The sequence below is a fragment of the Sciurus vulgaris genome, assembly GCF_902686455.1.
Source record: "Sciurus vulgaris genome assembly, chromosome: 10".
Taxonomy (NCBI): domain Eukaryota; kingdom Metazoa; phylum Chordata; class Mammalia; order Rodentia; family Sciuridae; genus Sciurus; species Sciurus vulgaris.
In genome coordinates this window covers 121,879,659-122,168,016 of record NC_136470.1, presented here as the reverse complement: position 1 = coordinate 122,168,016, position 288,358 = coordinate 121,879,659, and the positions used below count along the sequence as shown (strand labels likewise).

General features: G+C 43.5%; 3 protein-coding genes and 2 long non-coding RNA genes across 11 annotated transcripts; 2 read left to right on the top strand and 3 right to left on the bottom strand.

Moving 5' to 3' along the window:
* Window positions 1-22,702: 22,702 nt before the first annotated feature.
* On the bottom strand, window positions 22,703-24,784 carry LOC306670785. The gene is made up of 3 exons (XR_013766499.1): window positions 24,434-24,784; window positions 23,972-24,080; window positions 22,703-22,928 (listed from the first exon to the last, which is right to left on the bottom strand). It is a non-coding gene; the product is annotated as an uncharacterized lncRNA (long non-coding RNA).
* A 641-nt stretch (window positions 24,785-25,425) lies between these two features.
* On the bottom strand, window positions 25,426-34,467 carry LOC306670361. The gene is made up of 3 exons (XR_013766388.1): window positions 34,282-34,467; window positions 32,730-32,795; window positions 25,426-26,122 (listed from the first exon to the last, which is right to left on the bottom strand). It is a non-coding gene; the product is annotated as an uncharacterized lncRNA (long non-coding RNA).
* A 48,928-nt stretch (window positions 34,468-83,395) lies between these two features.
* Window positions 83,396-131,333, top strand: KY (kyphoscoliosis peptidase). Of its 2 annotated transcripts, XM_079101063.1 has the most exons (11): window positions 83,397-83,629; window positions 87,066-87,128; window positions 90,838-90,900; window positions 103,683-103,757; window positions 105,552-105,605; window positions 107,250-107,332; window positions 112,276-112,384; window positions 113,443-113,560; window positions 121,985-122,173; window positions 123,641-123,831; window positions 126,903-131,333. In XM_079101063.1, the coding sequence occupies exons 1-11, from the start codon at window positions 83,494-83,496 to the stop codon at window positions 127,796-127,798; spliced, it is 1,977 nt and encodes a 658-aa protein (XP_078957189.1). In that variant the 5' UTR covers window positions 83,397-83,493; the 3' UTR covers window positions 127,799-131,333. The 2 variants fall into 2 exon arrangements, with proteins under 2 accessions (XP_078957190.1, XP_078957189.1); XM_079101064.1 differs by lacking the exon at window positions 87,066-87,128 and having other exon boundaries at window positions 83,396-83,629.
* Window positions 131,334-159,332: 27,999 nt separating this feature from the next.
* On the bottom strand, window positions 159,333-211,808 carry CEP63 (centrosomal protein 63). 5 transcript variants are annotated; one of them, XM_079156037.1, is made up of 16 exons: window positions 211,674-211,797; window positions 208,723-208,760; window positions 204,080-204,148; window positions 202,971-203,148; window positions 186,703-186,798; window positions 185,751-185,873; window positions 180,910-181,023; window positions 173,864-174,097; window positions 173,484-173,623; window positions 172,605-172,742; window positions 170,043-170,157; window positions 168,294-168,491; window positions 166,606-166,692; window positions 162,760-162,965; window positions 161,742-162,015; window positions 159,333-159,709 (listed from the first exon to the last, which is right to left on the bottom strand). In XM_079156037.1, exons 2-16 carry the CDS (start codon window positions 208,749-208,751, stop codon window positions 159,551-159,553), a joined length of 2,160 nt encoding a protein of 719 aa, XP_079012163.1. In that variant the 5' UTR covers window positions 208,752-208,760; window positions 211,674-211,797; the 3' UTR covers window positions 159,333-159,550. The 5 variants fall into 5 exon arrangements, with proteins under 5 accessions (XP_079012163.1, XP_079012162.1, XP_079012164.1 ...); XM_079156036.1 differs by lacking the exon at window positions 211,674-211,797 and adding an exon at window positions 211,377-211,667; XM_079156038.1 differs by lacking the exon at window positions 208,723-208,760 and having other exon boundaries at window positions 211,674-211,808.
* ANAPC13 (anaphase promoting complex subunit 13) lies at window positions 211,770-219,813 on the top strand. 2 transcript variants are annotated; one of them, XM_079156048.1, is made up of 3 exons: window positions 211,770-211,908; window positions 214,900-215,025; window positions 219,625-219,813. In XM_079156048.1, the coding sequence occupies exons 2-3, from the start codon at window positions 214,927-214,929 to the stop codon at window positions 219,748-219,750; spliced, it is 225 nt and encodes a 74-aa protein (XP_079012174.1). In that variant the 5' UTR covers window positions 211,770-211,908; window positions 214,900-214,926; the 3' UTR covers window positions 219,751-219,813. The 2 variants fall into 2 exon arrangements, with proteins under 2 accessions (XP_079012174.1, XP_079012175.1); XM_079156049.1 differs by lacking the exon at window positions 211,770-211,908 and adding an exon at window positions 212,598-212,735.
* Window positions 219,814-288,358: the final 68,545 nt, after the last annotated feature.

Sequence of the window (288,358 nt, the reverse complement as noted above, 5' to 3'; positions counted from 1 at the left end):
AGAGATACAGCCACATCAATGTTCATAGCTGCTCAATTCACCATAGCCGGATTGTGGAACCAACCTAGATGCCCTTCAGTTGATGAATGGATAAAGAAACTGTGGCATATATATACAATGGAATATTACTCCGCCATGAAGAATGATAAAATTATGGCATTTGCAGGCAAATGGATGAAATTGGAGAATATCATGCTAAGTGAGATAAGCCAATCTCAAAAAACTAAAGGACAAATGATCTCCTTGATAAGCGGATGAGGACATATAAGCGGGGGTAGGAGGGGTAAGCGTTAGGGTTAGGTTTAGGGTTAGGGATAAGGAGGGTGGTAAGAATGGAGGAAGGAAGGACTGTATAGAGGGAAAAGAGGGGTGGGAGGGGTGGGGGGGTGGGGGGAAGGGAAAAATAACAGAATGAATCAAACAACATTGCCCTATGTAAATTTATGATTACACAAATGGTATGCCTTGACTCCATGTACAAATAGAGAAACAACATGTATCCCATTTCTTTAAATAATTTTAAAAAATAAAAAATAAAAATCAATAGCAGTGCACTTGGTCACTGGATTTGCTTGTCATCTTTTAAATATATGCAGTGTCCATAGCTGTTCCCCATTTTCACTAATAATATTGTTTATTGTGCCCTCTTCCTTTTTTTCTTGATTGCCTAAATTTTATCTATTTGTGAAATCTTTCCAGCTATGTCTGACCTTGTAAGATTAACTTTTTTCACTCAGTACCCTTGAGGTACATCCAAATTGTTGACTGTATCAACAGTTTACTTTTAGAAGAATAATGTGGCATGATTTAATACAGAATGTTTAACCATTCATCTTTTGAAGGCTGTTTCAGTTATTCCCCGATTAGGACTATTACAAATAAGGCTGCCACAAAAATCACACATGTGCAAGTTTTGTGTGAATGTGTTTTCATTTCTCTGGGGTCAATGCCCAGTAGTATGATTGCTGGGTTCTATAGTAAATGTGTGTACATGGTTTTACTTCTTTTCTAATTCTTATGCCTTTATATGTTTACTCTTATCTTATTACATTGGCTAGTACCTCAAGGACAAAGTTAAATCATATTGAAAACAGTGAACACCTTTGTCTTCTTGGAAATTTCTCCAGTGTTTCTCTATCCAGTAACATTCCAACTACAGGACTTGGAGTTTATATAGTTTATTATGTTGCCCAAGAAGCCATTTATATTCAATTCTTAGGGCTGTCCTAAGTACCACGAACTGGGTGGTTTGAGAAACTGAATGTGTTCAGAAGGTAGGATGCATGAAACCAAAGTATTGGTAAGGCCATGCTCCCTCTAAATTCTGTGGGGAAGAAAGCTTCCTGTCTCTTCCTGGCTTCTGGGTGCTTTGTCAGATGATCTTTGGCATTTTCAGTTTGCAGTTGTAGTCCTTCACCTCTGCCTCCATTGTCACACGGTGTGTTCCCCTCCCATGTCTGTGTCTCTGCGTCTCTTTTCTTATAAGCACGCTGAACATATTGAATTAAGAGTCAACCAAATCCAGTGTGACTTTATCTTAACTTAGCTAACTATACTTGCAATGACCCCATTTCCAAATTAAGTCATTCTGTTGCTGCCTTCCTTTATATCTTGTTCTTGACAAAACCAATGAAAGCTTGATTTTCCTATGCATTTAAGTAACTTGATAGTTCTTCTGGAAGCCCTGAGGATGTTTCTTTGCCTTTAAAGTCTGTAGTTTTACTAATATAAGGTTCATATTTATGATAATCATTCTGGAACAATTTTCCAAGTAAAGATGTTGGGAGACAATTCTCCATAGGTTGCTCATATTTCCCTATATATTACAAAAGAGGCATTAAGCTACCTTTTCAAGAAGACTGTATAGCAATCAGCCTGAAAACAAACAGTTATGTCTCCCTCTGGAGCAAAAAGAAGACATGCTTACTGTCCAGTATAATGAAGCAAAGGGAAAAATGCTTCCTCCCCAATTTTAAAAGATTTAAGTTTCCTAAGTTCAAGCTTCCTCTTCTGTAACCATCTCTGTATAGATGTCATCTAGCCTCTTTATACCAGTCTATGAATATTGGGACTCAAGAAATCAGTATAAAAATGGCAACACATTTTGTACTGCTGTTTCTCTAACTAATAAATTATCTGTTCTCTCTGACCCAGGAGCTTCATGTTTTCCACTGGCACCTATAAAACTGTAGCAAACTAACTTGTCAGCTTATAACTAGGATAAAATATAATAACCTTCATAGTTCTTGACAGCATGATGAACTCTTAATATTAACATTTAATTTCCTGTTTCTTGATTAGAGCTTTAAATTTGTTGTTGTTGTTTTTGCATTTTGTTTTCTTTTCCTCTAGGGACTCCAATTGTCTGTAGGCTGAACCTTCTTTGCCCATCTTTCATTTCAATTATTTTCTTTCAGAAAACTTTTATTTATTTCATTATTTCATCTTCATTGTTTTGGCTGTATTTATTTACTTATTTATTTTTGTACTATTTAGTGTTCCCTTTAAAATTTTATTTTGAATACATTTCTTCTTGAATTCTTTGTAATTTGGTCTTTAATTCTAAAATTGTGTTACTTCCTTTGTTTTGTTTCCTGAGTTTGGTCTACCCTCACTGCATGTTTTGTTCATTTCTGGTTTTGGTCTTTGAATTTTGGTTCTAGATTTTTAAAAATTCCAAATACTTTTCAACTTTCATGTAATTCAGGTCAGAATAACATGTTATCAGTTTCTTCTACTTTTGTATGTTTGTTAGGGAAGAATTTTTTATAAGCATTGTGTGGCAGTGTTCACAGTTTAAGAGTACCCTCTTCTGTCAGTTTAGTGAAGTGCAGCTTTCTGTGGTTGATAATGAGGGAATGGAAAGGGTTGGTATATCTTGTTCCTTTTTCATCTCTGCAGGATCAGTATTTTTTTTTTCCTCTCATACCATTTTCCTCTTCCACCACATCTACAGAGATATTATTCATTTCTATCTGATTATTTTCTATAAACTGTGTGTACCAATCAGCTTTCATCCTTATGACAAAATGCCCAAGAAAATCAACTCAGAAGAGAAAAGACCCTTTCAGAGGTCTCAGTCCATGATCACTGCTCCTTTACTTTGAGCGTAAGGTGAGGCAGAATATCATGGCAGAAGGGCTTGTTGGAGGAAAGCTTCTCAACTTACAGCCATCAGAAAGCAGGGTGTTTGACATAATCCCCAAGGGCTTGCCCGAAGGAACCATTCCCTTCAGCTAGGGCCCATATCCTTCCACCACCTCCCAATAATCCATTCAGATTAATCCATCAATGGATTAATCCACTGATGAGGTCAGAGCCCTCATGATCCAATCATCTTCTAAAATCCCCACCTCTGAACTTTGCTGCATTGGGAAATAATCCTTTAACACAAGAACCTTTAAAAGACATTCAAGATGCAAACCATAACACAATGCTTCTCAAGCCAGTTCTAGTCCTGATCATTTTTAAGCCCCTTCCCCTTTGACTGATTCGGTGAACTACCACGTCCTCAACCTGCTGTGTTCAGTATTTTGACACTTAGAGTCAGACTTCCTTTATCTGAGAGTGATTTTGCTTGTGCTTTGTCTATGCTTCATTTCTTCTTCATATTTCCCTTTTCACAGATTCTCTTAAGCCACTACCGTCCTACCCATGGATCTGCAGTACCTGCAGGTGATTTGTGGGAACATGGTGTTTATTTCTGAACTTAGAGTTTGTTAAGTTTGTGGCAGTCTGTCTTGAGGTAACTGGAAGGTGTGGATTGAGTGGTTTTATTTTCTCTTCCATTTGACTTAGTTGATTTCAGAGATAATGTGTGGAGCTAAACAGATTCAGGTGTTTACCTTTATTTTCCAGACCTGGAAGTTCTTCCCAATTCTATGAATTTAGAATTCTGGTTGGGTTTTTTTTTTTTTTTTCTTTTTTGACCCATGAATTATTTAGAATGGTGTTTAGAAATCTCAAAACATATGAGGTTTTAGAAATATTTTTATTTTTCTGTTTCTCGTTATTGCATTGGGATCAGAAATGCAATCTCTATGCTGCTGATTCTTTGAAATATAGAGAGAACTAATTAATGATTAATTTTGGGTTGGCTTTTTTACATGACCCTTGTATGCTTGAGAAGAATGTATGTGCTTCAATTTCTTGCAATAGGAACAAATATACATATATGTACTTATATATATTAATTTGATCAAGTTTGATACTATTATTCAAATATCCTTAAAAATTTGTTGTCTACTTGAGCTGCTAAAGAGAGAAGTATATAAATAACATCCCAATGTGATTTGCATTTGTCAATTTATTCTTGTTTCTCTATTCAATTTTGTTTTATGCATTTTGAGATTATGGTCAAGTTTATGATGATTATTTCTTTCTAATGAATTAAAGATTTTAGCACTACATGTTGACCCTCTATCTTTTAAGAAATATTTCATATTAATATATCTCAATTAACTTTATTTTGGTTATTTTTACCTGTCATATATTATATTCCATACTTTCATTTTCAGTCTTTTCACGTCCTTTTGCTTTAGCAGAATATGTATGGATTACACACACACACACACACACACACACACACACACACACACACACACACCTTTATTAAGATTCAATTCACAAATGATGGAGTTTGCAATTGATCTTATAATTAGATTTTTTAACTAAAGTTTAGTACAAATTGTGATTGTGTGTCAGGCGCTACCCTATCAAATGCCCCCAGGGTGGCATGTGGTTGGGATCATCATTTTGGCTTCCTCAAATGTAGAGTCCCACTTGACTCAGTAGCGAACGCCTATAATCCCAGTGGCTCTGGAGGCTGAGGCAGGAAGATTGCGAGTTCAAAGCCAGCCTCAGCAAAAGTAAGGTGTTAAGCAACTTAGTGAAACCCTGTCTCTAAATAAAATACAAAATAGGGCTGGGGATGTGGCTCAGTGGTCGAGTGCCCCTGAGTTCAATCCTGGGTACCCCCAAAAAATTGTGATTGTGGATATATTTACATAGGATAACTTTCCTGTGCTATTTGGTACTTTATATGCCATCCTGCTATTATACTATTTTTAAGTTCAGAGAGTTTTTTAAAGAAACTAATTTCTCTCATTGAGAAAAAAACATTAAGTCATTCTATTAGTTGTACTTTAATATTTTCTCCTGTCAAGGCCAAGTAGAATTAGATGTATTGTTACATATACAAATAAAAGTACCTATTTATATCTAATTTTTCTACAACGAGCATATTTTACTTTTATAATCTAAAAAAAATTGGAGATGCTTTAATGTATAGATAGGTAAATAAATAGTACTTCTAAGGAAATCATGATGTTCCAACCAGATAGACTTATCCAGAGTCATACAGTGGAAGTATTATAAAGACAGAACCTCCGCAAACCTCCTCCTCTAGTCTCACCTATGGTGAGTTAGTAGCTGCACAAGAAAAAAAAAAAAATAGATACTGGCAGGAGTGTCTGAGCTAAGCCCCTCTGATAGGGTTGCCAGATTCAGCAAATAAAAATATTGCATGAGATACTAAAAGAAAATCACATGTTGTTTGTCTAAGCTTCAAATATAACTGGTGTCTGCATTTGATCTGGCAACCCTACCCTATGGGTCAACCTCACCCATTCATCACAGGGAGAGCAGAGGGAAGCCAGGTGGCTCCTGCGGGTAAGCCAGCAGGAGCCTCTCCCTCTGCTGAATCAATTTGAGAGGGTCAGAATCGTGTGCACTCCATCTGGACACGGAGACTCATCATCTAACTGCGTCTCAGGGGACTTGTTAGCATTTACGCTAGGGAACGCAGACACTGCTGCCACGTGGCTTCAGACTAATGGAGCCAACATCTTAAATCTTCCCTCGGACTCCTCACTGACAACTCCAACCCACCCTGACCCCAGACCAGTGCCTCCTCCCTGGGCTCAAGAAGACAGCGAGCCAGTTCTCCCCTCCCCAGTTCTTACCTTACTTGTTCTTACTTAAAAACAAGGTCCTGGTTCTGATAGATAGGATCACTGCCTCATCAGACACGGGTTTGTCCCCCTGCCTGGCTCCTCCACGTCCCCCTGCAAACCACCCCCTACCTGCATCTTTTGATTGCCCCCCACTAATCCTTATCTGTCTTCCTGCTCACAATTACCCAGAGGTTTCCATTAGTTCCTCTTCTATCCCTAGATAATTATAATAAGCTAATAATTGACCACATTGTATGAACTCCAAGCTCTCTGTACATGTTTCCATTAGGTCTGGATGGTTCTCTCCAGGTAAAGCTCAGACTGGAGAAGTGTGACTCTGCCCCTGTCAGACTTGGCCTTGGGGCCTGGATCCATCATTTTCCAGCTATGACATTGGCCTACTCAGTTGTTCTGAGACTTCTACCAGTCATTTGTAAAATGAAAGGAGATTGAGTGACTTCTTCGAATCAGACCCTGTTCTATTAGAAACCATTCAGACCAATGGTGGGGGGAGTGACAAACTCCATGTTTGAGCCAGATTTATCCTTTTAGAAGCCAGAGAGTAAACAGGTTAAAAAAAAATCTGCAAACTTCATTTGCACCAGAACTAGTGATAGCCAGATTATAACACCTGTATTCAGCAGAATACCATGCAGGCATTAGCAAAAGGAGCAAGTTCTTTAATTCTCTCCTTTTTAAGGAAAAGATCTTATTTTAGTGAGCAAAACAAGATGGGAAACAGTTTGTGTAACATGCTGTCTTTTGCATAAGAAATAAAGAGAACATTAAAATATACTTTATTTGCTTGTCTTAATTCATTCACTACAGCTCAAGAACAGTGGTGACATCTGATGTGAAGATAAGAATGGTGGAAGTAGGACAAAGTGGCTCAAGGCAGGGTAGAAATGATATTTTTCACTGCATATTATTTTATATTGTTTTTATTTTGAAATTATGTGAATGTATGATTTTATAAAAATTAAAATAAAAAGTTGAACATTTTTAAAAGTTAAAAGTAAAAACTACTTTTTTTTTAAATGTTAGTGGTACTGGGGATTGAACCCAGGATGCATGCTAGGCAAGCATACCACTGAGCAATGTCCCCAGAACTGAAAGTCTACCTTTTAAAGTTTGTGAGAAAAATGAGACTATACATAATATATGCATATGTTGTGTTTATATGTGTGTTTGTGCACATGGTGCCCAGAAATCTACACGGCATATAATAAGCATTCGTTAAACATAGTTCCCTTTCCTTTAATGGTTGTTTTATCCTAATTATAAAATTACATCTTTTGATTAGTGAAAAACTTGAAAGTTAGAAGGGGGAAAAAAAAAACTGAAGAAAGAAAGACTCACTCACTATTCCAGCAATCAGAGGTAAATCTGTTAATACCTTACATATTGCTTATTCATCATTTTTATTTTATGTCAACATTTTACAGGTGACATACACAAATTTTATCCTGTATTCACCTTAAAGCAAAGCCATCCCTTACAATCTCCATTTTTGATATCTGCAATCTACTCCATCATATAAATAGCCTTGGTCACCTGTTATCTGTCCATGTTCCCACTGCCCTGTCAACTCCTTGAGACTAGGGGTTGTGTCTGATTTATCTCCGTGTCCCCTGTGTCTGGCACGTAGAAGGATCTTGATAAATGCCTGTGGGATAAATGCCTGTGGAATAAATGCAAAAATTAATTATCTGAAAATTACCTAAGTCCTTGCTTGTTGGGCATTTGGGCGATTTCCAGTTGTTTTCAGTCTTCTAAATAATATTAGCACAGTCATCGCCTACATAAATCACAAATCGCTGAGCACATCTTCACTTGTTTCCTTAGGCAAAATTCCTAGAAGTGGAATCACTGGTTCAAAGGGTAGGAAAAAACTTAAGGTTGGTAAAATCACATTGCTAATGTGCCTTCCAAAAAGTTGTTGCAGTCTGCATTCTTAGCAGCTGCTTAGGGTCGGCAGGAGAACTGATGCTCCCCGGAAGTAAGAACTCTTATGCCTTAAGTTTTTGTTCTACTACAAGAAAACAGGCATCCACTAAGCCTGGCATAGAAGTCTTGATCTCAGTCATTCATGGCATCTAGAAAAATCTGTGTCATACACTGAGAGTGGTTACCAGAGGCCAGCAAAGTGGGAAGGAGGCAGGGATGGGGAAAAGAAGGTCAGGGGGCACCAAGTGACAGGCGGAATTAAGTTCTTGTATTCTGTCGCACGGTAGAGTCACTGTAGATGAGGAACGTGTATTGTGTATTTAAAAAAAAAAAAAAGTGAGGAGAAAAGACTTTGAATGTTTTTACCCAAGAAGAAATGATCAATGTTTGAGGAGATAGAGACATGCATTAAAATATCAGGTGGCACCATATAAATACGTATAAACTTTGGGTCAGTTAAAAATAAAAAAAGGTGTCCATTGTAGTCATTTAAATCTTTTAAACTGTTTTAGTGAAGCTGAACAGGCTTTCAAGTTTTATGGAACGTGAATTTTTTTCCTTTTTTGCCAGTTGTTTGCTAATGACTGTATCTAACTACATAGGGCCTTCATGTTTTTCTTCTCTTCTTCTTCGTTTCTTCTATCACCTCTTTAAATATTGAGGAATCCCTTGCTTGTTTCTTGCTTCATAGCTTACTGTCTCCAGGTAGTCTTTTAGGTACATAAGGAAGATTTACATGGTGGACAATTCCCAACTTACAGAACAGAGAAAGAAAAGTATGATAGACCTCCGTCTACACCCAACCTCACCGATTCTAAACACTTTGGCAATCATGGTTTGTCTGCTTCTGACCCAAAACACATATACAGACACTTTTTATTTTTGTTTTTTGCTGGATCATTTTAGGCAAATTCTAGATATCATGACATTTTACCCAGAAACATCTAAAGAATGTTTTTGGTGGCACTGGGCATTGAACCCAGAGCCTCCCACCATGCTAGGCAAGTGCTCTACCACTGAGCTACATCCCCCAGCCCAAACATCTAAAGAATTTTTAAACTGCTGCATGAGCCCTTCTGTTAGAAATTCATGTGTTAGCTTCACAGTGAGGGATCTGTTGATAACATTTCAAAATTCTGCCCTCTGTCTTCTCTCCACATTTCATTTGCTTTTTCTCTACATAAAATATGGTCTTTGTCCTTCTTGAGCCCACCTGCATGGGGTTATTGGTGAAATACTGCAGCCATGCATTAGGACAAAATGAATGGTCAAGTCCTTGTTAAAGTCACCCAGATCTGCAGAAAAGATTCATCAATTTGCTTTTGGTGAATACAGAAACAACTAGTCTCCAGGCATGAGTTTTTGCTAACTGATCACCCGCCTTAATCAAACTCATAATTCAACAGCATTAACACTATAATTCCTTAATTCATCCTTATTAAATAGTAGCACCTATTGAAAGGGAAAGGAGGTGTATTCCTCTCCTCTCTCTTTGCCACCCTGAAAGCAGCAAACCTTGCCCTTCCCATGGCAGACTGGGCTTCATGTCTTAAGCAGAACTCCAGAATGGTGGCAGTGTCTTCAGTTCCTCTGTTGGAACCATTTATTCAATTTCAAAGCTCAGTAGAAATCAGTCTGACAGCTCTGGGTGGGCAGGGTTGAGAAGGAGGAGAAAAGAGGAGGAGGGAGGGAGAGATCATGAGGAAGACATGCCTGCAAGGCAGCAAAAGTCGTTTTTAAAAACATAAGTGCTTGCAAAGACATAACTGCAGCCAGGCTGGAAGAGGAGAAGGCCACACTGGCCCCGCGCTCCGGCCGGCCGTTCCCTGTGCTAATCCCAGTGAGAGCAACAGGAGCCGCAGGAATCTGAGCTGCCTGCCTGACTTCAGCATCTGGCGCTGGAGGCCGGGGCTGTGGATCAGGGGAAGCTCTGTCGTGTGGGTGAAGAGCTACCAGCTTGTCCAGGGCCAGGACAGCCATGGCAGGGATCCCAAGCCTCCTCCAGAAAAGTCCACGTGCTTTTTATTGATCGGTACCTGCAAAGTCAAGCTTTCAGTCCCTGTCAGCCCTTTAGCAGCTGCTGGCCTGGTATGATGGCGAGAGAGAGAGAGAGAGAAAGAGAGAGAGAGAGAGAGAGAGATCAGCTTTCCAACACTACCAGCGTCCATTGTGTGTGTGTGTGTGTGTGTGTGTGTGTGTGTGCGCGCGTGCGTGCATGTGCATGTGTGTGTGTTCACGTGCATCTGCATGCACACGTATGGATGCACTTGACTTGTTTGTGTCTGTGTCAGGCTTTGGAAGCTGGAAGTTACAGAGCACCTTGTTCTAAATGAAGCCTGCTATCAAGTGGTAAACAAGGAGGATTCTGGGGGATTAAAATGTCCAGTCCCTCCCAACGCCAGGCCTTTGCTAATGTGCATGGTGGCCGGGAGGTGGCTGGGTGGTGCCCGGAAAGGTTTTGAAAGGCTTGAGGCCGGCACGAGGTGTGTGAAACCAGAGCTGTGCCTTTCTGTGGAAAAAGCCAGGGGAGAACAAGAAGGAGACAGACTCTCTCGCCATGAAACGTGTTTCAAGAAGAATCTTTTGAATTAAAATAGATGCGCTCCTAAAATAATCTTGTTTTGAAACATCAGAAATCTTAAGAAGAGGAAAAAGGCTATCAATACACTTACCCTTTGAATCTGTTATGGCCCTTGCTATTTATAATGTATTTTTCCTCCATGCGGCTTAAAATAATCAACAGACATTATCACATTAACTCTTGCAATCCCTCCCGTCCTTCCACAGAGGCCTGCCCTTCAGGGCCACAGAGGACACAGTCCTGGCTCTGGTGGCTATGGCCTCTGCTGCCCTTGCTCCTCTGAGCCTCCTGGCCATTGTGGGTCAGGCCTTTCCTTGTTTGCACAAAGGTAAAGCATCAGAGACCCTGCTGGAGGAACACACAGGACAGCAGCCAACAAGACCCTAGCGACTCTGTAGGCTGGGTGTCTGCTACAGTGTCCTGAGCAACTGGAGTCACTGTGAGGTCCACAGCAAGGTACTATAATCAGCAATATATTTCTGGGGTTCATAGGTCATTTATTTTTTACAAGTAAAGTAAAACAAAGTGATCTCAAGAGACGATTCAAAATGGCAGCCCACATAGTAGGTATCTATTAACTTTTCAAACTCAGGAGAACACACATGAAAATTCATATTGTGACCTTCACTTGAAAAAGCAATGACCCAGCAACCCAGGACTGGCACTCCCACCTGTCAGCTCTTGCTGGGAGCTGGTGGCCCTGCCCTTTCTGCAGGGAGAGGGCTCTCTGGGAGGAAGACCCTATCAACCCCTGATAGGAATCTGAAGTGTGACCTCTGCCAGGCAAGGACAGAAGGATGTCTCCTGGGCTCTGAAGCCTATGCAATTTGAAAGGCACATTTAAAATAAAAAAGTTACAAAACTACATCAACGAAGAGCCTTGGTCTGTTTTCTGTTGCTGTAACAGACTAGGTAATTTATAAAGAAAAGAAGTTTGCTTTTTATAGTTTTGGAGGCTGAGAAATCTAAGATTCAGGGCCTTCTTGCTGATGGAGACTCTGCAGAGCCCAGACAAGACCAGGACATCACATGGTAAGGGGAACATATAAGAGACACAGCCAAGTGCCTTATAGAGCAGTCCACTCTGGAGAGAACCCATTAACCCATCCATCCACAAACTGATTAATGCCTTCATAAGGCAGGGCATGTTTGTTTATTTGTTTATTTATGTATTTATTTATTTACTGCAGTACTGGGGCTTGAACCCAGGGCCCCGCAGGTGCTAGGCAAGCGCTCCACCCCTGAGCTACATCCCCAGCTCCCTAGTCACCTTCTTGAGGCCCACTTCCTGATACTTCACAATGGGGGTTAAAATTCAACAGTAGTTTTGGTGAGGCCATTCAAACCATTGCACAAAATTAGGTGCAAAATGAATATTTATTTAGGATGAGAAAATAAATCATACAAAGTTACAATTTTGATGACAAATACCAAGATGACAATTACAAATTACAAAAGGGTACCAAATCCATACATATCCCAAAGTCCATACAAATAAAATAATTTGGAAACATATGGCTTTTTTTCCTATAGTTTTTGGCTACATACTTTTTGATTAAGTCTCCATATGAAAAATATTTTCTAGTATTTTCTCTGGAGAGACTAGAGGGAAATTTAATCTTTCCTCTAGATCAACTGGTTGTCTTAATTACGGATAGCTTCGGAAAGTTTCCTTTAGCTTCATTGCTCATTATTGGCAATGCCATGTGCACTTTTAGGATTGTTGTCAAGTTTAGGAAATGGTTATAAAGTTTCTTTCATGATAAATAATTGGACTTTTGGTTTGAAATACTGCCTAGGCCTGTACCTGTAGCACAGGAATTCTAACCTACTCTATGTGGCTCCCATCAAAACAGGAAGAAAGGCTAGATGGAGCAATTATAACTGCATGTTCTGCCTTATCAAGTATGTTCCTTTATAAATGAACTTCTGTTTTGACTAGACATTGATGAGAACTGAATTCATTGCCTAAAATTTTATATGCCTAATAATTGGAAAATTGTCCCAAAAGAAAAAGAAACACTCATGTATTGGTGGGATGGCAAATTAGTAAACCACTATGGAAATTCTTCAAAAGACTAGGAATGGAACCACCATATGACCCAGCTATACCACTCCTTGGTATTTATCCTAAAGCACACATAGTGATAAATGCATACCAATGTTTATAGCGGCCCAATTCACAATAGCCAAGTTACGAAACTAGCCTAGGAATCCATCAACAGATGAATGGATAAAGAAAAGGTGGTACATATACACAATGGAGTTTTATTCAGCCATAAAGAAGAGTGAAATGATGTCATTTACTGCTAAATGGATGGAACTGGAGAACATCATGCTAAGTGAAATAAGCCAGACTTAGAAAGTCAAGGATCAGTGTTTTCTGACATATGTGGAAACTAGAGAAGAAAATGGGGGAAGGGGGTATCTCATGAAAATAGCTGGGAGATCACCAGAGTAGAGGAAGGGAAAGGGGGAGGGAAGAAAGGGGAAGTTCTGGGGAAAGAAATCAATCAAATTGTGCTATGTGTATCACAAAGAATCCCATTTCAGGCATAATCATAATGCATTGATTAAAAAATAGTAGGAAGACAAGTAAATTAGAGGAAGGGGATTGGGGATAGAAAGGGGAGGTACTGGGTAATGACACTGATCAACTTAGGTTATATACATGTACAAATATGTCACAATGAATACCACTATGATGTATAATTAAAGTGAACCAAAAAAAAAAAAAAAGAAAGAAAGAAAGAAAGAAAATCCCACAGAATACCATAGATCTGTACATTTCAAGTCTTGTTTTTCCTGCATTACCCACCCACCTCCAGAGCTGAGTGCCACTGACAAGCATCATGTCAAGATGCTAAGCAAGTTTGCAGAGTGGGCAGTAAGGATATTTCTGGAAGACTTTCCTATACTAGCATAGCCGGCAGTTATTTATCACAGAAATACATCACGCTAAACCCAAACTAAACACATCCCAACTCAAACTTCCAGAAAAGTCCTTGGCTACTCCAGGGCCTCCTGACACACAAAAAAGAGTTTGACAGGCAGGAAAGAGAATGGACAGTGACCATGATCTTAAGCTTGCAGTTAACCCCTCACCTTTGCAAATTCCACAGAAACACAGATCCATGTAAACACTTTACTGAGGTCTCTCCTGAGGTCTTAACAATGACCTGGCAGTAAGGGACCTGAAGACCAAGCCTCATTTGCTTCCCAGTGAATAGGCCTGTACTGGTGGATAACACCAATCTTACTCTCTGGCTTTCTTGAATAGAAAATAAGGCTTAAACCCTATAGGGATGCTGAAATTTCACATCCCTCTGCCCTTAGGACCTGAGCCACGTCCTGTAAAGTGCCCTTCACTGCAATACCATTGGTTGCTGTGGGGCCTGTAAATTATGGTAGCAACTTACTTTCCAGAGAGAATCTTTTAGAGTTTTGTCTAAATCTGGATCTTGTGGAGGAAATGCATCGTACATGTGGCCATTGCCCACCAGCCTTGTCCCACCCTCAGAGAAACAGCAGAGGACTCCTGCTGTTTATGAGTGGAGTGCAGAGGCCCTTCCTACTGTTCCAGGTAGAGGTGAGGAAAATACCCTGGGGTAGTTGGCACCAGGATTAGACTCCCTCAAAACCACCCTTAGCCCAAAGCTCTTTCCCCTAATTCAGAGACTCAGCTTTCTGCCATCCCTTATCACACCTGTTGATCTTACCTAGTACGTTAGTCAGTTATTGCTCTAATAATGTCACGTAACCCACCAGCCCAAAACCCTTTGACAGCTATTATTTATTCTCCAGGATCTGTGTGAGTTAGAGCACCTTTGCTTCATTCTGGAGAGCTGTGGGCCTAGTTTTGTTGCACACTTTTGTCCTTCTCCTTTGGACCAGAGGACTGTCCTGGGCATGTTCTTGTCAAGGTCATGGCAGGGGTACAGGCCAGTGATTGGAACCATGTGAGGTCTCTTATGACTCAAGGCTTGGAGCTAGCACAGTGGCATCAACCGTGGCTGGCCAAAGCAAATCATATGGACAACTTCAAAGTGCAAGATGGGAAGTACACTCCACTCATAAGCAGGCTATGACAAGGGTGTGAATTCAGGGAGGGATTAAAAAACTGGGGCCAATAACTCAATCTCTCATACCGCAGGAGGAGCAAGATGACAGATGGGCAAGCCCAACAGCAGCAGGGATGAGGGGATTTGGGAGAGGCACAGTCAACATAGCTTTAGTAGGGCATTTGGCAGGGGCAAATGTGGACAGCTGGGTGGATTTATGGCTGAACCGCTGTGCCCAAAGAGCATTGGCTAATGGATCGATGTCCATCTGGAGGAAGTTTGCTGAAGCATGCCACTGGCTTTCACCTCCTCTGCTGTTTTCATTCACATCTTGGATGTAGGTATTGGAATCGTGTTTTATCAAATTTTTAGATGCTACTCAGCTGAGCAGGGTGACTAGTGCCCTTTGATAGAAAAACCAAAACTGATATCAACAGGCTGGATTTATGGGTCCAAAACAACAAAGGTGAGCAAATAAAGAAACTAACATTTATTGAATAGCTACTATATGCCAGTTGCAAGTTTTATTTAAACTTTGCAACTTTGAAGTAGGTAATATTATGCTCTTTTTTCCTAATTAAAAATAATAACCTAGAATCAACAAACTACACCCTAACCAATCAGAATAAAGAAACTAAAACTAGAATAGAAATTAATAAAAGAGGATAGAAAAGAAAAAACAGTAGAGGAAATCAACTAAACCAAAGCTGGTACTTTGATCAGTAAAATAAACAAACATTTAGTGAGACTGACCAAGAATAAAAGAGAGAGATGACTCAAATTATTGTCAGGAATAATAGATAAGATATCACTACTAACTTCACAGAAGTAAAAAGAATTATAAGGAAATAGTTTAAACAACTGTATGTAACAAATTAGATAATGTAGGCAAAATGGACAAATTCCTAGAAAGATACATGTTACCAAGATTGACTGAAGAAGAAATAGAAAATTTGCATAAACCTATAACGAATAAAGAGATTGGGTTAGAGCCAACAGGGCATAGTGGTGGAGGCCTGTAATCCCAGCAACTCAGGAAGCTGAGGCAGGAGGATTACAAGTTTGAGGTCAGCCTCAGCAATTTAGCAAGATCCTGTCTTAGAGTAAAAAGTAAACAGGGCTGCTGTGTAGTGAAGTGCCTCTGGGTTCAATTCTCAGCACCAAAAAGAGGAAGGGGGTGGGGGAAGAGAGAGAAATCAAATGAGTAATTTTAAAACTTTTTATAAAGAGAAGTCCAAGCTCAAAGGGATTCACTGGCAAACTTTAGCAGATATTCAAAGAAGAACTAATACAAAATATTTTACAACTTCTTACAGAAATTAGAAGAGGAGGAAATACTTTTTAATGTATTGGACACAGCTAGTATCACCCTGATATCAAAATCAAATGAAGACCTCACAAGAAAAAAACTTCAGTTCAATATCCTTCATCAATATAGATGAAAGGAAATACTAACTGGCAAAATCTAGCAACACTTTGAAAGGACGATACATTTATGCATAAGTGAGATTTGTCCTGAAAATGCAAGATTAGTTTAACATCCCAATATTAATTAATATATATATATATACCATATTTTAAAAATGAGGACTGAAACAATAAGATTATTTTAATAAGCACAGAAAAGGCATTTAATAAAAATCAATACCAACTCATGATGAAAAACTGCTCAACAAAATAAGAAAGAGAACAGGACTTTATCTGACAAAGGGAATCCATGAAAAACCTACAGTTAGCATCATACTAAATGGTGAAGGACTAATCTTGTTCCCAAAGATCAGGAACAGGGTAAGGGTATCTTTCCTCATCACTTTTATTTAAAATATATTGGAGGCTTTGGTCATAAAAGTAGGTAAGAGAAATAAATAAAAGACATTAAGATTGGAAAAGAATAATAATCTATTGGCAGATGATATGGTCTTGTATAAAGAACTCTAAGGAGCCCCCTAAGACACTATTAGAATGAATATACAAATTTGACAGTGTGGCAGGATACAAGCTCAATATACAAAAGTCAACTGAATTTTTATTCTGCAATGAACATTCTAAAATTGGAATTAAGAAAACAATTCTATCTATAATTGCATCAGAAAGAACAAACACTTATGTGTATATTTAACAAAAGCAATGCAACCCTTGAATGATTTGCATGCTGAAAACTATAAATTATTTTTGAAAAACAATTCAGTAATTTCTAAATAAATGGAAACACATACCACATTTATTGTTTGGAAGACTTAATATATTAAAGAAGATAATGCTTGCCAAATGAGCCTATGAGTTTAATACAGTTCCTATCAAAATTCAACTGCTTTTTCTTTCTTTATTTTTTTGCAGAAATTAACTAGTCAATTCTAAAATTCAAGGAAAAATTTTAGAAAACTAGAATAGCCAAAACAGTCTTGAAAAAGAAGAACAAAATTGGAAGATTCACATTTCCTAATTCCAAATTATTATAGTGCCTCAGTAATCAATACCACGTGGTGCTATCATAAGAGCAAAACACATAGCTCAATTAGATAGAACCACAAGTCCAGAAATAAACTCTTACATTTATGGTCAATTTTTGACAAGGGTCTATTAATGAAGAAAAAATAGTCTTTTTGACACCTAGTGCTGGCAAAATTGGAGTTCCACCTGTAAGAAAATGCAGTTGGACCTCTACCTCACACCATATGCAAAATAACTCAATGGTTCGATGATGCAAATATAAAAATTTAAACTATAAAATGCTTAGAAGAAAATATAATAATAAATCTTAATATTTGGCAATAGATTCTTAGATCTGATATCAAAAGCATGAGCAATGAATTTCAAACTTTCGTTCTTCAAAGCACAGAAGAAAGCATCATCAAGAAAGTGAAACAGAAATAGGAAAAAAAATTTGCAAATATTATATCTGATATGGGACTTTCATGTACAATACATAAAGACTTCTTATAACAAATAGTAAGAAGACACTAATTTCAAAATGGGCAAAAGATTCGAATAGGCATTTCTTCAAAGAAAATATACAGTGTGCAATAGACATAATAAAGGGTGCTCAACATTTTCAATTGCTAGGTAAATGCAAATCAAAACCACATGAGATCACACTTAGTACCCACCATTTTAAAAATGGTGTTTGTGAAGAACTGAAGAAATTAGAACCCTCGTACATTGTTGGTGGGAACATAAAATTCTGTAGCCACTTTGGATAACAGTTTGGTAGTTTCTTGAATGAGAAGTGGTAGAGTTACTATATGGCCCAGAAATTCTACCTGTAGGAATATGCCCAAGAAAATTGAAAACATACATCCATACAAAAACTTAGACATGAATGTTCATAGAAACATTGCTCATAATAGCTAAAAAGTAGGGTTAACTCAAATGTTCATCAGGTGATGAATGGATGAACCAAAGGTGGTACATCTGTTCAATGAAATATGATTTGGTAATAAAAAGGAAATGAAGTACTTATACCTGCTACAACATGTTGAACCTTGAAAACATTATGCTAAATGGAAGAAGTCAAGCATCAAAGATGATACAGTATATGACTCCATTTATATGAAATGTCCAGAATGGCCATACACATGGAGACAGAAAAATAGATTAGTGATTGCTTAGGGCTAGGATGGGGGTAGGAGAAGAATAAAGATTGACATGAATAGGTACAGAATCTGTATTAAGGAGGACAAAAATTGTCTAAAATTAGAGGATGGTAAGATTGCATAAGTGTGGATATATATAATAAGAAACATAAAATTGTATACTTAAATTGATGACTGGATGGTATGTGACTTATGTCTCAACAAGACACTGTCTTAAAAATTGACTACACAGTGAAAAAAGGAGCCATATCCATGGAAATTCTTCCCTGTAGTTTAATATGCATATGTCACCCAGATATTGTGCTGGAATACAGATACCATTTTGTAGGCTTGGAATAGAGCTTAAAAGTCCTAATGCGCTGCCTGATGAGACTGATGCTTCTGGATCTTGCACCATACCTTGAAAAGCAAGATCCCAAGGTAATTCAACAGCTTTCCTGGGGTTGCACAGCCAGGGAAAGGATCAAGGCCGTTGTAGACAAGCAGGGTCTGTAACTAGTTGTTAAGTGAAGGATACATCAGCATTGACTTCTGGTAACTGTTGTGAAAACTAGTCCATGGTTTTATATAACCACAACCTCAGTGTGTCAACTGTTCATCACAAATTCTAAAATTATGAATGTGTTCTTAAACTGTATTAATAGTGTCCATCCTAGTAGAGAAAGGGTAGCCTTGTGTACCTCAGTTCAATCAGGCCACCCTTGGAATCCAAGGCTCTGATGTGGGAGCCACATTGAGAAGAACACTGGAAATCCATAGTTTGTCTACAGCAAGAGAACCTTCATGGTGAGGGGAAGAGATGCCTTATCCTAAGAACAGATAAAACAATGGGTAAACGTTATACACAAAAAGTAAGATTTGTGCTGGGTGTGGTGGTGCACATCTGTAGTTCCAGCTATTCCAGAGGCTGAGACAGGAGGATCCCCCGAACCCTGGAATTTGGGGCCAGCTTGGGCAAGCTAGTGACACCCTGTCTAAAAAAGTAAAGATTGCAACCTGCTAGAAAAGCTTTAAAGAAGGGCTATCCTATGAAAGAGAAACTAAATGTTCCCATTGTGACCAAGAGAGCAGAACAAAGATTATGAAGAGAGGTTTGTAGGGAATTCACTCTGACAAAAAAAAAAAAAAGTAATAGAATTCTAATAATTATACACTTCCCATCTCACTACAAGAAGCAGAAACCATACATAATTGACTTAAGCCAAATGTGAAGGTTACTTGTTCACAGGGCATGAAGTCTAGAGATAGGTTTCAGGCACTCCATCATCCATGCTGTCTTTTGCATCGTGACATCATCCTCAGGCAGTCTCCCTCAGTAGTGACTAGACAGTCCCTAACAGCCCCCATCTCAGATCCTATCACTTGAGTAACCAGGAAAATGAATGAGCCCCCTTCCCAAAAATTCTATAAAAATTCTCAGGGCTGTCACTGTACAGCTTGGCTCATATACCCATTCTTGAACCGACCCTTGGCACTATGGTGTGAAACATGCTGATTTGCCAGGCTTCCACTAAAACTGGAGATGGGGTCAGCTCCGCCCAAGTCATAAAAAAAAAAAAAAAATTAAAAATAATTACCTGGGTGCTTTTTCTTGAAGATAAGTTTGTCAGTAGCCAACAGATTTCCTGACCAACTATCTAAACTAAAGAGGCTCCTTTGGGAGAGGAAGGGGCTCCCCATCATGGGAGGCATCCAAGCTGAATGGCCACCATCACCTTTGCATAGTTGGGAGCAGTGAATGAGAGTCAAATCTTAGCTTATCATCTCTTCTAAGGGTAGCAATCGCTTTCAAGCACTTGCTTCTGCCTCGAAATCCCTTTCATCGTAAAGAAGCCTCCTAATTCACAATGTATGGGATTTTTCAGACCCTAATTGGAAGCAGACTTATTTCCTTTTTCATTCCCTTTTAAATCAGCCATACAGCTTAGATATATGCTCACTCTATGTCATTGGCCACAACCTTATGTCTTAACTCTCATTAAATACGCTCTCTCCCAGGAGATGTTGGAATGAGGCCCCAGCACAGCGTTATCATCTCTTGCATGATCATTTCTTCTACATGAATCTTTAGTAAGCCCTTGCTTGTTTGAGGCAAAGTATTTGTTTTGCCAGAAAAATAAGATCATGCATGCTACCTAATTGAAAGTATATATGTGTATGGTGTCTGTGTGTGACCATATGTACATACATGTGTGTACACCTGTGTGTGTGTACATGTTCACATTTGTATGGATGGAAGAGCAGGGTGGTGCTGAGAGGACGTGACAGTGCTTGGGACTTGGGGACAGGAATCCCTGCCAGATGTTGGAAGTCAAGTGAGCTTCTGCAGTCAGATGGCCCTGGGACTTCAGCAGTAGCCCACACAACCTCACCCAGCTGTTACTGGCCATGGACTTGACTCTTCACTCTCATGACTGACTAACCTGCCTTTTGCTTGTTTTGAAAAAGAAATATCACTGGATCCATTTCTGTTTTGCTCCAGACAATAGGCCAGCTGTAATATAAATCTCTACCCCTTTTCCAAATATCCATGGCCAGGAGAGGGGAGTGCAAAGCCTGACACAGATTTGGCCAGGCTGTCTTTCAATCAGATTGGGCCAGCACTGTTGGAGTGTGGGGCTCACCTAGCCAGCACCCTGGCTGTGTCAAGTGCATCCCTCCCCTTGCACCTGAATGTTGCAGAGAAAATTAGTAACCAACCAACAGAACAGGAGTAAAGAGATCAGGCCATGAGAGCAGCACAGAATTATCATCTTTCAAATGACAGTGGAAGAGAGGCTGGGGGCTCTTGTGCAGGATTCAGAAGATAGCGCCAGGAGAGGGGTTCAGATTAAGAAGAAAGAAATCCATTAAGAAGAAAGAAATCCATCAAAGCACAGGTGTCCTCTGCACTGGTGGCCTGTGGGGGTGTGTGTGTTCAAGTCTGTGTATTCACCTTGTCCCCAGGGAGGGACTGGATGTACTGCAGAATATACAGACTAGGAAACTAAACTATGCATGATAGGAAAGGCATGTGGCCCCATGTGCCCCGCTCAGAAATGACACCCTCCTCCTCAAATATTACATCCTCTTCTCTAGAACTCTTACGGGATTCTCTGGGGAAGGGGCCCTACCTAGAGAATCAGGAAGAGCCAGATCACAGAGTGATTCAGTTCCCTGTTTCTTGCTGAAAATAAGACAGAAAACACGTAACAACACGAGCATCCAAAGGCTCACCAACCCTAACCTAGAGGCACCATTTTCAAGAAAATATACAACCAGAGAGGCTGGAGGGAAATGCTAAGGGACACACTGTTTCCAGGCACTGCAAGAGAATTGGACACAGTAATTAATGGAATCTTATAAAACAAATTCAAATTGATCAGTCAGTAAATTAGCGTATTGCCACCCAGGCTGAAACCGATTTAAAGGAGCATAAATTGAGTCAATAACAAATGCAGAAGGAGACAGGAGTCAGGGGAGAGAATCTGGAGTAGCATTATTGGAGTTTATGTTATTTATTATAGGGGATTAATAGTAATAAAAAAGGCTCCCATGACAAAGCCTTTGAAAGAACCTACAATGTAAAACTTAGATCTATAAGAAAGATCTGGTTTTAGGAGCTTAATTGAAAATATTAAATAGAAGACAGCAATTTAATTAAATATAAAGATGATGATAAATTGGTGAGTTATATCTAGTCATGGGAAGAGAGATCTTGAACAAAGGGCTTTAGTGTAATCAGAAGGCTTGAAAATACATTTTTGTGAAGGGAAAGAACGTCAGTTGTGACCTTGCTTCTCCTCCGCTCCCTGGAGGGCTCCCTGTCTGATACTGGTACCAGGGCTTCTTTATGTGACCCAGGACCCCTTTACAGGGAAACTCAGAGCAGCCTTGCTCCCGGCACCTCAGGAGATCACACAGATGCTGCCGGGTGCAGTGCATTGTGAGACCCCAGGTCTGTCTGCCTCTCACCCCACTCCAGAGAGAGGAAGCCCTTCCTGGCATCAGCCCATCCCTGTGTGCATGGGTCCTCCCCCGCGTCTACTGCACACAAGCAGGCCATCCCAGTCATCAGATTCTGCACATGAACCAAGACAAGGAATGCAATTCATCACCAGATAACTCGGAGTGGCAAGTGGGGAAATTCAGGGTTGAGAGCTCTGATGCCAATTAATCCTGCAGCAGCTGATCTGCCCCCCACTGGCCTCACACGATACTACCCAAGCACCCCTTCTCCTTGTGTGCTCGTGCAAGAGAAGGAGCAGCAGGAACTGCAGTTTCTGCCTAGAGGGCAGAATGGACTCGAGTGTCCTGACAACTGGATGAGGAGGATGCACACAGGTTACAGGAAGGGACCACAAGCCAAGGAAAGTCAGGACAACTGCGAAAGCCAGAGAGGAAGCCCATTGGCACAGGGGTGAGGGCTTCTCCTCCTCACCCTGAAGAAGTCAGGAAGGCTGACTTGCATGCCCAGACTCCCCAGCTAGGCTTGGGGTGCCCTCCTCTGTGCTCCCATGATTCCTGCTGCCTATGCTGTCCCTGGGGACTTAGCCTGTTGCCTTATGGTCACCAGCTTACCATCTTGTCTCTCCCATCAGAGTAGGTCTTAGTCATTGCAGTCTTCCCAGAACCCAGCACAGAACCTGGCACCATAGTTGACTGAGTGAAATGTCTGGCCAGTGGTATGACATCTTCAGCAAAGAACTAGTCTTCAAGCCCAAGACTACAGTGGTTATGGCCACCTGAGGCCTTAGCTGTCCATCTAAGCACCTGGTCAGGAAGAGTTGGATGCTGCATGGGGTGAGTAATGCTTGAGAATGCCAAAGAGAATTGAGAAATGTCCATTTTGGACTGTTCAGAATCAGCCTGCATGGTCATCTCTGTATGCAACTGAATTCAAAGATGTGGCCTCCTTCTGAGCTCTGGGGGTAGATCTAAGGGGAGGCTAAGACCTGTGCTGTTGGATGTGGGGAGAGAAAGGTTGCACATGGAGAAGGCATCAGCTGAACACGAGATAGAACACGAGTTAGTTTTTTTTATTTTTTAAGCTGAGTGACAGGTGCGTGAGGGTTCATTAAATTCCTGTCCACTTTCATGTATGTTTGCATCTCCCATAATAAAAAATCGTAATAAAATAAATTTTTACATTTAAAAAAGACACTAACTTCAAATGATGGCCCCCTCATAGTCTTGCTCTCTCCCATCTTCTCTAACACTAACACTGGGGTTCTCAAACCGTGGTCCCCAGGTGTGTTAGCTTACCTTCACTACAACAAAATACCTGAAATAGTCAACTTATAAAGAGAAAAGGTTTATTTTGGCTCACACCAGGGTTCCACAGTCCCCTTTGAGGCTATACCTCCAGTGATCTAAAGACCTCCCAGTAGGCCCCACCTATTAAAGTTTCTATCACCTCCAAATAGCTTCACCCAGGCAATCAAGTCTTTAACACGTGGGCCTTTGGGGGATTCTAGATCCAAACTATAGCACCAGTCCAGCAGGGCTGGCATTACTGGGAAACATGTTAGAAATGCAAATTTGCAAGCCCATCCTGCCTACTCAATTAGAAACTCTGGGATGGAACCCAGCAAACTGTGTTTGATGTGCCCTGCAGGTGATAATGTTGCAATACAAATTTGAGAACTACTGGTCTAATGTATTGTTTGAATATAATCTGCTATTTCTTGACTTCTACAGATTGGTGATTTTCCACATTGGTGAAAAAGCCCTCTCCCCGCTGCCTTTGGGAGAATGTGCTTTCTTCTCCGCTGGCATCCACAGAGCTCCAGCCTGGTTCTGTGACTCGGCATCCCTCCCACACACAGCTTGAGGTCGTTCTCGCTTGCTCCCTACCTGGTGGATCCAGCCTGACAGCACCAGCGCATGTTGTGTGTCAGGCACAGGTCTGAGCTGCTAGCAGGTGTTATCTCATTTCATAATCCCAATAACCAGAAAGAAGTTACTGACATTCACAAATGAGGAAAACATTACAAGCGAGGTTTAGATGGTTTAAGTAGTTTACCAAGCTCACACCGGGGGTAAATGGTGAAATTGGGATTCTGGAGCAGGAGCCTCAACGACTTCACCACCTTGTCTGACTTGTCCCTTGTCTGGCTCTGACTGCACGGCCCAGGACAGTTCTCACTCCCCAGACCAAGTCTGCATCTAGCTGACACCCCAAGTTTCAGCTTTGATCACATAACCATGCCCTGGAGCTGGGGCTTCCTCCTATTCTGCAACCCCGAGGACATTCGCCCAGATAGTACAAGGAACAAATCAGTGGATCCAGACAACAGGGAAAATCTATCGCCTCACCTGACAAGGGGCTTCCAGGTGTGGCGGCTGTGCAGCAGGGTAAGGCAGAGGTCCATGGTGCCATCCAGGGCCCAGATTTCTTCCTGCTTCTTCTCAATCACCTCAGCATGCAGCTCTCTCCTCTGACGGCCACAGGATGAGAGTTAGAGTTCCTGAGGTCACATCCAGACCCTCTTCCCATACATATCCCAGCAACCTCCCCCATAACTAACTCATAGCTGGAACAGGTGACAGACCCATCCCTAATCCAATGGCTGGCAAAGGGAAAGGAGACTGACCCCATCAACTCACCCTGGTCAGGATGTACCAGAATTTTCATGGTGGAGGAAATACGAGGACTCAGCCAACAAGGAAGAGGAGGGAATGGCCGCTCTGACAGAACCAGCGCCTGGAGCTCACACCAGGACCTTGGGACGGGAGGAACGCTGTCCTATCATGCAGCCCCAAGAGTGAAAAACATTTGTTAAGTCACTGAGATTTCTGTAGTGTTTGTGACAGAAGTCTGTCCTGACTGATACAGACATGGAATCCCTACTCCTGTGCTGGAGGATTTTTACTCCACAGAAATGGAGTCAGACGAGCCCTGAGCTGGAAAAGGCCAGGGATGGAGGTGAGTGGGGTGAGACAGCACTTTGAAAGGCCTCACTCTGGGCCTGCCCGGGTGGCTCCCAGGTATCCAGGTTTGTCATTCAGACAGGAAACTAGAGAACATTCTCTGGGAAAACTGTCCTATGTGAAAGCATTCTGTAATAGGTGTTCCCTCCACAAAACATCCAATGTCTCCTGACCTCCCTTGGGTGAAGACCTACAGTTTATAACAACCAATAAACTATAATAACCAATAATACCTGTTGTTACATCAGCCAGAGATAGGCAGAAGGACAAAAGCCAAGACCAGACCAAATAATCACAAACAAACTGAAGGGGAAAGGAAAAAAGAATTTGGAGGAGTCAGAGAATCCAGGGAGAAAGAAAATTTAAAAAAAAAAAAAAAAAAAAAAATATATATATATATATTGGGTAAGAGAAAACATTTCACAAACAAAACTATAAGATTATTTTTAAGAACAGAAGAGAAAACTTGTTTTATGAAATTCATAAAAAATAATAAAAAATTTAAAATTCAATTAAATGATAAAGAAATTTCTCAGAAGGTAGTTCTTAAAAAAAAAAATGAGAATTTGGAAGAACTGGTGAAAAATAATTCATTCATGTTCTGGAATCTAACATCAGAAGTTCCAGAAAGATAAAACAGGAAAGGGAGTAGTTATTGTCAAAGAAAGAATATAAAGACACTTCCCAGGACTGAGGGTGACAATTTCTGGATCAAAAGGGCTCATCCAAGGCCCAGCAAAACAAACAGATGAAAGTAAAACCTACCCTCACCAAAGCACATGATTGTGAAATTTTAGAACCTGAGACAAAAGTTTCCAGAAAGAAACAAAAAAATCACATATAAATGATCAGAAATGAGCATAGCATCAGACCTCTCCAAAAAGAAACTGCTAACAGTTAGAAATGGTGCAGAGCCTTCAGAAAGACAAGGAAAAATGGTGTTTACCTGGCAGCTCCATAGTCAACTTATTAATCAGGTGCCGGTAAAGACATTGTCAAATATTCAAGGTCTCAACACCATGCATCCTTTCTTGAGGAGCCCCAGGAAGCCAGGTCACCAAACAAGGAAATAATCTAAGAAAAAGGCAGAGAGAGGAGATCCAGGACACACACAGACCAGTTCCTGAGATGACAGTGAAGCAGGGTCACAAATGACAGTCACCCATGTGCAGAAGGCCTGGGGAGAAACCAGGAAGGATGGAAGGATCCAGGTGTCCCCAGGAAAATGTGAAACTGGTCACTTGCTGGGTTTGGAAGAAGAGTTTAGTGATAGAGACATGATGTTGAAGTACATGAAAAATGAGGCAATTATCCCCATTTCCCAGCACTCCTGGAAAACAATAAACAATAATGAAAATAAAATTGTTGAATAATAGGTTGCTTAGTTGTCAATTCTATTTATAGTATTACTATCTTAAACACTGAATATTTATTTAATCAAATTATGTGAGCTAGACTGAAAGAAGAGTGGTGTGTGTGTGTGTGTGTGTGTGTGTGTGTGTGTGTGTGTGTGTGTGTAAAAAGCTACATCAAGTGAAAAATTAAGAAACGGATGTGCAATTATGTCATTGAGAAATACAGTGATAAATAGAAGCAGCAGATGATAGGATTCTCTAGGATATGGTAGCTATGGTGGGGAGAAGTGAGGCCTGGAACAACTGTCGTTCACCATAAGCAGAAGCTGAATTGCGTTCTTTGAATTATTAAACTAATTTGTGTTCTTTTCACAAAAGTACTTTTTTGAAGGCAAAAATGATTTCCACTTGTTCCAAGAGATTCTGTCAAAGCGGGGGCTTCTCGCAGTGAGCTGTGGACCTGGGTCAAGAGTGGGTGTGTTCTCATTGGAAGAGCACTTGCCCTCGCCTGGGTTTCTGCAGAACTCTATTTTGAACAAATAACACAACTGAGGTTTTTAAAAACTCACAGGGAAACACCAGCCAGCCATTGTCCTGGTTAGCCTCAGACCTACAGCTTGACCTTCCTGGGTCCTTGACACCAACAGCAGCGGGCCCCATGCACTGAGACTGAGAGGTGGTGAGGAATATTCTGGAACCTAGACACAGCCCTGGGCCTTGGGGCACCCTTCGAAGATGCTGGGCTACAGAATGTCTGCCCAGATAAGGTGCCAGCCCAGCTAGGGACTGAGCACAGGTCCCCCCGCCCTCCATCCAGTCTCACACCTCCTCATACCACTGGCCATATTCCTTTGGGCATTGTCCCCGCTTCTTGCCAAACATTCTCAGAATCATGGGGAAGCCAGGGCAGGGGCTTCAAAAGGGGGGATACAAAACAATTCAGACAGAAAGACCTTATATTCAAATCCATGCCCAAACCTAACTAGCTGCATAATCACAGATTATTCATGTCTCTGCTGTCATCGGATCACTACCCTATCCCATTACTTCCAGGTGCATTCTGAATTTCTTAATTTTCTTAGTCAAGATGTTAAGTGACTCCAATTCAACAACATAGGCAATAACTGCTAATGATTCTGTCGGCCCCAAAGTCTGGATTTCTTCCATTATTCTCTAAAAGAGGAGAGATGTATCTTATTCCCAGGAGGATGCAAAGTTTCACCGGAAGGATATTTATGAACAAGTACTGCACAGCACAAATGTTTATTTGTCAACTCAAGAAGACCTTACGTAAGACCTATTCTAGGTATAGTCGCTGTCCTCAAAGAGGGTAAGTCCAGTGAGTGGGGAAGATACCAGAACAAATATTTGCCACTCTCTGATGAGTGTCTTTGACCCTCCACCCTCACCCAGTTGTTTCTGAGAGCCCCCAGATGTCTCTCATGTGAACATGTCCCATGACACAGCCACCATCACTGAATTCCTCTTCCGTTCCTTATTTTCTGGGTCCATCTGCTTGGCTATGTCCACGTGCCCCAGTGTCCAGGTGCAGTCTCTCACCATGCACCTCCTCCAGCATCACAGCAATGACTCGTGCTCTGGAGTTCTGAAGTGGCCAAAATGAGGCTGTCACATCTAGAGCCCAAGAGGATTGAAGCCACACTGTGCTGACACATAAAGGAAGTTCCTCTGCCCCTGCCTTTCTCCTATGGGAAACTCTGTGTCCTGGTACCAAAGCCAGGTTGCTCCTGCACCCAAAGCTAACCTGGTCTCCACTGAAAAGTTCATAGGACTCTGAATTGGGGGCAATTCCTAGTGACAACTCTATGAAGACAGAGGTTTTCTCCTGAATCTTCTGCCTGGGTCCATCTTCCTCAATCTCTCATGAAATACTCTTCCTCCAAAACTAGTATTCCAGACACACACGAATACAGCCAAGCACCTATGATGTGCTGTTCCCCCAACATACAGATACACACACAGGGCTATCCCCAACCCTGTCCTCAATCGTCCCAACTGGCCATCCCTTCACGGTCAAGGTTCAGCACTCTTAAACCTTATCATATGGGGAAAGTAGCATGTGCCTCCTGTACACCCTCTCTGGACACACCTTGGGAAAATGTCCTGAAATTTCAAAGGATAAAACTATTTAATAATTGATACCTATGCAATAGAAACAAAGTGGTAATCTGGAAACAAGATTTGCAAAATGAGATCTATGTGCCAAAATTGTGTTTTATGCTGTACTGAGCTAAAGAACACATACTTTTCAACCAGCTAGACTCAACTCTGCACCACAGGGAAAGATGAGGGCCTTTCCCAGCCCGTAGAGGCCAGACTGACAGGGCCCTCTATGACCAGTTCTGTCACACAGAGCCTGTAAATCTCTAGATTTCCTGCTCATTTCCCTCAATGACCCATCAAGATAATGAACACCACGCTCCCCAACTCCTGTAGCCCATTCCCTTGGGACTCTGGTCTCTGCCAGGCAAAGCTTTATTGTTGTTGGAAATCCCTGACTAATTGGACAAATTAATCTCTGATAAAAGATTAATGCAAGGATGGCGAATGGATTTCATTTCTGCTGCCAACTATGATTGATGGGTAGGGGCTACCTAGAGTGCTCATTTGAGAAGGACTGTGGCCAGAGCTTAGCTCAGCAAGCAAGAGTGCCAGGATTGATTTGCAATGTCTGAGCCCTGAGCCCCTGGGACCATGGTGTTATAGGTGTTGCTTATTTGCCATTTTAGGATTAGTGGCTGCCCTAGGTTAACCTCTCTTCCTCCCTAGGTTCAAATTTGCATTCTTGCATGGGCCAGCAAAGGCTCTTGAGCCCTTGGGAATATACATGGAGCAGGCAGATCTGAACAGCCCCTTCCATGTGCCAGGAAGATTTGACCTTGGCAGCAGCTTCTCAGAGGACTTTCAGTAGTACCCCACACCAGAATGAAAGGAAGATTGAGAAGTCTATTCCAGGTCATCTCAATGAACATCATTAACTTGTGTCCCCCAAGGAAAGAAAAAGATGAAAATATGCAAATAGGTCCTCTCTACCAGGGAGGGATGTATTTATCCAGCTACAGAGAAGCCTGTATTGCTCGGCAACACCACGGTTCCACCTGAAGGTCAAGTCTGTGCCTAACAGCTGATGCAAATTCTCTCTCACTGCAGGAGGAAGAGCAAGAAGGGACAGTAGTCACGGAACTAAGAGAACTGACTCAGACAAAATGTCAGTGAGCAAGAGGACGCCTGAGGTCAAAGCAGGGGCGGGCAGGGGTCTCTTACCTCCTCTTGCCTTTGTTCATCCAGTTGCTCGTGCTGCCCACTCAGTCAGGAGTGTCCAACCCTCTGGTCCCTGTCCTTTGTGCTCCTGGTGGCCTAAGTCAGTTTTGTATCAGACCTTTCTTGTTTGCCCTCGTTGGATTGGTTATCCCACTTCTGAACTCCTGAAAATCTGTGTGTCTCAGGAATTGCCTACTTCTATGTCTACCTCCATCCTAAGGACTGCCCTTCCTTCATAGGAGCCCAAGGCAGGCCTAGCACACTGTCAGCAGTTGATAAATTTGATTGAACGAATAATGGAATTTGGACTGCAGTGGTTGAATAGTGTCCTCCAAAAAACATAGGTTTAAGTCTCAATTCCTAGTACCTATGAATGGGACCTTATTTGGAAATAGGGTCTTTACAGATGCAATTAAGAATCTCAGGATGAGCTTGTCCTACATTTAAGGTAGACCCTAAATCCAATGACTGGTGTCTTTTTAAGAGAAAAGTAAGATATTTGAGCAAAGACACACACAGAAGGGAAGGTCATGTGAAGACAGGGGAGCAGAATGGAGTGCTGTGTCTACCAGCCAAGGAACACCAAGGACTGCTGGAGACACCAGAAGCTGGGAGAGATGCAGGAAAGAGATTCTCCCTCAGAGCTTCCAGAGGAAACACTTGATTTCAGACTCCTGGCCTCCAGAACTGTAAGAGGATAAATTTCTATTGTTTCAAGCCATAAAGTTTATTGTTCTTGTTACCTTGTTACGACAGCCCTAGGAAACTAACACACAGGCTTCAAAGTGAATTTTCAGAATGTCATCAAGGGGACAGTTAAGCAGGATGGGACCAAGGGTGAGGTATGAAAAGAGCCTAGACCCAGTCTTAAAACAAGGCCCTCATTTTCAGGACCCCATAGTTGCTTCCTTGCTCTGTCCCCGCCCTGTAGCTAATAGTCCACTACCAAGACATGTCTTCTCAGACTCTCACATCTGGAGGCTCTCCAAGTCCACACTCACCCATTTTGGAGGAGAAACTGAGGCCTGTATAGGTAAAATGACTTGCCCCAAGCAATGAAGATCTGAGATTATAGTCTTATTTTAGGCCTAAAGATCTAGGAAGGACCTTAAAGTTCAATCAGCCCCACCTATTCAATTCCTAATTAGGCCTGGACTAAGAACGTCCATTACCATACCAAGTTTTTCATGATGTACTAGAAAAATGTGGACTAGAAATGTTAAGGGAACTTGGGTTCAACACGCTAAAATAGCCAGCGCTTGGTTCTGTCCTCTCCCCTCCAACACCTGTGCACTCCTCCCCTTCACCCCGACCTTGAGCTACCTCCCTCACACCCTGAACCCCTCTGAGTTCTCCATGTGTGGAATAGAGGGTTAGTGCTGGTGGCCTCTAGTTTTTCCAGTTCAAATTTTCTTGGTTTGTAATTAATTCTTGGAATTTTTCACTAAAGAAGTCACTTTATGTGCCACAAATTATAAGGCCCCGAATCAAAATTATAATCAAAGAAAACAAGAAATTCACATCTCTCCCTGCTTGACCTGAGTTAGTCCCACCAAACCCTCCAGGGTAGTGACAGCCACCCAAATGTGGCTGTGTGAGCTGCCCATTGCATTCAGGCCCAGGTACAGGTCCACTAGAATAAGTGTCGGAGTCTTAGAAAGTGAAGAGGAAGGGGGTCAACAACCTTGAACATAAATCCCGGCCATATTGAGACCCTACACATTTAGATCTCACAGTGGATCCAAAAGGACTGAAGGATCCCCAGTCTCCCGCAGGTTGTTTTTGTTTGATTTTGTTTGCTACTCCAGGGCTGCAGATCTATGTCCTAACGCATTCCATATAAAGGCTCTGAAAAGGAATGTAGACCCCAGTGAGGCATGGAACCCATGATCCTTGGAAACCAGTATGTGAGAGGAGATTCACACTGATTCAGTTCCGCTTCTGGAGGACTGACAGATCCTGCTCTGTCTCTCTCAGAAGGAGCTCAGAAACTCCTGCCAGGCCCCACCTCGCCAGCAAGCCATGGCCCTTCCATTCTGGGATTCACACATATTTGCCGAAGTTTCCAGCCCAAGAGCAAGCCCCAGCTTGCCCAGCTACTCCAAATAAAGCACCTAGGGGCCACCAAGGCAGGTTGCTCACAGAAAAGAAGCAGAGCACAGCGTCCTGGAGCAGACTCCATCTGCAAATAGCAACTGTGACCTGGCCCTGGCTCTAGAGAAGAGGGAGACTGCTGGTGAATAGGACTGGAACTGGAACCAATTCCCATTATGGTGACCTCAGATTCAACTAGAACGCGTTTAAGCTGGGCCCCCGCATGTTCCCTCTGTGGTTCCTTCTTTCTCTGTTGCTGTATGCCTTCTTTTCTTTCTGCTGTCTTTCTGCTTTCATTCTCTCTCTTTCTAGTTGATGTCAGGTGAGGCCCTGGGGCTGGGTAAAAACATGAATGGGGCCCAGTCCCTTCTTGGGGAGCACACAGACAGGAAATCGATAGACATCTTCATGGACAGGAGTAAAAGGGAGTAGGGAAGCTCAGGAAATGGGGTACCCAAGCCTGAGGCAGAGAACACAGCATTCCGGTTGGAATGTGAAAGATTAGTAGGATGTTTGTTAGATGAAAAATCAGGTCACGTTAATCCAGTCTAAAATATTCTGAAAGGTAAAATCATCCAGGCCAGAGAGCATATGCCATGTTTAGCGGGGTGTGGGCAACAAGATCTTGCCTGAGATGGTAACAGGGAAGGAACAGGGGATGAGGCTGAATAGGCAGGCAGAGATCATGGGGAGCCATGGGTGCAGAGGCCAGTGGGAAAGTGCAATCTGAGCAGGACAGCAACCTGACCAGATTTACCTGAGACAGACTTCTGTACCCACGCAGGATATAGAAAGTTGTGACGAGCAATGCACAACTAGGAAGAAAGGATAAACGGGGAAACAAAATCACGTTTTCCAAAAGATGTAATAGAGCTGTGGAAGCAATGAGGTCAACATGAACTAAAACTGCAGCCAAAAAGGAGCACCCCCTGGCAGGGGTCGGCTCTTACCTCCCTTGGAACTCTTGCCCATTCAGGACGCAGGCTGGTGGTCAGGCTTGGCCCAGGCAGGGGCTACTGAGTGGGAAAAGAGAAACAAAGAAAGCTCATCAAATCTCACAGGGATGGCTCCATGGATAAGAAAGCAGAGGAGCCCTGAAGGCAGAGGTGGCATCTCCCTGGGCAGCGCAGGGGTTGAGCATCAGGACAGACGGAATGCAGCCTCCTCCTTCATCACAGGGAAGGGGCCTGTGAGAAGCACACACAGCAGTACCTCTGAGGACATTCGCCAGATTTTAGACAGTGCTAACCGGGTTAACTCTGCTAACTTGGAAGTGTCTTTCCCAGGATCCCCTTCCCTGTTTGGTACCCCTCTGTTGAGCAAAGTCACAGGATAAACTTGAGTGATATTTGGAGAGTGGACGGAGGCACCAGTTATTCTGTCGATCTGCAGTAACTTCAGGCCTGACACTGAATGTCATTCTTAGGTTTGTGCTTCTCTGATCAGATCCTAGCTCATACACCAGACATCAACAAGCTTTCCTGGTAACGGGTCCAATAATAAATATTTCAGGCCTCAAAGGAAAAGGCAGAACTGAGTACATCATAAAGGTACCTAAATAACTATAGAGAAAACAAATTTCCACTAAATTCTCCATTTGACCAAATTCAAAATACCTTTTTTTTTTTTTTTTTGGTAATAGAGATGTACTTTGGAGGCAAGATAACATTTCACTTAATAGGGACTCAAAGTTACTATTTCCCAACATCAAACAGATTATAAATGTTCATATGTAAAAAATAATTCTTAGCTGTGGATCAGTAAAAAAATAAATAAATAAAATAAACAGGCAGTGGGCACAATTTAACCTGCAAGCCATGCTGGTTGCTCTTGTGATTCACCTTCCAAAGGGGAAACTCTCAGGGCTGAGGAGATGCAGTCATTGGGTCCTAACCAAGACTTCAGGATGATTTTGAGAAAGCAACAAGAACAGCCTAAAGATGGCTGCATCTTACCAAAACTACAGCTAGTCTTCCATGCAGGTCTCTGATTGGATTGAGGCAATAGCATTTTTGCCCTCTGTATCTAATAAAATCCTTGCTAATTGATGATATCACCTGAAACCTCTCTGGTCCTGTTGTATACCATAACCAACACACAATAAAAAAAAATTACTCAATATTCAGGGCCAGGAAAATGTAAATGAAAATAAAGAGGAAAAGCCCAAATAATAGAAATAAGTTAAAAGAATTCAAAATAGCTATAGTCCACCTGTTGGAGCAGATGCAGCTGGACAGAGGTAGAGTCAACCCCAAAATAAGTCAAAATAGAAAATACTCAAAGCAGAGAGAAATTTATCTTCAAGCTCATTCTGACTATAAAGCACAAGATGGATTGCAAGGGACAAAGATCAAAGCCAAAATGGATTGAAGGGATAAGTAGAGATTTGCTTCTTTAAGTCATTTAAAAGCAGGGGAGGCGCAAATAGCACCCACAGCCTTATTCTCCATCCACAGAAGGAAAAGGACCTTATTTAATCTCTTTTCCCCTCTGCCCACTTACTAAGAGCAAGTGATGCCAGAAGTCTCTGCGAGAAGCATCCCCATCCTAGGTTCAAGCCCGGGCTCTTCATTTCCCTTCAATAATAGTCTTTCTAGATTGGCTGAGCCGGGAGGAGGAAGCATGACCGATTGGCTCTTCCTCGAGCAGGAAGGGAGAGACTCCAGGCTCCAACCTCGCCTTTGACAGGTCCTGAGAGTGTCAGCAGAAGTCTTCTACCAACAACACCCTTTTGGGAATCCACAAGTTCCCATCTGATAAGAAGTTACAAAATGCAGCTAATCCGGTCTTGGCAGAAAACCAGTTCACATTAAAGCCAGTGAGCTGAGGGTACAGGTGGGAAGGAGCGGGCTCCATGTGATGCTCATTTATTCAGTAACTTGAAACCTGTACTCTGTGCCAGGCACAGTTCTAGGACCAGGGACACTGCAGTAAACAAGACCCGCCAGGAACTTGCTCACAGAGTGACAACGCTGTGGTCTCAGGACCTGCCACAGGTTTATGTCAAAGACCAATACACAAGCAGGAGAATGTCCATTTGTGGAAAGGGCCATCATGACGATAAGACTGGGTGACAGGCTAGAAGGAGGTAATCTGGATGACCAGAGAAGGCCACTCTGAATTGGTGACACTTAAACTCAGATCAGAGTGATAAGCAGGAGCCGGCCCTGTGGAAATCAATGGAGAGCATTTCAAGCTGCGGGAAGAGCTGGGGTGCACCTCCCGAGCGGGGAGCAAGCTTGGCGGACCAGCGCGGCTGGGGCAGGAGTTGCTGGAAGAGTGACAGACATGGGTGGGGAAGGTGGGCAAAGCCAGACCTTTGTCATAACATGGAGTTTTATTTTTGTGCATTCGAAATCAGGGATCTTACCGGATTTTCTGTTTCTGTTTCCTGCTGCCTTAGCTTTGATTTCACGGCATTGATTCTCTGGCAACTCATGGGCCTCTCCCCCAAACTCCTCCAGCAGTCCCCAAAACTCCAGTATTCCCCACGGCCTTTGCCAAAAGGCTTAGGCCAAAATACTTAGGGTGGTCCTGGACTCCTCTTTCTCCCACCTGGGCTTGAAACCTTAAGGAGGGTCTTCTGAGCCTACTTTGGGTGCGTGTCCAGTATCTGACCTCTTCTCAGCACCTCCCCTGCTGCAGCCCCTTCTGAGCCACTGTCACCTCACACCCTGGTTATTAAAAATGCCTCTTCCTCCTGTGGCCCCTCTGATCTGTTTGCTAGGCGGAGTGGGCCGAGGGGATCAGACTCCATCACCGCTTGGCTCTGAGCCTGCCGACGCCACACTCTCTCAAGAACTTCAGCCACTTCTCTCTCCTGTCTTCTTCCACTCCTCTTCACTCCATGGAACCGTGGCCTCCCTGACACCAGCAAGCTCCTGCTCTGGGGCCTGACTGGTTCTTTCCTGCTGGAAGATTCTTCCCCTGCATAGCCCACAGCTCCCTTCCTGTCCTTCAACCTGTCTCTGCTCAAACACCACATCCTAATGAAGCCTTCCCCTCTTCCCCACTGAACAGCACCAGCTGTCCCCACCCCTGGCACCCCGAATCCTCCTGACCCCACCTTTCATTTCTTTCATGGATCTCATCACATTCTAATGTGTTCTGTAATGTACCCCCCCCCCTTTTTTTGGTACCAGGAATTGAATCCAGGGGTGCTTGACCACTGAACCACATCCCAAGCGCTTTTTACTTTTTTACTTTTTTTTCTTTTCTTTCTTTCTTTTTTTTTGAGACAGAGTCTCGCCTAGATACTTAGAGCTCATTAAGTTGCTGAGGCTGGCTTTGAACGTGCAACCCTCCAGCCTCAGTCTCCCAAGCTGCTGGGCTTACAGGCATGCACTACCATTCCCAGCTATTGAACCAATTTATTGTGGCAGTGTTTACCATCTGATCACCCCCAACAATAAGGACTGATCTTCATGAAGGTTGGCATCTTGACTGCTTTGTTCCCTTGGTGTCAAACACCTAAAGCAGTGTTATACTATGCCTTCAGTCCACATAACTCATGTTAATATTAAATGCCCTTTAAATCCATAATATTTTACTCCATCATTCAAGAAAGAAAAAGGGAGGCTGAACATTCTTTCATATGTTTGTTGATCAATTGTATATCTTCTTCTGTCAAGTGTCTGTTCAGTTCCTTAGCCCCTTTGTTGATTGGGTTGTTTGTTTGTTTGGTGTTAAGTTTTTTGAGTTCTTTATATATACTGGAGATTAATGCTTTATCTGAGGTGCATGTGGTAAAGATTTTCTCTCAATCTGCAGGCTCTCTCTTCAGAACATTAATGATTTCTTTTGCTAAGAAGAAGCTTTTTAGTTTGAATCCATCCCATTTTTTTTATGATCATGAAAAAGGGATTTATTAGATTGGTTTTCACGACCAGAAGCTGGATAGTCCACAATGGCCACCTGAAGGTAGAGAGCTGGAAGAACCAGTAGCTGCCCAGTCCAAGAGGTGGAAGCCCCAGAACAAGAAGGTTCAACAGGGCTACCTAGTCCAAGATGAAGGCTTCTGGAAGCCTGGAGGATCACTGGCACAGTCCTTTTGGGAAGAGTGAAGAAGTGAGAGTTCAATATACTCAAACGATTGAAGTCAAGAACCTGGTCAAGAGCCGAGCTTGCATCTGCATCTGCTTCCTTGTTCTTCCAACTTTTATTCCATCCAAGCCACCATCCTATTGGGCAGTGCTGTCCCAAGTGACCGTCCCATTTATTGATTCTTGATTCTACTTCTTGCACTTCAGGGGTCTTGTTGAGTAAGTCAGATCCTAGGCCGATATGGTAAAGATTTGGGCCTACTTTTTCTTCTAGTAGTTACAGGGTTTCTATTTTAGTGCGTAAGTCTTTTATCTACTTTGAGTTGAGTTCCACGCAGGGTGAGAGATAAAGGTTTGATTTCATTTTTCCCAGCACCACTTATTGAACATGCTCTCTTTTCTCCAATGTATGTTTATGGCACCTTTGTCTAGTATGAGATAACCGTATTTATGTGTTTGTCTCTGTGTCTTCTATTCTGTACCATTGGTCTTAACACCAAAAAAAAAAAAAAAAAAAAAAAAAAAAAAAAATAACTCAATCAACAAATGGGCTAAGGAACTGAACAGACAATTCACAGAAGAAGAAATATAATTGATCAACAAATACTGAAAAATGTTCAACATCTCTAGCTATTAGAAAAATGCAAATCAAAACTGCACTAAGATTTCATCTCACTCCAATCAGAATGACAATTATTAAGAATACAAACAACAATAAATGTTGGCAAGGATGTGGGGAGAAAGGCACACTCATACATTGCTGGTGGGAATGCAAATTGGTGCCACCACTCTGGAAAGCGGTATGGAGATTCCTCAGAAAACTTGGAATGGAACCACCATTTGACCCAGCTCTCCCCCTCCTCAGTTTATACCCAAAGGACTTAAAATCAGTGTACTACAGTGATGCAGCTACATCAATGCTTACAGAAGCTCAACTCACAGTAGCCAAACTATGGAATCAACTAGGTGTCCTTCAATAGATGAATGGATAAAGAAAATGTGGTATATACATATGATGGACTATTACTCAGCTTTAAAGGAGAATGAAATTATGACATTTGCTGGTAAATGGATGGAGTTAGAGAATATCATGCTAAGTGAAATAAGCCAAACTCAAAACCAAAGACCGAATGTTTTCTCTGATATGCGAATGCTAATTTACAATAGGGGTTGGGGGAACTAGGAAAGAATAGAGTTACTTTATATTAGGTAGGCAGGAGTAAAGGGAGGGGAAGGGACATGGGGAAAGGAAGGATAGTAGAGTGAAACAGACATTTTTACCTCATGTACATGTATGACTGCGTGACCAATGTGAATCTACAACATGTACAATCAGAAAAGTGAGAAATTATACTCTGTTTACCTATGATGTATCAAAATGCATAAAAGCATTTTACTGTCATGTAAAACTAATTAGAACAAATTTTTAAAAATAAATTAAAAAAGAAAGAAAAAGGAATTATTTTTTGAAAGAGACAAAAGATAACATTTTGAGGGCTGCATGATGAGCACATATACGTCACTTAGGCTCCCAGCTGGAAAGGGGGGCGGGGGGCAACGTTTAAATACATGCTTTTAAAAAAATACCCAACAAAATAACAAAAAAGAGGGAGGGATAAATGCAGAATTACCCTATGGAGACAAAAAGAATGAATGATGGTGACGGCCGGGAAGACACAGCAGAATGCAGTACAGAAAGCAGATGGACCAGCAACAGCCACGTCGTCAGAGCAGACGAAAGGGAACAGTGAGCCCCGGAAGGGAGGGAAGCCGGGAAGGTTGTGGGTTCTCCTGCAAAACCCAGATTCATGAGCACAGGAGACTGCAGGCAACGGAGCAGGAGGGGTGCAGGACGGTGGGTTGATAATCAGCCTGAGAGGCAGGGAGACTCCCACGCCCCCCACCCACCCAGCACAAGTAAGCAGCCACACGTGGACCAGGGTTTTGCTATGACTGCGTTGGAGACACCAGTATGACAGGGGACGATAAGAGAGAGAAATCTGATCCCACGGTTGGAATTTAGTAGAAAATAACAGAAAATGTTAGCGGTCCAAGGACGGTGGAAACTATCAGATTTGTTGAATGTGCTCACCTCTGGGAAGTGTGAATAATGACTGGGGAGGGATGGACAGCGGCCCGCTGTGTTTCATTATAAGTTTTATAGAACTGTTTGTCTTTTTAAACTAGGCCCATATATGACTTTTATAAAAATGAAAATTGAATTTCTGGCTGCTGTGTGGAGAAAAGGTTAGAGGAGGGCAAGAACGGCACCAGGGACACCATGAAGTGGTCTGGGGCGGAGGTGACTACAGGAATGGCAGAGGAGAGGGCAGGACAGGCTTGCAAAATTTTGAACACAGAATCGACTTGCTAAAGAACAAAAACTAGGCAGTGAGAAAATGAGAGGAATCAAATGTAATTGCTGGTCATTTGGCTGGAGCAATTTGGTGCAGACAGGAAGGGACTAGAGGGCGAGCCGCCAAGAACACAGAATTGAAGGAAGCTGTTGTTCTTGGGGTTTGTGGGTGCAGGGTGGGCACCTGAAAGTGAACTCTTCTTTGCACACTGTGCTTTTGGCATCTCACGGCTTCATCTTGGTGCAGCTAGATCTGGTGGGTTTTGGTGCTATTCACTGAGATTGGGGAAGGAGTGGCAAGGAAATAGGAGTCACAGGTAGGACTGAGAGGGAAAAAGAATTCTTTTGAACAAGGGATGATTGACTCATCTACTAGTGATTCCCCTGATATTGTGAGGTTACAGATCCGCAGCTCTGCAGGGGGCCAGGCAAGGCTGCAGGTGGACATCCAGATGTCTCAAGCATAAACATGATGCTTATCACAGATTAAGACTGGATAACTTGGAATTCTTATGAAGAGCACAGAAGGAGACAGATCAGACAAATTCTAACACTTAACAGTGGGGAGAATCAACAAGGAAGACACAGAAAGAGCAACCAGCAAAGCAAGCAAACTCCAAGAGTTGAAAGCATTTGTGGTGGGTGTCTGTGTCCTGAATCCCCTCCCAGTGATTACAGACAAGGTGCTGAGGAGGAGCCAAGTGCTTTGGGGCTCTGTCCTGGCCCAGCCTAGCCCCTGTGTCCACCTGGGCTTAGTTAGCCCACCTGCTTCTCTACCTGCAGTGGCACCTTGCCGTCGATCCTGTCCCCTCTCAGCCTCAGGCCAGCTGCCTGTCCCTGTAGCCTGGACCTCTTCCCTTTCTCAGGACCTCACAGTCCAGCTCAGTCACACCTGGCTTGATCCTCATGCTTTGTATGAACGGGGCCTTAGTCACTCCTTCAATAATTTTTTATTAAGTACCTACTATGTCTAACAGTGGATTCAAAGGTGATTTGAGGGACAGAGGGGCCCGCATTCCCTTGGGGCACTTCCTGTTCTCGGCCCATTTCTATAGAATGTGCCATCTTCCCAAGTCCGTGCTCTAGCCCCAGTCCACTGGCCACAGCCCTAGGCAAGCCCATGGAGCCCAGAGTGGCGGTGAGAGCCCTGACACTTCCTGACCCTCAAGGTGCAGCCTCATTGGCTCATAGAACCATCCACTACAGGAAAAGAGGAACTCAACACCCCCAAAAGAGAGCTCCTGGCAATGTGCCCACTTAGCCCAGGATTAGCGGGGTGCCTGGCCCACGGTGGATAAATGAGGGGAGTTCTCACCCTGTTTCAGAGTGCAGATGATCTCCAGCAATGACAGAAAACAAAGAGATAAGGAATGTGTTCATGGAGACACGAACACAGGCTGCCCGACCGAGGGAAGGGTTGCCTTCGTCTACCTGGAGAGGAGGTGTGGATGGGGACAGCGCAGAGAAGCGCTCAGCCTAGCGCAAAGCCCTGTGTCTCCTTCCCGCTCCACCTGCAATGGAGGCGTGCTCGAGCTCCACCCTGGAGCAAGCCCGACACTGCTCCTCCACAGCGTGTGGCTTCGGCGGCAGTTTGGAGCTCCCGCTCAACAGTTCAGCCTGACAGGCAGCAGCTGCACACTCCCAGCAAGAGATTGCATTCTTGGTGCATTTCTGGCCTCCCAATCCCTCTGCATGGAAACTGGCTCTGGAGTCAGGACAGGGAAGGGCAGCCCTTCCCGACACTCACTGGCGACTTCGACTTTGGCTCACATCCCAGTCCCCTTCTTCTGGGAGCCAGAGAAGCTAGAAGATGGAAGCTACCTGTTTCCTGGTATCTGGTTTAACCCAGGGGGCTGCTCGGGGCTTACCTCTGTCTTCCCCGAAGAACTTTCCAGACTCAGCTGTGCAGGAACCTATATTTGGCTATCCCGCCAAGGCCCAGAGTCCCTCTCCACTGCAGCGTGGAGCTGCTTTGGGAATCTCTGGGCATAGCCACACAGATACACAGTTTGCTGGTTTTAAAACAAATCCTGTTCAGGGCTGCTGAAGATGAGGTCGCTGGGCTGCATGCCATCCACGCTGTGCCACAGGGTGTCAGACTGGCGGGACAGCTGCCCATGTGCCCACCATTCCAGCACACAGCCTGTGCAGAACAGCAAGCCCATGCAGGCAAGTGTCCCGTCCATGCGGAACTGCACGTGTCCCGACCACCACCTGCACGTCCATGTCGAACACCCTGACACACTGCCTAAATGCAGTGACACGTGTGCATCCGGGGACAGCCCACATCTGCTCCATGGCCCTGCCTGCCAGACCACTGGGGCTCCATGCCCAGCCCCATCAGATTCATCCCTGTTGATTTCCCCAAGTAGTTGGATAGTTTATTGTCAGTTGCTCTAAGTGTCTTATAAAAATGACTAGGAAATGAGGAGAAAATCAAAGTGCTAATATTGATAAAAAGAATAGGTCTCGAGAACTCAACACCTTAGACAGGCATATGGGAATCTGCAGACATTACTGAAAGATAGCCTCAAGTTCAGGCTCATTAAACTTAGGCCATGTGTATATATCTGTGTGTGTGTGTGTGTGTGTGTGTGTGTGTGTGTGTGTGTAGTTGTGAGAGAAAGGAATAAACAATGCAAGTCTAAACAACATAGCTTCAAACATTGTGCCTCAAAGTCACGAAAGAGCCCCCCATGGGCTACTCCTCTCTTCCCAACCCCTTTTCTAACATGGCATTCTGTTTCTGTCCTATCTGCATGGATATTTTCAGGAAGGCACATTCCCAAAACCACATGCTTTGGAGAGCAACGTATGCCTCACCCTTTAAAAGACCCCTAGAAATTTCAAACATCAAATTTGTAACATAAAAAAAAAAAAAAAAAAAAAAAGCTTCTGACACCAAGCTCATTTATTGTTTTAAAAAGTTCTTCCTCCTTTTAAGTCTGGACCCTCTTCCCTCTGCGTGTCTCTCCAGGGTGCTCATTTTGGCATGGATCACATCCGTATGGAGGCATCCGTAAGAAATCCATTCCTTTTCTCATAGGACAGCCCATCACACTTGGAAAACAGCTGCTGCGTTCCCACCACCTCCCTTCTCTCAGTGAAAGAGGGCCCACCCTCAGCAATCCCTCCAGGGAACTGGTGTCCAGAGCAGACAATCATTTGCCCCTAGACCTGTATTATTGTATCAGAGCCCCGTGAAGCTGGGCTGGTGTCTTAGCAATGCACATTGAACTTGACAACGTTCCTAGATTTTATTTTCATAATCTGAAATCCATCGGAGGGACATAGTCACATATGTAACCAAGTTTTATTTTTACAGCTCTTCCCGAGAGTATTAGCCTTTATTATGAAAGAATATGCAATAATGGGAACGTGAACAAATACATATGTCACATCCACATAATGAAGCAGTATTATACGAATATAAAATGCTGTTTTTGAGGAGTAGAGAAGATAGCATGGTTTGGATCCTCAGTATGACACACATGCATACTCTCATGCACACACTTAGCACTACTTGTACTAACATGCGTGTACACAGACACACACACATAAAACAGGAAAGAAATACCCTTAAATGTGAACAGTGGGAACATATCATTGATGGTATCATGGATGACTGCTCTTTTATATTTTGTCTGAGTTTCTTAAATAGTCTACAATGAGTAAGTACTACTTCTGTTTCCCACACAAAAAAGTAATTGTTTAAAAACACGGTGCCAGGAACTGAACACAAAGTTCCTACAGTCTGACCAGTGCAGGGTGTTATTCTTGTCCTGAAGCCTGACAGGCACTGTGGATTCCTATGACCCTCACTGTCAATCAATAGTCCTAGGATGCTTTGCAGAATGCTCTTAACCCAGCACTCCCTGCTGGTGATACCATATTGGTGACGATTCTTACCCCAGTGCAAAGTTTGCCCCAGACAGGGAATGCACAAACAGCAGAAGGTGAAGATGGCAATTCAAGGGTAGCTCATGCTTCGGGAGTGAATGGCCTTGTGTCCACAGTGACAGGTACCTTCCACAAATGCCCCTTGGAACCAGATTTTTCCCAGGTCATTTTCATACATCAAAAGTGGCCACGTGGACAAATCTCACCTATATGTTGGATCTCTCCCAAGTTCTTAGAAGAGCCCACCCAAGTGATCATCTTAGCAGACAGACTAGGTGGAAAGCCATGGATAGAGGGCAAGGAAGGATTCCAGGTGACTCTAGTTCTTACCCTCTCTGGGCCTTGGCTTCCACCAGTGTAAAATGGAGAGATTCCTAGGACTACATCTCCAGGTTCTTAAGGAGTTAGCATATGTAAATGCTTAGAAGAGTGACAGTAGCTGGTCACAGGTCACACATAGCAGAGTAGATAGCATAGCTCAGCTGTCTGGCCCTTCCTGCTGTGCTCATGCCTACCGCTCTGCTTCTCCATCCTCTAAAACTTTCCCTATGTGTGGAAGACTTGCAGAAGTCTAAGGGCGTGTGCATGGGCCTTATGCCTTTCTCTGGGAGGGGTCCAGACCCCTTCGTTCCCTCTGGGACTCCCCAGGACCCTACTGCATGCCTGTGCTGTGAGGATGCCCACCATCCTCAGAGTAGCCAGCACATGTGGCACAACCACCACCTGCCAGGATCCACATCTGTCTGCTTGCAAAGACCAGATGGACCAAACGTTCTCCTGTAAGCTGAATGTCTGGTTCAAGAAGCAAGAAAGGTCATTGCTGTGTATGGGCAGGCACCCCTCTCCACAAACCCATCTCTCAGTAAATGATGAACGTTGCCACCTCTCACATGAGAAAGCAGAACAATGTATGCCCCAGTCTTTCCCATCAGGGCTGTTTCCCCAAGCTTTGGTTTCTGTGGGAACATTTGGTTTAAGAGGAAATGGGATTTTCCCTTCAATATTCTTCTTGGATGACAGGTCTGTGATTGGAATCAGGGCATGAAAAATAATGCCCTGGTGGTTATTTCCATTAGTGGCTTTTGACTTTGCAGGGACACCTGGAGCACAAAGCACCCAGCACATCCCACCTCTCACTCCCCACGGCTCAGGCGGGCCCCGCCAGGCGGACCAGCAGCTTCTTGGTATATCAGAGCCTGTGCTATCTGGTCAGGAACTTGGCTAACCGATCTTTGCACGAAATCTGCTGTATGGTCCCTCCGCACATCTCTGTCCCATATGCACCTGCTTTCCTCAAACCTTCTTCTCCTTGATGTAATGGAAACCCCGGCACGCACATGCACACACGAGCACACACATGCAGGCACACCCACACAGCAAATACCTGGGTCTTGGTCTGTGATGAAACTTGGGACGGACTAATATGTTACATACAATGAGAAAGAAAAAAATTCTTTAGTGTCTAGGCGGCAGGGTGCCAGAACCCAGGGGAACCTGCGTGAAAAAAGAGAAGGGGGCCTGGAGACTCAGATGGAAAGTAAAACGTGACCACGTGCCAGAAGGACTCCTGGAGGAGGCTTCGTGAGAAGAGTTCAGCGAAGGAGCGCCACATCAGAGCTGGCTTGTGAGTCTGTCCCTGGTCCTGGCCTGGAGCCCTGAAGGCAGCCACACTTCTGCATGGCCCTCACCCCAGCTTTGGTCCAGGCACAGACAAGGACTCTGGAAATGCTTGTTGGTGATGGAGGGAAAGAAGGAGCAAGAGGAGCAGGGCAGACCTTCCCGCACAGAGGCGTGGAGAATAACAGTGGGCTTTCTGGGCTTCCTCTGCAGCCCCATGAGAGGCTGCGCTGAGCACTGGGAGGGGAGAGTACCTGGATGCACAAGCCTGTTCCTGGGCCAGGAGGGCCGACTTGTGAACGTGGCATGGTGCGCAGGGTGACCACTCCCACATCAAAGAGCTGTGACCAACGCGGAGACCTTCCCACCCCAGTAACCTCAGGAGGACACCAAGAGCTCTCTTCTTTTCACAGTAAGCAATGGCCATGCTCAGGGACCTGGTGCCAAGTGACTTCCTGTCTGAAGAGGGGCCAGAGGACAGTGGACTGGTGGGAATGGACAGCACTGGGGCCTGAGTGAGGAGTACGGCCCCTGTGCCCCTGTGGGATAGAGGATACCTTGGCCTCCCAGCCAGAGCCCCGAGGCCAGGGCTGTCATCTCCAGGATGTCTGTAGTAGCAATCCATGGGGACTGCTTCCCACCTGCTGCTAGGAGGCTGTGGACTCGGGACTTAACACCAGGCCCCTAGATGTTGGGCCAGTTATGTGTGCAGTGAGGCCAAGACACCCAGGGCGAGTATGCTGAAGACAGCTCTCTCCCTGCAAGACCCCGGTGCTCAGTTTCCCTAAGCTCCTTGGCGGTGAGATTTCTGAGAGTCTAGTGACAGTAGACTGAGATCAGTAGCCACTGAATCCAGCCCAGAGATGCAGAATCATTCCTCGAGAGAGGCGCCTATCTCCAGGGAACGTCTGAGTTCTGAGGGCCGCAGTACACCAGCCATAAGTGAGTCCACATTTATCTCCTTCCCGCCATTTTAATGAAGAATGCTTCTGTGGAATAAAGAGAAAACTACCTTACAGCGGTTAATAATGATGTTTGGCAACAGAATCTCAAAAGCAGTGACTTAAATAAGTGGAATTCGACATTTTTATTTCATTCTTTCATTGACAAAAGGAATTTGAAAATAACTCACCTAAGACTTTTTGGGAAGCTCCAAAAAGCCTTAGGAACCCAGGCTCCTTCTGACCCTCAGCCTTGCTGCCTCCAGGTACAGCCGTGGTCCTTGTTTTCGTCACCTTTTTCACTGCTGTGACTGAAAGATCTGACCAGAACAATCATAGAGGAGGAAGAGTTTATTTGAGGGCTCACAGTTTCAGAGGCCTTAGTCCATAGAAGGCCCCCTCCAGGGCTCGAGGTGAGGCAGAACATCATGGCGGGAGACTGTGTCAGAGGGAGCAGCTCACATGATGATCAGGAAGCAGAGAGAGAGAGAGAGAGAGAGAGAGAGAGAGAGAGAGAGAGAGAGAGAGAGGTCTCCACTCACCAGACACTAATATATACCCCAAAGCCACGCCCCCTATGCTCACCTCCCCCATCCACACCTAATGCTTCAGTTACCACTCAGTTAATCCCATCAGGTGATTAATTCACTGACAGGGTTAAGCCTCTCTTAACCCAATCATTTCTCCTCTGAACCTTCTTGCATTGTTGCACACGTGAGCTTCTGGGGGATATCTCACATCCAAACCATAACATTCCTCATATTCACAAGGTGACTCTGGAACTCCAGCTATCCCAGGGGGGTTCCAGGCAGGAAGACGGAAAGAGGCAAGGACAGAATTGTGTGCACGAACTCACTGTCTTAAATGAGCTTTCCCAGAAGCCAACGGTTGTCTTGCACACCCTGTTGTCCAAAACTGTCACATAACCTTCTCATTTGCACGGGAGACTTGGAAACTTTTTGTTCCCCTGAACACATTGCTGTCCCCCCCCCTGCCACCGCCAAATGGAATTTAATTGAGTGCAGAAGAAGGGAAGAAAGGATATGAGGTGGGAAGATGGTTGTCTCAACCAGCTACCTGAGCAATTAAAGGATCTGGGAAATGATTGGAGAAAGGAAGAGGAGGAGGAAAGAGGTGGAGGGACAGGGAGGCCCTAGAGCTGGGACGCTCTGTCTGGCTTCAATGAAAGTATACGTGCATGAGTGTTGCAGTGACTGATGTTGGTGGTTTGCCTGAGACATGGGCTCTTCTGTGTTAAAACCCAAGAACCAGGTGCAGTGCCACACGCCTACAATCCCAGAAGCTCTGGAGGCCAAGACAGGAGGATCGCTAGTTCAAAGCCAGCCTCAGCAACAGCAAGGTGCTAAGCAACTCAGTGAGACCCTGTCTCTAAATAATATAGGGCTGGGGATGTGGCTCAATGGTTGAGTGTCCCTGAGTTCAATCCCCAGTATCCCCCCTCCAAAAAAAAAAAGTACTCGATTCCAGGAAGGCAGGGACAACTGGTCACCCTGAATGAGTATATGTGGATATGAAGGGGATGCTATTAGACTAGATGTCCTTGACCAAGGCTTCTCAAAGTGTTGTCTAAGGGACCTTTTAGGGTATCTGTAAGATGAGACTATTTTTCTAATAAACTCAGTTGTTAATCTAATTTACCCTCTTTTCTCTCACCAGTGTACAAAGGAGTTCTTCAGAGGATCTATCACATATGATATTGCAACAGATTGGATGCTAAAGTGTATATGAGGATCCAGCTGTCTTCTACTCTGTTAGAAAAAGGAAGCAGAGACGCCAAACCCCAAATAAACATTCAATAAATGTAAAACAATGCTGCTCTTCTTACTATTTACTTTTGGTTTGAGAAAAAGTTATTTTCATTACAAATATTTTTAAGCGAATTGATAAATAAATTTTAAAAAATTTATTGACCTTAATTTCTAATATGATAACTATTGATAGCTATATCCTACATTTATAGAGTTTAAACATGTCCCAAGATCAAAGAGTTTGAGATCTGCTGTCCTAGACTAGACTGAGAGGGTGAGAGAAAGTAATTAGTGTGCATTATCTCCTGGAAATTAAAGAAGGAGAACAAGAGAGAGACTGGACCCCATGGATCAGAAGTCCACAGACCGTGAAGTTCTGCTGCATTGCGTGAACAAAGGTTCTATTGTAGCACAGCTCAGAATGTGGCTCACAGACCAGGTCATGCCCTGAACTATTCACCACCAGCTACTGTTGAGGTCAGTATAGAAATCGAGAGACATTTTTAGAAACTTCCATGGTAAATTAGCACAGTGACTTTATGTCTGTTGAAACTAATAATAAGAAAACTTGGGCTTGGTTTTTATGGACGTCTTTTATTTTATTTTTTTAACCATTTATTTTTGCCTTATTTCACAAAAGTATTCCATGGTGCATTGGAAATCTTAGAAAATATGGTCATTTCATGCTTGAGATGAATTGCAAAGGATAAATATTCATTATCCAAACAAAAGGGACAAAGTACTGTATCACATAGAAAATTTTGTGCATCTGGGAGCAGCTATGCATTACCTAAAGTGATCCCTTCCTGATTACCTGATTCTACTTTTACTGAGCTATTTTGCAATTTTATAAATCATGAATAACCTATAGACATGCAAAAATTCTGTCAGGCAACTGACTTCCCTTCCTCACTATGGAAAAATCCAGTTTTGCCTGTTTGCTCATTTATTGAAATATTCTAATTATATCTGAGTTTGGATTCTCCTTTGGACTAGTGGGACCATCTTATTGATATTCAGTTTACTGGTTTTAATTAATTTTTTATTTGTTCTAATTAGTTATATATGACAGTAAAATGCATTTATGCATTTTGATAAATCATACATAAATGGAGTATAATCTCTCACTTTTCTGATCGTACATATTGTAGGATCACATCGGTCATGCAGTCATACATATACATGAGGTAAAAATGTCTGTTTCACTCTACTATCCTTCCTACCCCCATACCCCTTCTCCTTCTTTCACTCCCCTCTACCTAATCTAAAAAAGCTCTTTCTTCCCTAGCGCCCCACCCCCACCTCTTGTAAATTAGAATTCGCATATCAGAAAAAATATTTGGACTTTGGTTTTTTGGATTTGGCTTATTTTGCTTACCATGGTATATCAATTCCATCCATTTACCAGCAAATGCCATAATTTTATTCTTTACAGCTGAGTAATATTCCATCACATGTATATACCACATTTTCTTTATCCATTCATCTGTTGAAGGACACCTAGGTTGGTTCCACAGTTGAGCTATCGTGAGTTGAGATGCTTTAAACATTGATGTGGCTGTGTCACTGTAGTACACTGATTTTAAGTCCTTTGGGTATAAATCAAGGAGTGGGATAGCTGGGTCAAATGGTAGTTCCATTCCAAGATTTCTGAGGAATCTCCATACTGCTTTCCAGAGTGGTAGCACCAATTTGCATTCCCACCAGCAATGTATGAGTGTGCCTTTTCCCCCACATCCTCACGAACATTTATTGTTGATTGTATTTTTGATCATTGCCATTCTGACTGGAGTGAGATGAAATCTTAGAGCAGTTTTGATTTGCATTTCTCTAATTGCTAGAGATGTTGAACATTTTTTTCATATATTTGTCGATCGAGTCTATTTCTTCTTCCGTGAATAGTCTGTTCAGTTCCTTAGCCCATTTATTGATTGGATTATTTGGGTTTTTTGGTGTTTTTTGAGTTCTTTATATATTCTAGAGATTAATCTTTATCTGAGGTGCTTGAAGGAAAGAATTTCTCCTGGTTTTAATTCACAGGTTAAATAAAATCATTCATATATGTTCATTAAAAAATAACACAATCCTTCACATTATTCACAAACCACAAAGTTCGTGAAGCTCTGTTTTTGGACCCCACCATTGATAGCACTGGATTGCTTTCTGGTAGTCTCTTCCATTATCCTCCTGTTACCTGCGGACATCTGCACTGTCCTTTCTGAACCTTTTCTATGTCATAGCTTTTCTTTCCCTGTCATAGCTGTGGCTTCCTCATTATCTTCACTGCGGGGTAGAGGAGAAGCCAGAAATCATAGTGAACCAAAGGGAAACGCTGTGTTAGATGCTTTATGAGAGAGATGGGGTGGGGAGGGAGGAGCCAACGGGGAATTGAATACATGCAAACAAAAGGACTATTCCATCTTCTCTTTCACACATGAACTAGAGACAACGGTGTTGTGCCCAACCCTCACTAAACACACTTTTTGTTTTAGTGAGAAAACTGCACCCCTTTGGGCTCAATGCTAGTCCTTGGAAGTGATCCTCAAAATCTCCATGCCAGAACCCAATCCCAGGCCCGAGACCTAAGTCCCTGCAGAAGACCTTTATCATGAGGAACTGGATGCTGGGGGAGATGGCCATGAAGCCTGAGCCCTCTGCTGCAGGGAACAGCTCAGCATCCAAGGACTCTACAATTTTTTGGGGGGTGGGTTTACCCCCAGGGGCATTTGATCACTAAGCCACATCCCCAGCCCTATTTTGTATTTTATTTAGAGACGGGGTCTCACTGAGTTACTTAGCACCTCACTTTTGCTGAGGCTGGCTTTGAACTAGCAATCCTCCTGTCTCAGCCTCCCGAGCCCCTGGGATTACAGGCGTGTTCCATGGCACCAGGAGGTACTCTACCTCTGAGGAAGCCAAAAAGATGATCCCGGCCACCTGCCACTCTGGGACCATGTGCTAGGGATAGCTGAGGTTCTTATCTGTCTAACTATTCTTCTTCCCACTTTGCAGATGACAGAACAGCACCCTGATTGTCTGCAGTCCTTGTAGTCATCTTGGTGTACCTATCAAATTAAGATGTCACACTCTGACTCTGCTAGAAATCCAAATCTCTGTTTAATAGTTACATTGAGCTATAATTTATATACCCCTTATTCTAAATACATAATTAAATGATCTTTAATGTATGCAGTTGTAAAACCAACACCATCATCTAATTTTAGAACATGCCCATAACCCCAAAAAGGTAATCCTGTGCCCATTTTCAGACATTGTCTATACTCAAGGCAATCACTAATATATTTCTATCTCCCTAGGTTTGCCTTTTCTGGATATTTCATAAAAATGGAATCAGTGGATATATTTTGAGCTTCATCTGTTATACGTTGATCAGAACTTCATCCCTTTTAATTGCAAAATAGTATTCCACTGTATGGATAGACTGTATTTGTTTACATCTTCACGAGTTGATGGACTTTGGATTGCTTCCATTATCATAATGCTGCTGTGAACCATCTCATACAAGTGTTTATGTGAACATAGGTTTTCATGTCTCTTGAACATATACATAGGTGTGAGACTTCTGGGTCATGTGGTAACTTTGATGTTTAAATTTTTGAGAAACTATCTAAAGAGGGTTTTTTTGTTTTTTTAATAGTACTGGGGATTGAACCCAGGGCTTCATGCATGCTGGGCAAGTACTCAACCATTGAGCTACACTTCCAGCCCTTCTAAAAACTTTATTTTGAGACGTTGTCGTGCTAAGTTGCTGAGGCTGGCCTTGAACTTACAATCCTCCTGCCTCAGCCTCCTGAGTAGCTGGTGATTACAGGCATGTGCCACCACTTTAAGCCAAAATCAATTTCTAAAGTGGTTGTATCATTTTATATTCCCAACCAAAATTTATGAGGATTCCAGTCATGCCAAAACTTGTTATTATTTGCTTTTATTTATAGCCACTTGTGGGTTGGGAGTTTGAATCTTGGACCGAGTAGAGCAAGGACAGGCCATGGCTGCGGCTGACCCATTCTGAGGTCGGTTTGTTAAGGCGGCTGCCCCCCATCCTGCCACAGGTCTTGGGTTCGGAGCCATCTTTTTTGAGACTAGATTATCCTATTTGGGGGGGACTCTAGATTATTCCTACATCCTTCCAATAAAATGTTTCCTTAGAACTTTAAGTTAGGTAGAGGGACACTGTGTCCCTGTAGCAACACCCATTTGAAAGGCACGTCCTACAGGGCCCTCCATCCTTGACCCCAGCTGGAGGTGACATTCCCAAGGTCTGATCTGAGCATTGCCTCTTGGGGAAGAGCCCAGCATGCCTAATGGGGGGGATCAGGATTTGTTCTTAACAGAGAAAACACTGGGGGAAACCTCAGCAATAAGGAGGACAATGCCACCTCTCAGCTCCTCAGACGTGGGGGTGACAAGCCACAATACATCAGGCGGATGCCCACCTCTCAGGGCCCACTGCAGTCTGAGTCAAGTTAGTTAGAGCTTCGTCGTGTGTTTTTGAGAGAATCACATAACGTGGTGGGAGCAGCGAGTAGCCTGTGAAAACTTGGTGAAGATGGAGTCACACTTGCTGAGTGTCATAAGCATGTGGCCTGATGCATTCTGAGAACTTCTCCAAGTGCATCTTTCCTTGTGACACAAAGTGAATGCAATGGAAGCACAGAGCTGTGCGCCCTGGAGTGAGACCTTTGCCCTCTCTGAGCTGTAGCTCGCGGAAGTTGGGAGCCTTAGCCATGAAGAGATGGGCAGCACGGTTAACACTTCCCCCCACATTGTCACTGTGCTGAAGTGCTGAAGGAAGGTGACATAAAATGCTCCTCCCTCGATCTTTCGCTTTGGGGGTGGAACTTCAGTATCATGGTTAAAAATCTTCCATGAGGGGTGTACTTAGTGAAAGTCTTACTTGTTTGCTGTGTGCAGTCAAGCAAGCTATTCCTTCCTTTATCCTTGGTTTCTCCATCCCTAAAATGGTGTCTGTGAATTGCTTCCCTCCTTAGGGGTTTTCTGAGGCTCACATGAGACTGAACAGAGCCCTTGCCACTCTTCTTGGTACCTAAGAAGCACTCATCAGCATTTGCTGTTTGCTACGTGCACTTTCCTGCCCTCTCTCTGGTTGGGAGCTGTCCTCCTTACTGCTGTTGACGTGGGGCTGGCTTGGGAAGAGTCATGCTGAGGTCTGGTGTGGCCAGGATAAGGGAATATCAAAGGCCCAGAAAAGCCCCCACTTGCCCTGCCAGGCCTCTGGCTGTGGACGCCTCACCAGCACCTCCAGCTAGGAGGCTCTTGGCCGGCCAACGCCACAGCCTGCCAAGGACATGATGACCCCAGCCCAGGTCAGAAGTGTCTTCACTCTCCTGAGCTCTCCAGCCCTCCCGGCCCAGAACAACAGGTGTGTGTGCTCAGTAACTCGAGCCTACCTTCTGCAGGCCTAAGAAATTGAGAGAGGACAGACAACTCTTTCTTCAGACAACCACAAGGCCAATAAACAAGTTTTCAGGGAGACCATGGCCAGCTCCAGCCTCTGCAGGGCTGCCTGTCCATCTGGGGACTGTCCAGGGCCTTTGCTTTTTGTAGCAATGACAGCAGCAGCATCACCAGCACCATTACTAAACGCCCAGTGGGTGCTGAGCAATGAGCCAGGTCTTTTCCAAGCCTTTGCCCCTTTCTTCCTGTCTACAGCCCGGTGAGCAGAGTGGTCGTTGAGAACCCAGGTGCTGGAGCCCCAGCCCGGCCACGAGCTAGTTGTCTACCCTTGAGCAAGTCAGTTAACTCAGGGTTTTGAGACTAGATGAGGAAATGCAGGTAACAGTGGGAGTCAGAGCTTGGCGCAGAGTAAGCCCTCAATACAGTATTGTCAGAGCAGTGTTGCCACTTGATTCCTGAGGACACTGAAGCCCATTAGCCAGAACCTGAAGCCAACCTTATGTGCTCAGGCTCTCAGCCACCATGGACACAATCCCCGTCACATCCTGGTTGTTTCCCCAGCCCTGGTAACTCTGTAGTGGGGAGACCAGGAGAGGTCATCTTCTGGATTCAGGGGTTCAGACAGAAGGAGGTGGAAAACACCTAAGGTCTAGGGTGGCAACATCTACTACCCAAGTTCTCCTCTGCCCCTCAAACCAGAACATTCTTCAGAAAGGGCTAAAGACGGACACCTAGAGATGAAACCTCGAGTTGTCTTATTGCAAATACAAGCTATAATCTATATACACAGAACCACAGACCACATGTCCAAGCCCAGAACAAAGGGAAAAAGATAAAAACAGATGTGCATCCTCGTATGAGCATCCAGAGAGAACCTCCAGCCCACACGTGTGTCTATGGGCATTCACACAGAGGCTGCAAGTCACCAGCACACTTCCCAAAGCTCAGTAGCTCTCCAAGTGACCACAATTCCCCAAAGCCCTGATTATTTTGATAGTCGCCTCATCTCAACATAAATTAAGTTGGTATAATTGCAATTGTAAATAAGATGTGTGTCATGAGGCTGTGCATTTTTTCAAACAATTTTATACATGATGTTTAGGTTATAACTTAATCCATCAAGGTCTATTTAAACCATACCACATCAGCAATACTACCTTTTGATGAAAAACATTTACATTAGAACACATGAAACATGAGCACTCAACTAGACACGACGTAATGTCTACCCAGCATCAGATCCTACTTCCTTCCTCCACGCAGGCCATGGGGGGTTCTGATTAGTGGAGCCATTGTGGTGAGCACATCTCTTCCAGCGTTGGGTTCAGGAGTCTCATTAGCACCCAACATCCGTCCCTCTGGCAACTGGCAGAATCCAGGGAGAGGTATGAGACTTAGGTGGGTCCGTTGGACTGGAGAAACGTTCTTTCATCCTGTGGATAACAGAGAGGAGTCCCAGCTCTCTTGCTGAAGTTGAAGACAGAGGCATGCTCTTCCAGTTGCAGTTGGAGGGGGCTGGGGATGTAACTCAGTTGGTAGAGTGCCTGCCTTGCATGCACAAGGCCCTGGGTTCAATCCCCAGCACTGCCCCCCAAAAAAGAAAAAAAAAATAGTGTCCTCCAGTTGCAGTTGGACACCATTTTGCAAGCACCACAGAGGTCAGCCTGAGAACAAATTTGCAGCAGATGAGCACAGAGCTCATAGGAAAACCAAGAATGGTTCCCTGTGTGCACACACAGGTCTGCCCAGCCCTACCTCCAGACTTCCTGTTTTGTTGTATGGTAAATTCCTTTGTTGAATTAGGAGTTTTCTACTACCTGAAGCAGAAAAGCATACTTTTGCTTGCTAGAGATGATTTGAAAGGAAGGGGCTCTCTTGAGATAAGTGTGCAAAAGTTGAAATAGATTGTGGGATTTATAAAGGAGAGTGCTTAAAAAATAAAGACATTTTCCCATATGGAATCATTCCACTAGAGAAGCATGGAAATCATAAAAAAGAGGACTTGATTTGGGTCCCATTACTCCCAGGAGAAAGAAGGCAGGTTCATATAGAGAGAATTCTCTGTAGCTGGAACCATATGCTCAGTTTAGAACGTCTTTATTCTAGTTTGGATATAAAGTGTCCCCCTAAAGCTACTGTGTTAATGCAGGAATGCTCAGAGGTGATATGATTAGACTGTGAAAGCTGTAAGCAAATCTGACCATCCTAGTTTGAACAGACTGCTGGGTGGTGCTGCAGGCAGGTGGGTTGTGGCTGAAGGACGTGGATCACGGGGGGATACCTCTCTCTGTCTGTCTGTTTCTGTCCCTCACCACCCCCTTCCTGGTCACCTTAAGCAGAGCAGTGCTCCTCCATCATGCCCTTCTGCCATGATGTTCTGCCTCACCCTGGACCCTGGACAATGGAGTCAGCCCACCATGAACTGAACCTCTGAACAGTTAGCCAAAATAAATCTTTCCTCCATCAAACTGTTCTGGCCAGGTGTTCTTGGTCACAGTGAAGCCCATCTAAGACTATCTTTGGGTCCCATCATTCAGGGGCATTCAGTGAGCCCTCCTGGATGAGGACCCTGAGGGGGTGCAATCAGCTGCCCACAGCCACAGCCAGCTCATGAGCTCACAGCTCACATTTCTAGGTCTCCAAACAATTTCCAACCCGAAGCTCTTGTCGGCAGTGCATCATCTGCCAGGGCCTTCCTTCCAGCCCTGACACACGCAGGAGAGATCTCTTTCCTTTCCCCTGAAGTCGACAGACACCCACAACTCTTCCTCCTGGTCTGGGTGGACACTAATCTCCATTCATGAAAGAAGCCATATGAACAGGAAAAACATCTTAGAACGATTGTGTTTCACAGAACCTTGTTGCACACTGTGGTTCAGCCTCCCACATGTTCTGTCCGGCTTCTGTTAACAGTGCCCCATCCTGCCCCGAGGCAATGTGGTCTGCAGTGGGTGTCACTTTCCTCCGGATCCACGGGTAAGCATGTGGCCGAGGTCTATCCCATGAGAACTCTGCATCTCCTGCTAACAGGAACTGTCTCAAGTGCAGGCAGGTGACCCCATGGGGCCTATCAAAACGTGAGATAGATAGGGTACAGTGAGCCCCATTCAGGAGGCTGAGACAGGAGGATCGCAAGTTTGAGACCAGCCTCAGCAACTTAGCGAGACCCTAAGCAATGTAGCATGACCCTGTCTCAAAATTAAAAAATTAAAAAGACTGAGCTCAGTGGTAGAGCAGCCCTGGGTTTAATCCCCAGTGCTGAGAAAAAGAAAATCTAATGAGAGCTCATGAGATAGAACAGGTGATAGGAAGGGGAGGGGGTGAGGCCCTTTATCTGCTAAACCTGTGAAGAGGGGGGGGCCTTTGTGCAGCAGCTGGGACCGTTTGGTCACTTATGAGAAGAAGTTGCCTGAAAATGAAGCAAGGACAGAAAGAAGGAAGCAGAGCGAGGGACGGGTTGAGCCCGGACGACACCTTCTGCCCTTTGTCTGAAGTCTGCACTCTGGACTTTCGCTGAGATAGTAAATGATATGTATCTCTCTGTCATTTTGGCTTAACTGCTAGAGTTGGTTTTTCTATCACTTGTAACTGATGGAGTTTGGGTTGATAACAATTCTCGAGCTTAGAAAAGAATAATGTCCCTTCTCTCTTATTATTTAGTCCTTGGTCCTATTTAAAAACCCTAAGTTATTGCTAATGTACATCAAATTCCCGCGGTCTGACCTTGAACGAGTCGTACCCACATGACCTTAATGGTAAAATGAGGATGCTGGATGAGATGTCCCAGCTTCCTTCCAGTTCTGAAATTGAATACTTCCATGAATAGTGTCCTAGCAACCTTCACACTCACAGAATGTGATACAAAACAATTTTCTTCAAGAGTGTGGATTCAAAACACTAAAGTAGAGTTTTAAAAAGTTTAATTGCATGTCCAATGATGAAAACCAGAACTTCCTCCCCCCCTGCCTACTGAGTAAGGAGAGATACCCGTGGTCGGTCGCTCTTGCCTGCCTTGCATAGAGTTCATCTATACACTCTTTCAGAGGTGGGGGAGGCAGAGCAGTTTAATAATCTTCAGAAAGTTTTAAGAGCAGAACTGAGGTTGCTTTATGCATGGAATATAGAGTCCCTACTGGAAGTCCTTTAATAACTGTCAACCCTATGCCAAGTCCTTGATCACTCTGGTCTCGGTTTTCTCATCTGCAACATGGGGTTAGTAACGGTACCTTCCTCTGAGTATCATTATAAGTACTAATAAGTACAGTGTCCAGTCCGGGGTGAGTACTGTTAGCTCCTGTTCTTCATCAGTGTTATTTCTAATAAGTTCCTTGCTGAAGCCTGAATAGTTGCTTGAAGAGGTGGGTGAACAAATGAATTAAAACATGAAGTGCCCAAACATATCTCGTATAATGTTAGGTTATCGGTAAATGCATACTGACCATGGTATTCTAAAAAATACGATAACATTGCAGAAACGACAAAGCTTACAGCTTTTTCGGTTGGCTTACAGGACTCGGACGTGTAGTTCATGATGATTTGCAATTCAATGTAAATTTGCTCTTTATAGTATCTAACATGAACTTTTCTCCGTACAACCGCAGACTCATTTTTCAATTATGTATGTTTTAGGAAAAGAGGGACCCAGTATGATCAGATGAACCCTGCACTCAATTCCCCAGGGCCCTCAGAACTAGCAGAATTGGGGAACTGATTCTTCCACCCTGCTCTTAAATGGAACCAATTGACAACTCAGACCATTTATCGGGTGTAATGGGAGATTGGATTGGAGCTGGTTCATGGCATTGGTCAGAGAATTCGCTCCCAGAGGCTGAACTGATCCGAAGATGCTCTCCCAAAACTAATAAGATTGTTCTCAGGCTGCAGGACTAGAAAAGAGGTCAGTTATAAGCCCTTGCAGAGCGTAATCGGAACAGCTGAAGGGTCCAGCAGGGCTGGGTTGTTACTCCACAAGAATTTATTTCTTTATTTATTAACTGGTCGACTTTTGACAAATTTGTCACTTCTTGAGCCTCTGTTTCTTCACATGGAAGATGGGGCCATGATACCTCCTGGGGTAGTCGTGGAAAACAGATGAGATCATGCATAGGAAATGCTCACCCGTCAACAAATCGCAACTGTGTTGTTCTGAGCTTCTTTATCTCATCTCGCCAAGTATTGCTGATCCACCAGCCCTGGATCCGCTCGCTCTTTCCACCCCGCCCACAGTGACAAGTAAACTCCAAGGAGTTTTCATGCTAAAAACCCTTTTTTCCAGCGTCTGCTCTCTCCTGCCAGAACTTCGTCACAGCCCTGCTTCTGACGAACACACCAGCAGCCTCTGGCTTAATACTCCAAATTGCAGCTTCCTCATATTCTTGGGGTCATGCCTATTTGAAAAGCTAATGAAAGCTATGACCCTTAACCCTGGAAACATGACCACACATTTGCATGTGATTTTCAGAGGTCACATCCTAGAGCCCGTGGCACCTCTCTGTGGTTTCCTGGGGCTGCGTGTACCCCAGAGTTAAAATTCCCTGCCTGAGCTGACCTTCAGCAGCTCCTGGCTTTCCTGTCTGTGCCTGGACCAGTACTGCTGTGGGCCATGTGTTCATGGGTCATCTCCAATGGGACAGTGTGACAGTCCCTCACTTCACAGTTTACAAAGCACCACAGTGCAAAGTGACATGCTCTCGTGTGAACAGCCACAAGAGGCTGGATCCCCCCTGCTCAGCTCGCTTTTCCTGGGGTCTGCCTCAGTAAATGACTTTTCTGGCTCTCTCCTCAAAATTGGAAGGGTACCTTGCAGGAAGGGGCCCTGCAGAGGGTCACCTCACCATCCACCCCCTCAGCTGTCCCAAATCCTTGAGTCTCATCCTGCTCCAAGGCCTGCCCCTGCATGTCCCTAAGACCACCTGTTCTGTGGCTTCACTAACAAGTGCCACTGTCCTGAAAAGCTCCTCCGGGCTCAGCCACCAGGGCACAAGGGAAGAATTAAGACATCAGAGTTGAAAGATGTTGGGCTTCAAAAGCGAGCTCTAAACAGACTTGAATAGCAAAAAGTTTCAAAGGCGCTCGTTGAAGTCCTCGTAAAACTCCTGCCACCTCCTCTGTCAACTGGCAGTCCTCAGCTCTTTTGGATCTCTTTGAGCTCTCTTCTTATCGAGCCACTGGCTTCAGGTCCTGCAAAGGAACTAAAGAGCCTTTGTATCTAGGCCTTTCCGTGGAAAGAGGGTGGTGGGAGCTTGGGGTCCTCCCGACCTGACAAGTGCTCATAGCAGCACTAAGCCAGAAACCCGGCACCTCTGTTCACCATCAGGGACCCCTGGCATTTTGGAGTGGGAAGAGACCTTAAAGTCGTATGTCCACATGCCCTTCTTGATGATGAGTAAACTGAGGCTCAGCAGAGTCCACTTATGTCCCCAGGCCAGGGAGGGGCCAAGCGGGATGTGCACACGATTGTCCCGAATTGTTGCTTCCTCAGAACCCCTCGCAGGCATAGCCTCCTCGGAGGATAACGTGAACCCCAGCTGTCCACCCCTCTCCCCCTTGGCCAATGTTATGGTGAAGTTAACAGTGTTGAAAAACTGAACACATATAAGTGACTTGGGATTTAGCAGAGTGTAAAATACACGTGTATATGAATTTTCTGGGGCTGCCACAACAAAGTACCACAGACTGGGGGGCTTTGACACAGAATTCATTTCCTCACAATTCTGGAAGCTGGAAGTTCAAGATCAAGCTGCTGGCAGGGTTGGTTTCTCCTAAGGACTCTCTCCTTAGCTAGTGGATGGTCACATTCTCCCTGGGTCCTCTTGGCTTCCCCTCTCTGTATCTGTATCCCAACCTCTCCTCGGCATAAGAACACCAGCTGCATTGGATTGGGGAACCTCACTGTAACTGAATTCCTCCTTTAAAACTCTTCAAGCATAGTGACATTCTGAGGTCCTAAGAGCAAGGATTTCAATATATGAATTTGTAGGGATCCAATCCATCCCATAATAGAAGGCAAGTACATGAAAAAGGAAGTTACTAAGTTGGTAAAACAGGAGTGCAGGGGGAGGCCCTCATGAGAGGCCAGCACTGCAGACAGCCTGCTCCTGACGCTGCTAGGCGCAGGGCTATCTCTGCCGCATAAAAACTGAATGGGGTCTACTCTGCGTGTGCTCTGCGACTCAACAGTGTTTAGATGCTTTCTTTACATCAACAAAGGAATGCATGCAAGTGTAAGAGGACATTGGGTCCTAATGAGCTCTGGGCCTTAGGTTACTTACTATTATTGACATTTCATTTTCTCTTCAATAAAATGGGGCTAACTTGTCCTGAACACATCACAGGAAAGTAGGGAAGATCAAATAAGAGAAAGCAAATAAATGGCAGCATTATGTGAACTTCAATTATACCAAATAGATGTAAAGATAGTAAAATGTATGTTTCTTTGCCTTTTGACTAAACCATCACACACAAACACACATACACACACACACACACACACACACACACTCACACTCACACTCACACTTACTCAGATAGCATTTCCACAGGCAGAGATAGCCTGGTGGTGTTTTGTGGCAGAGATAGCATGGTGGTGTTTTGTGGTAGATGATGGCCCATTGGATATGGGCCCAGGTCACCAGATCTCATCATGAGGTGACAAGGCAATTTCCGCAGAGCTCAGAATGAGCTTTGTGGGCAATACTCTGTTCTGATGAATGACCCCTGGAAAGGGCTCACCTACTACCATGCCAAAGCTAGTGCAGAGGTAGAACCTTACCTGGGTCCTGAACATGTGGAGAAAGTGACTGGTCACTAGCATTCCAGGTGGAGAACACACATGAGCCTGAGCCAGCCTCGGGTATGGGCAGAGCTGTAGATGGAGTTCAGTGTGGCAGGTACAGCTCAGTCCCCTGAAGCTGGTCTTGAATCCAGCTGCACAACCTTTGGCAAATTACTTCGCCTCATTATGCTTCAGTTTCCTCATCTGTAAAATGGGGAAGATTATTGTTCTAATTGTTATGGGGATTAAAGAAGTTAATATATGAAGAAGTCTCCAAACGATACCAGGCACATAACCAGTGGCCAGGGAGAGTCTGCCATTACGGCTCACCCTGATCACTCATTAAACTTGGCCTGAGCAGCTAGTATGCGCCAGCCTGTAGTTGAGGCACCAGAAACCTATATCCTTGCCCCCAGGAGCACCAGTATAGGTGTGAACGCCGTCTAAACAATGCCATGGCGCTCGCAGAGACAAGTCCAGAGAGTTGTAGAAAACAGAGGAAGGGCACTTGACCTGACCAGGACTGGGGTGAGGACAGCATGGCCATGAGTGGAGTCAGGAAGATGTCACCTGGTCCACTGTTAAAGGAAGAGTAGGGGTGTGTTGGGAGCAGGTAGGTAGAGTGGTAGAAGGCCACCATGTCACCGAGGCACCAGGGACTTTGCAGTCCTCATGAGAACCAACAAGCAGTCCTGGGTTGAAGGAGCACAGAGTGAGAAGCAGATGGGCACCTGCACTTGGTGGCCCTGGTGTCCTGCTAAGGGCCTGCGCTTGATCCCGTGTAGGTTTAAGCAGGGGATGGCATTCTCAGATTTGTGTTTTAACCAGGGGGGCAGCAAAAGGTGGAATGGAGGGGAGGTCACTGGAGATAAAGTGACCAGGGAGCAGATGATGTAGGTGGTGATAGTGAAGGGAAGCAGAAAGAAAGAATACCAGGGATGCTTAAGAGGGGACGTGGTGGGACTGGGTGACTGGGTAAGTGTGTAAAGAGAAGGAGAGGGAGAGGCAATGTTGCCAGCATGAGTGACCGGGTCCGTGGGGTACCTCCAGAAGAGAGGGGAGCAGAGGAAGTCCAAGCCATAGCTCAGCGAGGGCCCAGTCATGAGAAACTGAGCTGTGTGTCCTCAGCAGGGAGCCAACAGCACAGAGCGATAAGAGCAGGGACCTAGCCAGAGACAGGGAGGACAGATGTCCAGGGATGACCAGAGAAAGCAGGGATTACTAAGGAAGCCAAGGAGCAGAATTTAAAGGAACCCCCAAAGAACTCACGGCCCTTCCAGGTGGGCTAGAGCTCAACCCTGCCTGACAGGGCAGGAGGACCAGGAAGCCAAGGCCAGGCCTCTCTCGCTGGGCTTAGCCACAGGAGGGCAGTAGAGAGCCCAGGGACTGTGGGCTGGACTTGGAAGCAGAAGGTTAAGAGGTAAATGGACACAGAAACAGCAAGAGTGGGGAGATTAAAGTGAAACTGGCAAGTGAAAGGGAGCAAAGTGAAATCAGGGAAATTATTTTCTTAAAAGAAAGACGCATGAACAAGAAGTCAGTAGGTGAAGATGGAAATGACAGTACTGCCCCAGGAGGTCAGAGGGCATATGTGCCAGCCTGGGCTCCTCTGGGGGTAAGTGACAGAAAACCTGATCCATGGTGACCTAAGAAGCAGAGAGCGGATGTTGGCTCGTATAACTGGAACATTCCAAGGTTGTCTGACTTCTGGCACAACCGGACACAGGGGCTCAGAGGTACCACAGGCTCTGTTCTCTCTCCAACCCCGTCCTGATGTCTCACTGTTGACCCGCCTCACTGTTGACTCACCTGCTTTTTTTTTTTTAATTCTCTTTTTTTAAAAATTCACATGCCTTAAAATTCACCCTCTCAAAAGGTGAATATTTTCATTTTTAGTTTCTTTTTTTCTTTTTGACTATTATGAATAATGCTGCTATTCATGTATAAGCCTTTGTGTGAACATGATTTCAGTTCTCTTGGGTATAAACCTACCAGTGAATTGCTGGATCATCTGGTAACTCTCTGTTTAAGCTATTGAAGAGTTTCCAGATTGTTTTTCAAAGCAGCTGTACCATTGTACACTCCCACCCATAGCGTATGAGGGATCCAGGTTCTCCATGTCTTTGACAAAACTTGCTATTGTCAATCTTTTCTTTTATAGCCAACCATTGTGGTTTTGAGTTGCATTTCCCTACTGATTAATGGTGCTAACCGTCTTTTCGTGTGCTTATTGGTCACTGACATTTCTCTGGAGAGATGCCAATTCAAATCCTTTGCCCATTGCTTAATGTCCTTTTTATTATTGAGTTCTTATGAGTTCTTCATGCTTTCTAGATAGAAGTCCCTTAGGAGACATATGATTTTAAAATATTCTCTCTCATTCTATGAGTTGTCTTTTCTCTTTATTGATGGTGTCTTTAGTGGCACCCGTTTTGTGTATGTCCAATTTATGTATTTTTTTTTCCCTTTGGTTGTACTTTTTGTTTTATCTAAGAAGCAATCACTCAATCCAAGGTCATGAAGCTTTAAACCTGTGTTTACTTCTCAGGTTTTTATGTCTTATATTAGGTTTATCATACATTTCAAACTAATTGTTTATGGTGGGGGCAGGTATCCAAATTCATTCTTTCCATGTGAATATCCACTTATCCCAGCACTATTTTTTTAAAGGTATCATTTCTTTACTTAACTATTTTGACAGTCTTGTCAAAAATCAAGTGATCATGGACAGGGGTTGTGGCTTAGTGGCGGACCACTTGCCTAGCATGTGTGAGGCACTGGGTTCAATTCTCAGCACCACATATAAATACATGAGTAAAATAAAGGTCTATGAACACCTAAAAATATATTTTTTAAATCAAGTGACCACAGATGTATGAGTTTGTTTTATGAACTCTATGCTACACCCCATTGCTCCATCTGTCTATTCTTATCCCAGACCACAGAGTATCGATAACTGCAGCTTTGATAGTAATTTTTAGATTTGGAAAGTAGAAGTTATTCAACTTTTTTCTGATTTAATATTGTTGAGCTATATGGGTATTTTGTATTTCCATATGAATTTTAGGCTTAGTTTATCAATTTGTGCCAAAAGAAAAAGCAACCAGAATTTTTATTTAGATGGTATAGAACCTGTGGATCAATTTGGGAATCTTCTAATCCATGCATGCAGGATGTCTTTCCATTTTTTAAAGCCTTCTGTAATTTCTTCCAATGATTTTTGTGGTTTTCAGTATCAAGTCCTGAGCTTCTTTTGTCAAATTTATTCTTAAGTATTTTATCCATTTTGATACTAATTGCTTTCTTGAGTTCATTCTTGGAATGTCCATTGCTACAGGTAGAAATACAATTGATTTTTGTATTTGCATTTGTATTGATCACAAATCTCTCTACCTTTTAAACTCATTTATTAAATGTAATAGATTTTTCATGGATTCCTTAGGGTTTCCCATATATCAGATCATGTCACCTTCAAATAGTTCTACTTCTTGCTGTCCAACTTAGATGCCTTTTCTTTCTTTTTCTTGCTTTCTCAGTTTCTCTGGCAAGAACCTCTATCACAAGGTTGAAAAGCAGTGAAAGCAGATATCCTTGTCTCGTTCCAGCTCTTAGGGGAAAACTTTCTGTCATTTTACCATTATGTTTATATTAACTGTAGAGTTTCATAAATGTCCTTTATCAGGCTGCAAAATTTTCCATATATTCCTAATTTGTTGAGCATTTTTAACATGAAAAGGTGTTGCATTTTGTCAAATGTTTTTCTTTCTATGTCTATTGAGATAACCATGTGGTTTTGTGTTTTCTTCTATTAATATGATGGTTGCATTGATTGTTTTCCTTATGTCGAACCAACCTTGCATTCCTAGAAAAAATTTGTCTTGTTCATGGTGCCTTACCGTTTCTCTGTGTTACTAGATTTGGTTTGCCTGTATTTTTTAATTGATTGATTGGTTGACTTACTTTTGGAGGAAAGACTAACCTCTTGACAGCACAAGATATTTGTCTGCAGTCAAAGGTTCTTATCCAATGAGAAGGAGAGAATATTTCACTCTAATAGCATAATGAAAATCAAGGTCTGGCCCTCACTGACCCAAAATGGGTCATGTGTCCCACCATTAACCTGTCACTGTGCAATGGAGTGAGTTTTGCTGATTGATTTAGAAATAAATCTGGGCATAGGATCAATCTCAGCAAACTGGGGATCAGAGCAAGAGCCTGTGGACCTCCAAAGAAACTGTGGGACTCATGTTTACCAGAATGATTAATAGATGTTGGGCAGCAGAGATAATAGATTCCTACCACAGGATAAAACTGACCGTGTGGAAAGGTTGCCTGTAGAGGGTACTGTGCCTGTGCATAAATCTGCGGATGGTGGGCAGAAGTAGGAGGTGAGGTCATCTGCTGGAGGGAAGTGTGAGGAAGAGATAAAGTAGAGAACTTGGAAAGGGAACTTAGAACTCCAGGAAAGGATGGAGGTGGAGGTGACCCAAGGACACATAAAATGTGGAAGGGCAATATCAAGGGCTCAGCTGCAGCTGGAGGTTCTGACTCCCAAAGCTGACCTTGCTCCATCCTCCAGGCTGGTTTGCAACACTAAGGCAGAGTCAGAATAAGTGTGTGTGATGGAAGGAGGGATATGAGAGGATCTGGAACCAGCGAGAGAGCCGTTCAGATGGGTCACTGAAGACACCCCGCAGAACTAGGAGGGAAGAGAGGTCACTGAGCTGATTGCCAGGGAGAAGGGTGTGGCCTTGTGACTGGAAGTCTTGGGGAAGTCCAGGAGCACTTGTGTGAGGCCATGCAACAACTGGAGGAGGGCTGTCAGGCTATCAGATATCCCAGAGGAGAGGCAGTTCTAGGGAAGGCTGAGAAGAAACCACTGGAGTTAACAAGGGCCAGGGACAACCGGTGGTGGCATCTCCCTGATCGTTGCAGTCTTTGGGTGCAAACAAAGGCAGTGACTTTATTCCAAAGGCCTGTTGAAGAATAAGGGGGGATGTGGTGTCTTCACTGAGTAGAGGTGAATCCTGGGGGGTTGCGTAGTGGAGCTGGAGGACCACAAAGCCTGGGAGAGAGCCTGGGCCTGGGGGTCACACTGAGGACTAGAGCTGCATTCTAAAAGCAAAGGGGAACTATTGAAATGACTTGAGCCAGGATTTGGCCTGATTAGAGCCCCCGGTAAGGACACTCACTCCACCATGCCATGAACAGACAGGAGAGGAAGCTGCTACATCGTCCAGGCAACGGTCAGCAGAGGCTAGGACCAGGGCAGGAACCAAGTGTCCAGCACGGAACTGGTGCTAAAAAGCCACAAGATAGAATGAGCAGGTGGAGAGCAGGGACGGTGGAGGAGGAAGACTGAGAGCAGACACGGAGAGATCACGGACAGTCGGAGAGAAGTGGTTTATGTGCTGACTAGGAGCCCCCAGTACGAGGGTGGTGCAGGAGTGGAGTCCACCGGTAACGCCAGCCCACTTTTGCCACATCCCTGGCCTCTGCTGTCCCCCTTCTTTCAGAGGCCTCTTTATAAAAGCAGCTACACATCTCGATGGGAAGAAAATTGACCACAATCATGGCAATTTGGACTTTAGCAACCATATTCTCCATGGCCTTATTTTCAAGCTATATATATATATCACTGATTCAAAGCAGCAAAAGGTTCTTTGGCAGCTGTCTTTAGCCTTGAACCCAGAAGGCACAGTGGTCACGACAGTTAACATTTGGTAACTACTGGCCAGGAGCCAGGGTTTGTGCTAAGCATTTGATATGTGAAATCTCAGCCATTCCTCAGAATAACCCAACAAAGCAGATGCTAGTGTTATTATTCATTTTTAGAAGAAAGCAAAAAAAAAAAAAAAAAAAAAAAAAAACCTCAGAGATGTGACACAGCAAATAAATGGTAGTGACCGGGGGAAGCAGACTCTCGTGCCCAGTGAAGAAAGCCATGTCCCCTTTTTATACAAATGGGGTTCTGTGGTCCTTGAGGAGGTAGGAGGGTCATTTTCAAAAATGGTTTCCACGCTCCACTCTACACAACTCATTCAAGTGTTACTTGTTTGACAACCTGTTACTGGAGGTTCCCAGGGGACACGTCTGGCCCGCCAAGGTCATAATCCTTGCTGGGTATGACTCAGTGCTCCCTGCCCACATCCACACCCTGCCTTCCTCAGTACAGTGCCCCATTTACAGCTAGAGGGATTGGGACGTCCCCACCTACTGGGCTGTCCCACTGCACGAGAGCCAGGACAAGGGCTCGACACTTTTTGTCTGGTTTCTAGGTCATCCAGTCAACCCCTCAGCCCCAGGGCAGGAAGCATTGGCTCCCTGTGCCCACAAGGTATTTGGACAGCTTCTGTATAAGCACTTTCACAGAAACAGGACCCTGGGTTTTCATTTTCCTTTGCACATTTTATTATTTTCATTATGAAATATTTCAAGCACACAGAAAAGTACAGTTGATACTATAACAAATACCCTCATGCCCACCACTGGGAGTGAACAAAGGTTAACTTTTTTTTTTTCGGTGTTTGCTTCAGATCTTTTTTGAAAGAAAGTAAAATATTACAGATGTATTGAAGATCTCTGTGAATCCCCCTCCCGACCCTCCCCTCCTTCTCTTTCCAGAGGAAACACTATTCCAAGTGTAGTGACATGTTCTGTTCATTTCTTTCACCACACATGTGTGTATCTATGGACAATAAATAATATTGTTTTGCATGTTTCAAAACTACATCTAAGCTGGGCGCAGTGGCACACACCTGTAATCCCAGTGACTTAGGAGGCTGTGGCAGAAGGATCACAAGTTCAAAGCCAGCCTCAGCAACTTAGTGAGGCCCTAAGCAACTTAGTGAGCCCCTGTCTCAAAATAAGAAATAAAAAGTGTTGGGGAGGTGGCTCAGTGGTTATGTGTCCCTGGGTTCAATCCCAGCACCAATAATGAGTGAGTAAATTTTAAAAATCTACATTTAAGATATGTCATACTGTACATCCTTCTAACCCACATTGTTTTGGTTCGGTTTTGGATTACGGATGTTTATCCACAGAGTTCCTTGCAGAGCAGGCCGTCCGTGGCAATGGCTCTACAGCACTCCAGCCTGGGAGGATGTCAAGACATACATAACCACCCCTTATTGTGGACAATTTCCAGTGTTCAAGTTTTACAAACCCCACTTTAATCAACAGCCTTGAACATGATCTGAGCTGGGTCACGAAGCATGCGTACTTTAACTCTTAAAGGTGTCCCCATTGCTCTCTGGGTTGATGATAACTTTCAATATCCCCACCAGTCAGACATGAGCAGCCCATTTACCCACAGCAAATCATGGTGTAGGACTTCACTATCCTACTGATAGTGCACCACCAATCCCAACAGCCCCATCTCTGACTCCACAGCCTAGTCTGTGAAAACTTCCTTTCAAAGATGAAACACCACTTCAACTTCTCATCTGCCCTCATTCTGCTCTCCTTATGCTGCCGGCTCAGCTTGTGGCCATCCAAGATTCCCCAAACTCTTCCTCAAGGGCTCCTGTCAAACCAGATACCCCACAGTCAATGGTTTTTTAATCAAAATTTAAGTTTTACTTTCAGAAGGGTTGTATGTGTTCCATCAGAATTTGTTCACATTGAAGGTAACCAACCTGAAAAATCTGTGAAAATAGCTCAGAGAAGTGTAAAAAAATCAGATTCCATTTGGGTTATTTTCCTAGTTTGGGTTGCTATAACAAATTACCATAGACTGGGTGGCTTATAAACAACAACAAAAATTTACTTCTTTTTTAGGGGTAGGGGCTTGGGGTGTTATGAGGAATTGAACCCAGGGGTGCTTTACTACTGAGCTACATACTCTGCCTTTTTGAGACAGGGTCTCCTTAAGTTACTTAGAGCCTTCCCAAGTTGCTGAGGCTTGCCTCAAACTTATGATCCTTCTGCCTCAGCCTCCCAAGTGTCTGGGATAGGCACGTGCCACTGCACTGAGCATGAATTTACTTCTCATGGCTCTGGAGGCTGGAAGCCCAAGGTCAAGGTTCTGTAATGGCACTCTTCCAGATTGCAGACTGCCAACTTCTTGTGGTATTCTCACGTAGCAGAAGGACCGAGAACACTTCCTGGGGGTGTTTTGTTTTATAAGAGCACTAATCCCACATGCATGAAGGCCCTGTCTTTGTGATCTAATCACCTTCCAAGTAACTCCCATGTTGGGGATCAGGATTTCAACATATCGATTTTGAAGGAGCATAAACATTCAGTCTGTAGCAATTACCTCGTTCATAGTAATTAAAAACCTTTTCCTGTTCTCAAAGAAATTATTTGCAAGACCACCAAATCCCGTCTTTTTAACATGCACTGGCATTATTTTTACTTAAGTTTTTTAATCTAATTATCCGAGCAATTTAACCTTCCAGAAACCATGGAACAATGACTAATGAGCTTTATTCTTTTTAAAATCATCATCAACTTCATCAATAACTACATGAATCGAGTCAGTTAGCCTGGGGAGCATTGGTGTTTGCAAAATATTTAATGATCCATATCACACAGAAGTTGATCAATCAGAACAGATGGCATTTGTCAACAGCCCAGGGCAGCCACACCATGCAAACTAGCTAAGAGCTATCTGGGCCCAAGAACCCCCTAGTTATTACTGCACTGCCAGGCATCTGGATTATCTGGGCCACAAGTGTCAGGACGAGAGGGTGAAGCCAGGACATCACCTCAATACAGTGTCTGACCAGAACACCAAGAACAGACTCACAAAGAGCCTGCACTAGATCTGTGCTCCTTTAATCGCACCCATCTGCCTCCCTTCTGTGGCTGAAGTCTGAGATGTAGAACCAATTCTTTTGTTGGTTGGGGATGGAAGTGGTGTAGGTGGAGGGAGGAGAAATGGAGATGATAGAGACAGAGGTGGTAAAGGTGGAGATGGAGGTGGTGGGGTGCTGGAAGTGGAGATGATAGAGGTGGTGGTGGTGGAGGTGGAGGAGTTGGTGGAGATGGTGGAGGTGAAGGTGGAAGTAGAGGTGGTGGGTTGGAGGTAGTGGAGGTAGAGATGGTAGCAGTGATGGGGATGATGGAGGTGATGGAGGTGAAGATAGAGATGGTGGAGGTGGTGAAGGTGGAGATAGTGGAGGTAGTGGAGGTGATGGACGTGGTGGCCTCTTGATAGAAATATATAGAGTAATAAGATATACTTCATTAGGAAGAAACCAGTCCCAGGGGAAGTGGAGATGCCTGTATGTATGGAAATGTACTAAGTGTGAGCAGCGGTCCACCTGAGGAGCCATTCGGTTCAGTTAAAAGAAGCAGCAGATGTGGTTTTATCGTGAGAGTGAACTGAACGCCACCCAGACAGAAAGCAGTTCAGAAGATGCTGTGTCTGCTCTGCCCAGGCAGCTCCACAACCTGTCCTCAGCTCACCTTGATGGTAGAAGACCCAATGAACTCACAATGCTTCCTCCTCTTCGGGCTCAGTTCCTGGGGACAGAGGGCGGCAGGCAGCTCTCCTCCTGTCCAGCTCACATCTGGACAGCCTTCCTCAATCCTTACATTCCTCCTCGGCTGCTAGACAACTTGGCAGACAGGGATTCCCACAGCTGTGGGCTTGTGGCCCTCTCCATCCCTAACCAGGGCAGGATCGCTCATGCAGTGACTCCGGCAAGTCCTGCTGCCAGTATGAGCATGAAGACTGCTGGCCACTGCTTTTCAGCACACGGGTTCCCTCCCCAAATGGCTCCAAGGCAGAGAAGACCAAGAGACCGACTTCTGTTCCACTGACCCTGTTCTCTTCAGATTGTCAAGTCTGCATATTTCTAAATACAATTTGACCTTGACCACACTGATTTATATTTTATTACCTAATTTATTCTGTATCATCTTTCCAGTAAAAAATGCCTCCTGTCCCAGATCCTGTTTATGAGCCTCAGCAGAGCTGTTTGGCTCTGTCTGTCTCCTGGGCCTCAGTTGCCTGCCCAGAGTAGAGCCCAGTCTTTGTTCTCTCCTCTCTCCCCATCACCCAGCACTGCCAGCCAGCACGGGGCTGCAAGAGCCCCAATCCCCAGGCTATGAGTCCCTTCACTGCCCAGGAGGGGCCAGGTAACAACCTGGAAGAACAGGGTTGTTGCTACCTCATGGGGTAAACTTTCACTAGTGAGGGATGAGAGACAGGCAAGAGTATATAGTGGAAAGATAGACACACATAGAGGACTCCACCTTATAACACACACACACACACACACACACACACACACACACACACACGAGTTTCAAGGGAGGATGCTCCCTGAACACTTTTCTGGAAACAATCCATGTGACTGAAGCACCAGTCTCTGCTTCTTGAAACCGTGATGAGTTTGGCAATGTACCTGCCCTGGGTCGGCCTCCTCCTCACAGCCTCGGGGCCTCTGTCCCCTCACTCACTCTGCCTTGTGACTTTCTCTCATGAAGTGGCAGTGTGCACACTGGCTTGGGGCTTTGTTTTCTGGAGTCCTGGAAAGACACTTCCTAAAATCATCTCACTTCCGGGGCTTTCCGTGACCACATTCTGGGGCGGGAAATGAGCGGGAAGATCACCGCCTCCACCTGGGAAAGAGGCATGGTGGCTGCATTTGGGAAGAGGCGTTGCAGAGGGAAGAGATGGCCATGAAGGAGCAGAGGCTGTGGAGCAGTGGAGGCTAGGACGCCCGTTGAATGGGGAGAAGGGAGGACTGTGCGAGAGAGCTGAGTCGGGGCTCTAGGCCTGAGAGGCAACAGAGCCATTGACTGACACAGGAGAGGCTGGAGTAAGCATGAGCTGGAGGCTAACACAGACCTGGATTCTGGTCCAGCCTCTGCCATCTCCTTGCTGCCTAGCCTCGGGCCTGTTATATGCTATCTCTGGCTCTCATTGCTTCACCCTTAAGGTGGAGTCCTCTATATATGTCTCTTTCCACCTCCCTGTGGTTCTTTCTTCCTCTCATTTCCCTATTTTTCTGTGTCTCTCTGCTTATCTCCCTATCTCTCAGTACCTCTTTGTCTCTTTCCCTTTGTCTCTGTGCCTCTCTGCTTATTTCAGTGTCCCCTGCTCTCTCCTCTCCCCCGTCTCCTCCCTTCCTGGAGGCCTCCAGGCTGGCAGGGAACAGATGGCTCTTAGCATTGGCCAGAGGCCCGTGTCATCATGGAGGCTCCTCCCTCCGTGGCTTTTCAGCGACCACCTGGGGAGTGCAAACTGTCCTGCTACAAACAGGTCACTGTCACCACTGTGATTCAGGGCCTGGCCAGCCCTGGGCCTAGCCTGCCTCGGGTAACCTGGGAGAGGCCAGCTCCCTGCTTTGATTGCGCAATAGCTGCTCCAGGGGCCAGAAGCCCAGCCTCGTGGAGCTGGAGCCGGGGAGGAAAGCCTTGTACGCAGGAGGCTCTGCCAGGGGCAGGAACAGCACCAGGGGGCAGGGGCGTCCGCAGATACCAGGCCGGCCTCAGCCTCTCACTCAGAGTCCTGGTTATGGCCGTCGAGATGCCCTAGGCCCATGCCCTCAACCCAACCAACCCCTCCCATGCCAGAGCTGGGGAAAAGAAGCCAGGCTGGCAGACGTGCCCTAAAACCCCTGCCCAATTTCTCCTGGACCTGCAGGGTAGGCCTCATGCAACTGATCTGAGGGCCAGCCCTGCAGGGCATACGAGTATCCATGACAAGCCAGGTCTCCCCTCACCCCACTGCCCATCCTGCACCCCTACCCTTCCCCCGCTCCCTTCTCTGGCTCACCCCCCAAGGCAACCTGAGGAATCCCTGCATGGGTGAAGGAAGGAAGCCATGTCAAGTTTCCCCTTATACACCGCGTGCTGAGCAGTGGCCCCTGTGAAGTGTTGAGCACAGAGCAGCCACATCAGGCAGGAATCAATGTGCCCATTTTCCAGTGAAGAAACCAAGGTGCAGAGAATCGAAGACTCTTGCAACATCTCACAGCACCAGCGGGGACCTGAAGTTCAAATGGCCTACAACAGGCGGGTGTGCACACACAGGTACATGGAATTGCCTCAAAGCAACACCCCTGGGGCCGGAAGTTGACTGTTCTAGAAACACACCGACGAATGGCACTGTCCCTGCCATAGAGAGCCCCTCACAAAAACTCATCATGCACATGCCACCATCTTGTCACAGCTGGGCTCCCAGAGTGAGGTGCTTGTGCCCAGGGCTGCTACTCGTCCCATGTGACAGGCCAGAGATGCCCTGAGAATGAGGTCAACAGCTGTGCTTGCACATCTGTAGCGGCACCCCAGGTTCAGGGACAAGCCGTGCTGTGCCGCATGCCTGGTGCGCCTGGAGGACACGCTCTCATGAGCGTATCCGCCTCCCACCTGGGCAGGGGCTCCATTGCTGCTGGGCTACACAGGCCGAGAACTCCAGACTCACTCAGCCTAGCAGGTGTCCAGATGCTGAGGAGGCCAGAGCATCCCACGTGCAGGTTCCAAGGGAAGGCTGGAGCCTGGTAGCTTCCTCGCACCCCTCAGGCAGCCTGCTGCTGCATGGCCCAGAAGCAGCTGGGCCTGGGAGCTCTTTCCCAGCCCTGCCCTTCCCTGTCCCCACTCCGCCTCCCTCCCTTCTGGCTGGAGGGAGGACAGGATGGCAGGATGCAGTGGGAGCAGGCCCGGCTCATGTTTCCCTCCTCTCTTCCTGGCAGGGATTACATGGTGAACAAGGAGGACAGCTGAGCTGGCATGTGGGTGGCCCGGCCATGCCGAGGGGGAAGCTGGGGAGGAAGGACGGCTGAGGTAACGCAGGCCTGCAGCAGCCATTGTCCCCAGTCCTTCATCCCCCGTGCTAACCACCAGGGAGCCCTCCATGTTGGTGGGGATCCCGCCAGCCCGAGCGCTAATGCATGGACGCTTATACTCCTGTTACCCCAAACTCTGCTCTCCAGGCGAACCAAGGACAAACCAAACGGTTTCTCAACAGACAGACAGATTGACTTCAGAGAATTGAAACCCACGAGTTTGTGGGGGAAGTGGTAGGGCTCTGTAATTCTAGAATCTGCAATTAGCACTGGTCCCACTATCCCAGCGTCTGCCACATCCCCCAGAAAACAAGCTCTGCAGCCATTGGCAGGTATCTGTCTGGTAAGTGGCAGGTCGGCCTCATCCCAACCAGCCCTGCACCTACCATGTCACTAGAGCCCTTACTTAACTACTTGGGAGTGCTCCAATCTTGGGACAGCACTTATCAACTAATGGTCCTTGGAGACTCATTCAAACGGTCAGGGGACAGCAATGAGCATGGACCCGGAAAGTGTCAGGACTGCTGTGTCCGTGGGAAAACTGAGTGCCAGAGGAGCCCAGGCCTGGTGCTCAGGGAGGCCTGGCTGAAAGCTTAGCAAGTGGGAGATGAGGTTGACCTCTCATCCCCAGCCCCTCCCCAAGGAGGAGATCACGGGTCAGAAAAACAAAGCTGGACATTGGATTGGCTGTATGGGTGTCCTAAAATTACCTGATAGATCCTGGCCAGAGAGTTCAGGGTCAGGAATCTTCCAGCCAGATTCTGGATCTGGTGCAGCCACCAACGACACTCCAACTGCACGTCAAACAGGTACAACCTGGCATCAGACTCCGACCGCTGAGCATGCCCCACAACCTCCTCCTGACTGGGTACTATATGAGCCAACAGACTCTGTGGTTCCGGTCCATGCACACCTTTGGGCGGTCCAGTCCAGAAGTTTCCATCAAGTAGCAGGTTTTTCAATGTCCTCAACCTATTTGCTCCAAATCTTCATTCTGAGGCTTTGGATGAAGAAGTATACTGAGGTTTCATGCTGTAGGCATGCTGAGCAGGTACCCTCTCTAAGCCGCAGTCCCCAACTCTAAAATGCAGGTACCTACATCGAAAGATTATCAGGAAGTCCAGGTACAATGGTGCACCCCTGTAAGCCCAGTGGCTCAGGAGGATGGCAAATTTGAGGGCATTAGGATTTCAGCATATGAATTTGGGCCCCAGAGCCAAGATGAGACATAAATTCAGACCCACAGCTAATACCCTCTTCCCTACTTCTTCCTGCCTCCTTCTTCCCATCCCCTCTTGATCTTCCCAGAAAGGAGAATTCCAAGCGTCCGAATCTATCCTTGCCTCAGCTCCCTCTCTTCTCCTCCAGTCAGATGCTTTGTGAGCCTGCGAGTTTCCTCTAATAACCCTCTTCAACTCCACGGTTTCCTTCCTAAGTGGATCTCCATGCTATTTTCTAGGTCAACTATGAGAGAGAGGCTCATTGATCTCTGCGTCCCGACACAAGGCCTGGAACATAGTTTTGGGTTGCAGTGGAGTGACGGAGTTGGAATTGGAAGTGAGTGGAGGACAAATAGATGAATCGTGACTGGGTGGAGAGGTGGAGCTTGGTAGATGGAAGGAGTCGGGGATGGGGTGGCAGATGGGTTGAGGGACGATGTCTAAGGAGAGATGGAGGGATGGGTGAATGAACAGCCAAGTGAGATGGATGCATGTCCTGTACCCAGAGAGTGGATTAGTGCATGGGAAACAGAGAGCCACAGGCACATGCCATGGTTGCTCTGGGCCAAGACAGGAAGGCAGTAAGGAGCACCTCTCCATGCTTCCGCTTCTCGTCAGCCTTCTCATTCTGCCCCCGCCCCCACTGCTCTCTAACCATAAAGCTTGGGGGACACCTCCATCTGGCTGTTTCCTGCCACCAACTCCACACGCCACAGAGCTCAGAGCCATGGGGCCCCAGAATGGGTAGAGGGCACCCTTGCCTCTCTCTGGCCACATCCCCAGTCCCATGGAAGATGCAGAGGAGAACTCGATGGCCCAGCAGAGCTTTCAGGGTCCTCTCGCTCAACACCGAAGGCTGGCAACCTGCCAATATCCCTCCCTGCAGGGCGAGCTTGATTCTGGCCACACCGTTCAGCAGGACAGCACCTCTAGGTGGCCCTCACCAACCCAGAGCCCCTCGACAGCAGGAGAGGTAGCAACCTCACCACCCCCTTCTACAAAGTTGGCACAGAAAAAGATGTCCGTGGTTTGAGAAAAATGGATGGAGTACATTAGGCACAACAGACTATCACTGGGGGAAAACAATGAGCCTTGATCTAGGACCCTGAGTTTGATCCCAACTCTGCCACGTCCCAACTGTGTGACCTTACCAGGTCCCTGTGCCCCTCTGAATCCCCCTTTCCTCATGTGAACTCAGGATGATAGTTGATACTCTCGGCTCTCTCCTATGGCTTCTAATCTGGTCCTTTTAAGAACCTACCCCTCCCCAGAACCTTGTGAGTCAAATCCCAAAGTTGCCCATGCCTCCTGCCCAGCCTCAACCACCAGGGTAGGGCAGGGGCCTGTGGGGAGAGATGGGCAGGCCTGGGGAGAGATGGGCAGGCCACGGGAGGTGAACATGTCCCAATTTTTGGTTTCTGCAACTGGGGCTGTGCATAATCACCCTGACCTCAATCTTTCTCTGTGAATTATGGAAAGAGTTCTCTGCAAGTGAGGCCTGTGGAAAGTTCCACCAGGCTCTCTCTCCTCCCCTCATTCCATCCTGCCCAACTTAATAAGGACTATGGCTTATTAGCTGTTCCCGTCCAGCTCACCTTGTCCTGCGCCTGCACACGTGAGACTAAAAATATCCGCGGCTCCTATTAGAAGCTCTGTGCCAGGAACAGGCAAAGCTGGAGTCTGCACTGACACTAAAATCTGGCTCCCATATGCCCCCTGGGATCCAGGCCACTGGGCCTGTCCCTCAGGGGGTAGATGGCACTACCATCCTCTGACAGGCCCCTGGGGGTCCTACAATACCCATCACAAGACTCCACTCGGTTCATCTGTGGTTTCATTCAGATTCTCCAAAGCCTTTCCTGTGCCCCTCCCCACCACTTCATCTGATGACTCATCCACACAGGATGGGACAGGACTCTTTCTCAGGGGCCTCTTGTCATGCAGAGCACTGTACCCCAGGCCCTTGCAAATGTCCAGCTCAAAACTCAATCTGTCCCTAGAAAAAACACCTGTGGTCCTTTTCACTAAAACATGCAGAATGGCAGATATGTTGGGCTCGGAGGGAGACCTGGGCCTGTCCCAAAGCCACTGGGGAACTGTGTGAACCAATCTCTTGAGCCTTTGTTTCTCTGTCAATAAAATGGGCCTGGAGTCATCAGCCCTGCCTCAACCTACTGTGAAGGCCCAGTGAGTTCATGGAAATAAAAATGCAGAATTTGGAACACAAGCAGAGTTCTGACCCGGAGCAGACTGGGAGGCATGAACCAGGTGTGCAGAATCCTTGTTTGTGGGGAGAGGTAGGCGGATCGAGGAACACGCAAGGGGCATGTCAAGAGCTCGGTAATATGTACTTGGCAAGGCTGAAGAGGTAATCTCTCCACAGGCTTCATATGCCACTGGATACCTCTCTTGGCATTGCCCAAGATATTTTGGAAATGGTGGTGAGAGACAAATTGATTTTCATCATCTCCATCCCCAGGAAAAGACCAAGAATGCCATAGAGCATAAAGACTTCCAAAATTCAAACCACTTGAAATTTGGAAAGAAGTGCTTCCCATGTTCACACACAATTATATGCAAGAAGATGGGATTTTAATGAGTTGTGGACAGAAAAATATGGAAAGTCAATTAAGGTGTCGTGAACAGAAATACTGAAGCAAGGAACGGCTGACGGGCAGATAGGAGAGAGATACCAGAAAGGTTAAGAATGAAAATTGTTTTTAACAGAGGAGATGCAGCTTTGGCTCCTATTGGGGTGGGGTTAGGGGCAGTGACTGCACAGGACTGAGCCGTTGTGTGTCAGAACCAAGCTTTCCCCAAATTCATGTTCCAGAAGCTTCTGCCAACAACAGAGGAAGGTGCCTTTAGAGCCGCTTGTCCTCACATAACCTCCTTCTCCTATGCTCCCTGAAGGTCTGTGAGAAAGACTCAGAAGAGAAAATGCTAAAATCTCTGGCTCAGCTATGCCTCCAGGCTACAGAGAAGCCTCAGCTTGCTGGGAGCATTAGTTCTGTCCGATTTGATTCAGACATTTATTGAGCACCTCCTGTGTGCAACACAGGCACAGTGGAGTGGGGGTGGGAGGATTCTGTAATAAGCTAGAACATGACAGGGTCCTCAAAGGGCTTAAAGGGACAAAGATATGTCAGTGTCTTTACCAGAGAGTTTATTATACAATACAAAAGATCTGAGGAAGATCAGAAGAGTATTCTTTTTTCCAACTGAAATTTAAATGTTTGTGCTATTACAATAGGAATAAAAAAAACAATAAGGGTGTGAATCCAAAAAAGTCAGAGACCCATGCACAGGTAAATTTATGTTTAAAAAAATGTTCCATCTCAGAGGTAAAACAAAATGAAAATTAGAAGTTATACCATGTATCAATTATCATCATAGCAAAGACTTATCTAATGATAATATTTAATGCTTGGGATGGTGGACAAAGAGGTCAACATACACAGCTTGTGAGACTGTAAATAGGCGAAATCTTTCTGGAAAATAATTTGACATTGTATATATCTCGAGCCTTAAAATAGTCATAACCTTTGACTCAGTAATTCCACTTCCAGGAATCTATTCTAAGGAAATAACCAGATATGTGGTCAAAGGTATAAGCACACAAATATTCATCATCACATCATTCATGAAAGCAGACAATGAAAAACAAACTAAAATGCCAACAATAAGAAAAGAAGAAAATTGGATCGTGGCACATCAATATAATCGGTAATCAGGCAGCCTTCTAAATTGGGTTCTGAAAAGTTTCGTAGTAAACCATTCATTACATGTGTTGACTGGGGAAAAAAATTAAGATACCGAACTGTATATGAGAGGATACTAGTTTTGTTTTTAAAGATATTTTCATATATGCATATACATATATGTGTAATATTCATTTATTTTATATATATTGCAGTGGTGATGGAAGGAAATACCAAATAACAGAATGTTTAAAAGTGATTATCTCTAGAGGGTGGGATGATGGGATTGGGGGGTTGTATTTACTTGTTTTATACAGTTGAGGTCTTTTCTGAATCTCCAGCAGGGAGCATGAGGGTGGTGGAACAGCTTGACCCACTGCTGCCCCACGGAACTCCATGACCCAGCTCACCAGGAGTGGTTCCTGGGTCTCAGCACTAGGCTGGCATTTGGTCCTTGATTCTGCATCTTCTGCCTGCTCTGATCAGCACTGGCCTGTCCTCTCTACATGGGGCCACACTGCCCCCTGTTCCCAGGTGCTCCTCTCCTTAGGGAGCCCTGTGTTTGGTGCACGACCGTCTTCTCACCCTGCCGATGTCTTTGCCTTACATCGCCTCCAGAGAGCCAGGCTCAGGAAGCGGTGGCCATGATCACATGCACAGTAACAGTCAGACCTGTGCTCTCCCCTCACTGCTGACAACGGCCTGAACGCTCCTCGGATGGGCAGCCCCGCCCCACCCCCACCGCGACCCTTCCTCCCTGTACCATACAGTACCAGACAGATGGCTCTACTTTTGCTTCTTAAAACACGTAATTTCTCTCCCGTCTCAAGCACTCCTTCCAGCCTCTCTACCCAGGCTCCCCCTCTGCCCAGAAGTCCCACACCCTTCTTTAGAGCCTCTTTCCTACTTGTTCATTGTCATCTTCACCTTCCAGTAGGACAGGGTTCCTCCCCTGGCTTACTCTTTCATCTCACGCTGCAGCACAGATGTAGTAAGGGCTGGAGAACAAGCTTGCCTGTGCTGGGCTGCACCTTCATGGCCAAGCAAGCAGAGGCAGAAAGTCTTCTCAGCAGTTTAAACATTCTCACCTGGGAACCGTGTGGGGCTTATTAGATTCCTTTTAATGTCTATGGAAATGGTGGACCTCTGCCTCTCTCTCCATCCCTGGCAGGGCTACTTCACTGCTCCTAAAGACAGCTGAGCGCTCCTGGTCACCAACTTGTGACTATTACCAATGCCACCATGTGTCCCTCCCACTGATGCCACAGAGCCTGGAAAATCTGTCCCCAGAGGCCCAGTTCAAGGCTTGAGTTTAAAGAATCTCAGTAGAGGCCTTTGGGTCAAGATGTGTTCACAGTGATTGCTGACAGCTGCTCTTCCCCTCAGCCTGGGCACTAAGCAGCCTCAGATCACAAGGCAGGGATGGTTCAGCGTGTGAGCTTCGGAGCATATGGAGTAGGAAGGAGAATCAGGCCACCCCGCTCTCTGGTCAGGGTCTCCTCTACCAGGAGCAAGTCCTCGCCCTGATGACCACCCTTCATCTCCAAGGCAGCAAAACCAGCTCAGGGCCAGAACCACTCAGACAACTGACAGATCCCACCTCAAGCAGAAGGAGTGACAGCTTCAAGCTGTAGATGACAGCTGGACCTGTCATATGACAGTTATGCATCACTTAACAAGAAGAATATATTCTAGGAAATGCATCTTCAGATGATTTTATCATTTTGCAAACATCATCAAGTACACTTACACAAACCTAGATGGTGTGCAGCCTACTACACACCTAGACTATATATATAGTCTATATATATAGGCATATATATATAGCCTATTGCTCACAGGACCATGATGAACAAAAAGATAAGATTAGGTCCAGCATAAGAGAAAGTGAGTCCATCAAGAGACCAATAAATGGGAGGTATGTGAAGCTTCTGGTGACATAACACTGCATATTATTTATAGTAAATTACTTTATAAGTAGAGTACACTCTCAAATAATGATAAAAAGTAGTAAATACATTAGATCAATAATGTAGATGTTCATTATCATCATCAAGTATTATCTATTGTACTTAACTGTATATGCTGTACTTACTGATAGTCCAGTAGGTTTGTCTACACCAGCGTCACCACAAACACGAGTAATATGTTGTACTACGACATTACCATGATCATGAGGTCACCAGGCAATAGGAATCCTCCAGCTCCATTATGATGTCATGGAGCCTCCATCTATGTGGTCCATCACTGACTGAAATGCTATGGTAATAGGTCAGAATACAGAGATCCTTAAAGCCCAGGTTATTCAAGATGGCGGCAGGATGGAATTCATATGTTAAGAAAAGCCTAGAGGCAGAAAGTTCAGGTGTGTTTGGGAAATAGAACAAATGGCTTCGGCAACAGCATACAAGGGTCTGTAGAAGGAGTGTGGGCCCGGGGTGTGAATTGTGGACTTGGGATCTAGTCTTTGTCCTGCCAGAACAGCAGGAGGTGGGATTTGAGCAGATGGGATAGAACCTCAGTGGAATGCTATGTAAGTAGCTCAGCCTTCTCTCCTGCTCCCCTCTCCTTCCTTGATACATCCAAATGCCCTTAGCTACCTCTCCTTCCCCATGGTATCTCATTCTCCCTCAATGAATAGGTCATGGGAAGAGGGATACAGCAGAGTCGATCAAAGCCAGGAAGTGAAGAGGGGAGTGAGAAGCTACTCTTATCTTTATGCTCCTGCTCTTGGCAGGGAGTAGCTCTGCAAGTCTCAAGAACCGGGCTATTGCATGACAGCCAGGAGGGGAGAGCTACTGGGGAGTGGGCCCAGGTGCTGGTAGCATTAGGATTCAGGGACAGTAGCATCTCCCAGAGCAGCCAAGTTGGCCCCATTTGCTCTCGCTGTAATTTGGGGAACATTTGTCTGTGTCTGAAGACACTCTAGGTTGTCACAATCGGAAAGAAAGTGCCACTAGCACCTAGTAGGTACGTTGCTAAGTATCCTACACTGCACAGAACAGCTCCCTACAACAAAGAATTATTTGGCCCAAAATGTCAATAGTACCAAGAATGAGAAGCAAGCCCAGCTCCAAAGTCTCAGATTTCAGACATAGTGGAGAAGCAGCATGTCCCCAAACTGAATTACTGGACCTCTGGCTAGCACACTCCCAGGTCTTCATCTGTTTCAGAGGCAGGTTTAGGAGCGGGGGACATCATGGTGAGAGAATCCCTAAGACTGACACTTTCCAGCATGGAAGTGAGGGCATGGGGATGGGAATGTAACTATAGGATAAGGGGACTTCAGCCTCCCTGCTCTCCCTACTCAGTCCCCTCCAGCAACAAGGGATATTACAGGAGCTGCTGGTGATTTCTGCACCCTGAAGGAGGGAGGCAATACAGCTCTAGGTCAATCAAGGGAACTCTGGCACCTGAAAGTCACCTCAGCAATCGCTAAGAATCCAGAAAGTTCACATGGTCCACGGTCATTTTTTCTCCAGCTTCCAGGACCCTCCTGCACATGTAGGTGCACAAGAGTGTGCATGACAGAGAGAGCAAGAGCCCACATACATATAACCAGGGAACAAGGCTCAATTTAGCAGGAAAATCCTGCCTTGGGAGTCACCCACCTCCAGCCCATGGATGGCCATGGGCTCAGATCTCTAGGGGTGCCAGTTCAACATTTACCAACGGCTAACAACAGATGCCCAGTGGGTAATGAGGTGGCAGTGATACACAGGGGCAGCCACCTTTATATAGACCAATCTGCAAGCCACGAGCACTAGGGGAAGACCTCCAGAATCTGAGAGTGTGGTTGTGTGCACCCCCCATCTCGGCTCCATTACTGGCTTGTCACTCCACCTGTCCCTTTCCTCACCCTCAAAATGAGATAAGAATGACAGCTAACATTTGGAGACCACTTACTATGTGCCAGGCATCTTACATGCATGTCATTCTCGCAACAGCCCTGTGAGAATTTTTATTACCCCAATGATACGGGTGAGAAAATGGAGGAGAAATGGCTGGTCCAAGATCACATGGCCAACAAGTGGTGGAGCCGGTACTGGAACACAGCCTGCGTGATAGTGGCAGTTCCAAGGAGAAGGTGGGAGCTCCTGGGGTCATGGGGCAAGGTGGGTCAGTACACACTCCAATGTGGGGAACCGTTCCAGGGTAAAGCCCTCCATGTGGGCAACTTTTATTAATGGTGGAAATTCAAACTAGGGAACTGTCCTCCACCCTGGTGGGCCTGTAGTGCCAAAGGCTACCAGGCAGATGCCCATGTAAACACTCCTTAGACCTACAGCCAAGTGCCCTGCTGCTGTTGGCTGGGCAAGTTAGACCAGCTAAAAATAGAGGGTTCTCAGGTCCAGCTCCCTGACAGCAGCGGGCAGCTCCTGTGCCCCAGCCTTCTCTCCCCCTCCCTCCTCCTCTCCCCTCAGAGCAGGAGTCAATCTTCTAGAAGGAACAGAAATTTTACGACTTCCATTTCAGGCCAAAGAGGATAGTTAGCCTGATGCTCAGTGGGCACAATTGAAGTTCTGGACTGGCCATAATTAGGGGAGGTTCTGACCCCAACACCCCACCCAGCTCCCTCCTACAGAGAGAGATGCCAATCTCCAAAACTCACCCAAAGAATGAGTGAGGCCAAGGCCAAAACTTGACCAGTTAATGCACACCTTGCAATGCATTTGGAGAGCCCCTTGCCGTCTTTCCTTCCTTGAACCAACTCTCAATGTTGATGGCACTATGCCATTTCTGTATTGGCCAGTAGCTTTTCTCAGGAGATCCTTCTCGGGAACCCTTACCCCAAGTCCCCGGAGATGGTGGGGATGAGGCAGCGGCCAGTCAAGGGGAAAACAGTCCCGGAGGCCAGCACCAGCGCTTCAAGCGCACGGGGAGAGAGGGCAGAAGCGCCAGTAGGGACTCTCTGGAGACCCCCACTTCTGCGGACTGCGGCCTGGGTGCAAGTCAGGGCTCGGCTCTCGGGGATTTCCTTTCAAAGGTGACTTAGAGCCGCTTCATTAGGATAGCGCCCTCCAGGGCGGGTCCTAATAGCGTGTTTGGCAGAGTCAGCGAAACGCGGCGCCCAGTGGCTCTGACGGCGGGGCAGCGCCCTCTCCCGCGCCCTGTCCTCTCCCGCGCCAGGCAGCGGTGCGCACGGGGCCATTTGCAGCGCAGGCAGCCTCGCGAGCAGCCGCGGCGCGCCGGCCGGGAGGGAGGTGGCACCATGGAGCTGAAGAAGGACAGCAACGCCGTGTCCATCGACATGCTGCTGATCGTGCACTCGGAAAAGCGGCGCGCGGCGCAGGGCGCGCACATGGACCCGCAGGCGGACCCGGGCGCGCTGCTGCAGCGCCGAGGAGGTAATGCGCGCCCGGCCCGGGTCCCTTGGCCCTTTGGCACCTCGGCCTCCACGCCCCAGGGTCCTCCCGCCGAGGAGAGTCTCGTGTGCTCCCAAAAGAAGTCAGCAAGCCCGGTCCTCTCCCCCACAGCTGCCGGTGCCTCCGCGCCATAGCACCAGCGTCCCGTGGCAACGCGCAGCGGGGTGGTTGCTCCAGCTTGATTCCCAGTGCAGGCCTCTGGGTGTTTCTGTCACCCAAGAGCCTGTTTCCTCCCAGCCACTTCCTAAAGGGTTCAGATCAGGGTTGGAAGATGCCCTGGAGGAAGGGGGCCAGAGCCTCAGGCTGACTCATGTGTATCAGAGGCCTGCTCCCCCATGTAGCATGCTTGCAGGGCACGAGGGACCCAGGGGGAACCGAGTACTGAGTCAGATTTTGAGACGAGGAGCTCCCTGGTGGCCTTGCACGACTTATAGCTTCAGTTTTTCTTTTCTTTGGCCTCTCTCCTAGCCTCCTAAAGATAGATGGCATGAAAGGGGTAGAGAGAGCACAGGCGTGGGTGAGATGGGTTTGCTGTCTCCACTTGAACTTATCCATCAGTTTGACTTGTCCTGCAGACTTTCTGGGGAAGTGAAAACTGGTAAAATAAAGTAACTGGTTATAGAGCAATTGCGGAAAGCAGGACCCTGGCCTCAACTTTCCATTTGCAATGTGAATAGGTATAAATTGTTAATAATGGAGGTTAAATAAGGCCCTGAAAAGCCTGGAGACCTAAGGGTCCTGGGTCTTCCAGGCTGGTATAAGGGTGCACTGGGCTGACAGTGCACCAGGTCTTTAGGAGTGATGTCTGACAGCCCTTATGAGGAAATGACTTCTGCCTCCCCTCCCACTTCCCCTCCAGTTCTGGAGCTCCTTGGAGCCTGCTGCTCCTGACTCTTCTACCCCCAGATCTCCCATGCACGTTGACCATCCACCTGCCACCTGCCCCACTAAAGCAACAATCCCGTAAATGGCCTTGATCCACCAGCTGCACAGGCTGGAGAGGGCTTGAGGAGAAGGCCAGAAAAAGAAATAGACCCTGGAGGGCTGAGAACATCCACAGGTGCTCCAGTTTGGGGCAGGATATGGGGACTGGGAGTTGTATAAGTTAGTTGGTTTTCTAGTTCTCAGAGTCGCTCCTGGGAGAAAGGGAAATAAATGACCTGCAGGGTATTTTTAAGTAGGAAATCAGCAGAGGTCATCAGCTTCATGGAAGACAGGAGACTGCTCCTACCACATACCCTGCAATCCAGACCTCCCCCAGTGTGTGCCGGGGGGTGGGGGGCAGGTCCAGATCACCCCAGGAGTCCCCACCTCTTCACCCCTTTGATCATGTCTGTCCTAAAGACTCTGACACCACAGAGGGCAAAGAACACAAAGAAGCAGGAAATGCCAGGCACGGACACTTCCCTGAGAGGTACCTGGCATATAGCACAGACTCCCCACGACTCCTGACCAACACACTTTGCACTCATGACCATGACTCAGGGTGGAAAGTGCCCCTACTTGATAGAAGTCGATACACACACACACACACACACACACACACACACATATATTTTAGTTGTCGACAGACACAATGCCTTTATTTTATTCACTTTTTTTATGTGGTGCTGAGGATCGAACCCAGTACCTCACGTGTGCTAGACAAGTGCTCTCCCACTGAGCTACAGCCCTAGTCCTTATTTTCCCAATGAAGATTTCTCAAAGATGCTCTGATGGTGGAGAAAACTGTCACTCATTCACAACCAGATAATTTTACTCTAGAGAAAAAGGAAAGAGCAAGCCTCCCATACCTGCTGGGCAGTGATACTCAGGAGACCCCAGGCAGTTTGCAGGCCCACTCCTTGAGATTCAGCCCCAAGGGAGGAAAACACCGAGCAAACCTAGTTTATCCAAGGCCCCTTATGGTTACACAAGATCCCAAACAAACACCTGCCACTTCCAGGTGTCCCCTCTGCATGACAGTTCTCCCACTGGGAAAAGACTCTTCCTCACCTCCGCAAATAAGTGCCTGAGCCCCATGTCAGAAGAGTGAAGCTCAGATACTACCACAATTCAGACACTGTGTGGCCTTGTGACAGAAAGGAGTCAGAGGAGCCAGAAGGCCAGGAGAGTGCATAGGCGAGTTACCAGGAATTTGGGCAACAAAGCCAATGAATGCTCTCTCTCCTTTGGTCTCTGGCTCTAGCATCTTCCCAGTTACGCCCTTAGAGCAGAACTCCTCACAAAGCATGCTTTGGCAGGGAGAGCTCATATATTCCTGCAGCAGTGAAGGTGGAAGCCTGTAGCTGCTTGTGTCAAGTCTGGAAGAGCTTTAAGTCTAGATCTTATCCCAGAAGTTTATGTGACTCGTGCATTCCATTCCATTAGTACATCAGTAGAGCTCCAAGTGGTATTTGGAGGGCTTCACAATAAAAGAAGGGGGCTAAGGAGGAATTGGGGACTTCTGAGTGGTTGCAAGTTTGGAGGACTAGACTCGAGGCCAAGCTTCCAGGGACAGTGCCATCAAATGTGCTACAGAGGGGCTGGGGAGATAGCTCAGTTGGTAAAGTGCTTGCCTTGTAAGCACAAGGCCCTGGGTTCGATCCCCAGCACCCAAAAAAAAAAAAAGAAAAGAAAAAATGTGTGCTACAGAGCTGGTCTGCTGAGGGAACCTCTGCAGCCACCAAGGCGCACTGGACTTTCCTTCCTTGCCAGGAACTCACTTTTATTGCAGGAGCTTCCCACTGCCAGAACATGTGGCAGTTCTGTGCCAGGAGCTTGACCTTGCAGCCTCCACTTCCAGCTGCTGCCAGAGAAAATCTTCCCTTCCCCATTGCATCAGCACCAGAGTACGACTCAGGTGCATCTGACTGACAGCCTGGGCCACACAGGTCCATGCTCCAGCTGCAAGAGAAGCTGAGAGAGCAGGCCACTGTCACTTTCCATTCCCATAGAGATAGGCATGCCCACCGTCTCCTCCCCATCAAGACTCTACACATAGGCGACATGGATAGAAAAATGTCTTCGAAAGCAATGCTTTCGTGTTTACATGGTAGAAATGTTGGAGTAGAAAAACGGGCCTCTGCACTGCAAAAATGTCCCCTAGAGGGCTGGGGAGATAGCTCAGTTGGTAGAGTGCTTGCCTTGCAAGCGCGAGGCCCTGGGTTTGATCCCCAGTACCGCAAAAAAAAAAAAAAAAAAAAAAAAAAAAAAAGTGTTCCCTAGATTATTCTAACAATCAGCCCCACCACCAGTGCGAATTTCTATTTTAACATTTTTTTAAATGTTTTAAATTTTGAGGATTGCCTTCATTTCCCCAAAAGAGTCAACGTCCACCAGCCCCACTTTAACTCAAATAAGTCTGTAACTGGCGCATGCCCACTTGCCTGGGCCTCCCTCTGCAGAGAACCTCACTCCAGTCCTTGTTATTTCACAGGATTCCAAGGTGTTGGAAACGGAATCCGGAAATGGCAGAAATTAGAAGGAAATGACCTTTATGGTAAATTCTCTTTTTCTTTCTGTTTTCTTTGCAATCTCTGTAATCTAATATGTTGAAAAATAACTGCAAGGGTTGGGTTTAAATCAGTTGAAGACTGGCCCTAGACATCTAACCACTGAGCAAAGAGTGGCTGCTTGTGACTCAGCCAGGCCTCTAGGGCCACTGTGAACCTGGAAAGTTTTCCCTGGCACCAGGGCCTCTGCTCTCCTGAAGGCTGTAGCTGGGGAGCAATGCCATGAACTTGAGCACCCACTTGTTTGCTGGCTAAGCAATAGGAAGACTTGGCTTCACTTGGGGTGGTAAGGTTTGAGCGTGTTTCCACAAAAGGCAGGTCTGCTCATGTTACAAAGGCAATCCATCTTTTGAAGAATTTTTTTCTTTTCTGAGCAGAAGGGATAGTGTCCTACCTTGGGCCATTGATGCCTGGGGAGGCACCAGTCAAGGGTTCTGTTTGTAGCTGCCTGCCGGCCTTCTGGCCTGGGACCCAGTATACAATAAGAAGTCAGTTTCCAAAACCTCTGTCCCTGGTACCAGTCATCTCTCCTCCCTAAGAACCCAGCATCCCTCTGGAAATGGTATGGATGGGCTGGTTATAATGAGCCCTATTCTTTTCCCATCAGAGATTCATAATCCCAGCCTTCAGGGACAAACATCAGTGGCAGTACATGTGATGAGAATTCTTATAGGAATCAGACCTGCACTCCCAGAGCCCCATTATGGAACTCCATCAGACCCCAGCTGTGTGAGCCCTGGAATCTGATGACTGGCTTATCAAATGCCAGTTGAAGGAACCACCCTCCTTGACCCTTCCCGAATGGGCAAATGGCACTGCAATGGAATAAACCCATGTTCATGTGCTCCATTATCCTTCTTACAGTAACAAAAGAGAAGGCTGGCATTTCAAAAGCAAATTCATTTACTCATTCATTCTCTCCACAGATACCTTTAGTGTCAGGCACAGTTTTAAATGTTAGAGAAGAAACAGTGAACAAGGCAGTCAAGAACCCCTGTCTTTGTAGGACTACATTAAAATTCTAATCCTAATAACATTCATTGCAGTAGAGTCTCAAAATCATGGCAGTGAAGTGTCTTCCTATTTCCCCTGACAAACTCATGGGTAGGAGTCATCCTCAGGACATGCCCAGCCTCTCACCAGGGAGACCACCCCTCTGTGTCCTGGCTTCTTGGGCATGCATGGGTGCAAAGGCTTTCTTTACTTTACTACTGGGCCATCAGACAGTAAACATGCCAGCTTTAGCTCTAGCAGACACCATAGCTAGTGAAACTGTGCTGTGGGCTAGTGAGAATTATAATAAGAACCAGACCTCCAGAAACCTGTCAGCCACAGAAATGGCCTGCAGGGCATGCATGCTAGGCCCGCCTGTGAGGGGGCAAAGGAAGTCACAGGTGGGTGCAAGAGACACAGCATCCTAGTTGACTACAGTTCTCTCTGACCTTGCCCGAGCTGTCTGACAGTCATCTTAGGGATCTCAGGAATTGGAATACACTGAACTCGAGCCATATTTTACCTTCTTCCAGGGACCTGATTTGGGGGAAAGTTAGTGGAAAATGGGGAACAATGTAGTAACTCTTTCAAGACTATTAGAAGACTCTCATAAAAGACATGAAGTGGGTCTTAGTTCATAAAGAGGATAATTAAAATAGTTCTTGCAAAACCACCTTGAGAGCTGAGAGTTTGAAGTAAATGCAGAGCTGGAGAGAGACTTGACAGAATCCTGGTTCCAGAAAAGAAGATGGTTCTACCACTCCATCGATGCGTGTAATTCAAAGTAAATTTTTACTTAGTTTTCAAATGGCATGTTTGCATTTATGCAAAAATTAAAATTATAGCTTCTTTCTGTGTTTTCTGATGCCAAGATCTGGGCTTCAGATATTGAAGCTTAACTTTTCTCATACCTGGCGTGGTGGTGCCCAAGGCACCTATTCCTGATGACCAGCAGGCTGCCCAGCCCTGGCACTGGATGACTTTCACCTCAGAAGGAAACAGCTGATGGCCTGTGCTGGTGGAGTGTGCACAAATGTAGCTGAACTTGGCGTTGATCCAGAAGGGCACATTTTTTCCCCCCATTGCTGCCCTATACACTCCTTGGACCTTTGTGTTGGCAAGGGTGGGAAGGGGCCCCTGGAGAGCTCCAAACTTTTAGAAGCAGCAGGTGTTGGCACTGGGCCACACTGCTGCCCATAGCTTGCCCAGCAACGGGTTTCCCCTGCTGTGATTGGCTGCTTTCCTTGGTCCTGGCCAAAGTCTGCCTAGCAGCATGGTATCCAATGCCCTACAGCTAGAGGGAAACCAGTCATACAGCCCTGACTATAAATACCCCACAGAAGCTATGCCAGCCAATCACCCTCCTTGAGGATTCCCTTCCCGGATCCTGTTTCCTCCTGGACGTGCAGCCAGCTGTGCCCACAAGAGGCAGCCTCCTTGTCCTGCCTGGGTCTGGCCTGAGGCTCCAACCCAACATGCTATATCACCCTGCATTGGCACACGCAGTGTAGCCACCGCTAACTAACCGTGGCCTGGGGGCCTCAGGGCCTGGCTGGGCTTGTTCACCAGAGAAGACTGAAGCAGTCAGATTTGTCCCAGGCAAGGCCCTGCCAGGTGGATCACAGGTCCAGCCCAGCTCAGTGCCCCTCCCCATCCACCTCAGCTGGCCTCTGCTTGGGATCAGGCATGGGAAGCACCTGAGTGACCCATTTGGTTGACTGCACAAAAGGAGTCATCTGAATGGAATCTGTTCGGCTCAGCAACCCAGCAGCAAACTGATTCCCAGGCTGAGGCACTAGTTCCGATGGTCATTCCCAGTGGCAAGCCAGCCGGAGACCAGAGGAAGAAGATGGCAGCACAGGATGGTAGTGGAGGAAACTCCTACTGCCATGGTCTGCCCCTTCCCCAGCTCCTCCTCCTGCCCCCTGAAGTAGAGGTTCAAGGGCAGCTTTAGTAATACCAAGGCACAGCCACGGCAGCCACTGTGCACAGGGATGAGAGAGAGGTCATGCTTCCTGTGGGAGGAACAGGGAAGCCTGCGGACTCCCCTTTGTTGGCCTATGGCAGGGACTAGGCACCTCTCTGTAGCAGCCTGATCCTGCTAGTCTCTGAGGACAACTTGGTATTCAAAGGACGGAAATATCCATGGAGTGCAGACAGGACCTGTCCTGTGAGGTTTGTGAAACTGAACCAAACTGCACATTGTCCCAGCTCCAAGGCTGGCATAGGAGGCAGTTGCCCCTCGTTCTTCTCACAGGGAGGTGGGAAGCTAAGCTAAGATTTGGGAAACTTGGTGCTCAAGTCCCAAGTCAGAACTTCCCAAGTGTGGAGGTCAGATGAGGGCCCTAAGCGTGGGAGAGTGCTGGGTGACACCAGTTAGGTGTTGTGACTCCACAACTTTTGAGGTATCGCCGGCTTGCTCCTGGAAGCCCGAGCATGCGAGAGCTCCTGCTGGCAGGTGGAAGGGGCGTGTGCACACAGGCATTTGTCTCCATATTCCTGTGTATCACTGCTTTTTCACAGGTGGTGCACACACCATGGGGGAGGTCCACAGGGTGTGCATGTGAATGAGTCAGGCCTGTGGATGTGCTCAGTCCCCAAGCCTGTCTTTCTTGCAGATGCACACAGCTCCCTGCTCTGCCCAGGGAAAATTCCACTCTGGTCCCAGTGGTCACTGCAGGCCTCTCTGTCTTCCTTAAATAGGAAATCTGGCAGAGAAGCAGCACCCTCAGCAGCCCCAGGTCATCACTTCCTACGACAACCAAGGTAAGTGACTCGCTCTCTAGCGATGACCTCTCCTGCGTCTCTGCACCCAGTTCTGCTCGCCCAGCCAGAGACAGACCCGGATGTGGAGCTCAGACCTTGGAGAACAGCTCCTCTCTGCCGGCGTGGAGGTTGAACATCCTGGTCCTCTCCTTGCATCCCAGAGGAAGCCCTGGGAGGTGACATGGTCTGAGTCTGCCCTTCACCTAAGATCAAAAAATAAAGTTCTTGTGCCACCAAGCCCCATCATCATCACCACCACCATCATTGCCATCCCTGTAGCTAGCATTTATTGAGTGCCAGCCCTGTGCCAGGCACTCCGCCAAGCCATTTACACATTTATTCTCATGTACATTAAGCTTCTCAGCAATTCTATTTGATAGGTGCTCTCCGTGTCCTCATTTTACAGATCAGTAAACGGAGGCTTGGAAAGGCTGGCATGTATCCAACATCACATGGCCAGCAGGAATCAGAGGCGGCACTTTGATCCCTTGTCCTCTACCCCTAATGTCTCAGCTGTTAACCTGCTCAGCTTCTGCAGCTCCCCTGGAAACTGGTCTCCCCCTACTGGCTGACGGTGTCCAAGCCCTTCCTTGTCCTAAATCATAGTGGCTCCTTGGCTTCTCCTGAAACCGAGCCTGCCAAGAACTTTCCACCTAGTGCCAAGTTTCCTGCACCAAGATGGAGTGATAGGGCCCTTCTTTGAGAATCCTCACTTTTCCAGGGCAGGCTCATGGGGGCACAGGAATGGCAAGCAATGGCATTACCAGGCTGATTCTGCAATTAACTGGATGTGGGAACATGACGTAATAGAGACAGGAGGCCACAGCTAGAGGTGAGGACTGACTAGAGACCCCCACACCCACCATCATCAACTGCTCTTCACTAGCGTCTCAGGGCCTGGTATCTGAGGATTCTCAAAGGCTCAGCCCAAAGAGTTTGTCACCACGGCACTGAGATCCTAACCTGCAAGAAAATTATCTGGTGGCATCCAGGAAGCAGCAGCACCCCCTCCCTCCTGAAGCAAGAGGCCTTGGAGATTCAAGGGGACTCAGAACCTCTCAGGAATTGCTCTCTGAAATGTGGGCCTACTCAACATCTTCACAGAAAGGCCTTGGCAGGCAGCGAGGAAGGGCCAGTTGACTCGGGTCACCAGCACAAGAGAGCCAGCTGTCCTTGCTTTCTGTATTTTAAACTAGAATTCCTGGGAATGCAGCCCAGGAGAGACCCTAGAGCCCAGTTTGCAGGTCCACCAAGACCTACCACCTGCCCTGGCCACCATATGGACAAGCCCAGGCCCTGCTGCTTCTCCAAAATGAACTTAACAGCATGTGGCTCATGAGATACCTTGCTAGAGAGAGAGTGGACTAGTCAGCCACTGGTCTCACTTAGCCAAGTAGACAGACTTCCACTCTTGTGCAGCCGACATCTTGTGAGAGGAGAAGAACGATCCTAACAAGGAAAACAGTGAGGCAGTGGAGGCCGAAGCAGAAACCACAGCAGGAAGGGGACGCACAGGGTCATGTATCAGAATCCTGCATTTGCTATAGCAAATTTCCATCGACTTGGTGGCTTCGACCATTCAAAACTATTCTCTTAAACTTCTGGAGGCTGGATCTGAAATCAGCTGCCCTGGTGAAGTCAGAGTGTCCCAGGGCTGGTTTCTTCGGGAGGTTCTGGGGAGGAAGTCATACCTTGCCTCCTTCGGCTCCTGCAGCTGCTGACACTCCTTGACTTGTGGTTATTATTCCAGTCTCTGCTTCCATTATCACCTGCCCTCTCTCCCCATGAGCAGTCAAGTCTCCCTGTCTCCCTCTTATAAGGATATATGTGGTTTTATTTAGGGCCAAGTTGCAGCCAGGATAATCTCTCTACCCCCAGAGCCTGTGCTCAGTGGTATCTGCAAACTTCCCCTTGCCATAGAAGGCAACTTTCACAGGTTCCAGAGATCCTGGCCTGGATATTTTAAAGGCCATAATTCATCCTATCAAGAGGGATCGTTTAAAATAGAGTAGGTGAGAAAGCTTCACTGAGAAGGTGACATTTGAGCCAGGAAGGAGGGGAGGGAGCAAAGCCATAAAGGCATCTGGGGAAGACCTTTCAGCAGAGGGAGCAATGGGGTGCAGAGGCCCCACGTGTCTGGCGCTCCAGGGAGCAGGTGGCTGTGGTTGGAAGGAGAGAGGGGTGCGCTCAGGGGAGGGAAGGAAGAGATGAGTCAGAGAGGACCTAGAGGCTACCTCAGCGAGCTGGTTTCTAATCTGAGTTCCAGTAGAAACTCTCAAATGGTTTGGGACATAACAGCCTCCGACGTGTGGAAAATCAACTGAAGGGGCCAAGGTTAGAAGCAAGAAGACCACCTGGGAGGCGTGATCCTCCAGCAAGCTTTGCCTGTGGTCTGGATCCCAGATGTGAGTCAGGGACCAGGACCTTAGCAGTGGGAAGGACTGAGGGAGAGGAGATGCAGGAGGGGCAGGTTCAAGAAAAAATAGGAAGAGTTCAGACCTGGCCCTGTTGAGGTTGCTGCCAGCATCTATCACGTTAGAAAATGAGGACTTACTCCAATCATTATTTCACATGTTACTTTCTCCTTGTCCAATGAGCCTTGAACTTAAGCTCTGTTCTCTGGACTACCAGAAGCTCTATCTGTAATAACAGTGACTTAGTATGTGCCAGACATGGAGCTGAGCAACTTGTATGACTCAACTCATTTAATCCCCACAACTACATTCTGGGGAGTGGGGTTATCACCCCCATTTTACAGATGGGGAAAATGAGGTTCTCAGAGACTTAAATAACTTCCTTGAAATAATACAACTAGCAATGCCAGACAGAGGAGCTAAACCATACCTGAACATTCCCAAAGTCTCCATGAAGGACAGGGACCAATCTGGTGGCCAACTTGAATTCAGGACCTCCATCCCAGTCCCAACAAGAAACTCAAGATTTCATTCAGAGCTGGCTGTTCAGAATGATCCAGCATTTTCCCCTCCTCCTCCTCAGCTTATTCAATAAGAGACTTCATGTACCAGGTGACAGAAAACTCATGAACTCTTAGGTCTTCATACAGACAGTCTTCAGAAGATGGATCTGTGACCCATGTACGGTTGGATGACAGAAGAGTAATTTTAGGAGGCCCTATGGCTTCAGGTCCAGGAGGTTATTTTTGAGGACTCATCCTTCTCTTGGGGCTCCTGTCCTTCCCATCATCAGCTCTCAGCACCAGGCAAACCCTCTGTGGCCTGAAGGGGAGCACCTTCATTGACCATGCATGTGCTTGGGGCACTGCCGTATTTCCAGACCCAGGACTTCCCTGCAGAGCTCCATTCTGCAGATGGTCATGAACATTCCTGTGTTTTCAAGAGCCCACTGGAAGCCGGGGACTGTGGGGACTGTGAGAGGAACCCTCATCCCATGCCAGCAGATACCCAATCAGGCTCAGCCCTGAGCTGGGCACCCTGGGTTGTCCTCTCACAAGCGGAGCAGCTCAAGGGGGCTTCCTGCTGCACCTGGCAGAACCTACTGAGGGCAGTGCTCATTGATGTTCCACAGAGTTGGACAGTATCTTGTCACCACCCAGCATGCTGGGACGTTACAGCTCACCACTTCCTGACAGGACCTCGCACTTCCTTCCTGGGCAGAACCTTGGCACGCCTTTGTTGAATACTAGCCAGGGTCTGCTTACGGTTGTTTTTACAATTACGACAGCTTTAACTAAGGTTTTCCTGACTCTCAGCTACTACAGGAAAAATTCCCAAGGCAAATAATCCAGGTCATAAGCATGGCGGCCTGTTACAGAGAGAGTTAACGGGACCTAAGGCAGGGATGCGAAATATCCAACAGGAATCCAGCAGTTCTACTCACGCAAGCCTACCACGCGTGCGTGCACACTCACACACACCCTCCCGTGCATGCACACACACGTGCCTGGCAGTCTTTGTTAATTGATCAGCACTCCAGGCAGCCACTTCCAATCAGTCAGAGTTAATGAACAACATGAAGCCTGTTTGCCCTCCCTGCATTAGGCATTCTGAGCAAATTAGGCCTTTGCACAAATCCTGATTGAAACCTGAAGAGATCTGGGGAGGAGATGTCAGGCAGGAGAAGCATCCTGACTGGACGAAAGGCGGGCCCAAGGCAGTGCACACACAGCCTGCTTGTATTTGCTTCTGCGCGGCTCCACTTCTGAGAGGGTAGGGAAGGGGAGGCGAACTGGGGGGGGGGGGGGGGGGGGGTTGGGAAAATGACCTGGGAGCCACCTCGTGAGGTTAGTGGGAAATAATCTCTAACATGCTTTTACTAAAATGGTCAGAGCTGCAGTTTCAGAAATGCTGTCTGAGTGACAGCTGGTAGAGCAGAGGAAGGACAGGCCACCTAAAGTCCCAGGAAGGGCCTCCTGTACATCTGATCTGATGGCTAACAGTCAAGATGAAAGAAATGGGATCCAGTTGCACTCAGATCTGACAGTGAATATTATTCCACATGATGACTCTCAAAGTGATCAAGTTAACTTTTTTTTTCTTTAAAAAAGTTGTATTTGATACAGGAATGTCAAAGCCCACAAACCCTCTCCACTTCATGCTTTTAGGAAGCTCAAAGCTCTCTAGTGAATGCTACTCATGGAGCCAGAGAAACCTACCGGAAGTGCCCTCAGGGTCTGTGAATGAAAGCAGGACTCTTACTCCCACACGGTAGGAAGGCCAGAGCTTCGCTCTCTGCGGCAGGGTTAAGCATTAGCACAGCTTTGGAGAAGAGTCAGGAAGTGGGACTGGGGAGAAGGTTGCCCATCAACCCCTGGTGAAGAGGAAATGGGAAATCCAGGAAAGAGAGAAGGGATTGGAAGTGGGAATGGGCGGAGCTTCTGGGCCTGGGGCTTGCTCCAGGCATCAAGAGTACCTGCACGCCAGCCCTGGAAGGGCTTTCACGGTATTTTGTATTTCACCTCAATTGTTCTTTGGCAGAGAGACATGGCTGAATCGGGAGTGGTTGGAAGTACCTGGCCAGGCTGAGACGTTTGGGGAGGTTTGTTGTTGGTCCCGATAGCAACAAGTTGCTTGCACAGCTCCTCTAAACTTAGACACTATTCCAGTCCAGCATTTTTTTTTTTTTTTTTCTGTTTGATAAAATAATCCTGCATCAAATAGAGATTTGTGTTGCAGGACTCCTCAGAGCTTTGTGATTTGTGACCTGCAAAAGAGGAGGGAGTGGGCATGTTTCTCGATTCTTCTTGCAAGAGGTATCTTTGAGCCACTCACCACCTGTTACCCACTTTGAAAAACACGTCAGAGCGTTTGGGGTGGAGAGAGTGAACAGGCAAAGTAGAACAGGCCCCTGCCTGTGTCTCCAGGGGGACACACAGGAAGTATTTGCTAGGGAAGGTGATGGCACCTGATCCTATGGCCAGAACTGAATTATGCCTTCAACTCTGAAATGTTCCATGTCTTCATTGTCAAATCACAAAGCTGATCTTCTTTGACACAATGAATGTGCTAGAAACTACACTTCGAAATGAATGTTAGTGGTGGGTGCAGTGGTACATCCCTGTAATCCTGGGACTTGGGAGGCTGTGACAGGAGGATTGCAAGTTCGAGGCCATCCTCAGTAATTTGGTGAGGCCTAAACAACTTAGTGAGATCCTGTCTCAAAATAAAAAATCAAAAGGGCTGGAGATATAGTTCAGTGGTATATCGCCCCTGGGTTCAATCCCCTGTACCAAAGAAAGGAAGGAAGAAAGGAAGGAAAAGAGAAGAAAAGAAAAGAAAAGAAAAACATGTTAGTTAATCCCTTCAAAACAATGCCTGGGGAGGCCATGTGGTATCTTTTTTAATCGTTTTGGGAATTGCCCTCTGGCATTGCAGAACTACAACGAGAAAACCATGTTTCTCTGCAGAAAATAAATGCAATACACTTAGCAGACAAAGGATTAATTAAAATAAAGAACTCTAATAAAATCAATAAGGAAAAAGTAATAAATCAATAGGGAAATAGTCAATTCACAAAATAGGAATTTAAATGACAGATATAGGAAAAGAGGACTACTTTTAAAATTAAAGAAATATACAAAACAATGCAGTAACATTGTCCACCCATAAAAGCTTAAGAATTGATCAAAGCAAATATCAGTCATCTAGTTTTGCATTACACACCAGCACAAAGCTCAGCTGCTGAAAACACCTTTTCCCAGGTCTGAAGCCTGCAGGGTGACTGGACGTCCCACTTGTCAGCCATTCTCAGCTGAGCCTGGCTCCTGGTGGAGCTTGCGCCTGTGTGTCATCAGCTGGTGGCTTGGCAAGAGGCCATCTCTTCTCAGCCTCACCTGAGAGGCTCTGCTCTGCTCCGTGTGGTCTCTCAGACCAGCCTGGCACGTCCATGTGGCAGTTGTGGCTGGGATTCCAAGAATGACAGTGAGGGCTGCAAAGCCTCTCAAGGGCTCAGCTCAGAACTTGTATAACATCGCTTCTGCCACACGCCAAATGGCCAAATGAAGTCAGAGGGTCAGCCCAGATTCAGGGGTGGAACAAAAAGACCTCTCGCTGCAAAGAAGGACAAAACACGGTGGCCAAGTGTGCAAACAAAGCAAGAATAAGCAAAAGGGGCATTTCTCTTGCATGGTTGGTGGCATTGCAAACCAATGAAATAGTTTGTGGGAAAAGTTTGCTGATATCTAAGAAAAGCCTTAAAAATCCCCATATGCTTTCATCCGTATTTAAGAATTTATTCAAAGGAACTGATTTGAAATGTTAAAAGATGCTTGTATCAGAATCTCCATCACATCATTTTTTTATAATAGCCAACATTTGGGGAAAAGCAAAATATCCAACTAGAAGGGACTGCTTGAATAGATTACAAGCCATCTAGAAACACAGAAAACATCTAGAAAACAGAGTATTATGCAGCCATTTAAGATGATAACGTGGCCATATTCGCCCACATGTAAAAACTCAAATGACGAAAGCGGACCATAAAAAGCATGCTGACTGTAATCCTGCTTTTGGATATTTAAAAGTAGAAATTACGTCTAAAAGGATTTTCACTTTCTCTTGTCTCTTTCTGTAACATCCAAATTTTGTTTTCTTTTCATTCTTTTTAAATCTCTAGGGATGTAGTTAGTTATTTTTATTTTATTTTAAATTAACACACCCAGTAAAAGGGAATTTTTGTGGCATGTAGTTCTGAGTTTTAACACATGCACAGATTCATGGAACCAAAACCATAATCAGGATATAGAACAGCTCTGTTTCCCCAAAAATACTCCCTTGTGCAGACTCTAATCCTCCCATTACTCCTAAGAGCTCCTTCGAATTGTAGAAGTACTTGAAATGGAAGTACGTCAGGGATTGTGTATCAATTCACTTGCTGAAGGACATTTAGGTCATTTCCGGCTTGAGGTGATTATAAATAGAGCTGCTGTACACATTCATGTACAGGTGTTCATATGAACACGAGTTATCATTTCTCTGAGTTAAATGCCCAGTAGTATAATTGTTGGGGTGAATGCTAAGTACCTGCTTTGTTTTATAGGAAACAGTCAAACGTTTTTCCAAAGTAGCTGCTCTACTTTACAACCCACCAGCAATAGATGAAATCCAGTTTCTCTGCATCCTTGTCAGCATGTATTTTAAAATTATACTATTGTTCTTCCAATAGATGTAATATCTTACAGTGGTTTTAATTTACCTTCTCCTAATGACTGCATATGCTTATTTTCCACCTGAGATGTATCTCTTCTTGTGCCTTTCTCCAATCTAATTGCCTCTGCACTTTTATAAAAAATCAATTTGTCATATTTATGTGGGTCTCTTTCTTGACTTTTTTCTGCTGCATTGATCTATGTTATCTATCCTTTTGCAAAAATCACACTGTTGTGATTACTGTAGTTTTATTCACACATCTTAAAATCAGATAGTGGGCATCCTCTGACTTTATTTTTCAGAACTGGTTTGTTTATTCTAGTTTCTGTGATTTACTACATAACTCATAGAAGCACCTTGTCTATATCTACAAAATTCCTCTAAGGTGTTTGGATTTGCATTAAATTTTAGATCAATTTAGAGAGAATCAACAATTTGACAGTATTAAATCTTCCATTTCATAAGCATGATATGTCTTCCCACTAATTTAAGTCTTCTTTATATGTTTAATCATAATTCAAAATTTTATAGTTCACAATTACTGAATATGTTTGGGGAGGCTGTTTGTTTTATATTTATACCTAGGTGGTACAATTTTGGAGATATGGGAAATGGTAATTTTTAAATTCATTTTCTAATTTTTTATTACTTATATAGAGAGATTCTTTATTTTAAACAAATCCTGCTGAATTCATTTTAGGAGCTTTTTCCTCCAGATGACTTGGAATTTTTTTATATACCATCTGTGAATGAGAGCATTATAGCTTTTATTTATTTTTCTTGTCTTATTGCACTGGGTAGGTAGTATTTCTAGTATAAGTTATTAGGAACACTGAAAGTGGACATTTGTGACTTGTTTATAATACTAGAAATAAAGCATATTATTTTCACCATTGCTGTTATCTATATACATTTATCTACATACATTTTGTAGATACCCTTTTTCAAATTAAGAAAGTCTCCTTTTATTCCAATTTTTAGGAGGTTTTCTCATGAATGGATGTTAAATTTTGCCAAAGGTATCTTTTTTAATCAATTGGTATGATCCTGTGGTTTTTCTACATTAGCCTGTTAATTATATTTATTAATATTCAGATATTAAACCAACTTTGCATTTCCAAAATAAACCACACATGGATGTTATTGATTATTATCTTGTTATATTGCTAGATTTAATTTTTAACTTTGTTGAGAGTTTTGTGTTTATGTCTGTGAGGATTATTAGACTATAGTGTTCTTACGCTGTCTTTGTCTGGTTTTATATAAGACTAATGCTGGTCTCAAAAACTGAGTTATGAAATGTTCACTGTTCCTCAGTTTTCTGAATGAAAATTTGTGAAGAATTGGCATTCTAAATACTGTTGGAATTTATCAATGAAATCATCTGGGCCTTGCTTTTTGGTGAGGAGGTATAAACCAGGTTTAATTTTAAAAATAGATACAGGAAAGTTCAGGTTATCTATATCTTGAATAAGTTTTTGTCAATAGTTTGTGAGCTTTAAGGAATTGGTCCATTTTATCTAAGTTGTAGAAATTATGTGCATAGAATCGTTTATAGTATTCCCTTATTATTTTGATATGTATGAGGGGGTGCATAATGATGTCCATCCTGATTAATGTCTGGATTCCCAATTTGTGTCATAACTCTCTTTATCTTCATCGCTCAAACTATAGGTTTATCAACTTTACAAATCTTTTGAAAGAACGAGCTTTTGGTTTCATTGATTATTCTGTATTGTTATTATTTTAAATTTCAGTTGTTTATTTTCTTATCTTTTTCATTTCCTTCCTTCTTGGCCTTAGATTTAATTTTCTATTATTTCTCTACCTTATTAAAGTGGAAACTTAGTGATTTAATATCTTTCTCTTTTGTTGATATAAGAATTTAATGCTATAGATTTCCCATGAAGGCCTGTTTTGCCTTCATCTTGTATATTTTGATATGTTGTATTTTCATTTTTTTCTGAGTTCAAAATATTTTCTAATGTTCCCTGAGACTTCCTCTTTGGAAGGATTATTAGGAAGTATGTTACTTAATTTTCAAGTACTTAGAGATTTTCCAGTCTTTGTTTTTAACTTCCAGTTTAATTCCATTATGGTCAAAGAAGAAACTCCATATAATTTCATTCTTTTAAACTTTTTAAGGTTTGTTTTATGATCTAGGGTATAGTCCATATTGGTGAATATTCTATGGGCACTTGAATATATATTCTGCTGTCATTTGGTGACATATTCTATAAACATCAAATAAATTCTGTTATTTAATAGTGTCACTCAATTCTTCTATATATTTCATTTTCTTTCTACCAATTCTCTCAATTACTGAGAGGAGTGCTAAAATCTCCAACTATGATATAGATTTGCCCAGCCCTCCTTTTATTGCTATCAGTTTTTGTTTCATATATTTTAAAACTTTGCTGCAGATGAGTATATATTTATAATTATCATGTTTTCTCAGTGAAATTACTCATTTATCATTTTGTAGTATTCCTCTCTCTCCGATATTTTCTGTGCTTTGAAGTCTACTATGTTTGATATTAATATAGCAATTCCAGCTTTATGTCATCTATTTTTTAATTTTTTTATTTGTTCTTTCTAATTATACATGACAGTAAAGTATATTTTGAGGTATTTATACAAACATGGAGTATATATTACTCTAACTAAGATCCCAGTCTTGTGGTTGTAAACGATGGTGAGATTCACTGTGGTTTATTCACATATGTACATAGGAAAGTTAAGTCAGAGTCCTTCCATGGTCTTTCCTATTCCTGTCCCCTCTCCCTTCCCCTCATTCTCCTTTGTCTTATCCACCGAACTTCTGTATCATCTTTTTAAAATCAATCAATGCCACAATGAAGTTGAATCTTTGGGAACAGAATAGTTCAGTCTCACTTATTTATCCTTTCTTGCAATCTCTATTTTTGAGTAGTATTCTTACCCCATTTACACTTAATAAAATTACCGGTACATTTGGATTTAGGATTTCTACTTCATTATTTGTTTTCTGTTTGTTCTTCTGTTAAATCTTTCTTGCTTTCTTTGTTATTTTTATATCTTTCAGAATTACATTTAAATCATTTATTATTTTATGGAGATTTTTATCTCTTTGTATACATCTTTTTAATGTCTTATAGTATACATATTTCACTTTTCACAATCTAAGTATTATTAATGTTAACATTTCAAATAGAATGAAGAAACTTTACTTCCACATAGGTAGTTATCTTGTATTTTATGTGTACATATATTGAAAACCTATCAGACAATGTTAGAATTATTGCTTTCAATCATCCTGCATGTTAAAGAATTTAAGAGGAATCAGCTGATATATTTACTTAGATATTTACGAATTTTATTCCTCTTCCAAGTTTCCCTGTGGCACCTTTTCTCTTTCATCTGCAGAACTTCCATTAGAATTTCTTTTAGGGCAAGTCTATTGTTAATGAACTCCTGGTATTGCTTTATCTACCAGTGTCTTTATTTTACCTGCATTCTTGACTGGTATTTTTACTGGATATAGAATTCTGTTTTGACAGTTTATTTCTTTTTGCATTTTAAAAATGTTCCACATCCTTCTGACCTGGTTTCTGACGAGAAATCTGCAGCAATGCTATGCATAATGTATTATTTATCATGGTCTACTTTAAATGTCTTTTTTGCCTTCAGTAGTTTGATTATAATGTGTCTGGACTTGGATTTCCTTATTTATCCTGTTTGGGATTCACTAAGTTTCTTGAATATATAAGTTATGCTTTTTACCAAATTTGGGAAATTTTTTTTGTTATTTCTTCCAATACTTTTTCTGAACCACATTATTTCTCCTTTCCTTCTGACATGAGTGTTAGACTATTAGGTTATTGTTTTATAAATTCCTGAGGCATTGTTCACCTTTTCCATTGTTCAAACTGGGTAGTGTCTGTTGCTTTACCTTCAAGTTCTCTGACTCTCCTCTGTCATCTCCATCCTGCTACTGAGCAAATCTGGAGGATCTTTAAACTATTTTATATCTCAGTTCTAACATCTCCCTTCTTTTCTTCTTTACAGCTTTAATTTATTTGCTAATACTTTGTATCTTTCCATTTATTTCACAACTGTTTGACCCTGCTTTTTGGAGCATGACTGTCATGTCTGCCTTAAAGTCATTGTCTGACTTGAATCTGTGTCATCATGAAATTGACAACTCTTGATTATCTTTTCCTTTTCAAATTGAGATTTTTCTGAGACTTCTGATAAATAATTTGGGTTGAAACCTTTGAGGTGCTATACAAATCTGCCCTGCATGGGCACCACCCAGGAGCCAGTCTAGGACTGGGACATTGATCTTCTCCAGAATTTAGTTCTTAAAGACTGTGGTGTGACGTTTAGGTTGAGATCTGTGCATGAACAGCTTGAAGTGACCACAGGAATTCATTTACTACATTATGGAATTGTTCTCTTGAACCCCTCCTTTTTGTAACCCACTTCCTAGTCCTCCAGCCAAAAAACTGAGGCCTTGTTTCATCTTTGTCATGTACTTCCCATAACCACATCTGCATTAAGGACCAATCAACACAAAACAGAGAGAAGTAACAATGAGTGTTGTCCTCCAGTTCTCGTAAGTCCCTGCTGCCACTACTACCAACAGGAAACAACAGCACCAAAAAAAGGACACAGAGGATTTCCCCCACTTTCTCTGACTCTTAGAGGTCCCCTTTCCCATGCCTCAGGCAGAAAGGGTTTCTCTAAAGTGCTTTTCCTCTGCACCCACTGTGAACCTCAGAGCTTAAGGATGCCCTTCAGTCCAATCTAGATAATGCCAGAAGGGACAGGAGAAGTAAACTCACTGCCAGTTTGCTGATTCTTTAAATCCTGATCTTCTTCTCCAGTCTGCCTTCTACCATTGACTTCACAGGGTCTGCAGCTGGTTTCCCCATACATTCTGTCCAGGATGGATAGTCGCATCTGGTGGGAGAGAGGAGTGTGCATACTCCACCTTGCCTGGGTTCAGAAACTGCTTAGTATATTGTTTCAGTTTTTTAAAAAACAGGAATTACTTGCATATTCAAAAGAAAGCTCTAAAACAAATGGTGTTTTGTTGTTCAAACATCTGTCACAGGGCAGCACGCCCTTCCTGGCAGCACCTGGCTGAAAACAGCCCCTCCTGCTCCTTTTCAGGGACGCAGCTGACCGTGGAGGTCCACCCTCGAGACGCCATGCCCCAGTTCCTCAAGAAGTTCTCCTTGGCTAAACGTACGTACGTACAGGGCTGCCTGTGGTGGAGGGGTGGCAGGGAGGACTGAGGGCAATGAGTGGCCGGATCCAACCTGGGCATCTTTGGAGGGAAAGGGAAGAGTGGCCTTTCTCTGCAAACTAGGAAAAAGCAGACAGCCATGACAACTTCGTCCTGAGGTACCCTCTCTGGAGGTACCTCAGCTTCCACTGTTCTTGTGTCTCTGGATTAGGCCTGGGTAACGCCAGGTGGGTGGCTGAAAGGACCTTCCCTTATAAAAGTGTTGTTGCTGGTATTTTTAGATGCCATTTGCTGACTAAGAAATAGTGTGCCCAGTGCTATACCTTACTTTGCCAACTTTGTAACCCTCTGACATAAGACTGAAATTATCCCTACTTTTGTTTTTCTTAAGATCAACAAACAGAGGCTCAGAAAATTAAAATAACTTGCCCAAGTTACCCAGCTAGGAAGTGGGTCAGAACCCAGGTCTGTTTTTGAAGCCCCTGATCTTAGTGCCATGTATACAGACCCAGGTTCAGGACCACAGTGGCTTCTCCGCTCCCTTCTTCTTCCTTCATGTGTGTATCTCATGGCTAATCAGAGGCCTCAGGAGGCCAGGGAAAGGAGGCCACAGAAAGCTGAGCCTCAGTCCTCCCAAGTCCACTCAATAGGCCACAGTCCTCCAAGGCTAGCAGGCCCTGCAGTCCTCAGTGTTCAGGGTCCTAGTTCAGTGTGGAAAGGGAAGCTCTGGAGGCCACTGGCTGGGTCCATTTCTCAGCTCTGTGACCTTGGGCAAATGGCTTAACCTATATTTTGGACTCAGTTTTCTTATCTGCAAAAAGAGGAAAATACGTAAACCTCCCTCATAGGATCCTTATGAGATCAGAAGAGATAGTTAAAAAAAAAAGGCCTGGGCCAGGCATAGTAAGTGCACAATAAATGCTAGCTACTCTTTTGAACCCCCACCGTTCCATCCGAGGATGTAGGTGGAAACAAAATGTAGGGTAAGAAACAATAGGACCACTGTTTCTCAGAATTACCTGTGTACATTTGCAAACTTCCATTGTAATATTTACCACCTAAAGTAGATTTTACACCTGCCTTGGCATCGCCATCCCCATTTCCATGTGGATGAACCCACATCTTCCTAACCTGGTTTCAAATCAGAAGGAAAAGCTCCTTTCTTTTTGCCTGTGGATATAGCAACTATTGGCTAGTATTCGGCCTTAACCACCCTGAATTCATAAAATTTGATAATCACTTGGGTAATTATCAAAGGTTCTAAGATCCAAGGTCCATACAAACAGCCTTCCTCCAGCTTCATTTTTACCCATGGATATTCTTTTCTTCAAGTTATCTGGAAGAAATTCATTCACACTCTCAGCATCACCAGCCATGTTCCAAGATGGCAGGAGAACACAGTGGTGGCCATGAGTACCAGCCTCCATTGCATCATTGGAAGTGTTAAAGTCAGAGCATATTCTGGGTCTGCTCACAGACTGCAGCTCCATTTCTGTCATTCACTCCCTGGCTCCCAGACTCATCTCTGCCCCACCAGAAAGTTCATGGCAGTCCCAGCAGCAATTCAACAGTGGGTGGGATGGGAAGAAGGAGCCTATGAAAAGGACATTGAAGCATTGAACCAAGAAACAGAGAAACTAATAAGTAGAGTTTTTGATCCCATATTAGAAATGCCTTCCTTCTTTCAAATGGGGAGAGGCAAGGCCCTTCACACAGACGTCTTCAGAGCTTGTATTCCTGTTTTTTATTAACTATCTCTACATCTGACCTTTGGGATATTGTAGGTTTGCAAGGTGATAAAAATGGAAACATGAGACCCCGGCAACCTGGAGGGAAAGATGCCCATGGTAAGTTCCAGGCCCTCTCCAGGAGCATTCTCAAGAGAGTACATTGAGTTAGCCTCATGAGCCAATCTCCAGTCAACTGGCAATGGCTTTCTGGGTCGCTGAGAGTCCGGGGTCACCTCTGGGTTTGAAGGGAAGAGTGTCATGATTGATTAACTATGTCTGCCATGGTCAAGGTGAAGAAGGAAAAAGCTCCTATATCAGGTATCATCCCAAAGCTTAAGATTAACCCTTTCCAATATCAAAGCAGTTCATTATGGGAAACATTAAAAACAGAGTTCAGAATTATGGTAACTTTAAACTGAATGCCAAATGTCTGTAAGGTAGGAGGCATATGAATAAGCAAACTAAGGCAGAGGAAGAAACACTGACCAGGGTGAGAGGCTGGGTTGGAATCCTGCTTTCCCCCACTGACTTCCCTAGGCCTCAGTTTCCCTTTCGGTAGACTAAGGCTCAATGTACTCAGCCCTTCCTCCTATTGTTTTGCTTTAAAATTAGAACAATGTAGTTAATGCTACTGATGTTTTAAATGTATTTATGCAAAATCATATTTGGATCTTATAATCTGCTCAGAAGGTAGAGTTAGTGAGACACAAATCATTATGGGTGTTTTCAATGTAAAATACTTAATACTACAAAATGGAATCAAGAAAGAGAGAAACTAATAGGGAGGGTTTTCAATCCCATATTAGAAATGCCATCCTTCTTTTAAATGGGGAGAGGAGAGAGTTATCCTGAGTGGAAACTGTTAGATGTGTAAGTCCACATCATATTCACTTAGCTCACCTTGATGTCGCCTATCAGACAGGAGCCAGAGTCAGTGGAAGAAAGAGAATTGTGACGTGCAGAAGCTCAGCAGGGCCCTGCCAAGCTTACCCCCACCTCTGAGGGCAACAGGCACAGAGGAGTGAATGGGAACTGATGTGCCACCTCCCAACACTGTCTCCCAATGCCAACTGGCTCTCCAGTGGGGAAGCCTGGCAGCTGCTGGCCCTGAGTCACATCAGTCTTGAGTTGTCTTTCTTCCCTGTATCTCTAGTCCCAGCCTCCTTCAGGGACTTCCTCATAGTACCTTGAACACCTGAATGCCACCACCCATATTTGGCTTTCTGGGGTGCTCCAGTCTCCAGTTGGCCATGGATGAGGGAGAAAGGCTGACTGGGTGGCAAACACACCTCCCCCTATGGAATCCAGATGGTCTGCCCCGCTATGCCCTTCCAGCCACAGGGTGCTCTGTGGTTCCTCATCCAGCACATGGCCACAGCACAGACCCTCCCTCCCTGAGTTTGTCAGGAGCAAGCAGCCCTGCCGGGACATTTCCCACAAGAACCTGCAGAAAACTAGTGGGAAGAAGGAAATTCCATCACCAGTATGTCTGGGGATTGCTGGATTCAAACCAGTTTCTTGAATGCTGATTTGCCAGGGTCTGCAGATAGGCCTGTATTTCCTGTGGATATACAAGAGGACTTTAGAAATTGCCATAGTTCTCAAACTAATTTTACCAAGGAACCCTTCTAGGAGATACAGCTCTTGAGAATTGTGTTAAAGGTTGGGCATTCGTAATTCTTCAAAGAGATAGGGAACCCTGGTCCAGGCAACCCTCCTCAGTGGGTCTCAGCCACTGACCCAGCCTCCCTGTGTTTCCAGCCTACCCCTGGGACCGGTCCAGCCTGAAATCCATGCCTCTGGACCTGCGGCAGTTTGAAAAACTGGACACCTATGCCTCCCAGGTAGGAGAGCTGGCCCTCTGGCCAAGGGCCCCCAAGATTGGCTTGAAGTTCCCCAATCAGGATCCTCCTGAATATATCCCATCACCTGGTTGGATGGCACAAGAGTACGTTTTCACAGCCTGTCGATTGGGAAGAGACGGCCCGAGGCGCCTACCTTGGACCAAAGGCCATTCCATCCTCCACCCTACCTACCATCCTGATGCTTCCATCCCAAGTGGTACATCCCAGAGCTGGCCCATTGGCAGGCCCCTCTGGCCAGCCCTGCTCTGCCTGTGCTCTGCCCATTTGGGTGTCACTGCTGCTGAGCTCTGCCAGCAGCCCACGGAGGAAAGGCCGGAGAGGATGGGGGAGGGCCACGGATGCAGATGGTGAGAGCCACTGTGGCCACAGCAGTGCTCAGCCCTGGCTGCATGAGCTGCCACGATCTCACACCGCCAGGCCTACGCAGGTCTGGAGTAGGAGCAGAAGGCCAGAGAAGACCCTCGGGAGGCTGGCAGAGAAGGGGAGGCCAGCTGTGGCAGGACTGGGAAGAGGTTTCGAGGGCAGCGTAAGGCAGAAGAGCAGCCAGGAAAAGAGGGAAGGGGCGGGGACCCAGAGGAGGAAAGACACTGAGGAAGCAATGCTGTTACGGCGAGAATTACAAACACCACGCACATTGAGCCAAACTGGAAGGGCAAAAAGTCCTTCAGTGAGCTTGCCCGGCAAGCGGCCACTGGGAGCAGGCCAAAGCCTCAAAAAACTCCCAGCACCGGAATTTTGGAGGCACCGAGTTTATAAAGGCAAAACCACAAAACCACAAGAACAACTGAGGCACATGTAGGTCAGAAGGACCCTGTTGAGACAGATATTTTGATTACATAAGAGAATTGTTTTGATTACACATTTCAGAGTCATTTTGTTATACGTCAGGGCCATAGTCAGGGACACGGGAAGGTCCTACTGTACCGTCCACTTAGATACAGCTTCAGGAAGCTGAAAGGAAAACATTAGAAGTGAGCATACAATGGAGTCAGGTCAGAACAAAATGGCGTTACTTTGGTTCTTTTCCATTATAACGTCCCTGCAAAGGCAGGAGACCCAGAGGAGCAGGACCTCGTCAGTAACCAAGTGCTTCCTGGCCTCATAGGAGGCCTAGGCCAGGCTGGCTGCCTCCAGTGGGGGAAGGGTGGGGTCCACGGTCTGAGGAGGGCAGGGCACTTGGCAATGGCCACCTGAAGGGATGGGGCAGGCTACTGGTCAAGCTCAGAGCACAGTGCCCGGAGCCCAGTTGAGGCTGCAGAAGAGCGGGGAGCCAGAGGAAGCCAGAAGGAGGGTGCCCCAGAGCTGAAGTCTGGGGTTCAGTCAGGACTCCAGGCTGCAGTGTGGGCCTGCAGTGTGCCTGGCATTGTTCTAGGCCCTGGGAGAGGGACAGTCAAAACCCATGGAGTTAGGCCTGAACATAGAAGAAAATAAAGCAAAAGATGGCTGGGAAAAGAAAGGAAAAAGGGATCCAAAGTTCTCCCCGAGGTCAAAGCACCAGCATGGTGGGGGTGGCCAGAGGGTGGGGTCCATGAGTGACGGAACAGCTCCAGGTGAAAGCAAGTCAGGGAGTCCCCTCAAGACAGGGCTGGGCGAGGCTCCGACACCCACGTACATAGGCCTGAGGCAGGAGCTGCTCTTCCCTCTCAAGAGTTCAACAGGGTCAGGGCTGCTTTTCCCAAACCTTTGTAGGCCTCTGAAAGAAAAGACAGTTTGTTCTTTCATCATCATAATAATTATTATCATTTTAATGGTAAAATATAGGTAACGTAAAATTTGCCATTTTATTCATTTGGGGTGGGGGGTTACCAGGGAATGAACCCAGGGGCGCTTAACCACTGAGACACAACCCTAGCCCTTTTTTATTTTTTTATTTAGAGACAGGTTCTTGCTGTCTCAGAGTTGCTGAGGGCCTCAATAAGTAGCTGAGACTGGCCTCAAACTTGGGATCCTCTTGCCTCAGTCTCCCGAGTGACTGGGATTTACAGGCGTGTGCCACTGTGCCTGGCTTCATTTTATTCATTTTTAATTTACTAACATGAATTCCATTCACATGTTGTGCAACCATCACCACCATCTATCTCAAAACCTTTTCATCATTCCAAGCAGAAACTGTTCATCACATAACACGCCGTCCTGCTTCACGCCCTCCCAGCCCCTGGTGACCTCTGCTTACACCTGTGAATTTGCTTTTTCTGACTATTTCATTTAAGAAAAATTATATAACACTTGTCCTTTTGGCACCATATGGTAGTAGGTATGGAGTTTAATTCCTTCTTTGATGGTTAGATAATATTCCACTCTATGCCTATGTCACATCTTACGTATGCATTTACCTATGGATGGATGCGTCTGTTATTTTCATCTTTGGGTTTTCATGAATTAGTGCTCCAGTGAACATTGGTGGATGAGAACCCAAATCCCTGTCTTCAGTTTTGGGGATCAATGTCTTGGAGTGGAATTGATGGATCATCTGTTCATTCTCTGCTTAATTTTCTGGCCCATTACCACGGTGTTGTCTATAGCAGCTATTCTGTGCAACATTCTCACAAAGTAAAGTGTGAGGGTTCCAATTCTTCTGCAATCTTGCCATCCCTTATTATTTTCAGGGATACTAGGGATTGAACCCAGGGGTGCTCTAACATTGAGCCCTATCCTCTGCCCTTCTTGCTAAGTTGACCAGGCTGGCCTCCTACTTGTGATCCTCCTGCCTCAGCCTCCCAAGTAGCACACATGGGATAACATGTGTGCACCACCTTGCCTAGCTAATAATATCTTCTTTTTTTTTTTTTTTTTTTTTTTTTTTTTGCGGTACTGGGGATCGAACCCAGGGTCTCCTGCTTGTAAGGCAAGCACTCTACTGACTGAGCTATCTCCCCAGCCCTTAATAATATCTTCTAATGTTCACAAAATTATAGTTCTAATGAGCTCCAACTTATCTGTTTCTTCTGTTGCTTGGGTCTATGATGCCATATCAAGGACTCCATTGTCAAATCCAAGGTCATAAAGATTAACCCCAGGGTTTTCTCCTAAGAGTTTTCTGGATTAAGCTCTTATATTTGGGTCATTGATCCATCTTGAGTTGAATTTTTGTACATGGTGTCAGGTGGAGTCCAAGTTCATTCTTTCACGTGTGGAAATTCAATTGTTCACATTTGTTAAAGAGATTACTCTTTCACCTATTGAATGAGCTTGGTACCCTTGTCAAAAAACAGTTGGCCATAGTTGTGTGAGTTTATTTGTGGGTTCTCAGTTCTATCCCACTGATCGATATTATTCTTTTTTTTGTAATTAATTTTTTATTGTTTTATTTTTTACAGACTGCATTGTGATTCATTATACACAAATGGGGCACATCATTTCATTTCTGTGGTTGTACACAATGTAGATTCATACCATTCGTGTAATCATACACCTACATAGGGTAACGATGCCTATCTCATTCCACCATTTTTCATACCCCGCCCCTCATTTCCTTATACATAACCTAAAGTTCCTCCATTCTTCTCTCACTCCCCACCCCCCATCCCCATTATATATCATCCTCCACTTATCAGGGAAAACATTCTGCCTTTGGTTTTTTGGGATTGGTTTATTTCATTTAGCATGATATTCTCCAATTCCATCCATTTATTTTCAAATGCCATAATATTATTATTCTTTATGGCTGAATAATATTCCATTATATATATATATATATATATATATATATATATATATATACCAGTTTCTTTATCCATTCATCTGTTGAAGGGCATCTAGGTTGGTTCCACAATCTAGCTATTGTGAATTGAGCTGCTATAAACATTGATGTGGCTGTGTTACTGTAGTTTGCTAATTTTAAGTCCTTTGGGTATAAACCAAGGAGTGGGATAACTGGGTCAAAAGGTGGGCCCAAGTTTTCTGAGGATTCTCATCAATAATGTGAAAAGAGAGCCTACAGGGTGGGAGAAAATCTTTTCCACATGCACTTCAGATAGAGCACTTATCTCCAAAATTTATAAAGAACTTACAAAACTTTACACCAAAAATACAAAGAACCCAATCAATAAATGGGCCAAGGAAGTGGACAGACACTTTAAAGAAGAAGACATACAGGTGATTAATAAATACATGAAAAAGTGTTCAACATCTCTAGTAATTAGAGAAATGCAAATTGAAACAACTCTAAGATTTCATCTAACTCCAATTAGAATGGCTATTACCAAGAACACAAGCAATAATAAGTGTTGGCGTGGATGTGGGGAAAAGGCACACTCATACATTTGCTGGTGGAGTTGCAAATTGGTGCAGCCACTCTGGAAAGCAGTGTGGAGAATCCTCAGAAAACGTGGAATGGACCCACCTTTTGACCCAGATATCCCACTCCTTGGTTTGTATTATTCTCATGACAGCACCAAACTGCTTTGCTTAGCTTTATAGTAAGTGGCAACATTGGGAAGCGTGAGTCCATCCACCCTACTTTTCTTTTTTCACAATTGGCTTTGGCTACTTGGAGTCCCCTGTAACTCCACAGGAGTTTTCTGGATGAAGCTTTCATATTTGGGTCGTTGATCCATCTTGAGGATTGACTTGTCCATTTTAGCCAAAAGAACTATTGGAATTTTGATAAGATGTAGGTTGAGGTCATAGATGGTTTTCAGAAGTATTAATCATGACTAAAAGCTGCTACGGCCTCCCAGATGCCCCCCTGTCTGGCCCCAGGATCTTTGGAGAAAAGCCATGGTGGCTCTGGGGCTGATTGAGCTGCCCAGCACCCGTGCCCTGCCCGGCACCCCCACTTCCATGCAATGTACCCTCAACCAGTCTTTGTCCCTCTGCACCTCGGCTCCAGCTTCCCTAGCAGCACTGGCTGCGGGAGGCAGGTGCTGGCCTCCCCTGCCCTCCTCCAGGCCCTGACACAGCACTCGTTTCCTGCTCCCCAGGTGACAGTCAAGAGTGGCCTGGATGAGCTGGTGAGTGACCTGCTCCAGGAAGCCCACAGCGATCTGGAAAGGGTCCGCGCCATCTGGATCTGGATCTGCCACCACATAGGTAGGCTCACATGTGGCATAATGGCTGTAGGGCCCTTGAAGCCACTCTCTGTAGCCCCGTTTCCATCCAGTCACCAGTATGTGCAGAGCGGGTTAAAGGTGGGGAGAAGGCTCTCTGTGGCTGAATTAAGTAGCCAAAGACTAACCAAGAGGGCCCTCACAGCAGCAGCCTGCCCTCGGTCCTGGCTTCCTGGTGCTCTTGCCCCACAGAGATGAGAACCAGGACAGGAAGTGATGTCCAAGAAGGGTGGCCAGTGGTGGAGGAGAGTCACAGCTACTTGAAGTCATTGCAGCCCAGAGGTTTCATAGAGTACCTGTGATGGGAAGTCCGCCTCTCTTCTCCCTGTTCCCTGCTTCCACACCGATGACCTCAGCCACTTGTCTCAGTCCAGTCCCCAACATTCCCAGAGCCATCTCAGGGGACCTGGACCTGTGCCACTGCCCCCAGCTCTCCACAGGACAGCCTGGGGAATTGCCAGGGCAACCCAAGTCACAGAGGGGGCTGCCAAGGGGACGTTGCCCTCGCTGAGTCCTGCATGTACAAAGAAGTGGGTGAGGGGCGGGATCGGGGTGGATGCCTAGTCTTTTGACAGGAGCAGCAGCAAGCTCTTCCCACCCTGCTGTCCTGAGGGTTTTCCTTTGTCCTCTGGAGGCAGCTTTAAGGATGAACTCACCTGACACAGGCAGAAGGTCTGAGCAGAGAGCCTAGGAGCTGCCTCCTCCCATCCCAACCCCTCCAGTAATGCCTGGGCTCAAAGGAGCAGCAGCAGAAACTGCTTTATTTATTTCTCCCTGGCCCAAATGCACACAGCCCTCATCAGAGGCCTGAGAGCCAGGTGCCTCGCTGCCTTGGTCTTGTTTGTCCTCTTGCCGCCTGTACAAAAGGTGCCATTTGCCAGGCCTGGCTAGTTCTGGGTTTCTGGTCCCCTTCAACCCACTGGTCCCCTCCCCACACTGGCCTATCTGGGATGGGGGCTGTGCTGCGGGAGGTGAGGCCTCCTCTCAGCTCTGCACCAGGCTGAACCCTGTTTCCTCACCACCCCCTCCTCTGCCCTCCAGAGTACGACATCGAGGCTGCCCAGGAGAAGGACCGCCAGGCCTTCAAGCCCACTGACATTCTGCGGACCCAGAAGACCAACTGTGATGGCTATGCTGGCCTTTTTGAAAGAATGTGCAGGTATGACAGGTGACCAGCAAGGGGCCGGAGTCTCCAGGCTGACCACCCAACCCCATCCCTCTCCTTCTTTCAAAGAACTGTGTGCCTTGGCCCACATGCCAGGCCTGAAGCCTGAGTTTGCAAACTCTGCTCTGGAATCCGAGCGAGTCCTGAAAAGGTCAATTTCTCCCTTTTTAACACCAACATAATTGACTTTGTACCATCTGCCGGGCTTCCTGATGCATTAACATAATGGCAAATGAATGCACAGAGATAATTTGGTTATAAAAGGCCCTTTTCTGCCTTCTCCCACTCCCTGCAGCTGAAGGTTAAAGGAATGGCAGGCCTGGGAGTACAAGGACGGTGACTGCTGGCACCAAGGGGACTATGAAAGGCTGTCCTTGGGGCTGGCACTGGGGCCTCACTTGGGAGAAACAAAAGTTCTACCCGAAAAGATCTGTCAGTTGGAAAGCTGAGTAACCAGGAGCAACTTCTCCAGGAGTCTTTGGGCACTGTTTTCAGGGATCTGGGAGTGACCACCTGGCCAGGTTACTGGCCTGAATGGGAGCATGGGCCAGTGCTGGTTCCCAGTGACCTCAAGACTGATCAAGGCTCAGAGGACCCTGCCAACCCCCACGACTTCCTGTGTCCCCTCTCTGAGGTTTGCTGGCTCCTCACAGGAAACAGTCAGCCAGCCCTGGGACCTCCAGAGAGCCCCGTCCAGGAAATGAATGCCTGCCAGTATCTCCACAGACCTGCCCACACACCCAGGTAGCAGCCACCGCGACTGCAGGTGGAGATTCACCGCACAGTCCCCAAGCAGGCAGCTGTGACGCCCCACCGTGGCTCAGAGGCCATAGGGTGCTCTAGCCGCATGCAACCTATTACCCAGCGGTACTGCCTCCCGGACCCTGACGCTGCATAAAATAGACATGCACCTGGCCTCCAACCCCCTGCCAGCTCCCGGCTCCTCCCTTCCCTCACTTCTAAGGCCCGCCTCTGACACATCAGGGTAGATTAGGGTGCAAAGAGTCACCTGGCCACCCCTGGCCACCCCTCCAGCGTAGCCCTCTCCACTCCTCCATGTTCCCACTTCCACCCCAGCCCCCGACTCACATGTCTCTCCAGGAAACTGGATCCTCACCTGCCTCCCTACCCAGGCTCCCCTGGGCTTGGGTTCCTGAATTCCACCAACAACTCACACTGTCCTCCAAAATCCTCCCAAATCTGACCCCATCATGTACCCTTTGACATCATGCTGTCCTTGTTCCTTTCATTCCTTTCAAGCCCCACCCTGGGACCGCAGCCCCCTCCCCTCCCTTGATGTCCTCACTATACCTTGTACACCAGCTCGTGCGTTGCTTTATGCTTTCATTTAATAACTTTTTCAATTTAAAAAAAAATTGTTCATTGTACAAGACCTATAAAGTGCACAAAGCGAAAAGGGAAAAGATGAAGTGGCTCCAAATCCCAGCGCTTAGAGATGACAGTGCTGGCGATTGGTCACATCCCCTCCCAGGCTCCATTCTGAGTCTAGGCCTTGCTGAGCTCATTTCTCCTTTATAACTCTTACGTGACGTCGTGGGTCTTTAGTCCCCTCACTTCCTGCCTCCCCTACGAACACCCATCTCAGGATCCTTCACACAGTTGGCCCTCAATAGGTCTTTAGAGAATGACAGGAAATGCACACTTGTGTATTCGCTTTTAAAAACAAGAAAATAACCATCAGTCTGTTTTCAGCTCCACCATGCCTAGCATCTTTCACAATATGATCGTTTTCATCTGATTAGCAAATTTGAAAACACTGAATTTTTTTGAGAAGTCATATTCTTTATCCAGTATATGCTTTCTAGTGTGCTGTAGGAGTCCCAGATTCAAAGCCCAAAAGACCTGAGTTCCAGTCCCTATTTGACCACCTATTCATTTTGTTCCTTTGGGAAAGGCGCTGGACCTCTCAGGGCCTCAGTTTCCCATCTGTATATTGGGAGCCATATTGCCTACCTGGCAGGACTGTAGGACTGAGTGAGAACCTGCAGTTTGCTCACCTGATTTTGGAGGTGCTATTTTTAAACAAACCCTGTCTTTCTTAAGTATTAGTATATTTTTCTGTAGAACTTTCCTACAGACTGTGCCAGCCCACATAGACTCAGAAAATTGACACTTGCCTTGAGTGAAACTGTCACCTTTTAGCCCTGTCCAGATGCTTAGCAGTGGCCATATTTTGGCCCACAGCCAATCATTAAAATACATCCCAACATTTTGCATCACTTAAAGTTAGTTTCAACCTGACAATTGGCATGCACGAAATTCCTCACCCTGCCTAAGATGTGCTGCAACAGCTCACAGATTCCCCAAATTCCTTTAACTTTTGCTTTAAAGGTCAGTGATTTAGCCATGCCTCAGTTTCTCAATCCCCTTTGCCTCTAAAATAACTGCCAAAGGTTTGGTAAATTCATCAGCCCGTTCCTTAACAACTAAAGACATGCAATCCACACTTGCTGATTTATCGCTCGTTGGTTGACAGGGTGGCCTCTTAGCAAGAGTTGTACCCACATAACCATCATTACTTCTTCCCGGTGCATTCTGCCTCCTTGTGTTGGCCTCATTACAGACTGATTTAATAAAGTAATTCGGTGGGGAATTCAGAGATTTTCATAGCATCATCCATTTCCTCATTGTCTTTCTCAAGTCGTGTATGTATTGTTTGTTGGTTTGGTTTTTTGGTTTGGGTAGTGCTAGTGCTTGTAATTGCCGGTCCAGTTTCTTGCTGGTTCTCTGTCAAGTGTTAATCTCTTCCCTTTCACCTTGACTGCCCACAGCCTGAATTGATTCTACCTAATTTCTTTGCAGAGGCCAAGGTTAATACCCCAGGCTCCTGCCGCTGAATCAGCCTTTAGTAAATTCTCTTCCCCCGTTATCACGACTCTAGCGCCATCAGCTATAGCAGATTTCTAGAGGTTTGGGATAACCAGGAGTTTATTACTAGTCTGAGGCTTTGAGACTGAGTGGCTGATCACCAATCAAATGTCAGCTGGCTTTCCATCCGTCCCCCAGCTGTCACAGAGAGCAAGGGCAGAGGCATGCACACTCAGATGGCTGCCTCTGGTCAGCATGATGTCCCCAAGGTCCTAAAGCACCTTTTAAATCCAAATGCCCCCAAAGACAGGAAGTAGCCATCTAAGTCTCCTGGGAGATGCAGATCCCCAGGAGATCGATAGATTTAAGATTTATTGCAAATCTCACTTTGTCATAAAAGTGCCCTGAAAGGGACATCTAAATGCCTTCTACCCTTTTGATATAAAGGTGAATTATATCTTTGTAACAAACCAGCTTTAATTTTACTCTACATGCCTCCCACAAGTTCACAGGTGGACACAAAAGCTCAAAGCTTTACCAAAGGCCAGGTGCAACAGAAAGGCTCCTGCTCTGTGCCTCAGGACAACGGCATCCCAGTTTCACTTCAGCCACCAGCTGGCTCTGTGTCCCCAGGCAAGGCAGCCTCCCTGTCTGAACAACTGACTCCTCACCTGTTGGAGAGGAGGCCTCGGAGGTGACATCTCAGGGGGCTTTACTTGCCTTTGAGTGAGACCATTAGGATTAGAAGTTATTGACCTGGCCACGAGGGTGGTGTAAGAAAAGGGGAAAGAGGGGACATAGCTGAGACACATTGTGGCTGTTAATTTTGCAAAGAAATCAAGTACATCCATTGTGAAAGATAAGCCATGGGTTGTTTGTCTGCTGAGTGCAGAAAACACACTATTTTCAACCAGATGGCAAAAGAAAACCTTGTTTCATTGCCTCACCTCCAGCTAGGGCTCCTCCGTCCCTCCCTTTTTTCCCCATTGTCTCAGACATCCTGGGAAAGATGACCAAGCTGGCAGAGTGGGTCAGCGCCCAGTGTGTGCAGGGTGCCTCTGTCTGCCCACCTTCAGCCTAGAGCCTGGCAGTGCCATACGATGCCTATGGCAAGTCCTGGACCATCTCAGTATAAAATGATAGTCACCATCTTGACTGCCCCCACCACCACCTGCTCAGTTAACACCTGAGGATACACTACACTAAACTGGGAACACCCACCTTTTTAAAATAAGGATAACGCACTCTTAGACCTGCAGCGGACTTAGGGATCACCAGTGGTGGCCCAGCTAATGACTGCCTTCTGTTTGCCGGCACCACTGTTCACTCCATCTCTACCAGGCCATATTGAGTGGCCACTAGTTCTTTGCAGTCTCAGGGACCCATGCTCTCATAGCTCCTCTGCTTGGGTCACTGAGCCCTGGCACTTGCTGGGGACCAGACTGCAGCTTTCCCCTGGAAGTTTGCTGGGGCATCCTGCCTGTGTGTGTCCTTCGTGGCTTGCCACAGCATCAGCCTTGTGCTATACAATCTGCATCGGAGGTTGTCAAGACTGTCAAAAGTAAAAGCCAAGATTCTGCAGCCTACAGTGGTTAAATAGATGTCCTTGGGTGATATTTGGAGCTCTAATGAGGCTGGTTGAGCTCTGCAGCTGGTGAAGACAGTTCTTGACCTGGGTCCATCCTTCCATGTTCTCCCAGCTTCTGCCACAGTGAACACCCCTCTGGTGAATTCCCTGGGGATCTGCTCATATGCTGGCCTCATTGGGGGAATTTTTTACTATGTTATTGTGTTGTGCTATGTCATGTCATGTCATGTCATGCTGTGCCATGGTATGTGATCCCCTGGTGCCTGCTTCAGTGCTTGGTACACAGTGTATACAGTTAAGAGATCTTTTTTTTATTATTATTATTTTTTATTTTGAGACAGGTCTTGCTAAGTTGTCCAGGCTGGCCTTGAACTTGTAATCCTTCTGCCTTAGTTCTTCCAATAGCTGGGCTTCCAGTAGTAGGTGTGCACCACCACCTGTGGCTAGTTAGTGGTCTCTTGATGACAGGAAAGGGCCATGGGTCATTCTGACTAGCAACTGGAGACTAGACACAAAACTCCTACTAGTTCTGCAATCATTATTGTATGCATATGGATTACTTTCTTTTGCATGAAAAATATAGATTATTAGCAATGCTTTACATTATAACTTCCTCTGTCCACTTCATCTTGCACGTGTTTTCCAGGTAATAAAATATGCTCGGGTCATAGTCAAGCCAAGCATAGCTTACAGCTGAGTTCTCTTTTATCATCTTTTTTCTGCCACAGGCATTCCCCAGCCCACCCAGATTCTCCTTGGGCTGTCAGAGGAGAATCACCCCCTGGAGATCATTTAATGTCAACCTTCTTTTTTACCCATCTTGAGTCTGGCAAGGTCACGCTGGAGGCAACCATCAGAGTTATGAGTGGAACCCTGATTCCCTGGCTGGGCCCAGTGACCAGCTGCCCCTCCAGCTTGAAGCAGCCCAGGTGGATGTCCCTGCCGCTCACTTCCTCCTCCAGCCCTTTCTCTGGTTGGGGAGACTCTCACTGCTGCTCCCCATGTGGTTCTTCAGATCTTCCCTCCACTTCACCCCTTTGTGGGGTGGGTCTCTCCCTGGGTACACTGCTGGGGACATGGCCTATCCCAGGTTGACTTCAGGCTGCCCACACCTAGAGATTATGTGGATTCTAAATGCTCCTCCTCCTTCGCTGTCCCCAGCTAGCTCCGAGCAGAGGACCAGCGTCAGCAGCCAGAGCTGCTGATCATCAGCCGAGAGCTGCACTGATCAGTTCACCTTAATGCAAACTGAGCCATTCACTAAACCCCGAGTTTCCAGGCTCCCCTTATCCCTCCACAACATGCTAGAAATTCCTAAGCACCGATGTTCTGTGTAACAGTGGGAAATAATTTACTGAAGAATATTATTTTAAATAGTATTTATGGATTTTTCCCAATTTTAAAAGTAACTCATAATTGTTATTTAAAATTTAGAAAATATACAGACATTTTTAAAAGTAAATTAAAATCACCCATAATCCCATTCTCGGGAGAGCTGGTGACCTTTGCCCTGGATCTCTCCCTCCTTCTCTCTTCCTCTCTCATTCCCCTGCCCCCTGTTAACCATGCATGCACATATCTACCTGCACACAGACGTTGCACCGATCATAGTTTTATCATTATGTCGGAAATACTAACCTACCTCCCTAAATATTTTTTACAGCATTTCTTTTTTCTCCTCACCCAACCCTGTCTTCTACAGAAGGCCCCCTCCACCCCATCCATCCCTCTGGCTTTGCTTGCAGGCCTCCCCTCTCTGCAGACGTTTTTTCCTAAGACAATGAGCTGTCAGGTCTCCCTGTCCTGAGCCCAGCATCCCCTCCAGCACAGCTCACCCTCCTCCACTCTGTGCTGCACAGAAATGAGGTCACTGCCCCCCAAGTGTGGATGCTGCTCTTTCTCCTCTCATGTGCTCCTCAGCCCACAGCCTCCCAGAACCTCCTGCCTCTTTTTGGCCTTTTCCAGCAGAAAATCCCACCATCAGGGTCTCAGGCTCTGTCTGCCAGTAGGTGACCACAAGGGCTCCCCAAATCCTTCCCGCTGGGCCCAACTGGTATATGTGCATGGGGGTCTCTGGAGAGGTAAGGAGGCCTCGATCTCCTTTCATGAAACTGTGGGTGGAGGACAGAAGCAGCCATACTTCCAGGCCCCTAAGGACCCTCAGCATGAGTGGCCTGAACTCTGCAGTTGGAGGAGGGTTAAGGCCGATGTGGTAACATATAATCATTTTATGTGCATGAGGTAACATGGAGGGCAGGGAAAATAAAATCTGTTCACCTCAGGACACCATATTTTACCTCCATGACTCTCAACAAATGATGCGTAGAGATAATTTGGGGGATACTGGGGATTGAACTCAGGGTGCTTTATCGCTGACCTATATCCTCAGTCCCTTTTCATTTTTGAGACAGGTTCTCACTAAACTGCTGAGGGTGTCACTCTGTTGCTGAGGCTGGCCTCAAACTTACCATCCTCCTGACTCAACCTCTTGATCAGTAATTTTTAATATTACTGACACTCTACTAACTTCTAATCAAATGTTTGTTTCCACAGAAAAACTCTACTTGTCCTTAGAGTAAATGCATGACCATTGCACCCCACTACCCGAGAGACCCCATGGCCCTACTGTTTAGAGCAACTGAAACTGCAGAGCTGGTCCATGGCAGGCCCCCAGAGGGCCACCCCCAGAAACAGGCATGGCTGAAGTCCTGAACTACAGACTCCATTTTCCTGAGAGGTGTACAGGATCAGCACCATATGGAGGGTTGTGTAGCTTCTAAGATGCCAAAGGAGCCCCATCTGAAGGGCACACTGCACATCCATGAATTCATAGATTTGGGCTTTTTTTTTTTTTTTTTTTTTTTTTACGGTACTGGGGATCGAACTCAGGGCCTTGTGCTTGCAAGGCAAGCACTCTACCAATTGAGCTATCTCCCCAGCCCCAATTTGGGCATTTTTTACAACAATTTTCTACAAGTGCAAAAAAACCATTTGGGGAAGGAGTGACTTTTTCTAATTCACACAAAGGCCTCAGAAGGGAGTGCCCCCTGGGTCAGACTGGCCATGGAATTATCCACACAGTCCATCCCTTCGCAGCCAATATGGGAGGCAGGGCTCCTGGGAAGGAGGCCAGCCAGCCATGGCGGATGGTCAGAGGTCTCACTTTGGTCTTGAAGTGGTCTTCATAGCCCAGGCCTGGACCTCAAGAGTTTCAACTCCAAATGCCTGGTTTGCTGTGGTCTCCAGAGGTGATCAACACCCTTCCCCACTGTCCAGGCTTCCAGAAAGCGATGCCATCTAAGCTGTGAGCAGGGAGTGCATTGACAAAAAGAGCCCAAAGCTCAGGCCCGCGCTCAGCAGGCCCACTCCTCCAAGACAGCTCCAGGGACGCCAACATGGCGGCCCACCGTCAGTCTGAATGATTGCACGTACTATGATGTTCAAGGCCTTTCCATCGGACCTGAGGGGAACTGGCGACTGGCCAGTGCTCCCTAGGCCAGCGTGCAGAGACCTGCTTGCCTGCAGACATATTTGGAAGGGTTAGCCAGGGCAGCAGGGGTCAGCTTTCTCCGGCCCTCATGACCAGCCTCTCCTAAGGACCCTCCAGCCTCTCTTCACCCCCCTCACGAGGACTTCATCATTTCCCTGGTTCCATTCTTGAGACCATCTTTACTCTTGGCCCCATTTTTCTGCTGCTGAAGAGCTAGTAGCAGATCATATCAAGCCAGCTCTGGGGAGACATTTCAGAAGTGATTTGAATAGTCTCAGGGGAGGAGCGGACAGCAGGGACTGCAGCCAGTCTGCACTGGCAGGATCTGCCAGCACTGTGTCCTTTTGTCCCCACACCCAGAGACAAAAGCACTCAAGGCTGCCCATTGGGGAATGTGTGAGAGGCAGGGAAAAGGAGGGATAGGAAGGACCTGCCACCTGGGGCTATGGACAGTCAGACTTGGGAGCCAGTCCCAGCAGGAGACCCTCTCAGACTCCCATCCTGCCCCCAGGATCGCTGGCGTACAGTGTGTCACCGTGCCCGGATACTCCAAGGGCTTTGGCTACCAGACAGGGCAGAGCTTCTCTGGAGAGTTTGATCACGCCTGGAATGCTGTGTACCTGGAGGGGAGATGGCACCTGCTGGACAGCACATGGGGCAGCGGCCTGGTGGACACGGCCACCTCCAAATTCACCTTCCTGTGAGTACAAGTCTTGGACCTGCTGGGTGTCTGGTCAGTGGGCTAGGAAGGCATGAGTTTGAAGGAGGCAGCAGGTGGAGAAGGCTTGGTGGGAGGGAAAGAGGCTGCTGGCCTCACCTTGCTGCTGGCTGTGACAGGAGCCAGTCTCTAGGCCACTCGTGAGGGCCCAGACCTTTCTGTGACCTCACCCTCCACAGACAAATCCCTCCTCTGGCTCCCTACTGCTCCCTCTACCTAAACCCCAAGGGCCTCTGCATTTGCCACCAACCTGTAGATGCCAGGATGTTCTCCTGTTGCCTCCTTAGATACCAGGCTCTTCTCTGGACTGAGGAAGGGCTCTGGTGTGTTGGAGGGAGTCCTGTGGGTAGTCCAGACTCACTGTGGGTCACAGGAAGGCAGGGTGGCAGGGGTGCAGACTTGACTGTTTTTATCCTAAAGGGTTCTGTTCAACCCTGGCCTTACCCGGGGCCACCCACAATATCCTGAAAGATCATGATGTCCATCAGCAGCTCAGATTCCTTTTTTTTTATTTTTTTATTTTTTGTTACCAGGGATTGAACCCAGGGGTGCTTAGCCACTGAGCCACATGCCCCGCCCTTTTTATTTTTTTTTTTATTTTGAGGCAGGGTCTTGCTAAGTTGCTGAGGCTGACTTTGAACTTGCAGTCCTCCTGCCTCAGCCTCCTGAGTCACTGGGATTACAGGTTTGCACCACCTTATCCAGCTCAGATTCCTTTTTATTCAGAAAAATGAGAACGTTCTCTTTTGTTTCTGCAGCTTCGGTCCTGACCTTCCACACTCTGACAAACCACAAGCCACATGCCCACAGCCTCCTACACGTAGGGTTCATGTGCTCACAGATACCCAGTCCTCTCCGATGCTCTGAATGCTGGTCTGGTCTCCTGAGGTGGAGTGAAGCCCCCATCTCAGGATGAGCCTCCCCATTGTTCTCTTGGCCCCATCACTGGCCTCCAGCCCTCTAACTGGCCCCAGGGAGCCGTAGAAGTCCCCACTGCATTGTCACACAAGCACAGACGTGGCGGGGGGGACACTCAAGCATTTTACCTTCTCCCCACCCCACGTCCCTACTGCCAGCGCCTGGTCCATAGGTTACATTATACTTTTCAAATTTCTTTTTGACATTGAAAGGGGAGCCATTATCCCCCCTGGATACCTTAGGCCACTCATAGCAGGTCACGACTTCTAGCATGGTCTTCTCTTAGGAGGCGCCTGAGACCCTGCCTTGGCTCCAGAGTCCAGAAATAGCCACTGAGGAGTCTCCAGTGGCCAGGGCAGAACAGAGATGGCACCTCTTCCCATTCAGGGTGCCAGCAGGGTCCCTCCTGTGGGTATGTCAATCAAAAGAAGCCTGAAAGTTCCCCCATAAGCCCCGCCTACCTGCAGAGCTGGGTGGGAGTGGTTGATCCACTCCCCCTACCTGGCTCCTGACCAGCTCTTCTTCCTGCAGCTACAATGAATTCTACTTCCTCACCCACCCCGCACTGTTCATCGAGGACCACTTCCCAGACAATAAGAACTGGCAACTGCTAAAACCTCCTCAGTCTCTGAGGCAGTTTGAGAACAATATGTATCACAAGAGCGAATTCTACAACAAGGGGATGCTGAGCGCCCACCCAGAGACGTCCATGATCAGAACAGGTAACGGGGCAGGTGGCCTGGCCGGGGCCCCAGCAGCAGGGACAGAGTCATCTGATCTGTGTTGCTGGAAGCCCACCCTGCAGGGCCCTAGCCACAGCCCATATGTGCACATGGTGTGTGGGCACCAGACAGAAGAAACCATCAGGGCAAGATATGGCCATAGGTCACACTGGCAGGGACAGAAGCCCATTCACACTTGTATAAGAAAAGGATGTGTCAGAAGGCTAAGGGTTTCCCAGCACCTAAGGGTGGGACACACAGCCTGGCCTGTCACAGGAGCCAGGCTTGGAGGGACCTGCTGGGTAGATTGCCTCAGTTCACATGCCAGAGGACAGGACTGTCTGGGCCCACATATGCCCACCTGCTCAGGAGCCCAACAGAAGCTGACCAGCCTGCTGTGTTCTTCTGGGCTCCAGGAGAGTGTCCGGGCCCCACAGAGCTGGTATTTGTGGGTTAGTGCTGGATCCAGTGAGGTCAGGGTCAAGGGCTCTCTGGGGACAGGTAGAGGCAGTTCCCACCAGGACAGAGGGCCGGGCAGGTTGCCTTGGGGAGGTGGCCAGTGTGCTGGGTTGTGGGAGATGGAGGACAGGTCAGATGGGCATGTTGCAGTCAGGGGGAGCAGAGGAGAGGAGGGGGTGCAGCCAGGCCCCCAACCTCCTCCCTCAAGCCCCGCATGCTCCACTGGCCTCAGGCCGGCCTGCTCAGAAGCCCCTCCCTTTGGAAGCAGGATCCAGCCTTCTCCAGTCAGCTTCCCTGGGGCTGGGGGCGGTGTATCTAGCTATCCCCATGGCTGGGCAGGGCTGACATTTGCCCCCGCCTGCCCAGAGGGGCCATGGCAGGGTATGTTTTCACACCCTCCAGAGCACAAAGGGCCAAACCTGAGGAGCTAGAACTGTGGTCATAGGCCTTGAAAGGCTTTCTCTAGAGGACTGTCTCTCACGCTTCTCTGAGGGTCCAGCACCTGGTCCAGGACTGGGTATGCAGCTGGGCACCCTGCAGGACTCAGAGGCCCTGGGCCCACCTCCCACACCTTGGTGAAGCACTGCCACCAGGGGGTGCCCTGGACAGGGGGACTGATCTCACATTGGCTACCAGCCAGAGTGAACTCTGGGTGGCCCCCGAGCCCCACCCCCTCTGCAGGGCGATGGAGGCAGACCGGAAGCCCATGTGCCCCCACGTTAGCTCTGGCTGCCTTGACCCTTCCGTCTCACAGTGCTCTCCTTAACCAGCAGGCTGAGCTCCTGCATACTCTTGACAGCGACAAATGCCTGGCAGCTCCTGCTGCTAAAATAACAGTGTGAGGCTGCTCACTTTGAGAATCCGTTTCCTGTGCCTGCATCAGATGGAGGCCTGTTCAGTCTGTTGTGGGTCATTGAGCCACAGGAAAGAATCGACCAGGCCACAGCATCAAACTAATGGCGCTGAGTGGAGTTTGCCTTAAAGAGAGACATAAAATTGTGAACGCCAGAGTCTTAATTTATAGTCATCTAAAATTCGATTCTATATTTATGATACCTATCAAAAAAATATTTCTTGATGGTAGCAATTTACCATAAGAGATGGGAAAGAAGTAAAAGAAAGGAGACTGAGGGGGACAAACAGGAAGGGAAGGAAGGGAACCCCAAGGTGGAGGAGAGAGAGCACAGAAGGACAGAAGGAAGCAGGAGGCAGAAAGGATGGGAAAATGCCACAGCTCCAACCCATGACCTCCAGGGGTGGACAGTCCTTTACTTAAGACTTCCCAGCCATTCAGCACCTTTGCTGGGCCAGGCAATGTGACCAGGCTCTGCAACATGGCAGGAAATGGGACAGGCCCTTTCCAAAGACCTCACAGCCCAGCCAAGAACAGACATTACACAAAACTGTTCACATAATCAATTACAACTGTGATGAGTTCTCTGAAGAGAGCCAGGGTCAGGAGAGAAGCTTCCTGAGAACTCAGCTTTGCCTGAGGGTTCAGAACAGGTTTCTTTACAGCTGGGCCTTTAAGGCAAAGCCTGGCCAGGTTTGGGGGAAGCGTTCACAGTGATCTAGGATTAGATGGCCTGTCTCTATCCATGTATAGAGCTGAGGAGGATGCCGGGGCTGGGGCAGGAGGCCAACTTCTCAGAGAGGGTGAGGCCAGACTCAGAGAAATCACTGCCCCTCCCTGTGGTCCTGGGAGCCAGAGAGGACAGGAAGGTGAGTCCTCATGGGCTGCAAAAAACAAAAACCTGTTTCTTTAAAACAGTGACTAGGACAGAGGAGTTAAAAATATCAGGGTGAGGGGCTGGGGAGATAGCTCAGTCAGTAGAGTGCTTGCCTTGCAAGCACAAGGCCCTGGGTTCAATTCCCAGCACCAAAAAAAAAAAAAAATCAGGGCAAGGGAAAAGACAGAGGAAGAGGGGATGTAAAAGACCCTCAAGTGCATACACTGTGTCTTCCAGGTCCCATTCCAGAAACATGGCTCAGGTTTGCCTATGTGAGAAGCATGGGGAGGCAGTGGGAGAGTGGAGGCACCTCACCCCCACCCTCTGGGCACAGTCTCCAAGAGTGAAGCCCTCCTGACTAGTTTTTAAGGGACCGTGTTGACATGATAGCTGTTGAGCCATAATGAACAGATGCTGGAAGCAGTGGTATGAAAATGAGATCTGAGACTTGGAGGAGACGATGCCCTTTCTGCCCCTCGATCCTGTCCCCTGCTGTGGAACCAGGCCAAGCTTCCAGGCAACCTTCGTCTAATGTGGATCAAATGAGTGGGAGGAGCACATACAGTTGGGGGGCAGAGTTTTCTTGAGACCTCTGCTCTGAGCTCTCTCTAAAAGATCCAGCTCTCTCTAAAAGATCCACCTAAAGTGGGTAGAGGAACCCTTCCAGTGGTGTGCTGCAGCTGGCTTATATATACCATGTTCAGTAACATCACATCAATTGGTTAAAGTCAATCTTGATGAAATATTTACACCACAGAAATGAGCAAACACCGTAAGTCAGAGTTTGGGTTTTTTTCCTCAGAGAGCCAACTGTTAAGTATTTACCAGCACACAAGCACACACTGGACCCATTTTACCTGACCCCTGATTTTCTCTCCACAGTGAATGGAAAGGCCACAATCACCATTGAGAGCTGTGCCCCAACACTGTTCATGTTTATGCTCAATGGCAAACAGGAGCATGGGCTGCTGAGCCTCAGGAAGAATGGCATGAAGCTGGAGGTGTACCCTCCAACCATGGGCACCCACAAGCTGCAGATCTTCGCCAAAGGCAACTCTGACATTTACAGCTCAGTGCTGGAATACACGATCAAGTGCAACTACGTGGACCTGGGTGTCCAGCTGCCAGCTGAGCTTCACCAGCCCGTGGGCCCCAGCTGGTTCTCCGAGCAGATGGGCATTGTGAAGCCCTCCCACCCTGACCCCATCATCCACACCAGCGATGGGCGCTGCTCCATCAGTTTTGGTGTGGAGGAGGGCATCAGCGTCCTGGCTTCCCTACACGGAGACGATGGCCCAATCACTGAGGAGACGCAGCGCCGCTACATCTTCCAGCTGCACCGGGAGAAGCGGACAGAGTTGAAAGTCCAGCTTCCCCATGCCGGCAAATTTGCCCTCAAAATCTTTGTCAAGAAAAGGCAGGAACCAGGCAACTATGTCTTTGTCTTCAATTACCTCCTGTGCTGTGCCAACACCAAGGTGAACTGGCCGGTGTTCCCTGAGAGCTTTGGCAACTGGGGGCAGGACAATGAGCTGCTGGAGCCTCTGTCCGGTGTGCTTCCTGCTAACAGGAATGTCCCATTCAAATTGAAGCTGCATGGGATCGCCAAAGCCCTGGTGAAGGGGCAGGACACGTGGCCCCTGACCCTGAACCGCGAGGGCTACTGGGAGGGCAGCTGCAGCACAGCCGGCTGCCAGGAAGTCTACGTCATGGTGCTAGAGAATGCCAACCACAACTTCTACTCCTACATCCTGAAGTACAAAGTAAACACCCAGTGAGGGCCTGCACCCCACTCACACCCCTCCAAGGGCCCTGGCCAGCCCTGCCGGGGGGGAAGTGCAGAGAGCCCTGGACACCACTGAGTCTGCACAAAATCACTTCTAGGCCTCTGCCTCGGTTTCCCTGCTCTGCTGCAGGTGCTGAGATATTTGTGTTCTAAAGGCTTCTTCCCTCAGTGGGGCCACCGCTGAAGGGACCGAGGCAAAGGCCTTTTAGAATATAACGGTGCTATGTAAATCCAAGGTCCTGTGAACTGTAACCCCGTGCCCCATGCCCCCTTCTTGTGTTAACGCTACCGTTGTTGTCGCAGGGCTGCTGTGGGACAGCATGGCTATGGTCCAGGCTGTAAGCTTTCTGCATAATACTTAGAGAACTCTCCTCCAGGCCCCAGAGGAGCAGGATTTGCAGGTTGTCACCCCGAATCGTGGAACCCCTTCCAAGTAGCACACAGTGTTTCTCCACAGCTCCCGGACCAGGGAGTGTTGGGTCTGACCTTCGTGACTTCCCGCTGCCTCTTCATTTACCACTTCTTGCTCTTCAAGAGCCCTGGCATAAAGAAGGTGTGGAAAGGAAGGTACCCAACTCCCAACTGGCCAGAGGCTATGCTTCCTCAGTCCCAGCCAGTAGTCAAGAATGTGACAGAGAACAAAGAGCAGCACAGCATGGGTGTCTGGGCAGGGACGGGAGGATGGAAAGATGGCTTTGCAATTCTGCAACCCTGAGTCTGAGGCTATGAGAGGCCTGACTTGAGGCTCCTGATGAGCACTTGGGGCAGATGATCTGGCCTAAGGCCTGGGGCTGCTCCCAGCCCTCTTGAGCCTGCGCCTCAGGTTCCTGCCTTACCTTCCCAGGAAGCCCCCCGAGGCCTGCTGGGTCTTTTGGGAACCTTGCTGGTAATGGTAAGTAGAGACCAGTGCTTGGGTAGGGAGATAGGGTGAGCGAGTAGTTAGGTTACATCAGCAGTGCCCAGGAGACTCAGGTGGTAACAGGCTGCTTCCTGCCCCAGAGTCCCCACCGCACAGCCAGAGTTCAGTCCTTGCTGAACTCTTGGGTTCTTCAACTCTGCTGGGGGCACCTCTACTTGCCCTGGGAGCAGTTTTTGTTCTTTACCTTAGAAAAAGTTTTACGCCATTTTCCTATCTTTCGTTGAGATGAGACACACACCTGTCTCCTTCGCCAATCCTGTCTTCTCTGGGGGACAGTTCAGGGCCCCTAGCTTGCTCAGGTCTGTCCCAGCAGGTCCAGCTGCCCAGCTGACCCTCAGCAGTGACTGAGGCTGACATTGTCATGGCAACAGAGGAAAAGTTGGTTCCAGCAAAGCACCAGGGAGAGAAGGACAGAGAAAGACCCCATGAGGCCACTACAATGTAGTTCCGGCACTGGACACACTCTTGGGTTCTTCGACTCTGCTGCTCCTGTCTCTCTCAGAAGCCCAGTCCCTGAGAGCTGACACTACCTGACACCAATCCTTGATGGTCGCTTCACATGCCCCAAGGCTGAGCAGCAGCCACAGCCAGCCAGGAAGGGGATGCTCATAGGTCCTTTGCCTTCATCCCCATGGGTGTGGATTTCACAAATGCTCATGGGGCACTTGGTAAGTGCCAGGCACTGTGCCAGATGTTGGGGCTACAGAGGTGAACCCAGGGGCCCAGTCACAGACATCCAGAGCTCAGGGTGGGCGACCTGCTAGAGGGCAGCAGCCTCCCCTGCCCAGGCCTGTCCGAAGTTCCTGGCTCCCAACACTCCAATCCACCATCCCTGAGGCCCCTCCCACTTAGGTTCCCACTGCCACCCAGCATGGACCTGGCCCAGAGCCTCCTTACAAGGTGCCCAACTTCCACCAGATGGATCCTCCCTGGGAGGCTGAGATGACCTGGCCTGTGTCCAGCATCTTCTGACAGGGTCTGCCACCCAACACCGTGTCACTCATGCCTGAAAAATGCACAAAGGATCAGGAGGTTTAACCACTGTGCACCACCACAGCGAAACAAGGGGAGTTTTTACACCCTGAAAACAGCCTTTTCTCAGACCTTTGATTTTATGGGTTGAAAGAAGTGTGCTGTGTTTCATCAAAATAATAAGTGCCTTCTGTGACTCATGTCACTCTCTGCAAGCAATGCAAGTTGCCACAGCTAGCCCTACCTTCTAGAGCATGTAGAGGATGCCACCCAGCAAAACAGGAGCTGTCCCCAGCACCAGGGAGGGAGGCCCCGCCTCTCAGAGCACCCGCGGGGCATCCGCATGCCCCTCCCTCCTCGTTTAACCAGGCACCCCCTTTGTAAACACAGCTGTAGGCGCAGTCAGAAAATCACCTGCATTTCTTTTCACTGAAGTAAAAATACATGAAACGAAATTCAATCTTCATGAATTTTTACACGCACGCTGCTCAAGCTAGAAATTCGGGATTGCATTTTGAAGGCTTTTATTCAAATCCCCATCTTTGTTTCCTGCTCCACGAGTCCCAGTCGCCGGTGGAATGGCACGGGCGCCACCTGGTGGTCGAGGTGCGGAGCTGCCGGCGCTGCAAACCGCGAGGAGGAAATGCATCCCCTGGTTTTATAGGCAAACTTGAAAAATAGTGTCGAGTGTTTATGTTAAAATCACTGGGTGCTTTTCTCGTGGTTTCTCAGCGTTTTCGCGTGTGTGCAGCGAGCCCATCTTTGCCATGCGCAAGCTGTGAGGGGAGGCTGAGGGACTGCCTGGCGTGGCGAGAAGAGATTGTGGTTAAATGAAGAGTGTTTTGCCGGGAAATCCCTTCTTGCAACAGAAACCATGGACATAGGACTGGATGGGGCAGCTTTGATCATTACTCATTACTATGCCAGTGAAGCACCGAAACTGATCAAACTCAGAGCATTTTCCGGAAAGTCCCAGGATGGGTGCCAGGATCCAGAGCGTGGGGGATTGGTAGGGCAGGGGGGGTGACAACAACAACTGCAATTAACTTCTTTTCAGCTTGTTTCAGAAGTGCCAGGAGCACAGCTGGCCTCTGTTTCCATCCAATTGTGATCATTGTGAGTCCCCCCATATGTTACATTGTTCCACCAGGACCAGCGCCTCACAGCCTGCTGAGATTAAAGAGAAATAAATCGATTAACTGAAGCATGAGGGATTCAGGCTAGACATAAAGAACTATTTCCTCTTGTCAAGTGGGAAGAACACGTTGCCAAAAAAAAGTTTGTGAAATTCTCTTCTCAAAAGACTTGAAAAGCAGAAGTTTTCCCACTGGCCCTGAGATCGAGATGCCCTGCTCACTGGAAGGATTAGGTTCTCTCTAAACCAATTAATTCTTGCAATATGCCGGTTTGCCCACCGCCGCGGTATTGCCCCATCGTTCGCTATTGGCAAAGTTTTCAAAGTGGCGTGCATCTGCGGTTCCTCTGAGGTCTTATCATTTCTTTTCATTTGGAATAAGTAGCTGGAGACCTGATTATTTCTCATAACGTGCGCACTGAGTTGTGTGGGCCGGTGGCTGTAGCGTATGCTGTCCCCACATTGTTGCTGGTATTTTCCAATAAAATTTATATTCATTTTTATCCAACAATGTAATTATCGATCCATTCTTATCATGGTGCTCATAAGGGGAAAAAATTTAAAAAAACAAGAAAAACACTTTCATGTTCAAAGGAAACAGGAGGAAAAAAAAATCAATGTCCCAGCCATTTGAATGTGATGGTGAATGCAAATCAAATGTCAGGCAAATAACTATTCCACATTAAAGAAAACATAATTAGGTTAGCTCCTACCCCTCTTTGGCTTATGTGCCTTTGAAGAACATGAAGGCAATGTTTCTTTCATTGAATCTTGTTTAACTTGAAATTTTTTAAGTCAATCCAAATTTCTTTTTATAGTGGGAGAAAAAAATATATATACCAAAAATGCCTGTCGACCTACTTTTTTTGGTTTTGAATACGTAATATATATTTCTCAATATTCATATACATGCAGGAACTTTCCAGTGGGTTACCTAAACAGATTATTCATAAATTAGACATTTAGGAGAATATAGAAAATGAAAATCTAGACACCTCTGAGAAGCTGCTGTAACCATGGAGACCATTCTCGTAGCAGTAGTGTGAAGGACAAAAAGAACTTGTGTTCCCAGATCTGGGCTTGCTGTGTTCCTTGCTGCTAGAGTCACAAGAATGAGACACAGCAAGCACACTTCTCCTTGGGAGTGAGGCCCACAGGTGGACCATGTCTTTAACAATATATTCGGGGGCAGACAGAAGAAATGGACTACGCACAAGAGAAGGAAGAACTCTTAAATTATCCAGGCAGTTTGAAAATGCCAACCCAGAGGCTGGAATATATGACCTCCAACGGCTCTTCCAGTCCGGAGAGTTTGTGAAGCTGTGTCTGTGTGAACAGATGCTGGCAGGCGCCGGGCCTGGGGTTGTCAGCTGCGGAACATCTGAAGGGCCCCGCTGGGTTAAGAGCCTGCTCTGCAAGCCCCCAGCAGACTGTGCTGCTGGCCCCTCTCTTGCCTGAGGGCAAGGGGCTGGAGAGAGCCCAGCAGAGGAACCAGGGGAAGCAACAGCCCCTGACAGGATGCTGGTCCTCTCTGATTTTGCATGTAGAACTAAAGAAAACTGAAAGACACTTGGGCTCTCTCTCTTTTGAACCTTGCCTAGCCATCTCCAAGTGAAAAGATGCAGAACGGAAGTCACTCTCTCCCCCAGATTACCTCCCACCCTTGCTGCACCCCCCAACTCAGTAAATGCATCCTTATCTACCCAGATACCTAAGTCAAAATCATGGGGGTTACCAATGACTCCTTCATCCCCTGGTGATGGAATCTGATCCATTATGGAGGCACCTCCCATCTGACCTCCTCTCCCCCTCCCCTGCCTCCCCTCCCCCAACTTGCAGTCCCCCAGCCTGCCATAGTCCGGGTCCTCCTGCTGTCTCAGTCATGCCATTTGGTCACCCCCTGTGATGAGATGAACTCCACCTGTTCCCTTTCCATCTATGTGGCCTCTCATGGGAACACCAGCCAACTGGGCTGTGTTGAAACAAGTTTTCATGAAAGTCTTCCAGAAAGACATTCGCTGTCTCTAGAGAAGGCATTATTTAGGTCAGGCACTGATAGAAAAGGTAGGACTTCAAGAAAAATTTGTTTCAACAGGGGAGCCAGGAAAAACCCGAGTCTTCTGCTTTTTCTCTAAATAGACTCTGTACTTAGGTCCTTACTCCTGGGTGGGGGCGTACAGCATGGAACGGTGACAGAGCCCCAGAAGGGAACCCTGCCTGCAGGTGAACAGGCTACACCTTGAAAATCAAGTTATCCACACCCGTGGCCCAGCGGTCCTGCCCCTGCAGACCTCTGGAATCAACAACAGTACTGAGCACGTGTTTAGGTGCACCAGTCCGGCCCCTGGGAGCTGGATGCTGAGAGAGGTAGAAATGCAAATGGTGTTAAAGAATAATACCTACAACAGATCAAAGGGGAGGGAGCAGGACCAGGGAGAGAGCACCTCAGATGGTGGTGTGAAGCTCACCCAGTCCCAACGAACCCAACCTGGAGCCCCAGAGCATAGATCTCCTGTTAGAAGAGTCTCGAACAGAGCGAAAATGACCAACATGCCCAGCCCCTGGCTGGGGCTGCCTAGGTAGAAGGTAGCCTCTGCTCAAAAGCTAAGGCAGGCCCTGAGGCATGAACAGCTGGAGGCCCTCAGTAGCCGCAGCCCACAGCTGGGACAGCTGATCGGCAAGTTCTTTCCAGAACCTCTGCACTGGAGGAAAGCCCCCTCCGGGAGCCCACCTTCAAGGTCCAATGGACTAGTTGGGCAGAAAGCAGCCTCTTCCCTACTTCTCCCCCTTGACCTCTCGCCCCCATCACCCAGGAGAGCCTCAATACTACAGCCAGAAGGATCTGCCCACGTGACATCCTTACCCCAAACATTCCAGTTGCTCCCCATTGCACGAGAGTGAGGCTCAGCCCCTACTCTGGCCTCACCGTGCTTTGTCAACTTAGCCTCTCTTGACTTAGAATAGTCAGTCAACTGCGAGATGCCCGACAGCCACAGACCCTCATGCCACCCTGCATTAGCACATGCTGTTCCCTGTCATGCTGACACCGTTCCCTTCCTCTGTGGTGGAGAGGCCATGCCTGGCCTTCAGGGACTGGGCCATCCCCACCACTTCCATGCGACCTCCAGCAGCCCTCCACCACACAGCCCCATGGGGAAGTGTCTGCACGTCCTGCGTGTTCGCATCCCCTGCGGCTCCTCTTTGTGCAGAAGTCTGGAATGACAGGACGCTGGGAGGTTCTGCCCGCTGGGTCAATTCTGTTCGAGCCAGCTGCTTCGCTGCTGTGCCTCGAGGATCTGACCAGAACAATTTTAAAGGAGGAAAGTGTATTTGAGGGCTCATGGTTTCGGAGGTCTCAGTTCATAAAAGGTCAGCTCATTTCTTGGGGCTCAAGGTGAGGCAGGACATTACGGTGGAAGAGTGGCAAAGGGAACCAGCTCACATGATGATCAGGAAGCACAGAGTTTCTACTCTCAGATACAAATATATACCCAAAGCCACGCCCCCAAGTCCCACCTCCTCCAGCCACACCCCACCACTTCTGTTACCACTCAGTTCATCCCTATCAGGGGGTTAATTCACTGATGGGGTTAAGACTCTCACAGCCCAATCATTTCTCCTCTGACCTTCTTGCATTGTCTCCCCCATGAGCTTTTGGGGGACACCTCACATCCATAACAAATTCCTTGAACACATTTACCTTGAATCTCCTTCCTGACATAAAGTAAGATTTTTGGAAAAGCTTGGCAAGAGTTTCACTGGGAAAACTGAGAACGAATGTGAAGACAGAGCCAGGGAAGTGCCTGAGCCCAGCGGCCATTCACTAAGCATCTGCCAAACTGTTTTCCCGTTTTACCAGGACTGGCCCTGGAGCATTTTGCTCAGCTCTGGATGCCACAGCCTGAACCAGGACTCTCTCAGATGGGGGACCACAACCCCAGGAAGGTGGAGGGAGGACCTGAAATAATCACCCTGGAGAAGACTAAGGGAGAGTTAGTTAATGGTGCTCTTCAAGGAATGGAGGGACCCTCTACCCAGCCCACTGCCAAAACTTATCTATGAGTCTTTAAAGGATAGCACAGGTTTACTCTGCAGAAAGTGGCTTTCATACGGGACTCCAGTGTGACAAGAAAAGAGTGGTCACCCTGCCCACAGAGGTGGATGGCAGAGGGTGGTCAAGGGCTTTGACCGTGAATGGGCCTATGGAATTGCCTTTCCTTTATTTAATTTTGGTTCCTGCCCCATTCAAAGGAGATTCTATAACCTGAACTCGATACTTCTGCTTAACCCAAAGTAACACACAAATATAGCTAAGGGTACCTGCTGATCCCATCCCCATCCCAGAGCTCAATAAATCTTTCTCAAAAACAACAAAACAATACAATTTCTAACAGAACCTGTTATCTTAGGAAAGGGCTGAAAAATGGCAAAGCTTTATCTAATTAGGGCCAGAAGGCTTGAGTATCTTCTACTGGTAAAGCTTGAGCAGGTGGGACTACCTCCAAGGCGGTTGATATTTAAAAAACAACGCTCAAGTGAACACTCAAAGCTCATGGTTTCTCTGAACATGGTTGTGGCTCACACCTGTAATCCCAGCAACCCAGGAGGTTGAGGCAGGAGGATTGCAAGTTGGAGGCCAGCCTCAGCAACTTAGCAAGGCCCTAAACAACTTAGGAAGACCCTGTATCAAAATAAAAAATTAAAAAGGGACTGGAGATGTAGCTAAGTGGTAAATTGCCTCTGGGTTAAATCCCCAGAACAAAAAGAAAAAAAAGAATAAAAGCAGCAGCTTGGGCTGAGTATTAAAGAGCAAAGAGCTAGGAGGTGCTTGGTGTATCCAGGGGAAGCTGAGCTTGGCGGGCTTGAGAATGAGAAGGAAGCCTGGACAGGGTCCACGAAGGGATGTCACCTCTCCAGCCAGCTGTCTAGCTGTTCAGCACTGGGTTCAGAAGGATTCTGAGGCCACATCCGGGCTCAGCAGGAAAGAGTGTGGTGATGAGCAGGGGTGGTAGATCTGGGCGGAAGGGCGGGGTGTGCCGCCTTGGCCATTCCTGACTTGCAGGCAGCCAAATCAGGGCTGAGATCCTAAGGAAGGGGATTATGCAGACCAGTGGGGAGCAGGGCTCCAGCAAGCCGGCACTCTGTTACTAGTCAGTGCCGAACCACAGGTCCCAGGATGCTCCTGCGGCCTCCTAACCCCTCTGGACTCCAGGAGGAGTCGGTGGGCATCCCCACCTGAGCACCCAGAAGCTCCCAGGTGTCCACTCCAGGAGGAAGCCTGAGCCCACCTGCTTCCGTACCTGGAGAAGAAGAGATCACTACTTCGAAGTGTGTATTGATCTGTCATTTCCAAAATGAAATCATAAATCACTGGGTTATTTACATGGCCATCCACTGAAAAGCCTGTTGAGTTAAAAGATCCGAAACTGTCATCTCCTTCTTTTTCCCAACTAACTAAAGAAGTAGATGCGCCGCGGTGAGCTACTTTGTCCCTGTGGGGAATGTGTGTTTACAGGAAGAGAGAGATGGCCGCCTGGCTGGGAAGGCTCATGGTGTTTGCCTCCGGGAAACAATCAGGGCTTGGGCAAGCCATGAGCAGAGAGGAGAGCCCTCCTTCCTAGGGAATCCACCTGCCCTGAGCCGAGACGCTTTGAATCCATCAGGGGACGGCTGACTGCCTCTGTGACATAAGGAATCAGCCATCATTTCGCTCTGGATGTGGAGGGACCAAAGCTGGGACACTCCCCTCCAGGGTGGCAGGGACAACTGTGGAGAGGCTTGGGACATGAGGACAGAAGGCCAGCCACGGCTAGGAATGGCCAAGCACAATCGAGCTATGTGATGAGTGAATAGTGAATAATAGGAGTGAGGGACCCCTGGCAGGCCCGACAGGAGCAGAGGACATTGGTAGAGAAAATGAGGAAGCTTTATTTAAAAGGAAATGACTGTGAGATTGTGAAGTGCCTGGTGAACACTGCAGTTATTCATATTTGGATATATGTGTGAACACCAAGGAGACCTGAAAGTTAACATTGATCATTTTGTTGCATCATTAAAACAGGAAGTAAAAGGAGGCACGTGGAGGCCACCTCTTCCCCCTTGTTCTTTGCAGTCCCACCCCTGGGACTGGGGCAAATGTGGATCCCAGTCATAAGTATCAGATCCCCTTCTCCACCGCCCAGGAAAACTCAGTGGAGCGAACCTGTTAACCTGATCGTGGGAGGGAAGCCGCTGGCAATAAAAGCTTCACTTGATGTTTTTTAAAGCTCAACCAGAGTGTTAAAAGTCCATTTAGGAAAGAAGCCAATGGGCTTCTTTCTGGAAAGATGGCCTCTTAGTCGCTGGTCTCGTTTGACTGAAAGCTGTCTTGTGCAGTCAGGAGCCATTAATGTATGATTGAAGCCTCAAGTGTCCCTCTATAAACATCGATTGACTTAGGGAAGCTTTTTAGCTAGCTGGGGACCCTCCTTGCAGAGTTCCAGCTAAGGCAGTCCTGTGACGCAGACCCTGTTTGCCAACAGACAGGACAGAGCGAAGGTGAAGGACGCAGGCCCCAAAGCAGGTCTTCCAGGTCCTACCCCAGCTCTGCCAACCGCACCTGACTCTGGCAAGTTTCTGATCTTGGTCTCTTCACCCATAAAGTGGGGATAATCATTACACCTACCATGTAAGTTTCTTACAGGGATTTAATGAGTTAATAGTGATACAATGACCAAAAAAGTCCCTCCCAAAGGTAAGTACTCCAAATCGCCAGTCACCTTCCTGTGAGTCGCCATCAGCATTATGATGATGATATTGACGTGCTGTTCCCTAAAGGATCCAAAGGTGTCAAAACCTTCATAAAATCATGCCAGTCAATGATTTCAGCCTCTAACTCAACACAGAAATCCTGTCTTCCACACGCTAAGCATTAGGACAGAAAAGCATCACGGCTTCCTCCTTGTTCTCCCTCGGAGAGAGTTCATTACCCAGTCACAGGTGCTCAACACAGGGTTTTAGTATCTCACTCTTAAAAATGGAAGGACCTCCAAATATTCCCAGACTTGAGGAAAACGTCTGATTTCAAAGGAGAGCAATTCCAGGAAGAAAATGATGGTCCCAGTGAACTGTCATGGTGCCCAGTCTGTGCCAGGAACGGGGGAGGACTGAATTCTTGAAGATGTCTGTCAATTAAATTTCCCATGATTACGTGGCACAGAGAGAGAAATGAATGAAAACAGACCCATTCAAAGCTCATGATTAATGCTAAGTGAGATAAGCCAATCTCAAAAATCCAAAGGGCAAATGATCTCACTGATAAGCAGATGATGACACATATTGGGGGGTGGAGGGGGGCAAGAATGGAGGAAGGAGGGACTGTATAGAGGGAAAAGAGGGGTGGGAGGGGTGGGGGGTGAGGAAAAAAATAACAGAATGAATCAAACACCATTACCCTATGTAAATGTATGATTAGGCAAATGGTATGCTGTTACTCCATGTGCAAACAGAAACGACATGTATCTCATTTGTTTACAATAAAAATAAATTTTAAAAAAAAGCTCATGATTATGAATTTCAGAGCACTGGAGACAAGTAAGTCCTCCAGAGTAGAAATAAAACAAGCTGCATGCCAAGGGGCAGGAATCAGAATGGCTTCATGCTTCACAGCAGCACAGAAGTGAGAAAACCATGAGGTCATGCCTTCAACACCCCGCAGGAAAATGATTTCCAACCTGGAGTTCTAGCCTGTGCCAAAATCTCAATCAAGGGTGAGAATGGAATAAAAATGTTTAGAAACCCTCCAAGTCCCAAAGAAAATCTACCTTCCATGAGCCATGGAGTACTTTACCTAATGAGGAATGCAGACCAAGAAGGTCCACTCAGGACCAGGAAGCGCCTACACAGGGGAGGGACACAGGGAATTCCCAGGAGAATGGAAATGAGAGGTATCTAGAGAACAGTTGTCAGTGAGCAAGAGGAGCACAGTCCAGGGAGAGCAGGGCAGACTGGTCCAGGAGACACACCACAGGGAAAATAAAATGGCACCCGTATGTGGTCGCCTGATGCAGTGGGCATTATGGAGGGAATTTTAGAGTGTCATTGGAGAGTTTGGAGAACTGTTTGGTGAAAGGTATGCAGAAAACTAGGGAAATGCTAACTCCATGGAGAAAATGTGTACAACAAACTAAATGTAATCACGGTCGACTATATGTCAATATTTACGTGGTAATAATAATGTGAGCTTCTGCTTTAGTTCCTGTTGAGCAAACGCCACTGCAAGAGCAGGAATCTGCACTAAGGTACACTCAAGGTGCCAGGCAATGTGCAGTGAACCTCAGCTCCCAATCAACCACACAACTACAAGGCAAGGAACAGAATCCTGGCTGCACTTAAAGTGGCAGGAAAGCTTTCTTCTTTTTATTCTATCCACCAAATGGTTGACTTTAAAAATGATATGCATTCCCAAGGCATATATCTTATTTAGATTCTCTCAGGGAAGAGTCTATGAACTGCCATGAGATGTAACACATAAAAGGGCAAGCCCATGACACCATGACAGATACTTCTAAGAACACACGAGAAATGTTCTTCCATATCATTATTTCATTCAGTTATCCATATTGGTCAATGGACTGCAGACTCCAGCTCTACCCTGTTGGCAGGAAGAAGAGAGGTCAAAAGAAATGGGTGAAGTTAATTTCTGTTAATAAATAACATAGTTGAAGATCATTTTAGCTGATTCCAGCATTTTTGGCCTTCACATTTTCTCCTTTGTGACATTGAATGTATCCACCCAATGCATTTTGGATTTCAGGGTTTCTACTGAGATATTCAATGAGTACTTTATGGGGAAATTAAGACAAACCCTTCCTCCCTCTCGCGCCCACAGGTGTTAGCACCATGCTGCACATGTCTTAGGGAACAAAGCATTTTGGCATAGTGTCACCATGTGAGTGAGCTGCTACTATCCTTTTGGTAACAATTATTTGGAGTTGGAAGAAAATAGGATGGGGTACCTTGAGTATAGACATGTTGAGGTCTCCCAAAGTCAAATGTTATTTTAGATTCTTAAACTTAAAATGAAAAGTCAATGAAAATATTGTACGAATTTTAATTTCTCAACAAGCAAACATTGGTCTCTACTACCCAAAAGCGAAAAGTTTCCAGAGTTAATTCGTGTTCTTTTTCTGAAAGTGGGAAAGGTCCTGGAGGCCCACTAGTGAGATGACCACTGGGGGTTATGGCCACCTGTGACTGGGCCATTTCTTGCTCTGACCTCACAAGGAGCCATTGTGAGGGAAACACACAATGGTATAAAAGAGGGTGGCTGTGGCTGGGTTTTTGTCCATTAAGTATAGGAAGATCTTGGTGGTGACCTGTCAGACTCCCAGATAATGGAGCGTTTGGTGGTTGGTGGTTGGTGGTTGTGGTCTTTGGATATCGGTTTTTTTGATTTGGGTTTTTTTGTTTTGTTTTGTTTTTGATTTTGGTTTGTTGTTTTTGTTTGTAATTTTTTTCTTTTTAGCTAGCATCCTTATTTGGGGTTCCTGCTCAGGATGCGTAGCCAGCGTGGTCAGACTATTGAAGCATTACAGGAGCCCAGCTCCTGCAAAGAGATGGTCTTCCAGGACCATTATGAGGTCCTGAGGACCACTGGGTGTGGCGGGTGTGCCCAGGTGCAGGTAGCCCGCCATCTCCTCACCGGGGCAGAGGTGGCAGTGAAAGTTCTGCCCAAGGTAAAGGAGAAAGTGGCCCTCCAAACCGAGGTGAAGTGGCTGGACCTCCCCAACGTGATCCAGCTATTTCAGGTTATGGAAACCGTGACTACGTCTACTTGGTGATGGAGCACGCGGTTGGGGTTGGCTTTTCCACCACATCCCGTCCCCGGGCACGCAGGAGGAGGAGGCAGCTCAGAGAGTGTTCCGGCAGATCGCGGGTGCGGTGGGCTACTGCCACGGCAAAGGCATGGTGCACCTAGACCTGAAGTTGCTGAACACTGTGGTGGACGCGGGTGGTAACTGCAAACTCATCGACTTTGGCCTCAGCCTGAGGGTCAGGGCTGGACAGAAGCTGCGCATGTGCTATGGCACTCCCATCTACCTTGCTCCTGAAATTATCCTGCACCGAAAATATGAGGGCCCGCCCCCCCCCAGCGGACTTGTGGAGTCTGGGCGTCATTCTGTTTTACATGTTGACAGGACAATGCCCATTTAGGACGATCTTCCCTTCGGAGATGGCGAGGCAGATCCAGGAGGGAAGGTATCACATTCCTAACCATGTTCCTCCCCAAGCACAAATGCTCATCAGTAACTTGCTGACCACGGACCCCACGCAGTACCTACAGTAGAGCAAACCCTTCAGCACGCATGACTGATGGAGGGTGAGGAGGCTTCAGACCCCGCCATAATGGCAGCCCTGTTGGACATGGATCACAGCCCGTAGGAGACCTGGGTGTCTCTGACTGGTGGAAAGTTTGATGATGCAGCAGCCGCCTACCTGATCCTTCAGCACCAACTAAGCCAGGGGGCAGGCTATGTGGTCAAGGGGAGGCCTGTGAAACTGGAGGTTGGATCACACCCTTCCGATGGCTCCATCCTCCCAAGCGAGGCTGCCCTTCACACCTTCCCCTTGCCCAGTGAACATCGGCTTCCTGCAGAGGCCCCACAGACAGGGCAGAAGGACCTCAGAAGGGCCAGCCTGCCTGGCACTGATCTCCGTTTGCTGCTCGCAAGGACCCCCGCACTCCGCATAGCCCCAGAGCCTGCCCCTGCATCTCAGAAGCCCAGCCATTCCTCCAAAGATACCTCCACAGGGCAGTACAAGGCCTGGAAGCAGGTGGCTAGGACGATTGCCACCTGCTTCCGCCAGCTGTGTTGCTGCATGCCCTGTGGCAGGAGAGAAGGGGCTCCAGTGACCGGAGAGCAGAAACTTGGCAGAGGCAGAACGACAGTGGCTCCCATGTGGTGAAAAGCTGAATCAGACCCACCCCACTTCAGGCAGAGGACGCTGTGCTCTCTGCATCCAGACATCCGGGCCTGGGCATCGGTCCTGTGGACTCCACACAGCTGCAGGAGCGAGGCTGCAAACTGGCTCAGGCTTCTCTGCACTGGGCGCAGTCAGAGGCACCTGTGGATCCACCTGGACAACAGGAGTCTCCTCTGCCCCCACCTGCGAGAGACACCAGACTGTTTTCGCTGGGGCTTGCCCCTGCAGGCTCTTCTCTGTCCTTCCTCCCATGTTTCTGGCAGAGCAGAGACATTTCTTGATAAATTTGTTTCTCACAAACTTTGTAATAAAATCGATGTCCTGAAGATCCAAAAATTTTATTTTTAATTTAAAAATAATGTCAGTACCAAATATTGGTGTTAGACACTGCTTAGTCATCTAATAGCTATTCCAACCTCCTTCTCCCTTTCTCCTCTTCTCCTAGCTATGCTTAGTAGTCTTATGTATCTTTTCTTAGGTATATCTTCAGATATTGATACACCTTTTTTGATATTGATAGATTTTTGATGATGATGTACATGGTGTCAATTTTAAGTTCATTTTTAATTCCTTGTTTCTGGTGTAGAAATAAATATTGCATATTGATCTTATACATAGTGATCTTACTAAATTCACTGATTCATTCTAATAGCTTATAGGGAGATTCTTTGGGATTTTCTACCTTCAGAATCACATCGCCTATGAATATTTTTTATTTTCTCCTGTCTGGATGTTCTACCTTTTATTTCTTTCCCTTGTCTGATTATGCTGGGTAGGAAGGACCATGAAGGGGTATTCTGTTTTGGTTCCTAGTCTCAGGGAAAGTGTTCAATATTTCACCCTTTGGGTTGATGTTAAATAAAACATGTATGCCTGGAATAAATTTACCTTAGTCACAATATATTACCCTTTTTCCCTATCACAGAACTTGATTGATTAGTATTTTGTTTAGAATTTTTCCATCTACATTTTGTAAGAGAGATTAGCCTGGAATTTTCTTTTTTGAAATGTCCTTGTCAGACTTGGCATCAAGGTTATGCCAGCATATAAAATGAGAATTGTTTGCCCTTTTATCATTCCTTGGAAGAGTTTGTGTGGTTTATTTCTTCCTTAAATATTTAAAAGCATCCACTGGTGAAGCCATCTGAACCTGGTGTTTTCTTTGTGGGAAGTTTTTCAATTAGGGATCAATTTCTTTAAATTATATATGATGCTTCAGATTTTCTATTTCTTCTTGTATCCATTTTGGTGTGCTGTGTTTTATAGAAATTTAGCCATTGTACTTAAATTTTTATATTTATTGGCAAAGAGTTGTTTGTGCTTTTTGTTAGCATCTTTCAGATCTATACTGCTCTGCTCTTTATTCTTGGTATTGGCAGTTTGAACCTTTTATTTTTTCCTTTGCTCAATCTAACCAAAGTTTAATCAATTGTATTAGTGTTTGCAAAGAACAAGTTCTGCCTTCTTTTCCACTATTGTAGAGTTGTCTTGTAATTCATTTATCCCTGCTCTGTGTATCTTCCTTCCACTTTCTTTAAGTTTAAACTGCTTGCTCGTCCCTAATTTTTTAAGGTGAATATGTAGGTCATTTTATTTTCTCAACCTTTTACTTTTCTAAAATATGGACTGAAAATTATAAAAATTCTAAACAAAATACGAATAAATCAAGTTCTGCAATATAGAAAAAGGATAATATGTTGTGAACAAGCTAAATTTCCCTTCAAGCACAATTTCAGTGGCACACCAAAAGTTTTCACGTGTGGTATTTTCATTATTCAATTATTCATTATTCAATTCAAAATATTCTCTCATTTCAATTGTGGTTTCTTTTTTCACCCAAGTATATTTACAAATTTATTGCCTCATTTTCAAAGTTTTGGGTATTTTTAAAAAGATCATTTAAAATTCCTTTCTAGTTTAATTCTGTCCTGTCAGAGAATGTAGTATATTGTTTAAATTGTTTGATTTTGTGGAGTCTTTGTAGTTCGACAAATGTTCAATATTCATTTCATGTGCAGTTAAGGGAAGGGTATTCTGACATTTGGGGGTAGAATCTTCTTCATATGTTCATAATTCAAGTTTTTTTCATTTTAGTTTTCAAATCTTTTACATTGTGCTAAATTTTTGTATCTACTGGTTCTAAATATTACTGAGAAATGTAATTGAAAATATCTGTTATGGTTCAAGATTTATTTCTTTTTTCCTTTTGTTTCTTCCATTTTTCACATTTCTGAGTCTGTATTAATAGTTGCATTTAAAATTAGAAGTTTTATATCTTCTGGTGAATTCAAACACTTTGACCAAACACTTTGACCATTGTTAAATCTCTCCTTTTTTATTTGATCATGCTTTTTGACATAAAGTCTATTTCTCTTTCAAGTTTAAATGAAATGTTTTTATTGTGCATCTCATCGAATGCTTTTGCTAAGATGATTACATGATTATTTTTCTTGATTATATTAATGTGGTATATTGGTTTCCTGTTGCTGCTGTAACAAATTGCCAGAGTCAATAGCTTAAGACAACATAAATTTATTATCTCATGATTCTACAGGTCAAAATCCAAAAAAGTGTTTCATTAGGACTCAGCAGGACTGTTCTTTTCTGGAAGCTCTAGAGAAGAGTTTATGTGTCTTTTCCAACTTCTAAAGTCTTCCTGCATTCCTTGTGCCATGACCCCCATCCATCTTCCAAACTACCAGTGATCAATAGAGTTGACCACTCTTCTCCCTGATTCATATTTACAGTCCCTGTGATATCTACCTGGGATAATCCAGGAATCTATTTTAATGCCAGCTGATGGTGACCTTAGTTCTATTGGATGCTTTCATTTCCCTTTGTCATGAAAGATAATCACAGATTCCAAGGGTTAGAACATGGACATCTTTGGAGGACTGTCAATCCACCTACAACCAGAAGTGAACACCACTGTTTTTCAAATGTTCAATCCCTTTATGCTCACATGAGACAAACCTCACATGGCTGTGATGTGGTGTCCTTTTTCTTTACTGATGGATCTGATTCTCTAGCATGTCACCAATAGTTTTGGCATTTACACTCATGAGGGATATTTGTCCATAAATTTCTTTCTTTCTAATGTCTTTGTTGGGGTTTAGTATCAGGGTTATGCTAGCCTCATAGAAAAAGTTGGAAGAGGTTCTTTTCTATTTTCTGAAAGGATTTAGTTATGATTGGTATCATTTCTTTTTGTTTGTGTGCTTGTTTTTAAATGGCTTTATTGAGCTATAAGTTACAGGCCATAGAACACTCTATACAAGCATACCCACTGATAATCTTTGTAAATTTGTAGGGTTGTTCAGCCACCGCCACAATTCAGTTTAAGAACATGTCACTGACCCCACAAAGCTCCCTCACACCCACTCCCAGTCCCAGGTAACCACTGGTCTGTAGATTTGTCTTTCTGAATTTTACATAAAGGAATTCTTACCATGTTTAATCTTTCAGCTTCTTTCACTTAGCCTGTTTTTGAGGTTCATCCATGTTACAGAATGTTTCAGTACCTTATTCCTTTGTCCTGCCACCTAGTATTCTGTTATGGATACACCATATTTTATTCATTTACCAGTTGATGGACATTCAGATCATTTCTGGATTTGGGCTGTTATGAATACTGCTACTATGGACGTTCACATAAGGTCTTCACATCAACTACATACATGTTTTATTTCCACTGTGCAGGTACCGAGGAGCAGAATTGCTGTGTTAAATATACAAAGAACTCTTACCCCCTACATAATAAGAAAACAACCCACTTAAAAACTGCTCAGAGGTTTTGAATGTACATTTCACCAAAGAAAATACAGCATGCAAATGGCTGATAAGCACATGAAAATGTGTTGAATATCTTTAGTCATTAGGGAAATGCAAGTTAATCCCACCATGAGTTACCACCACACACCCACTAGACTGGCCATCGTCTAAAAGACCGGGGCCGTCAAACATTGGTGAGGATGTACTTAAAACTGGAACACTCAGATGTCACTGGTGGGAATGTAAAGTGGCTTAGTATTTTAAAAAGTTAAGCACGAAACTGGCAATTCAACATATCATTCTAGGAAAAGTGCACGAACCAAATCTGCATGAACCAAATCTGTTCTCAGGACCTGTGAGTAACCTGGCCCAGTGCCCATTTGCAGGCTGCAGGTTTTATGTATGGTGTTGCCAAACGTATCTCTTACAATACATGAAATCATACACTGTGTTGCTTGTGGATGTGTGCACATGCAAATGTGATCGTGAAGTGTTAAGGCCATTGCCAGAATAGCAGTTGCTTCTAGAGACAGAAGAAGAGGTTTCGAATTAGAAAAGGCCACAGAGAACTTCTTGGTAATCTTTAAGTCTATACAAGTTTTGCAGCATACATGAGGAAATGTTGACATTTGTCAGGTTCAGAGGAAAATACATCCATACAACTTTTTTGTTTTTTTAAGAAGAATCTTTGGCTAACCCAGAGTGGCAGAGATTTTCTCCTATGATTTTTCTAGAATTTTTATAGCTTTAGTTCTTAAAGGCAGTCAGAATGTTGCAAAAATGAGCCTGATTCTTCCTGAAGGATTGAGTGAACTCATCCCAAGTGGCCAGCTCCTGTGGCTTCAGTGTCCCTTGGAACCCTGTGGGCAAAGGAAATGACCTCTTCTGCTGCCCTCAGCTGCCCCTTTCTTGGAGGGCCTTGCTTGTGGTACAGCTCATGGCCCCAACTCTGTATGGGGCAGAGGTTGCAAACGTTACTGTTCAGCCTGTACAGTGTTGTTGTTGTTTTTAAGTTAAACAAAATTAAGCATCAGGGAAAAACAGATTAAAATCTACCGCATCATCTTTTCCTAAGGAGCCTGTGAATACCACCACCAAAAACCCAGCCCCAGCTTCTCGCTTTGTGAGCTGGCCCTCCAGGTCACCCCCACACCTGCCCCTCCAGTTGTCTCCCGAGAATGGAAGATTTCCTCCTGCTATGAAGTGGAATGGGAGGATCCACGCTTTCTGATTCTCCCCCCTGTTCAGCATCTCACCTGGCCTGTGACAGCCTGAATGAGTTAGGATCATAGTCCACACGCTGCCTATGAAGGCACTGCCCAAGGGCGTACAGCTGCTAAGTGGTGAGCTGGCTTTGAGGCCTTACCTCTTTGCTCTCAGACTCATTTCACTGGGCCCATTGCCCTGGGCCCTGGGGCTGTCCTCAAGCGTCCATCATGCAAACTGCTAAGGGCACAGGTGTGTCCCCAAACCCCGTGCACACATGGTCTGAGGCTCTGGGAGTAGGAAGAGAGCTGGCATTGCTGTCTTCTTCAGGGGTGAGCAGGAGCTCTGGCTTCTGAGGTAAGGGGTGTGCTTGATTAAATGTTGATGAACCAATTAATAAATGGATGAACTGTCCTCTGAGCAACCGTTGACATTTAGCCATTCATCAAAATAGAACTTAACTGCAGAAATATTTTAAAGGGGAGGAGGGCTGGCCAACACTGCACCAGGCTGTGTGCAGAGCAACCGTTGCCACGGCCTTACAGCTAAAGGCTCTTAGAGGATACGTCTGTGCAATCTCTGGGGTAAATCCTCTAGAGAGGATTTATTAATTTAAGGGTGTTTATATGAGCTACAGTTTAAATATGGTTTGTCCCTCTGAAACTCGTGTTGAAATTCAATGGCCGTTATTGGAAGTTGAGTGATCAAGTCAGTTGTGGAGAGGGATTAATGGTGCTCTCTCGAGGTTGGGTTATTTTTCCCAGGAGTGAGTGAATTCTAGCTCTCACAGCACTGATTCATTATCCTTTTTGTCCCTTCCACCCCACTCACTTCTCCTTTTGCTTTTCTGCCATGTTATGATATGGGTAGCCCAAGATCCTTGCCAAATACAGGCACTCAATCTTGAACTTCCGGCCTCCAGAACTGTGAGCCATAAACTTCATTCCTTTATAAATTACCTAGTCTCTGGTACTCTGTTATATCAACAGAAAATGGACTAATATCATAGGAGGCAAAAATTCATTACATTTTCTCATCAACATGTGATTATGAGGAAAAAAGAATGCAGGTGTTAGGAAAGATTACTGAATTTTTATGAAACGTCTAATACAGTGTTTGCAAAAAAATTTTGATAAAAATATCCTGAGACTCCTTGAATGACTATAACTTTTTATCTTAGGATTTATGTTCGAAATGGGTACACAGTTCTCGATCTAATTTTTAGTGACAATGTCTATAAATTCTTCATAGCCACATTGATGAGATTTGCAAAATGGTATTAGTTTTCTTTACAACTGTCATTCAGAAATCACAACAGTACAGGTTGTATATAAAGACTGAAATTGTTCTTGTTTCATAAACAAATTTATTGTTGAAATTTTTAATGATATTATGGGGAGATATTAGATCCAAACATTTTTAGACCCAGAGTTTAAAAAATAATGAGAAACACTAATTTGGAGAACATCTGTTTCTTGGTGAAGTGAGTACCCTCCAACCAGTGGGGTAGGCAGTTTGGGGTGAGAGGTGACAGAGGACACCAGTGGAGGACAGAATTATCTGATGCATTGTTAAATAATACTTTTAGCCTTATTTGTAGTATTTAATTTTAGACCAGGCATCCAAAATCCTGAGACTGCGTAAAGATCAGGAAACTCATGACTCGTTTCCTAAGGACAGATTTGGGACTACCTCCTAGAGTTGCACCCTCCAAGCTTTGTCAGGCCTCCTCTTACTGTACGGGCCCCTCCCAGGCCTCCCCACCTGTTTCCCAGGGGCTGCACTTGAGTTGTTCACAGTTCTCCACAAGAGTCCCAGCTCCTCCAGTAGTGCCACGGTCCCTTTGTCCACAGTAGACAGCTCCATCAAAAGGGATGTCCCAGTGGGCTAGCTTCTCTTTGGTCACTTGCAGCCAGTTCATAATGTCATTCATGGGCTGGGGAGATAGCTCAGTTGGTAGAGTGCTTGCCCTGCAAGCACAAGGCCCTGGGTTCAATTTCCAGCACCGCCAAAAAAAGAAAAAAAAAAAAAAAAGATGTCATTCATTGGTCCTGTGATCTACAGGGTCTGTGAGCTGTCTGGCTGAACCTAACTTTCCTCTGAGGAGACTCAAGAGAGGAACCCTCATGATCCCCGTCCTGGCTTGATACCCAAGATGCTCAGGGCTTCCAAGGCCTCAAGGTTCACCTATAACCCAGGTAGAATGCTCTGATCTGTCAGATGCAGAATAATAATTCTCCAAAATTCCCAAATGTGCCATGAATTTTTTTAAAAAGAGGAATTTCTCTTGTTTTGGTAAGTCATTTTATTATCTTTACCTTTAAAGACCATGTTCTTACAGAGTCACAGTTTGTATTAAACACAAGTACTGCTCTCTCTAAACAAGTGAGAGTTCCCAGAGAACCAGTGATTGGGTATGAATTCTTTTTCTTTTTTTTTTTTTTTTTTTCTTTTTTAGTACGGGGGTTTGAATCTAGGCGCACTTAAACACCAACCCACGTCCCCAGTTCTTTTTTATGTTTTATTTAGAGACAGGATCTCTCTGAGTTGCTTAGGACCTTGCTATGTTGCTGAGGCTGGCTTTGAACTTGCCATCCTCCTGCCTCAGCCTCCTGTGCCACTGGGATTACAGATGTGTGCCACCACACCTGGCAGGTATGAATTCTTAACCCGGAGTTCATAGGATAAGACCCAAGGAGTCTAAGAATACAATCTAGTCTAAGAAAGTCCATGATCTCAGACAGAAAAAACTGACATCCTCATATATCCTTTAACTGAAATTTATCTTTTCTTCCATTATGAATATAGGCCACGAGTCACAGTAGTGCTAGCGGTACCTGTGGCTTTATTCCAATAGAAATCACAGATATTTTCATAACTCGTTAGAATTGCTGCAGACATCTCAAAATATTGTTTCCATGCATCACTGCTTCAAAAGCATAGTACTGATAGAACTGTTTCTCAGCCTTGTTATTTAATGAGTTAATAAAGAAGCACACATAATCATCAAAACTTGTTTTCCTTGTGTTTTGATAGCTGAATGTCAACATAATTGGTTTTTCCTTTAATGCTATGTATTTTATTTTATGTACTTAGTCACTATTCTGTGAATCCTTAGGCTTCCCCATTCTGCCAGAGGCAGTCCTGACCCAGAATGTTAAGAACCTCTAAATATCAGAGGCCACCAGGTCTCAGTCCCCTGGGGAAGCAACAGAGGAGGCCAGGGAGGGATCCTGGTCCGTGAGTGGAAGTGAGGACTCTCCCCATTCCATCCAGGGACTGAGGCAGCCCTGGGGGATGTGATGGGCAGCGTTTCCCGTCCTACTTGGGCACATTCTTAAAGAGCACTTATTAATATTCTACACATTTCAGATCTCTTGAAAACAACTTGAGCAATGTCAACTTAAGAAATGACTTAGCCTGAAATTGTTTGGTGGTATAAAGCAATAGATTAATGTTAAACCTATTTGGAGAAAAATGAACCAAAAATCAGGTGATTCCTTAATCTACAAGTCATAGCTCATGTAGGTGAGAATGGACTAAAAATGTCAGCAATCTAGAATCTTTCCCATCCTTTGCTCATGATCTAGCTGCTCCCAGGTCCATGCTGCACAGAGGGACCCTCCGGTCACCAGGAGGGAGGATGACCGGGGAAGCTGTGGTGCTCTTGCCCCACCCACTTCTCCCCTGGGTTGCATGAGGACCTGCATGTTTGAAGTCCAGGCTCCTGGTGGCAACAAGGACTATGCTCAACAGCAGCTGAAGGGACTTATGGTACATAACTCTAAGTGCCTTGTTTGTGGTATTTCATTTGGGGCTGGGAACCTGGAATACACATCCTAGATTACAGAAAGATTCAGGGACTGGAGGGATATTTTTGGTTTCTCCTGTAAGTTGAGGGCAAGACAAATCCAAGAGACCCTCCCCCATTGTTTCCCAAAGCCAGTGCCATGGAAATCAGTAAAGCCAAGTGGTATTGGCCCATCTCAATGAATCCTTGTCAAAGTAGTGGCATTCCAGAAAAGTACTGGGCAGACGAGTATTGAAGGGCATCCTAGCTGACCTGTCTTCCACAGTGGAGAAATGAAGCGAGCTTGGGCACTGTTCCTGGCTTTCTTTCTCTACCTGTTCACTCATGTGTAGAGAGATCTTAAGGGACTTGCTAAGTAGACGGAGGACGAGGACTCTGCGTTCCCTTATCATTGGTCTGTAACCCTCTCTGAAGTGTCAACAGTCCTTCTCTAACCACTGAGCTTAGTGTCCTGCCCCTGAAGACAAGAAGCTTCCTGACTGATGATTATGGACTTCTGCAGTTGCTACCCCTCAGTAATCCTGGAATCGCTACCCCAGTCTCAGCAACGCTAGGACCACATGCCCACTGCAGGGAGAGCCAGAGCCCTGTAGGGTGGCAAAGCCCTCTGAGCCGCTGTCTCTCCTGCGCAGAACCACCCCCGCCAGCAGCCACTCATGCTGGAGTTGGACCCCAACTCTCTCACAGTCCTGAATGCGTGCTATGCGGGTTTCTGAATACAAAATCAGTGTTTCTGAGGTGTCGCCATGCATCAGAGGCATTTTGGAAGGGGGGGATTTAACAAATTTATTAAGATATAATTCACATGCCATAAAATTCATCTATTGAAATTATATAATTTCGGGTTTTTAGTTGTATTATATTTGAAGCTGTGTAGCCATCAACACAATTTTAGAGTATTTTCATAACTCCAAAAATAAATTCATACCCTTTAGTCAGTTGTCCCTTCCCTGCTCCCATCTTCCCCAACCTCTGCCACCACCAGCCCCTAACAGCTACCAGTCTACTTTCTGTCCTTGTGGATTTGCCTGCTCTGGGCATTTCATATAAATGGAATCATACAATGTGCTGTTTGTGAGTGACTTCTTTCACTTTGCATGATGTTTTCGAGGTTCATTCATGTTGAGGCACCAGTGCTTTATCCCAAATAACATTCCATTATGTGGATATGCCATACCAGTTATGGACGGCTAGGTGGCTTCCACTTGAAGCTACTATGAATCATGCTGCCGTGAACAGTGGTGAGCAACTTTTCATGGGGACAGGTATTTTCATTTTGCTGGGGTATAGACCTAGGATTGGGATTGGTGAGTAATACGGTAACTCTTACGTTTAAATTTTTGAGGAACTGCCCATCTATTTTCCAAAGTCATTGCACTATTTTACATTCCCATCAGTGACATATGAGTGGTCCAATTTCTTCACATCCTCCTCAACACTTGCTGTCTTCATTACACGTGTGTGGTGGCATATCATCCAGGGTTTTTTAAATTTTGCTCTTTTATGCATGACAGTAGAGTGTATTTTGACATATTATACATAGATGGAGTGTAACTTATTCTAATTAAGAGCCTATTCTTGTGGTTGTACATGTTGAGGAGTTTCACTGGTCATGTGTTCAAATACACACATAGGAAAGTAATGCCAATTCATTCTAATCTTCCCTGTTCCCATCCTCCTCCCTTCCTTCCCTTTTGTCTACTCCAATTCATTGTAGTTTTAATCTGCATTTTCCTGATAACTAATAAGGTTGGCCATGTTTTCATGTGCTTTATTAGCCATTTGTATGGCTTTTAAGAAGTGTCCATAAACACTGATGTGGCTGCGTCACTGTAGTCTGCTGATTTCAAGTCCTTTGAATATAAACTGAGGAGTGGGATAGCTGGGTCAAATGGTGGTTCCATTCCAAGTTTTTTGAGGAATCTCCATACTGCTTTCCAGAGTGGTGGCACCAATTTGCAGTCCCACCAGCAATGTATGAGTGTGCCTTTTCCCCACATCCACGCCAACATTTATTGTTGCCTGTATTCTTGATAATTGTTAGTCTGACTGGAGTGAGATGAAATCTTAGAGTAGTTTTGATTTACATTTCTCTAATAGCGAGAGATGTTGAACATTTTGTCATGTATTTGTCTATCGATTGTATATCTTCTTCTGTGAAGTGTCTGTTCAGATTCTTAGTCCATTTGTTGATTGGGTTATTTGGTTTTTTTTGGTGTTAAGTTTTCTGAGTTCTTTATATATCCTAGAGATTAATGCTTTATCTGAGGTGCATGTGGTAAAGATTTTCTCTCAAACTGTAGACTCTCTCTCCACATTACTGATTGTTTCTTTTTCTGAGAAGAAGCTTTTTAGTTTGAGTCCATTCCATTTATTGATTCTTGATTTTACTATTGTGCTCTAGGGGTCTTGTTAAGGAAGTCAAAGTCTAGACCCATATGGTGAAGACTTGGGCCTACTTATTCTTCTAGTAGGTGCAGGGTCTCTTTTCTAGTGCCTAAGTCTTTGATCCACTTCGAGTTTCATGCAGGGTGAGAGACAGAGGTTTAATTTCATTTTGTTTCGTGTAACTTTCCATTTTCCCCAGCACCATTTGTTGAATAGGCTATCTTTTCTCCAATAAATATTTTTGGCACCTTTGTCTAGTATGAGATAACTGTATTTCTGTGGGTTTATCTCTGTGTCTTCTATTCTGTACCATTGGTCTTCATGCTGTTTTGGTGCCAACAGCATGCTGGTTTTGTTACTATAGCTCTGTAGTATAGTTTAAGGTCTGGTATTGTGATTCCTCCTGCTTCACTTTTCTTGCTAAGGATTCCTTTGGCTATTCTGGGTCTCATTTTTCCAAATGAATATAGTGATGCAGCCACATCAATATTCACAGCAGCTCAATTCACAATAGCTAAACCATGGAACCAACCTAGGTGCCCTAGGTGCCCTAGGTGCCCTAGATGAATGAACAAAGAAAATGTGGTATATATATTCAATGGAATATTACTCAGCTTTAAAGAAGAATGAAATTACAGCAGTTGCTGGTAAATGGATGGCATTACAGAATACCATGCTAAGCAAAATAAGCCAATCCCAAAAAATCAAAGGCCAAATATTTTCTCTGAAATGTGGATGCTAGGAGTTGAAGAAATAGCTCATTTTGGAGAGTGCTCGCCTAGCGTGTGCAAGGGCCACGGTTCGAATCCCCGGACCCTCTGATGACGGGCAAAGCGGGGGTGGGATGGAGGTGGGGGGAACTCTTTGGAGCTGAAATGTGAATGCTAATCCACAACAAGGGGGGCGGGGCACTAGGGAATAGAGTTACTTTAAATTAGGTAGAGGAGAGGGGATATGGGGATAGGAAGGATAGTAGAATGAAACAGACATTATTACCTTAAGTACATACATGACTGCATGACTGATGTGATTCTATAACATGTACAATCAGAAAAATGAGAAATTATACATTTATGTATGATATAATCAAAGTGCATAAATGCATTTACTGTCATGTATAACTAATCAGAACAAATAAAAAAATTTTTAAGAAGTTGGACATGACCCATAAAAAAAATGTAGATTGAATTTGAGAAAAAAAAAAAGCCTTGATTCGATTGAGGACTTTCAGGATACGAATGGATGCAGAGCACTTAATCCTGTGTTTTGGTAGAATTAGAAATTCAGCTGACTCATAACTTATCAATGTGTCCTTGCTTGGGTCTCTGTCAAATCTGGTTACTATAACTCCTAAACCACTTCTGCTATATCTTGAATTTCTAAGCAGTACTCAAAGCATTGACTAGAAATTAACATATCCTATAAATAAAATCCACCTGTGAATAGAAGAAAATGTACACTGGTTAAATATATGATGATCCAGGTTTTATAAAAGAAGTGTCTATTCAGATCCTTTGCCCATTTTTCAATCGGTTGTCTTCTTATTGTCAAAAAGTTTGGATTTTAAATGATTCTTCAACAGCACTTCAAAATTCAACCCAAGCAGGGAGAGTTTGGATTTCCATTTTGTCTTCCCCTGAGAACCAAGTCGTTCTGGGAGAACTCTAGTCCCTAACTTGTAGTTCTTAATAATCTCTTATAGTTCATATACACCTTCAAGAAGCTAAGGAGAACTATGAACTCTGTTCCCAGAAAAATGAACACATGCACATTTATTTTTTTCATTTAAAATCGAAGGAGCTTCTGGGCCTTCTGCCATTCGACCATTGCCTTGATTAGGTGTTTTCTGATTGGATAATTGTCAAACCACTGAATCTGGTTCCAATGGGCAACATAAAATTCCCATATTCTAGGTATCCACAGAGAAAAAACCTGCGTGAATTGTTTAAATTATCAAAATTGCACTTAGAGATTTTACAGAGGGCTGCTTTAAAGGACTGCCTTCCGTCATTCCTCTGGATTTTCCCTTTGATCGAGCTAGGAAATGAGAACTTCTCCATCACGGTTAGGACCTTCTCAGAAGAGGTTCCTCTGCTTTGACTTCAGGCTGAAGCCATAGCCCATGTGGTAGCTAGCACACTCTAAGGAAGTCCCCAGATTCCTTACCATCAGTTACGCGGCACCTCCCTGATGCTCACACACTGAGCCACACCCCAAGGAAAACTGTGCTTCTCTGGGCCCCATGGTCTGCTTCAGTCCTGTGGACACCAGAAGACTTCTAGTAATGTTTTCTCCCCTGCTTTTGTCCTAAGAAGCTCAGAGGTGACTTTGCCACCTACATCTAGGAATGAGACTGGATAACCAGATTGGTTTGAGTTGGTGTTGACAGCCTCATTTCTCCTGTGCCCTGATTGTACTTCCTGTTCTTGATGCATCCTCATATGCTATTTCAAACTGTTTCTGAAGCAACCCAACAAACTCCCCTTCTAATCTTTGTCCCTCTGCACTTCAGCAGGGCTCATGATCATTGGCTTCACCTATGTCCTCAATGACATTGAGCTTGTTTGGTTGTTTTTTTCAACTGCAACTTCTAGGTACTGGATTCAAGGGTGTTTGCATGAGTCTGAAAGGGGACATGCTAGAGAGGCTGGGGTGGTTATCTCCACTCAGCAACACTTTCATAGAACATCCATGCCCGGCAGCATGCTAAGTGCTTTACAAATAGTAACTAAGTTAATCTTCACAAAACCCTGGGAGGTAGGTATTATTTTTATCACTCCTGTTTTACAGATTGGAAAGCAAAAACCAGATTAATAAACTTGCTCAAGCTCACAAAGCTAGTTAGGTGGCAGACTAGAATTAGGAACAGGGGCATCTGCCTGCAGAGTCCACCCTCTGCCTTTCAGCTCTGCTACAGCCAGGGCTTTGGGACTCTTCACAACCACTTCACTGTAAAGTGGAACAATAACATCCACTGCTTCCTAGACCTGTGATCAAACGAGGTTCCGTGGGAAGGCTATGTCCAACTCGCAGGGGGAACTCCACTTTGTCCTCTTCGGCCAGAATTTGCCCAAGAATCCAGACAAAAATTCCTTGTGAATCCAGGACGAGAGGAATAAGGCGCGCAACAAAACCTGTCTGTAAATACCAAAAGTAGACTTTAGACTCCTCATCCTTTCATCTCGAGTACCCAGACACTGAGTTTGTAAACTGTGTTAAGAAACTAACTCAAACTTAGTTTTGGAACATTTTAATATTTGGCATCATTTTGAAAAATCATTTTGAAAAATGAAGATGAGAGATTAAATTACAATAAAGTGTTCTGACAAATTAGATGATCAATTAACGACTTTAAAAAGCACAGTTACAAATGTAAGGAAATACATAGTGCCTCATGTTTTAAGTATTTCTAGCAGCTCTGGAGTCCACCATTGCTTCTCCTAGTTAAGACATTGTGTGAAAACTTGAGAAGCAGAGGTTATACCCTACAGATTTTAAGCTGAAGCTTGGAATGGTCTGAATGTAAGAAATCCCCTCAGACCAATCCACATAGGTACAGTAATTTCAGAGTCTGCAAAGCCCTTTCAGAAATATATTTTCAGTAAACCCTCAACCCCATCAGCTATTATTCCCATTTTGCAGGTAAGTATAACGAAGCCCAGAACGGTAGCAATTTTCACGCATCATTTGCCTCATGTCTATTATTGTCAGCTAGCAAGTTAAACAAGCTCTGAGAGAGAGAAGCTGAGGACAGTGCGGTATGGCCGGAGCTTTGAGAGGAGCCCACACGAGGCATGAGAGCAAGATAGAGAAACTCTCCCTGCCTCTGGCCAGGGATGTGGCAAAGCTTTGCCAAACAAGATAAAGGAGCCAAGTGAACAGGGTGTTGTGGGGGTGAGGTGACAAGGTGTGGGGAGAGGCAGGCCAAAGGACCACATGCTCAACAGCATGAAGGAAGCAGTAGGAAGTGCCTGAGGGAGAACATTCGCCTCCCTTGAGTGCCGGGCTGTGCAGGGGAGGTGGATCACACCAGACAGGCAAGACCCTGCCCTCAAGGAGCTTACGTGAAGTAACAAAAGCATTTCAAATAACTGAGAGTATTGTGGAGAAAATAACAGGGCAGCTAGCTAAAGAACAGGAGAAGCAGGTTTGGGAAGCAGCAGTCAGGGAAGGTTTGCTCAAGAGGGGATGTTAGCTCACAGACCTTAGAGGAAGAAAATGCCAGCCATGGGTGTGGAGAGAGAGAGAGGGTTTCCAGGTGAAGACCTGAACATACTGCTGCTCTGAAGAAATGGACCGGTGTGAAGGAGGATACAGTGAATGATAAAAGCGGGTCCACTTCACTGAGGCCCAGTAGGCCTTAATTTGGATTTTATTGAGTCCAAAGAAGCCTAGGAAGGGTTTCCAGGGAGGTAGCAGTGACATCGCTCCATTTACATTCCTAAAGGATAGCTTGGGGGCTCTGGGGAGGATGAATGCCTGGTGTCAGGTATTGCAGCAATGCCAGTTGGGAAGCTTCTGCCAGAATGTAGGCAAGAGGCGGGGAGTAGTTTGGGTCAGGGTCATGACAATGGAGAGGGAAATGGTGGGATCTGAGGTACATTTGGAGACAGTCAACAGGAGCTCCCGACAGACTGGGTACAGAGATGTGGGTAAGGAAGGAATTATGGATAACTTCTAGGAACTGGAAAACTCGAGGCTATGTTCTCAGGTAGAATTTTAGCAAGGGGGAGGGTCCAGAGTTCTTTGTATAAGATGTAAATATATGGTGCTGTCAGACATCAAAGAGAAGATATTTCATAAGCAGCTAGGTAGCTGTGAGGGCAGCTCTGGGGAGAGACCAAGGTTACTTATGAATGTAGGGGTCACTGGCCTGCAGATGGCATTAAAAACTTGGAATAAAATGGAAAATCTAGAGAAGAGTATAGTGAGAAAAGCCCTATCAGAGCCCTAGGGGGTCCTCTGATAGACCCCCTAGGATAGAAAAGGCAAAGTGAGGGAAGACGGGAGTGGTCAGGGAGGTAAGGGGTAGGAACACCAGGTCACAGAAGCCAAGAGAGGCCACTGTGTTGAATGACACTCAGACTCATTAGCTCACCGGTGACCTGAAGGGTAGGAAGGTGGTTCATGGTTGGCACGGATATGGGCTGGAGAAGGCTGAGGAGAGAATGAAGGTGGAGAACTTGACAGTCACTGCGGATGGCTCTCCCCAGAAATGTTCCCAAGAAGAGCAAATCTATGGAGCAGGACACGGAATGGAGGCTTTCAGCTTTGTTTTTAAAGGGAGGAAACACCAGGATTGCATGCTGATGGGAACCACAGAGGAGGAATGGCAGGAGCCAGGCCCTTACGCTGGCAAGGGCACCACACTTTCCCTTCTCTTCCCCAACTGCATATTCTAGGTCCTGTGCTGGATGAAGTTCCTGTGACCCTCGACTGCTGGCCTCCTTTAGGGGCTCTCCTCTCTCCCTGCCCTCCTTGGTGGCTTAGATGCTCCCGTGTGTGCCGACATCCAGACCTCTGACTCCCACCTGAACCTCTCTCCTGAACATTCCCACTGGATGCCCCGGGGGCTGCACACAGTAAAGCCAGTCCCTGCCCCTGCCTCGACCTCTGTTCTGTTTCAGGGTGGAGCAAGCAGGCTCACTGCCAGGGTCTTTGGTACGCTCCCTTCACATATTTCCAGCCATATTCTGTAAAAAATGGCAAAGTGATCCACTGATCCAGATCCAGTGAGTTAGGAACCAATATGTGTTAGTCAGCTTTTCACCACTGTGACCAAAATACCTGGCAAGAATAGAGGAGGAAAAGTTTATTTCGACTCAAGGTTTCAGAGTTCATTCCATGGTTGGCCGACTCCATTGCCCTGGGCCTAAGGAGAGGCAGAACATCATGGTGTTGAAGCAGAGAGAGAACAGTCATGGAGGGGCCAGGGACAAATATAAGCCCCAAATACACATTCCTCAGTGGCCTTCTCCCAGTCATGTCCCACCTACCAACATATACCACCCAATACAGTAGTCCTTCCAATTACTATTATTTTTTGCTGTGGAATAGAGAAGACTGGTCTTTTTTCCTTTCAAATTATTGATCCATCTGATAGATCAGCCCACTGATTATAGCTCTTTTAATCTAAGCATTTCCCCTTCTGCTATGGCATCTCATGAGTTTTGGGGACATCTCATATTCAAATCAAAACCATGCTTCCACTGCACACTTCCCTTAAGGGAAATTCCTCGAGCTACTTTATTTTCAAAATGTATCTTGAAATCTTTATTTTAATTAATGTATAGCTATTCACATTTAAGTCAGTGAGAGAAAATATCACTTTATGATAATAAATATTCATATGAGAGAAAGTCTGCAAAGTGATTTATTCTCACAGTTACTGCTAGAAGTTCTTCAAACAAACAGTACAGTAAAAATGTCTAAGAGTAGCACCAATTTTGGGGGGTTTCTTTACCACTGCTTTAGTAAGCATCATCTTGATAATGTTCATGTTTTGAAACTGCTCCTTCAGATGACAGCAACGCTTCGGTGTTTCCTTTTATTTCCAAGTTTGTGATCTTGGAAGTGGCTACATTCGGGCTGTGAACTGTCTCACTGTCTTTTCACTCTCTCTTTTTAACTCTTCAATGTGGGCATCCAGGCGCTCCAGAATATGATGAGACCTCAGTTCCTCCTCTTCCAAAAACCTGGTAGCTATGGAACCCAGGGGGGAGACAGGTACAGAACACTAGGAGAGGACAAATTGTGATATGCATGAGTAAGTAGCAACTTACATTCCTAAAGTGCACGGTTCGTGATATTTTCTAACTAGCAATATTAAAAGGTGATTTCCCCCCTTGGAAAAGATATTTCTTTGTTTTCATTCTAATGACAACACTAAAATTAAAAGTTGATAAGTTCTACAAAAATTAACATAGATCTCTCCCTTTCTAACTCAAGCTGTATCAATGTAAATCATGAAATAAATAGAACGAATTATTACCTACTGGTCTGAAGAATAAATCAATTTAGACTTACACATCCTTCTATCCCCCAGAAGAGAACATAGTTAATGTCTACTATTTCAAATTCACTTTAAAATCTGAATGCTACTTTCATTTTAAAGCACCAAAATTTGCCAGTTAGAATCAGTATTTCCCTGCTCCTGTAAAATTCCACTCCCCAGTCCTTTATATGAAGCTCATGATTCCAGCAACATTTCAGAGTTCAGGTTTTAGAAAGGTAATACAGGAAATATGCCCATGTGCGGTCCATTCTCATTTGTAGTAGTTATGTTCTATAAAATCATCCTGAACACTGGATTAGTGACCATGGAATCACTGCCCCTGAGGAAAACACACGCACAGCAACACATTTACACATTCCCCCTCACCAAGATTATAATCCTAAACTCTAGAAATCACAGCCTGGTAGATTCTATGTAGTCTCTATTCTATGAATGAGAAACAAGGTTCAGAGGTGTCAAATGACTCTCCCAGGCGGCCCCTCTCACTGGTGGAGCTGGGACTCAAACCCGGTGCAGCTGGCCCAGGTCTGTGCTTCCAGGACTATACTGTGCTGCCCCCACCATTGCCATCCACTGGCCATTTCTGCATGAGCACCAAGGCAGGAAGCAGAGTGCTGCCTTGTGCGAGCTCAGCTGGGAACATGCACGTCGGGACTCCAACATCTCACTGCTCTGTGCATGTGCACTGATGGCTGTGGAAGCGCCGCAGCAGAGTTTAGGGAGAGGGCAAACAGGTCATCTTTGAATGGTGAGGATCAACTGTATTAACCTGCTACAGTCTGAGGTTATGTACCACAACTAAATACACCGATATTTCTGAAATAAAATGCATGGTACTCACACGAATAGAGAATAAACAAAGTCTTCTCAAATCCCATCAGTTTAAAGGCAGAGAAGGTTTTGGTATCAAAAAAGTTTTGCTGCCATGGGTTGGGAAAATAGCTCTGTTGGTAGAGTGCTTGCCTCATAAGCACAAGGCCCTGGGTTCAACCAGCACAGCAAAAAAAAAAAAAAAAGTTTTGCTGCCAAACTTAGGGCTTTTGGATTTCATAGTTACATATAAGTGAAATGTGGACTTATTTTAACACTAAAAGAAAACCTTTCCTTGGATTTGTTACAACAATGAAAAGTCAAAAATCCTCAGCTTTCACGAGTATACAATCATAAGTCGGTTGGAAATGAACAAACCAAGGCACAGGCTTCTGTGCAGAAGCAAACAGACTGTGCAGTCTGCACAGCAGGGGAGGGAACAAGGGGACAGTAGAGTGTCAGATCGAAGGCAGCCTCTGCCACCAGGGTCCTTGCACAGCACCCAAACCAGCTCTGCACGCTTGAGATGTGTGGCCTTCATCCTACTCTGCCCACCCACCCCTTTCCTCAGCCCCTCTTCCTTCCTCACTGCCTGTGCTACAGCAGCAGGTGCCCAGAGACGCTCCTAGAGACAACCATTCCAGTACAGAACTGGCCCTCTCTGAAAAGGACAGGAAGGGAGTTTCCAATTGGGGTTAAAATTAAATAAATACCTATAATTCATATTTCAGAACTGGGATATATTCACATTGGCTGAATGTGTCTTCACAAGCAAAACTCTTAAGAAATAAGTGAGCATAATAAAGGAAATAAGTGAGCATTAAAAAGGGTAGTTATGATAGAGAACCAGTAAGAAAGACAAACACCTTCTTCACCTTTAAAATAAAAAATAATATCAAACAAAATAAACTAATGAGCTAGTAAGATCAGAAAGTTTCCATACCGAAGATACACATTCCTCTTGGTCATTCATACTGTCAAACGTAGTGTCAGAAAAATTGGCATTATTCGTATCTAGCACTGAAGAGTTAGCCTGACACAGAAAGTAAGAAGGCAAAGAGACTGCAGAGCTGCAGGGGCTGACTTGAGGACTCATGGGGGTGAGGACCCTTGCCATGGGGTCTGCACCATCTGATGCTTGTCCTCTCAGAGGGTGGAAACCTGTTTTGTAGTGCTCGGTCTTTATTCCATCAGGTCTGTGCTGGCCATGGGCTGGCCTGGAGAGCAGATTAGAAAACAAAACAAATGAAAAATTGTTGCAACTCTTCTTTTTCCAACAGAAATGCTGCAGGAAGTTCACTTAGGCATAAACAAAGAAGCCAACCAGTAAGCCCCAACAGTTTACCGAAGGAGCAGCCTACTCAGACCAGGTGCTCTTTTACTCATTCAGACCCCAAATATCCAACCCCTACTGCCAGGCCCCTGCTCTCACCTACTCACACAAGGGCCAGGAAGACAAACGAGCTATAGGGTATTCTATGAGGTTCCTACCAGGATGCGGGAACCAGGATGGGACGAGGGTCTCAACAAAGGCTTTTGGGTGGGAAACATACAGCCATATTGTAAGAGCTCAAGCCAGGTAGCTCGTCCTAGAATGCTTACTCCTTAAGCTGACTGCCTAAAGTTAACTGATCAAAAATACAAAGGAGGCTTTTCAGAAAATGCCAAGTTCTGCTTCTGACAGGACACGTGGAGTTGAGGAGGTTGGAGGTAGCATGAAAAGGCTCAAAGGAGTAAAGTTGAAGACTTTCCAGAGAACAGAAAATTAAAGCTCTCATAAAAGTGCTATACAACTTTCTCTTCATTTTTTAACCTGTGGCTTAGCTTGTGCACACTGTCCTTCAGAATTAAACACAGAGCTCTTTGAGGAAGATTTAATTTCTATAAGTCGGAAATTCTCAAAGAAGTGAGAATTATATTTCCATGTTACACATTTAAGAGAAATTTTTGAGGAACTTTACTTAAACTCTGTATTCTTGAACTCAGTTGTTCTGCAGTGTGTCGGCTTAAAGATACTGTCATTTTTTTTTTTGCACATCTGAGTAGCGATCTCCAGTTGAGATTTGGTATCCATCAAATCTTTCTGTAGTTGTTGATTTTCAGACACTAATTTATTTAATGCCTCTATATAATTCTCCTGAAGGTCTGTTAGTGAAATCTCTTTTGCCTAATAAAAAAGAACACTAAAGTCATTTAATTTGTACAATACTTGAAAATAAATTTTTTTGTTGTAACTAGTTAAGTTATTGCTTTACTTTGGAAAAAGTAAAGGTTTGTCTTTATTTAAGACTAATTCAAAAAAGCATTCTGTTTCTTAGAGTAAATGGGAGTGGAAAGAAAGAGCACGATGGGATTCCTCATGTGACAGGAATATCCGAGAAGCTGAGGGAAGGATGGACACGGGAAGAAAGCCGTGAGAGCCAAAAACAAGGGCAAGGAAAGTAAATAAACATCAGCCATGGTTGTTCTGCAAGAAAAGAAGTCTGGGCGGCCCCATTACCCCCAGGGAAGAAAATCTACAAACCTAGTTCAAGAAAGAAAAATTAAACACAAGGTGCTAAGAAAGAATTCTGCAAGGACAAATTTGAACAATACTCTTGCATCCTAAACATTTTTACATAACTTTGGCCATCTAGGTTTGTATTCTTGGACAGGACAAAGCAGGATGTGAGCAAATAGTGGGAAGTACTACACTGATCTGGTCTTAGCATTTGATCCTAAGTTTTATCCCTCTTCACTTCCATGTGTTTCTTGGTAATAAAGAACCATTTTTTCTAATGACAACATTTTAATTAGCATTCTGCAAAATTATAGTGATCTTCTTTAGAGAAGATCATTGTTAATATAATGTCTATACCTTGGTCTTTCCTATAAGAGATTTTCTGACATACCCTAACAGAAACATAAACTTTCAAAAACACCTGTAACTATCTCTGTTCCAGTGACAATGAGTTACAAGAGCTTTCAACAAGTTTTTCACACAAGATAAAATCTTAAAGAAGAATATTTGCAGGATATAGGAGCTGAACTGCAATCTATTGCCAGTGTTTAGAAACATGGTAAATATTTTATGGTGTGCTACTTTTTTAAGATAATTAGAGCTGGGCACAGAGGTACATGCCTGTAATCCCAGTCATTCGGGAGACTCAGGCAAAATCAAAAGTTTAAGACCAGTCTCAGCAACTTGGCAAGATTTAAAAATATATAAATAAAAAGTACTAAGAATATAACACATATAAGATCAGTGGGGTAAATGTGCCTCTGGGTTCAATCCCCAGTACAAAAAGATAATAATGATAATGAGATAATTTGTCAAATGTTTTTAACCCAAACCTTCATTTGTAAAAGTCATTCTGCTCCCTGAGTGCTGAAATACAAAAGGGAACTTCCTAATAATTATTTCTAATGACATATATAACTTGTTTACAGTGTGTAACTTCGAAGTCAAAATTCAAACTGCTGACAGGATTTTAACACCCCGAGTTTGATATCATTAAGTGTACTTTCAAAAAAAGATAAAACTTGTCTTTTCCAGGTACCTTTCAAAATTTCTCTAAGTTATTATTTTATTAAAAATAATTAGATAAATGAATGTGAAAGGTAATATAAAAACAGTAGCAAGCACATACCTAACTGTAAAGAAAGAACAATATGACTAGTTAAGTGGCGGTGTCAGGAAAAATTCAGCTGAACAGAATCTCTAGTCAAAAGTCTGACTTGAGCTTTCATGAGTGTTCGCAACTCTTAAATTTGAAAGTAAGGTATAAAATATACTTATCAGCTATAAGTACACCTTACAAATACAAGGTATACTTATAACTTATCACTGTATAAGAAAAGATACTCTCAATCAAATACTGCCAAATTCTGAGTCTTTTGAGGATTCTGTAGTGTAAATCAGATTCATTCTTGGATTTCTTCACGACTAGCTTAGTATTGGTTTTTATCAGGGCATCCAACATCTAAACTATCCATCCACACAGCAGTCACCTGACAAAATGTTTAACTGTTGTCTCTTTTCCTATTTCTCCCCCTCCTGTGCATGTGTCCTTTAAAAAAACAAAAACAAAAAACTCACGAATCTTTTCATTACAGTATTAAGGATTTGAAAAGGAAACAAGATTTGAATGAATGTTTTCATCTGCCATATTAAATGACAGCATATTTCATAGTATAGACAGCCACAAACTAACCATTTAAATAAATACTTTTGATAGATTTCAAAATTCTGGATATTGCGCACAATACGGACATGGCCATTTTGCACACATGCTCCTATAGGATGGGTTCTTTAGGGATACAAATTGATAAGTACTCTGAAGAACAATTCAGCAATGACTATGAAAACCAGAAATGCACACAACCCAGGTGTTCAGAGACTATGTGTACTTATAAGCTTGGTGGCTATTGCTAAATTGTCCTCCTGAAAGGTCATATCAATTCACTTTCTCATCAACAGTGCACGAGGGAGCCTGCTTTCCTACATATTTGCTAACAGTGACTATATATTAGTTTTTAAAAATCATCATAAAGCCAATTACCAAAAAAATATTTTCTTTATTCTTGATTAGGGAGGCTGAAGAGTTCTCCTTGTTCACTTGATATTTATATGGTTTCTATGAATTATCTACGTATAAGTTTGCCAATTTTTCTACTTATCTTTTTCTTATTATCCTTGTAGGAAATTCTTACATATGAATACTTTATCTTAACCTTTCATCTGTTTACAATTGTTTTTTATTAGTCTTTTTATGGTCTGTCATATAGAAATCTTACTTTTTTTTTTTTTTTTTTTTTGGTGCTACTGGGGATTGAACCCAGGACCTCACACATAACTAGGCAGGTGCTTTACCACTGAGCTATGTCCCCAACCCTGAAATTTTACATTTTCATGTTGTAAAATCCTTTGTGGCTTCATGATGCTTAAAGAATTTTGCCATCTGACAGATTATAAAAATAATCCCCCATTTTTCTAGTTGAAATAGAGTATTATTCTAGCTTTTTTCACTTTTTTCCATTCCAGGCTCCTGATTGTGAAATTAGCACTACTTGGGAGCAAATGGGGAGCACTGCGGAAGCATAATACTCTGTAGAATATTTTTTCTGTATTTCCACAATCTGTGGATATCTGACCTACATCCAAGAAAAGATGGAGCAGAACAGATGTATCATTTTGCAAATTACAGGAATTTTATAACAATATAGTTAAAAGAGCATCACACTGTTCATAACTCACTGTTGCTAACAGTGTTCTCTGTGGTTTCACAGAAGATTTTATGCATTTTTTATTCTTCCCACTAAATTCTTCTGATGTCTTAAAGACAAGAATCCCACTATAGTCATCCCTATATTCATCACAGCACCTACTAAAATGTTTTGAACATAAAAGATTCTAAAATATTTCATTAAATGAATTATCTTATAGAAATAAAATTTAAATTATTTAAAAGATGATATACTTTATAATGAAAAAGATATTGTGAACATAATAAATGCAAATCAGCATTCAGCATTTATCGTATATTTACTAAGTGCCAGGTACAATGCCAAGTCCTTTACATATATTCTCCCTACTAAGAACACAGGTTTGTGTATGTTTATTATGACAAACATGTTATAAAAAATACCTTCCTATTGCAGGGGTGGAAAGTCACATTTTGCTCACTTCCATCCTTGTTTTCATTTTATTTGAAAAAATTTCTGAAGGAGCATTTTACTAGTTTAATCTTAACTTATTCTATGATATCAACATCTACAAAGTGATTTTTAAAGGCTTTAAAAAAAGAAAAACTTAAGCTTCTATTTACCTCATGTAAACCCAATTCCAATTTCATCACCATTTCAGAAAGATGATGATTTTCTAATTTTAATGATTCCATCTGATTCAAAATCTCCTGACAAAAGAAAAGCAGGAGAGAGAAAATATGTATATAAAAAAAATATATATATATATAAAATAAATCAAATGCATCATATAAAATTTTTGCACATGCAATTTTACTAGACAAGTTACATTCTTCAGTCATATACACACATCCATGCACATATGAATAAGCACTCATGTTCTTCAAAAGGATGTGCTGAAGGCATTATTGGTGAATTAACATGCATGTAATTATTATTCCATGAAGATGAACCAGGCATGAAGCAGCAAAGCTTCTTTGGGTCAACCCTTCATCACTCTCCTGCATTAGCCTCCTCCCTATCTGACTTCCACCTCCAACATCATTTCTAATTGCACTACTTTAACAAAATACTAACTTGTTTCCAGTCCTACTCTCCTCAGCTTTTCTGCTTGACTTTTAGCTTTTCCTGCTTGAAATCCCTGTCTTCCTTAGCTTCCTTCTTCCTTAGCCAAAACTGTCTGGTAACTTTCTCGCTGCTACATTTTTTTTAGCTCCATTCCAACATCATTTTTACTTTAAGTGATAAGTATCCTAAGTTTGGTACAAGTTGCTCTGTATTTTCTATGCTTTTTCATTATAATCTCTCAGATTCTCAGTAGGTTTCAAATACCAGCTTCATGTAAGGAAAGACGACCATAACTAACCAGGATTTTAACCTTGAACTTCAGACTTTCTGTGGCATTGACTACTAGATATTTTCACAAAAAGTCCAGCCTTTCTCTCAAACTCAGTATGCTTTATCAAATGCCCCCACCTACTTCCCTACTTCGTGTATCTTTCACACAAATTCACTGTCCTTCTCCAAATTTCTTTTCTCTATTTCATTATAGAGTACCACTTTCCACTCAGTTGCTTAAGCTTAAATCCTGAGGCATCTTTCCTCAAATCTATCTACCTCATCTACTCTGTCCAAAAACAAAGCTCAGGCAATTTACCAACCAAGCATCTCCAGGACTCATCCACTTCCCTCCACATCCCTTGCCCACTGCTCAGACCTCCATCTTGCTGCTACCCTAGCACAGGAGTTCTCTCTTTGCTTCCTTGCTCCTTTTCCACTCGAGCCTAGAGGACCCTGTACTTCTGTCCACAGCATTCTCTACGTACCTCAAGACCACACTGGAATGCCTTCACACAGTTCGCTGAAATCTTCAGTGCCTGTCTCTGCTTTCTAGCCTCATCCTGTCCACTCACCCAACTTTGTATTCTCGTTTCAAACACAGCCAGCATGTCACACTCTCTCAGAGACCTCCTCTCCCTTGTCTGACATGCTCCTCTGCCCCACTTCACCCAGCTCATCCCTATTCAGCCCTCACGTCTTAACTTAGATATCACACCCTCTGTGAAGCCTCACTGAGTGGTCTAGATCCCTCCCTGGGTGCTCCTAACAACTTGCACACACCATTCACAAAGGTCTGTACCCACTGTCACCTCCCCAAAATTCTCACTAGGCTGCTTGCTAACCAGCACATCCTGAGCCCAAAGCAGGTATCTAATAAAAATTTACTAAATTAAATACTATGGAAATTAAATTTTTAATAAATTCAACCTTCAAAAATGAACATCACATAGAGTTTTTGTTCAGGCTTAACCTTGTGCTCCATTGCTTTTTCTTCTGCCTTTTGCATCTCTGCTTTGAGTTGTTTTTCCATGTCTGAGGAAGAACACTTGGCAGAGGCAATGGTGATATCTCGCTGATGCAACTCCCGAGTTAGCTGAGAGATTTCTATCTTCATTCCTTCTAGTGCAGAGCTATAACTTTGGTCAGCCTGTAAAATCTGTTCTTTCAACTACAAAAGAGGAGAAAGAAAAACATCAAAGTTAAGGGAAATCATGTAGATAGAAAAATATATTAATGGTTAGTAAACAAAGGAATGTTTATCTTATCTCAAGACAAAATTTTTCCTAGGTTAAATCTGCAGAAAATTAGTAATTTACCAACTTGTATGTCTATACTGAAGGTCAGGTGGTTACACCTATCATCATTTATTAGATCTCAAAAAGAGAAAGAGAAAGCTTACACTTACATTTGAAATAATGTTTACAGTTCATAGTGAGCAGACTGATCATCTTGAAAATAATTAAATAGCTAAAGAAAGAAGGCACATTCCCTAAGCACATTCCACTCCTACATATTAAGTGGTTCTTTGGACTACATTTTTCTTTCACTGAAAATAACCCCTATAGATTAATATCCAGAATATGTAAAGAACTTAAAAAACTTAACACCAACCCTGATCAATAAACAGGTTTAAAAAAACTAAAAGCAGATATGTCTCAAAAGAAGAATCAAAACAGACCAACAAATATATGAAAATAAAATCTTCATCATCTCTAGCAATCAGGGAAATGCAAATCAAAACTACCCTAAGATTTCATCTCACTCCAGTCAGAATAGCAATTATCAAGAATACAAATAATAATAAATGTGGCAAGAATGTTGGGGAAAAGGTACACTCATTCACTATTGGTAGGACTGCCAATTAGTATCACCACTCTGGAAAGAAATATGGAAAATCCCCCAAAGAACTATAAATGGAACCACCATATGACCCAACTATCCCACTGCTCAGTTCTATCAAAAAAACTAAAATCAGCATACTATTAGTGATATAGTCACGTCAATGTTTATAACAGCATAATTGATAGAAACAGTCAACATGCCGGTCAATATATGAATTAATCAAGAAAATGTGGTATATATTACACAATGGAGTATTACTCAGCCATAAAGAAGAAAGAAATTATGGCATTTGCCAGTAAATAGATGGGAATGAAGACCATTGTTATAAGTGAAACAAGCCAGACTCAGAAAATCAAAGACCAAATGTGTTCTTTCATATTTAGAAGTCAAAGCAAAATAGGGGAAAAAGGGAGAGGAGGATCGGATAGCATAAAGATACATGGAGGATCAGTGGAGCAGAAGAAGGAGATTGGGAGGGAGAGGGGAAGAACAAGAAAGGGAGGAAATGTGGAATGAATGTAACAAAACAAAGCTATGTGCCACGAGAAATTCTACCTTTATGTATATGTAGAAAGCACCAATCAAAAATAAATAACTTAGCAAAAGGGAAATCAGCAGAGTAGAAAAAGAATGGGGATGGGAGGAGGAGAGGGAAGGTGGGGAATGGGGACTGAAACGGAGTGAATCAAATTCCATGCATGTATGATTCTGTCAAAATGGACCCAACTACTATGCTCTCAAAAAAAAAAAAAGAAAGAAAAAGAAGATCCATAAGATCCATTTCTTTAAAAAAAAAAAAAGACTTTTATAATCTCCCAACCCATCCCTCAGTCTAAAATTACATCCAGTCTTGCGATCCCAGCATACGGGTTTTTACCTTCTTAATCTCTGCCCTGTACTCATTGTTATGTCCTTCCATCTTCTTTAATTCTTCATATTTTTCCATTAGCTCCTGGCTCAGCTGTTTACATGTTGCACTCACAGATTCCAAACTGTATTACACAGACACAATCACATATTTAAAATAAAATAAAAAGTCCTGAAACCCACAAATTAAATTATCTAATTTAATTATCACCCAGTGCCAGGGATGGACCCCAGGACATTACTCATGCTAGGCAAGCACTTACCACTAAGCTACATTTCAGTCCTCTAATTAACCTTTTTGATGTCCAAGAAATATCCAGTCAATATCTTAAAAGAACACTCTACAGCCCAAATTAAAACTTATTTCCAATGTCCTTAGTACCAGAGGTGGCTAAAAATAATTCAAATGTTTGGCAATAGTTTTGACTTCCATGTTTACCTGTACTTTCCCTCTGCTTAAAATTAAACTGGCTACAAAAAAATCCTAAAGTTAATCCTAAAGTTTCTCTAGTTCTATTAGAGTGCCATCATAGTCTCACTCTTCACAACACATAATTATATACCATCCTGTACACATCCATGAGGATAACCTTTCGAGAGTTCCTGACTCATTACCCTTACTCAAGAATCAATCCTTCCTCAGATGTAAGAACCTCAGAAGAGAGGTAAAGTACTGCTCTTACCTCTCTGCTCATTTCTTCTAATATGATCTTTTTGCTCCTAAGCCGATAAGCCTCATGGTCGGTCATGTGCTATGCTGACTTCTTGTCTATTCATGTATCACCTCCTAGACTACAAAGCACCTCCTTCCCCTCCCCACCTGGCAAGGGATAGCCAACACCCTTTCGAGAATCAAATCAGCATTTACCCAATTAAGAGGGACCCTAACCCTCACTCCCCTAATGACCCTAAATACCATTTATTTCAATTCTTTTAAGTTTGAATGTAAAAAATTTCTTAGATTTTTCTACTTCAAATTTGCTTGTTTGAATTCCTCTCAGAATAATGTCTTTTACTGCTTATCTCTCTCCAAATTTAGCCATTATTCCCTCAGCCTTGACATCGTATGGTTCTCAACAGTTTCATAAACACTTAATACTCATTTATATTCTTTCACAACATAACCAACTTACTAAATAAACTATCACTTAAAAATATCATCTTTGTAATACAGCAGCACAAAAAGAATTAAATTTCCCCATTTCCTGTTTTAGGGAATATTTTGTTCAAACTAAACAATACAAACTATTTAAAATAGTCCCCTTTTTTATTTGTTTTTTTGAAAGAAAACATTTTAAACCACTGGCTTATTACTGAACAGTGGTATCTGTATCCATTTATTCTAATTTTACCTATTTCTAAAAATCCTAAAGTGTTCATTTGTTTAGTAGTTGGTATGTGATTACAATGTGCCCAACAGTGAAGTTCAGAGAGAAGAAAAATCAGAGATCATCTTGTACTCTCTGCAGATGGGAAAATCAGGGCCTACAGAGGCTGCAGTGCCTAAGGTAATGCTGCAGGTCAGAAACACTGGCAGCTTCAGCCCCTCAGAAAAGGACAATAAAATAAATACACATATAAAAGATTACAAAGAAGTCCATCAATTAAAAATCTATGATAAATTTCAGTTCCAATATCAAAAATAATGATGAACTTTATTTTATTTAAGCTAAAGCATGTACACATACAAAGAAGGCACACAAAGAATGTTGAGTATTCCAAAAGAAGCAAAATTACATGTGTGTGGTGGTAGGCTGTTGTATTTAACATGGAGAAAAAACACTCAGAAAATACTTCGTAGTTTCCAAACACAGAAATAAAAATGAAAACAAATAAATGCATTACTTAAAGTTAACCTAACAAGTGCAGAATGGCATTTTTTTGTTGTTACTCTTTGTTTCCCTGGAGTGTAATAGTATTCTTATCTTCTACATATAGAAAATGTTAGTAAACAAATGACTGTGATTAATACGGTCACAACAAACATCAAACTCGTTTCCCAAAAAGGTCAGAAGCAGGACAATAGAAGTTAGGTGGATACAGTGTGGCACTGGTCAGAATTCAATTAACATCCAAGTAAATCTCAACAACATCGTAGAACAAAGAGGAGGAGCACTGTGTGTTCTGGGACTCTCCAAGCCAAACTGAAGGGGTTCCAAACAGGTTAAGGATAAAGAAGTACAGTTAGTGCAGACAACTCCTTAAAGAATTTAATCTTGAGGGAACAGAGAAATGTGAAAATAATTTAATAGTGATACAGGATTAAAGAAGGGTTTTAATTTTTTTTCCAAGATGGGAGATATTAAAGCATATTTTATATTAACGGAAAGGATCCAACAGAGATTTAAAAAAAAACAAAAAAACTTCAGATTACTGGCACAGATGTAGGCAGACCAGTAGATCTGGTGGCAGAGGATTAAGCAGAAAAATTAATTGCTTGTTTATGTTTTCTCAGTGAAATAAGTCATTCGTGGATGCTAGAGAGAAAAAAACAACTTTTCACTGAGACTGTTATATTACCATACTGGATCAATATGGTGATATGATATGATATGTGTATATAATTATCTACCTGCCTTCAAGACGAGTCACCTCTGCCTGCAGAAGTTCTTCACTTGTATGGGTGAAATCCAGCTGGGAGAGCACACTGTCTAAGTCTCCTTGCCTTTGAGAGGTGTACTTCTTTTCTGCCTGGGACTCCTCCAGAGGCCTATGGGAGGACACAGACAATTGTTACAGGCCTATAATCTTTGCAAACAAAAACAATGCATGGCCAGGCTACTCCCAACTGTTTTGGGTAATTAAGCTCTTGGGAATTCTTCATTCAGTCTTCTGCTTTATGAAAAGAATACTGGGAGAGCAGAATCAAGAGATGATGCTTCCCAAGAGTCAGCAGCAATTTACTCCCTTCTTAACTGGGATTTGGTCTCCTTTTCAAGGGAAAAAGATAAAATGGCAGAATCACCTTCTTGATTCATGCATCAAAGAAAAGCTACAGGACAGTTCTGGCAAGAATAAAAGTATTCCAGAGTTAAAAGGAGTATAGCTCACTCTATTACTTTCCGCTAGAAACCTTGATAGTTCATAGGTAAAAATAAAATTAGTTTTAGGAATATGTTTAAAAGGGCCAGCTTATCATGACCTACTCTATGAAGAAAGGAAGGCATTCTAGGAAGAGACTACAATTCCTTTCAGATCTGGAGTTTCACCAAGTGTGAACTAAGGGTTTCTAACTTTCAAAATGTCAACCTTGTTTCAGAACCCAAACTGAAAGCACAAGAAACTAACCAAAGTTTTATAACACTATAAAAATCTAACTTGGAAATCAAAACTAAATATGAAAATCCACAGTATAATCAAATACAAAATTGTGAACATGCAATATTAATACTAATGCTTAATGTCAAACCACCAAATAGGTAAGATGAATAATAGTTAAAATTAAATACACCTTTTGGCCTCTAGTGTGTGTTGAGTGCCAGTTGCTTTTAATTTTGCTTGTAACCTCTCCTTTTGCATTTTTGCCTCACGGATGAAATTTTCTTGAGACTGAAGATTTGCCTTCAATTCTCTCTTTTCGTTCTGTAGAGCCTGCAAAGTACTCAGGAAGAAAAACAAAGTTATACAATATTACAATTCTTCTAGTTCATCAGAAAAGGAAGCCAGAGAGTCAAACTGAACATAACAGGCACTATTACAGTCATCAATATCTGAGCCATCAGTTACAGGGTAAGGAAGAACCATAGATTTTGGAACCTAATTCTAGGTTCATTATTCTCTTAAAATGCTCACGCACACATTTCCCTCAGGTCTAGTAATTTTAAAACACACCTCCAGTAGTTTTTCAGATTCCCTCAGTTTTTCTTCTCTTTGTCGCTGCTCCTGCAGAATAGTCATATTGGTTCCAACCAAGTCATTAACTCTCATGTTAAGGCGCTCTATTTCCAACTCATTGGCACATATAGTGTCCTTGGCTCGCTCAAGTTTACTGCTCAGGTGCTGAATTTCTGATTGGCTGGACAGCTCCACAGACTCTAATTTCTGTTTCCGATTGCTAAGCTGAGCCTAGAAACACATCAATTATCAGTGGGTAAAAGGAAATGATGAAAGAATAAACAGTGAATAAGGAAAATGAAACTGAAAACTATAAAGCATTCGCTTACTAAAAAACATAAGTACCTTAAGGTGTAGAAAAAATTGAGAAAGTAAGGGGATTCTTCAGAAGAGATGCTGCCCACCTAACTGAAAAGACAGTTGAATTATTCCATCTACACACAGGAAATTGGAACTATAATACATTATTCTATTTCTTACGGAAGTTCAGATATTTAAACTGTAAAAATCACCAAACTTCTTAATTTTTCACTCTCTACCCACCCCCATAAAATGTTTAGGTTGCATGTAGTTAATTCTTTTCAGATACATATAAACACTCAGATTCATATTATTCAAAATGACCAGAAAATGCTGTTTAAATCTGGAAAGGTGGGAAGATTATAGAACTGTATTCACTGAGGAAAAGGATACTCGTAGGGGAGGAGAGATTATCATCAATTTTTGGATATTTCCTGAGCTAGAAGATTTAACCAAATATAATATACTTTAGTTTCTTTTTTTCTTTTTGGTACTGGGGATGAACCCAGGGGCACTTTACTACTGAGCTACATTCCCAACACTTTTTATTTTATTTTATTTTGAGATAGGGTCTTACTAAGTTTGGATAGGGTCTCACTGTTTGTTTAGGGTTTTACTAAATTGCTAAGACTGGCTTTGAATTTTCGATCCTCCTGCCCCAGCCTCTTATTTTAAGAAATTAGTTTCCCTTATTTAAAAAAAAAAAATAGTCATTTTGAATGATGTTATATACTGAGGTACATACAAATAAAGTCACTTAGCAACTGTCTCATAGACCTATGAAGTATATGTGCTAAGCCTAAGGCTCTAATATCTTAGCTCTACTAGTTTTTGACTCCCAACTTTCTTTAGTTTTCACAAGTTTTAATTCAGCATCCAAACTGGTTCTTCATCTACACACTGAAGACAGACATAAATACCTGTGGAAGTAAACTTCCCTAATATTAAATATTTCTAAAGGTAAAGGAATACAATTTTATTCTAGAAATATAAATGGAAATGTTTCTGGGAAAGTTGTGGCTGAAAATTTAAAATTTGTATTGTATATAGTTGAGTGCCAAAATCTATACTGTAAATCACAGTGACATAAAGTAGATGCTAAGAGACAAGAGAGAAAGGCAAAGAGACAGTGTTTGTACAATTCCAGTGTGCAGTCAAAATATTTTTCCAGATTCCCACAACAGTGTGAAAAAAGGTTCAATATAGGTTTAGATTCACCACAGTAACTGCTAAGCATGCAATCGTCTCTAAATTTAAATACAGTATAAATTTCTTTTTTGAACGAGAAAATCCTGACCAAAACAAATAAATGCAATGACTGGCTGAGGGGAAGGAGGGAGAAAAGCACTGCCGTCTGGTTTCCTGAACCTCCCCTAACCCTCTCTTAACCCTAAAAGCAGCCCTGGGGTTTGGAAGAACACTGCTGCCCAAAAGGACAGGATGAAGGATAATACATCCGTGCAAAACACTTAACACTGCACTAGCCACTTAACACAATTCAACTCAAATTTGTGAAGTAATGGCTAGCTTATCTAAGCTAGTTTAACCAATTAGTCTAGGGTCGCTACTTCAAATCTAACCAGCTTTTCAGTGTTGAAAAATCAACATCGCATTCTTTTACTGATTTACTACTTCAGTCATGCAAAAATACAGAGATTTTAAAGCATAGTGAAAAGTGAAAAGTACATCATCTTAAGTAAAAAGTCTAAATTTTCATTAACCAGAATTAATATATTAGGATTGTTACTGTCTAATATGGTAGTCACTCACCAAATGCGGCCATTAAGCATCTGAATTTGTGGCTAATTTGAACTGACACATGTTCCAGGTATAAAACAGACATGGAATTTCAAAGACTTAGTTTAAAAAAAAAAAAGAATATAGTCAGGTGTGTTAGAACACACCTGTAATCCCAGTGACTCAGGAGACTAAGAAAGAAGGATCCCAAGTTCAAGGCCAGCCTCAGCAACTTGACGAGGCCCTAAGCAACTTAGGGAAATTCTGCCTTAAAAAATCAAAAAATCAAAAGTGTTAAGGATGTAGCTCAGTGGTAAAGTACCCCTGGGATAAATTCCAAGTATCCCCCAAAAAATTTTTTAAAGGATGTAAATATAATATTATTGACATATCAGATTAAATTATTAAATTTAATTTCAACTTTTTAATGTAACTACTAGAAATTTTTAAATAATTTAAAATAATTTTTAAATTTTTAAATAATATTTCTATTAGCACTGCATTGTACCCATCTCAAGAATACCACTTCCAATACTAAGAAAAGTCAGAAATAATCATGCAAACCACTTGTAACAATGATCATTTCTCTCTAAAATATCTGCCCTTTGAGGCATATTTTAAGGTTAATACAGTTTAAAACATTTTTTTGCACTGAGTACTGCTGCTAACTAACCAGAAACTTCTCTTAGTGATCTAACATTTAGCTAGTCTACTAAAGTTGGTGGTGTTGTTTCAACAACATGAATCACAGTGAAAGTAACTAAGGAGGCAAGAGCCAAGTTTATGGTGACAGGCACAGCAGTGATGGAAGCTCCCCTGGCTCTTCCAGCCGCAGCTTCGCAGGATGTTGCAGGGCTGAGCCTGCACTGACACACCTGGAGCTGACACCATGGGAGTTGGTAAGGGCCTGATGTCTGCAACAGTCATGCCTCATACTAGGACTCCCTGGAAAATGAAAAGCCCTGTTGCTCCTTAACGTATTGTTCTCAACAATCCCACAATCTGGAGAAGTTTCCTTGACAAGCCAGGAAGTACTACCACAAAACCAGAAAAAGATTTCAACTCAACCCCAATCCCAAGCCCTTCCCTATTGTCTCTCACACTTCAGCTGCCTTCTCTAGTATCAGTTATCATTCCATGAATTTTAGAATCATTCTGTCCAATCCTGAAGATGCAGACAATTTTTGAAAAAATTGAGACCTCTATCAAATAACACAACAAATTTTAAATGACATGTATTTTAAAAATTAGAAAGCATTAGAAGAAATCTTGTCCTTGGGAAGATTTTATAACATGAAAGAAACCCTAAAGAAGAAACTGAGAATTAAGTAATCCTAATACTTGCTTATAAAACAACTATATTTCTATTAAAAAAGATTACTTGGCAAAATCAAATTGGGTAAAGCACACACAACTGCAACATAATAGTAAAGGGCATATGCTTCATACTAATGTATGAAAAGCTCTTTCAAAATAGTAAAACACACACATCCTTAAAGAAAAATGAGCAAAAGATGCAAGCAATTTGCAAAAGCTTAAAAACAGAAACATGAAAAAAATGCTGAAGCTCACTCATCATTAAAAATGATAATTAAAAGAAAAAATTAGATGGTATTTTTTAACTTTTAAGATTAGAGAAGACAAGCCTAAAAGTGGGATAACTTAAAAAATAATAATAGTGCCCAGTGTTGGGGAAGTGTGAGAAAATGGACATTCTCGCACACTGCTGGAAGACATCTCTATCAATCCACCTTTCAGAGCACTCTGGCAAGATACATTAAAACCTTTAAGAATGCACAACTACTCTGATACAGCAATTTCATTCTAGGGTCATTAAAAAAGATAAATGGGAAAAAACTCCTAAATGTTTATAGAAGGATGTTCATCTAAGCACAATTTATAAGAGTGAAAAATTTAAAACTAAATGTTCTATAATGAGGAATTGGTTACACAAATTATAATACATTTAATGGGAGAGTAGACTTCTATGTAATCATGATGACTACACATTTGTCACATGTCACTTTTAAACAGGAAAAACCTTAAAGCTGTGAAAATTACAACACTGTATTATAAAGTACTTAGCATAGCCTGTCACAGTAAACACTCTACACATTTTTAAATTATGTTTCATGGAAAAGTTCAAACATACAAAGATAGATAAGATGATGATCCTCCATACACTCATCACTTACCTCCAACAATTTGCTATTCTTGGTATTTTTAAAAAGTTTACAACTACTCCTTCCATCCCAAATCAGTGTATACAGCTTAATTTCTACTAAATGTGCATGAATGTAACAGTCTTCACTATATATGCACAGAAAAAAGTCAGAAGAAATTTCACTAAAAATGGTGAATCCCTATAGGATGGAATGGATGGATGATATCACTTCTCATTTTATCTATATTTTCTCATTCTTCTAAAATGAACACATATGTAATTTTAATAGACAACTAAAAAAAGAATTCAAGGAAATATATAACACAGAGAGAAGCTATTATTGAATTCCACTTTTAGATGCTAAAAATATGCATGAAAAAAAATTATACCAAGACTTTTTTTTAAATACTAGGGGTAATGTGTTGGATATCTACCTACCCAAACTCCCAGACTTTCTACTATTATTGTTCAATGGTGACCCATATATCAACCAAGTGTGATGAATCTATCTTGGCTGAACTCCTGACTATAAAAGTTACATCCAACAGTGAAAGGATGTGTTTTGGATAACTGAGGAATTTTGGACAGACTGAACATTAAAATTATATTAAGAAGGTGTTATTTATTTTGTTAATGTAATGCTATTATTACTGTAGTTTTTTTCAAGCCCTTATCTGTTGGGAAGGAAGATGTTGTCTATGATTTGCTTTGTAATATTCCAGTCAAACATAAAAAGTGAAGAAGGGTATAGAGTTTCAGTTTTGCAAGATGAAAAAGTTCTAGAGATGTGTTGCACAACAATGTACATACAGCTAACACCAATGCAGCATACACTTAGAAAGAGCTTAGGTGGCAAGTTTAATGCTATGTTATAACCACAATTAAAAAAAAAAAAAAAAAAAAAAGACGACGATGGGCAACATGATCATAACTATTAGTGCTAGGTAACGAGTATGCAGAAACTTATTTAAATGTCTAGAAAAACGATGGTCATACATCCTCATGCATACTGAATCACAGAAAAATTTAATTTAGTTTGCTAAGGGAGACAAAGCACACATTTATAAGTAACATTTTAGTTAAACAATCAGTTTTAGTTTAAACAAAACCATCAGAAGGATAATTCTAATATCCTTAGTAGTGAAAACAGATGTCGATTCTCTGAAGGCTGGTTATTCTAGCTCTAGTTGAATTATGGTAAATAAAAATCCTATTTTTACTAACAATGAAGTTTTAATTAGACAGCTGATAATCACAATAATAATGTGAAACTGGATAACAGCAATTTGAAAAACGGATCTACAATCAGTAATAACACCACGGATAAATAATCACGAATTGAAAAAATTAAGACAATTTGCTTTTTTGCAATCTGAAGGCTACAATTAGAATGTAACAATCTCTCACAGCAATTACATTTGTGTAGTATGTTAGCATTCAGGTAAAAAAATTCTGTTCTAGAAAACTCAGAATTTTGTTGTCCTGCTCTGGCTCAATAGCTTCCTATACCTTAAAATATATTTTTTCCTTGGGATTACTATGGGTCCTCTCCTGTCATTCTGACCACAGTCACTTAAAGCAGAGCTATTCTTCTCTCTAGCTCTCTAAACCAGTCTTCTCTCATTCTATAAACTGAAATAACCACTAACCTTGACAGATTATCATTATATTAAACAAATAACACATATAAACTGAATATAGGAAACAGAAGAAGCAGAGGTGGTATCTAGCACATAACAGAAGGTCACAAATTCATTTTATGACCTTTATGTTCTTGTTTTTAATTTAAAAAGTAAGCCAGGTGTGGTGGTGCATGCCTGTAATCCCAGTGTCTTGGGAGGCTGAGGCAGGAGGATTGTAGGTTTGAAACTAGCCTTAGCAATGTAGCCAGACTATAAGCAACCCAGTGAGACCCTATCTCAAAAAAAAAAAAAAAAAAAAAAAAAGGGATGGGAGGTGCTGGGATGTGGCTCAGTAGTTAGGTGCTCCTGGGTTCAATCCCTGGTACCAAAAAAAAAAAAAAAGTAAAGGAGCTACAAATATCCTAAAACAACGACTATCTAAATTAGGTATCTATATTGGTTTTTGTTTGTTGATCCCAAGGATTGAACCCAGGGGCACTTAACCACTCAGCTACATCCCCAGTCCTTTTTTATTTTTCATTTTGAGACAGGGTCTTGCTAAATTGCTGAGGTTGGCTGTGAACTTGCGATCCTCCTGCCTTAGCCTCCCAAACCACTGGGATTACAGGCGAGTCACTATGCTGGACACTATTGTTTTTATTTGAGCTACCAGTTCTTCATAAAAATTTCTATCACTGTTCTAAGAGTTTCTGCAACCAAAAAGACACTACTTTTAGTCAGGGTACACAGCAATGCAGTGTGACTCTCTCAGATTTTGTTTCTAAACAGGCAGAGCAGCTGAGTTCTGTGGCTTAGGCACCTCGGTTGAGGTACCCAATTATCAGAGATGAAGACAGAAGTAGAGCCAGGAGACCAGTGAAAAGGTGAAGAGTGGAAGAGAGAGATGAGAGAATAAGATCAGGAGAGTGCACCTGAGAGAGCAAAGAAGCAAGCAGGCAGGAGGACCCAGTGTGGTTGGGAGAGTAAGCCTGGGGGAGCCAGCACCTGTTTCTGTAGGAGTGCACAAGCGGGTAGAGGTCCTGAGCATGTCTGGATGCTGAAGAGGATAAGCCCATAAGGAAAGAAGAGTACAAGAAAGAGAGCAGGCTCAGCAGGGAGAAGCAGTGAAAGACCGAACAGCACCAGGAAGTTGCATTACCATAGGTCAGATTTAATCAAAACCTACCTCCCTCCCGTTATGTTAAAATGTCTTAACTTACCTGAATTATCTCTGATTGTTCAGCCAGAGCCTTCCTTTGCGCCTCCAGAGAAGATACCTGTTGCTGATAAATCAAGCGCTGCTTCTCCCAGTCCAGTGATTTCTGACGAAATTCCTGAGGAGCCAATTAAGGTACTTAACTTTTAAGTGCTTCCCCTCGCTGTCACTACTTCCCAGATTCACTTTTGCTTTAATTTTTCCCCACTTCCCTGGGTACACTTGCACCTTTCTCCACAGCAGGAGCCCCATTACTCACTTAGCTGACAGAACCGAGGAGCAATACCAAATTCCTCTCATACTGTGCCTTTGGATATCTGTCTTTCTAAATTTAACACCCTAATGGTGAAGAGTATGAAGCACAGATGCTGAACACAGGGTCCATAACCATCTTCATAGATTTGCTGCCACCTAAGGGTTGTTATCATTTTCTAGTGATTTTTCAGAAGACTGATACTAAGATAACTAAAATTTTAAAAATATGACTACATATACCCCTCACTATTCAAATTCTTGATTTCTAGACCCAGGAACTGAACGAATTCAAGTACATTTTCAGGTAAGTCAGTTGGTAGCCCAATTCTTACTTCTCAGTTTCTAAGCCTTAAATACCAACTAGATTCAGATAACACAATATCCCTTAATAGTCAAATTTTTATTATCTCAATACAAGATCTTGAATAACATGGGAAGTCTGAGCTAAAATTTAACAGATACTTGTAACCCCAAACGGAACAGTTCAAAATTAATGATGAATCATCAGCAACTTCAGACTGCATGATTAAGAAAATAAGTCCAATATTTGTTAAATGGGGCAAATCAAAGGGACCAGAAACTCAATCTTCCTATCACTATCAGGGTCCCTTTTATGAGATCCTCTAGGACCTCAACTCTAGATATCTCATGCTCCTTAGGATAACTGTTGATAACCAGATTTTTATATCCACCATTCTATTATATATGCCAGTACTCACTTGGGTGCTGGGGATATACTAATTAACAAAATAAACAAAAATCCTGGCCAACTCAATTAAAGGGTAACAGATAACACATTCATCATACAGTACATTAGATGGTAATTTGTTTTTTGGAGAAAATAGAGCATGGAAAGTTCAGAGTTGGGGGTTATGATCTTTAAAGGGGATAGCCAAACTGGGTAAATAACATTTAAGTAAACACCTAGGGAGATGAGGAAGAAGCTGTACTATTCCAGGCAGAGGCAACAGACTTGAAGTGGGAGCATCCTGATGTGTTTAAGGATAAGTCAGGAGGTTGGTGTGGCTGGAAAGGAGTGACTGAAAGAGAAAGTAGGAGAAGAGGTCAGAGAATTAACAGAGAATCATGCATGTATAGAATTATAACTCTGGCTTTTAAGAGAAGGTACTGGAAGGTTTTTGTATAAGAAAATGACATGATTTGACTTTCACTACAACAGAATCACTCTAGTTATTATGCTGAGAAAAGAAAGGTCAAGGCAGATTAGAAGGGAAAGACAGAAAACTGAGAAATGGAGCTGCCATCACCTGAAATAGGAAATGGTGTTGGGGAGACGGAGAGATAAAGTCAAGACCTTTACTTCGGACATGCTAAGACTGACACAGTTTTAGACATTGTGGTGGATATGTAAAACAGGTAGTTCAATGTCACTCTGTAATAATGAGGAGAAATCATAGCCAGGTATTCAGGTATTCAGAAATTAACATACAATGTTAAAGCTATAAGACAGAAGATCACCAGGGGAGTGAGCATAGATATAGGCAGATTAGTCCAATGACACAACCCTAGGTCATGCCGATTTTAAAAGGTTAGAGAGCAAGGAGTATTGAAAAAGTGTGCAAATAAGATAGGAGGAGGAAAACCTATGTTTCTTAAAACCAAGTCAAGAAAAGTGTTTTGAGGAGGAGGGAAAGACCAGCTCAGTCTAATGCTACAGGGAGAATAAGGGTACTAAGGAGTGGCCATAGGTTTTAGGAATGTGGAGGCCACTGGTGACCTCCAAGCAAAAGCTTCTACAACATGAGAGGACAAAAGTTTTACTGAATGTGTGCAAGAAAAATGAGAGATTTTTTAATTTGTTCTTTTTAGATATACGTGACAGTAGGGTGTATTGTGACATTATACATGCATGGAGTATAACTTAAAAATAACCACCACCACCCCAAAAAAAAAGAAAAAGAAAAATGGGAGAAAAGGAATTGGAGCCAAAATTAGATGCCTGAAGCGATTTAGCAGTAAAATGAAAGAGAAAGATGAGACAGGAGGAAGTGAGGGGTCAAGAGGATATTTGAGAGAAATCTGGATGCTGGTGGAAAAGATCCAGTATGGTGGAAAAAACTGAGAATGCAGAAGAGAAAAGGGAAATGACCGGAGGATGTCTTGGGTGAAGGAGGCAGAGCGCAGACAGCTCCTCCAGTGGGGAGGGAAGGCAGGGCACCTGGGCACTGATACAAATAGGTGGGCAGACACAGTGTTGGAAGTCTAAACAGAAAGGAAGACAGCACCTGAAGGTGAGGACATGGGAACAAGTACTGAAAGACTAAAGAGAAAAGAAGTATGAAAGAGTCATTGTGGAAACTTGGGAGAGTAAAAAGAAATACAGTATTATTCTAGGTAATATGAGGAGCCATCTGAGGTCAATGACCAAGAATTTAAAATAAGGTCAGCCAGCATGGTTATGTTCAGCCACCTATGGCAGGTAGAATGGGCAGAAAGGCAGACTTAACTAGAGTTGTGGTTCTGTCCAGCAAAAAGAATGAAGCAGGAGAGGTGCACAGAAGATGGAGGTGAATGTATGGAATGTAACCATGAACTTCACACTGGTTAAGAACTGATAAGTGAAAGCACAGTAGACATGGAGCAGTGAGAATGTACCACAATTCAATCATTTTAAAGGATTGTTAATGATTATTAAGCATCAAAGAACTAAAGGAAGTAAGTTAAAAAGATAGAGATGGTATGTCAGGTGCTTAAAAATGAGATTCTAAAGAGTTTGCAAACACTGATAAAGACAAGGAATGACAAGAGGAAAAAGTGAATGGACAAGGAAGAGATCAATATACGTATGAAGGCTGGGAACAACGGCACACATTTAGAATCTCAGAAACTTGGAAGGTTGAAGCAGGAGGATCCCAAGTTTAATGCCAGCCTCAGCAACTTAAAGAGATCCTCAGCAACTTAATGAGATCCTGTCTAAAAATAAAAAATAAAAGAAACTGGGGGTGTACTTAGTGGTAAAACACTTCTGTGTTTAATCCTCAGTAAGGAAAAAAAAGAAGAAAGAAAAGGATATCAAGAAACCCAAGGGCAGGGTATTAGAAGCATAATCCCTGTGGAGAGAGAAATCCTTGAGTTATTTTAAGAGTAATAATGTTAGAGGGAACAATAATGAGCTAGAAGTTGAAATCTATGGGCCAGGTGGGTAACCCAGGATTCAGAAGCCACTTAGGTTATATTATACATAACACTGGTTGGTGGAATGGGTTAATGACATAAACATTAAAAGTGAGGGTTTCGAGGTGGAAAGAAAACAGAAGGGTCAGAGTAGCAATGAGAAACAAGAAGGATATAAGAGTTTAGGGGGGAAGTGCCAATGAAAAGGGCTGGAGGAGGAGCAATATGTGTGCAATCCTCTGTGGTCTTCAAATGTATAAAAGTACTGAGATGGCTGGGTGTGGTGGCATACACCTGAAATACCAGGGACTCGGGAGGCTGAGGCAGGAGGATCCCAAGGTCGAGGCCAGTCTCAGCAACTTAGTAAGGCCCTAAACAATTTAGCAAGGCCCTAAAAAAATGAAAAATAAAAAGGGCTGGGGATGTGGCTCAGTGGTAAAGCAACCCTGGATTCAATCCCTGGTACCAAAAATAAAAATTAAAAAATAAAAACACTGAGATGTAAAATAATATAAACACAGAAATAACAATTATTGGTAGTAATAAATATTGGCAGAGATAAAAATATATTGACCCACAGTAGAAAAAATTGTAAGTCATCATACAAAGTGTTGAACTTTTCTAAAATTAGCATCAGCTAGGGAAGCTGGATAAAATGCTGATCCCTAGGTACCATGCCATACTCCTAGAAGGGAATTTCAGAAAGCCTGAAAGCACCCTGAGTGATTCTTAGGCACAGTGATGAACTATGGGAAGACAGATGTGTGAAGAGTGGCAGTCTTTGTGCTGTTCCTTCAGCTCCTGGCAGTGTTGACTCACCACCTCCTCTCAGGTCTTCTGGAACCAACAAATACAATAGCCAGTTATTCAGCAAAAACAAAATCAGCAAAGATGGAGGTGAATACCTTGCTCTATCTAAAAGGGACTGAGACAATCTAATATACTGAGCACTATGCAGAAAAAAAGAATAAACAAACCATGTACTTTTAGTATTTACTAAGCCCATACTCTACTAATTGCTTGAGATAAAATAAATAAGACACAGACACTGCTAATGGAGGACTGCTAGATACTGGAGATATTAAGACAATAATCCTTTCCACAGTATAGCCTCAGATACGTTGCAATCTCTGGTCCCTGTCACCTAAATGCTAGTTGCATGCTCCATCATTTGAACAACCAAGCAAAAAAAAAAGTCTCTACATTCCAAATGTCCCGTAAGGGTGCTACTGCCCTGTTGAGAATTACTGATCACTAGTAACCCCATTAACCACAGGGAAACAGGTGATGACAGGATACACAGTGGCTCACCCTCCCACCACTGAAATAGCTCAGTGGCAGTCCTGGAGATGGCAGAAAATTGGTTTCAGGAAACAGCACCATTAGAAACAGCATTTTCCTACATGAAGGCTAAAGTCACTATTGTGATTATTACTACACTATGTGATTACATACCTCTATTTTTCCAGTTAACCTCTCAATCTCAGTCCGATCCTCCCTGAGATTTTTGGTATTTCCTCTGAATTCCCTTATTTGTTTTTTCTGCAGCTTCTCGTAGCTTCTCTTCAATCTGCCTAACTGTAGACACAGTTATTTACTAGAAATTATTTATTAAAAATTATTTAAAATTTAAGAATTAGTAAATAGTGTCAGGGCCACAAATTGGTATTATGAAAGCAGGAGCAGTGCTAACTAACTAGCGCTACTGAAAACAGACTAAGAGTTTGTTAGATTTGCAAACTGAAATACAAAACTGAAACTTACCCATGAAAAATAAACTTATTAAACTTATTTACTTATTAAAGAAAAAGAGAAAAAAATGATTTTAAAGAAAATACTGGTTTTTAGAACATTAACCTTGCACACATAGACCCTACCCCCCACTGCCACAATAAAAACAAGAAATAAAAATTATTTTTCTTTCCTCTAGGCCTATGGTTCTCAATCCAAAGTGCTGTGGGGCACTGATATTCAGTAAAAATTAAACTAAAATAAAAGCAGTTTTTCCCAAATCTAAATAAAACTGGACTGAATTTTCTTATTTTTTTCTCTTTTACCCCTAAAATTCTGCTTTAGATCCTCCATTTCTTAAAATCTAGCAACTAATTTATGTCAAAAATTAAAATATTAAAATATTTGCAATAATATTTCACAGTAATATATAAAAATAGTTCTATTATCTTCCTATACTCAACCAAGAAACATATTTTAGAATTCCTGTTCTAGATAGCATTGAACAAATAATTAGGCAGGACTCTGCTTGGATTCAAAAACAGAGAAACAGATCTCCAACCCTGTGGAGATGGAACAGATACTTTCAATTTACAGCAGAAACTGGCTCTCATTAACAAAATTCTCAAGAGTTGAAGAGAGAACTACACAACATGTAATAGGACTAAAATCTCACTTCTTCATGTAGTTTCTTTAACTCTTGCTTATACTCCATGGCCATCTCTTGCTTGATTTTTTCATGTTCTTCTAACTGCTGCTGCAACATTCCAACCTAAAAGGAGATAGACAGTATTTTTTATTATTAGCCTTACAAGGATAGCCCTGAAACATAAAAGTGGGAAATAACCTTTGTACTTATTTCTGAACTCAAGTTTTCAAATGTATAGAAATACATATATTTGCTCCATTTATATGTTTGTATATATTTATATTTTCAAACATCTAGCTATATTCAACAAATCATAACACTGCCCTCTTCCAAAAAAAAAAAAAAAATGGTGAAGAACTTCTAGAATTTCCAGGTTTAGATGAAAATTCACATTCTCTGTTTGATTTATTATCCCCACTCCTTTTCATCAGAAGAACTGATTAAAATTTTTTTAAAATAAAGTTTTTAAAATTTTGAAAATCAAGAATGTTTTACACAATAAGAATCTGTAAGACTTCAAGAATAATTTCTATAAATCCAAGTGTCAGAAAGAGACAATAGGAGGCTTGTACTTAAACTTTATAAATTTCCCCAACTTGAGAGAAAATGGTTCCGTCAACCAAAGGAAATAATCCTAACTCAATTATCAATGATTAGATACTAGTCATGATTATTTCATGCCCAGATCTCACCTCTATACTTCTAGAATTCTCCCTTTTTTAAAATTCCTAACAAGTCTATTTAATGAAGTGAATTTAATCAAAAATAGACAATAGATGTTAATATCTTTTTAGCATCTATAGAGCTGAAAACATGATTTTTTCCTCAGCTTTATTAGTAAATAAGTTGCATTCGTAGATTTCTTTGTTGTTGCTGTTCTTTTTAGCTACATATGAGAGTAGGGTCAATTTTGACATATTTATACAAATATGGAGTATAACATATTCTAATAGGATCCCAGTCTTGTGTATGTACATGATGTGGAGATTCACTATGGTATATCCATCAGTATTTCTCTTGACAACCAGTTAGAATTTCAGCTACTGATAAAAGGAGCGGGAGGACAGGGGACTGGGGATAATAATATCAATCACAAGACAGAATTGTAATTTTTAATACCTAGAAATAAACTTACAAGACTAAGAAGTATATGTAATTTCAATAAAAAAAATTCTTGTAGTTCAAAATTTTTTTGAACTTGGGAAAGCCATTCTAAAATTCAAACTAGAAGAATATTAAATGTACTAAATAAAAATGGAAGAAAAAACTACTTTCAAAAAAGACCTAAGTGAATGTTTACTGAATTTCTGGATGAGGAAACATTCTAGCTCAAAACTAATGTAAAAGTCATTTTTAAATGATGGATACAATGTTTAAAAATGTAAAACTTCCATATTTTAAAAAATCCAAGTAACAAAATTAAAATATTAAGTGAGAAAAACATTTACAAAAATCAAAGGACTAAACTTTTAGTATATGAACTTTTACAAATCAAATTTAGGGAAATTACTAAGCCTTCAATAGAAAAATAACCCAAGAAGAATGATTCCTACAAAAACATGACAAGTAATCATATGAAAAAAGCTTAACTCTAGTAACCAGAAGAAAATTTTTAAAATCAATGGATACAAGCAAAGCACATTATATGCCTGTATGGAAATGTCTCAATGAAACCTATTAATTTCTATAAACAATATGTGCTAATAATTTTTTAAAAATTTAATCCAATGGCATTTTATGTCTATCAAATTGTAAAGATTTTATAAAATATGACTTATATGGGCCAGGTAGTTGGAAATTAGTACCCACAGAGTGTTTAGAAAATGCAAAGGACAATAACCTTTCCAGAAACCTTTCTATATTAATACCTTTAGAAATAGTGAGCATTCATCTGTTCAACACAAATTGAACAGCTTTAATTATTCATATTTTCTAGCCCACATCTGCTAGAAGATATAAAACTAGCATGTGAAGGAGAAGGAACAAGAGGTAAGTACAATGATCAGTAGAAATGAACATCTTTCAGCATGAACAGAAGAAAAAAAAAAAAAAAAAGAATCAGATTACCATTATAGTAGACCTGTACTATCTACCTACTAAATAAAACACATGACTCCCCACCAAAAATACACCCCCCCACACACACACTTCTTTGGATTTTCTATGGCCCTATGGCCTTCTGTCACATTTAAGACAGAACAGGGCTGCAGAATCTTAAAAGCTTTGAATGATTTTATAAGACCTACTAGCAGTGTGGAAACTGACTATGGAATCCTTAAACCTAGCAAAAATTTCTTGACCAAGGTTTATAAAAGTCAAAGGCTAAGGGAAAAAACAAAAACAAAAACAAAAAAAAAACCCACCACTTTCCACTTGACAGTATTTTACAATCCCTCTCATTTGGCTCTTTGCCTATGTCTGTGAGGACTCAGATCCCAAAGAGAAAGGTTTCCTGGCATAAGCTTATAACCCATTTGAAGATGCCTGCCCTTGAGAGTCTCTCCTTCCTCACACTCTTGGCATATGTGATATGTGGAATCCCTGAAGAGCACAGAAAAGGTTATAGTTCCATCTCAGTTTCCCTGGCCTGTTGGCAGTTTGATCTCTTCATTCATCACTAATAGATTAAAAAATCCCAAAATTATATATATCCTACCTATCAAGTAAAGAGAGGCAGAAAATTAAAATGTTTTCAAGACAAAACAGTAATAAAGAGTCTCCAGGTAACTCTCCGAATAAATAAGGAAATGCAGATAACAGAGTGACATAATCTAAAGAAACACAGGGAAGAAATACAGAGAGATGAACAAATGAGTACATGTTAGATTTACAAACTAAAATGCCAGAACAGACCCTCCAACTCCAGCTGAAATCTCTTTTCCATACACTGTACAGTTAAAGTTAATAGCAAGAAGTCCATCCCAAAATGGCAAAATATGTATATGATATGTATGTATATATATATGTATATAAAATGTGTGTATTTATATATTTTCTAGAAAATTTCTTCTGAAAAAACATACTAAAACGAACATACAGAATTTATTCCCCCCTTTGATATACTGACACTAAAAAGGAAAAATGAGAGCTTCAAGTTCTAGTTCATTGTACTACTGATGATAATGCAACACTAAATCATGATTATAATGTAACACTAAATCATTGATCAATAAACAGAAGTGAGAATATTAACTATTAATGAAGATAACATGACCAAGATAGTGACAGAACTTCGAGTCCTTCCCACTACTCCCAGTTTTTACCACTTTCTAAAGTAAAAGCAGAAAAAGTGAAAAAGTACATGTTAATAAAATTTATTAATATAAAAAGCAATAAACTAGGTAAACAAATACACAAGTGTAAAAAATAAATGTAAAAAGATAAATGCAAAAAACAGCAAGAATTTTAGTATGGAAGGGTGAAAGGAAGCACGTTAACCCATGTGATTCTCAGCAGTTACCATTGCTGTTAATCATTTCCAAACTTTTCCAGGCCCAAATGCGGGGGAGAAATGCAAAAAAAATGCATGTTTTCAACCACTCAAATAGGAACTGGCTACTGGTTTATTTTTAAATAAACTTTAACTGAAAGAAAATATACACACAGAAAAGCACAGCTTATTGATTAATCAAAAAGAGACTAAGCCCCTCAATCATGGCCACCACTCCACACAGACCTGCTCCCTCCACTCCAGTAGTCACTACCTGTTTCCCCCCAGGTAACCACTATTCTGACTTCTGATATCATCAATTAGCTTTGCTTTGCCTATTTTTGTACTTTGTATAAATGATCCGTACATACAGTATGTTCTCCAGGGCTGGTGCTTTCACTCAACACGGTGTTTTTAAGAGTCATCCGTACTGCTGCCTGGAGCAAAAGCTCATTCTTTCTCAGCGCTGTATTGTCTTCTACTGTATGGATACTTAACTTCAAAAATCTTTTTTATCATTCGTGGATATGTGAGCTATATTCAGCTTCAAGTTACTAAGAATAGTGCTGTTAGGAACAGAAGTACCACATATGTGTATCAGGAGTGGAACTGCCACATCACCGTGTAACTTTAGTAGATAACTGGCAGTTTTCCAAATTTACATTACCACCAATAATATGAATTCCAGCTGTTTCATATTCTTATGATAACTTAGTATTCATAGTCTTTTAACTTTTAGCCATTCTGGTAAGTATCTAGTGGTATCTTGTGGTTTTAATTTGCATTTTTCTAATAACCAGTGAAACAGCACTTTTTCACATGCTTATTAGCCATTTCAATATCTTCCTTTATGAAATGCCTCTGAAAATCTTTTGCCTATTTTGCCACACAGCTGGCCTCTTATTAAACTGAAGAAGTTCTGGCTGGGTGCAGTGGCACATGCCTGGAATTTCAGTAACTAGGAGGCTGAAGCTGGAGGATCACAAGTTGGAGACCAGCCTAGTAACTTAGCAAGTCCCCGTTTCAAAATAAAAAATAATTTAAAAAGAGCTGGCCATGTAGCTCAAGGGTAGAGTGCCCTGGATTCTTGTCCCCAGTACCATCAAAAAAAAAAAAAAAAAAAAAAAGGACTTTATCTTTTAAGCATTTCATATTATTTGTAATCCATCTAAAACTGAATTTGGTACATGGTACAAAGTAAAAAATCTTTTTTTACCCCATTTTACTATTGTTGATCTAGTGCCATTTATGGAAAAGAATCCCTACTACCCTTCAGTACCATTAACTTTGTCATTAATCAAACGTTCACACGTGAGATCTCTCTATTAAAGAACCCTATTCTGTTCAACTATTGTTTTTTTCTATCCATGCAAAAATAATACAAGAGTAGATTAAGAAAGGAACCACCATAGGACCCAGCTAACCCACTCCTTAGTATTTATCCAAAAGAACTAAAATCAGCATACTATAGGGATACATGCATACTGATGTTTACAGCAGCACAATTCACAATCGCCAAGTTATGGAACCAGCCTAAGTGCCCATCAATAGATGAATGGATAAAGGAAATGTGGTATACATACATGATAGAGTTCTACACAGAATGAAATTATGTCATTTGCCAGTTCCAATTGATGGAACTGAAGAACATTATGCTAGGTGAAATAAGCCAGGCTCAGAAAGTCAAGGATTTCTCTCATAAGCAGAAGTTAAAGAGAAAAAAGAAATTTAAAAAGGGGAATCTCATGAAAATAGAAGGGAGATTAGTAGAGTAAAAGTAGGGGATCAATGGTAATGGGGAAGAAAGGAAAAGGGGAAGAAATAGGAAATAAAGTTGACCAAATTATACTAGGCGCATGTTATAAATATACCACAATACATTCTAACTTTATATATAACTACAATGCATCAATTTAAAATAAATTGATAAATAGAAGGAAGACCAATAGAGTAGAGGAAGGGGATCAGAGGGGAAGAGGAGGGAAGGAGAGGGGTAGTACTGGGGAACGAAATAGAGAGAATTATATGACATGCATTTATGAATGTTAAAATGAAGCCCACTATTATGTATAATGTACTATTTTTTAAATATTCATCTAAATACTCATCTAAATAATCCTGTCTCATACTAAATCCTCCAACTGAATTCCTCTTCAAGAATGTCTTGGCTATTTCTATATACATTTTGGAATTACGCTTGTCAGATTTCATTTAAAAATACATTGGAATTTTTATTAGAATAACACTAAAAGCTCTCCAACAATTTTGGTAAGACCAGTATCTTTAAAATACTGAGTTCGAGAATATAGTTTGATCCTTCCATTTATTTCAGTTTTAACTCTTCCCCATAGAGCTTTCCATATGATCTTTACCTCTTAGATTCAGTACAGTTGGGTGTTTTTGTTACTCTTATCAATGGTATCTTTCTAAACATCATTTTAACTGCTTTGTGTTCATAAAGAGAATATAATTCATTTTTGTAGAGTAACCTTGAATTAAGCAATCTGCTATATTCATTTATTAATTCTAACAGTTTGTAGATTCTTTGGATTTTCTATGTACACAATAAGTTATATACCAATTACCACAATGGCATTTCTTTCCCCTTTAATCTTTACAGCTTTTATTTATTTATTTATTTATTTATTTATTTGTTTGTTTATTTATTTATTTTTGGCTTTATTGCACTGTCTAAACCTCCAGTAATTACAATGATGGAAAAAAAAAAAAAAGTAGTGATACTGGGCATCCTTGTCTCATTCACAATCTCTGAAGTTTTTGATATTTTACAGTTACTTGCTATATGTTTCCTGTATAATCTTTTATCAAAATAAGAAGTTTCATTTCTAGTTTGCTGAGTTATACTTATCACAAATGATAAACCAACCTTGAATTCCTAGAATAAACCTAACTTGATCAGGATAGATACCCTTTTTATATATTGCTGCATTGAGTTTGTTAATATTTTCTTTCAGTTTTACACTCACATTCATTTGAAATTGGCTCCATAATTTTCTTTCCTGTTATGTCCTTATTATGTTTTGAAATCAAGATTATGCTGCTTTATAAAATGAGTTAGGAAAATTTTCCCTTTTTTCTGTGCTCTGAAAAATTTTATATACAACTGGTGTCTCAGTCAGCTTTTAAACTGCTGTGACCAAAAGATCTGACAAGAACAATATTTAGAAGAGTAAAAGCTTATTTAGGGCTCACAGTTAAGAGGGCTTAGTCCAGAGACTGCCAATACCATTGCTCTGGGCCCAAGATGAGGCAGGACATCATGGTAGAAGGGCATGAGGAGGAAAGCAGCTTAGAACATGGCCACCAAGAAGCAGAGAGAAACTAATTTCGGCTCACAAATATATATACCCAAAAGGCACGCCCCCAATGACTTGCTTCTTCCAGTTACACACTACTACCTAAAGTTATCACCCACATAATACCTATCAGAGGATTAATGCACTGTTCAGATTAAAGTTCTTATAACCCAATCCTTTCACCTCTAAATTTTCTTGCATTTTCTCACACATGAGCTTTTGCGGGACACCTCACAGCTAAGTTGTAACAACTGGTATTACTTATTCCTTACAATGTCTAGTAGAATTCACCAATGAAGCCAACTGGGACTGAAAGATTTCTCCGTAAGAGTGTTTTCAATAACAGATTTAATAAGTAGGGTACCATTTACATGTTTCCACTTTTCTTGTGTGCTTTACTTTTCTAGGAATTTTTCTATTGCATCTAAATTTTCTACTGGGGGATATAATGTCACAGTATCTTCTTATAACTCTTTTACTAAAAAGGCTCTATAGTGGTTTCTCTTTTTAATTGCAAACATTATTATTCTCTTTTCTTCATTAGTTCTATCAGGTTTATCGGTTTTATTAAATTTTTTCTTAAGAACCAACCATGAGGGAAAAAATAACAGAATGAATCAAACAACATTGCTCTATGTAAATTTATGATTACACAAATGGTATGCCTTTACGCCATGTACAAACAGAGAAACAACATGTATCCCATTTGTTTACAATAAAAAATAATAATAATAAAAAAAATTTTAAAAAAAAGAATCAACCATGGCTTTTGTTCATCCTCTCTTACACATTTCCATTTCATTAGTTTCTATTCTTATCTCCATTGTATCTTTTCTTATCCTTCCTGGGCCTTAATTTGCTATTATTTTTTTTTTTCTAATATCTATGTCTATCTCCCCCACCCACAGCCCCACAGTGTTGGGGGCTGAACACAGGGCTTTGTACATACTAGACAAATACTCTACCAATTTTTTCTAATTTTAGGTCACTGCTTTTCAACATTTCTATACACACACACACACATTTTGTTTCTGGGGTTTTGTTGTTTTGTGTGTGTGTGTGTGTGTGTGTGTGTGTGTGTGTGTGTATGTGGTGCTAGAGCTGGAGACTGCACCCAGGGCTTTGCAATGCTAAGCATGTGCTCTACCACTGAACTACACTCCCAGCCTCCACAAGTTTTGATACACAGAAAGCTCACTATCATTCAATCTAAATTATTTTCTAATTTTCACTGTGATTTCTTCTTAACTCATGCATAATTAGAAACAAACTGCTTAATTCTGTTGTTTTTTAATTCCCTTCTTCCTAAATTCCTTGGATTCTTAGCAAGCTCTTTCCCTAATCTCTCGAGATGAAACATTACCTCACTGATTTTCAGCTTTCCTATTTTCTCATATATGCTTTTTATGTCTATAAATTTCCCTCTGAGACATTTCAACTGCATCCTACAAGTTTGATGGGAAGGATTTCCATTATCTTTCCATTAAAAGTATTTTCTAGGGTTGGGGAGATAGCTCAGTTGGTAGAGTGCTTGCTTTGCAAGCACAAGGCCCTGGGTTCGATCCCCAGTACCACACACACAAAAAAATAAAAATAAAAAGTATTTTCTAATTTTCACTGTGACTACTTCTTTGATCTATGAATTATTCAGAACTTTGTCTTATTTTCAAATAAATACAGATCTTTCAAGTTATCTTTTTCTAACTTGCTTCTACTACATTCAAAGAGAACATATCTATGATTTCAAGGTTTTGAATTGCATTGGTAAGAGATCTGTTTGTGTTAGAAAAGAATATGTACTCTGCAGTTCTATTGTGTAATGTTCTATAAATATAAATTGGGTCAAGTTTGTTGGTCATGCTGCTCAAATCTGTATTCTTACTGATGTCTGTCTCTTCTTCCATCAGTTACTAAGAAAAATGTTAAAATTCCCAACTAAAATTGTAGCTTTATCTATTTCCCCTTGCAGTTCTGACACCTTCTGTATACACATAGAAGAGAGGAAAAGAGAATTTTATTTTAAAATGATTTATACATACTTACAGAATGTTTCAGAACTGCCTCTCTGGGGGATGGAAAGCAGGAGATTGTATCCACCTATTGCAGTCCTTCCACTCCTTGAGGCTTGTCCTGAGAGTACTAACTCCCCCGCCCTTCTGGATTTCACCTGAGCAGCTTCCAAGGTCCCAAAGAAAGAAGCATAGTGTAGTGGGATGCTGGTCATGCACAGGAAGTTGCATACAGCAGTTAAAATAAAAGTGAGGGCAAAGAGGACGTGATATGGAGCACAAAGTATGTCCCCAATAATTACACACCCTGAAATTCCACAATATGTCATTATGAAGTGCTTCTCTTCACTTGTAATGATGTTCTTTGCTTCTGCTTCAAATACTCTTTTTCTGATTTGAATATAGTTACATCACCTTTCTACTTCAAGTGTTTTCATGGGATATTATTTTATTTTACCTTTTACTTCCAACCTTCTTGTGCTTTTATAATTATCAAAAATTGTGATTATTTTTACTCAGTTTACCCATTTTATCTTTTAATAAGGCCAGCTATAGCATTTACATTTAACAGACCCATTGAGATTTAAATCTATCATCTTAGTACATTTAAATTTGTACTTAATAAGATACATACTTTTTTCCCTCCTGATGTACCTTCTTGGAGACTAATTACTTTTTATCATTACATTTTTCTCCTATTAGTTTGGAAAATACATTCTACATTGTACATACTTTCAATAGTTTTCACAAGGTTAAAACATGGTCTTGTCGCATAATAAGTTGTTTTAGTTAGCCTTTTCATCAAGGTGACGAAAAAAAACAGACAAGACCAAGTTAGAGGAGGAAAAGCTTATTTGAGACTCATGGTTACAGAAGTCTCAGGTCCACAGATGGCCAACTCCACTGTCCTGGTCCAAGGTGAGCCAGTACCTCATAGCAGAAGGGTCTAGCAGAGGAAAGTTGTCTAGCAGAAAGACGGAGGGATTCAGGGGACACAGGGCAGCATGCCCCCAGCGACCCACCTCCTCCAGCCTCACCCCACCTGCCTACAGTCGATCCATTCAAACTAGGACAGACTGATCAGATTACAGTTCCCATCCTCTAATCACTTCACCCACGAATATTCCTGCACTGACAGGAGTTTTGGGGGTACACCTCATATCTGAAACAAAACACAATCCTAATGTTAATAAGCAGTTTTACCAATTCCCAGGCAATCTAAGAACTACAGAAATACTTTAATTCCATTTGTTTCTAACCTGAATCAAATATGCCATCACTGCCGCCATAATTCCACAAATATTTTAAACTCAAAAGTCTACTGCTCTTGTATTAAGTCAATATTCATTTAGATTTACCCATGTATTTATTGTTGCTTTCTATTTCTTCCTATAAGGATACTCCCCTTCTACCTAAAGAACTTTCTTTAATATCTCCTGTTATATGTTTTGTGATAAATTCTGAAAATGCCTTTGTTTCATCTTCATTCTGGATATAGAATTCTGGTTTGGCAGGGAAGAAAGGCCATTTTCTCCCTTTTTGATATTTTTCTGTTGTGTTCAGCTTTCACTGTTTTGGCTGACAAGTCAGCTTTTTCGAATTGTTTGTAGATAATTTTTCTTTTATTGCTTTTCAGATTTTCTCTTAGTATTTGGTTTTCAACACAGATAAACATTTCATTTGTCTTGCTTGAGATGCTTGAACTTCTTAAGTGGTGGGTCAGTCAGAGGAGAGACTTATTTTGGCTCATAGTTTTACCAGTTTCAGTCCATGATTGGCCAGCTTCGTTGTCTAGCAGAGGAAAACTGCTCAACTTGTGGCAGCCACAAAGCACAGAGAGAGGGAGGAAGGGGCCAGGGACAAGAGATATTCCCAAGGGCTTGCCTCCAGTGATGCTCTACAGTTCCACCACCTCCCAGTAGTCATTCCAATTTTTAATCCACTGGTGAAGTTAAGGCTCTTCATGATCTTATCATTTCCTAAAAGCCCTGTCTCTTAACACTGCTGCACAGGAGACCAAGCCTTCAAACATGAGACTTTGGGAACATTCCAGACCCAATCAAAAATATTCACATTTGGCAAAATCAACCAGTATCTCTTCAAATATCACTTGTGCCTATTCTCATTCTTCTTTCGCCTTCAAGGATTCTAAAAATACTTACATCTTCTCACAGCATCGTCTCTCTTTTGTGCTTTCATCTACATTTTCTATCTTTTGGGCTTTATTCTAGACGTTTTCTTCTTGCCATAGCTTCAAGTTCAGTAATGATCTCAATCTTTAAAGCCTCATTTCATTTTTTGTACAGTTTTCAATTCTTCCTTGAAATCTTCAATGTTAGCAAACACTGCTATTATAAAATTTGAGCATGACAATGCCAATATCTAGATTTGTCATAGGTCTCTTTCTACTTGCTATTGTTTGTCATTTTTGTTGTCTTGTTTCCTTGTGCATCTGGAGTTATTTTCTGAGTATGTACCATGCATTGTATTTGCACAATTATCTGAAGAATTAACTTGAAGACTGGAATAGTGTTTTCTTCTTTGGAGAAAAATCTGAGTTTGCTTCTTCCAGGTTCCTGGAAGCCACAGCAATTTAGAGATGCTTAGCGAGAGCAGCACTCTAAGATCACCTTAAACTGATTTCACTGATTTAAATGTCTAAAGCTGAATGGTATTTTCAAAAGGGCCTGTTCTATATCTGGTCCATCTTTGACCCATACCCGAACTAAGGAGGGGTTCAGAGTCACCACAATGCACCAAATGTTTGATTTCTTTAGCCCCTTGAAGCTACCAAAAATTCCATTCAGTTTTTCATCCTCTCAGCTGCCTTCTTTAGTTTCAGCTAACAATGGCCCAAAACACTGCCCTTACCTCTCTGGGCTTCTAGTCTGGTCCAGATCCTGGCCTAGTAATTCTTCACTTATCCTGTTAGCATTTTAATTCAAGTATAGTTTGTTTCAAATCTAGCTTCCCTTTTTGCCCTCAGTGGGTAGACTGGCCCAAAATACCTAATGTTATTTGGTAATATGCTATTACCAAATGTTACGGTTTAAAAGATTCACATCTAACTAAAATAGAATTTGATAACCAACCACACTTTTAATTGGGCCTGAAAAGTGAATAAAGATATTTTCAGACACACACATACACAAATCTGTTATTTCAGCCATTTTTCCTATCATCTGTGCAAACTTTGACTCCCATTTTTTAAAACATTTTCTCTATCAGTGTTTAAACTCTTTTTTTTCACCTCTTTTTTTTTTTAAGAAATCTAAATGTTGTTGAGTGGCCATTATCAAGCAGACACTGCTATATAAATAAAATTAAATCTTTTCTTCACATTTAATGTTTATGCTTATAGTACATAAAAAGAAAACTTTTTTTATAAGGCTCATACAAGAAAAATGGCAATCTGCCTCACTACTCTGAACCGGGATTCATGCTTCTCTGAGGCAGTCATTTTAATGCTGTTAGCTTGCTTTTTTAAAAATATTTTTTTAGTTGTCAAAGACCTTTATTGTCTAATTTTATTTATTTATATGTGATGCTGAGAATTGAACCCAGTGCCTCACACATGCTAGGCAAGTGCTCTATCACTGAGCTACAACCCCAGGGCAAGTTCACTCTTTTAATATTTTCCTTGTTTCCAGGTAACTTTTTATACTACTCTTCCTTAATTTTTAGTTTTAACTATTATGTCTAATGACTTGCTATTATGAAGGTAAGGAGTTTGCACTGTTAGATTTTGATACCACCTCTTCATCTTGTCAGGATTTTATGTCTTAATTTTTTGTTAGATGAGTACTCAGTATTTGAATTATTAAGAAGGTAACTATTATTCTCAGCGGAATCAGATAGTATAACTATAATCAGACTTACCTCTTATGCTGTTTTTTTTTTTTCCCCCTGGGAATTAGTAAATGTCTCATTTCCATTTGCTTTTCTTAAACATACATACTATCAATTCTCCTTAAATTCTCTGACACAGGTCTTCTCCTTGTGTTCAGACACATCAGGTTATTGATTTGTTTTTCTTATTTTTTCCCCCTATGAAGCTCTCTGTTCTACAACTAGTCATTCTCAAATGTGGATATGTTACTTTTGAGGCTAGCTAAATAGCTATTGTCTTGGAACTACCTTCATCATTATTTATTTTTTATTTTTATTTTTTATTTTTGGTACTGAGGATTCAGCATTGTTTTAGAGGCTTCTATACATTTATCTTTTGCTTCATTAAATTTTTCTGTCATTTTCCATTTTGGTAGAGCATACTTTTGATGCAGTGCTCAAGATCAAACCCAGGGTATCACATGTGCTGGGCAACCATTCTACCACCAAGCTATATCCTCAGTCCTAACTGATGATTTTATTTATATGATTCATATTTTTCAAAGTCATTTCATATACAAAAAAAATCACTGTAATGTAAGGATTAAATTCAAATTTTGCACATGATAAAACAGGCTCAAAGAGGTTAAGTGACTCGTTCAAAGTTAGTCAGCTAAAAAGAGTCAGAACCAGGACTCCAAATTCTTTAACTTGTTCTTCAGGAAGTTAAAGATAACAGCAGCAAAACTGTCCCTTAAAACCAACCCAATCCCAACACTGTAATCAGAAAATACATAAAGCATTAACTTTCAATTGCTTTCACTAATGTTCTTCCAAGTATGATCCGAAGGTGGCTAGAGCTGGTCAGACAGCAATCCACCATAAGAAGCTTGAGACAGAATGTAAATCAACTTTGTCATGAAACACACAGCTTAGTGCAACTGACAATCTTACACAGCAAAACTAGAATTCTCAGTGAAGGATGCAATGGATTGATTCACATTTTATGCAAGTTTTTTAACTCTCCATGTACTTGTCATTTGAATGGCACTGGTTATTACCATAGGACTATTTCTAGACCTGTACCTTCCCAACAAATGGAAAGACAAAAATTTGAGTCTTAATTTCTAGTTTTTATATCACATATTGCTCAAAGCAGATTATGAATATACTTGAAAGAAGTGTTTTAACACAACACAATTTCACAAACTCCACAGAATAGATGCCCATTATTATTAATATTTGATAACAGCACATTACTTCTAGAAATTTAGTCAATTATAAGCATCCCAATCAATGTATCAAGAAATCGACCAGAGAGCTATAGTTCTAAATTATCTCCATGCCAAATTTATAATCTTCAAACCTTTACCATATAATCTATCCATTCAGTCCTTTAACTTCTCTAGGACTCAATAAGCAATGATGCTAATATCCATCAAACCAAGCCAGATGAACAAGTTCAAACTCAGTCTCAGAGTGCCTAAATATTCTCATAATCACAAACCCAAGAATTTCTTTAATGAATTTCTAACAAAATAAACAACATATATATTGCTTCAAACCAAAGTGCTAGCCAACTATTGAAGTATAAAACATTTTTATCAAGTGTAACCCTTTCCATTTTACATGAAGTTTTTCTAAACTACTCGTAATAAGTGTCATTACCCAAATCACAATCTCAACATGTGCCACTCATGGAAATGTACCTGAGTAAAATGATAACAATCTTGATGAGTAGTGACCCTATAGTAGCAAAGGACAACAGAATGGGGCTTGGAATTACTGAATGCCTAAACTCTCAGTCCTTCTGAGATTGATATTCATGCCAGAAATTTAGAGGTAATACTTGGACTTATAAATGCTTCTGCTTTTCCTTCCAATACTCAGTGTACCTCTACTGTAGCAGTTAAATTATGAGAAATAAATCAGCAAATATTATTAAAGTTTCCCCCAAAATTACCAGTATCAGTAGATAGTGGGATTGCAAGTAATTTTTATTTTCTTATTTTCTTTCTTTTCCCTTAATTTCCAACAAAGATAAATGTAATTTAAAGAATTTTCTGAATTTTGTTTTAAATCTAACAAGAGTCAAACTGATGAACCTGAAGCTTTTTTTTTTTTTTTTTTTAAAACCAGGCATATAATGAAGTCTAAAACCATTTCACTCAACTCAGTGAATGTTAATATAAACATGTAATTTTAATGATGAAAGCTATGCAATGCTCATGTGATACCCTTTTATATTTTCTTAAATAAATTATGTATATATTAAATATAAATGTGCTTCACCGAAGAAGATCTACAAGCAATCAACATATGAAAAAATGTTCAACATCTCTAGTAATAAGAGAAATGCAAATCAAAACTACACTAAGATTCCATCTCACTCCAATTAGAATGGCGATTATCAAGAATACAAGCAACAATAGGTGTTGGAGAGGATGTGGGGAGAAAGGTACACTCATACATTGCTGGTGGGACTGCAAATTAGTGCAGCCACTCTGGAAAGCAGTGTGGAGATTCCTTAGAAAACTTGGAATGGACCTACCATTTGACCCAGCTATCCCACTCCTCGGCCTATACCCAAAGGTCTTAAAATCAGCATACTACAGAGATACAGCCACATCAATGTTCATAGCTGCTCAATTCACAATAGCCAGGCTATGGAACCAACCTAGATGCCCTTCAATTGATGAACGGATAAAGAAACTGTGGCATATATATACAATGGAATATTACGCCGCCATTAAGAATGATAAAATTATGGCATTTGCAGGCAAATGGATGAAATTGGAGGATATCATGCTAAGTGAGATAAGCCGATCTCAAAAAACTAAAGGATGAATGATCTCACTGATAAGCGGATGAGGACATATAATGGGGGGTAGGAGGGGTTAGCGTTAGGCTTAGGGTTAGGTTTAGGGTTAGGGATAAGGAGGGTGGTAAGAATGGAGGAAGGAAGGACTGTAGAGAGGGAAAAGAGGGGTGGGAGGGGTGGGGGGGAAGGGAAAAAATATCAGAATGAATCAAACAACATTGCCCTATGTAAATTTATGATTTTTAATAAAAAAATGGAAAAAAAAGAATAATAAAATTATGGCATTTGCAGGCAAATGGATGAAATTGGAGAATATCATGCTAAGTGAGATAAGCCAATCTAAAAAATCCAAAAGACGAATGATCTCACTGATAAGCGGATGATGACACGTAATGGGGGGTGGGAGGGGGGCAAGAATGGAGGAAGGAGGGATTTTATAGAGGGAAAAGAGAGGTGGGAGAGGTGGAGGGGAAGGAAAAAATAATAGAATGAATCAAACATCATTACTCTATGTAAATGTATGAATATGCAAATGGTATGCTGTTACTCCATGTACAAACAGAAACAACATGTATCCCATTTGTTTACAATAAAAATAAATAAATAATATTATTGAACTAAGAGTCCATAAAGAATGCATAATAAATATCAGATTTTTAGAAATAAAAATAAATAAATAAATAAATATAAATGATCAGGATAAAATGATCCTTGAAATAACTAATATTCTGATACATTTTCACAATGAGTTTTTCTTTTAAAACATTCCATCAGCATTAGAATTTAAAAAGCTAACAAAACTAACTTGATATACAAATGCTTTCTTCAACAAATAAACACATTTAATAAACAAAGTCGAAATACCAAAATAAGTGAATCAACTGCTTTACCTCTTTTTGTTTCATATCCAACTGACTCCTGAGAGTCTTAAGTTCCTGTTCACGGATGTCTAAGCAAGTTTCCAGAGCATGTGTCTGCCCTTCCCATTCAGATTTTTTATGAGCCACCATTATGTCAATCTGTTTCATGAGCTCTTGTAGTTCTGCTTCACAGGATGTCAAAAATACCCTAAAAATAAGAAAAAACATTTAGAACACAAAGCATATGTTCAAGTGGTTTTCCATCTTTCCACGTGAAAAAATATAACAGATTAAACTTACCTGAGGTAGAACAATGTCACTCAGCAAATTACCAGAAGCAAAGAACAGAATTTCTGAGCTTTTGCTTTTAATGCATTTTAAGATGGTTTATTCCATAGAATAGTTTGTCTTTCTCTAATAAGCAACCTAAAGCCTAAATCATTTGGCCAAACAAGATTGCTGTTTTAAATCTGGCTTGTGGAGTGAGACATCCATAACTAAGTCTTACGTGATATTTTAGGGAAGCTTTCAGGAAGAATCCAGGCTAGTCTACACCACATTCTCATCTAGCCAAATAAAAACCCTTAGAAGTAAATAGGTTATTATGCAGGAAAGTGATAATGTGAGTTTAAGAGCTAATTCAAGAAATTCACCTTGAGCCAGATTTATTTCAACTATTTGTTTCCACCTTATTTAGAAACTTACTGCAACCTACCTCATTATCATAAACTCACTGGTGTCCTTCCAAATTTCAGGAAATGCCAGACATTGCACAGGTGAAACAGAGGTAGACAAAGATGCAGTACATCCAAAGACATTTCCAGGAAGATCGACTGAGAGTTCTAACCACTAAATGTTTGATACATTTTTAAAAAGTATGTGATCATAGTGTCACCAAACCTCTGTACTTTTACTTTCGCTTTTAAATAGTAAAAATCTCAAGCTGGAGTGAAAGCAAGAGCCTAGCTTCACACTGCTGGATAAAACATCCTAAGGAGAGAGGCTGCAAACCAACATGGATCAGCTTACCCTGTGCTCAAAACGCTTGCTTCCACAACCAAGGCACAATATGGCCAGAGGTATGACTTAGTTCGCTTTCTAAACTGCAGTGAGAAGCCCAAGGGCAAAAGCAAACTTACCCACCATGTCCCCGATTTTGTATGCCTTCCAACAAAGCCTCCATCACCAAATCCCCTTTGCTCTGGCAACTGGAAAGGCAAAAAAATAATAATGATTAAAAAAGAAATCACAAGAAAGTGATGAAAAAATTCATCATTTTAAGTTCTAACATTCCAACTTCAACTTAAGAACGTGAATTGACAGCACACAAATCATGAGAAAATGCAGCACTTCTTAAGACGACTGTAGAAGCAAACATCACTTTATTTTTTAGAAACAAATACATTATTGATTTTTTTAAAAATCCTAATTGCTGTTGATACTCTCCCTCATTGTTCTTTGACAGGTTCTAATTGAAAGGGGAGGGTCTTTCCAACAGGACACCATCACGATCCACCTTACAAAATGAGTGGAGCAAACTGGAGGGTCATACACATCAGAGGAAAAGTACAGCTTTTGTTTGTTTAAAAAATAACAGGTGAAAAGGTGAAATGCATTGAGGTTACACTCCGTGGTCCATCATCTGCTCTGAGAGTCTTACCCTGGAGAAGACAGGTCCAGAACACTTACCAAAACACTCTTCCTCTCCTGAAAGGCAACCTCAGGGGCTCTCCTTCCTCTGCACTTCCTCTTGGTTCTTACCATTTTTTATCCACAGGAGTTACAAATTACAGAGAAGTTGAAAGTAAAAGTTTTGCATGTCCTTTTTCTTTCCTAGACCATTCATCCCTCAAGGGCAGAAAACTAGTCTTATTCATCTCTGCAGTTAAAGCTCTGGGTAGCATTTTCACATGGTATATGCTGGATGTATGCTTCAGGTCAATCTCCTTTCCCTCTTTTCCTACCTATCCCACACAAACTGGAGGCCTTAACTGGAGGACTACAGAAAAGGGTCCAGGAGAAACAGAGAGGAAGGGAAGCAGAAGAGATTGCTGTAAAAAGGGAAGTCACGACATGAAAAAGGAAGGTGAGAGTGAAAAAGGAGAGGATGCTTAAATTCAGAAGTGCCAATGTGCCATACCTTTCTCCCCTCTTATCACAAATCTTCAACACGTTCAAAGTCAAATCACTTTTACTCCTGTGAAACTATTCTCTTTCCTTAAGCCTTCAAAGCCTCAACCCTGAATTGCAGGCATTAGACAATGACGAAATACTGAAATATGGAAGTTCTGCCCTTTGTCCTAATGCCTCACCTAAAAACCATACTGCTTTAAGAAGTAGATTCCTTTCCTCAATAAATAATTCAATGTTATGCAAGGTGTAATGGCACACACCTGTAATCCCAGCAGCTCTGAAGGCTAAGGCAGGAGGATTATGAGTTCAAAGCCAGCCTCAGCAACTCAGTGAGGTGCTAAGCAACTCAGTGAGACCCTGCCTCTAAATAAAATACAAGTAGGACTGGGGATGTGGCTCAGTGGTTGAGTGCCCCTGAGTTCAATCCCCAGTACCCAAAATAATAATAATAATAATAATAATAATAATAATATCATCACAGTGGGGAACATCTTTGGTTACTTTTTTTGGTCCCATACTGAACTGTTAATTCCTTGAGAAGGTCCTTGCCTTTAAGTACTGTATGTAAAGTGCTTGGTATGACATTATTATTTAATAATTAACAGTATTTATAATAGATGCTTAAAGTAACTGAAAGCTCACATCCTAGTGGCCTTCTACACTTTGTCTAATTAAATCTTCACATCGCTCAGACACTATGACTTTGAGAAAACTGAGGGTTGGAGGGTTAAATAACCTGAGCATGGTAAACTGCAAATTATAGTCCTAGGCAGGGTGACTCTCAAGTCCCAACCCATGTACAATCTTTTTTATATTTTACAATATTCCAAGTCTTAAAATGCATCAACCTATCTTCTTTCACATTAATGGTGTCTTCTTGGTGAGAAATCAAATTGAACTGCAGCATGACATCAACTCATGACCACCAGGAGGCAGCAGTACAATAAAGTAACAGTATACATAAGGAAAAACTGCAACTACAGAAATGAAATAATGGTCTAAGACCTGGACAAAGATTCTTGTTTTAAAGAAAGGAGACAGGGAACCAACAATAACCTCTGCAGAAAACAAACTTGCTAACGTGTAACGTGATTCTTTGTCAATACCTTCAACTGCCTGAGACACCACCGAACACCACTGGTTCTCTTCCTTAGGGTCAGGTAAACAGCAAGATTTTCTGTGGACCTTTGTGACTTGAGTTTCTCACAGCTCTGTTATAGATTTCCTAACCAACCTGACCATCCAACTCTACACACTGATTTCTTCTTTGCCTGTGTCATGTGATACAGAATTATGTAAAATTATATCTTCTCTGTTCCTAATACTAAATACAAATTTAACTAAAAACCGTTTCATAATCTGCTACTCCTTGTTACTAGCCTGAAATGCTGCTGTAGTGAAATAGAAACTGTGTTGCACTACAATTGATACAACTTTACTTATGCCTGCAGTTAGACCAAGATACAAAGAAGCATAATTTATTAATTTGAACTCGCCTATGAAGTGAAGGCTGCAGTAAATCAGTGAAATCTGGAATTGAATGTTTTAAGGAAATACAGGTATTTTAAAATCAAGTCGAGGCAGGAGGAAAAACACTTTAAATCTTAGAGAAACAAGATATAAACAGGATGTCTGATAATAAGCAGCTCTTTTAAACCATTAATATACTGGAGTTTGGACCTCTAATTTAACCTTTTCATTTACAAATCAGGTAAAACATCGAGAGTATATGACTGAAATCAAATTACTCACAAAATGGAACACAGGAAGAAAAAGCCATGGCTAGAATTGGGGGCATACAAAGTGAAAGGACACAGCCTCGCTTACAGGAGGCTCTGTCCTTATCTGCTCAGTGTCCCTTGAATTACAAAGACTTAGGCTATAAGACTATGGCTGATAAACTACAGCTGTTCCAACGAACAATCAATAGTATCTACCATTTCCCAGAAAGGTTTCTACTTGGGCTGAAGGTGGAAAAAAACAGTGGCTAAGATGTCAGAGAAATTTCTCACACACACAAAAAAGGTAATCGTATTAAAAATAGAAGTACATAAAAATAAACTTCTACATGGAAAAAAAATTAGGCGAAGTTAAAAGAGAAATGATAACATTGTTTAAAAGTTTTACCACAAAGGGTTAATCACCCAACTCTATAATTAGCTGATAAAAATGTAAGGAAATAATGTATGGTAATTTGGTTATCTATAAATCTAAAGAAAAATGGGCAAAAGATATGAACAAGTAGTACACAGAAATGACCTTATATATATTAAAAAGACATACAAGTGAAATATAAATTAAAACTTTACATAAAATTGGCTTTTCTTCAGTATTGAATTAACCAAAAACTACAAGTTTGACAATATATTAATGAGGAAAACAAGTACTCACACATACACTGTAGGGAGGAGTGCAAATTGTACAATTACTATTGCAGATTTTGGCAATATTAACTGATATGTATTCACACTATGATCCAACAATACTACCTCTAGGAATATATCACAAAGATACACTGGGAAAATCCAAAATAACATACAGACAAGGCTATCCATGCACCACTATTTGTAATAGGAATACATGCTTATCAACAGGAACCAAATGAATATCCATCTATTAATGAAACACTATGAAACTGAAAAAAGGGATAACCATCTCTACATACTTCTATGGGGGGAGCAACATAAACTATTGGGTAGAAAAAGCAAGATACAAAATAGTATATATAAATAGTACCTTTTAACTAAGGAATGGTGAAGAGGAATGAGTATATGTGTGTATGTGTATGTGTGTGGGCGCGTGCGCCCTCGCACTTTTCAGTACTTCTTTTTAATGGAAGTGTAGTAAAATTGAAAGCTAAAAAGAGGCAAAACAGTTGTGATGGAAAAACTGGGATGAAAACTAAACTTCTCTGCATGAACTTTGTTTTAGGTACTTTTTTTTAACAGGAACTACTATGCCAATATTTTACACAAAATAAAACAAAAATTAAGAAGTACTGAAAAACTATAAACAAAATGAAATAAATCAACTAGATATTGAGTTGACAGTCAAACCACATAATGAATGATTTTGTATGTCTTTAAAGTAAAATAATTTTACTATATATATATCATTAGTGGCATATACACTAAGGATAAAAAAGAACTGCAAAGAAATTTGCACTATTAAGAATCATTATTAATAAAAATGGAATCATTAACTTTAAACCATTATATATAGAATAAGGGAAAAAAGAGGTTATACAAATGGCATTAGGCACCAAGATTCTCAACAAAAGCCAAGAAATTACAAATACAAAATGTTTTAAGAATCCACAAAATTAAAGTTAAGTTGAAAATAGTGTGAACTCTGTATATTTCTCTTTTTAAAAAAATGTACTTCCTATCTCAGGGCTTTCTGGAAGCCAGAGATTTATGAAGCAGAAACATATTTTACCAAAAAGCAAAGAAATTATCTAAACTACCAGTTATATCAAATGGAATAGGAGTGAACTTAAAAGTGCTCCCATTAGTCAAAGAGGAAACAATTTGAGTAACAAAAAAAAAAAAAAAAGAAAAGAAAAATCAATATGTTGAAACAGTTTAAATATATTAAAGTATATAAATTCATGATGATAATTTAAAAAGGCAAAAACCCTCATGGTTACCTTTGGAGGTTGCTAGGCCACCAACTCATTACTGTAGTCTGAAAATAGATGGAACAAATTAAGAATTTTTCTTGCCTTTCCTATACAAACTATATTTCAGGGTGGTCAAATTGCTAATGAGGGCAAGTTCTTCATGAAAGATTCCCAGCTAATAAATACTGAGGGATTGACAGAATTAGAAGAGCACCACTTTGTGACTCCTAATACAATAATGGATACATGGACTCTAAATCCATGAAAAGATTTTCCCATTAAGTGGCATCCTCTTGGATAATTTCATGGTAGATGGATTGGGCTTGCAATACCAGAATCCATACACAGCTCAATCTTAACATCACAAAAGGAGACAACTCAGACATTATGTGCCTCCCTGATAATGCAACAGAAATTTTCATAAATTTCATAACATGAAATTTACACATGAAATTTTCCTGCACCATCAAAAACTCAAAGCTGAATCTAATCAAGTTTCTAGATCACTATAGGTCAACATAACTTTCAGCAATTATAGAATTATCTATACCTACACTGTTTAAACAATAAACCACTAGACAAAATGCCACCACAAATTTGGGTAATGTAACTAGGGAGCCAAACTTGTTTCATTTTAATTAACTTAAATAACTACAACTAGGATGGCTACAATACTGAAGAGTGCAATTCTAGATCTAACCATGGCAGAGAGGACACAAAAGGAATGGAGTTACATATTAATACTATGTGTTAAATTTAGAATGGTAAGGGGAAAAGGGGAGCTAAGGAACTACTAAGATTAAAAAAATTTAAAGTGTGTATTTCATTTTATTTTGTACCAGGAATTGAACCCAGGGGTGCTTAACTACTGAGCCACATCCCCAGCCCTTTATTTTTTTGAGACAGGGTCTCACTAAATTGCTTAGGGCAACCGAAGCTGGGTTTAAACTTGCAATTCCCCTGCCTCAGCCTCCCAAACTGCTGGGATTACAGGTGTGGACCACTGTGCATAACTAAAGGGTGTATCAGCCCTATCACAGATGAATTTTTGTTCAGAACAAGCTAAGGTAAAAGCACTTAAAAGCACTGAGGAAACCTGTACCCTGACTGGATATTGATATTACAGAATGTTTATTAATTTATATAAGTATATGATAGTACTGTGGTGGTTTTAAAAAACTGAAAAATATTCAAACCTAGCTGGGGGTAGGGGAAACTTGGCTATGATAGAATGGACCACAGATGTTGGTGGCATCTGCCACAACATACATGAGAACAGGAAAGACAAATAAGCAAAGGTCTTTTCAACAGGAAGAAATGACATCAGTACAATTAACACATACGATTTTTACAAATAATTTTTAAAACTTGAATCTACATATATTGTAAAGGGCACTGTGCCTGAATATTTATAAATATCTAACTCACTTAAGTTTCACAGCCTCTTTTACTATACTGATCATTGGTAATGAGTCAAAAGGCAAGGAGCTCAGGATAAAAATTAGTCTAAGATGGTATTTCATTCCAAATAAGAAAATACAAGGGCTGGGGATGCGGCTCAGTGGTAAAGTGCTTGCCTAGCATGTGTGAGGCCCTGAGTTCAATTCCAAGCACCGTCAAAAATTTTTTTAAAAAGAAAAAAAAAAAAAAAAAAAAAAACTTTATTGTGCCATTAAGCTATAGCTATTAAGTATAAACGTAAATATCTGAAGGTAATGCGTAGTGATCCTTGGTTTCCTCTTCATATAAAAATAAAACGAAATCCAAGTAGATACATAACTGTATACACAGGAAGCATCTAACTATAAATATAGGGCATCATATGCTGCACTATTAAAGGCATAAAATGTAGTGCCCACAGTAATTCCAGTGAATTTAGGAGGCTGAGGTAGGAAGATCCCAAGTTCGATGCCAGCAGGGGTAACTTAGCAAGACTGTATCAAAACAAAACCAAACTGGAGGTGGAGGGCTGTAGGTCTGTGGGAGAGCGCCCGTTTTCAATCCTGGGGTAGGGCTCGGTATAAATAATCAGACAAGGCTCAGGAAGAACTATCTGTACATAAGTGTATTGTAATGCAACTATAAATGAAAGCTAGACTACTATCAGATTCATCTTTACTCCCCTGATACCATAATGGATATAAGAAAACCTAGATTCTGAGCCTAGATTAACTGTCTTCAAGCACCTTCGTGATTCAAGTTCATCAAGAGAGTGTCCTTTAGGTGGGGAGATAGCTCAGTTGGTAGAGTGCTTGCCTTGCAAGCACAAGGCCCTAGGTTCGATCCCCAGTCAACTGTCCTTTGAAACTTTAACTTGTCATTTATTTTCCATCCCTGATTTTGTATGCAAGAAGGCATCAAAGCTCTTCACGATTCTGCCATATTTCCTCACCTCCTGTACAATATTAACGTTTAAACCAGTTAGTTCATTTATTTTTTTAAAGTTGCTAACTTTAAAATCCCATTAGAAATGAGCCAATATCACTTGCGGTGAATGGAAAAGACGCCAGGAAACCAGAGCTCTAGCTAGACGCTGCCTGCAGACTGGGCAGTAGGGTTGCAGCAGGCCCCGAGCCTTTAGGAACTGGCTCCGCCGGGGAGGGGGCCTGGGAGCAGCTTGTCCACCCCGCACCCTGCGCTGGCTCTCCCGCCGGCCCTGCCTCCGGAGAGGAGCTGACCACCTGGCGGGGCCGAGCGGCGCACCGCGCGGGGCCATGCCCATCTTGGTGGAGCCGCGGAGCGCCGGCGGCGAGACCGAGGGGCGGAGCGCAGGTGTGGATTCGGGTCGGCAGCAGCGAGCCAGGCGTCTTGCGGGCTGCTGCGGGAACCAGCCGCGAGCCATGCTGTTGGGAGGCCAGCGGCACCACGGCGGCCAGCGTCGCCTACGGACCAGGGCTCGCCCGCTGGTCGCTGGCCCTCGGTGCGCACAAGCGGTTACTGAGCCGCAGAAAGCTGGCCCCGAGCCTTCCCGCCGTTACCTCGGGCCGGAGGCGCGCACGTGCGTCGCCGCCAACTTTACGTCCAGCCTGGGCGTCGGTACGTTCGTTCCGCCCACTGGCTCCTCACTTTTGATTGAAACAATGTCTTCTTCCTGGCTTCCCCTCCGTGCGAGCAAATGGGTTCACCCACATCCGGGGATCTAAGAGAAGAGCCTGTGGGTCACGTGATGCCGAGGGCGTGGTCTGAAGGTAGTGCTGCGGTGGCCCGCCTACGGTAAGGGATTCTCGCGTCCCCAGCCTATTTCTTGAAGAAGAAGCACCGTCTTCGTTCCTTAGCTTCGCACTTTCCCTCAGTCCCAGTAGCCGAGGTCGAGGCCTTCACTTCACCCTTAGAGTATTTTCCTTGCTGCATGCTGTGTCGGGTGGAAGGGGACTTCCTGTGGCGATGCTAGCCCTCCCCCTCTTTGTTTCCACATTTGGTATATCCAGCTCCCGGGCCGGAAGCGACGGCGGTGGGTGGCTTCACGTGCTGGTTCGGATGGTGGTAGCCTGCGAGGGTCAATTCTAGAAACGGAAAGAGTTTGCCTGCTTTGGTCGTAAAAATACATGTTTACCAACATGTGAAATACAGAGAAGGGCAAAATGAACCTCTCCCTGGGGAACGCTCTCGTTGCATGTTTTGTGAAAGACATTTCGGCACTGTAATTAGTTTCCCAATTGGTACCGTGTACTGCGCCCAGGGATCTGTGGGACCAATAGAGAACTGGGTGCTGGCGTCCCGCTCACCTTGGGCTTCGGAGGATGCCTCCTGAAAAAGGCAACCTCGGAGCTAAATTTTTTTAAACTGGTGTTAACCGGAAATACAGGGAATAAAAGTATTACAGACATTGAGACTCACATGTACAATAAAAACGTATTCGGAAAGCTGGGAATAAACATACTGTATGGGAAGTGCTTGGGACGTTGTGGCTGTGACCAGGGCATTCCTCTTTGATGCTTCCGGCTTTTCCAGCTCCTAAGAGCAAAGCGTTTTGGCGTCTGATCCTGGAAATAGGGTTTGATACCGAAGAGCTCATGCCTGCGTTGCATTTGGAAGAAAGGGTAGGCTTTAGTGGTGGAAGGGGGGCGAAGTGCAGAAGCTGCAAATAGTGACAGGTTTGGATGTGTTTTGAAGAGGAACAGGTGAAAAAGGATTGAGGCCAAATTGTGGAAAAATCTGTTAGGAAATCATTCGTTTGAAACAGACATAACAATCAGAGACGATACTACTTGGCCACAAAACTAACTTCTTTAGTGGATCCCATTGGAGCAAGAAACAAGCATTCAGGACAGAAACCCTGCTGAAACTGGAGTGATTAGAGAAAACTTTGCAAATAAAGGTGACATATCTGGACCAGGGAGGATCAGCAGAGGAAGTGAAGGGGATCCCAGGGCACCAAACAGAAAGGACAAAGGAGTAGATAAAGTAAAGGAGAACTTGTAGAACAGAGACTACAAAAGTATAACTAAACTGGCAGGTAAGGACTGTTTGTAAATTTCCTACACAAAGGATCCCTCAACAGCTTTTGAAATATTCACTGGGCAGTAGTAGATTAACTCGTTCAATACCATCATTCCAGATATGGGATACCTATAAAAATTTAAATTGTACAAGAACTATGCCACGTTTGGTAACTTTTGAAATAATGTTTCTAGAGTTCTGTTCTTTTGATAAAGCAATAGGTGAATGATTAGAACATTAGAAAGTAAATATGGAATATATATAAATATATATATATAAATACATATATGACACACAAGCTCTAGATTATAATTTCCAACCCATTTTCATGCATCCATGTCAGTTTTGTGAAACCCTTGCAGAATTGAAATTTGGGACTCTGGATTAATTCTGAGAAGCATTAAGACCTCACCTGGTTCACTGGTAGCAGAAGTAGTGGGTACCTTTTGCTTAAATTTTGCCTGAATCCTTATCTTGGGAGTAAAAGCCCTCCCTGCCCCAATTTGAGTATAGTTATCACCAGGCTTTAGAGCCATCTTGCAGTGGTGCTATCAGAGATAGCACATCTGTATGACACAGTTGAATTCTACTTGCAAAGATTGTTTTCGCATGATGAGTCCATAGTCTCAGAAACTAAGAGTAAGGGAGGGTGCCATTGGTGCCAATAGCTTCCAGCCCTTCAAGATTGTTACTTTATATCAGGGAGCACAGTAGGGCGATGGCTTTGATAAGAAGGCAGAGCCCAGACTTAGAAACAGTAAACCTAGAAGTACTGTCCAAGTCAGTAAGCCTATTAGATCACAACTGTTCCAGAGAAAAATGAATCAGCTGTCATCAAGGAGCATACTGACCACTTGGACCAGGCATCAAAGGGAGCGCAGCATTAAGAGTCAGTCGGGCCAGGCATGCTTGTGCATGCCAGTAATCCCAGCAACTAGGGAAGCTGAGACAGAAGGATCACAGGTTAAAGGCCAGCCTAAGAACTTTGTGAAGCCCTAAGCAACTTGGTGAGACCCTATGTAAAAAATAAAAAGGACTGGGGATGTGACTCAGTGGTAAAGCCCCTGGGTTAAATCCCAGGTACCAAAAAAAAAAAAAAAATCAGAGAAGGAACCCTAAAGAAAAGTAGAAACTATAGCATCATGGGGTTCGACCACTGTTATTCACCTGGAACTCAGCCTGGATGCACATTTCTTTACAAACAGCTGCCCTTGTTTTCTTTCCTTGAGAATTTTTGTCAGTCCTCTGGTTGGTCACATTGCTTAACCCAGCTCAGCATTAATTCGATATCTTCAGTTAGCCCCTGTGCCCAAGAATGCTGAGGTTTGAGTCCAGGCTGATGAGGGCTTGTGTAAAAACCATGCAGGAAGAGCTAGAACAGCTGAGAGGAGACTTGGCAGACAGAAATCAGGGACTCATCAGAGGCATCACGAACAGGGAAAGATGAACGTACAAGTTTAGAAAAGCTACATTTAGGTACAGTATATTTAAGGGTTTTATCTAGAGATGTGTTGACCTCCTGTCACACTCTGGGCTGTCAACTGGACTATGTCTGCCCAGTTTACACTAATACATCTGTCAGCTGAGGTGAGGAAAGAACTGGTCTTACAAATAAGTTGTCACCTGATCCATACAAGATGAGCCTTTCTTACAGTAATGTCATCCCCAAAACAGCTCCATGCTAACAAGCCTGGTGAATCCTAGTACTGAATTATACCAGCACTTCCGTCTTCATGTTGTAGAAATAACCTCTTTGGTTTATAGATCTGACAAAATCAAAGCTGCAGGAAAATGGACAGTGAGGTCCAGAGAGATGGAAGGATCTTGGATTTGATTGACGATGCTTGGCGAGAAGACAAACTGCCTTATGAGGATGTTGCAATACCACTGGTAGGTTATGATTTGAGCTGAGCACAATGGGTTAAAGTTATCTGGCAAACTTAGTGGAGGTGAGATATTGATGGAAGATGAACTAGTAGAACAGAGAAATTAGCATTCTTTTAACTCTCACAGCCTCTGGAGAGTATTTAGCCCAGCTCTTGTTATTATTGTTGTTTGGGGGCAGGGAGGTAATGGGGATTGAACCCAAAGGGATTTTACCACTGAGTCACATCCCAAGCCCTTTCTTAACATTTTTTATTTCATAATAGGGTCTTGCTGAGTTGCTTAGGGTCTCACTAAATTGCTAAGTCTGGCCTTGAACTTGGACTCCTTCTGCCTCAGCCTCCTGAGTCACTTGGTTTACAGGCATGCACCACCACACCATAACCAAACTCTGAAGAGAAATGTGGTTCCAAGAGCTGACATGCTCTGTTCTGTTAGGGGGTCATACCAGAATAGGAATCCAGATTTTCAGAATAATGCTCTGTCCACCACACCAAAGCCAGATGTAAACCAAGTTAAGAGTGTAGGGCCTAAGGCAGGAGCAAGAAGCAGCAGCATGTATGTTCCTTACTTCCCTGCCTGTGGCTTGTCAGTTTCCTGATACTTGGAGAAACTCACTTTCTTGGAATACACACACCTATCCTAGGTTCCCTGGAAAATATTCAGGGAATACCTGGCTTTTCTTCTTTTTCTTCTTTTGCATTTAGGACAACAGGTTCCTGGAATACTTTCCTTTCCTGATCTCTGGAAAACTAGCCTGAAAGGAGCTTGTTAAATCTTCATTTTGCAGGAAAGAATAGAATCAGAGAGAGGAACTTGTCCAGAGTCTGGCAGCTGATAAGCTGGACTTCATACCTAGGTCTGTAAAGCTCCAAATCCTGGCCTGTAAATTTAGTCATTCATTCATTCAGCAAGCATTTCTTTGTGCCTACTGCATGCCATAAGACTGTGTGAACATAAGATACAATTCATACCCTTGGGGGCGTCTAGAGAGGCAACTTGCAAATAAAGCAGTAAGTGTTCTAAGTAGGCACAGGAAAAACCACATAGTACAGAGAAGGGGAGTGGGCAAAGGCGCTGCAGCAGAAGGGAGAGAAGTGCAGGCTCAGAGTCTTGAAAGACTCTAGGAGATGGTGCGACGAGCAGGGTGAATGGAGACTGCACTTCATACTTATCACATAAGTAGTCAGAAAAGTTGGACATAGGTTTTGACAGGGGTATCTCATGCCACACTTAAGCCTTCTGCTCTGGAGACCTAGGAATGAATGGTCTTCAGTCCATGCCATACTCAGATTTGGCTTTCAGAAATCAGTACAGCACATTGTTAGAGATGACCAATATAAAGAAGAGGGCAAGCAAGACCAATTAGGAAACTATTGCAGGGGTCTAGGCAAGGGAGGTGGGCTAGAGCAGAATTGAGAAAATGGTGAAGCCAGGTGCAGTGGAGCATACCTGTAATCTCAGCTGTTTTAGGAGGCTGAGGCAGAAAGATTGCAAGTTGAATCAATGTAGTGAGACCATATCTCAAAAAATTAAAAAGGGCTGGCACCTAGATTCAGTCTCTGACAGACAAAGAAATATTGGAGACTTCCCAAATTTTAGAATTGTTTATGACAAGATATGAGGACCATTTTATGGGGATGAGGGAAAGAGAAATTTCCCTGCCAACTCTCAGATGCTAGCCTGGCACTATTGCTAATTGATACCCTTCTTTTTTTTTTTTTTTTTTTTTTTTTTTTTGCAGTGCTGGGGATTGAACCCAGGGCCTTGTGCTTAGGAGATAGACACTCTACCAACTGCGCTATCTCCCCAGCCCGATACCCTTCTTGTCTTGTGGTTCTAAAGCAATGTGTGTATGAGTTGGCTTTTACTGCATAACAAATCACCCCAAAATTTACTGACTTAAAACAACTACTTATCTCAATGTTTTATAACTCATTTGGGAGGGTGTTGTGGTCTGCACCAGCTCAGCTTATCACTGCTAGGCTTCCTTATGTTGCATAGTCAGTCAGTAGACTGGGGGCTACATAATCTAGGACAGTCTCACACATCTAGCAGTTAGCAGGATGTCCTTGGGTAATGGGCAACTGGGCTTTGGTCTCTCGTATCCAGCAGGCCAGCCCAGATATCTTGGACTGAGGGGTCCAAGAGCAGCATCAGAGAGAACTGCAGAGCCTTACAGGGTTTAGGCCAGGAACTTACCCACAGGCTCCACAGCTGCATTCTGCTGGCCAAAGCAAGTCAGATGATGTCCAAGACCCAGATTAGGAAAATAGACACTACCTTTGGATAGGAGTAGTTGCAAAATAGCTCCAGCCGTTTTTCCAGTGTACCATCATAGATGGTTATGTTTATAATACTTTTATTTTCTAGATACTTGTGCAATTTTATGTGTTGGTGTTCATTACAAGAGACAATAGTCACCAAATGAGAGACATATTATTTTAGAAAGCATAGCACAGATGGGATGGGATTAAGCAGAGTTGCTGCCTCTGTCTGAAATACTTCAGTGACCAAGGACCTTATTCTTGTCAGCTATTAGTTATTAGGGCCAAATATCCTTAATCTGGTCTCTCAAACTTACATACTTTCCAATCTGTACAAGTTTGTTTGAATCTCAGTCTTATATTTGTAGAACAAGATGAATGTGACTCAAAAACACTTGTACACATTGTAAGTAAATATTTAATACATATTAAATGTAATCTTAATGGGGGAAAAAATACACATACCATGAAGTGGCAAGAAATCATAAGTATGAACATTATTACCTAATAGTTTGCTGACCCTAAAACAGCATAAATTCAGTTAATTAAAATGAAACATGCTGCCAGGTTGTTTTAGTCAGCTTTTTCACTGCTGTGACTAAATGACCCGACCAGCACAACTGTAGAGGAGGAAAGGTTTATTTGAGGGCCCACAATTTCAGAGGTCTTAGTCCACAGAAGGCCCACTCCATTCCTCAGGGCTTGAGGTGAGGCTGAGCATCATGGCGGAAGAGTGTGGCAGGGGGAAGCAGCTGGCATCATCAGGAAGCAGAAAGAGAGTCTCTACTCTCCAGTTACAAATATGTATACCTCACAGCCACATCCAGTTCTCACCTCCTCCAGCCACACCCAGCCTGCCTCCAGGTACCACTCAGTTAACCCACCCAGGATTAATTCACCTTCTTACATTGTCTCACATGTGAGCTTTTGGAGGACACCTCACATCTAAACCATAACACAGGTGCACAGCACATGGCCTGTGATCCCAGTGGCTTGGGAGGCTGAGGCAAAAGGATTTCTAGTTCAAAGCCAGCCTCAGCTAAAAAGTGAGGTGCTAAGTAACTCAGTGAGACCCTGTCTCTAAAATACAAAATGGGGCTGGGGGTGGTGGCTAAGTGGTTAAGTGCCCCTGAGTGCAGTCACCGGTGCCCCCCCCCCAAAAAAAAAAAATGCCACAGCGACTTGGCAAAACTTTGTCTCAAATTTTTTAAAAATTGAAAGGACTGGGGATGTGGTTAAGCACCCCAGGGTTCAGTCCCCACTACCAAAAAGAAAAAGAAATATATGGGTATCAGTGAACTTGGGCACAAAACAATTTTGTTAGTAATAAATTTCAATATGAAGTATAAGGAAGTAATTCCAGATTCTTTAAGCTTGACCCATGGCTCACTGTTTTAAGAAAATTGATACTTTGCTGTTTTTTATGTTGCCGTACTTCACCACTAGAGGGAGAGCTCTGGGGGCATTTTTTTTTTTTTTTGCAGTATCAGGGATTGAACTCGGGTCACTTTACCAGTGAGCCACATCCCCAGCCCTTTTTGTTTTTTCTTTTGAGACAAGAGTTTCCCTGAGTTGCTGAGGCTGGTCTCAAACTTGCTATCCTCCTGCCTTAGCCTCCTTAATCACTGGGGATTGAACCAAGGCCTCCTGTTACATTTTCATTGTCCCTCATTACTGCCTCTACCTTCATTATAACAGAGATATCTTTAGAGAAGCATGGTTTTTGGATAATTTCCTGTGTTTACAGAGCATGCCATCAAATCCAGTATTCATTTAAACCACCCCCCCACCCCCCCACCCCCACCAAAAGATTAGTGTTCCTCTTTCAGTGATCCTGGCCACTCATAATAACAAAGGCTCCTGGATTACTGGATGCCCTGCCCAGTGCCCTGCACGTGATCTAAATTATCTCATTTAACTTACAGAAGTCGTATGAGATGACGGCTACTTTTTTATCCCATTTGCCAAAAAGGAAGAAGAAAAGGCCCCCAGGATTTGAATACCTTGCCCATGTAACCCAGCAGATGGAAGAGTCCTGGGCTTAGGTCCTAATTGACTTCTAGAAGCTTCTCCCCTTACCCTTTGCCACACTGCTTCCTGCATAAATGTCAGAGTCATGCTGCCCACTGTTCCCTCCCGTCTTCCTGTGGACTAGGCCATGTTTGAGCAATGCTTCTGATGTTTTCCTCCCATCTGTTTATTTTGGCTCTTTCTTTGGAATACACATAACAATTGTGCCACATGTTCCTAGGAACTTAGAGGTTTTAATTCCAAATAGTCTTGAGTCTTAAGAAGTTAATGCAGATTATTGTTCTGAATGCTCATTATACCTTTTCAGAATGAACTTCCTGAACCTGAACAAGACAATGGTGGCACCACAGAATCTGTGAAAGAACAAGAAATGAAGTGGACAGACTTGGCCTTGCAGTACCTCCATGAGAACGTCCCCCCCGTTGGAAACTGACTCTTGACTCCTTTCTCATGGATGGATTTTCAAAAATATATAAATACAAAATGTTTTCTTTCAGTCTCCTTATTCAGATCTTTGAGTAATAAATCCACATTCAAAGTGTACACCCTTTTAGTTTGAGGCAGCAAAGAGCAATGTGAAAATATTTAGAATGGGAAACAGATTTCTCAGGAATGCAGAATATTTGGGTCTTTAAACCTTAAATTCTTCATTCACTCTTTGGTGTTTGAACATGACTGGTTAAACATTTGCTTTTAACTCCAGTTTTGCTTTATTATCAAAGTTTAACACTGCAGCTTCTGTGCTGTGACATAAGTGGTTGAAACGATGAGAGGGAAAGACAAAGAAACAGGAAGCCAGACATAGGAGGATCAATGACTTCTCATAGTTCCCCACCTTGAAAAGCCTTCTAAAAGCTTTGAGCCTGTAGTTGTGTATGCCCCATAAAGGTGATACCACTCACTGATTACTGAGATTCCTAAGATTTTCCACGCTTTTTTTTTTAATACCGGGGATTGAACTTGGGGGCACTCGACCACTGAACCACATCCCCAGCCCTATTTTGTATTTTATTTAGACAGGGTTCACCGAGTTGATTAGTGCCTCACTTCTGCTGTGACTGGCTTTGAACTTGCGATCTTCCTGCCTCGGCCTTCCAAGCTGCTGGGATTACAGTTGTGTACCACAGTGCCCAGCCTTCCATGCTATTTTCAAACTATAAATAAATATACAGATTAAAAGTTATCTGGGGGCTGGCGTTGTGGCTCAGTGGTAGAACACTCACCTAGCACGTGTGGGGCATCGGGTTATCCTCAGCACCACATAAAAATAAATGGGAGTATCGTGTCCATCTACAATTAAAAAAAATTGTTTTAAATAAAGTTATAATTATCTCTGCTCTCCCTATAACTATCTTTGGTGCAGCTAGAAAGAATCTGGCTAGATGGGCCCCTAGTTTTATCTAGTAGTGGCATTTCTTATTTTCTCAAAGCCCTTACATATATAACAAAAACACCACAAAGTGGTGTTCTTTATGCATTTATATAAAGAAGATGTGATTTGGAAAACACATTCATATATATTTGTCTCCTGGGATTATCGCATCATTTTTCTGACTGGATCTTTCTGTTTACCCATTTTGGGTCTGTGTCTGTGTGTGTATGTGTGTTGTGCTGGGGGTTAAACCCCAGGCCTCATGCATGCTAGACAAGCGCTCTACCACTGAGCTACACCCTCAGCCCCACTTTACCCAGCTTTTAAGAAAAAGAAGTACATCACAATGAGCACATTTTAGGATTTCAACCAGAATCTTGGTTCTAGCAGTTCTGCAACCCACACACATCAGGCTGGTCTGCTTCATCAATGGTCCAACCTAGAAGTCATCATCTTCAGAATAAAGATCCCTCAAGGCACCAGACCTGTCAAAAACTGAAAAAAATGCGACCTTATAAAAAGGAAAGTTAATAAGGAAGAAATTTATACCAAGAAGAAACTCAGCTTTTCAAAAAATTACTCAGAAAGTCACAGTTCTTTTACATTCTCATCAAACGATGTCTTCTCTACAACATATCTGTGGTAATAGTTAACACACTAACACCTAAGAATTTGGCAAAGTAAGCTTTTGCCAGCCCAGCCTTTCCCTGGAATATTGATAGATAAACATAGAGCTGTCTTGATCTAATCTGAAATGGAATATGAGACCTGAAAGACAGCACTTGGCTTTTCTGCTTAAGATCCTGATCTTAATAATTGCCTCCATGCCCAGGAATGACCTAGTAGGCCAAGGTGATAACTGTGAGGTGGCACTGGAACAGTGTCTCATTGTATCAGGAATTAGGTGACCTAAACTTGGGTCACTCAGATTCTGTCAAGTGGAGCTTTGGAGTCTGTCCACCTAGGACTGACTTGAGGATGATGGACACAAAAGGCCAAGCTGGTGTCATAGAGTGGCTTTCATGCATACCAAAATACTCAGAGGAAAGTGGGTGCAGAGGGAGGTCAAAGGACTCTGTGGGCCCCTGGTTCCTGCCAGTTAACAGCATGTTGTATGGACTCAGCTTGACCTGAATGAGCCACCCTGAGCTGTATACAACCACCATGATTGCCCCTGAGCAACCCTAGCTGGCCTTCCCCCTGCCTTATCCAGCAAACCATAAATAGATAAAATCATTAGACTCACATGTGGAACTTTGCAACAAGACCCTGGCTCCTGGGATGCAACTCACTAGTATTAAGAGAAACCAGGTTCATTCCCACCAGGACAAAGTCACCTCTGTCCCAAACTATACATATGCAACCTCTTTCTGACTGGAACTGTAGGAATCGAGCTGGTCTTGCTGCTGCCTAGGACCACGCTTCTGTCAGTAAGTCCCCCAATAAATTGCACTCTGCAATTCTAGATCTAGATTTGGCTTAGTGGGAAGACATAAGTATTAAATCAATAGCCATACCAATTTGTGATTTCAAATTGTGACATGCTAAGAAGGAAAAATAAAGAATGTGACTTAGTTTGGGTCCCTAGAAGCAAAGCCTAAGGCAGGGTGTCTTGTGTACGTGATTTATTGAGGTTGTGCTTTCCAGAGAACCATGTGAGGAAGGCAGGATGGGGCTGGGAAAGAAGCTGAGCAAAGAAGCGGTTTCAGCTCAAGTCCAGCCTTGGCCTGGTCTCACGGGAGCTCTGGACCACGATGGCATCGAGGTTTTCCCCAGCTTCCCCAGCGCACCCATTGGCCAGGTGCCCTTGTGTGAATGCTCTTGGCTCTGCTCTTCCTGAAGGATCCCCCAGGAAATGAGCATAACCTCCTGGACACTGCCAGGGGACGTGGCTCCCCAGAGGACATACAGCATTGTGTCTTCTGGCAACTGACACAATAGCTGGGGAATGGGTACCAACGGTGACCACTGCTGAGTGTATGACTGGGGAACCTGCTTTATATTTATATTGATTTATAATCAAGGGAAGGCCTGGTGATAAGTAGCTTTTATAGCACATAAATTTAATAGGCTAATTTAATTTCTGAATTTTTTCCACTCTTCAAGAAAGTGATCAGGTCCTGTGCACAGCAAGGAGCAGATATGCTCAAAAAATGCCCCCACGCCTTGGGGAAAGTAGGAAGGAAGAGGATTTGAAGCCAGGAGTGTGCCCCACCTGTTGGTGGTGGTAGGTAGGAGACAAATGTGAGCAGTGGGAATAAGGTTAAGGGATAAATCTGTAAACTGGGCCCACTGTACTGAGCACCTCATGCTTTTATTAAAAAAGCAATTTATCTGCAGCCCTGTCTGGCTTAACTCAATAGAAAAGGTACATTTCTCAGCAACCTGTTTTCTACAGGAGAAAGGCAGGCCTGAGATGCCTAGAACACAAGTTACCCTGGTGGGGAGAGTAGAGGATTTTAGTGACCCTCACACAGGCCGGATTCCAGAACTCGGGGAGACGAGGATAATTCCCCATAACCATAAAATCTGTAAGAACAAGTTCCAATTAGAACTGGTCACTGTGGGTTAAAGCGACCTAGAGTTGTCCTATACAGGGGGAGACTCAAAAGTTTGATGTCAGTCAAAAGTCAAGAGGTGGACTTGGGAGGAACTCTCTGGAAACTTCTCTGGAACCCCAATAAAACTGGAGGGCATGCCATCCTTCTCTCTCAAAGGACCCACTCTTTCCCTTGAGAGTGTCCCCTAAGTCTTCAGTATAGCAAAGTTAAGCTAGATTTGCGTTGAAGAAAATAGAGAAATGTGATATTTCTTGTAACCTTCTTGAGTGTGTAACAGATAAGTAGGAGCAGCCAGGAGAAGAGTCCGGAGGTGAGGATTGATTACGGAGAGAGAAAAGTCCCATAAAACCCAGAAGTGGGACTGGCATCATAGGCAAGGTAACTGGGGAGGGAAGGATCTTTTTAAAACTTTACCTTAGTCATCAAAAGATTTTAACCAGAGACAGAGGAATGGCATAATCAATTAAAATATATCACTTTGAGCTGGGCATGATGGCACATGCCTATAATCCCCGCTGTTCTGGAGGTTAAGGCAAGAGGATTTCAAGTTTGAGACCAGCCTAAATAGCTTATTGGGACCCTGTCTCAAAATAAAATTTTTAAAAAAGGGCTGGGGATGTAGCTTAGGCAGAGCATTTGCCTAACATGTGCAAGGCCCTGGTTTAAATCACCAGTATGGGGAAGGCACACACACAAATGCACGCACACACAGACACACACACACACACACACACACACACACCCTTTTTATATGTGTGTGTCACCCTAGAGGATGGATTTGGGCAGAAAAACAAAAGAGCTTTGTGTTGGCTTACGTGAGAGATGATGGCAGCTTGGGCTAGGTAGATGGAGGTGGATATAGAAGGACTTGAGGGGTCCCTTAGTGGTGGACACGTCCATTTTGCCCACTGCAAGGTGTGTTTCATGAAGTCAGCACCCTGGGTTGTGGCTGTATAGCTCTAAAGAGACTCATGTGCTCGGTGTGAACACTCGTTTAGGACCCAGGGCTGGATTTGCTGAACCGGACATAGGACAACAGATACAACCTGTGTCCTCTAGACAGACTCCGAGTCAGGAGCTGCCTATTCTTTGAAACCCAACTTAGACCCACTCATAGCAGAGTAATAATGACAGCCATGATTAATCAGGCACTTCTGTGTGTTCAGGATCTCTAAACCCTTGCATTCAAGTGAGGTGGATATCATTGTCCTCCTACATCAGGAGACGGTGACTTAAATGATTCGTTCAAGTAAAAGGACTTATTTATTCCAAGTCACTCAAACCACAAATACATTCCAACGTAGGCGGTCATATCTCAAAACCTGTGTCCTCTCCCAGTACCACGTCACCTCCTCTAGAAAGACTCTGTGACCACCTCTTTCTGAAATGGGAAGAAAATCCTATCAGAATACTCAGAATTTCCAAATATCCATCTCTATAATGGAGACAAAGAACCCAAAGAATTTTTATTAGGAAACTGGAAGACATGAATCACTCAAAAGTTTAACTTTTTACCAAAGTCATAGCCACATTCATTGCCACAACTCATATTGTCGTCACTGGGTTTTACACAAGATTAAATCCCTATGGTATATTTTCAGATTTTGGTGCATTTGGGGTAGTTTAATGTCAATGACAGTGAGTTCCCAGCAGGGGGTGCTCGATCCCTTTTAGAAAGTTGGATCTCCAGTGGCTCTTTCCCCTTCTCTGAAACTGAGTGTACTGAATCAATCCTTGCAAGAGATTGCGTATCTGGGTGTCTCAAAGTGTTGGGTGGGGGTTTATGTGAAGAAAGTGCTGTCAGCTGTCACCCTGAGACTCTGGTCAGCCACACTAGGACTGGGTAGCCCACCTAGTAAGCTCATCACTCATGCCGTGAGGAGGACCTGGTAAGGGCCCATGCAGGAGGACAGTTCAGAACTTTGGTTACAGAAAAAGATGGTCACAATTGGGATCATCTTTTTTGACTGCCCTTGGCCCCAACGCATACTCAGTCCTGGGGTGCTTTCATTAAGCTGTTTTTCAGCTTTTGGGGTGAAATCACTTGAATAATTTTGGCATCATCCTGGAATAATCTATCAGGCTCTAGAAAGACTATTTTCTAAAACTTTTTTTCTTTAATCCTGTTTCACCCACAGTCAAATACAGTCCCCAGTTGCTGTCCCCTCAGTCAGCTCAGTGGAAAACAGCAAGGTGTTTGGAGACTGGCCTGGAAGGCTGATGACAGCCATAGCTTGTAACCTTCTTGGCTCAGATGATAGATGGCCCTGGCCTGTACCCCTAGCTCACCAGGGCTGCCTTGGTGAGTGCATGACACACACACAGCTCCACATTTAGTACAATGCTCTGTTGTCGCTGTCTCGAACGCAAACCTTAAGAATGTTTGAACAAAGGGCCCATATGTTCATTTTGCACAGGGCCCCATAAATTATGCAGCTAGTCCTCGAATCTATGGTAGCCATCTGCCAGGGTTCCACATTGGCCAGTGACTAACTTGAATGACAGTTCAAGGCGCTGAGTGTCTGCCTTCAGGATGAGAAAGCTGGGTCATCCCGACAGGGGTTCCAGTCCCTGGACAGCTCTCCCGGGACAGTTGCTGAGTCCTTTCCTCACCTTGACCAAGCTCTCTGTCGTTCTTGCCTCCTCAAAGCTGCCCTCACTGACCATAGGGCGAGGGGCAGGGACAGAGATGTAGGAAGTGCATTGAGACAGGCTTTGTGACAGCTAAGAGTACTTGAGGCAGGATTATCACCCACCCCAGGACATGTCCTTGCCTAAATTTCATCTGGCTCTTATCAACCACTATATGACCTTCTCTCTATGTCCCTGTCTCAGAATAGAGCCTCTGATGGAAACAAAGTGTAAGAAGCACAGTTGCAGATCTGGGAACAATGGTCAACTCATATCATTAGTCATGTTATTTAGTTTAAAGGATTCTACCTGGGTTTTTATTTCAGTTTACCCAATTCTGTTGAACCACACACACACACACACACACACACACACACACACACGCACAAACTCTGTTTTCAGAGGCCAAAAATAGCCAGGTAACTCCAATTTCCTGTGTTTTCTGCTAATTCTTACCTGGGATCAATTGTGCAGGTATACACATAAATGCACACGTATACAAAACATGTGGACCAGATTTGTTAGGGAGAGGGGAAGCAGGCAAAGGGTAGAGAAGCTGAAAACAACCAAATGACTATAGAGGAAATGAGAGAGGTTGATGTCCAAATCCATCCAGTGGCTCCTCACCCTCCCTGGTGACTCAGATCCCCTTTCCAAAGATATTACCACCCAAGGGCAAAAGAGGTCTTCCTCTCCGGGCGGTGGTACTGCTCTGCTCCAGCATCTGCCCATGCTTTCTCAGCCTGCCAGCTTAGTCTCAGGCAGTCCCCCTGCCCCCACCACCATGCCCACAGAATGGTGCTCATTCCAACTGGTGTCTGGTCTAACTGGGAGGATTTCCTGAAGAGTGAGGAGCAGCATCCCAACCTCTTGGCCTGAGAGTTGTCACTAACATCGGCCATTGATTAAATTGATTAAGACCCACACAGCCCTGCCTCCCAGCACTGCAGACAGATGGGGAGGTGGGCCTGCCAGGTGAAGCTGTCTTCCTGGTGTCTTCTTCCTGGTTTTTGCGTTCCCAGGCTCTCTCCTTCCGCCCCTACGCTCAGGGCTGTGTAGATGTTAGAGAGCCTCTGTCTCTCCAGTGCCCTCCTGCTCGTCTGGGCTGCCCTCGGACTGCAGAGCCGACGACGAACTCATGAGTCTGAGTTCTTAGCCTAGGAGGACAAGAAAAGAAGACCAGGTCTGGATTAGAGTCCCAAGTTCGTGGCAAAAGTAGAGAAGGCCAAAGCTCTGTCCCTCTCCCCGCTGATGCTGTTTCCACCTCTCTCATCTCAGTTCTCTCTTTCTCTCAGTCAATCTTACTGTCTGTCCCTATTTTTGTCTTGCTTGAAGTATTCTTCTTCCTTGTTCTTATTCAAGCATTTATCTACATATCTTAGTCTACACATCACACTTGTCTCCTTCCTTTCCCATTGCAAACATCTCTAAAAGTAAAATTCATGTCAAATTCACACCTCGTTTTGTTTCACATGTCACTTATTTAAAATGATATATGTTATATGTAATACATATGTATATATGTATATCATTTATGTATGATGTGTGTATACATATATGTATACACGTATATATGTATATATAGTTACTGCTGGAAAGTACAGTGGTTAAATGTAGGGACCTTGGCGACAGTTAAGACTTGGGTTCAAAACCTAACTCATGGTAAGCACTTCGTAAAGATTAGCTGTTGTTTGTTTTCAAGTAAAATATTTAAGTGTTTCAATGGAATTCTGCATTGACATGCTGAAGTTAAACAAAGGATAATTTCATTATGTAAATGAACATTCCCAAATAACCTTCAGGAATTACTTTGTATGGCAGAAACAGCCATGAATTCAGAAGCAGAAGACCTGGGTTCAAGTTCTGTTCCACCACTTTCTGGCCAGGAAACTGTATGCCAATTTCTCTGAGCCTTCCTCTCAGGGTTGGGGAGTAAAAATGTACAAAAAAATTGTGTTGTAGTTATAAAGACTACATGCATTTCAGTTCAATGTCATAGTTAATGTATTTCATAAATTCATAATTTTATTCCTAACTTCATGTTTCATTAGTATATGTGCTAATTTGGTAAATGTATGCATGGGCATAGCTAGCTGTCTGTGAATTGGCATAAGCATGTTTTATGACATCTAGGAAGAAAAACAATAAATTGTAGGCTGTAAGTACCTCTAGGGACAAGATTTGACTGAGGAAGGAAATGTCACATTTTACCTTGGAGCCTAAAAAGGTGGTGAGATTATGGGTAATTTTTTCAGATAATAATGTGAATATTGTGAAAGTCAGAAAAACATTGTTTATTATTATTTTTTATTTCTTTGGTACTGGTGATTGAACCTAGAGGCACTTTACTACTGTGCTACCTCCCCAGCCCACTTTATTTTTTATTTTGAGACAGGCCTCACTAAACTGCTTAGGGCCTCCCTAATACTGAGGCTGTTCTTGAACTCGTGGTCCTCTTGCCTCAGCCTCCAGAATCGCTGGGATTATAGACATGTGCAATGCACCCAACCACTGTTTTAAAAGAAACATTCTCATTATCTTCTCTTTTTGTACTGGGATTGAACCCAGGGGAGCTCTACCACTGAGGCACAGCCACAGCCATTTATTTTTTATTTTGAGACTAAGTTGCCAAAGTTGGCCTTGAACTTATGATTCTCCTACCTCAACCTCCTGAGTACCTGGGATTACAGGTGTGTACCACTGCACCCAATTTATACTCCCTTTGAATAAAGATCTTGGATGTGAGTCAAAACTTGTGTTTGCACTCAGAAATTTTTTTTTGGTACCAGAGATGGAACCCAGGGGTGCTTAACCAGTGAGCCACATCCCCAGCACTTTTATATTTTATTTAGAGACAGGGTCTGGCTGAGTTGCTTAGGGTATCCCTAAATTGCTGAGGTTGGCTTTGAACTTGTAATCCTCCTGTCTCAGCTTCCCAAACCGCCAGGATTGCAGTGACACCATGCCTGGCTTCCGCATTCAGTAACTTTCATTCTACTATTATTCAGCTGTAAGCACCACCTCCAGGCAAAGCACTCTGGGAGATGGGCAAGTGGATCAGATGTGGGAGTCTGCCTGAGGTCACAACGTGTGAAGGCAGGTAAAACACTCATGTAAAAAGCCATAACACAAGAAGAAAGTGGTCAGTGTGTCTGACGCACAAAAATTGCTCAGTAAATGTTTACTGGATGAATAGACAACTGGATGGATGGGTGGATGGATAGATGGATCAATCAATCAACAATAGCATGAAAGACAGTCAGAAAAGGAATGGGTCTACTACAGCTGAGGGAATTTAGGAAAACTTTGTGGAAATGGTAACCTTTGAAAGGCTAGATTTTGACATCTAGAGATTAGAAGATGCTTTAAGTTGATGACATTGTGTCACTTATGATTCAATTCCAGTTTTTGCTTCTATCTTTTTCTTCCATTCAACTATTGGGCAGGGCTGGAAGGCTTGTGTGTTTGGAAATATGTGGAAGCTTTTCTTTTTTTTTTTTTTTTCTTTTGATTGTCACAATGACTGGAATAGGGAGGATGGGTATCAGAGAATACTGCTGCATTTAGTGGGATGCAGGCCAATATCATTAAATGCACTGCAACAAAGAATTGTTCTATCCAAATACTAATAGTGACCACATGGAGAAATACCAGTAGGTGAGAGAAGCATCATAAATAGATTTATAATGTCATAAAGAACTTGCTGACACAGACATCTGCACACGTTTTCTGCTTTTGTCAGCTAATTCCAATGACGTGACCTCCCTTCTAAGCAAAGGAGCAGAGAAATAAGGTTGCACAGACCCTGGAGGGGGTTGGGGTCAGTGCTAAGCAGAGAGCTATCAGCAGACTGAACCTTGGTCTCAAGGGGAAGGGGACCCAGTCAAAATTTGTGATTAGGGGATTATCTTGTGTCTGTGCTGTGGGAAATGCCAAGCACCTATTTTTTGAAGGTTTTAGATGGCAAAAAATGTGAAATAATGATGTGTTAAGTTCAATCCTGCATTTGCTTCAGAAAAAGGAAAGAGATCATTCTATATATTTTTAAAATTTTCCAAATTTAAAATGTGTTAAAAAACACATCTCAGTTGTGCTGCGATGATTGGTTTCCACTTGTGTGGGAACCTAAGTTAGATCCCTACCTCACACCACACATTAAAAATGGTTTCAAAACCTAAACATAAAAATTCATAAAAACATTATAAGAAAATGTAGTTGAACATTTTAGGAAACTCAAGGAAGAAAGGACTTCTTAAGTAAGCTAAAAAAACCAAAAGTATAAAAGTAAATTTAAAATTTTTACATGATAAAAAATATGTAAACGTAAAATAGAAGATGTTATGGTTTAGATGTAGTGTCCCCCAGAAGTTCACATGTGAGATAATACAAGAAGGTTCAGAGGACAAATAATTGGGTTGTAAGAGTCTTAACCCAATCAATGATTTAATTCCATGATAGGGACTAACTGAGCAGTAACTGAAGTGGTAGGATGTGGCTGGAGGAGGTGGGAATTGGGACATGGCTATGGGGTACATATTTTGTATCTCTAGAGTGGAGGTTCTCTCTCTCTGCTATCTGATCACCATGTGAGCTGCTTCCTTCTGCCATACTCTTCAATCATGATGTTCAGCCTCACTTTGAGCCCTGAGGAATGAACCTGGCTGTCGATGGATTGAGACCTCTGAAACTGTGAGCCCCTAAATAAACCTTTCCTCCTCTACAGTTGTTCTGGTTGGGTTCGTTAGTTACAGCAACGAAAAAGCCGACTAAAACAGAAGGTGATCATAACATATATAGAAGATATAAAATTATTCTTCGAGTAACCCGTAAAAATTTCTATCAATTAAAAGGAAAAATATAACCCAATAAAAAAGCAGGCAATGGGTATAATCAGGAAATTCACGCAAACAGATTCAAAGTAAAAAGCTGTGATTATGGTATATGTTTCAGACTGACTTGCTCAGCTCCAGGCTGACCTAGTACTTCACCTTGCTGCCTGCCGGAGCCTGGAAAGCCAAAGCCTACAATTTTCTAAGTTCCCTTTGAGCTGAGTTTCTGCATGCGACCTAACTTCTGATTAGACCTCCCCTCTGAAGGTCTACGAACTCTGTTGACAAACAGGGCTGAGAAGGTCCTTGATCTATGTTTTGGTTTAGCACTTTTCCCTGAACCAACAATAGCAATGACCTCAGTGTCTAGCTCCAGTCTCCAGTTTTGAGGGTGTCATGGACAGGATGTGGGTAACCATCCTGCAGCTGAGACAGTGTGGTTCTGGAAAACAGGTACGACGGAGGCTTCCTGGCTGCCAAGTCTGTAACTGGGTCCCAGCTTCCCAAATTCCCAGGTTCCGGGTCCTGCTGCCTGGGAAGAGAAGCTTTCTCAGGGGAGTCAGTCCAGAGCCTCAACCTGGATCCTTCCATTCCACCATTTTTTATTTTTTTTTTTTTTGTACTTGGGATAGAACCCAGAGGTGCCTTACCACTGAGCTACATCTCCAGCTCCTTTAATTTTTACGTTGAGTCAGGGTCTCACTAAATTGTTTAGGGCCTTACTCAGTTGCTGATGCTGAGGCTGGCCTCGAACTTTTGATCCTCTTGCCTCAGGCTCCCAAGTGGCTGGAATTATAGGCAAGTGCCAAGAGCACCTGGCTCCATTCCACCCCATCTGACCAAATTTTAAAATCACAATTCCTTACAGTAAATTTCTTTTCACATAAACTAATCGGAGTAGCTTTTGTCATCTGTAGCTAAATTCTGATACATTACTAATAATCAAAGAAATGCAAATTACAGCATCAATGTTATTATTTCTCATTCATCAGAATGTTAACATCTAAAAAACCAAAATTAAACTTGGCATTGGTGAGGGTGAGGGAAAATGGGCTCTGTTTTGGAGGTAATTTGTCTTGTAACTGCCTTTCTTGGGCAGTTTGAGCCCAACGTGGTGGCACACACCTGTAATTACAGCTAATCAGGAGGCTGAGGCAGGAGAACCAAAAGTTTAAGGCCAGCCTACAAACTTAGTGAGACAATGTCTCAAAATAAAAATTAAAAAGGGCAGGGTATATAAATCAGTGGTAAAGTACCCCTGGGTTCAACCCCCAGTACTGGGGGGACGGGGGGGGGGGAGGCAATTTGGCAATAATCTATCCAAATGTAAAATTGTACACACCCAACCCAGCAATTCCACTCTGAGGTATCTGTCAAAGAGAAATACTGGAATACGTCCTTAAGGAACTATTTCCCAAGGATATTAATTGCACTGCTGTGAGTAATGGAAATATAATAATAAAGTGCTGAAACGTTCATCAAGAGGGAATAACTAATTATTCCACCACCATTCTTTGGAATACTCTGCAGTAATCAAAGAATGAGGCAGAACTAAGTAATAAAACGGAAAGATTTCAGACATACTTCCAAGTGGAAAACAAATTACAAAACAGCATGTACAGTATGAAGTGTTATATATATATATATATATCCTGCTAAAAAGTGGATATATATATATATATATATATATATATATCCTGCTAAAAAGTGGATATATATATATATATATATATATATATATATATCCTTCCAAAAGTGTCACATTTGGTCACATTTGCCTTCTCTCCCTGTCACCTTCGTATCTCTCTTTAGACAGATACTTGCATATCTTTGCTTAGGTATTTGAAAGTTGGCATCTTACTTCTATAATGTTCTGTAAACATTATATATGTGTGTGTGTGTGTGTGTGTGTGTGTGTGTGTGTATATATGTGTGTATATATATATATATATATGTATATGTATATATATATATACACACACACGAAGGTGACAGGGAGAGAAGGCAAATGTGACCAAATGTGACACTTTTGGAATCCAGGTAGCAGGGTAAGAATATTCATTGTATCTTTTTACAAGATAAGAATATTTGTTGTATCTTATTACAACCTTTCTGCATTAAAATTTTCTTTTCATAATATGAAGTTAAAAATGAAAGCACATTAAATACACATCCTTGGATAGGCATGCTTTTCCTGCACAAGCAGATTTTTCCAGATGTGGGAGCAAAATTTGTGGCTTGCTCAGCTGCAATTATGACCAAGAGGCATTGGCAACTCTCCTCTTCACCCCCACCCAGCTTCTGGCAGTGTCTCCTCCAGCGGCAATCAGTGTCTTCAGGACCTGCAGAGGCCACTGTGGGCACTGACACACTGGACAGTCCCTCTGCAGGTGCCACCAGGGCCTGGGCCCTTTAGGAAGGGGACTTCTGCCCCTCTTCCTGCCCCTTGAATGGAACAAGCTCCTCGAGGTGTGTTTGGACTCTTCTGTGCACAGAAAGCATCCCAGGAGTCTGTCACCTCCAGCAGCTCCATGAAGGACCAGGTGGCCACTGGCAAGAGGACCTGGATCTGGAGGTGCACACCAGAGTCTCTGAAAGACTCTACTCTTTGGAGCTTGCTCCTCAACCTGAGGTTGACTTCTGAGATAGCAGTTTGAGGAGAATGGAACTGAAAAAAAAAAAAAAAAAAGAACTGGAATTTTAATGAGAACCATCTGGAGTGTTTTCCGAGGGTGCAATGTTTGGTACAAGAAAGCAGCTCCTCAGCTCCGACAAGGAGAAGAGAAGCGAGAGAAATTGTTGTGTTTACTATCCAAGGTGAGGCCTAACAGAACCACCTAAGCCAGACAGGTGACACGTGAGCCGGGCTGGGCCAGGGGCTTTGAGAGAAGAGTGCAGCCCCCCACCTTGGCTCTGACAGGCCACAGGGAGAATGAACGCTTCTCCTCTGCCAGGGAGACTTTGAGGGATGGGTTGTGGTGGGCCCAGGGCCAGTGCCTGGAATCCGGGTAACTATGGAAACGGGCCTGAGGGCAACAACAAACACAGGATGGAATTTCAGCTTTTGCAGCCTGGCTAAGGAGGAATGGGAAAGTTCGGGGAAAGTTCTTTTCTTTCTTAACCCACCTCCCTCCTCAGAAAAGGGGGGAGGTACAAGGACAGAACCTCAAAGTTCTGAATAAGTGCTCTCTGCCCAGTGCCTCAACCCAGTGATGGAAGTTTCTATCTTCATTTTATTTTTTTCATTTATTTGTAGTCCATCACATGCTAAGACCCACTCCGAGGGGGTCTCACCACAGAGCTGAATCCCTGTCCTCAGACCAGCGACAAAGCCGCCACAGAATTACTTAACATGACAGCCACTCTCCACAGATGATGTTTCTTCAGAGCATCACCTCAATTCATTGTGGCCACCGCCCTGCAGCCCAAGTGGCCAGGTCCCCACCTCACAGAGCAGGTAAAGAAAACTCAGAAAGCCAGGATCACCAGGAAAAAGGAGTCTGAGGCCTCAGTCTGAGTCCAGCCTCCTTGCAACATGTCATCAGACCTTCACTCTTTACTCTAGAGGAAAAAATTGAATCATAAGGTAGCCGAGATTGAAGAAGAAGAGCAAAACATTGTACGTGGATCACCCCACAAATGCCGACATCCACATGGCTGTGGAATTAGGCATGTGTTCCCACGTCAAGGACACAGCCTTAATTGAATGGGAAAGAATATAGTGATAGCAGGACATTTTTTCTACAGTTACTAGGCAGAAAAATTAAGAGAAGAAGCCATGGACTCCAGAATTTTCTTCTCCATGGCCCAACAAAGAAGCCATCATCTGTTTAGATGTCAAACAGACCAGGGTTTGGGTGGGACTTGAAAGAGCCATAAAGGAGGCTGCAGGCTCCTTGTTCTGCAGATGGGGAGGCCAGGGCAGAGAGTGGACTAGAACTCTGAGTCCCTGCCACGGGTACAGAGTGTCCCAGGAGCCCAGAAACAATCCCAGAGGTCCATACCTTGGAGGCCAAGAGTGTATTTAGATGAAATAGTATTAACCAGAAGGATCAAAATAGGAGGTAGTAATAACTCTTACAAAGCACAAGATTGCTAAACTTGGGATCTGAGGATAAAAACAAAAATGCAGTGTGGATTGGCATTCTTTGAACCTGAGATCAATATGGTGTAAAATCTACTCCAGCTTTATCACCATAACCCTCAGTAGTTAAGGAACCTCTGTTCTGAATGGAGAAAGAAACTTGACAATTAAGAATTTAGCAAAGGAGCTGGGCATGGTGGCACACGCCTATAATCCTAGCAATTCAGAAGGCTGAGGCAGGAGGATTGAGAGTTCAAAGCCAACCTCAGCAAAAGCGAGGTGCTAACCAACTCAGTGAGACCCTGTCTCTAAATAAAACACAAAATAGGGCTGGGGATGTGGCTCAGTGGTCGAGTGCCCTTGAGTGCAATCCCCAGTACAAAAAAAAAAAAAAAAAAATCAAGCAAAGGAGGCAGTTTTAAATCAGAAAAGTTATATAACCTTAGAATGGGTTCAAGAAATCATCTTGAAATTTCATTAGCAAAAAATGCTTCTAAATAAGCCAACAGGAAATAAGAAGTGCAGGAATTTCTGGAGGATGGTTTTTTGTTTGTTTGTTTGTTTTTTTAAATGGAAAAAAAAAAGTTTTTAAGGAAAGAGGAAACCCTGACCCACACAAAGATAGAGTTTCAGTAAAACTAATTTGAGACCAAGAGGGACCATGGAAGACAGGGATGTGAGTGTCCAGGCCCTGAGGGCTTTGTGTGGGCTGCCCAAGACAAACAGCAACCCCTAAAACGGGCTCAAGAAATGGAGCCAATTTTACACTAACGACCAAACTTTGGTCACTGGAAAATAGCAAATCTGCAAGCGATTGTCCACAGCCCTGTTGAAGTTTAACTGTGGAAAAATTTTCAATTTGTTTCAGCACTTAGCGATCCAGGAATACTTGCTAGTTATCCCAAAATAACTGATTTTCCCTAACGTTCTGCTTTGTGGATTTTTATCCTGAAAACCTCAGGGATGGGAGAGTGTCATTCATTTTCTCAACAAATGTTTTTGACAACCTACAATTTGCCAGGCCCTAAACAAAATGCTGCTATTGTATCAGATTATCATCTCTTGGGCTTGATACTCTGAGTTTTTAATATTAAGATGCAGAGTGTGCTGTGATTATAGGCCTCCCTTAGAAGGTTGAGTCTCCCACCTTGAGCTACTGTAAGTACCAAGAGGCCACACTGCCTAGGTCTAATGAGAATCTTCTGTCTATGATTCATGATTAAATCCCTATAAATGGCTTTATGCACATGCCCAAAATATGTGGATCTGCAAGAGGTCGGAGAATATTCGTGTAAGTAAGTATCTGCCCGTGAGAAAGCATGTGTGGGAGGGAAGGACAGAGTAGAAACTGTCTTCATTTTAAAAAGCTAGAAGAGTAAGCAAAAACTAGTCGTGTATATCACAGGTGAAAGGAGGGATCAAGCCAGTGTATTTTCAAATTGTCTTTCCTGTAGTCCTTGTAAAAGTTGGTCCTTGATGAGAAGCCTCAAGCTGGTAATCGGGCTGGGAGGAAGGTCCCAGCTGCTGGTGAGCCACACCTGTCCATCATACAACACTGACCTGACCGGGACAAAAGGGGCCATGGAGACCAGATCATCTCAGTCCAGGTGTGTGTCATGAGAAAGTGGTGTCCATTTCTGAACAATCCCAGAACTATTGAGCAGAAGTCTGAGCACAAACACTCTGAGTAAGGAGCACCCTGCAGACCCCCTCATGTTCCCTCACTGGCCAGCCTTCTGTCATGAGAAGAAGCAATTGGAAATAGCAGTGCTCTTGCTCTGATGTTCCATGTTGTGTGAAACTGAAGACTCTCGTTTCTGTTTTTTGCCAAAATGCCTGTGCAGAGCTTGAGTTTTCAACACCAATCTAATGAAAACTACCAACCAGAAGATGGTGACTTCCACTGGATCCTACCATCAACTTAGATGTCCAACAAAGAAGCCTTTGCCAAGGAAACAGGTACAGTATAATATATTGTACAAGAGCAATATAATATGTTGTACCACTTAAGATGCTGTGGTTGCAGGTAATATAAAACCCAACTACAAAGCAGCTGAAATGATAGGAACAGCTGAAATGACAGGAATGATTTTGTGTGATGATCCAACTCCAGGATTGGCTAGTTCAGCAGCTAAATGACATCATTCAGAATCTGGGTTCTTGTCCATCTTTAAGGTTCACACATTCTCCTGGGCACTGAGCTTGCTCCCTTCATGGTTATAGGATGGAAGCCATATCTCTGGGCAACATCACAGCAGAAGAGGGGTATCATCCCCCTTTGGTTCAGGTTGGGCGAACAGCTGAGTCAGAGCCAGTGAAAGCTTAGTTGGGCAAAGGAAACAGAGGCAAGCATCCTACCCTCCCATATCATGCACACACATGTTCACGCACACACATGTTCACACACACACACACACACACACACACACACACACACACACCTGGGTGGATACAGTCTTATGGGCTGCTGGCAGCAATCTTGTGACTATCTGGTGAATGCATATCCAAGGATCCGGCTGTTCCAAGGAGAAAAAAACCAAGCCAAGAAACAGGATAAAACTGAACACAAATGTCATCCTGAATCCACAACCGCCTCTGGGTATTTTCTTGACATGAGCCAATAAATTTCCTTTTTGAACATGTTGTCTATGATGTGCAATCCTGAGAATTTACTCATACTCCTCACTTGTCAAAGTAAAAATCTGCCAACTGTCGAATCCAATTTTATTTACTGTTTTGTTTTCTTTTTCTTCTCTTTTTTTCTTTTCTTTTTGGTACTGGGAATTGAATCCAGGGGCACTTTACCATTGAGCTGAATCTCTGCCCTTTTTACTTTTTGAGACATGTAGGGTCTAAGTTTTGCTGAAGCTCTTGCTAAGTTGCTGAGGCTGGCCCTGAACTTGCAAGCCTCCTGGATTAGCCTCCTGAGTTACTAGGATTACAAGCATGCACCACTACACCAATTTTGATTGGGACATTTTACAATATACCTGATCGGTACTCTTTAAAACTATTGAGGTCATAATAAGGAAGGAAAGAAAGAGAAATGTTTACAGACTGAAGGAAACTAAGGAACCATGATAACTAAATGTTCCCTGGATTAGATCCTGGAATGGAAAAAGAATCTTAATGAAAAAGCTGGCGAAATCCAAATAAAGACTACAGTGTATAGTACTCACTTGCATTCATTTCTCAGTTTTGACAAATGCACTATGCTTCTATAAGACGTTGGGGAAACAGTGAATGATAACATTAGGGGAAGTTACCCATATAACTCTGTAAATCTAAAATTTTAACAACACACTTTAATACATTACTGATCATTGATACTTCAAACTCTAGTAACCATAGAACCAGTCTGACTTATAGAGAAGAGTACTAAGTCCCAAAGAGGTTGAGGGACCTGCCCATGGAACCTGGCAAGTCATGTCCAAGCTGAGCCTGGAACCCAGGTTGCATCACCTGGATGCATGACTCACACTGCAGCCCAGGGATCCAGGGGCCTTCCTTGAAGGATTTAGTTCCCATGGAATCGAGTGCTCTCCAAAAACACTTAGGTTGCTGGCCATATTAGCTCTGGACTATTACATTTCAAAGTCCATTCTTCACAATGATAAATTACACAATTATAGCAGTCCAAGAATGAACTGTAACATCATACAAATGGAATTTGCACTAGAAATTTACACGACCATATGGTCGATGGATTAACATTAACCATAAATAGAAATCATCACATTCTCTGGTGCCTGCTAATCACGTTCATAGGAATTAGGTATTTTCTGAAAGGCAATACATAAAAAAAGGTCAATGCAGAATAAACCTGAACCACAATATCTTTAAAGACAGATTTTAAAGGGATTATACTTCAAATAACTTAGGTGGGGGCAAACATGACATACTCTGGGAAAAAATGACATTAGATGACTCAAAAAAGTAGTTGTAGTGATGACAGACACAGATGTTAAAGACTCGTTGGTTAAAAAAAAAAAAAATGAGTTTGGATAAAATGTGTTTCATAAAATGTCAAGGGAAAAATATCAGATAGTCCCAGCTCTTGAGAGTGATCATATGAATTCCTTCATATCTGCCTGGAGTTTAACACAGCTTCAGGGTAAGGCAATGTTCCATAACCCAAGCAAAAGGGAGATTCCCCTGATCTTTCTACTTTCCCTCAAAAACACACCAATCCTATTCTCCAGGATCTGCTGCCTACAGAACTCTGGCATCCATGGCCTGGCACCCTGAGCCAGGCACAGAGTTAGCCACGAGCGCCAGTTCCCTCCTCTTCTTCATTTCCCCACCTAATAATTATTCCTCTTCCATCCTGTGAGCACCGGCCCTTGGGCAGAGTCCAGGCATCCTGCTGGAATGCTGATCACAGAATGTCAGAACCCAGGGGATCCCTGAGAAACAAGGACCGAGATCTGCTAATTAGTACCCTTCCCTGTAATTGCTGGTGACAATTGGAATTATCTGATCAAAGTTATGCCATTTCCCCTTCCCCGGCCCAGAGATGATTTAGGTGCACATCTTGATAGAGGGAAAAAATCACAACTTCTGACGTTGGCTACGTTGTCTTTCATTAGCTAATGGTTAATGGCAGAAGATAAAAAAAAAATTATCTTGACTGGCAGGAGTAATGTGCCCCAAATTATAAAATGTAATTTAGAAAGAATGTAGGCAGTGCCCTACAGTTAGATTCCAAAAGTGCCCGGCCGAGGCCTGGGAGGCAGAGTGTGGCGGCAGCGAGAGCTGAAGCCTGGATCTTGGGAGCACCGGGTCCCATCCCAGCCAAGCCTCCCGCCAGCTGGCCCTGCTTGAACAAATGACTAGCCTCCCTGGACTGCAGTTTTCTCTTCCAGAAACGATCTTTCAATGTACTTTCCAGATTTAAAACAATGTTTTTTGCCAAACAATAGCAGGACCCAATAAATTAAGGGGCATCCTGATGATAAAATATTATGCAGCTGTTACAAGTCCTGTGTTTCCCAAGAATACTTGATAATATGACAAAGCGCTTGCTACATCATGTAAGTTAAAATAAAAAATAGGGGGGAGGCGGGGAATTGAGGACAGGCTATGATACCAAAGATGCAAAAAGAAATTAAGACCTTATAGGGGAAAATAAGACTAACAGGGAGCACAAAAAGTTTTAACAGTACTTACAGGGGTAGTTTATTTTTATTATTCAAAGTATTTAAAATTTTATTTATTATGACAAAGGAAGTGAATGCTTTGTTTTGAAAAACTCCAACAATGCATAAATATAAACAGTAAGAATCAAAGTTTCTCCTCTCTCACTTCCAGCACCAGTCTCTAGATGTAACCTCTATTAATGCTGTGAATAATTCAAACTTCGCCAGGTTTGAAACTGAATTTTCTGGAGGCATCCTTTGGTTGTTTTGGTACTGGAGTTTGAACCCAGTGGTACTTAACCACCAAGCCATAACCCCAGTTCTATTTTGGTATTTAATTTTGAGACAGGGTCTTGTTAAGTTGCTGAGGCTGGCATTGAACTCGGGATCCTCCTGCCTCAGCCTCCACATTTGAGGGGATCACAGGCGTGAGTCACCACACCCAGCTGGGGGCATCCTTGTTTCAGGTAATCTCTAAAGAGAAAGCTAGAAACATACTCGGTTCTTGTTTTCTTTATGCAACTTAATGACTTTTCCAAATGACCTATGACAAACATGGTATTTTTTTAAATAATAAAAGATGACATTTCTATGGAGCACATTTCTAATGAAGCAGAATCAAGAAACTGAACTGCCTTATTGTAGGTAGGTAGAGAGGGACCTGCAGCCTGGGTTCTGCAGTGAGCCAACTGGCCGAAGAGGGAGAGATGTGTGGGTCTAGAGTACAAGGGATGCTGGCCTTCGTCCTGGCCCAGCCCTTCCAGGCACAGGCCTGTGTCAAGGGGCAGAGGGTGGCAGAGTGAACTGAAGCAGCTATGACCTGTCACGTTAGTGGCTGATGCAACCACAGACTATGACAAGAGAACACAAACTATGACAAGAAGATAACATGGCACGTCACACTGGGGAAGCCAGTGCAAACACATTCTTTAATAAAACTTTTTTTCCAAAATGAAAGAATAGGCATGCTTTTTTCATTTCCCAAATCTTCTATGGCAAATCTTCCTAGTGTCCGATGATCATCCCTAACCATTAGGAAGGGTCTGGAACATCCTCTAACTGCTACCAGAAAGCAAGGTTGCTTTCCCAGATATTGGAGGCAGTGCTGGTAGCACGGGAGCTGGCTTGCAGGGCCCACAGTGAGCCCAGCTACGATGACGCTGAGCATCAAATGAAAAATGATAAATATTGGGTCCGTTTGGATTTGTGAAAGAAAAAGTTACTATAGAGTCCAAAAATAATATCGTCAAAATTAAAAAATGTAAGTAGTATAATGGATTGTGTTTTTAATGATTTAATGGGGTTGGGGGAGAGAGAGAGAAAACCTACATACACACAGATGCATATCCACACACATATGGATACCTAACAAACACACATGGGGTTATTTCCCTTCTTCTATTAAATAGATGTTTATGTACTTCAAATTCAAAATATTGAAACACAGAAACTGTGACTAAGTTAAGTAAAGCTGGAAAAAAAGGAGTTGCTGTACCAAGAGCAGGACCAGTGGGCCAGGATCAGATGCCACCAGCAGTGACCTGGTGGAAGAGGGTCTGACATTCACCAGGCTTGAGGGTCACTCACAGTGACCAGACGTCACTCTGGGTTCCAATATAGCTCCTTACTGAAACTCTGCCTTTTACCCTCAGGTGGCCAACCTTACCACAAGGACATATCTGTAGGGATTCTAACCAAGTCAAACAATCACAGTGGGGGGCAGAGGATCAGGTTAGCCAGTGGGCAAAACCTAAGGATTCATCATTTCTGGAAAAAGATACCTTCCTTCAGAAAGTAAAAATCGACCTCAATTCCAGGGAATTAAAATTAAAAGTAAATTATCAAAGAGCTTCAGTCTGACCCTCAGAGACTGGGATTTGTGGTGCAGTTCCTAATTCTGTTTAAGAATTCATAGGTCACAGCTAGGTGTGGTTGCACATGTCTATAACTCCAGGGAGACTGAGGCAAGGGATTCTCAGATTCAAGGCCGGCCTGGATAATTTAGCAAGATCCTTTTTCAAAATTGAAACATCATATACAACCACAAGAATAGAATCCTAATTAGAATAAGTCATGTTCTATCTATGTATAATATGTCAAAATACACTCTACTGTCATGTATATCTAAAAAGAACAATTAAAAATAAATAAGTAAATAGATCTGGAGATATAGCTCAGTGGTAAAGCACCCCTGGGTTCAATCTCCAGTAACACACACACACACACACACACACACACACACACACACACACACAATTCACAGCTTGGCCACTATTTTTTTTTTTTTTTCTTTTGGGGACTGAAATGCTAGGAAAAGAACTTAAATGAGATCATTAGAATGAAAGGAAGAATGAGGATAAGAACAGATTAAATTCAAGTACTAGTACTTTCACAAATACTTTAAGTTGAATTATCAGCTTAAAAAGCACTGTGAAATTTGGGGCCTTTTGTTTCTAAAGATTGCATTTAGGAAAATCTAATGTGACAGATTCATAATTTCAGAACATCAAAAATGTCTAGAACGTTAAATAATTTTCAATAAAGGGAAAGCGATTGGAGAAATTTAGGTTGATAAGTTTTGATTTACAATTGTGTAAATATTGTGTGAATACACAGAGAGGTAGGAAGCATTTAAAGTTACAATGTTAATCATTTGATAAATTCAGACCATTAATGAGTGAATCATTAAACAGAGTACAAGAGTCATTCTCCTCCATCCTCAAAAAGCTCTCAAACTTTGAAGATTTGTTCTATACATAACAGGAGCCTGGGCCATACTTGGTTAGGCCCCCAGAGGCTGAGTCATGGCAATATATGGGGAAGGGGAAGGGACAGGAAATCCACATCCAGCCACCCTGAGGAACTCCTGTCTCTGCCAGATACAACAACCTGAACAAAAGGCCCAGTGCCTATGAGCAGTAATGTGACACTCTGCTGCAGGAAGAGCAGCAGCAGCAGCAGTAATAGCAGTGGCCACACTAAAAACTTCCATAAACCTCAGAGATGTCAACTCTGGAATAGTTCCAGAATAGGTCTGAGTTCAACTTCTACCCCAAACACCATACAGTGGTTCCACCAAAGATGAAACACGAATAAATGCAAATGAATGCTTTGGATACTTCTTGCTTCTTCCCAGCAGGGTAGAACCCAGGAAGAAAGAAAAGATGACCTGCAATTAGGGAGTTGGGGTCTTTAATTAGAATACTGCATGAAGAAATATGACCTGAACTGTTCCCCACACTGGTGAGTGAGATACATTGGTTACTTTCAAATTCATGGTTCAGTTGGTACTGCTGTTTTGCCTGCCTAAATCTTTTGCTTACTTTTCTCTCCAGAGAGCTGTACCCCACTCTTCTTTTAGAAAATCACTTTCTCCTCTATGCTCATACATCTGTTCCTAATGCAGTTGATCCCTTCCCCCAACCCCAGCAACAGGAATACGATCAGGAATAGTCAATCACAGCATTGCACTTAAACTCTGACGCAAGTCTGAAGCCTCGAGGGTCACCATATTAAATCTAGAATGGACCCAACACAAAGGAAAGATGAATCAAAGACAGGAAGAAACCAGTCTCTGGACCAAGACTGCTGTAGGATTCCCTAGAACTTTTCAATTGCACGAGCCAATACTTTTCTTTTTTGTCTTCTTGCAATTCGTTTTGGACTTTCAATCATTTCTTATGAAAAGAATTCTAACTAATACAAGCGTATCTGAGGACTTCTAGGAATCTGGGAACCAAGAATAGCTTAGGAACTGGTGATGCTATCCTCAGAAAGAGAAGATTCTAAGACCCTAATTCTCTTTAAACATCACTTTGAAGCATGAGCCTGGAAGACAAACTCAATAGGCAAATGACATTTTTTTAATAATTAAAGTTGTCCAACAAAAGAACCCACGTATTCAGAAGAAGGGTAACACCCCACTTGTAGAAACAATGCAGTCAAAGATGGATATTGGCACTGAGATTCCTTAACTGGGTGGAAAGTGTGAATCTTGAATGAAGCTTCTGAATGTAAAGTCAACAGAAAATGGAAGAAACCATCACTAGGGACTATAGGCAGAGGTGATTTGATAAACAGGCAAGTTTCTTCTTTCGATCCCATCATCTGCCCCTTCTTCTTTGACTTTGTCCTCCCCCTACTGTTAGTTCTTTGTACATTGGTCACTTGGACCTTCCTTTGATTCCTCAAATTCACCTCATTTATTCCCCTCTTGCAACCGTGCATCATGCTGTCTCATTACTTAGAAAGTTCTACCCCTACATCTTTTCATGGCTGAATTCTTGGTATTGCTGAGGATTAGCTCAAGTATTTCCTGGGTGAGTTCTTTCCTGACTATCAAACTGGATTAGCAACCCTCTCTGCAAACCAGGTCTGTACTCAAAAAGAACCGATACACTATATCACATTCCTGTTTCATTGTCTTCCTGGAACTCATCACTGTCAGAAATTATTTTTTCCATTTATTTTCCATTTATCATCTTGTCCCATCTCTCCATTAAAGCATAGCTCTATGAGAACAGGACCTTGTCTGTTTTGCCCATTGTTATATCCTCAGTTCTTAGAATAACTGGCACTTGGTATACATGCCATGGATGTTCCTTGAATGAATCAATGATTGAATGACTATATAATCTTGGAGAAATTTACTCTTCTACAAGATTTTCTAGGAGACAGAAAAGGAGCAAATGAGCGAAACTCAAAGACAGAGAAAGAGACTCTTGTTGAAAATTCACCCCTGGTATGGCACCTTGCCCTTGAGTCATCTCTGTGTCCTCAGGTAACCAACAAGGAAGGGAACATAGAACTTTATCCAGAGCCCAATTCCCTTTGTAATAACATCTAATATATTCTGCAAGGAATAGCAAACCTAATTTTTTAAAGTTGCAATGGAAGCTGGGGATGTGGCTTGGTGCTAGAGTGCCTGCCTACCCTGGGTTCCATCCCCAGCACCACCAAAAAAAGAAAACTCTATAGCTCATGGTTCAGCGACAACCAGCCCAAGGGTGACCTGCTCCACTCTGTGAAAGTCCAGCAAATCTTGAGTTGAACTTGACTCAAGTATGTCTATTGTTTTTCTTCCCAGTATTGACAAATAGTAACTTGCTAACTTGCCCAGTGCCTGAGATAATTGATAGAGAATGACTTTTAAGTTCTGAGTGCATATCATTAAAGCTGGGCTTGAACCACCTTGCAAAGGACTTTGTCCCGTGGGGAAGTTCTTTCAGAACCTGACAGGAAGAAACCTGTAATTATTTAAATGAAAAGAAGGCAGGGGAGGATTCTCTTTGGAATGTCATCTCACAGGCTTTCCTGGAGTTAGGAGTCATCTCAGACACCATAAATATGTTGCCCAACACGGATAGAACTGAATGGGGGGGGGGGGTTAGGGAAGTCTGGATAAGGGGGTGTGGAAGCAGGTTTCCAATGGGGAAAAGAGAAAACCATCCTGCATACAGGAATGCCATCTGTAGAGCAGGGACCACAGGGACCACGTGAAGTATATTTCTGGCTAGAATACTGAATGTTTGGAATGCCTTTAATTTCTCGGTTTGCTTTTATAGCTGCTGAAAGAATAAGAATGTGGTCCAGCTAGCTCTCTGTCTTGGCTCATTTATTCACCAGCCCAGGTGACAGAGTACCTCTCATGTTTTGAACACCATTTTTTTGGTTCCAGGGAATGAACTTTGACCTGGACATACAGGGTCCTCTGACTGATAGGACTTATATTCTTAAGGTGAAGACAGACATTGAAGAGCTATTTGCTCAAGTGGTTAACAAGAGTTGTGAATTTAGTGGAGAAAAGTAGGCCAACTGGAAAGAGGGCCTCACTGCCATGTTTTCCTGTTGCAAGTGAGTGGGCTAATGAGCGAAGAATGGCTGAAGGAAGGAAGCCAGCCCTGGGCCTGGATCCCAGGCTGACTGAGAAGCGCAGTAACGGACGGCCCACATCTTTGTCCTATTCCACTTCCTGCTCAAGTCATGCTCTTGTGGGCAAATGGCTGTGGGCAGGTTCCTGCTGGTCCATACTATCTTTGAACCATTGTTCCCCCTCCCCATCAACAGCTGAAAAGTGACACTTTTAATTTTCTGTTGCTGTTTGTTTTTGTTTGGGGGTATTGACAATTTAACCCCGGGTGGCGGGGGTGGGGGGGCACTTAATCACTGAGCCACATCCCTAGCCCTTTTTATTTTTTATTTCGAGACCAGGTCTCACTAAGTTGCTTAGGGCCTTGCTAAATTGCTGAAGCTGGCCTTGAATTTGAGATCCTCCTGCCTCAGCCTCCCAGATTGCTGGGATTACAGGCACGCGCTGTCACATCTGGCACATTTTCCCACGAGTTGTGTGCATTCAGATCCTTTAGGAAGCAGATGCCAAGATGGAATAAGAAGTGCAGGAGATTTACTGGGGGGTAGCAGGGTGAATGTGAAAGAAGGAAGGGAAGAAGGAGCAGGAGGAGGCAGGGAGGACTTTCTGATCACAGGACTGCACCTCCATAAGGAAGAGCGAATAGAAAGTGCCTCGAAGCAGTGCGGCCCCAAGAGATCCTCTGTCACCCAAGAGGGAGCTCTAGAACAAGGACCCCCTATTAGAGAAGTCCTTCTCAGGACAGGACAGTAACTGTCGAGCCCTGGCGCCTCTGCCATAAGCAGCCATTGGCTACTGCTGCCCACAGATCCTGCAGGTGCCTCAGCTGGAGGCAGCGGGCTCACTAGCTTCGCTGACTGGCTCCCTCTTGAGGGAGAGCAGAGTGATGCACTTCCGTGGCTGCGGACCAGCCCACTTGCGTTTAAGCACTCAGTCTTCTTCTCCACTGCCATGACCTACAGCCAAGCTGAGGGTCTCCAGCAGCACAGCCTCTGGCCTCTGGGAAGTTAGAAGGGGTGAGGTGGGCACTGGGCTGAAGAAGCAAGAGAAATGTTGTCAGGATTCCAGCAGCACCAGCTGTGGCTGAATGGACAGCCGAGGGCAGGAAACCTAGGGACTGGAAGGGAAAAGGAAAGAACTGACTGCCAGGGACCACCACAGTGGACAAGCCTGCAATGCTGATAAGGTGACGTAGGTTGAGCTGAACCTCCTGTTCCTCACTTATGGGCAGCCCTGTCTATGTGTTTAGCATTTTGTCTTAGTCAAGTTTTCTATTGCTACAACATACCTGAACTCTGGTACTTTATAAAGAAATGGAGTTTATTTAGCTCATAGTTCTAGAGGTTCAAGAGCATGATGCCAGCGTTTGCTTGACTCTAGTGAAAGTCAGATGAATGGCATCACAATAGTGGCAGTGCATTCAAAAGAGATCGCATGGTGAGGTAGAGAGTAAGAGACCAGGCCATGCTAGCTCTTTTCATATTGACCTGCTCTCTTGGGATCTAATTCGCTCTGTAAGACCAGCATTAATCCTTCTGAGGTCAGTGCCCCCATGACCTGAGCACTTTCCACTAGGCCCCATTATTTAAAGCTTCCACCACCAAAACACCAGCACACACTGGGGACAAAGCCCCCAGCATCTGAACCTTAAGGGTCCAAATCCTAGCACACCTATACAGTTCCCTGTATTCTCTCCATGTAAAATCTGGACACCTGTCTCTAGAAACATTTTTTCTACATCCAATGATACTGATGTCTCTGATCCTCAAGAGGGTGTTAACTCATGTTTGAGAAAGAAGATTTGAAAATTGCCTTTAATAAAAAAAAAAAAAATCAAGAAATTAAGGTGAAACTAACTTCAACTTCTTTTAAGCAACCTTCTTCAAAATTGATGAGGAACATCTTTATAGCAATACATTTAGCCTGATTGAATAGTTCCCTTCATCACTCTGAAAATCTCATCCTGAATTCTACATCAGTTATCAAGAGGCCCTTGAATATATCAAAGATTATACTGTGTCATGCACTGAAGAATACATTGAGCTGAAGTTTCTGTATCTAGAGTCCAAAGAAGAAATAAAATAATACTGACCCAGCAAGAAGGGCCCTGTGCTCTCAAGGACACGTGACAAACAAGAAACTGAAATGTCCATTCTCTTGATTAGCACCAAGGAAAACCTGTCTCCCAAGTTTTTGCTTTGTAGTCTCCAAACGAAGGTGACTATGTGAATGCTGGGAAGGTGATGTGTTGGAAACGGACCTGTGTGTTTAGTTGGAGATAAAACTGTCTAGATCAAGAGAAAGCAAATGAACTTGCTCAGTCCTTCCTCACAGATAGCATGAGTGGAATAAATTACCGAATGTAAACATAGCAGAACGGACTCTCCCAATCCTGCTGACCCCTACCTTCTTGCTTCTCTTTCTGTTCCAATATGTGCTTTCAGAGGTTGTCATTCATCCGTGCTATATTCTTAGCAGTTGTACGTGGTGGCTAAGTGATATTTTGCAATATTAAATAATCCACATGGCCCTTCAATTTGGTTGCAAATTGAATTGATCGTGTTAAAGAACATGAACCTCCATCTGTGCTCTTCGCCTGAGCCCCACAGTGTTAGGGATGGGCCCTGACAAAGCACCCTGGTTACCAAGCAGGACTCAATAAAAGGATCAATGTAAATTAGGCCACAGTTCATGAAAACATTCCCATGGTGCATCTCTAGCAATGATGACCTTCACAATGGCCGTTCTGTCAGCACGCCTGGAAGGCATTGGGTCCTGCGCACTTTGCTCTTGTAATCTGTCTTTGCCCTGTTCCTGTGCAGCCTCTGTGGGCTGCAGGGAAAATGTGGTGAGGAGCAGCTGCCAAGCCCCAGACCTCGGCAGCCCTCGTCGTCAAGGAAGAACGTTCCTTGTTCTACCCCAGCCCCCACCATCCCGAGTCAGAGAATCTGGGCTCTCTGAAGGTCTGCTTCCAGCTGCCATTCTATGTGGTCTCTGAAGCACGGCCTCAAACATTCTTCCAGAGAGCCTCTGCAATCATCCCTGGTCCTCAACCTGCTGTCCCTTCTGCCCAGTGTTCTTGTGAGAACATCTCTGCTGGTGACATTGGCTAAACCTGCCAGAGCTCAGTTCTGGGGCCCAGTCTGGGGACTTGGTTCCCTGTCCATACAAAGAAATTTCCTCCCCGCCCACTGCTGCTCCAAGAACCTCCTCACAGAGCCTCCGGGACTCTGTAGAGTCCCCTGTTGCCCTGGCTTCCACCCAGCTCCCAGGTATCCTCTGAGGACAGGCTCCTCACCACACCTCCTCCCTCTGGCTGGCCACCCTCGCCCCATCCAGTCTCCCGGAAACTCTGCAGCACATGCTGAGCCTGCAGAGGGCAGGTATTTCCCTTCCACGCCATTAAGGGTAGTGCCGAATGGTACTTTTCAAAACAAACATGCCATCTGCCTCCAACACGACCCTTTTGAAATAGTCATTTTTCTCACCTTTAGGGGAAAAAAGAAAAGGATTAAAGGGTACTATGGAGGGCTCTGTTAAAATCCCAAAGACCCACTGCCACCTTCTCAGCCACCAAAGCCATCTCCATTTCCAACCTGTCATCGCTGGCTTAACTCAGGAGGGAGGTCAGACGTCACACACTTTTGGGGGAAAAGAGTCCTCAAAGCCAACTGCAGCAGCCCTACTCAAAGGGACACTGCTGCCCGCATACACCGGAGAGGTCCAGGAAGCCGTCAGTTTGATCCTCTCATTTTACAGGTGGGGAAAATGAAGAGGAGAAGCAACTTGACCTGGGGTCAGTCTGCAAGTCAGCAGCAGAGCATGAGCTCTGGCCTGTGGCACTTTCCATCACAGAAAATGTGTGGACTCTGTTCCCAGGAGACAAGCCCACGCATCCTTCGTAGATAGGAAGGGACTTCCAGGACCTCTTCTTCACCCCGAAGGAGGACCGTGGCCAGGAATTGCGAGCAGGAGATCTTGGACAGTCCCTAGCTGAGCCGCCTAACTCCAGACTTGTTTGGGCCTGCGGCACAGGAAGGAAGTGAGAGAGCAGGAAGAGGGAGAAGGCCTGGGGACTCCCCGGCCTTGGCCTCGCACACCCTCTCTCCGTCCCCACCTCCCTCCCCTTCCTGCCACCAAGCTCCCTTCTTCCCACTCCAGCACCTCCTGCCTGGCCTTCCCCACTGTCTGCTCACCTGGGCCTCCTTCTGAGAACAAGGGCAGGGTGTGAAGATGCTCAGGGCAGAGGAAGGAGGTAAGATACAGAGAGCACCTGCCACAGGCCCTCAGGGAGAAAGATCTACAGTCCCCAGGCAGGCCTCAGAACAGGGCTCCTCATCTTTGGTGGCAAACTGAAATGACCCAAGGAGCTTTAAAATACAAATGTGTGGGCTCACCCCACAGACTAATTTATTTTTTCAGTACAACCCAAGCATCAGGATTTATTAAAAAAAAAACCTCCCTAGAACACTCTAATCTAGCCAAGGTTGACTTCTTCTCAGAAGAAGAGGCCCTAGTTTACCTCCTATTGAGTTTTCTGCTTCATTAAGAAGTAAATAATGTTCAGTATAAGAAAAAAAATAGTCAAATACTTTTCTCATCTCATTCCCAGCCCACACACCAGAAATCCCAATTGTTCCAGTCTGATCTGTCTGATTTCCTGTTGTGATCCCTTCCCTGAGATCCTGGGCCTCTGCTTCCACCGTCAAATCTCCAGACCTCAGATTCTCCAAAGTCCTTTTCAGTTCCCCAAGTCCCTTGGTGTGGGACTCTATGAAAACAGTTTAGAATTATCATTGTTGTAAAGTGTTCTTCTCTAAAGTCCATCTTTCCCCAAACTTGCCATTCTGCTATAAACAATGAGAAAATAGTTTTGTTTCTTTTTTTTTTTTGGTGCTGGGGATCGAACCCAGGGCCTTGTGCTTACAAAGCAAGCACTCTACCGACTGAGCTATCTCCCCAGCCCCAACAATGAGAAAATTGGTCAATATGTATGAAAAGTTATTCCAGATACTGGACAACAAACAGTGGAGAACTATGGTCAAGGAGGGTCAGGAAACAAACACATTGATCCTTACAATTGCCCTGAATGTCTTCAAGGAGCCACTTTTCACCTAATAGCATAGGAAAAAAAAAAAAAAAGAAAAAACAACAACAACAACAACAAAAAAAAAAAACCAGAAGCACAGCCCTTCAGTCTTGCCAGGTTAAGCAGAGATCCAAATAAGAGGAGACTGAAGCCCCTGGAGTTTATGGAACAGATAGAACTATGCAGACAAAGAGCCAGGAATCTGCATCAAGTTCCCCACAAGTATATTACTGAAAATTAACCTGTGAATACTTAGAGTGAAAATCCATAAGTCTATGCAGAGAAGTACTTGGAATCTGTAAGCACTGTGAGTTTGTATGCTGAACAATCTCCAGAGTTGACATAGGCTCTGGAATAGTAGAGATCCAGTCAGAGAGGAGAGATGTCATTGAATGTCCATGGAATGTCATTGAATGTTCAGTGGAGATTGTAGAAATGTTTCATCTTAGAAGACTAAATAACATAGACTTAAAGCAAAGGTTACTCTAGACCTACCTTAGCTAGACCTAAAAGCGAACTGGGAAAAAATGAGCAGATCCAAAGTTTCTTACACACGTGTCAAAATAGAAGTTGATGCTCTTTTAAGACAAAAAATGAAAATTACCTGCAGGAGGCATCACAATACTAGACCTTAAATTATACTACAGAGCTACAGTAACAAAAATGGCATGGTATTGACACAAAAACAGACATGAAGACCAATGCAACCAAATAGAAGGCAGAGACAAACCCACATAAACACAGTTTCTCATACTAGACAAAGGCACCAAAAACATATGTTGGAGAAAAGAGAGCCTCTTCAACAAACAGTGCTGGGAAAACTGAAAATCCATACACAGCAGAATTGAATTTAACCCCTATCTCTCAACCTGCACAAAACACAATTCAAAGTAGATCAAGGACCTAGACATTAGACCAGAGAGCATTAATCTCAAGCATATAAAAAGAACTCAAAACACTTAACAACAATGACAAAAAAAAAATAAATAAATAAAAATAACCCAATCAATAAATGGGCAAAGAAACTAAACAGGTACCTGACAGAAGAAGAAATACAATCGGTCAATAAGTATATGAAAAAATGTTAAACATCTCTAGCAATTAGAGAAATGCAGATTAAAACTATACTGAGATTACATCTCACTCTGGTCAGAATGGCAATTATCAAGAATACAAGTAAATAATGGCAAGGATGTGGTGGAAAAGACTCACTCAGTCATTGCTGATGGGAATGCAAATTGGTACAACCACTGAGGAAAGTAGTATGATGACTCCTTAGAAAACTTAGAATAGAACCAACATTTGACTCAGTTATCTCACTCCTTGGTGTATACCCAAAGGACCTAAAATCAGCATACTATAGTGACACATCACATCAATGTTTACAGAAGCTCAATTCACAATAGCTAAGCTATGGAACCAACCTAGGTGCCCTCAGCAGATGAATGGATAAAGAAAATGTGGTATATATAACAATGGAACATTACTCAGTCATAAAAAAGAATGAAATTATGGCATTTGCCAATAAATGAACAAAATTGGAGACTATCATACTAAATGAAATAAGCCAGTCCCCCTAAACCAAAAGCTGGGTGTTCTCTCTGATATGTAGATGCTAACACATAATAAGGGTGGGGAAGGAAAGAATAGAAGTTCACTGGATTAGACAAAGGGGAATAAAGGGAAGGAATGAGGAATGGGAGTAGGAAAGAAAGTAGAATGAGTTGGACATAACTTTTCTATGTTCATATATGAACACACAACCAACATAATTCCACATCATGTACAACCACAAGAATGGGATCCTAATTAGAATAAGTTATACTTCTTGAATGTATGATATGTCAAAATACAGTCTACCATCATGTATATCTAAAAAGAACAAATTTTTAAAAAATGAAAGTCATTCAATCAAATAGGAAATAATTGGATGCAAGGGCAATCAGGCTGTGACATCTGTCACCCCATTGATCTCCAGGGGAGATCAGTTTGGCTGGTCTGACTGGCTAGGTGGGTATGCAGCCCTCCCAAAGCTGCATACTTGGTAGAAGAGGAAGATCTTCCCTGGTAGAGGAGGACGGGTCTTCAGTCAAGGATGTACAGGTAGCTGTGCTCCCCTACTAGAACCTCCATAAAACCTCTCAAATAGGTAACTTTGACAATGCCTAGCACAATAAAAATCACAATACATTCAAGGAAGCAGGAAAGTGTGACACATGACTAGGAAAAAAAATTCCAGTTGAGAGAAACATACCATAAATGACGGAGACTTTGGAATTGGCAAAAAGGACTTAAAACCACTATTATAAATATGATAACATAGCTATAAATAATGGGAATATGTAAAAGGAACAAATAGAAACTCTTTGGATTAAAAATATGATACATAAAATGAAAAACATTGAATGAATTGCCAACAACTTAAATACTGCAGAAGAAAAAGCAAGTGAATTTGAAAACAATAGACACTCTCCAATTGACACATGAAAAAGGGGAAAAAAGGCAAAAAAAAAAACCCCAAAAAACAGAGTTTATGAGCTATGGAAATATAGCAAGTGGTTGAAGATGTGTATAAGAAGGTAGAGTAGAAAAATACTTGTAGAAATATCTGGTGTTTCCAAATTTGATAAAACATCTATAACCTTGGAATTGGTAAAATATCTTAGACACTGAAAAGCATATCTTAAAGATAAAATTAATAAATTGAACTGTGGTATATATATACAATGAAATATTACTCAGCCTCACAGAAGAATGAAATGCTGGCATTTGCTGGTAAATGGATAGAACTAGAGAATATCATGCTAAGTGAAATGTCAATCCCCCAAAAACAAAGGCCAAATATTTTCTCTGATATGTAGATGCTAATTCACAATAAGGGAGGTGCAGCTAGGGAAGAATAGAGGTACTCTGGATTAGGGAGAGGGGAGTGAAGGGAGGGGAGGTGGTGGGTAGGGAGGATAGTAGAATGAAAAGACATTATTGCCTTGTGTGCATATATGACTACATGACCCATGTGATTCTACATCATGTACAACCAGAAGAATGAGAAGTAATAATCCATTTATGTATGCTGTAGAACTAATTAGAAGAAATAAAAACATTTTTAAAAGAATCTTAAGGGCTGGGGAGATAGCTCAGCTGGTAGAGTGCTTGCCTTGAAAGCACAGGCCCTGAGTTCAATCCCCAGTACTGCAAAAAAAAAAAAAAAAAAAAAAAAAAAGAATCTTAAAAAAATAAATTAGACTTCATTAAAATAAAAAAAAAAATACTTCTCCTTTTGAAAGACACTATTAAGAAAATGACAAATAAGTCAGAATGGGACAAAATATATCAGGTTAATACATACACACACACACACACACACACACACACACACACCCCTGACCAAAGACTTGTATCCACAATATAATAAAGAACTCAACAATAAGAAAACAAACAAATATTGGCAAAGATTTGAACAGACAGCACAAAAGAAGATATACAAATGATGGAAACCATATGAAATGATACTCAACATCTTTAGTAACCAAGAAATGCCAGGTAAAACCATAAGATATACAGCCTGCTCGTTAGGATGGCTAAAATTTAAGACTGATAACATAAAGTGTTAGCAATACTATGGAACAATCGGAACCCTTGTACTCTGCTGGGTGGAATGTTAAATGAGACAAACACTTTGGAAAACAATATGGCAACTTCAGAGAAGTAAAGAATCAATATATCCTAAAATTTAGTAAACCTATTCCCAGGCATTTGCCCAAGAAAAATGGAAACATCAGGCTGGGGATATAGCTCAGTTGGTAGAGTGCTTGCCTCAGATGCACAAGGCCCTGGGTTCAATCCTAACACCACACATGCACACACACACACACACACACACACACACACACACACTGAAACATCATCCACACAAATACTTGTTTGCAAAAGCTTATGACAACTTTATTTATAAGAGGCAAATACTATAAACAACCCAACTGTTCATCAACAAATGAATGGATAACCCCATTTTGGTGCACCACACAGTGGAATACTACTAAACAACAAGAAAGGAATAGCTATTGCTAAGCACACACACATGCACACAAATAGGTGAATCTGAAGAGCATTATTCTGAGAAGAAAAAAAAAAAAAAAAACAGACATGAAGGAGTACAAACCTTTTGATTCCATTTATATGAAACTGTAAAAAGGGAACTGGAGCTGGGTGTGATGGCACATACCTGTAATCCCTGCTACTCGGAAGATTGAGGCATGAATATCACAAATTTGAGGGCAGTCTGGGCAACTTATAGAGACTCATCTCAAAAGTGGGTGAGGGTGGCTGGGGTTTAGCTCAGTTGGTAGAACACTTGCTCAATGCCCTGGGTTCATCACCAGCACTGAAAAAAAAAAAAAAAAGACATTTAACCCAGAGTAACAAAAGCAGATCAGTGGTCATCAAAGGCAGGGCTGGTGGGAGATCAACTGCAAAGAGGTACAAGAAATACCAGGTACATAATTTGTGGGGTCCAGTACAAAATGAAAATACAGGGCCCCTTTCTAAGAGCTCATTAAAGATGTGGAAGCATGCTGTAATCCTAGTGACTTGGGAGGCTGAGGCAAGAGGATCACAAGTTCGAAGCCAGCCTCAACAATTTAGCTAGACCCTATCTCAAAATAAAAAATAAAAAGGGTTGGGGATATAAATCAGCTGTAAAGTGCCTGGAGTTCAGTCCCCAGTAACCCCCGCCTCCCCCAAAAAGGATGTGGAAGCAGTGGAGAAGAGCATTAAACCAGGCATGGGGCCCTCTGAACAGGTTACATGCCTGAGGCCAACCCTGGGCATGAGAAAATACTGGTGATGATGGAAGGTTCTATACCTTGCTCTGGGGACAGGTTACGCATTTGTGTATATTTGTCGAAAACACAGGGAACTATGGTTGGAATGGCAGGAATCTCCTGGGCTCTTGAGGAGAATGAAACTGCAAACAAGCCAGCCAATAACCCCCGGTGATTTGCAGTCTCCATTAATCTACTGAGAACAGTCCTTTGCCTTCAGATTTCTCCATGCCCTCTCCAGAAACTTCCCAGAGCTTCCTCATAGCCATGCCTTGTTTATTCATTGAATATCTGCTTGTGGGCATTATACAAGAAGCTGGAGATACAAAATCCAGAGAGGCTGAGGCAGGAGGATCGAGAGTTCAAAACCAACCTCAGCAAAAGTGAGGCGCTAAGCAACTCAGTGAGATCCTGTCTCTAAATAAAATGCAAAATAGGGCTGGGGATGTGGTTCAGTGGCTGAGTGCCCCAGGAGTTCAATCCCCAGGACCAGCCCCCCAAAAAAGTAAGAAAATACAATTCCTACTCTCAAAGAATGAATAATTCAGCTCTATGTTGTCCAACATAGTAACTGCTAGCTACAATTGGCTATGTAAAATTTAAATCAAAAATTGTACTAAACAAAAATTTCAGTTCCTCATTCATGTTGTCCACACTGCAGGTGCCCCATAGCCACAGGTGGCTCCCAGCCAGTAGGTTGGACACAGAACATTTCCATCACAGTTTGGAGACAGTGTGAGACACACTTGAATGAGATAGTTCCACACATTTTCTGGTTTTAAACACTTGGCAATACCAGATACCATCCCATAAAAACCAGGAGCCAGACAAGATGGATGCAGAGGGTTATGAGATCCTGCCTACGTGGGAAGAAACAATCAACCTTGGAAAGTCTACCTTTGGTCAACTGTGGGCTCAGTCACCTTTCTGGGCTCAAACACTCCTTAGAAGCTCTTACTGAATATTTCTCTAGTTCATTACAGTTCCCCAAGGACTGGTTGCTTCGGGTACCCGCAAGAAAGAACATGAGCCCATAAGTCCTCACCCCGCCTCCCCAACAGCCTGAGGCATCTGATGCTTGATTACCAGCTGTGATGACACATTAGCCAAGATTTAAGGGAGGGGGACATTCGGTGGCTCCAAAAGACAGAGGTCATTGCTATCCCCCTGCACCCCAGGATTTAGAAACACTCTCTCCTATGTCTTGCCCCATCTGATGCATGAGTCACCATCACAGAGTTCCCAGGCTTGGCTGAGCCACCTGTGGTGATAAGGGAGGCATTACTTCCCACACAGGCCCATCCATCACCGGGTAGCAATCTTCCTTCAATAGAATCAGAAGGTGCAGTCAAGGGCCCTTCCACTGGTCTTGGCTCCCTGAGACTCTATTCCCTGAGTTTCTTCCTTTTGCAAATGTAAGTCCCTCCCCAACAGCATCTATTCCTGTGCCCCAGGCAGGAGACCCCAGCACACCCTCCTACTCCTGCACCCTTCATGATAGGAAGTGCTTCTACATGAATGATCGGGGCAAATCTCTCCTCTGGGGTCTCACTTAAGGTCTTCTAGTGATAGGTGACATCAGTGAAAGAAATCATCAAAAAATGACCTCTGCATAAACTGCACAGGAGGCACGTCTTTGAAAACTAAGCTCTACTCTTAAAAATTGCTCAGTAAAATTGATGTCCCCCTTTATTACGAGATCTCTCTGAGGATGTATTCATTTGCTTATCTCACTTTTCTCCTCTGGGGACCCTGGAGCTCAGAGCCAGCACAGCCCTTTTGACCCTCCAGTCACCTCCCTTCTCTTCCTGATGCTGTGTCCTGGTGACACCAACGCTTCTGTGGCCCTGGTGGCAATGCTGCTGTTTTAGGAAGCTCAGGAGCAGCTCACTGACTAGGATGGGGAGTGCAGACTATTTGTTATGGTTTGGATGTGAGGTGTCCCCCCAAAGCTCACATGTGAGACAAGGCAGGAAGTTTCAGAGGAGAAATGATTGGGTTGTAAGAATCATAACCCAGTCAGTGAATTAATCCCTGACACTCTCTCTCTCTCTCTCTCTCCTTCCTGATCACCATAATGTGAGCTGCTTCCCCTCTTCCGCCATGATGTTGAGCCACGCTCTTCCGCCATGATGATCTGCCTCACCTCAAGCCCTGAGGAATGGAGTCAGCCTTCTATGGACTAGGACCTCTGAAACTGTGAGCCCTCAAATAAACTTTCCTCCTCTACAGTCGTACTGGAAAGGCCATTTAGTCACAGCAGCAAAAAGCGATGAAAGCATATTTATGCTCATTCCCCTGCTCCCCTCCTTCTCCCCACGGCCTCCCTCCTCAGGGTCCTCCTGAGACCTGCAGACAGCAGGGCTACAGGACTGGGGACCCACCTGGTGGAGATGAGGAAGGAGAGTCAAGGGACAGCAAAATCACAGTTCAGATTTCTGAAATGTGTTTTGAAAGGAGAGGAAAGGGTCTTGCAAGTGGGCCTAATTGAATGGATCTGTTTTGGTTGGTTTGTTCGTTCGTTTGTTTTGATACTGGGGATCGAACCCAGGTGAGCCCAACCACTGAGCCACATCCTCAGCCCGTTTTATATTTTATTTAGGGACAAGGTATCACTAAGTTGCTTAGGGCCTTGCTAAGTTCCTGAGGCTGCCTTTGAACTCACAATCCTCCTGTCTCAGCCTCCCAAGCTGCTGGAATTACAGGCATGTACCACCACATCCAATTGTTGTTGTTGTTGTTTTTAAATGCCATAAAAATGTTTTAATTATCAGTATTATCTCAAAGTAAAGAGCCATTTCACCCAGGAGGGTGACTTTCCTGAGGGTTTCTTTCCCCCTTTGTTCATTTGGCATCCGGATTTAGATGGAGCCAGCCTGAACCTGTACAACCCAGCGCCTTGCCCTCCCAATGTACGCAAGAAAGCTGCAGGTTTTCCAGAGAACCTCTTCCACTCCCGGACATCTGAACACCTGGCCATCCTGCGCTGAAGCCTTGGGGCAGCCTGCTCAGCATGGAATGTACCCACAAACCACAGGGGCCAGGCACACTTCAAAATCCTGCAATTTTTGAATTTTAAAAAAGCAATATAGAGCTCATTACTTGCATTATGTAGAACTCCATTGAGCCTGGCAGCACTCAATAGTCCCACCCATCCACATTTTTGCCTCAAATGGTCTAAAGATGAAAAAACTTCAGGTCACTTCAGGTCACCTTAATGTGCCACGTAAGTTTTTTTTCAAAACCTGTTGTTAGAGCTCTTTTCCTTTTGGAGTTGCAGATAAGGGATGGTAGGTCTGCCTTTCTTCTCCTGTTTCTCAGTTATTTCCCAAACTGATCTGCCACAAAAACGTTCCTACTGCATTTGTGGGCAAAGTTTGAAAGGCAGTTAATAAATAGTGATGAAATCCTCATGCTTGACCCTAACTTCAATACAAAAAAAAAAATTCTTTGTTTCACTTGGGAAATCCCTTTCACAATGACCCCACACCTGCCTGCCTGTCATCTCCTCTGTTCCCAGCCATCTGCCACCTTCTGACCTTAGCCACTTGCACCTGCTCTATTCAAATGGTCACCTTTTCTTTAAGAGCTCCCAAATCCCCTCCTTTCATCTCCCCTGACATCCCCTGTTAATCACAGAGGTAGGGAAGGCTTCATCCTGGAAAGAAAAATGATAGGGACCAATTGTCCCAGGGCCATTCACAGACTTCTCTTTAAAATAATCAATGAAAGTCTCTGGGTGAATTGAAGAGAAAGTTCCTAAGACGGTCCAAGATAAAACTTCACTGTTTCAGGTTCCACTAGGCAGACACAGCTTCCCTCCACCTCACAGCCACTGTTCACAGAGCCTGACTAATGCCACAGGAGTCCCAGACCTCACCCTCCAGCCTGTTTTAGCAGGAGGGATAATGGGGACATAGGTGCTCAGATTTCTACTCTTTTGATAGCCATCCATTTTTATACCTTCTCTCCCCATCTCATAACACTATCTTTTAAAAAATTCACATAATTGTACATATTGTCAGGATACAGTGTGACACTTCTACACTAGATGTGTAGTGATCAAATCAGGGGTAATTAGCACGTCCATCATGATGCTTTCTTGGAGTGACCCAGGGTGCGTCCCTTCCCCCAGTCAGCTGGCTCTCATCTCCTGCTCCAGATGAATTCCACACTTCTTCTCTCCTGCCTCTGAGCATGACCAGCAGCACATCAGTTCAGATGTGGACCACAGCCCCCTACCTTTGATCATCTCCACACACTTGCGACATCAGAGACTGGGAGCAACGCACCAGCTGTTGGAGATTCAGCAGGTGGAGTGGGGCCCATATGCAGGCCCAGCCATTAGACAGCTTAAAAGTGGCTGACTGCTTAAAAAGAGGCTTTGAACTTTCGGGCTCAGTCCCATTTCTCTCTGGGGCCTCCCTTGACACACCATCTGTTTTAATCACCTTCACTGCTGTGTCCAAAAGACCTGATAAGAACAACTTTAAAGAAAAGGTGTATTTGGCACCCCTGATTTCAGAGGTCTCAGTCCATTGCTCTGGGTCTTAGGTGAGGCGACACATCATGGTGGAAGGGTGTTGGGGGGAAACCATCTTAGGACATCACCCTCACCATGGACAAAATATAAACCCCAAAGACATGGCCCCAGTGACCCACCTCCTCCAGCCACATCCTACCTGCTTACAGGTACCACCCAGTTAATCCCTATCAGAGAATCAATGTACTGATTAAGTTAAGGTTCTCTTAACCCAATTCTTTCACATCTAAGCTTTTTTTTTTCATTGTCTCCCCATGAGTTTTGAAGGGACACCTCACATCTAAACTATGACACCATCTTAGAATTCTGCTCATTAGAATTTGCAGAGCAATTTTATTCCTTTGTTAGTCTGGCTGAAATGGGGCAGGCCTAACCTGGCCACATCTCATGAGCCCTGCAGCCAGGTGCTGGACCTGGCCTGTCTTAGATGAGCTCCTGTACTTTACAGTGGTCAGATTTGGGCATGTGAGTGCTTGTGAATTTGCTGTGCTGAGTCTGAGTGTATTTGTGTGTGCCTCTGTATCCTTGTATGTGTTCTGTGAGGGTTTCTGGCTGTGTAATGATGTTCACAGCAAACCAACTCTGAGTGCCCTCTGTGGGCCTGGCTGTGTCCAAATACCTATTACATCATCCTTATAATACTCCCATGGCCTTATATCTCTATTTTACAGAAAAGAAACCTGAGGTATGGAGAAACTAAATAACTTTACCATGTACCAATTTCCTGGTGGTTGTGGATTTGGAGTCTCATAAACATCTATTTATGTGTGTTACATATTGATAACCATCCATGATCCCTGTGCGCATGTGTGTGTCTATAGGTCCAGACACCCTACATTTTCGTTCTGGCCCCTTGCTCAGCTCAGGGTCTTTTCTGCCTGCATCCTAGGAAGGTATAGTGTCGAAGGGGAAAGGTCTTGGTGTGTGGGACCCAGTCAGTGATGGGGGAAGATGATGTTGGCATCTGTGTTTCTGACAATTCAAGCGAGGCAGCTCACCTGCTACTCCTGCAGGACTGATGTCCGTTGTCTTTTTGGCGCTCCTTTGTGGAAGCCCTGTGGGTGGTGGGACTTGGTCTATCTCTCCTGTGTTCTCAGATGCTCCACTTAGGACAGAGCCCAGCAGATGGGGCTTCAGCTGCCATGCAAAGAGGCACACGGGTTAAAATTAGACACAAGACAGGACTTCCCAGTACTAAAAGTTGACCAATAAAGGACTCCTCTAGGACATTACTGGAAGAGGTGGCTCCTCCTTATTCAGAGCAGAGGTGAAAGCCCACCTGTCTCAGGTGGTCTGAATATTTTCCTACCTCTTCCAAGTACTAGAGATCTACTCTTTCCTCTGTACTGAACATCTTACAAACACCATCTGTAATCCTTCAAACAGCTGAATAAGTGTAGATTGTTGCAATTGTCCTCTGGCTACAGATGAGGAAATGAGGCTCAGAGAGATTAGGTGATTTGCCCAAGGCTACGCAGGTAGTGACAGATCCAGAATACAAGTTCAAGTTTTTCTGGCTCCAAAGCCCAGACTCCTACTATATCAAAGCATCTGTGAGCTATTTGATGACTTCTTTGGCATTTTTTGTTTCCTCACTATGGAAAGGTTAGTATGTGTCTGTGATCCCAGGGTTTGCTAGTTTGGAGAGGTCAGTAGTGTCATCTGGGTCTGGGCAGGCCACTAAAGGAGCACTAATCTCCCTTCTATCCACCACCATTGTCGATGCTTATAACCCTTGACACACTTATCCAAGCTTATTCTACCCATTTTACAGACAGGAAAACTGAATCACCTCCCACAATCACCTGAAGTGGGTCTGAGTGGGACAAAACCCGGAGGCCAGACTCTTAGAATATCCGTGTCCTGAGCATCCCAGGTCTCGACACAGCTGATGGTTGGGAGATCAGAGTCCAAGTGCTCCATGAGCAGAATCTCAAACTTCCCTCCTGGGACACTGTGACCCTGGGACTCAGGTCTGTACCCTCCCAACCAACCCTTAGCACAGCTTCCATTCCAGGCCCTGTGCCTCCCCTCCATCCACTCTCCCTGGCCACGCCCACCGTGTGTGACATCAGGTCCCTCTGCTCCCTCTGCACAGTCCACTCCTCCCTGGAGAACTTTCCACCCTGTTCATCTCCTCACACGCGTGCTTCTTCAAAGAAGCCCTCCCTACCCCTCTCTCTCCCATAGGACCTCTTAGATGCCTTCAGAGCCCTTGAGCTATTGGTTCATAGCTCACAGAAAGTTGAAGGTAATGATTTGTGCCCATGGGTAGTGTCCTCCCACCTTGGAGTAAGGATCACGTGTCTCGTTGATTCCTGGGACCCCAGCCCATGGTGCCTCACACATAGTAGGTGTGATGCGGGCGTGATGGAAGGGGGAGAGGCAGGGAGGAATTATCCCTTCGTGGCATCTCATGGGAGTTTGGTTTGGAAGTTGCCGCCATGCCCTTTGAACTCCAGCACACAGGCTAGATCCTGCTGCTGTAGAAATGTCAACTGCAAAGCTGGCATTCCTTTGAGGTCAGGTAGGGAAGGCAACATAGGAAGAGGAAGCCATTCCCAGGAATGTAGAGGCTTATTCTGTGGGCCCCTGACTCACCTCCCAGACGCGGCAGTGACGTTGTCCTCCGTCAAGCTGCTCATCACTCACAGGCGAGACTACCCTGGTCTCCGCCAGCTGCGATGACTCAGTCTACTCCAGCCAGACCTCCCCCGTCTCCTGCCACTGTGCCAACTGGGCTCCAAGGCCTCAGTACTGCGCCCGTGGAGGGCTGAGGTCACCATCTCCACACCAGTGCCTCAGCCCTGCCCTCTAGTCTCAGCCACGGGGGACTTTCTCTCCTTCACCAAAGATGGCTAATTTGTCACTTTTTTTTGAGCTGGGGCCTTGCTATGTGGCAGGCTGGTCTTGAGCTCTTAGGTTTAAGTGATCTCCTGCCTCAGCCTCTGGAGTGCTGGGACTACAGAGGTGCACTGCACCTGACTTGTCACCTCTTTCTTGGAGGAGACAACTGTCGCTGGAGAAGAAGAGGGAAAGAGGAAGCCCATCTGCCTTAACCCTGCTGCTCCTCTTTAGTTTCTAAGAGCCAGCCTCAGGTCCTGCTGTGACCCTGATCAGGGAGGGAGACCTCCCACTGCCCTTTGGGACAGGCTGAGCATCACGATGAGTCTTACCACCCCAGGGAACCTCAGGGAAATTGGGCAAGGGTGTGAGCAAAGCCCAGCTGAGGCGCCCTGAGAGTAGAAAGCCCGCTTGCTCACCACTGAGGATGGCTGAGCTGTGGCTGTGTCCAGACAGATCTACCCACTTAACCTCCAGCCTGCAAAGTCAGGCCATTGCGCCGGAGCAGCTCAGTGACCACAGGTCTGGGGTCAAGGAGAGTGTCCTTTTCCAAACCCTGTCCTATTTTCCTCATACCCCAAACATCTCCAAGTGGGAAGGCCTTTGGAATCTGGCTTGTCCCAGCAAGCTGCCTGGAGGGGCCCAGCAGGACAGGACAGTATGCTCCAGCCAGAGTGCAGAACCACTGCTTGCAGCCAGGTGCAGGCAACCTGCAGGCCTCCCCGTGATGCTCCTACAGGTGCAGCAGCTTGCAAACTTGCTGAACACGGTTAGGAGCAGGGGAATGCTGATCTGGGCCAACCCCGTCATTTTACAGAGGGGAAACTGAGGTCTGGGCCACACTGGCAGTGAAAGGGTGAGCTGAACCAGAAAGCAGACTTGTAATCCCAAAGTATGTGGGGGAGGTGTAGGTGCCTGCCCCCCAGGGGGTCCGGAAGGGAGTTCCAGAAGAAAGAAAAGGAAGAGGGGGAGGCTTTGCCATAAGAAGGATGTTTCTGCTCTGCACTCCAGGAGTAAATAAGTTGTTCCTTTGTAACCCTGTGCAGGAGCTGATTAGCACATTCCCAGCCTTGAACCCTTAACAGACTAGAGAAGCACCTGGGCCTTTGCATGGTTAAGTGAGAGGGCACAATGGGGCAAAGAACACATTTTCAGGTGAGAAAAATAGGTTAGACTTAAATTTCTTTTCCTTGTTTTTACTTATTTATTTATTTTGCATTACCAGGAATTGAAGTGAGTGGGTTTGGGTTGAGGGGGCGGGTGAGGCCCAGTGTTTGGGGGGAGTACTGTATCACTGAGCCGCATCTCCAGCCTTTTTTATTTTTTATTTTGAGACAGGGTCTCACAGAGTTCCTGAGAGTCTTGCTGCATTGCCCAGGTTGCCGTCCTCCTGTCTAAGCCTCCCAAGTTACTGGAATGACAGGCATGTGCCTCTGCACCCAGCTGCATATGTATATGTATATCTATCCATGTGCATACGTTCTCTCAAACCATGTCCTTGTTGCTGCGGGTAGCTCCTTCCTCCCCTTCCTGTTCTCTGTCTCTCCAATGTACTGGACAGAATACAGAGCTGAGAGCATTTCTTTTATTTTCAAGGCTGATGGTCCTTTCTATTTCAGAAGTAAGTTGCTTCTAATGATATTTTTGTTCTTTTTTTGTACTGGAGATTGAACCCAGGCACGCTTAACCACTGAACCACATCCCCAGCCCCTTTTTGTATTTTATTTTTAGAGACGGGATCTGACTGAGTTGCTTAGGGCCTCCCTAAGTTGCTGAGGCTGGTTTTGAACTCACGTTCCTTCTGCCTCAGCCTCCCAAGCCTCTGGGATTGCGAGCGTGCGCCGCCACACCCGGCTTCTATGTTTTTCTTTCAAGCTCCTTTTCCTCCAGTACTGTCTGCCAATGGGTCTGATTTTTTCCTCAGGGCAGGGTTTTTGGCAGGGAGTACATCTTCAGTAGGGTCCCTTGTGTCTAAGGCCCCTGTCAACAGGGCTGTGTGAAGAGGCTGTCCTCACTAGAGTGCTCAGGGTGAAGGCGTCTTCCCCTCTCACCTCCAACCACCGATGTGACCTAGGCTGGCGTCCTGGCTGCCCCCAACTCTTGCCTCATCTTCACCATCTTGATGAGCCTTAGTTTTTGCTGCAGACTCAGAATCCAGAGACCTGCACAGAGTCCTGGGGTTCACTGTAGCTGAGCCAATACCATCTGCTGTGGCTGTCACCCAGCACGCGACACCCCCGCCAGAGGTCAGATGTTGCTGCGAGTCTGGCCTGTGGACATTCCTCCTGCCCATCCACACAAGGCACCCTCCATGGGGTTGAGCTCTCAATCAGGCCGATAGGCCTCATCTTCAGGCAGAGCCAGATGACACTTCACTCTCACATAGTTGCATTCTGCTAACTCTGTCCTTGTCCAGAACAAGTTCCCTTTTCTTCTTCTCCTTCTCCTCTTCTTCCTCCTCCTCCTCCTCCTCCTTTTCCTTCTTCTTCTTTTCAGTATTGGAAATTGAATGCAGGGATACCTCTCCACTGAGCTACACCTCCAGTCCTTGAACTCTCCATCCTCCCACCTTGGCCTCCTGAGTCTCTGGGGTTTCCGGTGTGGACAACCATGCCTCCCTACAAGTAGCCTTTCTGAAGTGACTAGATGTCTAGGCTTCCCAGGGGTAACCCAGATCCAAATGGCAGCCAAGGTCTTCCAGAAGCTGGACCCTGGAGGACAGGACTCTGGAGCTTAAGAGGGAGAGGCCCATTGGCTGGAAAGAAGAGACAGAGCCTCAGATGTACTGCCTTGGAGGAGAGGGGCCTGCACAAACTAGGAAGAGCTTCGCACAGAGACAGACAGTGGGACCCAGGAGACAGCAGTCCTAAAAGTGGAGGGGTTCACAAACAGTTAATTAACAGGGAGGTTAATTAGTGCACGGAGAGTGGCCAGTGCTGGAAAGGAGAGCTGGTCAGAGGGAGAAGACCTTAAATGTGGGCGAAGCAGTGTGGACTTCTTCTTTCTGGAAGTGGGGTATGACCTCCTGACTCCCACCCATCCCTCCAACCTTTCTATCCCATCCTCTTGAGAAATCCAGACATAGTAAAGACGCATCTCACAGCAAAAGACATGCAACAATGGCCTTGTGTCTCTGGAATTCGCTGGTTTTACCACATGCCCCAGAACACAGAAGCAGCAGGCCTGAAGGATCAGTGGAAAAGCCTTCTGAAGACCCAGTTCCAACTGCAACTGGGAGACAACACCCTAAATGACAGGGTTGTGTCCTCCAAGATGCAACCTAGGCTTTGACTCAGCAACCAACGTATGAAGCTGTTTTTCCCATAACCAGGCTACACAGGTCTGGGAATCAAGGCGCAGTAGTGGGAGTGGCCGCTCTCACTATTGTAGCTCCTAACTTACTCAGGAATTTTGTTTTCCATATTAACTTAGAGCTCTGATCCTTAGAGATCTTAGTCCCCAAAAGGGCATGTTTCCCCCAGGGAGCGCAAGCACTGATTCCATTAACATGGAAAATGGTTCTGCTGTCTGGCCATTTGAGCCAGCAGGCAGAAAGGCGGGTTGCCCTTCAGACCCGGGTGACTGATCCTGATCACCAAGGGAAGATTGGGGTATTGGACACAATGGTGCTGAGGTGCACCCTGGGTGGAATCCAGAGGAGTCTCCAGAGTGCCTCTTAGTATGACTATGTTCAATAGTAAAAGTTCATGGAAAATTACAGCAACCAGAAAAAATGTCAGAGCTCCCGAGGAATCAGACCATCTAGACACAAAGGTGTGAGTCAGCCTACCAGGTTAACTCCAGCCATCTGAAAACATCAGCTCATCAAAGAAGTGAGAAGTAATGCATATTCACTACAACCTCGCCATCAGCTGTGGAAAGAAGGACTGTAGCAAGTGTGCTTGCACATGGTTCTGTGTGTGTGTGTGTGTGTGTGTGTGTGTGCGTTCCTCCATTCTTCTTGCCATCTCGTTTTATGTAAGGATTGCTGTTGGTGGCTACCTGTGAAATTTGGTTTGGCTAAAGGTTATGAAATAATCAGATGGGACAAGGACTGAATTATAGAAATAATTAAAATCACCCATGACCCTTGCCAAGAGATGGATACCAGAATCAGGGGAATGTTTTGTAACCTCACTTTGATGGCTGTTGGGAGCATCTTTGTTGTCATGAAGTATAGTTGCATCACGTTGTATGGAAGCATAAAGTTGTAATTATTGTATAGAAGTTGAAGTATTTATAGAAGGGTGTGTATCCATGTTCAGTAGCCAAAGAGGGAGACTGTGTTTGTTGCTGAAAGCTCCATCCTTGCCCCCAATGCAATCCAGTAATGAGGACACGGTTTTGAGAAAAAGGAAAAAGGTTTATTGCTTTGATAGCAAAGGAGAAACACAGGGGACTCCTGTCCCAAAGGCTGTGATTCTGCCCATCAGCAGGAACAGCAGCTTTTATAAGTGGTGATTCAGAGAAAATGAGATTAGAGAGGGGAGATCAGGAAGGAGAGGATCAGGGAAAAGAAGATCAGGGAGGGGAAGGTTAGGGAAAAGAAGATCAGGAGAAAGTAGCTCAGGGAAAAGGTTGGGAACAAACCTTTTTGAAACGCCATATAAGTCTCAAAGCAACAAGAAATATAATCAAAGCATCAAGTGACCACCTTACATGTTGATTATTAGGTCATATCTCTCAGTCCATCTTTCTGTACTTTGCTTTTTGAGGCTGCTGACTCTACCTTCCCTAAGCCACTTTGGTCCCTGTTGAGTTCCACAGATAGAGAGGAGGTACTACATGGAGACAGGACTTGTTCCTTCTTTTTGGCTTCTTGTCTTGGAAATTATTCACCCATGCAGCAGCATTGGGTTCCGGCCCGATTTCTTGATAAACTCCTAGAACCAGCCGCATCTGCACTCTGATTAACCCAGCCCTAGAGGTGGCAGCTGCTCCCTAGACTTACCGTTTGCTGGTGGGTAATTCCCTACAGCAAATTACCTACAGGTAATTCCATACATCCTGTGATAGCTTTTGTTTAGGATCATCTTTTCAAAGAGGTTTACAGAGCCAACAGCCTTGAGGGCTAGAGATAATGTCTCCTTCTGGGGTGGAAGGGCAGAGGATGTTTTCTGACCAGGATGGTAGAGATAATAGGTCCCCCAGGGGCAAAGTCTAGGCAGGTGTTATGGATTATATTTCCCCAAAATTCATTTGTTGAAGTCCTAAGGTCCAGAACCTCAGAATAAGACCACATTTGGGTCGGGTGCGAAGGCGCATACCTGTAATCCCAGCATCTCAGGAGGCTGAGGCAGGAGGATCAGGAGTTCAAAGCTAGCTTCAGCAATGGCAAGGCATTAAGCAATTCAGTGAGACCCTATCTCTAAATAAACTACAAAATAGGGCTGGAGATGTGGCTCAGTGGTTGAGTGCCATTGAGTGTCCCTGAGTTGAATTCCTGGTACCCCCACAAAAAAGACCACATTTGGGAATAGGATCTCTCTCTCTCTCTCTCTCCATATAAATATATATATATATATGTGTATATATATATATGTATATATATATATATAAAATTTTTAAATCCCTGTGTTTATTATAATAAAAATTGAAAATATTGTAAATACTTTACAGTAGAAGACTAGTTAAATAAGATAGAAAACAATGCATTCATAGTAAAAGACACTTATGTATTCAGTAAGGACAATATGGATAAATGAGATAGGGTCTTTAAGAAGAAAATGAGGTCATATGGTAGGTTCAGTCCAGTATGAATGGTGTCCTGAAAAGAAAAGACTAGGCTACAGACACACAAAGAGGAAAGACCAAGTGAAGACAAGGAGAATAAGGCCATCTACCAGCCAAGGAGAGAGACCTGAGGAGAAATAACCCTGCTAACACCTTGATCACAACCTCCAGAACTGTGATAAAATAAGCTGCCCAGTCTGAGATATTTGTTATAGCAGCCCTAGCTAACAATACAGGCGGTTTGCCAAAGAGCCCTTTAAGAACAGATTTTTCTGAGTTTAGGATACCTCAGATGCGCTGTCAGTAGGAACAAACATTGGCTCAAGCTGTTATAAGGTACAAAATGCAGTCTACTCACCAGGACCACAAAGTCCATTGAGGGCCAAGTGGAGGATGTAGGGAGGGTGTAGAGAGGATTGGCAGCCGGCTCAAGCCCCAGCTCAGAAGCTCCTTCCTATGTCTCTTTAGAGAGCCTCTCCTCCGGTGGATGAGAAGTGACATGGGAGCCTGGTGCCCTGCTGAGCACTGACAGGAACAGCCCAGCAAGATTGGTGTTTCCATATTGTGAGTCAACATCCATCTGCTGTTGATCAACTCTACTGAATGAAGAATGTTCAGGGAGTTTAAAAATGAAATAGTAGAGAACAACAGCGTAGAACAAAATAGCATCACTGAGCACCATGGTGCACGCCTATAATCCCTGAAACTCGGAAGGCGGAGCAAGAGAATGGCAAGTTCGAGGCCAGCCTCTGCAGTTTAGTGAAACCCTGTCTCAAAATAAAAACTAAATAAAGGTTGGAGATGTGGCTAAGTGGTAGAGCTCTCCTGGGTTAAATCCCCAGTTAAGAAATGGGCAAGTAGGCTGGGGCTATAGCTCAGTTGGTAGAGTGCTTGCCAAACATGTATAAAATCCTAGGCTCAATCCCCAGCACTGCCAAAAAGTTTAAAAGGCCAAGTACACAGCACATGGTGAATTCCAATTTTGTGCCCCTAAACTTTTGTATGTGGAATATGTAAATAATTAAACTATACTGGGTTGCAATATTAATAGGCTTTTAAAGTATTTTTATTGTAGGTTGTAATCAGAGTTTGAAGAAGGCCAGGCACAGTGGCACATGCCTATAATCCCAGCGGCTCTGGAGGCTGAGGCAGGAGGATCACTAGTTCAAAACCAGCCTCAGCAACTTAGCAAGGCTCTAAGCAACTCAGTGAGATCTTGTGTCTAAATAAAATACAAAAAAAAAAAAAAAAAAAAAAACCGTTGGGAATATTGCTCAGTGGTTAAGTGCTCCTGAGTTCAATACCCAATACAAAAAAAAAAAAAAAGTGAAGAAACCACTGGTCTAGTGATCTTTCTTCATTTCTTTGTGGAGATGAGGAAAGTCCTAACTGTAGTTGAGGCTATTTTATTTTATCAGTCAAGCTGAGAAGCTACAACTGATGAAGATTCAGAGGGTGCCTGCCTCTAAGGAGCTGGGGCTATGACAAGAACAAACATAGGCCAGGCATTGTGCGGCACTCTAGTAATCCCAGAGACTCAGGAGGCTGAGGCAGGAGGATCTCCAAGTTCAAGGCCAGTCTGGGCAACTTAGTGAGACCCTGTCTCAGAATTTTTAAAAAATGTTTAAAATGCTGTGGTTGTAGCTCAATGGCAGTGTGTTTATCTAGCATGCACAAGGCCCTGGGTTCCATGCCCAGAATCCCATAAGAAAAAAAAAAAAGGAAAAGGGGAAGAACCAACCAAGCTGGAAATATGAGAAAGTTGGTGCCATGTGAGGGGCTGAATGTGTTGTTGTGGCCATTCGGATACCGCTTCATGGCCTGCTGACAGATGACATCAAAACGTACAATCCTACTTCTTGAGCCTACCAGTGAGTGTACAAAACAGATTCTCATAACCCTCGCTCCACGCCTGACTTTCACCCTCCCCAGGAGCGAGGTTCAGGAATAGGATAAGGTTCTCTGTGTACATGCTGGGTTTTTTTTGTTTTTTTTTTTTTTTAAGCCTGAAGTTTAATGGTTGGGTTTCAGGCTGAGTCAAAATGCCCCCACATCAAAACAACCGTGTGTGAAATGGTGGCTCCGCTTTGCAGTCAGAATGGCTGCCGGAAAATTCCATGGGCCTTCCCCACAGGAGCCCCTCACACAAAACTCTTGTTTCTCCACTGCCAACTTGAGGTCAGTGTGGCTTTAAAAGGGTGGCATTTATGTTAGCCAGCCCTGGCCTCCCAGGCGAGAGCTAAGTAAACAGGAGTCCTGGGGACGACCATTTCTTCACCAGGGCCCTGGGATGGGTTTTTCCAAGGGAATGAAAGGTCGCCTTTGTACAGGAGAGAGGGAATGAGTACCTGCTATTCACGGCAACCCGTTCTCCATGACCTCATCCACGTTAACTTGCTCGCCATTTCATCTCTCTGGAGCCAGAGAGAAGGCAGAGACTGGTGACCAGCGCCACTTTACTATGAGAGGGAGGAGTGAGTGACTAAGTCCACCCTCACACCAGGTGACAAGGGACTGAAGGAAGACAACCAGGCACCAGAACTGCCTTCATCTTGGAAGAGGTGCCCGGATGTGTCCAGGTGCCAAACGCCTGCATTGTTATTCTCAGGTGGAACTAACATGGAAATGACATTGGCCCTGTCATTTGGGCACTTCCTGGAAAACCACAATTGCCCCTCCCGTTATAATTACCCCACCACCGCTCTTCCATTTGGAATCCTTACTTCCCTGAGTTCTATTCTTAAGTTCCTTCCCCGCCTTGAGGAGAAGACAAAGCACTTTAAATGGTTTCTTGATGGACAGTTTTCTCCTCCCAGGACTTTTCCTATTCCATGTCGTCCCTGGAACACCTATTTTAACTTTCTTATAAGTGAGATCATTTTTCTAAGTGAGTGAAAAGAAAGGAGGAAGGAGATATTTTCCACAGCCAGCCAAGAATAGAACCAAGTGTCATTGCCTGATTTTGTTTCTTCAAAATATCTAGAGGGGATGTAGCATTTTCAGGAAGAGCCAGCCTGGTGTGGCAGAGACCATCCAGATGTTTGACCTGACAGGAGTAACGCAACTTTCCGGGAGGTGGTTTAACAACTGGAGAAATAAGGATTAGACTCAATCAATATCTGCCCAAGTGCTGGAGTTCCGCCACCAAGGGCTGTGCAGTGGCAAAAAAGAAAAACTATTTCCTTTGCAAATATCTTTCAATCCTTTAATACTGTAGGCGAGAAAGTGTTAGTTTGGTGCTGGTGGACCTTGAACGATTTTCTAATGACTTTCCAAACTTCCTTTATGACAGAGCATGCCTTAGGTCCAAGCCATCTGCTGACAGAGGAGCTGGAATTTAATGCCAGAACTTTGACTTATTATTTTTTCCTTCTATTTATTTAGTGTACAATTAGTTTCCTGTTGATGGTGAAAATGTAATTTCTTTCTTAGTATCTAGCATGAAGGCCAAAAGCAGGAATTGAGGTACGAGAAAACTGTAAGTACACCCGTCTAGACTAACGGTTCCAGAAATGAAAAGAGTCAAGCAAGAAAAACTCAGGTACCTGCAAATGGTATTATATGATCAATGTGAGCATGAACCCTGCAAATGAACTTGGACTTCAACTGCTTGGTTATCCGTCCAGATACTTGGTGGAAAGAAACTGAAGTAGAGATAAACATTCTCACTCTTTCTTTCTTTCTTTCTTCTTTCTTTCTTTCTTTCTTTCTTTCTTTCTTTCTTTCTTTCTTTCTTTCTTTCTTTCTTTCTTTCCCTTTTTCCTGTTTTGGTTTATTTGGAAAATGGATGAATTTTTTTCTTCTTGTTTGAAAAGAAATTTCATACATACAGGACCTCTGGCACTGATCCACAGAAATAGAATCAGTTTTTGGACACACTGTCTCACGTTTTGCTTTAGTCATTCAAAAATACCTCAGAAATTCCTCCAAGTCCACTGCAATTGTTCCAATTCATTTTTAGAAACCACACATACCATGTAGACATTATGGTGTGGATGTGTCTCAGTTGGTCCAACCGTCCCCCTACTGATCTGTCATTCATGCCAACTCTGATTCTTGCCCTTGGTAATCAAAACTGCTATAAACATGCCTATGTGCATATTTTTACACACTCACGGGGTAATTTCTAAGGGAAAGATCCTCGGGAATGGGTTTGCTGGTCCAAAGGAAGCTGTATTGTTGTTTCAATAGAAGTTCATAGGCTACATTCCAGAAAAGCTGCAGCAAGTCAAATCACCACCAGGGCGACAGAGAAGAACCCTCTCCTGAATCTTCTCTAGCAAATGGTGCCAGTCCTTTTTAATTTTTGCTAGCTAAACTATGAGCAAAAGGTGATTTTTTTTGTTTGAATTTTTATTTCCTTAACAGAAGTATGGGTTATTTGAACACCTTTTATTTCTTGGCCATTCTAGACTTCATCCCTCCCCCCCCCCCCCTTTTTTTTCTGTGGAGTCATCAATTTGTTTCATATTATAGATGTGAACCCTTTGGCAAATATATACTTTTTTTTTTTTTTTTTTACAAATACATTGGCATAATCTGTCACTGTAAGCATCTTTAACCACACCAACGTTTTACATTTTACTGAGGATTGAACCCAGGAGTCCTCTAATACTGATCTATACCACCCCTGCCTTTTTAATTTTTATTCTAAGTCAAGGTCTCACTAAGTTACCCAGAGTGGCCTTGAACTTGCGATCCTCCTGCCTCAGCCTCTGAGTGGTTGGGATTACTGTGTGTGCTATCCTGTCCCTCTTTTGCTTTTCTCTTTGTTCATTCCAGGCCAATACTATAGTGATTTGATTATGTTGGTTTTGTAGAATGTTTTGGTATAAGTTAAAGAAAGTCCCCTTCACCTATTCTTTTTTATGTATAGTTTTCACACATTTTATTATTATTTATAATCACTACAATCATTTAATCCGATTCAAATATTCTTGTGGAAATTTAATACATATATTTACATATTAATTTGGGGAGAATTAATAGCTATGTTATTGCCATCCCAAACATGAATATGTTATGTCTTTCAATATGATTTCATAGTTTTCTACAAATAGACCCTGTGGTTTTCATTGTAAATTTATTCTAGGCACCATGTAACTTTTGCCATCCTAGTAATGAAAACATTTTTCCAACTTCTATTTCTAGATGCTCATTGCTAAAATAGGATGAAGCTAATTGGAGATATGTATCATCTATCCAGTCATCTTCCAAATTATCTTATTAATTGCAGCTGAACTTTTTCCCTAAAGTCTTTTGGATTTTCTGGGTGAACTATAAAATAACCACAAAATAAAAAGTTTTATTTCTCCTTCTCAATGTTTATAGCAATTACTTGGGTTTTTTTTTTTTTTTTTTTTTTTTTTGCATTATTCCATTTGTTTGAGTTGGATAGCAATAGTGAGAGCAGTCATTTTTTTGTCAATTTTCTAATTTTAATTGAAATTATCTCAGTGTTTCACTATTGAGAATGATCTTCCCTATTTGATTTTAGCAATCAGCATTTTAATGTTTCAGTAGTTTTCTTCCTACTTCTATTTCACTGTGAAATATTTCTCTCAGGAATGCAATTCTTTGCAGTATCTATGTCTGAGACTGTTTTGTGTTGCTATAACAGACTACCACTGACTGGGTTATTTATGAAGAAAAGAGATTTATTTTGGCTCAAGATTCTGGAGGCTAGAAAGCCTAACCGCCTGGCACTTGTGTCTGCTTGGCTTCTGGTGAGGACCTCATGCCACATCATAACATGGCTGAAGGGTGGAAGGGATCACATGGAGAGAGGACAAGAGAAAGAAAAAGCCAAAGAAGTGTGACTTGCTTTAATAACAAAGCTACTCCTAGGAAATCTAACCCACTCCAGAGAGAATGGCCTCAATCCATTCATGAGAGTGGAGCCCTTATCACCTAAACACGGCCAGTGAGCACCACCCAACCCTGCCATGTTGGGAATCAAGGTGCCAACACATGAATTGGTTTTTTTTGTTGTTGTTGTTCCTGAGCAAAAATCAGAAAATTTATTAGCTCCATTTGCATTAAAAATATTTCTTTTAATAATAACAATAATTATTATTTTACAAATAAACTGAGTACAGACCTCAATAGTCAGATATGATAAAAGAGTATAGACTTGGGCCGGACTTCGTGGGGCACACCTGTAATTCCAGCAATTTGGGATGTTGAGGCAGGAGGATCACAAGTTCAAAGTCAGCCTCAGCAATTTAGAAAGTCCCTAAGGAACTTAGGGAGACCCTGTCTCAAACAAAAAAATAAAAAGGGCTGGGGATGTGGCTCCCCAGTGGTTAAGCACCCCTGGATTCAATCCTTAGTACCAAAAAAATAAATAAATAAAAAGAAAAAAAGACTATAGACTTCAGAATATTAATCAATTTATTTCATTTTTTCTCTTTCCACATTTTTATTGGTACATTATAGTTGTACATAATGATGAGATTTGTTGTTACATATTTATGCATGCACACAATATAACAATATAATTTGGCCAATATTCTTCCCAGCAATTCCCCTTTCCCTCCCATCTTTCTGCTCCCTGGTCCCTTTCCTCTACTGGTCTCCCTTTGATTTTCATGATATTCCCCTCTCCTGCCTTTCTTTTCCTTCTTCTTCTCTAGGTGAGAGAAAGTGCGTGGGTTCTCCTGACATGTCCAGAGTGGAGAGGGAAAGAATTTCTGTCAGAGGATGGTGCCAACTATCAATTAATCACCAAGAAATTTATCTAATCAAATAAACACAAGAGCCAATAATTTTTTCAAATGGAAGCGGATGTGGAGGACTGGGCCAGGCCAGATCTGACCTCCAACAAGATGGAGGAGCCCACCTTCACCTTTATTTATAGTCCCACAGATAATGGGGCCAGGACCAAAAGAGGTTTCTTCTGTGAGGAACAGGATGGGGTGGAGTTAGGGAAGCCATTTGCTTAGAGAATTAGCATTTCCTCAGATAGTGAGCCAACTCTGTACAGAGCCACCTACCCCAGGCTATCTGAAACAGTCTCTCATGACCACCAGTTCCTGGGAGTCAGCCCTCCCTCTGTGTCCCATGGCTCAGCCAAGCCCGATTCTGCTAAACATGGATGGCTTCCCACAAGAAAACATACAACCCTTGCCTTTCTGAGTCTGGCTTATTTTGCTTAACTTAATGATCTTAAGTTCTATCCATTTTCCTGCAAATAACATAATTTCATTTTTATTTATGACTGGAATAAAACTCCAAAGTGTTTAGAATACCACAATTTATTTATGCATTTGTCTGTTGACAGACATCTAGGTTCCATAGTTTGGCTATTGAGAATTGTGCTGATATAAGCCTTGGTATTCATGTATCACTATAGTATGATGACTTTAATTCTTTAGGATAAATACTGAGGAGTGGTATAGCTGCGTCATGTGGTGTTTCCATGCTTAGACTTTCTAGTAACCTCCATACTGATTTCCATGAGCTTTGGGGGACACATATTAATATGATCACATGATTCTCCTCTATTAACTTAAAAATGTAACATTATGTTGAATGGGGTTCCTGATATTAATTCCTCGAAAAAATTCTACTTGTTCAGAATACATTGTTGTTTGTTGTTGACATTATTAATATCTTTCTGGGATCTACTTGCCATTTTTTTTTTATTTATTAGCAACAAATATTTATACACAGCTTACTGTGTTATAGGCATTTTTTAGATCCACAGTAGGCAACAAAAAGCACAAAGTCCTTGACCTCATGAAGCTTACTTTTTAGCAACCCATTAAAAAATTCAGTGACTTTAGAGGCTGGGGATATAGCTCAGTTGGCAGAGTGCTTTCCTTGCATGTATAAGGCCCTGGGTTCAATCCCCAGCACCACCAAAAAAAAAAAAGAAAAAAAAAAAAATTCAGTGACTTTAAACAACAAACCATTTTATCGCTTGCTCACAGGTCTGTGGGTCACCTGTGGGTTATTTAAAATTGCATTTAACTTTCTAGCATACATTTTTAGACTTTTTATGGAAGACTACAACAGTAAAAGTACAAATCATAGGTGAGCAAACAATTGTGAAATTATCACTTTGATTAAGGTAGAGAATATTTTGTTATTTGCTAATTTTATTTAGAGTTTTGCATTTATATTAAAAAGTAAAGTTTGGTATACAAGTTATACTGGTTGGTAAATACGATTATCTATGGTTTGTACAGTTTCTTCATTACCCACACCCCGCCTACTGCCTTTGTTATGGCTTCATTGAGTTTGGAGTATAAGCTCCCATTCCACTGACTTTGTGAGTTGCATTGGGAAGTGAAATGCCAGCAAACACAGCACATATCACATTTAGCCAGGCGTGACTTGACCTCTTACAGCATTGTCCTATTTCAGCAGCATCCATTTCCCTACAGAAGATGTGTCATGTTAGTTGGCTTTCTGTCACTGTGACAAAACACCTGAGATAATCATCTTATAGAGAGGAAAGATTTACTTTGGCTTGTAGCATCAGAAATTTCAGTTCATGGTCACTTGGCTGTGTTGCTTTGTAACTGTGCTATCACAGTATATCATGGTGGGAGTATGTGGTAGAGGAAACCTATTCATCTCATGGTAGCTGAGATGCAAAGAGAGAAATAGGAAGGGTCTGGGGTCCCAATATCCCCTACTGGGCAAATCTCTGATGACCTAACTTTCCTCTACTAGGATCCACCTCTAAAGCTTCTACTACCTCTCAATAAGGTCAGGTTCTGGGGAGCAAGGCTTTAACACACAGGACCTTCAGGTTCATTCAAGATGCAAATTGTAGGCATGTGTGGACAGAACAAACCCCAACACATAGCAACCCACAGCCTGGAGCCAAACCTAACCAAGACCAGTCAACCCACCGCTGAACCCCAGACCTTTGGCTTGTCATGAAAGCCATTGAGATGTTGTTTCAGGTTTTGTTTTGTTCTGAGTTGCTATGCAGCATTATAGCAGCAGAGCCTCACTCATACAGCTAACTTGATTAAATGAATCAGAAACATCCCATCTTTTTCCCTGATTTTCTTTAAAGGTCAGACGAAAACTCAGATGTTAACCCATCTGATATTGGGAGACCTTTCATTGCATTTCCAATCAATTGTGGTACTAGGTCTTTTCAAATGTTCTATCTTTTCTAAGACCAGTTGTGGATGTTTATATTTGCAGAGAATCTGTCATTCTAAATTTTCAAATTTAATATTCTTTATAAATATTTTAATTTCATTTGCAGTTATGTGTCCTTTCTCATTCCTAATCATGTTTTTGTCCTTTCTCTTTCCCTGTGGTCTAAGGATTAAGTTTGTAAAGGATTTATCCTTTTTATTTGTCTTTTTATATATTTGTTACTGGGGATTTGAACCCATAAGCACTTTACCCCTGAGTACATCCCCACCCCCCCTTTTTTTTAAATAAAATTTTTTTTTGGTTGTAGATTGTGGCGGGCAAGACCCGGGGCCCAGGGTTAAGCCACGTGCATCTAAAGATGGCGACTGGCAGAGAGCAAACAGCGTCCTGATTATGCCTGGAGAGAGGCAGGAAGCATTTACAATTGGCTGTATGATAATCAGTTCTGCCGCCTAGCGCGTGGACAGATATACTTTACATGTATGCTTGAGCGAGTGATCGCTTGACCTTTAACAGGATTGGATGGACATATCTGGTTACAATTGTGTATGCATGAGACTGCTTATATATTGAAGGTGTTATTTGAATAAAGGGGAAGCTGCTTCATGAACTTCGGAAGAGTTCGTGTCTTTTGTCCCGCTGGTCTGGCCGAAAGAGCAAGAGCAGCGCGAGCCGCTTGAAGCAACCCAGGCTAGAAGCGGCGGTTTTCCGTAGTAGATGGACACAATGTCTTTATTTTATTTACTTATTTTTATGTGGTGCTGAGGATTAAACCCAGAGCCTCACTTGTGCTAGGCAAGCACTCTACCACTGAGCTACTGCCCCAGCCCCACACCCCCTTTTGTTTGTTTGTTTTTGAGACAGTGTCCCACTAAGTTGTCTAGGACCTCACTAAGTTGCTGAGGTTGGCTTTGAACCCACGATCTTTCTGCCTCAGCCTCCTGAGTTACAGGGATTACAGGTGTACGCCACCCTGTCTGGCTCATTTGCCTTTTTAAAAGGCACATTCTGAAATTTATGTGTCCTTTGACCATTTTTATTGTTGTTTCTATTTCATTAATTTCAGTTTTTATTTTTTTAAATCCCACTTGCCCAATTTCTTTATTTAAAACCAAGATCCAGTTTTTTTTTTTTTTCTTTTGGTTTATTTTTTTCCTAACTTGTAAGATGAATATTTAGTTCCTTTATTTTTCATTTTTATTCTTAAATAATGAAGATATATTTTAAGCTATAAAATTTCTTCTAAGTATAGCATCCACGGTGCTCCATTGGTTTGGGTAGACCTAAATAGGTTATTGCTTTCTGGTTGTTTGTGAGATAACTTTGCATGGTTTTATGCAAGGGAGGGGGATATATTAGAACAGCTGTAGGTTTGAGAGAAGAGTACAGAGTTCTCATGTGTCCCTCACACCTGCAACCCACCCTAACCCTACCCACAGGGCCTCCCCTGCTATCATCTCCCACCCCACAGTGCTGCAGTGGATAATGGCAGAACCTATGTCAACACATCATTATCACCTAAAGTCCATCATTTACAGCAGGGTTCACTCTTGGTGCTGTAGTCTCTATGGATTTTGGCAAATACAAAACTGACATGTGTCTACCACTATACTACAGAGTAGTTTCACAGTCCTGAAAAATCTTCTGTACGTGACCCTTTCATCTCTCCCTCCCCACAATCCCCATTCCACTTCTTGTCTCCATGGTTCTGCCTTCTCCAGTCACAGAGCTGGAATCATACAGGATGTAGTCTTTTCAGAGGGTTTTTTTCACTTAGAAATATGCATTTAAGCTTCCTCTACATCTTTTCATGGCTTGGCGGCTCATTTCTTTTTAGTACTGAATAACACTATACATATACATCTGGGTGTTCCACAGTTAACTTATCCATTCACGTACTGAGGGGTATCTGGGTTGCTTTCAAATTTTGGGAAAGCTGCATAAAGCTGCTGTAAGCATCCACGTGGAGGTTTTTGTGCGGCTATAAGTTCTCAACTCATGTGGGTAAATACCAGGGAACACAATCTCTGAATTGTATGGCAAGAGCGTGTTTCCTTTTCTGTGAAACTGCCGAATTGTCTTCCAAAGTGGCTGCACTATTGTGCACTCCCACCAGAAAGGAATATGAGAGTTCCTTGCTCCACATCCCTGCTCGTGTTTGGTGGTGCCAGCATTCTGGCCATGCAGAATAGCACATCAACAGTGGTGCTTAATCGCTATTTCAATTTGCAAATCCTCAGTGACAAACAACCATTTTCAAAGAGCATGTTTCCTAACTTTTGAGTTCATTCAAAAAAAAAATTTTTTTTGGTCACCTCATAATAATTTGTGACTGATTTAAATGAATTGTGATAAAAAAAAAAATTAGTTGGTAAGGACACTACTTATTAAAACATGTTAAGGTTTTCATTAAGCACGTGATGAATTTTTGCCTTGTTCCATGAAGATGGATATCCTTAATTCAAGAAAGCAAGATTCACCAGGCGCAGTGGCGCATGCCTAGCATCCCAGCCACCTGGGAGGCTAAGGCAAGACAATCACAAGTTCAAGGACAGCCTCAGCAACTTAGTGAGACCTCGTCTCAAAATTAAAAAAAAAAAAAAGTCTGGGGATATAACTCAGTGGTAAAGTGCTGCTAGATTCAATTTCCAGTACCAAAAAAAAGGGTGGGAGTTTGTTTGGCTATTCAGTTGAGCTTATTGAATATATTAGTTGATTCCTCTGTGTTAATAAGCATAAATGATTTTCAAATGGTTCAATATTTTTTTTTTTCACTTGATTTGGTGTGAAAGTGGTAACATTCAATAGAAACTGCACTTCAGATTTTGAATTTTGATCTTTTCCCAGGTTAGCAGTCCACAGGATGGTGACTCTTTTTGCAATGATGGTCAGCAAAGTGAGCTGCAGCTCCCTGTCATCCATGCACTCATAGGACAAACAACAGGGGACCACGTGCTCAGCTATGACATTCAGTAGGTCAGGTACGGTAAGTGCGCTTTCACCCATACAAAGGGTGTTTTGGAACATAATCCCATCATAAATCAAGGAGCAAGTTAAAAGTATGACTCACAGGAACGCAGAGTAAATACCCGTCAAAGATTTTATTCAACCTATTAACTAGTAATTAGTAAAATAGGTAAACGACTCAAAGGAAATTTGATAGCTGGATTTTTATAGGAAATTTAATCAATCAATGTTAGAAAAAGATTGCCAGATTTGACAGCAAAATTGGTTAATGTCCTATGAGGCAGCGAATCATAACCTTTTGAAACAGAATTTGCCCCCTATCTGAAATTGGGAATGGCTTCCTCCCACTGAGAGCAGAGACTGAGCTGCGACCCTCTCCCAAGTCCTTCTCCAATCCATTCCTCCATTGCTAACATCCTCTCTTGTGGTATTCTAAGTTCTACAGCAAGCCTCAGCAACTTAGCAAGGCCCTAAACAATAAACAAGACCCTATCTCAAAATAAAAATTTAAAAAAGGGTGGGGATGTAGCTCAGTGGTTAAGTGTTCCTGGGTTTGAATCTCTGATACCAAAGAGAGAAAGAGAGAGAGAAGTTGTTAATTTTTTTTCTTCCATCCACTCTACCTTCCGTTTGTTAGCGAAGTCAGTTCTCATTATTCCCATAGTTCCCTTCTAGAAAGTCTCTGTGAACATTACCTTAGCAGATACTAAACCATTGTTCTTAAGGAAAACACAGGCTTAGGTCCTGGGACCTTTTGATCACAGTATTCCACCAACAATCAATACATAGCTTTGCTATCCCTGCGGTTATGTGTATGGACACCTGCTTTAATATGCACCGTTGATTCGTTAGCATTGAACTCACAGCTAATAGCACTATAACTCTGCCTGAATGAAACTTGTCTAACTTTGTATTTTCTCCCTATCGCAGCCTTCCAGCGCCCAAGACCACGAGAGAGCACCACATTATACTTGGCAATCATTTTAAACAATAAAGTTGCCAGCGGGGGGGGGGGGGGGAGCCAATAATGTGGCATTAACCAGTCTGTGAAGTCTGCAATTGCAATTACAGAGCCTTAGTTTTTGTTTTTGTTTTTTGCTGGTTTTATCTTTCCTCTTGTTATTTTCAAAGTTCTGTTCTACTTTTTTTCCATTCCATTCTCTCCTGGTTCATTTATGTTTGGGGAACATTTCTTCCTGAATACTCTTAATGTCGTCTTCTTCCTTAACAAGTGAATTGTTCGACCAGGTACAATCCTATGACTCTATTTCACCAGGGTCTAGCTTCTAGAAATCTACTGCCAATCTGATGCTTCTCTCTTTATAGGTAAGTCGAGGTACAATTTATCCTTGGCATCCACAGAGGACTGGTTTCAGGACCCCAGGCATCAAAATCTGTGTGTGCTCAAGAAATAGGGGATCAGGTCAAATCGAGGAATTGGAGGCCATGAAAGCCATATGCCTCTGGAAGTTGGAGATTGCCCCTGGGAGAATGGAATGTCAAGGATCTCCGGAGCCCATTGATTACCAAATTTACCTGTGCTTATCAGAGACTACAGGCAGGGAGTCGCTAATTAATGCCCCCTGGGCCCTTGCCTGGCTAAATCACTTTGGCCCTCCCCCTGCCCATCTCACCTGCAAAACCAGGCCTAGTCACACAGGCAGGAAGGAGAGATAAGCGGGGAGAGAACTGGAGAACAAAAGAGACCTTAACTTCTAAAGGATGTAGGGTGTGCTTACTTCTTGGGATTCTAGAACATCAGTCATGGCCCCCTTCTCCCTCCCGGGAGAAGTCTACTTTTAAATAAAACCTGCTTAATATGCTTGCCTTGGCGTGCTTCTCTAGTGTTCAAACTTCGGCATTAGAGGGAGCAGAACTCCTCACCGGTAAACAGCAGTATCACTAGGATCCACTTCTCAGCCCTTGTTTCAAGCCTCCCCAATATTCGTTGAACTAATGGAGAACTGCTAGAGACCTGGCCATGCAGGGCCTGCTACTTATGGGGGTTGGAAGTTGCTGGGTGTCCCGAGGGTGCAGGTTCTGCCAGCAGCACAATGGCCACTTCCCTGCAACCTGGCTCACTGGTCCCTACCATGGTTTGACTCAAGAGGGACATGGAGGAAAAGGAAAGCGCATCCAGGTTACCACATCCCCAGACTCACTCACCCCCAAAGTTTCCTTTTAAAAGGAATTTAGGTTTAAGCAGAAGATTTGTGGGCTGGGGATATAGCTCAGTTGGTAGGGTGCTTGCCTTGCAAGCATAGGCCCTGGGTTTGATCCCCAGCACCGCAAAAAAAAAAAGAAAAAGAAAGAAAGAAGATTTGTGAAAAATATTTTGTGACAGAAATCACAAAGGTGGTACGTGAACAATGAAGCCTGAGAAACACTACACCAGAACAATATCCAGTTTCCCTTCCCCCTTCGGTGTACTATTACTCTTCACACAGTTTCCAGAAAGTTCTAACAGTGTATGTTGTGTTGTTGACTGAAAAGAAAAGGAGAGAGAGAGAGAGAGAGATCACAGTTATGATGGAGCTAGTTAAATAACTAATGACATTTTCATGGTTGGACAAGCTGTACACATCTATCATGAATACCATATGCATAGACAGACCTCAAAATAAAGGTGGATAATTAAAGAAAACAAGGAGGAAGGAACTGTCATGTTTTAGAAATTGTCCAGTTGAGTGATTGCAAGAAGGACATAAAACCCCGGGACTACTAGGGAAAGGCAGGATGGGAGTTCTTACAGGGTTCCTCCTCCATGGGGAGGCGGGGGGGATCTGAGTTACTGTAAAGGGGATTTTTCTTTCTTTCTTTTTTAATAAGAACTTCACATTTCTTTTTGGTATTGTATTATCAGTGCAATGTGGGGGTTTGAGAGAAAGAGTTCACAGTAGCACCTTCTGAAGGCCCAGCTGCCATACACACCCCTCTCAAAGCCACAGACACACAAGTACCTTAAGCACTTGCAGGTCACTCCTGCTGCCATTACCTCTACAGCAATGAATGAGTCCTGACACATGATGTTGGTGGGTCTTGCCTGCATTAGACTTGGACTTGCCGGATTGCTTTGTACCTTCCCCTAAGGACTGAACAGGACATTTGACTGGGCGCTCACAAAAATGCCTTGCTGGCCTCAGGAAATTTTCTGCCCTGAGAGCGCTGCTTTCAGGTCGCCTGCCTTCAGGTTCATTTTGTGTAAGATGGAACATCATGCACAAGTGGGAACAGAGCATCTCTCAGGGTTGCCAAGGGAGCCCCTGCAATCTCCGTGGTATTCCCGCCCCCACCACCAAGTGGCTGAGCCCGTGGTCCAACTCTGATTCAGGGATCTCTGTCCTTGCTCTGCCTGCGGCGCTGAATTATGGTAAGGGGCTCATCTGAAGTCAGCTGTGTGCCGGTGAGGAAGGCCACTGTACCCTGGGCACTTGGGCTCACAGAACCTGGGATCTTGGCAGGGGCTCACTGGGCCAGAACACCGCGTGAGTGTGTGTGTGTGTGTGTGCGCCTCCCAGCACACATGCGACACTGGCCCCACGTGTGTGTGTGTGTGTGTGAGTGTGTGTGTGTGTGTGTGTGTGTGTGTGTGTGTGTGTGTGTCCCAGCACACATGCGGCTCTGGCCCCGCGCTCCCGCCCAGAGCTCCTGGGGGCGCGGGGCACACTCGGCCAGCGCAGCACAATGGCCAGCTCTCCGCGGTTGGCGCGTGGCCGAGCCCGGGGGGGTTCAGTCGTTTTGGAGAATTCTCTTATTGTTCGAGAGGTTCGGTGGCCGCCGCCTGCGGCCGGCGGGCTGCAGATCTATTCACCCGGCAGCCCGGCGTCCCGAGCACCTGCCCGGCGCCCCCACCCCGCCCGCCCGCCATCTGTCGTCTGAGCGCCATTGTAAGCAGCCGCGCCTGGCGTCCTGGACGACACCCAAGGGGACCCGGGGCTTAGGCCCGACCAGAAGCAAACAAGGAGGGTTTATTCTAGTCCCGTTCGGAGGTGACCTTGAACAAAATAGCCAAGCCTGGGGCATCCGCCCGCTCCCCCGCCCTCTAGCTTTTGGAGCAGGGTTTCTCTGGGAGCCTGTCCTGCACCCGGGACCCGGGGATCCGCAATCTGAGCCGGATCCTCCAGTTTAGGACTTCTGGGGTGTTATTCTTTCCAGGGCGAGCCCGGCGGTGGGCAGATCCCGCCGCTTGGCTTCCTGAAGAGCCCCCGGGAGCCCGTTTCGCATGCAGGTGTTGGTCTTGTCTGCCTGCAAAGTCTGATTCTCTGAGTTCATCCCAATTGTCCGCGCCTCTTAGGATGCTGGCTTGAAAGAAGAGCTTCTCTTTTCTGCAATTGCAAATGCAGCCCTTTCAAGTCCCCCAGCCTGTCTGCTGCCTCACCAGTCTGCATTTTGCCCATATTTGTTTTCTATCTCACATCCTCCCTGACGGCAGTGGCGCTATCAAGAGCTTTACCCTTTTCTTACCAAAAAGAAAACAAAAGAAAGTGGTGAGCTTGCCTTTACAAACCACTGACTTGTCCCCGGAAGATTCTACTCGCACCTCCCTCCTGGGCATCTCCCCATCCCAGCTTAGGACTCTCACCGCTTCCCACTACCCCCTCCCCCACGACCGACAGGTACATCCACTCTTAGACGGGGAAACAAAGGCTAAAACACCGGAGGCGCCAAGGGGCAGATGTGAACTTTACCTCTTTGTGCTCATAAAACAAAAGCAATCCACACTCAATTTGGATTGCTATCACTAACAGGCACTTCCCAGCTACGACAGGTGTCAGGTGGTCAAGGGGGGAGATTTGAAGTTGGTCTTTCCTGGCCAACACCTCAGTGCAGCTGTAGTTGCCTTCCTGTTGTCTCTTAATTGCTGCCCAGAAAGGGAAGACCGCCCCCCCCCAGAGGTTCCAGACCCCCAAACTGCTCTGCTCTACCAGACAGACTGGGGCCCTCCTCCTCTTGGACTTTACTCCGGTTTACAATTCTCTATTGGGGGAAGTCCTGGAGGGGTTGAAATGTGCTCTGGAAATCAGAACCAGGAATGCAGAAGGCTTGAGTCTCTAATGAAGGGCAGACCCCTCTTGGACAGAACGTGGGAAACAAGAGAAAAGAAGTGTGTCTCTGAACCCCTCTTCCCGCCCCCTTCAATTCACAAATGGGTTCTAAGTGCGTCCTTATCACAGATCATGGGGGTGTGTTAGTGTGTGCACTCTGTGGTACATGTAGATAACACACACGGAACTGAATTCAAAGGAGTAGGACGATTTGGTGACAAAGCAAGTCTCCTGACCAGGTGTCATTTTTTCTTTTCTGTTCCTGGGTGGCTTCAGGAGGCCTTACCCTTCCATTTCAGGTGCTGGGCTCCTGTATTGTTGCCTCCAGCTGTGGGACCCTGATCAGGACTCACCGCTTGCCCTCCACAGTACAGCAAGGGTAAGAGACTGCAGAGGCTTCAGGACTGAGAAGATGTTAATCATATTCCAGGCCCAGGTTACCTCTCTGTGAGTCAAACTACTATTATCTGTCCCCTCCCCTTGTCTAGCATGGTTCGAGAAGGTAGGATTGGAAGGTCTTGGGTAAGGAAGGGGAATGTTTGGCAGGTGGCAGGTAATCAGTTCTTAGAAAGTGCACACCTGTAATCCCAGCTACTCAGGAGGCTGAGAAAGGAGGGTAAAAAGTTTAAGGCTAGCCTGGGTGATTTAGCAGGATCCTGTCTCAAAATAAAAGGGTAGGGATGTGGCTCATTTGTAGAATGCCCTACACTCTACAAATCCCCAGTACCTGAGTTTAATCCCCAGTACCAAAAAAAGAAAAGAAAAGAAAAAAAAAAGTAGAGACAAGCTGGAGTTGAGAGAGGACAGATAGACCCAAAAGACTGAGGCTCTACAGGAATGTCAGTTGGGTTATGCTCATCAATGAACAGTCACAAAATATACATAGAAACAAGCACTTCTCTCTTGCTCTGCCTGAGCAGGCTGCTGCAGGTTGTGGGTCTGTGAGATGGCTGGTGGCTCTGATCCCTGTGTCGAATCTGGGAGCTGGAATAAGAGGCCCCGCTGTCTAAGGGATGCTCTGGCAGTGGAAGTGTGAGACGCCACGCCAAGCTGCTCAAGTGTAATATCTGCCTAATGTTCTACTGGTCAGATAAGTCCTGTGGCCCAATCCAAGTCAGGGGGGATCAGTTCGTCTGCCATGAAATGGTGGCAAAGTTGTATATTACCAGGGAACAAAGAACTGGAAGCCATATTTCAGTCTCTTCTCTCTACATTATCTTCTGAGATGATGGCACTCATTTTTACATCCTTAAAATTATTGCTATAGTTCAGATCTTGAATGTCCCACAAAGACCCATATGTTAAGCTTGGGACCCAGTGTGGCTCTATTGGGAAGTAGTGGAACCTTTGAAAGTAAGCCTACTGAGAGGTCCTTAAATAATTGGGGATGTGCCTCTGAAAGGAACTGTGAGACCCCAGCTCCTCTAGCACTCTCTTCTGCTTCCAAGTGATGAGGCAAGCAGTTTTACTCTGTCACACACTCCTGCCAGGTGGAAGAGCAGTGGGTCTGCCAATTGTGAACTGGAAATTCTAAAACCATGAGCCCAAAACACCTTTTGTCTTTATAAGTTAATTTTCTCAAGTATTTTGTAATAGTGGTGAAAAGCTGACTAACACAACTATTTGCGAAGATTCCCTAATATACATTCCAGCCTATAGTTAACCTGGAGGTTCCAAATATTCCCAGTCCCCACAATAACTCCACTTGCACATCTCAGACTTCTCCAGATAGAAGTCTTGATTTTCTGTCCCAAACCCAAGTCTGCTCTCAGCAGGGTTCCCTCCTTCTACCTTCCTGTTCCTCCAAATTGTGCCTCTCTCTCCCTGGTCCAAGCCCCCAGCATCTCTCACCTGAATAACTGTCATTTTTCATTTCTATGCCCCCTGCTCCTGCCCTACTACCCAAGTTACAGTTTGCATATTGGGTGTCCCCCAAAATTTCCAGTTTCGATATTAATTGTCCTCCAAAAGTTCTTATGTGAGACAATACAGGAGTGTTCAAAAAGATTGGGTTTATGAGAACTGTAACCTACTCAATGGATTGATCCACTTGAATGGATTAACTGGGTGGTGACAGTAGGCAGATAGGGTGTGGCTGGGGGAAGCAGGTCACTGGAGGTGTGACTTAGGGATTTATATTGTGTCCCTGGCACCTCCCTCTCTCTCTTTCCTTCCCTGCTGTCAAGAACTGAGTAACTTTCCTCCACCACACCTTTCCACCATGATGGGCTGCCTGACCTTGGTCCCAGAGCTATGGAGTCAACCGACCTTGGACCTAACTTCTGAATCCATGAGCCAAAATAAATTTCTTCTCTAAGTTTTTCTTGTCAGATCTTTTGGTCACAGTGGCAAAAAGTTGACTAAAACACTCCACATTGTGCTTCAAA

Excerpts from the sequence above, each read along its gene's own strand:
- KY (XM_079101063.1), top strand. The coding sequence starts at position 83,494 with ATGGAGCTGAAGAAGGACAGCAACGCCGTGTCCATCGACATGCTGCTG. Across the intron at positions 83,630-87,065 it reads GCTGCTGCAGCGCCGAGGAG|GATTCCAAGGTGTTGGAAAC; the intron begins GTAATGCGCGCC and ends GTTATTTCACAG. Across the intron at positions 112,385-113,442 it reads CTGGATCTGCCACCACATAG|AGTACGACATCGAGGCTGCC; the intron begins GTAGGCTCACAT and ends TCTGCCCTCCAG.
- CEP63 (XM_079156037.1), bottom strand. The coding sequence starts at position 208,751 with ATGAGTTGGTGGCCTAGCAACCTCCAAAG. Across the intron at positions 186,799-202,970 it reads TGGATATGAAACAAAAAGAG|GTTGGAATGTTGCAGCAGCA; the intron begins GTAAAGCAGTTG and ends ATCTCCTTTTAG. Across the intron at positions 162,966-166,605 it reads TGGAATTGGGTTTACATGAG|GCAAAAGAGATTTCACTAAC; the intron begins GTAAATAGAAGC and ends CTTTTTTATTAG.
- ANAPC13 (XM_079156048.1), top strand. The coding sequence starts at position 214,927 with ATGGACAGTGAGGTCCAGAGAGATGGAAGGATCTTGGATTTGATTGAC. Across the intron at positions 215,026-219,624 it reads AGGATGTTGCAATACCACTG|AATGAACTTCCTGAACCTGA; the intron begins GTAGGTTATGAT and ends ATACCTTTTCAG.